Below are 286,489 nucleotides of genomic sequence, written 5' to 3'. Positions count from 1 at the left end.
TTGCCCAACGTCTCGCCGGGTTTGGTCTCCGGGGGGCGGGCCTCCCGCGTTGCCGTTTGTACTGTTGGAGCATGGCAGGGCGCTTCCAGTCGCGATTCCCCTCCAACACCGCCATTGCTTCCTCCTTAGCTCCACTCATCACCAGTCGGGCGAATTTTTCCCAAGTGACTGGTCTTCGCATATGCCATCCATGTGCCGTGGGCACCACTGATCTGCCTTTCAACAACCTTTCGATCCACTCATAGTAACCACTAGGACAATATCCTCCTTGGTAATGTTGTGTACCAAACCCCCCATGCCACAATTCATCATGCTCCCTGTCGACGCACTCCTCCCAGTCCTCATACACACTCACAACATCTTTCTGCCATTGAGTCACCATCAGTAAGTTTGTGTCGCAGAGGTAAATCTGCTTTCCGGGAGGTTGGTAGCCTGGCTGAATGTTTCCTGGCCCCCAAGGTCTGGCTGGGCTAACATTTCCCAAATCTTCGTTGTATATTTCTCCCACCTGTTCGGTTTTCAGCACCATTCCCTCCATCATATATGGGGGATGGAATGCTCCGCGTTCAATCCAGGATGTCTGCCCAGGCCCTATTTTACAATGGTACGCCCTAATGGCGTATGTGGTCAACGGGGGCAGCTTATCATCCCCGGGGAACGTAAACTCCCAGAGTTCAGCACAAACAACTGGGAGCCAATGGTTCAATGGCTCGTTCTCCCGGCACATTACCACAAAACGTGGCCATGCCTGGAGAATGAACGGGGTCTCCTTTTCGAATGACCACACAACCCGATCCTTTGCTTTGATTTCATGCGGTATCCACAATTTTTGGACCTGCTTTTTATGATCTTGGGTAAGTACACCGCGTGACACCTTTGCTGTAAATCTCATGCGGGGCTCACCCCTCCAATATTCAACCATTTTGGTGGAGGGTCCCCAACTAAAAATCCTATGTCTTCCTCTGTCTACAGGGCGGACTTTGGTTCCGGGATCAAGGGGCTCCATGATCACATCTAGGGCATACAGGACTCTCGTTTTTTGCGTGTGCCATGGACCCCATTGATCTGCTTTGTTGTTCCCGTCCGTAATCACAATTGAGCCCTGTAGAAACATTACAAAATGTCAATTCTGAGAAGGTCTACGAAGAGTAGACGCCATCCCAAACAGCCTTATGCTGTTCGAAGTTTTCCATATCTTTATGGGGTAACAAGTCCCCATCAGGTAACCTATATAAAACACAGAGACATACAAAGAAGTTCCTCCAGCTAACTTTTTGAACAGAATCCATATCATCAGAATTATCCATTGCGCAGTAAGATTAAGTGCTGCCTTTTTATACCTCCCCAGGGTTGACCAAATTAATGTCAGCAATAAACCTATGAGTATGAAATATATCGCCGTTCCTGCTATAATGCAATAGGTACACTGAGAACCTATGCAAAACAAAAGGGCCAATTCGGTGTACAGACTGTCCAGTACGTATACTATGGTGACCGCGGTCGGCCAAAGCCATGGTCTCTGAGGGCTTAAATTTAAACCCGCGCATCCAATGAGGCTGAACGAGGCATGTAAAGGGGATGCTTTTCTAACGAAAAAGCGAATGCACCCTACTATTAATCCGAGGATGCATCCCAGACAAGTTTTTTGCTTATGTAATGGAGGAACAAATATTACTTGTAAGATGGACAGTATTGCAAGATCAATAAAATCTGCCCCTACCTGGGGAGGACTCTCGGGGTGATACCCGGTGGTGTTCGTCTGGTTGCTTGCCATGTTCAGCGCGACTAAACGTGAGATATTTGCTGCGCTGCTCTTTGCAGGTGCTTGTGGGTGGAGGCGTTACCTTGAGTCCCCTGTTGATGTAGGCGGAGCGTCAGTGCATCTGCTCCAATACACGCCCATGTCATCCAGAAGAGAGTCCAAACTATTGTCTGGTTCCGTGCTGTGTTTAAACACTTTATGGGCATTTTAATATAATTGTGGGTAAAAGCCATGAAGCGTAGTACATTGCTCTGTGAATTTGTATCATTTAGTTCTCATTTTAATCAATCCTGAATTGATATCGTAAACTAGTACTTTGGTACTAATTAAGATGTATTAGTAACGTTATACGGTGTATTGTCCATCCTTCAACACCAGTCCTCTCTTTAGGAGAACTGGGTAACTTTGAAGTTAATATTAATATTATTAAAATGATGCCTAACACTCAGGTTAAAATTTTGATTTTCATCCTAAGATTTTCCTTATTTACTTCCCCCTCAGGCACTTTCGTGTCCGGTACCTTAATACCTAAGTGGGATGCCTAACCTGAACTTAGCTAGACCCTTTGTCCATTGGCTTTTTTCCACTTTTCTTGCTTCTTTTTCTTTATTTCTTCTTTGACATCTCGAAGAGCCTGTCTCAAGAACTCTTTCTCTTGTCTTCCTTTTCGTCTTTGGACTGCACGGCACGGATAGCAGCATATACTATTAAGGCACCGACATAAAGTGACTACTTTAGAGATTACGGCGAGAGCTACGAGAATCGCTAATACAAGCAGTATCCATTTTAGGTACCACCATATAAATTCGATAATTTCCCACACAGCTGCCGCTGTATCTACAACTCCCTGTCCTATTCCATACATCATAGCTTCCGACATCATTCCAAAAAATCCTAGCCATCCTGCCGTCGGTACTTTCTTCCGAAAGTCACGTACAACATGCCAATAATCGTTTAATTTCTCACAGGCATATGGGTCCTTGGTTATATTGATCTCAGGGGCACTATATTCCTCATATACGCAGCTTCTCTCTCCTTTTGGAATGTACCAGGGAGATGAATTACTGTATGTCATCTTTGATAGGATAATATCATCCAATTCAAAAACATGTGTCTGTGATTTTGCATACACTCTGTCTTTGTTACATAGTTGATCTCGATATGTTTCATATCGATTATATATGAGGAACCCTGGATTTATACTTTCTAAAAGCCCAATCGGAGCAGCCACTTTCGGCCAGTGTGGTATGGCTACATGTATTCCAAGCCGTCCACACATTTTTTCTCTATTATTCAACAATATACCATGTGTTCCCCACCTAGTAGTAAAATAGGATTCATGCTCTCTTTTCAGTTGCTTGGCTACTTGGGACCCATTAAAACATCCAGAACTATTACACGGGATATAACCCCACTGATGTGGGTCACATGGATTAGAGTCGTGACTATAAACTGCCTTAGGCTTCAGGTTAGGTGCTCGGAAACACCCTTGGTATCCTGTAACGTTTAAACTAAAATGCTCGGGGTCTTGGGGTTGCCATCTAAGTTGTGGATATTGAACACTACTTATAATGGGGAACCAAGTCTTCTTAAATTCAGTTTTATCAAACACCTGACTCTGTGTTTGTCTTGTATTATTGACCTGAAAGAGGTCTAGCCCTGCTATCAGAAATCTTTCCGTAGTCATTAGAGTAGTATGGACAAACGGGAATGATGACTGAATTGTTCTTACGTGGCGCCATTCCGGGTGTTGTTTAAAATATTGTTTGATTGTCTTCAGATGATCGGGCAACAGAAACGTAGCTGTATACCTTGTAGATATATCTTCAACTTTTCCCTTTTTCTGTCCACTATCTTTTGGCGAGGCCTCTACAAAAAGTGGTTCCATTGCGAGATGAGGCCAGGCTCGTATAGATACTTCCCCATTGGAGTCATTCCAGGAGACTTCTTTCCGTTTTAGGAAATTTTGATAATTAGCTAATTGATCCTGAAGGGCCATTCCCGGGGTTCTTTTACCTCCTTTTATTTGAGTAATGTCGCCCCATAATTGGCTTGGGTTAAACAATAACGTTGCTTCTTTAAGAGCGGCGTACCACGTTCTTTGGTCATCATTTTGGAGTCCCTCCGTAGATGGTTTATTCCATTCAGTAATATTCTCCTGGTATACTGAATCATATCCCCATTCTCCTTGCTCAGTCTGTACTTTTACTTCATAGTTTCTAACCTTTCCTCTTAATGTGTTGAATGGATTCACGGAATCTGGCAATCCTGGGTTTACAAGGAACCTATGTATCACAGTGGTATTTTTTCCTCCATCGCTAGGAGTTTGTAATTCATCGTACGATACTAGGTGTGGCCATATCAGCATTTCTAAACTTTCTGTGTCAAACGAATTCCACCCTAATCCTTGTCCCAAAATGAGACCAGCCAACTGTGACCATTCCCATGCCCTAAAGAAAACCGTCGGATCATTTTTAGCTTTATCGTTCAGACATGTGGGAAGAATAATGTGTTTATGACTATTCAGTTGTTGACCTGTTGGTTGGCCGCTTGGGCAGGATAAATTAACTGGTAGGTCCGATGTACAATACTCCATCGCCTCTGCCCAGTCTTTTCCTCTCATAGGATAAAATATCCTATTCTCTGTATTGTTAGGCTTCTCATTAATGAGCTGATATGCGTATTTGACATGAGTTATGTTTATACCAAGCTTTTGAGATAAACATCTCTTAGCTTCAGTCCACCAAACTGACTGATTATTTCTGACCCAGTTTTTCCAAGGTTGCTGCGTCATCATAGGGATCGCGAGGCCTATTTGGTCCCTTCGGCACTCACATGGTTCTTTGCGACAGTCATTTCCTTCTTCCATTCCTTTACCATTAAACTGTTTATTATGGCATAATATACCATCTTCTTGCAATGCCCTTAATTTGTACCACATGACTCTTCTCTGTACTACAGGGTATTTCAGCCAAATTTTCCAGAATTTACTATCTGGATGCTGATCTGCAATGTACTCTTTTCCCGATCCATTAATCTTGTCCCTATGTTGTTCACTCATGGTGGTCAACAGATGCCACCTCCAATAAACATTACGTAAGCCAGTGTCTCGTGGGCTGGTGTCGTACTCATCACTCTTGGGCCCTTTGTTTCTGCAATTTTTCCCTGGTTGACACCTAGGATAAACCTCCTCTTCCCCGAAATGGGTGTCCGGGGGAGACTTGCCGTCCGACCATGGTTTAGAACCATTTGTCATCAAATAAAGACAATTGTCGAATTGTGTCTCTTCTGGTATGGAGAGAAAAAACTTAACTTGTTGTTCCTTCTTTCCTTCACTTTTAGCTGAGTTCGCTGCAGTTACAGTGTTAAGAATGGATTCAAGTAACACCAGCATGGTTTTTGTCTCTACCTTTTGGAACATTTCTTTAGAACATGTGTACTCCAGCTCTCTTCTAACTCTTCTAGAAACAGGGTCAGCCGAATCAGTGTTTAACACATCGGGATCAGAGTTAGCTGAAAAAGGTAGGGGGGCTATATCTAACAGGAGTTGTCCTATTTGATTACTTTTATCCCATTCTTCATTTCCATATGCTTCTGTGGTTGTCCACAGCTCTTCTTCCCATGTTCTATTATTATAGATAGTTTGTTCAATCCTTCTAATAAGCGGGGCATTCCACACATGGGTGGTATTGATTTTCTGGCATGTTTTCATCATATAATATCTATCTTCTCCCGTCGACCAGCCCCGTCTCGTTTGTTGGGCAAAAACTTTATAATAACAGGTTTTATCAGAGTTGATATTGAAGGACCATCCAGAAAGTCTCATTTCTTCATGATTGATTAACTTTATTTTTACTGTTACAAATTCCTTGGAGGTAGGTCCATAATGAGTTACTATATCTTTCCAGGTGTCGTATTCACATAGGGTTTGATTCTTCCGTTTACACTGGGCCTTATATTCACACAGCCTCTCATACGCTGCCTGAGATGCCTGGAGAAGCCAGTCCATGAGTCCTTCATCACAATTTAACACGTTAACACTTACAAATGGGATATCACATTCTCCCATGCCTTCCTTGTGAGGATCTGCGGGCTCTGATGTGAACATTGGGGCCATCGTATTTACGTCAACTGTTTTGCCATCAGCTGTTGAGATTATGTTAGTCTCCATTTGATCAGGGGCCATTGTTGGGGTATACATGATTATGGAATCTATAGGAGATGTGGCCATGACTGTCTTCTTTTCAGTCATTGCTGCACCGAGATTCCCTTCATTATTTTTGGCAGATAAAGTTGTCTGAGTATCTATTCCTGTCGTGCCATTATTCCTGGTATCTTTTCCAGGTTCAGGTGTAGTCATGCTACTGGCCATATGGTTTTCGATCACATTAATATTTCCCGTTTGATTGATCAGACTGGGGGTAATTGACATAGCAGCAGCTGTCCAAGTGGGACGTGCGGCAGTTTTGTTCACAGGGCTTTCCGCGCTTCGGCGACGTCTCCGTTTAAGTGTCTTGGCGGTCACCTGACTCTTCACTTCCTGACTATCAAGTTTTGGTTTCTCATACTCACAAGTGCCACTTATAGCTCCATGGATATTTAGGTAGACAATTGCTTGTTTTATCCACAGAGCTTGATCAAATTGAGTGCCATTTTTATCTGTTGCAATTGGCAAAGATATTTCTTTCGTATCCGGGGTCAAGACGGTACAGTTTCTACAACGTACTGTTTTCGATTTCCAACGTCGGGTGACACTGCTGGTATAGGTCATATGTTCATAGACTATATTTGACCATGAGGCTATTACTAATATTAATATAAATAGTAGCATTCCAATTATAAAAAGACTCAAGGGAGACATCCTAGTGGTTTTCTCCCATTCCTTGATCATTTTGTCGCGTTTCATTTGTTTCCTGGAAATTGTAGCTGGTGTCTGGTGCTGTATATCCTTGGCCTGATCTTTATATGCCAATTGTTGTCTCGCCTTAAACTGCCACCAGCGCCTAGCTCTCCAATACCAGAATTTATCCCATAAATTCATTATTCTTCTTTCCCTTTCTTCTTTTGAGAAGGAGGGCTAATCGCGATTGCTTACCACTAGCTGGTCGCTTGCCTTTATCGCGTACTTTAGGCACCTCCTCGTCTTCTGACCCAGGACTATCAAGATCCTGTGGGTGAGAAGAGGGTGGTGGCATTAGTTCTTGCGACGCCGTCTTTTTGATCTCTCCTGATTGGTTCATAATAGCCGAACTGTTCTTGGGATTATTCCTCTCCCCCTCTGGACCAATCGCACCTCCCAGGCAAGGTCCTAGGTGCTGCTGGAAAAACGTGCTGCCTGGCATCTCATGATCCAAGACAGCTTCAGTAAATCCAGTACGGCGGAGCTTAGCTCTCCTCCTCAGCCAGGCTGACCACCATCCAGTCACCTTTGTCCTTGCTACAGGTCTGACCGGGATCGAGACATTAGTCAGTATCATCAAGTCCTTTGTGTCAACTTCTATGGAGACCCCCAACGGGCACCATATGAAGCCAGTGAACAAGATAAGGACATGGGCGGTCCCAGACACTACACGTGGGCCGCATTCAGTAACAAGAATAAGGTTACGTTCAATAGTGGAGACCCTGGCTTCCTGTACCTCCTTAGCATGCCTGGGCAAGGTTCCAGAAGTTGTAAAAATCCTCTTATTGTTGGTTAAATGCGGGTAGTTGTACACGTCTGGGCAGAATGTTTTCCCCTTAGCCACTCTATCTTGTGGCCATATTTGCTCGGTCCACCACCTTCCCATGGAGGTGGATTCCCAATCTCTCTGGCTATAGCCTGGCAAGGATAGGCTCCCATCTCCAGACAAACGCAAGCCATCCTCCCACTTCCAAGGGAGGAAGTCTTCCCACTTCATGGTGGTATCCCTGGGGATGACTGAGAGTTTCTTTTCCTGTTTGGATGACAATTTGTCATAGCCAATAGTCATCACAGTCTGGTATATCAGAATGGGGCAGTTCCAAGAATCTATGACACTGGCCCGTAAAGCAAACGGCGGCTGAGGAAGGTGATCGTTTGAGTGGAAACGATACCGCAGCGCCAAGAACTGTGCTGGGTTTATCTGCCAGGGGGTGCCAGTATCGCACACATTCCAAACCCCGTTACGTCGGCCACAGGTGCATGGCCCACAATGGGTGTCTTTGCGTAGTATTTGATATCGACATCCCCACGAGTCCCAGCAGCATTTGCAAAACGTGAAGGGGGCAGACCCCATTAATTCAATCCCGCACATCAAGTGCTCAGCGCCCACTTCCGCTCGCTTAGGACGGTGCTCATGCTTGTACTTTGCATCTCCAGACCAAATGAGGGCAAAAACAGGCGCAGCACAAAGGACACAGTCACCAGGATCATAGTTAGACCAACTAACACTGGTGGTGGGGTGAGTATAGGGCATAACAATCCCTTTTTTCCAGGAATGATTAACACCATCCCAGGCCATGACCAAAAGGCCATTATTTGGGAAGACTCGGTCGGGGAGCATCTTCACATAGTCCTCCCCAACCCCCTGAACCCAACCTGGCACATGGTCTCGGTCAGCTTCCATCCTGATTTTTATACTTAAGTCGTAGTTGCTTGGGGTGGTACCTGTGGCCATCTTTACCCGTAAGTACGTTCCCTTCGACTTTTACTATTGTGGTAGATTTTCCGGTGGCGAGTATCCACACCTCACTTCCCACCTGTAACGATACAGAGGGCTCGTGAGAGTGGGCAGGGGTAGAGCCCCGTAACTTGGGGAGACTGAGTTGCTGGTTAATGGCAAAGAGGTTTTCAGGTAAGTGCCATCTGTGCTTATACAGCAGTATTTGTGATTTTGCCGCGCGCACTGCACGTTCCGCGACTCCGTTAGTGTTGGATTGATGCGGGATGGATAAGACATGTCGTATCCCTTCCTGCTCCAACCATGAACGAAAGTGCTTGGAAGTAAACATGGCGGCATTATCCGATCTGAGGGTTTTGACTGGATTCCCCTGAATAAATGACATTACACACTCTTTAGCTGTCTTTGTGGTTTCTTTCTTAATGGGGTAGACTCGTGTGTGTCCTCCCCCATTGTCAGCTATCACCAGGAATTTTTTATATATGCCATAGTGACTCCCCAGGACCCCTACATCCATAGACGCGGAAATGCCCGGGAACTCTTCAGCAATTTTTCCTTCCTGATAAGCAATAGGAGGTAACAATCCCTTCTCCATGCATATCTCGCAGTCATGTCTAACTAGAGATATGGTGTCTTTGAGAGGACCGGCCTCAATCCCGTTATCAACCATCCATCTTCGCGTTCTCTCATTTCCGACATGTAACAAAGCACGATGAATATGCCGGACATAATCCAGCCTTTCTTCCTGAGGAATGACAAGCTTCCCTTGGTCATTCTTCCATTTATCAGGAAAAATCAAAGTGCCTACCACAACCGCCCTAGTCTGCACTAGTTTGTCAACCACGTCATTTCCCATGTGATCAAAATCCTGGATTCCTGTGTGACTATTGACATGGGTCACCCAAAGTTTTATGTGTTGTAGCAATTGGTTCACCACTATCCATAGGTCACGATGTTCCAACTCTTTTCCTTTGTAATTCTGGAAGTCTCGCTGCTGCCAGTATTTAAGATTATCTTTCAGTCCTTCCGACACATACCAACTGTCAGTCACAATTCGTAAGGATTTTATTCCCTTCTTCTTTACATATTGCAGTCCGCTGACAACTGCCTGTAACTCGGCTTCCTGTGCTGTCTTGCCCATTCTTCCTTTTTCTTTATACAGAGGTTTATCTCGTTTGTAAAGCACAAAACCCCAATATCCCTCGGGGTCTTGTGCAGTTTTACTTCCATCAGTAAAAAGGGTGTATATTCCTGTATAATCCGGTTGGGATATTGCAGGATTTTTTGGCTGCTGCTTAGACTTGGCCATTATAAATGACCAATTCGGATCCAAGAGCATCTGCTTCCACTTTCCCCATCTAGAGGCATAAGCTTTAGCGAATTCCACCGTATCTTTGACCATTTCTTTAGTGAGGTCATTCTGTACTGTACATTTTACATAGACCTGGCCTAAGTTGGAAGCCAGTTCCGTGTAAACTTTCCATAACAACCTGAGTTCTCTTTCTGCTGGGGCAAATCGACTCTCAGTGGGTGAATACCTGACGGATACGTAACAAATTGGTGTGTCACTGCTTTCCTCGTAGACTGCCGCGCATCCACCATTTTCCTTTTCCTCTAACACTTTTACAGAGATATTTTGTCCATCTCGGTACGGAGCAAGTTTCACCCCATCCGTGAGAATTTGTTGTATAAGGCAGTTCCAGGTTTCAATTTCTTCTGGCGTTAGCATTCTATCATGTTCTATTAACTTTAGGGATCGTTTGTCGAATGTCCTGACCTTATTTTTGATCATCTCGACAGGTCTCGCTAAGGTGGAATAATAAGGGATCATACTTCGTAGCCACCCCAATTTTCCTAAACATTTCTCTAGCTCTTTAAACGTAGTAGGGTGCAGATTTTGGAGATAGTCGTCAGTGGAAGTTATCGCATGCTTAGTGACTAGGACACCCAGATATTTGACTTGAGGTACACCTATCTCACATTTGGCGATTCCAATTTTCATTCCATGGTCTTTCAGTCTCCGGATTACTTCTTCCAGAAGTTCGAGATGTTCTTCTTCTGTCTCCGTGGAGATGAATATGTCGTCTATATAACACGTGACTGGCAAGTCTTGCAACAGTTTCTCCATACGTTCCTGAAATGCGTTAGGGGAATTCACAAATCCTTGGGGAAGCCTAGTCCACATGTAGCCTTGTCCTTTAATCATAAAACAGGTTTTCGGCCTGCTTTCCTCAGCCAGTGGTACGGACCAGAATCCATTTGCAAGGTCAATACTGGAGTTATATTCTCCCGGGCGTATTTTTAACATGGTCTGTCGGGGATTGATGATTTGTCTAGTGTCTTTCACTGTCACGTCATTTAACATTTTTAGGTTATGGACAGGTCTGACAGTACCATCCTTTTTTGGTACTGCTTGTACTGGCATTAAGCAGGGTGGTTCTTTAATTTTCTCGATTACCCCTAGTTGTTCCAATTCTTTGAACACTGCTAGCAATTGATCTTCATATTTACCCAATGGGTACTGCTTCTGTTTACCTGGGAGGCCACCCCTGATGACATATGGTTCAGTTTTCATTAATCCTACATCATTTTTAAATCGGGCCACTTCGGCAGAATAAAGGATCTTCTCTAGGCGTGCCTTGTCCTTTATGTGTGAAGTACACACTAATTTTTCTATGGCCGTGATCCTGTTAACCTCTCTCATCCAATTTGAGGAAGGGGCGTCTATAATCCATTCTGAGTCATTTGGAGACAATAAAGGGTTCGGCCCTATTGCCACCATTTTACCATTAAATCTTCCTAGAGCCAACATAGTAACATCTCCATTAGCCAATTTTACTAGCACCTTCTGATCGAGTTCTTCATCTAACCACTCCTTTGGTAATATGGATATGTCTGTTCCAGTGTCATAGTAACAATCTCTTTTTTGATTTTTAACCCAAATCTGCACTTTATAGGGCCTCATTGTTGGGTTTTGGGCTCGTGCTTTTCTAGCACTCTCCTCTGGGCTGCGGTCAGATCTCTTCCCATATCCTGGTTTCGTCGAGCCGCTGCAAGTATTACTGCTTCCCTCTGCTCTTGGGTCATCGCCTTCCATTCTTCCTCGGACACGGGTTTTGGACGGGGACGCTCCTGGCCTTTTGCTTGGGATCGATTGTCGGCACGATCCTGCCTCCAATGAGGCTGTCTGGGGGCATTCGAGGCTGAGCCATTCACGTTCTTGTTGAATGGAGGGCGCTTGGCCCCACCCTGTCCATTGGGCCTGATGTCTTGCTGATTTCGATCCTTTCTCGGTGGAAAGGTAGATTGAGTGCGAGCCGGGCCGTATTGGGGTTTTGCCGTTACTTTTCCGAAAGGGGGAAGAGACTTCCCCCTCTGCTCGTTTTTTGACGGTCGAGCCTCGGGAACATCAGGTCTCTCTTTTTCTTTTCTGAGGGCTCTTCTAACAGCCATCACAGAGCTGTGGCGGGAGATAACCTCAGTCTTTGCATCCAGTCCCTTCGCTTGGAGGAACTCCAGAACCAATTTGGCCTGATCAGGGCAGTTAATCTGTACCAGGAAATGTTTGACCTGCGACTCATCAGCCCCTTCATCTGCCAGTATGGAATAAGCTTGCAGAAGGGACATCTCTCCTTTATTCACTTTATCAACCAGATCTCGAATGGTTGCCTCCACTTGGCTTGTGAGCAGAGTAGCCATATCAGAGGTCAGCAAATCCATTAATGTCTGACCTTGAACCAAGTCTAGTCCGTTCCCTTTGGAGACGTATTTACTAATAACCGGGTCAGCCATTTGAGATGGAGACAATTCCTTATTCAGCCTTCTAACATATTCGCAGTTGGACTCCTTATCTTTCCTTTTCGGGAGTGCCTTACACAGGTCTGCTACAGTAATTTTATTTGACACTCTAACGTCAGTGTTTTGTCTGGGCTCTGATGGGGGGCCCCCTGCAAGGATTGAGACCGCCAGCTGAGTACGCTGTCGTCCTATCCTTCCTGTGGAGGCCATCCTGCTACCCTGTCTTGAAGGAGTTGGGGGGTCTGGCTGTGGACCCAGAGTCGGGTCACTATCACTGCCAGAGTCATCGTCACTCTGGTCGTCGGAGTCTGAGGGGCATGGAGACCGTCTCTCCCATGAGTCTGTCGGCAAGCGGGTGGCCCTGGGCATGTGGGAGTAGATATCTGTTAAGGAATTGCGATGAGCATCATATCCACGTGCAAGATATGCTTGTTTAAAGGACCTAGACACTCCCTGCCATCCACCTATTTCCTCAGAGGAGGGAGATCGCATTCTCCGGGCCCTCTCCCTCCTATCATGAGGAAACCATTGAGGTGTGATTATTTCTTTGTTCCAATCTGGCTCCGGAGGTTGCTGGTGTACAACTGGATCATAAGCATGAGCCGTAGGGCGTTCTCTTAATCCTTCCTCATCGGGGTCGCACGGCCATTTGGTGGCATCATATTCTCCCCACGTTATCTTTCGCCCTCTAGAATTTCTTGCTTGTACCATTCGGGTGGGTTGACGGTCAGTGGGGGGTGAAGGTGATTGTTCAACCCGCGGAGATCTAGGTAGGGGGGTTGGGGGACGTGGTGTAGATGCAGAGGAGGGTCGAAAGGGGACCCGAGGTTCCTCTGGCTCTCTGTGCTCCTCATCCTCCAGGCCACGTTGTAGCTGAGGGGAATTTTCCAAATACTTTGCAAATTTATCCTGCTTCAAAAGTAACACTGTGTCGTATAGTGTCTTTGCTAGTTGTCGGTCCCCTATCAGACACGTAACTGTCTCAAAGTAACCTAATGAGGTCAGCGTCGCATAGGTGGCGGTCACCCACCGTGCTAGCTGTGCATTTGTGAGGACTCCCAATGATTCGGGGGGATTAAGGTCAAGGGTCACCTTAGACAACTCAAGCCGAGCAATTTTACTGGCTCCAGCGTGTATCTGCCCTTCTACAGAACGCGAATGCACCAGTGGCGTCACATAAACGGCGGCTACAGGGGAGTCCTCGCACTCAGTAAAATCTAACTGATGGACCTGTTCCAGAGCTCGGTAATTTCGATCACGAACCTCTTCTCCCAAAAGTGAGAGACGGTGATTGAAGTCCCTTTTACCAATTTTCTTTCTCCACGGAGTGAATGCCTTCACTTCCTCCAGTCCATTCCACTTCCTTGTGGGGATTACTACATTGTCCCCATTTGGCTTATATTTGGCCGTTGAAGTGTGTAAAATGACAAACATGGATCCATTATCCATTCTAATGACTGGGATTTCACCTAAGGCCGGCTCACTCGATCCTGGGTCTCTGACATCAGGGTTTTCCGAGGCGTTGAGATCCAAGGCCCCTATGGAGCCATTAGAGGGATTGAGTGGTTGTATAGCATGCGGGCGATTTCCCTGGGAACCTAGAGTGCATCCTAATCCTCCCTGACTCAAACTCCTGTCGAGCTGATCTTGTTGGCTTCCTATTTGCCGTGTTATTGCACTAAGTTGCTCTGACATCCTCTCTAAACTTCTTGCAATGACTCCTCTGTCAGTTTCACTCAGGCTCAGGGATTCTCCATCATCGGGGTCATTTTCTGACGAATCAAAAAAGCGGACCCTCGCTGGCGTGGCATAGCTATGGTCCCTAAGAGCTGGGTCAGCTTCATAGGCGGGTGGCGCAGTCGGAAGTTTGACTATTTCTTGTAACGCAGTGTCCAGTGGTCCCTTATTTGTCAGGGGCAGTGTACCAGTTGCTTGGTACATCGATTGAACATTTTGGAGTTCACCTCGGGGATAAATCCCCGGCCTAGCAGGGCTTGAGTAGTGCTGGTATTGACTTGCAAAACTTTCAGTAATACTCCCTGCGTCATGGTCATGGGTAGACTCCTTATACAACTTGCTCACTTTGGGCTTCTTCATTAAACCATCAACCAAGGTTGCGTCAAGCGGACAACCGTGAGTCGCTGCATAATCCTGAACTTTCACCGGATACACCTTATTCCTCTCTACCAGCTGTTTGATGATTTCCTGCCGTAGCCCAGCCTCGGAGGCCAAGAGGACCACCATTCGGGCGGATTCAAAGTTATAGTTCACCCAATGTTGAGCATGTTCAAGACAAGTTTGCACTGCCTTCTCGAGGGGGTAATTAAACACCCCGGTTCCGAAGACAGGAATTATGACAGCTTCCGTTTTAGCATGGCTCAAGGAGTTGTAATAAGTTTCTGAAAGCATCCGAAAGGAGCCCTCGTGGTTCTTGTCGTCATATGGCGAGTAATGAGCCATTGATATCGTTTGTAACTTCGACTCCCCTGTGTCCAAAGGACGTGCCTCGCCTGGGTCCCAGTTCTCAGAGTATTCTTGATCAAACTTCTCGACTTGTTCACCAAATTTTTCTTTCACCCAACGAGCCACCCCCGCACCATCGGTTGGTCTCGGACATCTTCGTGGGTTCAGAAGCGTATACGAGCCGGGTGGCAAGATGTCCCAAAATTCCTGGTTTTCTAATCGTGTATCGATTATCAGGAAAGACCTCAGCACCCACATATCAGGGGGAGCAGTCACAACCTCAGACTCAGCTATGGAAGCTCTTCTCTTAAGAGCTCCACCACTTTTTGGCACAACCTCTTTGCTCATTTCCATTTTTCAATCTCAGTCAAATTATTTTTAAGGAATTCACTTTACCGGCTATGAACAGTTTCCCGAACTATGCCGCTGCTTCCTGCTGCAGTTCCCCGGTTGTCCTTAGCGGACTCTTTACCATGGGGTGCCCGTTATAAGGCCTCACGGGACTTTTTGCTGTACTTCTGTATTCCAGCTATATTATATAGTTGTACTACAATTACCTTAATACTTTAACTATCCTGCTTGGGGTGATCAGTCCCAAGGGACAGTCTTTCGGTAAATTGTAGAATCAACACGATCGTACGTTGTCGAGTGATAGAGCCTGAATCTTTCTCTTTGATTCAAAACTCAGAGATTGTAGGATCCATCTATTCACTACCGAACTTTTCCCGCCAGAATTTTAATCTGTGGTCCAGTTACTCACAAATAGATTGTACGTTTTTCAATCATGTCCCTGTTCGGGCGCCATGTCGTCGGGTTTAGGTTTTCAAGGTCTTGTGTACAAGGCGATTAGCTATAACATAAGCCGTCCCTAGTTCCAAGCACACTACCTCCCTTTGCCTCTCTGGTAAAGGGCCCCTCGGTTGGTCAACTCAGTCAGCCTCTTGTTGCGGACACGGTTCTAAAACTATAATAAGCATATCAACTATACCTTATTATATTAGTGAGTAGTGTCGGCGCTTCACTGAGCGGGTTATTTAATTAGCCCGACCTGTTAAGAAACAGGTTCTTGACCTTACAATGCTACACCTTATCGTAGTCTCTTTACTTAACTTCGTTTAGGGACTCATGATCGGATCCTAAATCCATTCCTTTCAAATAACATTTTCCCCATAAATGCCTAAAACTACCACCTAATCATTGACACAATAATTCAGGATGGAATAATGCTGCCATGTGAGACACTCATTAAATGTGCAACAGGAGGAAATCAAACAGTAACTCACCTATAACCCAATTGATGGTAGTAGGTAGGAGCCAGTTGATTCTTTAGTAGTCAGGGATCCACGCCGTTGTGCCTTTTCAGTACTTAATTCGTACTCAATTTTATTTTGTTTTTTGTCACAAAAATGTTTCTTCAAAAAATTAATAAAAGAATAGTAAAAACAGCAAAGTCAACCAAAAACAATAAAATCCATAAACTCAAGGGTATTGCCAGACGCTGATACCCAACAATATCAAAAGTACCGCCAGACGCTGGTACTAGTACATATACTTCAAAAACCATATAATCAAAAATACTTCAAAAGCCGTATAATTAAAAATACTTCAAAACCATATAATCAAAAACACTTCAAAAGCCGTATAATTAAAATACTTCAAAACCATATAATCAAAATTACTTCAATAACCATATAATTAAAAATACTTCAAAACCATATAATCAAAATTACTTCAATAACCATATAATTAAAAATACTTCAAAAGCCGTATAATTAAAATACTTAAATCATATAATCAAAATTACTTCAATAAAAAGGATTAATTCAAAAATAGTAAAAGAGAAATAAAAGATGAGTTGAAATCAAATGGTCCGAGAGCAAACAGCAAGAGCACCGTCCCAAGATAAGATAAAAACTTACGGCGGACAAACGCGGGCGAAGATCCAAAAAGAGCAAGAACTCAGGGTCACATCTCCGAGCGCTTATATAGCGACACACGGCTTTGAAGACATACCGACATCCGTTTTCTCACGCCAAGCTAATTAGTCATATCTATAACTTATCTTGTTTTTTCTCCAGGTGGCCTTTTGAAGTTCCTCCCTCAAAAGGATACATGTTCGGTGATAGATCATATTAGTGTCAATTGCGTCAGCACTTACATCATTTTTTACGTCACTGATGCCCGGTTCACCATATTAGGTCAGTACATCCACTCCATTTTGTCAGCACGTGCGCACAGGTTCAAACTAAGTTCAAGATGGCCGCTCTCTCATGACTTCAGATGAGCGCGCCTTCAAGGTCATTCTCAGATCCAAGCACACAGCTGTTCGTGAGTTCAAACGCGCATGATCAAACGCATACAGGTTCACTAAAGTTTGAAACATTAAACAATTAATGATAAAAAATCAAAAACAATATCAAATATTATTTAGCAGGTTTTGATTATAATATTTTCGAACTTCCAGTGTATACAACAACAATATCAACGTCGCAACAGTGGCGGGAATTTGACATTTGTGTCACACGCACACAACAGCCAAAATTAAAGAGCAAATATTAATAACCTGCCTACTGTATTTGCCCTTGAAGGAGCGAAGGATCGGAGAAAAATCTGGGCTTCTTTATATTTCCCACAGAGACCGATGCAGCTGCTGCTGATCCTGACATGTACTTGGCTCACTCCACTGGTTTTAAACAGTATTGCTTTCACAGTTTATCTTGCCTTTGCTCTCAAACTCCGGTTCTGAAATAATGAAGATGAGCCAGGGACTGAAAGTGGACTTCAAAAGGGGCTGTTCAGGAGAGTCCATAAAAACCAAGATGCACACCGTAGGTATCATAAGATGTATTTTTAATGTCTTACGTGTCACGTAAACAAAGAGAAGCAGAGGTCATGTGTGTGAAGCTACAAACAACCTGAGCCCAACCTGCTTGTGAAAGGCACAAGGGGAATTATCGTGGCCTGGTGAACACACATCCAGACACCCAAACACACACAAAGAGACAAACACAGGTCTAATGAGTCGCATGTGTGTGTGTGCGGTTGCGTGATACAGCAAGACAACAATTAATGTGGAGTGGAAGCAGGACATGTTGACCTACTAAACAAAGAGAGGCAAAAGACGAAACAGAGGGATCTAGCCACTTGTCACCTAGTGTCAATACCTATCATAAGAATGTGAACGTAGATATTATTTGTCGATACATTTTGGAGCTGAAAGTATGATTGAGTTGAAAAGCATATTTCGCATTTATTTCCTTTTATCTTTTTGCAAATTGATTTGCAAATCCTTTGTTCTTTTTCACTACATTTTTTGTCGTGTTTTTTTCACTGCCCTCAAACAAAGAAAGATTTCACATTCAACCCATTCATGTATTTTGAGTTGATCAGCGCTGAACAGTTTATACACCCATCACTAAACTACATCCCCTCGTGTTGTGTAACAGTGATGGACTCTAAATCCCCTGGTTTCTCCGTGGTCTCTGCGGTGAGTTCCAGCTTGGATCAGCCTATGTTTGTATGGATATAAAGTATACCAAACAAGTGTGAGGGAGCCGTGTAAGTGCCATGAAAAAGGCTGAGACCTTCATCTTTTCTATCTGATGCATGTCATGCAAGAAAGAGTACATGGTCACAGCCGCCATATGGAGAACGTTAGCATGAAAAGGTTGTAGAAGTGGCTATTTAGTGAACACAGCTTTCACAGACCAATGCCAAATTGGATGCACGGACACATTTAACACACATGCTCCGAGACACACACACTCACACACACCCACGTTGGATGTAGAAAGAGCAACCATTAAGTTTCATACACAGCTAAACAACAGCAAGCTTGAAACACTTAAAAGGGCTGAACGTCTCCAGATGCCACTGGTATCTGTCCGCTGTGTTCTATCTCATATTTGAGAGTGACCTTGGGGGATTGTTACTCATCGTGAACACTGTCCTTTTAAACTGCTGTTTGGCATCATGGATGAGTAAAACAAAACAGTTAAGATTGCATGTCTTCACAATTTTATCAGCTGAGGGTGCTTGTCTGTCTGTGTTAGCTGGACAACATAAGGATAACTGAACATGAGTCTTGTTGTTACAAGCCAAGTCTAAATTTTAAAGAGTGTTTTCTTTGTTTTTTTCTTTCGTTTCCTTAAAAGTTAACTGGAATTGCTTTAGTGCGCTATGGATAATAGTGAATTAAGATTCTCTTAACAATTGGATCATCTGTTTTTAAATCTTATAATATAATAATGTTGATACCTGTAAACATATTCTTGAAAACCAGAGTGTTTCTGCTGTCCAAGCTTTTCATTTTTAGGGATTATATTTTTGTTGAGTTGAAGGGGCGGTAAGGATTCATGCTGAAGTGGGTTTGTCAAATTGAATTACACAAGGAGCCAAAACAATCAACAGAGTCTGTTTTGTGGACAAAACTGGACTCAGTCTTTTTATTATTAGAGGCTAAACCTCACATAGCTATCTGTGTTTTTCTTGATCAAACATCCTCCCTCACAACACGCATTATGTGAACTGAAGGACAAACATCTACCCAGTCCCCATCAAATTCCATTGTATCTTTTTATGTTTTATTTTTGGAAGTTTCTTCCTCTCTGCATGTTCATGGATGTTCATGGAGAAGTACAGAGAAGGTCAGAAGGGGCTCCATTGTGTCTTTGTGGACCTGGAGCAAGCATACGACAGAGTGCCAAGAGAAGAGTTGCGGTACTGTATGAGGAAGAGTGGAGTGGCAGAGAAGTATGTTGGAGTGGTGCAGGACATGTATACTAGGCGTGAGACGGTGGTAAGGTGTGAGTTCAAGGTGGAGGTGTCGCTGCACCAAGGCTCAGCTCTGAGCCCCTTCTTGTTTGCCATGGTGATGGACAGGTTGACAGATGAGGATAGACAAGAAGCGCCTTGGACCATGATGTTTGCAGATGACATTGTGATCTGTGGTGAGAGCAGGGATCAAGTGGAAGATAAGCTAGAGAGGTGGAGGTTTGCCTTAGAAAGGAGAGGAATGAAGGTTAGCCACAGTAAGACAGAATACATGTGTGTGAATGAGAGGGAGCCAAGTGGACAGGTGAAGTTACAGGATGCAGAGATAAAGAAGGTGGGGGATTTGAAGTACTGAGACTCAACTGTCCAGGGCCATGGAGAGTGTGAGAAAGAGGTGAAGAAGCAGGTGCAGGCAGGATGGAATAACTGGAGAAAAGTGTCAGGTGTGATGTGTGACAAAAGGGTGTCGGCAAGGATGAAAGGGAAAGTGTCCAAAAAGGTGGTGAGGCCAGCAATGTTGTATGGTTTGGAAACAGTGGCACTGAGGAAAAGACAGGAGGCAGAGCTGGAGGTAGCAGAGATGAAGATGCTGAGCTTCTCTCTGGGAGTGAGCAGGATGGATAGGATCAGGAAGCAGTAGATCAGAGGGACAGCACATGTGCTCAGGTGTTTAGGAGACAAAGTCAGATGGTTTGGACATGTACAGAGGAGAGAGAGCCAGTACATTGGTAGGAAGATGTTGAGGTTGGAACTGCCAGGCAGAAGGTGGAGAGGAAGGCCAAAGAGGAGATCGATGGAGGTGGTGAAGGAGGACATGAGGTTTGTAGGTTTGAGAGAAGAGGAAGCAGAGGACAGGGAGAGATGGAGGAGGATGATCCGCTGTGGCCACCCCTGAAGGGAGATGTTGAAAGAAAGAGAAGAAGACATCCATCTTGATGCAGGGCTCAACATGATTATTTTCGATAGTGGCATTGTATGGCAGTCCGATATCTTCCTTTTTTCCAACTTTTATTTTGCTATATTTAAGTGTCAGTGAGAAAAAATGCTTCCTGATAATAACAGCTCTGTGAGAAGGTGAAACCCTGGCTTCCCACTCCACCAATTGTGGAGGCGCCGCTGTGGAAATGGCCACCCGACCCACCACTTCAGCGGCTCACTGCAGGGTCCCCTGATGACCAAACAGGTGTGTTTCGTCACAAGCTGAAATGATGAGAATTTTTGTTAATTTGTGTTAATATTGTAACGTACATGGCAAAAAAATAAAATATAATAACAATAAATCACAACGTCATTTGTTTTTTCAACATGGTGCAGCCCCAACCTGTCGACTGACCTGGTAGATAACAAGACAAAATGGTGTATCACGTACACCGTTGTCCTCATGTCCAAAAGCCCTTTTAAGGTGAAATTTTAAACCTAGAAGCATGTGCTTCTCTTGACTGTTATCCATCTTATTTGGACTAATTTCATTATTGTAAACAAGGCCAGGAAAAGGGGTAGTTATCAGGGTTTTACCTTGTACCTGCACCCAATAAATCGGTCTTTATTTGATCCCAGGTCGGACCCATTGCTCTGCTCTTGCCTTGCTGTCAAACAACCAATGATCAAGGACTAATGCAGGGTTTTTGCTGCCACGGCTGCTTTCAGAGACCCGGGGCTTAAGCCTTAATCACACTCGGGGAGTGGTGGGGAAGACGGCCAACAAAAATAACTGTATTTTCATTTGGACCAGCGGCGTATTTTCCTTGAGATTAAGGGGTGGGGAAGTTGAAATGAGGAAAGCAAAGACAACGCAAGGTGAGGCAGAAAGGGACAAGTTCCAGAAACTGTACCTGATCAGGCTCATGCTCTGGAAAGTGGTTCAAATCATGGGCAAAAATAATATAGCAAAATTGTGTTAACTGAGGATTATTTAGCTTCACAGTGAAACTGAAATTGTGTTGAAGCTCATAGCGTCAAAGGGGAGATTTGATTATTTTGAGACGGTGCCGTTGTGCCGGAAAATGCAACATCAGACGACGTGATTGAGTCTTGTTTAATTTATTAGATTTTTTTTTTCTTTTTTCCTTTCCGCCTCGTCCCCCCCTCTCTTCACCCCGAGTCGATAAACAGAGGCCTCAACTCAGTTCAGGCCAAAGCAAATGTTTGAGCCACCTGTTGTAGAGAACATGACGCCCCCAGGGGATTTGAAGATGGAGCTGCACTCCAGGTACAGGTCGCCATTGACCAGAACAGAGAACTATATTTAAACCGGCATAAAACGCTGCATACAAGTCAAATGCTTTTTCAGAAATAAAATATATTTAGGTGAATTATGAACGATGAAGTCCTGGAGATATCGGGAATCAAACTGGATGTGATTTATATCAGATGGTAACAACAACAAAACAATATATGTTCTTTAACATTGACTACATGGTGCATCAGGAGGGGTCAAAACATTGACATGTTCATCAGAAATTATTTTTTATACCTCTGTAATTGACAAATGATATTTCACCGCACAAACAATACACACCATCACTCTAGACATGAAAAACAATAGGACTATCTTAATGGATCCAGTCATCTGAGCTACTCGAATAATGGCAGCCTGCTGGTTACTACTCTCACCTTGCTGCAAGAAGGTTGCGGGTTCAATTCCTGTGTTGGAACAGTGGCCTTTCTACAGTTTGAGTTTGGGTTTACTCTGGTTTCCTCCCAAAGTCCCAAACAAAATTTGCCCCTAGGTGTGTGTGCCCTGCGATGGTCCAGGGTGTATTCCTGCCTCAAGTTTTTGTGCATTTTCCTTTGGGTTTCACTTCACCTGTGCCACTTTTAACACTGTTCTTGTCTTTTTGTCCAATAAGGCTGCCACTCTTGCCACAGCTCACCCATTTCTGTCATCTACTCGACTCTTCCATTTCCATTAGCTCTACTCCCTGCTACATCACTGTTCCCTCTTCCCTCTCTTTTAGAACAAAAATCACTGACTTCTCCAGAAAATCTCCTCAGGTCCCAAAGTAGAACGTTGTTTCTGACTTTCTTGTACCCCAAATAAACGGTATGAAGAGTTAGGACCGAGAGCAGGTTATTTTTTCTCTCTTTCCTGTCTACATTTGACATTAAGATCATTCCATCCACTCTCAGATATGGGATGAGCCATCAGATAAATAACTTGTTAAGCAAGTCTTGCTCACAGACGTGGGACATGTTTGCAGAACTCTCACGACTCAAACAGATTAAGAGGTTGAATAAAGCGAAGAAGCCTCTCATTGATGTTCTCCAGTTCAGATATTCATTCTCTCTTGTGATGTGTTTTACTCAACAGGTTAGGAAACATGTAAAAAAAAATGTTTACTGTCTGCTATGATTTCATTCCATTTGCCTCATAATTCTTATTGCTTTCCAGCTATTCACTATAGCTGAGCGTGTCAGGGTTTCTGCCAGATCTAAACTGGAGTGGTGCACCGCCACGTCTTACATGAGAGCCGCCACACCATCAGTAAAATGATTGAATCTCTTTTTATAGAAGAATCGGTTTATAGATGAATTTATAGATTTATAGATGAATAGGTTTGATCTCACCCAATCCAACCTATTAAAAAAAAGTGGAAAACATAGAAAAATGACAGTCTGTGGAGATAGTTTCGCTTCTCATAAAAAAATAAAAAAAAATCTCATAAAAACTAGCGTTTATACTGTCACTAACACAGTAAATGACAAAATGTTCCCCTCTGGGTGGGCGGGGTCCAAACCCTTGTGTTTATTTAATCCTTTTTTTACCCAGTTTTCTGAGTAAATCGTGCACATGATGATTTGAATACAAGTGGCTGGACGAATGACACCATTGTTTCACAGATACGATTATTGGAAACTACTGTCTCTGAAGTTTTCTGAACCATTTAATACCAAAAATCGTTGTCCTTTCCCCCATCTCTTTCTCTATTCGAAATCTTTGACATTGCTGCCTGCGATGCAACCGTTTCCTATTATTTATGCTCCCATCTACTTGGCTGCTGTAAGTTCCCCGGGGACTGTGGTTCTTTCAGTTTGCACCTCTCTTAAAAAACACTACAGGTCTAACAGGCCTTCTCTCAATCCCTGTCTCTGTCTGTCCGACGCTGCTGCTCCGCAGGATGTAAAATATTCACAGCTGCTGCTGCGGTCAAATCTCTCAGCCACAAGGCTCTCTGAGCAAACAGAGGAGCTGTGAACATGTGAAGCCGATGGTGTACGTTTCATTTGAGATACGACACAGGTCTGATAGATCCTGATGTAGTCAAAACAGAAACCGCATACTGAGCCTCGCCACATGCCTCAACAAACCAAACGCTAACCAAACATACTGAAGCACAACTCTAAAATATGACATTGACAAACAAACAGCTTTAAGAAACATACAAACATCAGGATGTTTGTAAATGGGAATGGGAGAAATGATGTGTGGATTTGTGCCACTGCACAGAGTAACTCTGACCCCTGCGGGGTTGATAGACAGTTCTAAACATCTGTCTTGAATAAATGTCCTGCTCTTAAAGTTTGGCCTTGTTATGCATTACAGTTTAAGGGAAAACCACATTAAGTCATGTTAAACTTGTAATAAAACTACGTTGAACTATTCCAACAGGTCCACACATGATATATATGCGCTTCTGGTTTCAGTCTGCTCTAACAGGCAGATGCACCAACATCATGTGTCCAAATAGGGAAGTAAGAAAGTTTAGTGGCAGTCTATTGAATTAGTTTGTTTCTAGTTGATTCTCCATCCGGATCTGCTTATCGATCCTGGCTCCTTACCGTTCAGTTTTTAAACACCTTTATCATACATATGTACATGAAACCAACTTCGTTTTCCCTTTAGATTTAGTGAACAAAAAAAGATTTTGTATCCATGAAATAGCAAGCAAAGTTTGGTCATGTAAAAGGTGCATCACATTTATTCATGGAATAAGAGACTGGTCAACAACTGACAACAATTCAAGTCTCTTTTAAGTGTGTGGGAAGAGTATGAAGGCTGCATGTGCTTGGCTTCATATGGGAGATGGGGTCGGTTTGGTGAGTCAGTGAAGTAGGTGGTTACAGAGGTGGTTACTTCTTCTCTAATCCGAATTACTTTGTTGACAGAAAAGGTCAGGAATTTGTCCTAAAGTTCTCCACTGTGGGTCTAATAAAGGTGTCTATGAAAAGAGGAGTGGCAGGTGCGGTTAAGGAGTTTAATACCTGCAAAAGTGCTCTACAGTTGGAGCTGTCCGAGGAGATTAATTTAGAATTGTCGGTTCTTCTAGCTTCCTCAACAAGTAGTGGGCAGTTTTTTAAAGACTCCTTCCAAAGCTGGTGTCCAACACTTGCTACTGCGCCGTATTCATTGGAATCAGAGGCAAAGCCTACCATCGCTGCTGCCACAGGCAGGAGGCTCCATTCAGTTCTAACAATCAGACTGAGACCGGTTGTAGGATTTTCACCACGTCGATGTTGTTTGTGACAATGGCCTGCATGGGTGGGACCTGAGTTTCCGTCAAGTGGTCATGTCATGGTGTGAGCAAGGTGTGACTGTGTCGTGTGTAGTCTTTCATTCAGTGTAAAGAGCAACACTGAATGAGGGGGAAGATTATAATACGTGGAATTATATTTACAATTACCGTAATTTGCAGACTATAAGCTGCTACTTTTTCTCGCAGCTTATACAACAGTTGCTGTTTTTACAGGCTGAAGTCAGATTAAATCAGAGGCGATGAAATCGAGGAAATCCGAGGCTTTTTTATTTACCCTTTAAGCCCTCAAAATGCTTTTCGCCCACGTGTCCACAGCTCCATCAACAGAGTGGATCTCCTGGAGGTCTGGAATCGAGAAGCAGCCGCTGAGACCAGCAGTGGTCTCTGGACAAAACTTTGGACAAAAACAGCGCATTTTGAGCGCTTTAATGTGAATAAAAGAAACGTTCAGTTCAAAAGTCCGGCGTGAACACAAGCGAGTCGGGTTTTGGCCGCTGACTTGATCCCAGCTGGAGAGCTGCACCTTGTCTATTGTGAGAGCAGCGTCGCTAAATCAAGACGCTCCGTATTACGCAGCTTGTTTCCGCTATTTACTCACCGTCAATCCTGGACCCCGTTTTCAAAACCAGTTTTGAAAAGCGTTTTTAAGCCTGTCCACCGAGCAGACAGCACCACTGAACCTGCAGCGTATAGAGCGCTCCGGCTTATGTATGAACAACATCTATTTTTATTTAGTGGGCGCGGCTGAAATTCCAGTGCGCATTTTACATTGGATGTTATAAATTTGAGATGAAGGGGGCTTGGTTTACAACCTCTCTCTCTTCTCTCTCATCCACTGGGATAGACCTCCTCTGACACCGATGGCTGCAAACCTTTTACCCGATCAGGGTGGTATTTCACATCTACAGTGATTGTATTATCAAACCTCTTCATAGATCATGGTCTTCCACCATGGTCTTTTTAGTCACGAGAAGTAAATCGGTCTCCAATCCAAGCGGTCCTCCTCTTCATATATCCATCCAGAATCCACGGCCTGAGTTGTGCAAGCAACAAACTTCAGTCTTTATGATGTATGATTTTCCTAGAATAACATGGTGAAAACTGCCATGTTCATATGAACCTCCATGATGTTTTGTGTTATCAATTGGTTTCAATGTTTTTTTACCACTTTAATATGTTTGGTCATGTGATATTTCATCTTAAAAAGAGATCTGACGGCGGGTGGCAGCTCTCATTTAACACTAGTTAATATGTGGTGGAAACTCTGTTGATCTTATATGAGGTTTGTTTTTTGAGCATCTTCACCTCACTTGTAAACAAACGGAACACAGTCTTGTTTGTGTGAGAAGTTTTCAGAATCAACAAAAACCCATTAATCGTAAGCAAAGGTCAGCAGTTGTGTTTGGCACCGGAGTCAGACAGATAAGATTTGGAATCATAATTCAATCACTCCAATACAGTCATGTGTTCGGCGTGTGGAGCAAAGTTGTGCTGCTACGTCTAAAAACAATTCCTGGCTCAGAAACACCAGCCCTTGACTTTTATGGGGGGTGGGCGAGGAGGGAGGGGGATCGGTGTCTCAAACACATCTCAAAGTAATTGTACTTGATATGTCGTTTACAGAACACCCAAGTAATCATATAAACAAAGGGTAGATGCCCCGGGAGGATGAAAGGAAACTCCAATCTGCCTCTGATGTGCTGCGCTTACTCACATTTTCACGCTGAAGAGTCAGAAATCTTAAAGACATTTTTTTGCGTTAGTCGTAAACAGAGAAGGGAGAACAGACTCCAGTTGCATTGATTCTGCTCTGACATTAACCCACAGACACACGGAGTGAACAGATGGCATTGAGTTCAAGGTGATTTAGCCAAAAGAAAATCTCACTCAAGAACAGAATTGCTGATAGAAAAGTCACCGCACCCAGACAGCCAACGATAAAGAGGGAAACGCTGAATTAGAAAGCATGACATCATAGTTAATTAGAATCAGGTGGTAAACAAGGCAGTGATATTTACATTATACCATATGCCCTGCTTCGTGTGCCTTTCTGTCTCAGGGGGTGCAACAACAGGTTTCAGACAAGTCAGGTCAAGGACGAGGCTTTTCCCAGCTGTTAGACCACACGGATGCACTCACCACTTTCCCCCCGATCCGTCTGTGGCAGTGCGTGTTTTGCCTTGGTGAGTATCACGTAAAAGACAATACAGACGGTCCAGAGAGCCATGTGGACCCTGTTTTTTTTTCTTCCCAAAAAAGAAATTCAAATCCCTGAACCAATGTTCCCTCTAATTTTTCATGTGTCTGAGCAAACACACAAAGTCTCTGAGTGCTCACCTGGACCACTGTGAGCCATCTGCCATTGATGGCTGTGGTGACTGCAATAATAGTTTACATTAGCGTTTAAAAATATTCACATTCACATTGAGGAATGGAATTGTATAGATACAATAAGTAAACTAACTCTAGTCATTGAAGTCACGCTGAATGAGGGCGCTGAATATCAAAGAACTTCCAACAACTTTTATATATATTTATCCTTTCTCAAACTGACAGATAAGGCTCATGAATCCGTCTGTTGTGAGACTTAATGTTGTCCACTTGAGCCACCGTACTCTGTGACCGCTTGTCATGGAACAGTGAGTCCGTGTGGATCAGGCTGAATTGAAGAAGGAACATGTTTCTTTCACTGACTACACTGTTAATTTCCTCACCTGACTAGCGTGTACTCTCTGTGTACTGTAGACCAAAACTGCAATCACTCTCTCTCTCTCTCGTTTCACTCTCTCCTGAGCGTAACTCCGCCGCCCCAATTGGCTCAGTGCATGTGCATGATTTTGACCAGCCAGGATCGACTTTAAGAGAAATCAGCTCTATAATAGTCCAAAACACTTCAAATAGAAGCTCTTCTAGCTGCTGTTCGTCCCATTGTGTATGTAGCGGTGTCACACGGCGGACTGTCTTAAGCACCGGAGGACCTGCGAAACTGCCGCTTAAGGACACACACGGTGTGTCCTGTGAGGGCTTCATTTTATTGGTCTAATGTCACGAGGCTGTATAACGGAAAATGCAGTAATTTACATTCAATTCAGGATACATTTTTGTTGTGTGTCAGATATCTTTGCACGCTGAGATCGTATCAGCTGTGCGCCACTGTGCACGCGTGCATCTTAGCGGGAACGTGGCCCTGAACCCATCGACACGGCTGTCTGCTGAAGTCCTCCTCATTCCTTGCAGATTCATGACGCGTTTGAGTTTTAAAAGCCATCTATGAGCCTAAACACCGCTTCAGGGTTTGTTTACTCAAATTTCAAATGGTTTTTAATCTGCCAGGGAATTTGAAAATCAGCGGGAAGAACTTTGTGGTTCAAGTATCTCTGGTCCATTTAGTGAGTTGCCAGAGCTCATGTCACATATGTTTTTGCTCTTTGTGGACAGAACATCTGTTGATGCAGCCTGGGAAGCCTCTGCTACACATTAGCAAACCTTATCTCAGTGGAGACTTGCTGAAATCATTACACTGAATGCGACTTATATATCTGATGAAGTGGGTTCTCGCTCCTCTTGTTTACTGTGATACTGTGTATGTATGTCAATAAGCGTGATGCCAAAACATTTCTGTCACTATTTTCGCCGCATTTTCACCACTAACCATCCAGTACGTGCACCTTCGTATGGATAGTTGTGGCTTTTTGATACTGTCATCCGTGAACACACTGAATTTTCCTTTGATCATGTCGACTGATCATTGTTTTTAAACTAGTTGGGTTTGATACTTAGCACTGTATTAGGTGTTTAACTGAAGCTGTGTTTGGACAGTGGACAATGTGAAGTAATATATTGACAGACACCTGTGGATTCACCTTAATGTTTGTTTCAATTTTACCAAAAACACTCTTCTCACAAAATGTGTGCGTAGTGCAGCTGTGATTCTGATCTGTTAGCATCCTCTCTGGCAACCTTTTTACCGGTCTACTCTTGACCATTTGAAAGTGGCACCGGGGGGTATGAAGTTGCCACTTTGAACTGCCTCTGCATGTTTGTCTGCTTGCCACCGTGATATATCTCAAGTACTCCTACTATTGTCTGTTAAAAACACTCGTCTTCCTGGAAATCATGGGCCCTTCTCCTGTCTCTTCACTGAGCCTTTTCCTCTTTTCAGAGAAACTCTCCAAAGACAGCTGTTTCTGACTCATTTTACGAGCTTGCGGGTTACGTTTTGGCTCTCAAGTGACCGAGGCTTAACCAAGAGAATCCGGTCATTTTTCTAAACAAAAGGTTTTTCAAAATAAAGGATCATTCAAACTCATTCAAACTAATACATACAATGGAAATAATTCTTTCTTGTGCGGCCTGGTACCAATTGATCCACGGACAGGTACCGGTCCCCGGCCCAGGGATTGGGGACCACTGCTCACTCATATTAGAAAAGATCCTCGTACAAGACATTTATAGTGCGAGTTCTCAGAGGTTGAAGAGTTAAATAACTGAAAGTCAAGACAAATATGTACTTTATATTTATTCAGGCTTAAATGGTTAGTTCAAATAGAGAAGCATAAATGGTAGAAAAAAAAGACAACTCTGGTTCATTTGCCCTTTTCTTCAAAATGACACAAAAATAAATAAATTTGGAGAAAGTTCAGGCTAGTAAGGCTTGCTCTGTTTCGTTTCCTCTTTCCTGATGCTCTTCACTTAAACATACTCTTCTCGTGAATGTGAGAAGCTTCGAACCAATGTTTGGCACAAGTCATTCATATTTCCTACTGTGCCGATGTTCTTTCATAATTTAAAACAGTAAATAATATATACATTGAATAACAATATATCTTATTTATTTCTTAAAAAATAGACTTGTCTTTAACAGTCCCAAAAATGTCTCCCCCCCACATCAGTGCATCGCTAAGATCCAATTTGAATCTGTCCAACTGGTCCGCCGCTGTTCTCAAGTGTCCGTGACCCTGCGGTCAGCAGAGCTCTTCACGGTCGATCTGTTAAATCATCTTGGTTGAACCCCAATGGGCAGGAAGTGAGTAGACGCGTGTTTCCTCCTGGTCTTCCTCCCCCTCATCGGCTTGCCATTGGCATTGAGTCCCACAAACATGTGCTTCTTCTTGTTGCGCCACTCCGCTGAAGCATATGTGTTGTACTTGTTCTCCTCGATGCGTTCAATTAGACGACAGTCTGGGCCGAAGTCCCTCTGTGGGGAAGAGACGATAGCAGTGATGATGGCGTCACAGAATTGAAAGATTGGCTTATTTTCGCTTCAAAAGGTCCGTCACAAAATAATGGCTTCATTTTTTAGTGGTTTTTCAATTCTCATTTTTGAGCAGCGGCCATTCGGTTTGAGAGGTGATGCATTAAAAGTCGACACGCTGTGCCTCAGTGGTTTCATCCCTGCAAATATTAAAGCAGGTAGCTTTAATGTGATTTATGACCACTTTGTGCAACACTTTGGGATGTTGAACTTGTACATTGATCTTTAAGGAGCTTCTCAAATATGGGGCGCCAAATGTAACAATGAAGACACCTGTTTTTTTTCCTGATTTAGCATATATTTGTTACATTTGAGACATTACACTTTAATGGTACCTCCCATTGTTTCATAGTTTCAAGTGTTGAAACTAAATCTTAAATCTAAATCTCAGTTTTAAGGATTTAGACGCCCCCTTCTGCTCCTCAGCTCCTCTGCAGCAAATCTCCACTTGGAGGAAAGGGGTGTGTAAATCCTTAAAATTGAGATTGAGATTTAGATTTAGATTTAATATTTAGGTTTTGATTTACATTTTATAACCTACAGAGCCACCTACAGAGAACAATGGGATGTAACATTAAAGTGTAGTGTCTGAAATGTAACAAATATTTGCTAAATCTGTGAAAATATTGCCAAAGATCTCTGTTGAATCAGGAAAAAAAACGGATGAAAAAAAAACTAAGAAAAACTATGAAAAAACTATGTTTACTGTGAGCATATGAGCAGATCCACTGCAGGATGAAGTGAGTTTAGCAGGAGAATCTGTTCACCTGGGATGCGATCTTTCACTTTTGTCAAGGGTAAATAAACGTCACTCAAAGTTGATTCAACTTAAACTTTGCCTTTTTGGAAACAGTTTGGATGTGGTTATAGGGCCGATTTCTAAACTCTTCCCAGTCACCACATGACACCACACAGAGGTGCCATAAAGGTTTAGTTGAAAGTCGTGTTGTGAGCGTGTCAGGGGCGAAGAGGTTAACGCAGCATGCCAAATCATAAAGTTTCAGGCCTTTTTTCCTGCATAAGAACCTCACGACACGTTTTTTTTTTTACGACGTCCAATTACATGCGTGACCAAAGACTGGTAAATGTGTTGAAGATGCTCCGAGGGTTAAAGTGTGGAAAATGCAGCTGCATCCTGGTAAGTATTGAAATTCTTTTGAACGGTTTACTAGACCTCATTGATCTTAATCTTGTGAGGTCCATCCTTCCTTCTCAAGAAGCCCAACACAATGGAAAGTATAGGAGAAGCTAACAGCAATCATAACTAAGTCACCAGCAGGTATGAATCTGACACAATGATTTCATTTGATCAGCAGCGGATAAAGAAGCCACTGTGTAAACCCATCAAGTGTAACTGGACGCTGGCTCTTCGGCTCTGTGTTGCTGCGGCTAGTGTTGCAGTGAGCACAAGACGTCATGGGAATTCAGTTTCAGGCCATGCAACAGAATGCCTCTCTTTCTTCCTACAGTGTGTCATTTCATCTGTGGTGTGGCTCCAGAGAGACACGTTGAAAGTTGGGTCTTTCAAAGCAAGGAAAGCAGAAAAAGGGAGAGCTAGAATGAGTTGGGAGAAGAGGAGGGAGCGAGAAATTGGATGAAACAAGGGTTTTTCCCTTGGGGGGGAGGGTGCTGAAGTAGAGTTGACAAACTGGAGGATTGTATTTCCTGTTTGTATGGTGGGGGCACCTTTCGTTTAATAACCGCATTTTCTGATTCCCAACTTGTGTTTCTGTCTGTGGATGCTGTGGTTGATCGTACGCTTACCGCTCCGTACAGCTCCCCCTTCTTGCTGATAGCCAGGTAATGGTTACTGCTAAGGCCCCTGATGGCCACAACTCCCACGTCCACTGACTTGATCTCCAGGACGCCTGGGAAAGACAGATAAAACATTTTGTCAGGCTGCTGGAACAGTGACTGGGTTGCAGTTTCCTTTCTGCTGAAAACCACAGTGTAGAATCTAAGCTAGCGCGTTGTTCCACTGAGACTAGGGATATGGACAAAAAAAAGTTATCGCGATAAATGTTGTCATTTTGGCGATAACGATAATTCTCGCAATAAATACATTTTCATTCTATTCCATGTGTTGGACACTACAGTCTCTCTTGAAACTGTTTTAGGATGAAACTTATTCGTGGAATTTGTCTCCAACATCATTATTTGTTTATGTATAAATATAATAGTTAACCAAGTGTAGTAGAAATGTTTCACGTCTCTGGTAGAAGCTGCTGGTGTCTGACAGACTGCTCTGCCAGCTTTATTTAGGGGTTAAATTGAGCCGTCTGTCTGCTGTGTCTCATGTCTCTGAACAGTTGACTTGAACTATGGACCAGTCTGGACACATTTCCTAGATGCTATTGAAGAAATATTAGAAATCATGTGAATAAATCATCATTTAGTCATATTCTATTCTCCAAATCATTATTTAAACTGTCAGTCCCTTGTCTTGTGTGATGAAAAACCTTTTCACAATTCTCTCTCCCAAAATGGTTGTTTTCCATTGCCTTATTGAAGATGTCACTAATACTTTGACCGCTTTAGAATTTGTTGATGGTCCCTAACTGATGCCGGGTCATAGCATTAGCGCTGCCTGTGAGAGTGTGTCCGCGATCAGTGATCCCTAATGGGGACCCGGAAGAGGACGCCGCCGCCAATACCGGAGCGGAGCAACTATTTTCACCACGGTGTTTGTGTTTATTGTGTATATAGTGTACGATAAGTTATCGCCCTTCCCTAACAGAGACTGAAGTCCATACCAAAATGACATGGTGGCCGACATGCCATGTCACTGGAAAGGTCCAGTAGGTTCAGATGCTACTGCTCTCTGAAACCGTTTAGTTCCAAGAACTGTTAGTCATGATCTTTGTGAGCATGTTTTTAAACACAAATCTATTACCTCCTCCAAGAAATGCTGAAACACTTATCAGTCAGCACAAATAGGCTTGAGTCAACGGAAATATTTGGTCTGTGTATAAGGGATCCTTTCAGTTTCTTGTTATGTTTTCAGGCTTAGCTTGAGATAGAAACAGGTAGAAGCAGAGATTTTCTGTGACTTTTTTAGACTGGAAACGCAGATGTATTAAGGGTCACTTAAACTGCCATAGGGGTTCATGTCTATTCAGCGCTCTTGGCAAGGGTACGCAATTTCCAAAATTTGTTACAACCCCGAGATTCAGCCGAGGGAGCGGAAATCATCTCAGTTTCTTCTTCACAAGTGAGCCCCAGTGCTGCCCCCTCCACTAACCCTGTCTCTGCCCCCATATGTAAGAGTCGCAGCTCAGATCAGCCTCTTGCCCCCTGCTCATTTCTTGGTTAGCGCTTGGGCTGCGTGCCCTGGGACCGAGGTGTAAGCCAGGAAAAAACATTTCTCCGCTTCATGTTTGTTTTTCTGACCAGGGGAGCTCAGGCAGGTACACAGACACGGTGTAAAGGGTCTTTTTGGCTGCCAGTCTGGCGAGAGGTCAAGGCATTCATATCAGTTTTCAAGCCTGAACCAATTATTGGTAAAAGCTGTGGTTGTCGGGCTCGCTCATCCTCAGCCGCTTACACCACGCTATAAAACTAACAGGGCTTTAGGAAGATTAACTAGAGGGGCCAGTGGAAAGTCAAGCCTCTCTCGCGGGATGAAGGGAGAATGTAATGGATGTGATACTCAATTTTAACTCGATGAACACGGAAGCAAGGTTAATTTAAGCCCCTGAAATTTCAACTACGAACTCACCAAAAAAAGAAATTGTTTCAAATAAAGAAGTTTGTCGCTGTCTTTGCATCCCCCGCAGCACCACCTACGATAGTTGCAGTATGTTTTGAGCCTCTTACTCGCTGGTACAAGAGTAGAAGCCGCAACAAAACACAAATCTGTTGGTTTCCCTCTTCCGTCAGTATGGCCTACGTTTCAGGTCGGTGATCCATCAAAAATAATATCCGTCTGAACGCCACTCCACCTGTTCAAACGGCTTCCTAAACTTGTCTTTGATGTGGTTTGTGGAAACCAAAGCGCAGGGCTCTTTATGGCCCCTTTACAAGTTACCAGAAGCAGCCTGTCTGCCTTGCTGTTAAAAGACCTGACTGCAACAAAAGGTTCAGGTCACCGCAGCACGGATTTCAGCTTTGATACGTCGAACCTGTTTTTAAGCCTGTGATGTCCCGTTGCATGTATCAAATTAATCATATTACCATGAATGAATGTTTTCATCACAAGGCAATTATTATTGTCTTTTGGAAATGTGTCCATGATTTGGCCTTTCCTGCCGCACCAAAACAACACAAACCTGCAGGTGCACGTGAACACATGCTCTGAGAGTAAGGATTCTAGACTGAGAGAAGCAGATATTTTATGAACCCATGTCTGATGTGGGTCATTTGTGTTGTGAAGCTGGAGCCCTTTCACATAGGCTTTTATTTAAATGTCCTCGCTTTCACTGAAGAACGCTTGAGAGAGGCTGCGAAAGTGTCACCATTGTTTATTTTCCTCTATCATTCCCCTGCGTTTCTACTGCATTAAAACTGTGGTAGTTCACAGTGTGACCTGCACACAATGGCCAGCTGTGAGTGGGTGTCATGCCGCCCCTCTGAAATACGGCCGTCACTTTGCATTATGGTTCTTTGCTGGTTGATTCTTACATTTGAGACCTACATTATGGCGTCAATGAGAAGACAATGCCTCTTTATATTTATTAGATGTACAGTATTAGCTGAGTAAATTCACATATTTATCAACAGTCTACCCTTTTGTCACCTCTAATCTTGACCCGTGAATCCACAGCCACATAACCTCTTCACTTTGGTTGAAGTCTGCAGTGATATACACAGCTGACATCAGAACGGGTGGACAGACCAATGATACGGATCAGGGTGGATGGAGGCAAGTATGTGTTTGCATTTTAGGTCTGTGGAGTAACGGTTTTCACCTCTTCTGAACATATTTTGGTTGAACAATTGCTCTTGTTCTTTCTCTGCCACTCTTGAATGGCCAGCATCATGATTTATAAATCCAAAATGCTGTGTGAATATGATGGACCAGCTGGTTGTCAAGGCGTTTTGTTTGTTTGTTTGAGTTACTGTGATTGATGGTTGAGCACATGCATGACCGCGTCGTCCCTCAACCATCCGCATCATGAACGAAGTTTCAGAGCTGATTGAAAAACAAGCCTGTTTCAGATTTTCACCATCGCTCAGAGTATTTCAGACAGGGAACTGTTCAAAGTGTTGTGCTCTCCTAAATGTTTTTTCATGTATCACAATTCCCTGTGGTATCAGACGCCAAACCAACACACTGTGCCTTTTGTTTTCTCATGTTTTTATTATGAACAGCGTTGTTTATTTGCAAGTCCTGTGTTGAATTATTAACTGATATTTTCCTCATAATGGTTTTATTTCCTACTCAGACATGGAATCTCACCACTGTCTGTGTTGTTGGACCAGAATAGTGGCGTAAATTCAAAACCTACTGTGGTAAAACTCACTCGGCTTATTCCAGAATCAAAGAAAACACATTACCTTGTATTTAAGTACTGGGAGCCAAGATATAGTCTGAGGATTTGTGTCCCACTTGTGTAATTTGAGATCACTTTACAAAGTCGCGGCAAGGCTGCAACACGTTATATCACACGTGTTTAACATCAGCTGGAAGGAAAAAAGGAATTGTCTGCAATAACAGTCATGTGATATAGAGCGGGAGTGAAACACTGTTAAGATGGTCGAATTTGTAGCCTGGTAAACCACTAAGGCGGCCAGCTTCTGTCAGATCGACTTCAGGGTCGGCTGGAGTTATGTTTTCGGGCGGTGTGGTGCGGCCCGCGTCTGCATTTCACACATTTTTCATTTACAGTTCAGCTGCCAGAGTGATATAACCCAACTGTTGTGGTGTAAGGGCTGCAGGAGCAGAGTGATAACAATGACTTCAGGCTCTTTCTCGTGTAGTGTTTTGGCACTGAAACAGCGTATGTTGACCACATCAGCCCAGTGTTTTATTGTTAAAGACCTGCAGTAGTGAATGGAAAGACACAGCGATTGTGGGGACCTCTCATAGACATAACCCTTTCCCCAGCCTCTCACCCTAAACCTAACCATCCGAAACAAATGGCTGACCTTAACCAGGACTCTGAACCAGACTTAAACCCAAGTAAAATGACCCATTTATGATGGTTTCATCCTGACATTCAGACTTGTCCCCACAAAGCAAAATGGGTAGGTGCGTGTTCAAGAGTTGGTCCCCACAGGGATAGCCATACAAACTTGTAGGGACCCCTCATTGACACGCAGTAATGCTATCTCCAGCCACTCATCCTTAACTGAACCATCCAAAACACAAAGCAAAATGTCCTCACAATGTAGGTGTGTTTCCAAGACCGGGTGAGCACAAGTATAGCTTTACAAGGTACGCACACATGGTGATTAGCAGACATTCCTGCCTGCTTTGTTCAAACAACCTGGCAGAGCGTCGACTACCTTTGATGACTCTATTAAGTGCCTCACTTTAATGCAGAGAGCACGTGTGCGTAAGCGTGTATTTGATGTGAAACCGCGTGTGTTCACTTTGTGTGTAGCTGCGGACCTGGACGTTGTCACATCCTCACCTCCGACTGGCTTACCGACCATTAACTCTGCTTGCTCACATATGCTGGGCTCACACTGCACTTTCAACATTGAATTTTCTGGTAACGTTTTGCTAAAATGAACCGAATAGTGTGGGTTTGTCATCCACGAAGCTTGGAAAACCAGAACTGGATCATGAGGTGCGATGCAGAACCTATTGAAATTCGTTCAAGCAATGATGATACACAGTGTTTCTCATAAGTGCAATAAGTATCTACAATCTCACGCCTGCACCCTATTAATATTGTCGAGCAATATTTATTCGAGCAGCTGTTAAGGCATTGATGAGTCACACTCAGATTAGAGGCCCTTTTAATGACTCAGTGCTTGTATCTCCTCCTCTGTTCTGTCTTGGGGATATTCATGATCTTCCTCTGGAAGAATCCACCGTATAAACAGTGACAATGGCTGACCATCAAAACAATGGCGTCCAACCTAAATTCTCTGCAGAAAATAGTTAACTCCCGATGTTATTTTATTCACTGCAAAGACGCTAAGATCACACAGAGAAAGACTGTTGTTCAAGGTGGTGTCGAAACTGCTGGGGATTGAGGCTGTTCCGCCCACAGGAATCTGGCACTAGTTCTAGCCTTGCAACAGCTGACATGGTAATGGTACGCAGAGTGAACCGACCAGAAACTATCACGCTGAGATGATGTGGTCAGTCTAAGCAGTGGACGGATGATGAGATAGAACTTGTTGTTCTTGTTGCCTCGTGGCACAAATGCTTTACTGGAGAAGTCACTTAATACGAATCAGTAACAGCTTATTTAGTGGCAGTGTTGCGTCGGTCAACGGTGTTTATTGCTGAAATGCTTACTGCAGCGATTTGGAAACACAAACAGGCAACAGGTGTAGGAGATTTGCTTTCTTTGTTCCATGCTGAGTGACTGGTGTCCATCTGATGGCATGAGTCACGTAAACCACAGCCAACCACAAGCCGTAAACAAAAGTTTACTGACTCTTTTCTATGTTCTCTGGTTGCCCCTTTTAAAGAAACAAATTAGTGGAGTTGGTCTACTTTTCTCTCATATAATGTTCTATTATTTTAACTAAAGCAAAGGCCGGGTACAATAAGCTCCATAGTGTATTGTGTTCATTAGCCATTAAGACACTAAAATCATTTTAAAAAAGAATCACATTTGGTGAGCCGCCACCTGCTTTACTTTCTTAATAATCCTTTTTAGCATACTTTAGAAGAAAGAAACTAAATACCGCCTCCTCTTGAGATATTTATTATTTTAAATCACACAAGTTTGCAGACATTTCTTTGCAGTAGAAACTAGCAGCTTAGATCTTTACTTGTTACAAAAAAAAGGCGCTCTTATTTATGCCTGAATGGAAGGTCCATGAAGATGTCAAAGTACCTCTGAATGAAAAGTTATGCTGACACAAAAGTCTGGTACATCCCTACCACCTCATAACTCTCTTTTATGGGCCACACCGATACTTGTTCCCACGAGAACTCAGAGCAGAGGAGAAGAAGAGTTAGAAGAGAAGTGAATAAAGCAATATATTCATCCGTATTCCCAACCTGCATTTCCAACATGTAGTTATTATGCAAATAGCCCACAAAAACGGTGGTGTTTACGGAGGTTGAGAAACGGTCTGACCAATTCAAGGTAATGATGGATATGAAGACTTGTGTCTGCTTCGATTATAGCGGCCGTCCGCCGGCAGCTTTTACAATACATCTGGCTCAAGTGAAAATCCCAGATCAGTTAGCACCCTTCACCTCTAATTAACCAAAGCATGGCCTCAGATTCTGGGTCCAACAACAAACACATGTTTGTTTCACAGCTTTGGTTCAGGCTGTAAACGGCCTGTGACATTCTTAGCACCAGACCAAACAGGCGGCCGCTGGTCGATGAATGGGGCGGCCAGTAGAGAGTGAAGTTCAACACTAAAGGTTGACAACTTGATTAAAACTAGGGAGGAGATCCCTGACCTCAGACCTGGACCTACACTTCTTCATCACCTCTGACACCATCTAATGACTCCTATTTACAAGGTGACCCCCTGACCATCACCAGGCACAATAACCACTCCTGCCTCATTAGGTTTGCAATTGATGATTTCCTAGTTCTTACTGCAAATAACCTTGTCTATTTTTGTAATGGGAAACACCTGAGCATTTGCTAGAAGGTGCTGATGTCTTGCATTGGAATGTCTGATGTTTGGTGGTGTGAAATAAATGACCTCCAGTTTGAAATGTTTTTCATCCTAAGGTTAGACAAGTTTGAAGTAGTCAGTTAGAGGAGGATGATATAAGGTGTTCCGTTTAGTTCACAGGGTACAATTTGCTGAAGTACATTCAAACTACAACTATATCGGGGGCGGCAGCGTTACTGTGCAATTTGCTGTAAATGTATGTTTGTCGACACTGTTTAGCTTTTCCTCTGTACAGTCACCTGACAGGCCTGTTCCTCTCATGAATCCAAATATGAATGAGTGAATATGAAGGATTACCACCTGGTGCCATTGCAGTGAGTGACCCACTGGACTCTCATGCTCGGGTTTTTATGTGTCGGATCGGACTGCAGGCAAGAGGAGGAGGGTAGAGACGCTAATTGAAATTCCTTCAGCCATGTCTGGCAGAGCCGTGGTGTCTGAGTGGCACACACACGTATAGACACACGTGCATGCACACACACATATTCACTCTGGCCCTGGCCCTAATAAAAGTGGGCTTTGCCATATGGAGGCCATGTGCAAGACTGGCCTCTCTGTGCTGGAGTTTGTGTGCATGTTTGCAAACTCTCAGCAGGAGAAGCTTGTACAGCACCACAGACTGACCCGCAGACAGATGCGTTAGAACCCCGCGACATGTTCAGCAAGGTCAGCAAGTGATATAGATGAGGTTCACAAGTACTCCCGTCTGACATGTCGGGACATGCAAATGCAACACTTTAGTCGGGATATTTCACGAGACTACTCTTTTCATGACGTAGAGAAATCCATGGCAGGTAGATGTAGGACTCAGTTTTCCTCAAGATGACAGGACTTCTTCCCTCAGGCCATGCTGCTATTCTGGGCTCCACAGCCATGAAGCCAAAGAACTTCCAGATGTCTTGAACTCGTAAGATAAAGATGTGGGCTGCAATTGATGAAAACCGATTTTGTCCGTTATCGGTTAGAAAAGTTGCCAGCATTATGAATAACCTGCGTTTATTTTAGGTCGGCAGGTCATTTTAAGCACCTGAGTGAGATGCTGGAATAAAGAAGTAGACTGCATGTACTGCAACATATTTACTATTTTGTTTGGAAAACACAGTAAAATCACCTTTTTTTTTCAACCATTTAAATTCAGTTTTGTGCTGATACAGTGACTCGAATACCAATGAAGAAACGCAACCAGTTCCAATTAGACCGAGCACCCACATGTTTAGCATGTGCCCCTGCAGAACAATAGCAGCAAGATGTCTTGGTCCTTTAATAATACTTTCCTTTAATATCTTTCTAAAGGAATTCTACGTTTGTGTCGGATAATTTTAGCTGTTGTACTATTTTAACACCTCATTCATTGTGAGGATCCAAAAACTAACTTCAAATGGCACTGATATATTGTGTGCTCCACACTGACCACGACACAGCTCACGGATGTACTTACTGTATGGGTCGTCCTCGCTCTTGGTGCCGTTAACTTTCCCCTTCTTGTCAATGCGAAGGAAGAATTTCTGGAAGGAGAAGAGCTTCCGCCGCCGCACGTCTCCTTGTAGATGGTTGTAGCTGCTCCGCACGTGACGGCCCACAATCGTGGCAGACATGTTGACAGCCCGTGGCAACCTCGCTGAAGATGCAAGCACCGGAGCCGGTGAGGTGGAGAGTGGAGGGTTTGAGAGGTGAGGAGGGATCCCTCTGTGTGCATTGTGGGAGTCGGGCGACGGCGCAGACAAGGGTGATGAGGATGAAGGTCCCAGCAATAAAAGAACGAGTAAAATGGTGAGGGAAATGAGGTGTGAACGATGTGTGCAGCAGGCGCGGGAGGAGAACCAGGCGACCGGTGCACCTTGTGTCACTGTCCATCTACACATGGTAGTGGAGCTGGGAGAGCTGTGGAGGTGCTCAGGGGCTGGTGCATGCTGAGCTGGGTGCAGAAGAAGGGAGCAAGAGTGGGAGATCCCCTCCTGACAGGCGGATACCACCTCCTCTGTCTGGACCCCCGACCCCACCAGGACTGTCGGACCCCGTGAAGGAGACTTTATTGGAGCCACAATCAATGCTGAGCTTCAAGAGCTGGAACTGCCTTGGACCAACCTCTGCCGAGCCCTTCACCAGGCGAGCTGCTTGTGGCGGATCGTGGGCTGTTTATTCCCCAGCAGCTGGAATGTGCCAACATCCATAACTCAGATCACCTCGCAGCAGGAACAACTGGGGGCATGCCCCAGAGATCACTCGCCTCCTCCTTCCTCCCCTGCAGAAAGGGCTGCTCTGGCTCTCTGCTTGTCTTCAGACCTTCCAAACACTTGTTTTTGTACAATTCTGAAAATGCTGTGCCTGATCCAGGGCTCCAACGGGTCACATTATAAGTCCATTCATTCGGTCTATCCTACCCCACTTAGATATTCCTGACTCTTCCTCTCCACTCCAGAAAAGGAGGATCACAGGGAATGATTGAATAAGAAGGTTAAAAAGAAAAATCTGTTTCTTGTTAAATGTCCCAACAAGTCCGCTGAATTCAGGCCCCAAAAAGTTTGAAAGGTCCCAACTTTGTTGTTTTCCCCTCAGTCTGTCTGTGTTGTCAAACGTGTTAGAAGCTTCTTGAGTGTAACTGAGCTCGGGAGCTTTTTCCTCTCGTGTCCAGCCGAGTGTCCGTCTGTGAGCTGAGCCTCCTATCTCTGCTCCGTCTCTGCTTCTCTGAGTGCTGGAGCGGCGCGTTGCCTGTTTTGTTGGCCCCCTCCTCCTTTCCCTTGCCTCTCTCCCTCCTATCTCTGTCAGTGCTGCTTCTCTGGTTATCTGGAGTTTCTCCTGAGGTGAGTGAATTGTGTCTTTCCCTTCACCTTATTTATCTGCTGCAGCACCCACATGTCATCTCTTAGTGTAATTGGACGTCCATGAAAAACACTTGGCTTTGATGAAGGTGTGTTTGTGTGTGCGCATGCTGGAGTGCATGTGCGTTTCGGGGCGGGGGGTGAGCTGTCACACCCCATTTTCATGTCCCCTCCTCCTCCCATGCTTTTTAGAGTCCGCCCCTTCCACAGCCCAGCCGTTTCAGTTGAACAAACCCAAAAGAAGGAAATAAATCTTCCCTTCATCTCACTTTCCTTTAATCATGGGCTGCGACCTGTTTTCTTGTCCATTAGACAGTGAAGGATGAGCGGCATGTTTTGCAATGGAAATGATACAGGTCAGTAGCGTATATTAGATATGAAATGATATGATGTCATTTCATACTTTCATCTTTGAGGTGTAATGGCCTCTTCCCTGTATGGAGGTGTGACCCTCCACTCTTGTCTCCTTCCTATTAAATCCATTCTTACATGAGCCCAGACCTCCTGAACTGCCAGCTTTGTTTTAACCTGACAAGATATCTGCTCGATGACTGAGCTCCTTATCTCCCATCTCTTCATGAGCCACAAAAACCTGGAGGAAGGAGACCCAATATGGCATTCTGCTTCACTGACCCTGTTGTTTTGGACAATCGGCGGTCAGACTTTTGGTCCTCCTGGTTCCAATGGCGACTTCCACTGCTCTCTTCTGCAGCTGCAGCCCAAGCAGTGTCGTGTGGAGGCTCTTTTTTGTGGCAACACACCGTGATATTGGGTGGAGTTCTAGCTCTATTTATAGATGATATCTTATGCATTAGTAAGCATCACGCTGTGCCTCCAGATCACCGTATTGTCTTCTGGATGAACGAGAATGAACCTGCATACTGGGTGTTTCAAGAATCTAGGTCTGCCGTCTGGTCCAACATTGTTTAATTTCCTTTTCCACATAGTCAGACAACAGCCGTGTCTCCCCCGGTAGCGGCTCTTTTTTCACTGCTACTTGCTGTTATTTGCCGTTCTGCCCAAATACCTCAAGTACGAATGAGCCACTATCGATGGGTATTATTATGGTCATACTGCTGTTGCTTTAACTAAACATCTCGGCATTCATCGTTGTCAATGTTTTCGTCGCCAGATACTGCACACTGGAACTGTTAGGCTCAACATTGATTAACACACGAGAATTCACGCTTATGTCAATACCTGTTGATAAGATTCAGCACCAAGGACAGCACTGAGATTCCTCAGCTTGCCATGTCTGATTGAAGACTCGCGTATCGCTTGCACTACAGAGAAAAGAATATCTGTTTAGAAGCCCTTGAGTTTGTGGCTGGGGGGCATCTTTAATTGTTTTTTCTCCTTCGCACCTTCTTCGGGATGCAAAGGACCTTGGAAAATCCCTGGAGTTTCCTACATTTCTGTCGACATGTAGTGTAAAAGGACTCACAACTCCCTCACTGTCAGGTGAACAGGACTCCGCCTTTTAAGGTAGACCTTTGAAGGATGTTAAGGAGGACTGTAAAGGATGTACAGTGTGCTCTAGTGGAAGAACCCTGGCTGCATAACTGCATATAATTTGCTTTTTTATTCTTTTTTTATTTGCTATCACAGGTGGCATTAAAGAAATTACAGATTTTCAGATGAACTCGAATCAGGCCAAAGCAGGCATCAATTCCGGTTGATGCACTTACCAGTGACTAATTGATGTTTGAGCGATGTTTTCTGAGTTTCTCCCTGAATCCGGCTATTCTTTGTAGCATCTCTAACCAGTCTCAGATGTTGCAGGCCAGCCACGCTGGAGGGGGAAAGCTGTTTGTCACACCAGAAAACAATTTGTTGGATGCAGCAGAGCACGTTTTTTTGTTTGTAACTTTTTCCCTGAATGACTTGAAAGGACTGTCGGGGGTTTCCCCTTAAGTATAGTTGCCATCTCAAAACTATTACATGGTTTTAAGTACATCCCCAGAACCCACGTGGCACAGTGCCAGTATGCGAGAGGACAGGCACCTTATATGAAATGACCTTAAATGATAAGACCAAATCTTTATGTCGGGGGTTGCTTTCCTCAACAATTGTCCAAGTTTATTTCAGTCCCACTTTGGAGCATCCAAACAAGAGTCCTTCAGGTTTAATGTACTGTCAGGAATTGAAAAGGAGCAGAGTGAAGATAAAAATCATTTTACAGTGTTTTCTTTTCCCAGTCAGCTTGTATGGTTTTCTTATTGTTGTATATTACGATCCCAAAGTCATGTAAGTGAAGAAGAAAAAGGAAGGAAGAACATTGAGGTAAAAGTAAACGTTCCAAAAAAGAAAAGAAAAAAAGCTGATGCCTGAAGGAGGAGGACACGTTTGGCGAAGGGATTGTTTCACTGAACGGGCTGGTTTAAACACATTAGCTCATCAAATAACCTCCTAAGAATCAGCTCTGGCAGTCAGCCTTCATGACTGACACACTGAAACGTTTAGAGGCTGAATTTAGTTTTGAATTTAACAGTATTTATACACCGTGGTAGTGGTAGTTCTGGTTAAACCGTTAGACATAACAAACAACATAATTCATTGTTTGTTTGTTTTTAATGTTGAGGCTTTTGAAATCCCTCAATGAAGAGCGTTTCAAATATTTCTTCCCTTTAATATATGATTTTGTTATAGCTCACTTGGGAGCCTTATGGAGGTCATTCCGTTGGAATGCGGTGTGTCAACTTTAAATGGAAACAAACATGGATCTGTGTGTTAAGTGCTGCTAAAAGAGAATCATGACTGAAGACCTCTTTCCAAGGCAGGCTTCTGAAGGTATGCTCGACTCCGAAGTGAGAAGCCGTGACCTTCACATCATATAAACAAAGATGTTCCCTGACATAAAACAATATGAACGCCGCGTTGATTTAAAACTGTTTTATTATTCAGAGCTGAGATTCCTCGTGCTATGGAAGCCAATTCAATGATGAAGCACATATTTTCTTTTCATGGATGTGAATTAAAATAGACATTACCATTTTAATAGGCTTAAGTTTGGCATGACCTTTCATCACAACGCTGCAACAAAGACTGCAAAACTGGCCAATGCACCACGCCTAAGACGCCTTTCCAGTTTCAACTGATCAAAAATGACAAAGCATTTAAAGTAGTTTGTAAATAAAAGCAAAACCGACTCATATGTCATCGTGACTTACCATGGCTCCTTCACATCTCGGTCTCAGCCAGTGAGCTGGAACTGGACTGTCCTTGCCAGGGTCCGAGAGTTCACGTTAATGTTCATCCACCCTTCCACAATCCACACATGTAGCTTGGATCAGTGAGATGTCACAGCACGTTTACTGTCTCCACCAAGCGTCTTACACTGCACCTAAACATCAGCGCGGTCTTACAGAAACAACGGTAACGTCACAATCATCACAAGCGCGTGCAGATCTGCTTTCTGTCTTTGAGATGATCGTTTGATTGCATTGACTTTAAATAGTGACGGGACATGATAAACTGTATGTGTTTTAGCACTGCCTCTTGGCACTGAGGGCCACAGCATCAGGGGATAAAGGCTTTGCTCTCTGTGGGATACGCTGCTATCCATCACAGTAAATGCATCTGAAGGTGCAAGTCACAATAAAGCATTGTCAGTTGAAGCTACACAGAACAGTCCGACTGCAAGGCTGCTGTTGCTCTTCATCCACAGTTGTGCTCACGTATTGACAAAAACCTTCATTTTTTTGTACCTTTCTTGCATTAATGACTCAATGTCAAGTAATAATACAGTAGTTGTAATTCTATACCGTATGTTTGATGTGAAGTTTGTAGTTGTGAGACATAGTCGATGCCTGTGGGACCAGCACTTCTGACATCTGTCCCACAGATATCTCCATTCACCAAAAGCAGTGATGCTGTAATGAGCTGTACGATCAACAAACAGTCTTCAGCGAGCAGACAGAACGTGTGTGAAGCAGGTGCTGACTTTATAAATGGCTGTAGGCTGTCTTGATGGGAAGTATTTGTTGCTGCTTTTGTGAGTTGGCTTGGTTGGGTCAGTATAAACTAACACCATCATTAATGCTTGATGTGGTTTCACATGAAGAACCAGCCAGTGGAAATGCAATGCCCTCTGGCCAAGACTCAGTCAAGCAGTCAAAGCTGACCAACCTGGCAAAACCTTCAAGGGAGAGGTGACCATGTAATAACGTATGTGGAAGCTGTGAGTTTACTCTCAGTTGGACCTGAACCACGCAGAAGTTTGTCATGAAAAACAGTTCCCATCTGCAGCCAGTTTAGTACGGGATTTTGTTGAAGTGGAACACTGTCATGCTTTGCAGTTTAAAAATGAATTAACATTCAAAATTCCTATGTTTTTGCCATGATCATGATTTCTTTTTTTTTCCCTTTTTTTTCTTTAATGAAGCATAGGTGTGCGGCAGGTGTAACAGAGGGGTTCGAGGTGGACAGGATGCAGAGATAAAGAAGGTGGGGGATTTGAAGTACTGAGGCTCAACTGTCCAGGGCCATGGAGAGTGTGAGAAAGAGGTGAAGAAGTGGGTGCAGGCAGGATGGAATAACTGGAGAAAATTGTCAGGTGTGATGTGTGACAAAAGGGTGTCGGCAAGGATGAAAGGGAAAGTGTCCAAAAGGGTGGTGAGGCCAGCAATGCTGTATGGTTTGGAAACAGTGGCACTGAGGAAAAGACAGGAGGCAGAGCTGGAGGTAGCAGAGATGAAGATGCTGAGCTTCTCTCTGGGAGTGAGCAGGGTGGATAGGATCAGGAAGCAGTAGATCAGAGGGACAGCACATGTGGTCAGGTGTTTAGGAGACAAAGTCAGATGGTTTGGACATGTACAGAGGAGAGAGAGCCAGTACATTGGTAGGAAGATGTTGAGGTTGGAACTGCCAGGCAGAAGGTGGAGAGGAAGGACAAAGAGGAGATTGATGGAGGTGGTGAAGGAGGACATGAGGTTTGTAGGTTTGAGAGAAGAGGAAGCAGAGGACAGGATGAGATGAAGGAAGGTGATCCGCTGTGGCCACCCCTGAAGGGAGAAGCCCAAAGAAAAAGACTTTCAATGAAGCGTAGGAATAAATAAATAAATCTGTTGATTTTTGTAAAGGTTGCATTTGATAATAAACGTTGTAGAGAGGGAGAAGAAGAAATGCCTCGGTGGACACAAATGCAATTTTGGGGAAAGCTTTCAGTGTGCACATGGTCTTCACTGAAATATTCATGAGGAAACTGTGAGCACTGATCAAGTTGACTCATGCAGCAGGTGAAGGAGCTGAGAGAGTGGATACAGGTGAATTAAGAATCATTAGTTGTTCTTTGTCTCAATCTCTAAACTGTCAGCGAAACCTGAAAATAACTTTCTGGACAACTTTTTGTATTCTGAAAATTCACCACAGATCGATTCATGGTTGATTCTTCGGCTGTGTTCACACCGGAGGTCAGTTCGATTTTTGGACCCATATATGACCTGAATCTGATTTTTTATGTCAATGTGAGCAGCATTTTTTCAAATCCAGGTCTCTTTCATATGTGGATCTAAATCAGACATGCACAACTGCAGACTGGCATTTTACTGTAAAAGAGATCCAACCGTTCGTCTGCACCAATTACATTACAGATGTGCGGTCAGCTCCAGCTCCTGGTGAGCTGTGGTGCTCAGCACTAACCCAGGTTTACATTATGGTGCTGCTACTACCTTCCATTATGGTGTGTCAACCATTGTGTGTGGCCTCGGAACGTAACCCCTACGATCAACAAGGGAACACTGTATATATACACACCACTTTGGAGTACCAGGAACGTAGATATTATACATCAGCATATACATAGATCGGCCAAGCTAAACCTGAAATGTTGAACGTGAAATCCATGACAGTGGTGTCATGTTTTACCTCTGGGTAAAATGCAGCTTTCTCTTGTTTTTAACATAATTCAAAATGGTTGTTATGCTATTATTAAGTTCAGGTATCATACTCGGTATCGGACACAATTGTTCCAACCGCTTCTTGTCAACATGGACCACGGCAGACTGACTTTGCTGTACGTGTAGGATGCAAGAATCACTTGTGAGAATGGTTTGATTTGTATCACTGGCTGCAAGTGCTGGACTGCAGCAATGTTACTCCTCCAGAAATCTGCAATGTGACATCATGATGCAGAGCATGCTTGGGTGGTGGCCAAAGAATTCTGAGCTTGTATTTTAGATCAGGGGTTCTTAGCTTTTTTGATCTTGGGGGCCACTATTCGCAGAACACATGGGCCTGGGGCCCATTCAACTTATAGAACTGATTCATCACTCCTGATTTCATTTGTGATCAATAACCATATTTAATCTACTTACAGGTAAACAAACCAAAACCTTGTGAAATGACATGAAACCATGTGATCATCGCAAAGATATTTGTCATGGAAAAGTCCAACCAGCAGCAGAAGCAGGTGCAAGTCATGTTCATCAATTTTACTCAAGAATAAAACAGAAAAAATGCACTTGATGCGAACTGTTCGGAAAATTGGAAAAACTGAATACAATTCTGAATAAAATATATACTGTATATAAATATCATAACGTAAAAATAGTGTATTTTATTGAAACTCTATAGAACATATAAGTAAGCATAATTGAAAGTATCGCCATAAAATGTTCTAATTAATTTTAAAAATGCTTCAACAGGTAATTTCATGACAGTTTCTACTGTGTGCGTGTTTCTTTATCATTTTTTCTTTTCAAGAACTCCTCCATCGTTGGTAACTATCACAGATTTGCAGCTGTCAAGTCAATTCAGTGACACACTGCCACGACCATGGGAAATTAAAATGAATTAATTTCTACATTTGACTGTCAGTTATTAATATTCTAGTATGTGTGATACATGGCTGCAGATACTTGTAGATGCCTGGTGTTTTGGGGAGATTAGGTTGGCACGTACAGTTGCACATGCTTTGGAACACATGTTCCTCTGCTGAAACTGCGCTTGACATGTGATCCAACCTAAATGCTTTAGCCTTTCACAGCCAGCCCCACTGGAGTCAGACTACCGGGGACGTCGCCAGCTTCATAGATTTCCTCAATGATTCTTGTTCTTCTTTCTAAAGACTTTTGCTCTTCTATGACCAATTTTAAAGGTCCTAACCCTGGTGAAAGTGCTACAAATGATGGGTGAATCTGCTGTATCACACAGGAGCCATTTGTAAGCAGAAACGTCCGGATAAAATACCTTTTCAGGTTCTGAGAGTTTCCTGAACCAGCATTTAAAATTCAGTTAATGCTTTTTGATCACACGATATCTTGTTTAAACAGATGCTATTGTATAGAGGTGGGCGACAAAAGTGACAAAAGGAAGCGGCTTCCTTACGTTACAGGGGATATAAATACTGCCCAACACGCCAGACGCTGCAGCACATTCCTGCAGTTACCCTCCTCTACCACTTTGCTGATAGTTGGAACCAGACACCTTTCTAGTTCTGAGATAGTGTTTCGGGTGTTCGGTTTAAGTGGGACAATAACACTGACCCAGTCCATTTCCCAGTCACTCAGCAGATGACCCGGGTGGCAGCGGGTTCATTCATAAAGGCTCTCGGCAGATAGCGATTACCTACTTGCACAATAGATTAGCGTGGCGAGGACACGCTGACAGAAGTTGAAAGGCAATTATGCCTGGGTTCTTTTTTTGTGACCAGAGAACAAACTGAAGCTCTGTGATGTGGTGAAAATCATAAGAGTCGCTCGGTATGCTCATATACAATGGACGACTAATTCAAAGCTCAGAAAATGCATCCCGTCTAGACATGTGAACCAACCGAAGCAAAACTGAGCCAGCCAATGAAAACAGTTGTTGAGATGACAGTGTTGAGATGACATGTATTAAACAATAACGCATGAATTAACCTGTCAGCTGCTGCTATTAGTGGGTGGACCCTGTATGTTCAGTCACCAGGTTGGATTCTACAAGTCTGATAAGTCTTGAACTTGAGCTTGTGTTGATGTTTTTCCAGACCTTGCATTACTGTTTTATATCTACATATATAATAGTGGTGGACTTTTTGTTAGAATATGGTCCACTGATCCCACTGATGCACAAGACACGTGGCAGCTAGGATGATAACAACAACAACAAACATGGAGGAATCCCTGAACAAAAGCAAACAAAAGCATCTGTTTGCTTTGGTTCAGGGAGGTTTTTCACTACACAATGGCCAGAGTTTCCACTACTCTGAATGGACTTGAAATTCTTATAACATTGAAATTCTTATACAAATATTTTCAAGACATTAAAAGAGCTTCAGTTTAAATAAGGTGATATAAAAACTTGAATATAGACACCATCGTGATTTATTGTCAAACTGATGCAAAATAAACAATATTTTGTTGTTTAAATGTACGTATGGCTCCATCATTTGATTCAGTAATATACCAAATTCATTCCAATTGAAAAATGTGGCGTCTTGTGGCAAATATTCTTATACCATTAAATAGCATTTAATTGAGATGAATTAATCCAATTCTCTCTCTCTCTCTCTCTCTCTGTCTCTCACTATATATATATATATATACATATATATATATATATATATATATATATATATATATATATATATATATATATATATATATATATATATATATATATATATATATATATCTACATATATCTACATATACATACATACATACAATAAAGTCACCTTCATCTGCTGCTACTGTTCTTTACTAGAGAAGGCCCAGACACATAAAACCTGAAAGAAACTTGTGTTTCAGAACCACAACAAACATGTACAACAGGACTAATCCTGTTTCCCTTTGTTTACACTCTCCACTAATGGTAGTGTCATTAGACATGAGACCGTGTGGCGCTTTAAAGGAGTCACACTTTATCATCTCAACAGGCAATTGCTGGTAATGAGTGAAGTGATTCCCTGCTTCCCCTTGTCTTGTTGTTGATGTCTTGAATCCACATTCCACCAGCGGTTGTCCTGACCGAAGGTGAAGCCTACTACTCTGTTAGCAAATGAGGCATTGTTAGCAAAACAACGAATTGGTAGGATTATTTTACACATTTTGCTAATGTGTGATGTATACACATCTTATAAATGTAACGTTTATTAAACTCTGCAAACTTAACATTTAAGGAGTCAAGGGCAGGAGATGTGTTCTCATGGAAATAGTCTGAATATTTCTGCATGTTCACATACAGATTTTGTATTTTTTTTATTGTTGATGCACCTTATATTATTTCACATTACATTACTAGATTGTTTTTTCAACCATTTTCCCAGCTCACGTCAAGTAGTTCTTCTTTGATTTTTAACTCAAATGTGAGTTTCTCCATAATGAACAAGATCGTGACTATTTTGGTTTCTGTAGTTCCCATTTTGTCTCTCCTTCCTTCCTTTGCCTTAAGTGTTAAGATCTCTTAAGCACCCGGACTCCAGCAACGTGTGCCAGATCAACTTCATTTGTATCCTAAGGTAAACTGGCTCTCCTCGCTTGCTCTCGTGCAGACGTTCATGTATCCGCTCCTTGACTGATCTTTTGTGTCACTCTTTCTAAAACACTGGTGCTCTGAGTTTTGGATTTTGCCTCCCTTTGTTAATTTGCTCCGTGTTGCTTCCTGTTTTTTTTTTTTTTTTTTCCCATCTTGTGGTTCATTTTGACGATCACTGTAGTTCGTGTTTTACAGTTCATTGTGTTTGTTCTCTCTATTTACAGACTCTGCTTGAATTTGTTCTCCTGGTTCGGTGACATTTTTTGTCGGACTTTATTCCGCTGCAGACTCGTGAACATTTTGCCAAAATGTCTGAATTGCAGGACAATTTCAACAGATAGGTGCATTTTCTCCAAAACATCTGATTTTGACAACATTGTTTACTTTTTATTTTGTCAGTAATAAAGTATTTAGTCTTTCTCTCCATCCGTGGGATTGAGTGGTTGTTTGCTGACTTTCATCAGTTATGTCTACCCCTAGTTTTTAGGACCATTTGTCTTTAACATATGTGGTGGTTTCATATGTGGTTGATATTGCTTTGGATAATATTATCATGTGATTTTATTTATCTGTCGAGTGACTTTATTCTCTCTTATTTGTAAATATCTAAAGAAACCCTGATTATTTAAATTAAAAAAAGAATCTTTAAAGTTTGGAATGATTTTATGATCCCATCCTTGTTTATCTTATGGAACACAGTAATCCCTCTAGACATCCATTGTTTGAATGTATTACCCAGTTTGTACCTGCTGTATTTGAAGTAGTTGAAAAGGCCAAATGTTTGCTTGAACATAGGAGCTGAAGGTCTGAAACTTTAATGTTGGGCTAAAAGTCGGACCCAAATGAGCTCCAGCTCTTTTATTCATTTTAGCCTCCAAACTTTGTCACAGCAACACATTCATCTCCTCTCTGGCTCCATTTAGGGCTGGTTGCGAGCGTGAATGTGCGAGGGCTCGACAGTTGCTGACGCACCTGAGAGAAGAACAGTTTTAACCGTGTGCTGCATCTGATGTCGTACGTCAGCGGTTGCACTGCCCTGTGTAAGAACAGCGAGCGCTGCAGCCAACTCCGTCATATGGAGGCAACAGCACGAAGATCTTTGATGTTTTGGCGGCAGTGCCGACTGAGGCCACATGTTTCAGTGCTGAATGACTAATAGAAGAGAAGGGGAATCACAGTAAAATGGGTCATGACCCTTGCACACAACAAACAAGCCTGCCACATCACATTTGCTGGCCTAATAATGAGTCTTGCTGTTCATCTTGTCTGTGATGACGTACTCTATGAGTGATGAGGCAACATGAGCCCCTCAAAAGAGGAGAATAACAATTTGCATGTGTGTTACATCAGCAACAGCAAGTAAATCAAGTCACTCCTGGGCTTCTCACTCCCTCACAAAAACATGACCACGCACCTGCAACTCATTGGAACGGCTAATGGGCTTACTCAATACAACATAAGATGGTTCTTGGACTTGTTGCCAGTGTCTTGTTTTCAGTCCTGAATTTTCATGAATACGATTTTGAAGCATCACTAAGCTAATTATGGTGAAGAAAGGCACAAAGCAAATGAAGCGAAAACAAGCTTCATGATGCAAGACCAATATAACTGCTCTCTCTGAAATGTTTCGTCTTGTTTCAAATAAAAACGGAGTGACTTAATTGTTTGCTAAATGTGTTTGCTTGTGAGTGAATAATCGTGTTTTCAATATTGCGGGTTAACATGTGGCATAATTCCAAAGTGATGTTGCAGCATTGAAACTTCAGTGTCATCGGTGACCGGTGACCAGTGGACATCATGACACGCCGCCATGACATGACGCCTTTTTCTACACAGCACCCTTGGTTCATTGAAAAAATCCCGGGTCACACCACCAATGGAACCTCGGCCAAAGCGCACTTGTGCTTAAAATCCCTATTCATTTGTGGAAAACTGCAGCTACTGACACTCGGTTGTTATTTGCAGAAAATGTATTGTCCAGAAAGGGGTGGGCAATATGGCAAAATAATAAATAAATAAAACAATAAAAAATAATTTATTTATTTACTTATTTTAAATAACTGTTAAGATTTTATCTTTTGCGTGATTTTATTGTAGTTTTGAGTTTCCAGACAAATCCTTAGCATTCTTTGCCTGAACTTCTTTCTCTGTTCACATTTTGGAGCACATTTATTTTGTTGTGCATTTAGTTTTTCGCCAACTTTTAAACTACAAAGCAAACTTTGACAGTCCATGAGTATCAATAAAGTTTTGAAGTGAGACGTCACGTTAGCTCTGTTAGCTCTGCGGTGCAGACAGTCTTTGGCGTCGCGGGTCCAACAAGGATCCCTCCCTCCATGGTTCTGTGGTGAAAGTGTGTGGTCAAGTTAGAGGCGCATCAGGTTTAAAAACAGCTGGAAGTTGCGCATGTGAGCGGCTTCTTGGCTGTGAGTGTGTGGGAAGAGGAGCGCCGCGCACCACAGCAGCGCTGCTTTGACTGACGGACAGATCAGCGCATCAACACACTGTAGCTCTACAGTAGAGTAGAGAGAAAGAATGTCAGTGAATCCATGTGACCTCCTCACCTTGGTCGCTCATGTCATGATTTGATGTCATCATATCCTCCACCTCTCCGGACACATGAGGTGAAACTGAATCATTCAGGTACCGTAATTTCCAGACTATAAGCCGCTACTTTTTTCTTGCCTTCTGAGCCCTGCATCTTACACAAGGACGCGGGTAATATATAGATTTTTACAGGCTACAGAGTGTCATGCTGCCAAAACGTTGCGTCATCCCATCAAACTGATAAACTCACAGGGGTTTTATTGACCTTAAAGCACTTAAAATGCGCTGTTTTCACCCATCGTGTCTGCAGCTCCGCCAACATAGCCGATCTCCTGGAGGAGTGGAGACGAAAAGAAGCAGCTGAGACCAGCTGTGGTGTGGGGACTGTGCATTTTGAGAGCAGTTCAAGATTCAAGTTCAGATCATTGCCCAGTTTGTTTCATGAGTCAGTCTCCATGGGCCTTGTTTTCAAAACTAGTTTCGAAGTGATCATCATGCATTTATAAGCCTGGTTCCCCACTGACCTTTCTACGATGCAGACAGCACCACTGCACCCGCGGTTTATATAAGGAAGCAAAAATCAGAACACGACATCCATGTCAGTGCCGGGACATTCACTGGTGAAAGTGAGGTATCAAGACCGCTTACAACATATGTCTCAATCATTCTTTGACCATCGCTCCGGAGTCCATACTGCATTGTCCGAGCAGCTTCTTTGCGAAGCGGTACTTAGCGCGCATGCTCCGTCCATTGAGGAGCCCGGTTTTGCTACACATGGCTGTCAAGTCCATATGGGTTCAGTCTCGTGTCATTGTGTTTGGTAAGCGATCTCTGACGCAATAAGCAGAAAGGTACAGTCCCACTACTGAAATCGCTGAGGGTTGAATGTATCCACATGCCTCCCCATGGATAAGCAAGGCATTGCAGCTCCGACTGCTCAGGGGCGTTGGGGATTAAATCACCACTGCGGAGCAGCAGGGGTCTGTGAAAGGAACAGTCATGAACCAGTCATGGACTTTCACAGAGGCACCATGGAAAGCTGGGAACTTTTGAACTGCTTCATCTGTAAACTGGTGCGGCTTATGTATGAACAAGATCTATTTTCCTTCTTACATTTAGTGGGTGGGGCTAATATTCCGGTGTGCGCTATAGTCCCCAACCTTTTTATCACCACAGACCGGTCAACACTTGACAATTGGAACGTGGCCCGGGGGGTATGAAGTTGCCTTCCGGTTGTTTGTGTGCCCACTAAGACTCACAAACTCTCCTCCTCCTCTGGTTGCTTTGGTAACGTTTGGACACGCCTTCAAAATTGAATATAGACACACCACAATACCGAATACAAAGTGCATGAAATTTATAACTCACCATATTGTTAAATCAATGGTAGCCCTGAGCTTGTTTCTCTGCAACAAGATGGTTCCATCTGGGAGTGATGGTAGACGACCGCGATAAATCCACATTTCTAGTACGAGTCCTGGTATTGTTTGTAAAAAACGTTCTTCTTCTTAGAAGACATGGGCTCTTCTGTCTCTCCACTGAGCCTCTTCCTACTCATTTTGCGAGCTTGTCGGTTACATTTTGGCTCTCAAGTGACTGAGGCTTAACCGAGAGATTCTGGTCATTTTTCAAAATAAAAGGGTTTATCAGAATAAAAGATCCTTCAGACTCAGATAATATTCAGAAATTATTCATTATTTCTTGTGCGGCCAGGTACCAATTGATCCACAGAGTGCTACCGGTCCCCGGATAGGGGGTTGGGGACCACTGCTCTATAGTCTGGACAACACGGTATTTTTTTTGTTTAATATGTTCACAACGGGGCTCACTGCCATAGCTGCGTGCCACAACTTTGATATCACGATTAATGGACGGTCAGAAAGATTCTACAAAAGAGCTTTGCTTAACACATACAGTATGTACAAGGGACACTGCTGGTGGTACTTACTGTACTCCATTCTCTGCGTAACATGCAGTTGAAACCAACAAATGATTTCACTCTCCCCTTTTGAAACAGTCTGTTGACTTTAGCAGGTTTGTTTCCTGCAAGTAAAGTCCAGTCTGCCTCCTGTTAAAGTCGCCCTGCACAGATGACAAACTGCTCCAAGTGAGTCAGTGGCAAGTGTCAGCAAACCTAAAGATGGTGTCGATTGCTTCTGAGGGGATTTTGTTTGTAGCTTTGGTTCATAACAAGATTTGCTTCAGGCTTCTTTGACTGCACTGTGTCAGAGAAACCATTGTCTGAACTATTCCACAGAAATGGAGTTAAATATCATTTATCAAAGTACTACGAGCACTGATGCATGATGAATCTATCTTTTAAACAAAAAAAAACACACAAGATGCATAATTTGTATTTTTTGTGCCAAATACTCTTAAAACAAATATTCCTTCAAACTGGCTCTTGATCATTTATTGAGGCTGCTGTGGACTTAGCCAGGGTAATTGTTTTTCTTTGAAGAATTCTGGCATGCTTAACTCAGTCAGGGAAAACAGGTCGGACAGAAAAAGAAATTGATCACACTTCACACTATGATTGTTTTGTTTTGAGAATAATGTGTTCAGCAGGAGAATTAATGCTGTGCAGCTTGATGTGCTCGATTTCTAGGGAACAGAAAATGTTGACTTAGATTGGCTGCCAGTTGTAATGCGAAACGTGCTTCAGATTTTTAGCTGTTTTTTTGTTTTTAAATAACCTGGACATTTTAGCTCTCAAAGTTAGAATAAGATGGGTTGAACCTGATCATATACACTACAAGTGACATCCGACTTAAGACCGGAATTGGTTCCGGAAGTCAGATTCGACATAAGTCGAATGCCATTGAATAAATTTTAAAAAAGCATCTGCTGGCCATACAAGTGGACGTAAGTTGAGCAGGTTGTAAGTCGGATGTTTCTTGTATAACACTGCTGAAGAAGAAAGGTTTTGCTTTGAGACTTGTATTCTTGACTTGGTCATCTGTTCCTCTGCAAGCGCAGTGATCCCTGCAAAGGTAAATCTGTCAATATGTCAGACATTAGTTTCATCCATCTCAGTCAGTCAAGCGTTTCTTTGTTTTCCAGATGACCACGACACTATCGACATATATATATATATATATATATTTGATGATAAAAACAATGACACAAAAGCTTTGGGCACAGGAGAGCTGACTGGGTGGGCTGTGATATATAGAACATGGATGACATCATGAAACGGACTTTTCTCAGCGATAAAGTGTTGGGGTTGTTATCTATGAAAGAGACAAATCTGTGTTTTCTTCTCTGATAAACATTGGTCTGTTATTTTCATTTTAGTTTGGAGAACAATTTCCAAAGACCCAGTTCATGTTTCCTGCTTTTAAACCATTTTGCCTCTTGCCTTCACTACGCTGTATTCTCCATCGTTCATTTTAAAACCCTGATCATTTATTTATCATCCTAGTGACGTGATCAACCTTCTGTCACTCATTCATTCACTCTCTTACATTTGCATGCAAATTCACTTACAGAGAGCGTTTGAAAGAGATTAGCATTGGAAGCAGCTCATAGTGCACTTTCTTTCAAAGTCACAAGACGTCGTGTGTTCTGAGCTTATTTTCCCTGCTTCAAGGTTCTTCTCTTCCCCAAAAGATTCTCTATCGCCAGACTAATTTGTGCACTTGTCACTCCCTGGAAGAGCAGCGGGATCTTGTCAAAGTCCAGCTGCGGAGACAAATTCCAGAGCTTCCAGGAAATGGTATCAGACGGCATCAGGCCAAATAATGTTGTTGATGAATCATTCACTAACAGGGTCTGACGTTGCTTCATACGAGAGACATCCAAAGGCTGAGGCATGACTCACGCAGCCTGCTGGTTGTGGTCGCACACACACACACACACACAGACCTGAGCCTCAGTAACACACACGCTGATGGCTGCTGACAGAAGAACTCCACACACCACCACGTGCAAAAAAAAAAACTGCACTTAAAGGATTTGGATGTTTTTTGTGCTGGGTAGCTCCAGTCTGGTTTGTGCTGTGACTCCAGCGCTTCTCTCTCCCACAGACCTGCAGCAGGTGACAGAGATGGGGAGCCACAGAAGGTTTGGAGGAGGATTTCTTTGTTCATGCAAGAAATGAACCTCCGACAGATAAGCGCTGATGAATTGAGTGCATCAGAAACACATGGTGAAATGGCTGCGGGGTCTGATCAGACCCGAGTCTTAAATCCAGAGTTTCGTTACCGTCATTACTGGAGGATTTATTGCCTGTGCGACGTCGGAGGATCAAAGTGAAATGGGCTGATTGAATTACTGGACATGCAGTAATGATGATTGCTTTAAACAGCGGGCGCATGGAGGTAAAAAAATTTAAAAAAAAAAGCCTAATCCTCTGTGATGACTTTATTGTTTGAATTTGTGTCTCCATTATTACAGTCAAGCAGAAGACATGTTTGTTTGTGCTGTCACTCCCAGACGCTGAGCGGTGTCGCCTCCCCACTGCAGCCCAATGAATCATCATTCTGTTCGGACCCCTGCCGGAAAGGAGCACCTCGGAGGTGATCATTGCCATGTCACGCCTGGAGCTGTGCTGGGACTCCAGCGTCAGCTCATCCACATCCTGATGATAGTTCTGCAGCTGAGGAGGGAAGTCCTGCTAACAAATCTGTGTGGCAGAGCTGAGTTCACATGAAGAGCTGGTAAATGTTCAGTCTGATATTCGTGGGGAACTCACTCTGTCACTGGGTATAGCAGGGCTTTCAACCGGTGGGTCTGGAAATGATTTTTCCAGAGATTGAGGTGTGCGATATGATGACTTTAAAACAAGAAGAATAGGATGGTGTTGGTGATGTACCAGCGTGAGGAGATTACATGGATTCACTCATACTCTTTCTATACACCTGGGAACAGAGGCTCGGAGCCACGTTGTTTCACTGTGTCTCTGAAAAGAGCCACATGCTACACACGTAAGGCTCACCTGAACAGCTGGTCACGTGACTTGGCAGCAGTATAGCGGTTCAAGCACATCCCTGTGTGTCACAAGGTCGCTGGTTCACGACCGCCGTATGTCTCTTGTGCATGCATTTTTTAAATTCATACATTTTACCATGATCCTCCTAGAAATATCAAGCGGCATAGATAGAATGTGTGCGCCATTTATTTTACTTCTATATTTTTTTACGTGGCTCATGCCACCAATAACGTGGCGCCGCTCTGTGTGTGTGTGAGCGACGCTGCAGACTGGAGCGTCTCATCTTCACTCCACTGGATCAGAGAGACTTCACCACCATTAACAATGAATCATGGGTGAAACACATGCCATACCTTAAAGCTAAAAAAGCTTTAAGTTGTTTCCATTATTTTGTCCACCCCCTGTATGTTGACGCACTGACTCATCAGTCTCAGCCGAGCTGCGCAGTGCTCCTCTTCCTACACATTTACAGTGAAGACGCCGGTCAAATGAGCAACTGTGTTGTTTATAAACTTGACAGGCCTCTAACCTGACCACACACCTTTACAACAGAACGATGGATTGTTCCTTGTAGGAACTGCGACGCCAAAGACTGTCTGCGCCACAGAGCTAACTGAGCTAACCGAGCGAACGGCTAACGTCTCCGAACCAAGGCGTTACTAACAAAATTGTGATGAGAGAAACAATAATTATAGTTATGATGCAAGCCAAGACAACGAATGTAAAATATTTGTCTGGAAATTAGAAATTAGAAATTTCCTTTCGGACTAACACCGGCCAAAAACACTTGAAAATAAATAAATCCTGATATATTTTTGCCATATATCCTGCCCCTCTCTGGTGACATTTTTAGATACAGATACATTTAATGCATTTTGTTAATACAAATTAAAAGGAATTTTCTGCAGGACTTTCAACAAAGCACAACTGCGCTCTGTCATTGGATTTTTTTCAATGAATAACGTGTGCCGTTGCTTAAAAGAGGTTGAATAACACTGGTGTATAGTATTGTTACAAGAACCGATGCCTTGGCGCTAGTACCAAAACACAAAACATATGATGCCAACCTCTTGCAGCACCTTAAGACACGGTCCGGGACACACTACACTTAGATGTGACGCGCAAAACCCAGTGTTAGGGTCAAAAAACGAGTGTTGGGGTGAGAAATGGGACACTCCTGATCTCTTGCTGCAGACTAGGGGAATATGTTGTCAGTCACCGTAGCAGCACAGCACAGCGAAAAAAGTAATACAGTAGTTAGTTTAATGCACAACCGTTTTCATAGTTTTCTTGTTGATATCAACCAAACTACGAGCTCTTGCTTTTGACCTCAAATCTTCATGACAAAGATGGAAAACAAATGGAGCCATTGCATAACTAGTGCATTTCCCCACGCATTGCTTCTTGATTTGCCACGGATCAGTGAATGACTGCACCAAAAAAAACAGGATAACTGTATCTGTTTGCTCCTCCATCATCTCCTTTCAACCCCTGGTGTAGTGTTGCCTTGACATCAGTCTCCGCTGATTTCTCTTCGGCCGCTTCCCTTGAACAATCAACCTCAGTTACTGTATCTTTGGTGCCTCCTCCTCCTCCTCCTGCAGCAACTCTTCATCGTCTCTCACTCGCCTGCCCCTCAGCCCTGACACCAGCCCCTCTTTGAAGTCCCCTTTAAGAGCACAATTAACCCTCCCCACCAGACACTGCACTCACTTCTCACCTTTTTAATAAGCCACTCATAGACAAGTGTCAGGCCTTTTTCTTTCTCTCCCCATCTCACACCCGGTGGATCCACACGCCCTTTACACAGGCCTGTAAATTCTTTGTCACTTGGCTGCAAATTCAGAGACCCTTTTCATGTGCAGATGTGGTGGCACTGTACGCTCCCCGTTTGTTACACACAGCAAATGAAAAAGAGATAAATGAAGGCCTTTCTGACTCAGCATGAATGTAGCTTCCGGTGCTTTGATACCAAGTGAGTCAGGGGACACCGGGGGGTGGGTGACCAGCATGCAACCTGTCGTATATCCCCCCACAGAGTGTGACTCAGTGGAATGGTGTTGAGCGTCCAGTGTATCGTTTACGCATGAATGAGCAGTGATATTGACACACAGGCCTTGACTTGACATCAAAAACAAATGAAACTGCGCCACATATCCCGCCATGTTCTATACGGGCAGCGTTTCCTTCACTGCTAGTTGCCTCTGGCTCCTGCTTTAATTCATTGCAGGTGAATTTGTTGTTTGTGACTCACTCTGTAGCTAAACTGTTTTCATCCTAATCCAGGTTTAGGGGGCTGATGTATATCGCCTCATGGCTGGAGGACAAACCTTTATATTGGTTTTGGTTTTGCTTTTGCGTCTGAGGTCTACAAACCGAGCTGATTTTTGGAAGCAGGGCTACGCGAGTCTTTGCTCCTTGTAACCACCAGTCAAAGCCTGGAGGCGATGCTCTTCCCATACACCTTAAACATGCTTAATGGGGCTGAGGTCAGGGCTCAAGAGCTCACATGCCAAAGCCACGCCACACACTCATGTTGTGTCTAATTCCACTTGCGATTATGCATCTTGAAACGACATTGATTCAGTTATTTAAGTTGCTTTGAGACGGTTTCAAAGCGCCAGAGTTCTGCCGCGGTCCGGGAGCATTAAGAGCAATGACATGGAGCTAAGCCTGCTGGGTATTGGATCAGTCGGAGGATATTCCGTATGCAAACACAGACCTGCTGCTGTCTTGTAATGACTTCCTCTGAGGCGACGCTTGCTTCATGTCGAGCTGTTCAAGAGCAGCTCGCCTTTTTGTCCTCTCCAATTCTGCCTTTGCTCTGTCTCTTTTCCTCATTAATAATACAATATTGTCCCATCTGTCGGGGGAGCCAGCGCGCTGCATGTGTTTCCACTTAGACTCATCAGAACCTGATGTGGGGAGGCCGTGGTGAGCGAGAGGGAGCGAGCCTTGGACGTCTGGCCTCAATGTGAGTGGCTGCGCCGGGCAAAGTAATTAAATCACAGGGTCGCCTCCGCTCCAGTCCGCCGGTGTACAGTCGGGTGATGTATGAATATTCGCTGTGGGAAAGAAGGAGCTTGAAAAGTTCCATCCGACGCAATAAATGACGGACTTTCACAGATTTAAGCACTGAATATTTTGTCTGTTTTCCCTCCAGCTCGATGTCAACGTTTACGACTCACACGGTGCGAGACAGTCTTGTAACTATATTGTCATATTTAATGGGCTCACAAAGTGGAGGGTGGGTACTCCGGCATACAAGTTATTTGACAGGACTATTAACATATTTGTGAGATGCCATAATGCAAAACACAAACAAGAGCGTGGCTTGATCAAAGGCCGTGTTCTGCCCTGCTATAACACCACCTCCAGACAGAGTTGCTGCAATCACTCGGCTAAATCAGATGCAGAAATAAACATCTCAGGGGTTTGGATCCGCAGCCAAATCTCTCTCACTGCAGGGACCTCTTCCAAGTACCCCACATCTAATGCGGGGTGGATGCGCTGATCTGCTACGCACACACGCTTTATTATTGATTACAGACCCGGCAATTCTCACCGAGAGATTGGAGATGCTGATAAACTGTGGGAGGAGTGAAGCTGAATCAATTAATTCTGGATAATAAAAAGCAACGGCGAAGAGTTGGCAGTTATTTTACTCTTGAGAGGTTTTTGCGATTCAATTTTAGAACAGCTGCAGCTACAACACGTTTGACTGAAGGCAAACACGGGACACTGGGTGCTCCACTAAACCGCCACCATAAAGTCAGCTGAGTGGGTGCAGCCTGTTTGAATTCATATAACAGCGTTTGTCTATGTACTGTGACTCCTCCACCCGCCAATATAGCCATACTTTACTTTGGCATGTACCTTGCAAGTACTCTATTGTTGTCTTGTGTGTCAAGATAGACAAGAGAAATGTCGTACTGTCCAAGGAAAACACAAAATCATGACTGCGTTACTTTGTAACACCTAATACTAAATGTAAAAAAAACACTGGACAGGTCACTGCTGGTGTGGAGGCAGTACTGTGGAAGAGTGTGCCCAAGGTCCATAAGGTCTTCCCACACACTCACAACTTGACCACACACTTTCACCACAGAACCATGGAGGGAGGGATCCTTGTTGGACCCGCGACGCCAAAGACTGTCTGCAGCGCAGAGCTAACAGCTAATAGTCTCACTTCAAAACTTTATTGATACTTATGGACGCTCAAAGTTTGCTTTGTGCTTTAAAAGTTGGCGAAAACCAAAATGCACAACAAAATAAATGCGCTCCAAAATGTGAAGAGAGAAAGAAGAATTGTTTTATAGAGCAAGTTCAGGCAAAGAATGCTAAGGGTTTGTCTGGAAACTCAAAACTACAATAAAATCTTGCAAAAGAGAAGTGATAAAACCGAAACAGTTATTTAAAGTAAGTCAATAAATAAATAAATCATGATATATTTTGCCATATTTCCTGCAACTTTCTGGACACATTTGAAACAAATCCGTTTTATGCAATTTGTTTCACAACAAAATAACAACCGAATGTCAGTAGCGACAGTTTTTCACAAATCAATAGGGGTTTTCTATTGGACTTTCTATTGGATTTTCTATAGGACTAAAATATAAGAAAGCAGTTGAGTCAAGCAAAGCAAGCTTGACTGCTGGCGACTCTCGATCTATCTTGTGGTCGTCCACTTGTTGGTGTTTTTTTGTGTCCTGGTGACTGTAAGTCAGCGACCCTGACGTTCCTGCCGACAGAGGGCTGTCTCAACAATGTCAGTGACTGCGCTCAAACATGGGGTAGTGATTATAAGGGGAATCCTACCCAATTAAAAAAAACATATCTGCTATCATCACAGTGTAGAACCATCAAATCATTATGCGAGTGAGAAACCACAGACGAAAGACTGTAATCTGTGACATCATTCTGGGTGAAAAACCCACAAACATTGTTTTTTTTCTATCATGTTATGAAGTTTCCAGGCCATCGTTGTTGGCAGAAAACACTGAATTGCACTGACACTGTTACATGTCCAACAGTTTGGATTGATTTTTTATGGACGTTCAGCCGTGACGGCGTCACGCCGAGAAATAACGCACTGTCAAGGCGTAGCTGTTGTGCTGCCTGTAGGGTTTGGGGTTATGTTTAAGATCAAATGAGGTCAGGGTCCGATGAATCATGTTCTTTTCAGATTGTGGTTCAACTTTTACAGTCATCTGACATTGGTGTGAAACTGTTCTTATTTTGAAAATTGTGCTTGTATGGAGCTGAATTACAAAGTCGGAACTGCACTGAACAATAGGTCAGATTTAGTTGCCCTATTTCCCACATGGGTTATATGTAGGGCTGCAACTAAGGATTGTTTTGGTTGTCAACTAATCTATTAAGCCACTACTAAGCATTACCTTTGTTTGGACCTATTTTGAATAACACTATGACCCATCGCCGCTTGAAATCCTCCGTGACTGTGACTGAGGCGGTCAGTTGGAGGTGGTGAGGCGGAGCCCGGGGTGCAGCGACGGCAGTGAGTTGGAGTCGGACCTCAGTCAGGGACCAATTTGTAGGCACAGAAATGAACATATCTTAATGATTCCAGAGAATGTGATCATTTGTCACTGCTTCTGAATAACAACCAGTTCTCCATGCCCATCCTTACACCAGCAGCAACATGACGCATCGATGCACAGATTTTGACGTTATCGCTGACATCAACTAATCGTGGCAGCCCTAGTTATATGGATCTAGTTTTCCAGACAGAGCTTTAGTTAGCAGTATTGTCCAGGACATCAGACAGTGTTGGCCTTCACGTCGCAGACCTCCAGAACGTAAACTGCGCTTGCTGTGAGAGCTTTGGTTCTGCATTTTAACTTCACCAGAGTCCAAGTTTTGTCTTCCCAAATATTTTTTTGAAGTCGCATCTTGTTGTTTGAGAGGCATCAGATTTCATTCATCTTGAAACCCCTTGAGGAAACACAAACTTTAGATGATCTTGAGTGATTCCAATTTGGTTTGATTCCATATGCTTCACTTCAGAGAGACCGAGTTGTGAATGGTCCTGATCAAAGACAGCCATTTCAAATGAAAACCTGATTTTCAGCAGAAAACAAACAAAACCTGTGTCTGTGAAGGTTGGGTTTGTGCCCTCGTGTGAGGGGAAACACATTGAAGCATCACTCTGAAAACTTCATCTTGTGTTTTTAAATGAACTTGATTGTGTTTGTGAGCTTTATCGGACGTGTGTGAGTGTGTGTGTGTGTGTGTGTGAGACTGTTTGTGGGCCACGGTGGGCTGCAGGCGAGGTTACATCTTGCAGCAATTAAGCTACATGCGTCTCCTACGCCCCTCCACTCGTCTCGCGCGGGGTCGTGTTTCAAGGCCGGCCTGCGCTCGACAGGCAGGGAATGTGTGACAGTTTAGAGATAAAGGTTCAGCACGTAATGACCAATAACCTGTTTGCGTGAAGCGCATCAAACTATTTATGGATAAGTGGGACCCAATCACTCGGAGAGGAGGGTCCTTCCCAAAACGTTTGGAAAGGAAACGTCAACAGGCCTTGAATGGACGCATCTGCGACGGCGAGGAGATCGGTAATGAGAAATATCTGTTTAAGATCTGTGTGAGTTTAATTTGCTCCATCCCTTTGCTCATGGACACGCAACTGGAATCGCCTTGTTCTGCCAAACATTTCTCATCTCCGAGTATTCCTCGATGACAAACTCAACGGAACTCAAGCTCGCAGCACTCATGGCCGACACTCCACGACATTCTCCCTGTTAACTCAAGGACAAGGGCCAGAAGTCTCTCCAGTAGCGGAATCCTCAGCCCTGTCAAAGAATCTGTCATCAGTTGACAGGTTTGAGACTCACGCATGCGCCGCATGAGGTGTTCTGGACAGTCCACTCAGGTGTTGACACGACCGCAGACAGTCTAGCTCAGTGATTCTTAACCAAAGGCCCGGGGCCCATGGTTGGGCCGCGAGCGCCTCCTAGAGGGCTGCTTCAAGTTTTTTTTGTTCATGGTTGGGCCGCGAGACGCCCAGTTTTAATACAGTAGCAGCGTATGGTGGCAGTAGTGTGTCACTGAATTGACTTGACAGCTGCAAATCTGTGATAGCTAACAACTATGGAGAAGTTCTTGAAAAGAAAAAACGATAAAGGAAGTGATGCTGCTCCCCCCCACCCCAACAGTAGAAACTGTTCATGAAAGCACCTGTTGAAGCAGTTTTGAAAATTAATTAGTACATTTTATGGCAATACTTTCATTTACACTTTACTTATATCTTCTTTGGAGTTTAAATGAAATACATATATATTCTGTATTAATGTATTATATTTATTTTATTCAGAATTTTATTCAGTGTTTTCCAATTTTCTCTGCATTAAGTGTCTTATTTTTCCGTTTTTTCTTTAGTAAATTGATGAACATGACTTGAACCTGCTGCTGGTTGGACCTTTCGATGACAAATAAATATCTTGGCCATGATCACATGGTTTCATGCCATTTCACAAGGTTTTGGTTTGTTTACGTGTAAGTAGATTCGATATGGATAGAATTTGAATGAGACATGGATAGAAATATGGCTGTGATGAATCAGTTCTATTACTTGAATGGGCCCCGGGTCCACTTGTTCTGGGAAAGGTGGGCCCCCAGATCAAAGCCTCTGGTTCCAGCCTTTAAGATCGACAGGAAGAACAGGAGGAATTAAGCATCATTTTCTGGTTCGGGCTTTTTGGTTGTTGTTTGCTTTGTGATGCTAATGACAAGCTAGCTAGTCAAGCTAACTCACACAGTAGCAGCAGGAGTCTGCCAGCACTCCAGTCTTCTCCTCAAGTCTGATTTAGAAATGTGTTTTCTGTAACTGCTCCAGACGACCACATGAAGGAGGCCTGAGAAGAATGTTTTACAGGTCATTGGTGAATATGAACCGCTAACTCAATGGCATGTTGTTGTTGGTGGCTAAGTCAAAACGGATGATGCAAATGTTAAATGAATCTGTCACTACATGTGTGGAAGACATTGAAGCAGACTAGTCGTGATTTTTTTTTTTTTTTTTTCAGAGTTGTGAAATGCAGTATGTCCTAGGTAGTAGGTCCTGTCTTTTCCCAGACGTTAGAGTGGCGCCCCCTGGATATGCTAATATGATGCTTCCTAGAGTTGCTGCTGACCAGTGCAAGGCCCTCTGGTCACAGCTCCTCTACACTCAGGCTCCAGAATATCAGGGCTGTCGGTATTACTCTTGCGAAATGCGTCGTGTTTGTCTCCCGTGTTGTCCCAAACAATGGAAATTCCAAAGGACGTCATCTTTCAAGCACCACTTTGTGACACTTGAGAAGATCCATCAACGTTCATCTGCTGTCGGAGCATGACGCCATTGTGACGCACAAACGTGCGACTCTGTTTACTTTAGTCAGAAAGACAAACAAATAATTTGGCTGACAATTCATTGCACATTTTTAAGTGGGTGTCCTCCTCGACGGTGTAACGTCTAGACCGCACTGACTCATGGCTGAGGTGCTTCTTCATCCTGTCATTGCTCTGGCAGCTTGAGCGGGGAGTCTCGTTTTGATGCATCTCTGAGTGGGAAACCACGTCCTTCCTCGCTCATGTACGACTGCTGTTACTCCTCTGCGCTCTTGGCTTCCAGATTCTTTCATTTCCTCCCAGAGACGACGACTTTGTCTGCAGCTTCCTTGGACCAGCTCTTCATCTTTACTCAGGATCACCCTTCTCTTTGACTTCAATCCTGTTTTCTGGGCTGCAGCTTCATTCGTCCTCAGTTCAAAGGTCGGTCTTTTGTCTCAAAAGTCAGTTGCAAGTCATTGATTCACCCACATAACGGAAAGATGCATGCTAATATTGTCATCTTCATGAAGTTGATGAGTCCATACCATCACTTAGGCTTAGTCTTAGGATGTCTCCCATTTCTCCCCCTAACACTAACACTTAACACTAGCACTTGGTTCTTAGCGCCCTCCACTATGAAGCTCCTGCCGATGACCAAGTGAAGTGTTTGACGTCCCTAAGAATTGGGATAACACTTCATGACGTCACGTGTAAAGACGACGTGTCATTGGCTGCCGTGCTGTGTTTTGTTTCCTGCATATCCAGTGTTGGAGACGTTTTGGAAATGCCAGCTCCAACGTTGTTGCAACCTCTTGCATCGGTGCTGATCATCTCACTTGGTTTGGTGAACCAACGGAGAAGAAATGGGTGGAGCTTCTCCGCTATGTTGCGGTGATAGATCTGTTAGAGGTATGAGGATGTTAACGTTAGCCTGGATGCTAGCCCACTGTTGTTTGTTCAGAAGAAATAAAAATATACTGTTGTACATACATGTTGTATTGTTCATGTTGTCGGATACGGTCGACCATAATGATTGCAGAGAAAGTCAACAAACGGAAGAGTAGTCCTTGCTACTAAAATGTCCCTGTTGTCCTATCCAACATTGTTTTTAAAATAAGTACTTTGGTATCCTGGAAATCTATCCACACTTCATATTCCCACTTGGTTTCAAGTCAGCTCCGGAGCTCCCTCGGTTTGAAGGGATCATTTCAAGTGGTGAACGGCGAGTGCCCTTCGTCTTAAGAGTATTGAGACACACTACACTGACACATGAACGTGCAAAACCCAGTGTTAGGGTCAAAAACAAGTGTTAGGGTGAGAAATGGGATGCAGCCTTAGTAAAGATGAGCATTTGAGCAAATGAATTTCGTATCCAACTAAAGTATTCTAGTCGAGTCTGGCAGCAGGAAGCATGGCCAAACTTGACTCAGTGTTCCGTGCAGATCTGCCCTCTGGTGTGGAGCTGACTGCCCTGCCAAGAGTGTTGCTGACTTACTGCTCCTACAGCTAATATGCTTCATCTTTGCGAATCTTTCTTGCCACATTAGTTTACACTGACTGAGGGATGCTCCCAAAAAGAAAGAGTCCATGAAACATCTGGCCCTTGGCGTGCTTGTAGTCTCCTCCCAGCTAGGTGCCTGAAAAACGTCCAAAGGGATCGACTGCTTTCTGCACGGAGGGACTTTGTTTTGTTCTGTGAGTGCATCAGGGATCAGACCTTTGTCTTCAGGAGGAGCTAAAGAATATGGGCTTTAAAAGTCGATCCCACTTCCCACTGCATTCTTCCTCTCAAGAGCGCAGTAAAAGACAGGTGGACGTTCTACAAGAGAGCGTCTTGTGTGTGGAGCTCGTATCTCCGATACTCACTCACCCTGGCACTCCTCGACGTCCGCGTGTCTTCACACTCACATTCAATTGCTTGTTGAAAACATTTCACAATGACATCGCGCTCCTGAGTCGGAAGGTTGTACATTTTCTTTCACTTATACCTATGTGTTTTCGCAGCTCTTCTGGTGTGGGGCGCCGAATAAAAAAAGTCACCCGCTTTATTCCTGATTTAGCAGAAATCTTTTTGGATTTGGATTTAGATTTAACACTTACAGAGATTGTGACAATGTGACAAAAGTGTAGTGTCTCAAAAGTAACAAATATTTGCTAAATCTGTGAACATATAGCCAAAGATTTCTGCTAAAGCGGGTGTCTTTATTTTTACCTTCGGCGCCCCATATCCCGGGTCACCTGAGTGACATCACCCCTGTATGTCCTCGGTCGGACCTAAGACGTCCCGCCAACTCCGGCGTACTAGAACGCCTCATGCGGCGCATGCGCAGCTTTGACGAGAGTCAACGGTAAAGATTTCTACGCCCTGAAGTTCGTCAATGATGCGACACGTGGATGAACATATCGTCGATATATTATTCATCTTGCTCCGCTAAAAAATGCAAACACACTATTCAGAGTATTCACTTCATAATATTTATTTATTCAGTTTTTAGTGTCAGTGTATTTTGGCGAGCGTTGGCGGTCGCCCTGACGCCCTCAACATTTTATATATATTCTGGATTTTATTCATGCAATTTTTGTAGCAAACAGACATACAAAAATAAGACAACCCGAGACACCAGGTTGCAAATTAAAAAAAGACAATGTAAGGACATTTCTGTCAGATTATCTGCAAGACAAAATCTGATCCCCTTCAACAAAATAGGCATGAAGCCATGTCATTCATCCATATTTTACTTGACGGAGGTAAAACTGACTAGATGACTCTTGTAGCCACAACCAAACCAGGGGCCCGGTCCTGCTGAAATACTTGAGGTAACTGTTGAGTATCATGGGGGAAAGTCATGATGGCCAAAGATCCATCTGGTGCAAGATGCTGGTTGTAACCTACGTAGAAAGGGTTAAAAACATTGGACCCGAAGGCTGTCCAACACGACCAGAATAGAAGTGCCAGAGTAGCCTTTGGAACGATCCTATTCAATCTGGTGTTTGAACAATGAAGCCGATAAACAACTTTCACTGGGAAGTGAACGTGTCTTGAACAGGAAGATACTATGGATATGTTATATTTCAAATTGATTTACAACTGCACACTCATTATAGCATAAATTCGGAGTCATATGAAACTGGCAGTAAGAGGAGCTGATCCTCATCCCTCTGCAGTCAACTGGTCCAAGAGAGTGAGGCTCATCCTGCCACCACAGAATTGATGAGAATTGCGAATTGAGATGGAGCCTAGTAACCGTTATGTAACTGAGAAGTTTGGGCTTGATCCTGGAGTCTTCATCATTTGACCCTCCAGATCGCCACGCTGACCCCCGAGGCCAAACACGTGGGAAAGAAGCAGTGTCAGGAAGTTGTCGTGTCAAGTCAGAAACGTGTGTTTGTCCAGTGGGCAGAGAGATCAGGGCCAGAGCAGGAAACGGAGGCTGTGCCACCAGTTAGAGGAAACAGAGGAGCAGAGTTGGAGCTGGCAGAACTTCTGAGGACCCAAGATGAGTGGACACGGAGGGAGGACAGTGTTGACTCAGGCGAGGGAGTCCCATCACGGGCAGCAACTATTGCTCATATTTTTGTGGCCGGTGTTTGCCCAATGATCCTGGCCGACACATGCACCTCTCAGATGTCCAGGTTCAGTCGCAACCTTCCCCTGGAGATGCACATGTTCTCTCCCACTCATGGTGGCAGTGGATTTTGTCACCATCCTGCCCCCTAGTGGCGTATTGTGAAAACGCGTGGGGACTGACTCTCAAAGAAACCAGAGCTATTTAAAATGTTTATTCCTGTGGACAAATCGAACAAGCAACTTTAAATTAGTACAAAACTGAAAGGTGTCGTTTCCTTTCACAGTACAAAGTTCTTTCAGTCATGGCACAAAGTCATATCTGCGTTCTCCAAAATATGAAACGGAACATGCAAACCGTCTAATTTACCAACAACCAGAGCCAAAACATCCTGAGTAACAGACAAGAAACAGATTTAGTTCAGAGACCATGAGACCTGAGCGAGCGGCTCCTGGTCAGCACAAAGGCAAGGTGGAAGTGGTTTGGACTCCTGGTGCAACTTGGCAAGTTGGTTCAGATGACATCAGACAAGTGCTGCTGCAGCTGGACTCGCCACAGCGTGTGTGACAGAGGCACAAGAACAAGTTGGTTTCGTGAAAAAAAAAAAAAAAAAACGTAACAAAAATAATTTAATAGTGCAGGATGTTTTCAGAGTGTTCTTTCATAACTGTCCTTTTATTCCTGCCTTCCTTTAAAGACAAATATTTCCATCCGCTCACATGAATTAAGAAACTTGGCACACGATTAAAACAAGTTGTGCTCCTTTGTACTCTAAGATGAAAAGATTTTAAGAATAAGGCCAAACAGCCTTTAAATGAAAACAATTGAGTAAACCACACCTGTGCTACAAAACCAGAGAAACGCCAGCATGCTTGGTCTTCACTGACACCAATATTTGGGTTTAGAAAAGGTTGCATGCACGGTAGCAAGGACACAAATAATTTAAAGTGGAAAACTTTTTAACAGTCGGAGAGTGAATGAAATAGTCGTCTCTCAAAATAGACTTTGAAACTGCCGTGCCAGCGCACCTGAGGCCTCATTTATAAAACTGTGCCAAGGAAAGCACTCTACCGTTGGCCTGCACACTAAAACTTCCAGATTTATAAAAGCGTTTGTACACACGTCCTCTGTCTGTTTCGGTTTATAAATCACAACCTATCCTGAAGCCTGTCGTACACAAGAACGCGTTTTACTTTGCCCAGATTACGCCCATATAAGGTCATGGAACACCCCACTTGGCTATACGGCACACCACTGTCATGGAACGGAGACAGAGGGGAAACAAACTTTCAAATTTCAAACGTAAAATGTACCTTTGAGACGCCGTTCACCACAACTTATCCAAAGTCAAACAATATTTTGCTTTATGCCTTTCTGCATAGAGGCTCTCTTCCATCGCCGTTGTAACTGAGGAGATGCGGGACATCCAAAGTGACCTGATGGACATCATTGAAGCAACTTGTGAATAAGTCAGAACGTCTCCTCGTACACATCCTCAGAGTCACACATGGGGACACGCTGTGTTGTGCAGCACAGCACATTTCGAAGTGACCTTAGTGAGAGTGACATTAACTATGTGGAGGAATTCCTTATTCCTTTCACAGTAATAGACACGTGCGCATTGCACAGGGCATTGGTATGAACTACATATGCATTATTTCGTTTTTATTATGTGCTGCAGAATGTGTAGCATCTATCCACTTCACTCATACGCATCACTTTCACACGGTTTCTTTGATTCCATCCACCTGCTGCAGGGTTTCTGCCCATCTGCACATCACAAAAAAAATGTCTTTTTAAAGATAAAACGTCACGTGTTCAAACGTATTAAAACACATCAAAACCAATGGATAGCACATCGCGGAGGTGGACATGAACATGATGTTTTTTTTCCATGTCTTTCATGGAAAAACCCAGAAAGTTGTTGCTCGCGGAACTCAGGTCGCACTTTCTGGCCGGACATATGAAGAGACGGACCGCGTCAGGACGGCTTGGATTGGAGAGAGATTTGCTCCTCATGATTAAAAACTAGCGTTTTTACAGTCACCAACACTGTAAATGACAAAATGTTCCCCTCTGCCTCTCGATCACTTGGCTACGTTCCATTCTTTTTTTTGCTGTCTCCCCTGTTCACATTATCACATCAAGTTTGCTGTTTCTTCATGAAAACCAGAAGAAGTGTACAACACCTGTGCGCACCGTTAAAAATTGAGGCCGCTGGGCTGCATGGCGTGGATGTTTGACCCGCAACAGGTCAGTTAAGGTCACTGCTCTTGGTAGTACTCAGTTATTATGTTGACTGAGGTTGCTGGCTTGCTGGGCTGAAGCACTTTGAAACAGTGATGAACTTCAGCTGCACCAGACTTAAGCATGGCAATCTGGATGTTGCAGCAGCAGCTGTTACTTGAAGGTAGAGCAGCGGCACGAGTCAACAGGCCTCCTTAGTTGGACTTGGCATCTTGCACATCATCAGGATCTGCTTTAAGGCCTTCTGGACGTCCTCATCCATTTGGCCCTGCAGACAGAACACTGAGGCCTTAGCTCCAGACGTGAGCATGTTTCTTCAGCCACACTGCAGTGACTCACCTGAACGGCATAGAGCAGGTGCATCCTGTAGACCGACACGATCTCATGATGCTGTTTCTTTGATTCCTGCCAAAGACAAGCATTTTTCACTGAACCAGAGTGAAATTTTTAAGATTTCGGGGGTGCATGTGAGAGGCCCACAGATGAAAGTCCTTTTGGAGGACATCGATTCACCTGCTTCTTTGCACCCTCTAGTCAGACTGGACGGAGTTGTACCAGAATGGCTGAAACTGACGCGTGTGAGAGTTTAGTCTTACCGCCAGTTGGTACTGCAGCTGTTTGACCTGCTGCTGCAGCGTCTCCAGCTGCTGACTCTGCTGTTGCCTCTTGGAGGGCGAGCTGGACGAGTAGGAGAGCTGCGAGAGGCTGTTCAAGGCGTCCTTCAGCTTCCCTACTTCCCGGGACAGGTCGTCGATCTGGGAAACACGAGTGGAGGGGGGGTCAACGATGACGTTCCACTTCAGCACCTAGGCTCCAAACGTTTCAGTTCCTTCAGCCACAGACCCTCTTGTTCTTCTCTCGCTCGGAGGCGACGTGATTCTCCACCACCTGCTTCAGTTGACAGACGGCATCCTGGGACTCAGCCAGTCTGGAGGTCAGACTCTGGTTCTTGTCCTCAGTCGTCTTCACCACCTCCTGCAGGGCTTCACACTCTGCGCGACTCTCGCGCGCCTAAATTGTCCCGACATGTGTCAATAACAACGCTCCAAGTCACTGGAGCTGGACTTGTCTTCTCACCTTCTGCCAGGCTCCGGCCGCCTCCAGAGCCATGTCGTCCTGCTTCCGGAGCGCCTCCTGTAGGAGCTGCGTCACATCATTCACCTCGCTCTCCAGCTGCTGCCTCATGGTCATGTGATCAGCGCTGGAGACGGACTCCTCTGAGTTGACTTCACTCTCCACCGGTAACCTGACACAAAACAGGGTTCCTCACAGCTCCTCCTCACAGACACAGCGTGATGGCTGCTGCATGGAAATGTGATCGGTATCTTTCTACAGCTCTAGGCCTTTAGCTCTCTGCTCTGTGAGGTGGCTGGCCTGTGTGATCGAATGTAATGGGACAGATTTCTCTGGAGTCTTACTTCTTCTGCAGAGATTCCACTTGTAGAGTCTTCTGCTGCAGCTGCTCCGTCAGAGCCTCCACCTGGCTCTCCAGCTCTTTGATGGCGTTCCCCAGAGACGACATGACCTGCAAGTGGTCTGCAAGGGCGATGCTGTTCTGCGCCTGAGCCTCGGCCTCCTGCCTCAGCTGAGAGATCTCCTGCTGCGCCGCTGAGTTCTTCTTCTCTGCTTCAGCCAGCAGCGCCTGCAGCTCCTCCAGTCTGAGCTTCAGCGCATCAGCTTGTTGTCCTGAAGATGGCGACGACGAGCCACTGGTGTCAGCCTGCGCCTCAGCCAGCTGTTTCTGTGCAGTGCTGAGCTGATTTTTGGCTTCACTGTAGGAGTGTGAGAGTTCCAGCAGGCGGCGCTGCAGTCCGGAGTTGACCTCGCTGAGTTCTGCCTTCATTTCCTCAAAGTCTTTGGCCGCAGCCTCCACGGGAACTGTTCCTTGCAGAGCTTCCTGAACACAGAGAGACACAGGTGAGGCTGATGTGGAGAAAGAGACCCGCCTGAGGCGACGCACCTGCAGCATCCTGATCTCCTCCTGCGCCTCCTTGTACAGCTCCTCCACCTGACTCGATCGCTGCTCCTCCTCCTTCAGCCGTCGCCTCTCCTCCTGCAGAAGTCTGATCTGCTGAGCTGCTTGCTCCTGTTCCAACCCAAACTGAGCCAGCCGGGTTTTCAGGCGTCTCAGCTCCTCCTCCAACATGCCTCTCTTCTCCTCCTGTCTCTCAGTGGGCTCTCCTTCTCCTCCCATCTGTGCTCTCAGCCCCTCCACCTCCTCCAGAGCCTGGTGGTATCGCTCCTGAGTGTCTGTCAGTTTGGCTTGCAGTTCAGCAAGGCTCTCCATCAACTCCTCCTCTCTACCTTTCACCCTCCCACTTTCATCCTCCCCACCTGCTCCTTGCTCTGGTTTCAGTTGAGCCTGAAGAGATCGATTCTCCTTCCTGGACTCCAGCAGCTTCATCTGAACACTCTCCAGTGCTTGTCTCAGCAGCCTAATCTCCTCCCAGCCCCCTGCTCTTCCTAGCTCACTCTCTTCTGCCTCTCCTAGATCTGACATGGTGGCTGCGCTATTATTCCCTGCCAGGTAGGATGGGCATGTCGGGGTCGCCAACTCATCTTGGACGGAGTGGAAGGAGGCGTTGGAGTTCATGTGATCATCATTTGAACATTCTTTTCCTTGAAGCTGCAGATGTTTCTGTGAGGTGAGGAGGAACACAGTAGTCAACAGGGTGGTTTAAGAGGTTGTGAGGCAGGGTTACTTTGCTGATGATCCTGACAGGACAGCATTCATACACTCCCTATTTTATATACAGTTGACACACACACACACATTTTATCATTATCATACAAATCAAATGTAAGTCGTACATACATTTAACCAACAAAATATTGTTTATTTTGCATCAATAAATCACGATGGTGTTTTTATATCACCTTATTTAAACTAAAGCTCTTTTCATGTCTTGAAAATATTTGTATAAGAATTTCAATGTTATAAGAATTTCAAGTCCATTCAGAGTAGTGGAAACCCTGGACATTGTGTAGTGAAAAACCTCCCTGAACCAAAGCAAACAGAAGCTTTTGTTTGCTTTTGTTCAGGGATTCCTCCATGTTTGTTGTTGTTGTTATCATCCTAGCTGCCACGTGTCTTGTGCATCAGTGTGATCAGTGGACCAGGAACTCCTGCACTGACAAAGGTTCCCTGTTGTCTGGAGAGTAAACTGCTCAATTAAATTAAATTATTTTTTTTTGGTTATAATTAATAAATCATAATTAACTCATTAAAGTCCCACCACTATATATATAATTATATATAATCTCATATAAATACTCTCATTCATCCACATCATCAGAAAGAAACTGGACTTCAGTTCAGATCTGAAAAGGCTTCATCTTCAAACAAAAGTGCTTCTCCACTTTAGTTCTCTTTTAACAAGTTAGCTTCACTCCCTAAAAATACAGTGTTGCTGACTGCTTCTCAATGAAAAGGTGTTCTGTTGCTGGAGAACAGCCAAGAGGGCGTCATAGTATTATGGCGCGGTCTTTGACTCCATGAGCTCCTCCTACGACTGCAACTGAGTGGACAAATGACCAACCTTGAACATGCTGCTCAGCTGTCGGTTCTCCTGAGTGAGCTCTGCGATCTTGGCCTGCAGAGCAGCGTGTGCAGCTCCTGCTCGCTCCACCTGCCCACGAACACACACCATCACACACAGTTCAAGACCACTGGCTTCTTGTGAAAAACAAAACGAGTCGTGACACGCTCCTGCTCAGTTAGACCTCCTACAAGAATGTAGCTCAGCCCTCGTCTGCTGTCACAGTGTCGTGGGGATCTTGTTGTTTTCCGTTTAACCTCAACTCAGATTCAACTTCAGCTAAAACTGACTTGATGTTGTGATTTAAATGAGACATTAAACCCGAAAGCTGATTCTGAAATCTGAAATCGTTAGCGTCGGTTTCAATCCAAACCTTGTTCATTCAACCATCCACGACTGCTGTTATGTCCAACTCAGCACATCAGTTCCTCATGCTATTTAAGTGTCGCCTCACGAGTCACCTTCACGTCCAGCTCCGGACCCGTCACCGTCGGTTCCACCGTCTGCTTCATGTCCTCACCGGCCAGCAGCATGTTCCTCTCCTGCTGTCGCTTCTCATACTCATCTCCCACCTCATCCTCCTGCTCATATGAGGGGAAGGGGAGGGAGGAAGGATGGGAGTGCACAAGAGGAAAGGGACGGTTTCGAAAAGTGACTCTCAATAATAGACTTGGTCATATATATAGAGGTAACTGCTTGTGAAAGAGTGTAAAATAAAACCTGGAAGGCAAACACACACTTGTCCCAGAAACATAGCAGATTCAATACTTCCTCAGATTTACTTAATTCAGTCTTTTAGTAAAGGCAGATATGCTTTAATAACTCCAGTGGGGAGTGAAGTGTGTATGTTCTGAATTCTGACATAATCTGTGCCCTGTCTTCAAACTCCCACGAAGAAACACACTGATAAAACTGCCTGCTGACAACACAAGTAAAACGCGGAGATTGGATACAAACTTCACACAGAATGGGCCCAGTTTCACTCCTCCAGTTCGACCCACAACCTTCTGTCTGCGAGGCTGCACAACAATCATAACCCTAGTACTGAGCTGCATCATGGCTACACATTCACTCGGAACACACAGGCAACTTATCATGGTTGAACATTTACCGCTCTCGCAACTGAATGAATTGGACCTAATGTCACATGCTACATTTTAAAGTTGACATGGATTTTGGCTCTTTCTCATGATCCATCTGAACCTGACAACCTTTGAGCTGCTATCCTTCTGTTACCTTGTAGTTGAATGGTTTTTGGGTGTCGCTCTTGTTGGACGTTGGAGTCCCAGTAGAGTTGACCGCTGCAGGAGAGTTTGGGCCAGAGTTCTGTGGAATTAAAAAAAATATCTGTGCTGAATCGCTCCGACAGTCTGAACAGTGAGCACGATGAACAGAAGCAACATGGCTGCGGAGAGTAAAAGTGCCTCATTAATGAATGGAGTGAACATGCCTTTACCTGCGGTGGGCTAATGGGAGGTGGAGGGGCTTTTCGTTTTTTAGGAGTTGTGAGCCGCTCATCGCTTAGTTTAGCTACTTGATCATGCTGAGGAGCGGCAGGACAGACGGCGGATCAAGTGAAGGTTAGTGGAAGGAGAATCAGAACACCAAGTTAGATTTGTCCGATAATATAAAACAGTGAACTTCAGTTTCTCTAGAAGCAAAATCAGTTTAAACTTAAATGTGTTTCACTAAAGAAATAATTAATGTCTCATACTTGATTATGTACCGTCATGTTACATGATTATTACATGAACTTTTTAAACTAATATAGGAACAGAGAAGAGAAAGTGGTTGGAACTTACCAGAGGACTTTTGGGAGACTTGGTACCTGTGAAAGACGGGAAATATTCTTCAGTCAATCACGCCAAAGCTGTCAGCTGTCAAGTCAAATGCTCAGGTGATTTCCACCAGGTTTTTCTATTAGTGGCCTTCGTTCAATTCAGACCCACTAAGTAATCTTGTGGTGATGTTCAGTACCCAAACCATCCGCTAGGTGTCTCCTCACCATCGCTCGTGAGGCCTCTGTAACTTGTGTTCAAACAGGTCTGATCGAGTCATTGATCAGTTATAATAACTAAACAAGACAGTATATATCAGTAGATATCAATTTGGATTGTTTAACAACTCTAGCTGCGCACGATATTTATCAACATGCTGTGGATTTCTGAGCTTCTATACACGATGGTACCACTAGATGGTAGCAGAGACAAGGCAGATTAGCCCACCTGAGCTCGCCTGTCTATTCAGTGCCACAGTGAGACTTGCGTTGACCTCAGAGTTTCCGCCCAGTTTGGAGAAGTGCAGAACATCGTGACCTTGAGAGTCCAGAGCTGTCAAGTCGGCTCCTCGCTGAACCAACGCATCAACCACAGACACAGAACCACACTCTGCAGCGAGCATCAAGGCAGTTCTGGAACATACACACCAGGTCAATAAATCCTAAAACAAAAAGAGAATTGTGACTTTCTCCCCCCTTGCCCGCCCACACCTGCAGTTGTTGTCTGGAATGTGGAGTTCAGCACCAAGGTCCAGTAAAGTGCAGCACACGTCGGCGTGACCGTGTTTGGCTGACAGCAGCAGCGGCGTGAGTCCGTCCTTCAGGACAAAACGTATGGAGATGGAATCAACATGTGCTTGTGTGGTGACATCGTGATTTAAACCTGGATCAGTGAATATTGGTGCGGTGAGAGAAGCCTCACATCGCTGTGAAGAGGGAGGAAAGTTCTCCCAGCAGACTGGCTTTGGGAAAATCCCAGTTATGATTCATGTCCAGGTCAGCAGACTTGACACTTCTCAGACAACTGCTCACACTTTCACATACTTTCCACAGGAATGAAGAAACTTGACCCTCAAATCGACCCCTGATCTGACCTCAGCTGAACCTCAGATTGCAGGAGGTGAAAGAGTGCATTCTGGGTGTGGCTAGGAGCAGTGTGACCGGCCGCTAAAAGTGTAAAGCAAAGAAGCTGTGTCACCAAAGTTCTGACTGAACCGCAGAGAACAAGCTCAACTATGTTGTGGCTTCTGCCTAAGCATGTAAGTGCCCCGCTGAGGAGCTCTGCTTCCACTCACCCGCTCTACTAAATTACTCCTGCAGAGGATTTACAGTGAACCCTGAGAAGTAGCGAACAACTTCAGTCAACCACATCTTGTGTCCCAGCATGCTTTGCTCTCGAAGAAAAGCCGCCAGCTGAGAGAAACACAGTGTCAGAACATGAATTGTCAGGGGAAAGTGGATGTGTCACCTGATGTTCCTTAATTTAGCTACTGAGCTGAGCAACAACATCAGGGTAGACAATTGACGTAGTAAGTTCACGGTTTGTTGATTTAGCATTTGTTTTTTGTCAGCGTTTTTCTTTTTGCCCAAGCAACCTGAAATATGAGTCAATCTCATCTCAGTCTTTGGAGTATGAAAACAAACAGTCGCTGTGGTACAGCAAAATCTGTTACTGCAGTTTGTTTACTACTTTTGAACCTTGCTTGAGGCATTTGGAGCGAACCTGGGTCCTTTACTGTGTGCTTGCGTGGGTTTCAGGTTGATATCTATCTGTAGTTGTGACCTGTCCATCCTTGGTTCAGGAATAAGCGGAAGACAGAGGAAACACATGAGCAAAATAAAAGGTGCCTCCAAAAGGACTGTACGCGCATTCCAAAAAGCTTGCTGTCATGCTTCCATATCAAGAACCTGGCAGATGTCCTTCAGATGGATGGTTCAGGTTGAATGTAGATCAGGAGGAGGTTCTGGCTGAGGGGGAACAAGCTGCCGTGACTATACATCAACTCATCCAGCTGCTGAGAGGAAAACATCAGCAGCTGGAATACTAATGATGTACGGAGGGGGAGGAGCCAAACTAACGCTCAGATGATGACAGGGTCCAATGATGCACTTCAGTTTCTCTCTCTTGATCTGTGGACCAGATCCCACCACCTCCTGACCCTCTCCTGAAACAACTTTAAAGGACCAGAGCATAGTGGCACTGCTGACACTGCTTACTGCTCCCACACAGTCAGGCAGATCCCCCAATCTTTTCTGTGATGTCCTTCAAGTTTCTTTGCTACATCCCATCATCTGCATCACCATATTGGAGGAGCTACAGAGGGTTTCCTCTACCATAAGGCAGGAGATGGAGCTCTAGATTAAGATCACTATCAGTGTCCCATTAATTGGAACTGAAGCTCTAGAATTTTAAAATTGTATCCAATCAGAATGAGTCTTCTGGACCAAGACTGCTGCTCTTGACTTCTTCAAATACACTGATCACCCTTTTTTCTCTCACAATCCTGAACATAAAGGGACTAGTTTTCAACTTTTCACTGTAGTTCACTCACACACACCAGAAGCCACAGGCATCAAGCGTCACTGCGATGGAGACCACATGTCTGCGGTTCAAGACTTCTCGCAGTACACTGACCTGACGCACGCACGCACGCACGCACGCACGCACGCACGCACGCACGCACGCACGCACGCACGCACGCACGCACACACACACACACACACACACACACACACACACACACACACACACACACACACACACACACTTTTGCTTCAGTAACTTTTGGGGACCGCTCATTGCCATAACCCTTTCCTTAGCCACTCACCCTAACAGTATGCATCCATCCACAACTGAAACCAAAGCAAAACACACACACATTCACTGTCATACCAGTATCTTTGTGGGGACAGTTCATTGAGTTTATGCTTTCCCCAGCCTCTCACCCTAAACCTAACCATGCAAAATCAAATGGCTAAACTAAATGACTCTAAACCCAACTTAGATCAAATTATAATAACCTGGTTATTTTAAGTTTTCAAAACCAAACTGAAGCTTAACCTTGTGAGTACTAGCAAAAATGTCCCCACAAAGCAAAAGGTCTTCACAAGTATAGCTAAACGAGAACGCACACACAAGTGCATGAAAGCGCTCAAGGCTTTATCTGTCCGTTAATGAGGAGCTGGGAACATTCAAGAGAAGTTTAAAATGACTCCTCTGAACTTTAACTTCCTTTCAAACTCGAGGAGTCAAACCAATATGGTTTGGCCTATTGGAAAGCCCAAAACAATGAAGAATCGCCACAGTTATGAAGCAGAAAAGAAAGTCGACAGGTTGGTTATGTTTGGACGCACATGTTCCTGCTAACGGAAGCAAAAACCTACTCACTGCATCTCTGAGGTTGATGGGACTTTTGAGTTCACAGAGGAGTTGGACCGCCTGGATCTTCCCACCAGCCGCTGAGAAACACATTTCAACACACAAGAATTGAGTCCATTAATCCAGTCTCTCATTCAACTCCATGAACCCCTCCGCAGCAGTTGTGAGAACGTAAATCGCCCGAGATGAACTCGCATGCAAAGATATGACAGATGATTTATTCCACATAAATCACAGATTAATCTTAATCTCAAAAGATATGTTCCCACGTCCTCTGACATGCAGGCTAATCTTCAACACAAGCAGGTCCATGAATTTAACCCTGTAAGCGCCACAACACTCACCGGCATGATGTAAGGCCGTCTTTCCTGAACCGTCCACGCAATCCACAGGACATTTGCTCTGTAGGGGGAGTCAGGAAGTCAAAATAAAGGTTAGGATATATACAGGGGATTTAAGATTAAAGAACTTTTTTGTCAAAAAACAAGCTGCTAATGCTCAATCAAAACATCTGTCAAATCATTTCTACGACGTGTGTTGACCAAACACAACAGCATTATTCAGATCAAACAAATTGGGCTCAATGGAAATGTTCAAAATGTTACAACATGAGTTGTACTTTTGTTACGCTATACAGCTGTCATTAAAGCTATGTAGCCATGCTTTCATAAAATTACTTGTCCATTATCTGGAAAAAAACTGTCGCAAAGAAACAAATTGCTTTGCATTCGACTAATTTCATCTACTCCACAGGTGTCAAACCGGTCCTGAAAGGGCCGCAGGGGTGTAGGCTTTTGTTCCAACCAAGCAAGAAGACACCTACTCAGCAATGAGGTGTCTGAAGACTGTCATCAGTTGATCATCAGTCTGGTGCTGTTTGTCTCAGCTGACACCTGATTGGTTCACCTGTTTGTGCATTCAGGGCTGGAACAAAAATCTGCACCCACTGCGGCCCTTTTTCCGGGTCAGACACCCTTTATCTACTCCATCTTACTGCTGATGGCTGTGTGCAACTGTTAGCTGGAATAAAAGAATTCCAGCAGATATTTGTGTACAGATTTAAAGACGTAATCAAACTGTTGTAATAGTGCACTGCATGCATTTGTTTTACCTTATTATCAGAACAGATTAGACTGATTCTTTATTCAGTATCACAGCATAAGATGTAAATAATGTTTCTCAAATGTTCCAATTCTGTCATTTGTTTAATGTAAGTCGGCCACAAAAATCCTTCATCTCTTGGTTGTTAAGATTTCTAAAAGTAACAATTCTTGTCTCACCTGGATTAACTTCCTGCAACACTCCACGTGGTTGTTTTTGGCAGCCAGGTGTAACGGACCTAAACCTAAGCGAAATGTAAGTATCTGTTTAGTGTTCTTATAAACTGAGCTCTTGTTGTGTTTGACTGAAAAGACAGTGAATCTCCAACCTGCAGCATCTGGGACGGACCAGTCGGCACCGTGAGATAGCAGCACGCTGAGACACTCGATCTGCCCACGAGACGCAGCGACGTGAAGACTGTGGGGAGACAAAACAACTGCAGATGTGTTTGGAGATGCCATTGAGAAATAGCCGCCTTGTGCTAACCACAAAACTGCCAACAGATTCTTTTACCAAACTTGTCAAATCAAACACGTTCAACCCAAGTTAATCACATTTTCATTTGTAAACACACACAGTAGCTGTGACAACAAAAAATGTATCGTGGTCCACATCAGTCCAGAGAAGATAAAGTTCCAGTCGCCTGCATAGCTCATGCCTGATTTTCTTTATTTGCTTTGACAACAAAAGTATTTTGAGTTTTCAAAAGCCTCAGATGGAAAGCTTTCACAAACCCAAAACATGAGACGAATACTTGTGGTTCCCCCGAATAACATTGCTGCACATCCAAAGATTGGTTTGTGTAGCAAGACGTTCCTGGCTGCTTTATTGGTCTTTAAAGCGGCGGCCATTAAATGCTGATATGCTAGCAAATACATAAACATGCTTCAACATGCTTCTCTACTTCTGATGGTAATTTAGTGAGACGTGAAAGACATTCAACTGAATGCAAAGTTATATTCAAGTCACATCACATAGTGTGAACAGACGACTTTCACAGAGTAACAGAGGTCGTGCTGAACAACTCCATCCTTCAAAACTGAAGTCAGTAATTGGAGAACGATATTTGCATCAATGTCTATTTTCCTCTAGGTACTCAAATACATAACATTTACTATTTGTTAGCAACAACAGCAGCAATAAAACGTGAACTTTATTCCTATCATTCGGTTAACAAAGAGGATAACTATTCATAACGTAAAGGTTTTATTCATCCCTCTGTCAAACAGGTCAAAGTGGAGCTCCATGTACTCCTGGGGTTATTGACTGTGTAGGTCATGTTCTGTTTTGTTTTTCGCCCATATTTGTTTCTTGTCCTACCTCGAAACTGTTTGCTGAGAAACAACACAAATCAACAACAACTCTCCCTGCATACTTCTCACATAGTGACCCGAAAACATCTAATCACTGAGGTTCACATACTGCAAGCAGCATCTTGGCCATTTCTGGGTCACTGCAAGGCTGTGAACTCACGGATGGTCGAGGGTTTCAAAGTATTAAGCACTAACGTTTTGTCTCAATGAGCTGTGAACCACATGTAGGTCAACTGATGCTGCACAAAACAAAATAGGCCAAATATTGACTTGGACCTGCAAAGTCATCGAACACATGAGCAGTGACAATAACTTGAATGACTCATTGTGCTTTTGATGACAAGGATTTGGACAGTTAGTTTAAATTCAGTTTATCAGTTATGAAAGAGCCTGACCTGAGTTCAGTAATTCCACTGGCAGGAATGTAAAACTGTCTTTTAAAAAGTGAAACAACGCTGACCTAATTAACACTTACTGCAATTCACCTTCCAAATACCACACAACACGGAACGGAACGATGAAGCAGATGGGAAAGTTTTGACATTTACTGAATTGGTGACAACAAAAACCCTAGTTTTAATCATCCCCAACCAGCAGTGGTCCATCTCTTCACATGTCCGGCCAGAATGCACAACTTCAGTTCCGTGAGCAACACAGTCATTATGATGTTTCTTTCTGGACTCTTCTGTGAAAAGTATGTCGAGAACCATCATGCTCACCTCCGCCTCCATGACGTGTAATCCGTTTGTTTCTATCTTTCAATCGTGTCGTGTTGTAGGTAGCGGAAACCCTGAACAACTCTAAGTCCAACCCCATTCTCAGTTCTGAAACGAATCAGGTCTCCTGTTTTCATTGGGCCAAAGACTTCAGTGAAGGTCCCGTCAGACTAACAGAAAGACTCTACAACTCAACTACTCTTCGAGGATGCTTGTGGCTAAATACTGAAAAGAAGTCGTCTGTGTGAGAAGACACTAGAGTTTGTCAATTTTGTGTTGACTGCTGAATAAGGTCACACTGAAAATGTTAAACAGCATGGAGTTTTAAAGCAGCACAACCTTCACCTTCCCCTCTGTGGTTCACCATCATAAAGTTTGATCAGAGGGGAGCAGGTCTAATCCCTAAAAAGGCTCTATTGTAGTCATTTAAAGCTTTACTTGTTGCTCCAGTAAAACTGACGCCTGGTGTGCCAGTAAAACTCCCTCATGGTATCCTGTCATCTCCAGCCCCATTAGCTCAGTAGATGGGTGTACTGCTCGGGGGTCAATTTGGGCCATGACAGTCGTTTATTGTCACACGGTTCGTTGTGGAACAATAGTGAGAATGCTCACGCTGATTTTCCCTCGCTGTCAAGCTTCACAGCACTGGCGCCTTTCTTGGCAAGCAGCGATGCCAACTTGTCCACCTCGCCGTGTTCCACGGCAGCAAGCAAGCGCTCGTCATTCTTGTTCCACTCGTTGACCTTATGGGGAGAAAAGGGGAAAAAATCATTAACGGTGGAAGTTCCAGACAGTTATGTTACGGAATCAGGTGAGGAGATTTGTGTTTTACAAATGTTTTCTTCATAAAAATAAAGAAAGCACAACACACAAGTTAACGTAAGTTTCTCAGAGAACAAACACGCCACACCACTTAGGTGAGGTCATGAACATGAGCTCACTCATAACAGGAGTTAGAACAAGAGCCCGTGGCCCGATCGCACCACTGCTCACGCACAGTTTGAATGGCATTTGAAGCAACATTTCAGCATCAACAGTCCAGTTTCATATGTTACAGTGGACATCATTAAGTTGACTCTTCCATAAATTACCCACCCAAATACCCAAATTCAAACCAAGAATAAGCACCAAACTAAGCTACAGCAAACAGCATGAATTGTTGGAGTGAGATGGTTCTGTCTGAGGAACAGCAAGCTGAAAAGGTGATGCAAACCTGGAGGGTTGGGGTGTAACTGGGTCATAGGCCTGTACCACAGTTTAGGAGGGGACACCAGTGGCTAGTGGAAGCAAGTGAAGAGAGTGGAGGGAGAAAATGTCCTTCTAAAATGCTGCTTGAATATCAAAGTAAACATCAAGTTGAAGCTATACAAGATGATAAACGCTGGTCGTAGAGCCTAGGTTCTAGAAAATGGTGACCACAGACATGACACGAGGTGGGGAAGGACAGACTCAACGTATCTGACTGTCTTGCTGTTCTAACTTTAAATGTTTAACAAGAAAGGGTTCTTTATATAGTCACAAGTGATGTGAAACATTGCCTGGAGAACACCAATATTCATGGCCCACCAAAAGGGTATGGTTCATTTCTGTCCTGAACTTGATCTACATGGAATCTGAACCACTCAGCAGAATTCACGTTCACCTGCTCATATGAGGATGAAGTGCAGTATGATGGCCTAGTGACCTACACGTGATAGGTCACTGTAAATACTTGGTGGCAAACTGTAAGCTATTTCTGGGCCGTGATACACTGACCTAGCAGTACGGCTGCAAACTGGCAGGAAGGGCAAATTCCCAAATGCATTGGCTGCAACACAAACTGCACTGCTGGCGGAAAACTGCTGGCTGTAAAAAAAAAAATAGTGTCAGTGAAGCAGCTTGAATGACCAGAAGGCTCCTCTGGCAGATCCTGATGGATCATTTACAAGATCGAGCTCTGAAGAACATTTAAAGTTGCCTTTCAAGCTTCGGAAAGTTGATGCGCGTCCAGTGAATGATGCACAAACATGCACACTTGGGATCCTCCACTGCCTGTGATCACACTTCAAAGCAGAAGTGAGCTCCAGTTTTGAAGGCGATGGAAGATGAGAAAGTTCTCCGACAGGCTGGAAATGATGAACTGTTTACTCAATCTTACAGCTGAGCAGAGGAGAGTCACGTGGATGTGAATCCACCAAAGGCAGAGACGGGCAGCTGTTCAGTGCAACCGATAAATCAGAGACAACAGAAGGTGAAAAAACTCATTTTTAAATGTACTTTTGGGTTCCACGCGTCTTCAACATCAGTGATTCAGTCTTACAGCTCATGTTGCCGAGTCTTGTGGAAGAATCATTGACTTAAAATAAAACTACATGTATGGTTCGAAGCATTTTGATGTGGTGGTGGGTTTGTTAAGTCGTAGGTTCAAGTCCAGCTTGCGTCAATTCCTGGGAGTGAACCTGCGTCCTTTCTGTGTGCAGCTTGCATGCTGCAGTGTTCCTCAGGGCACTCTGGTTTCCTCCTACAGTCCGGAAACATTTGTAGGTCAACTGGTGATTCTAAAATGTCCAAACATGACAGTGCATATGTTGGTTCATCTACACGCCCTGGAACAGACTGGTGATGTGACCAGTTCAGGGTGTCCCCCCACCCCCCGCCACAAGTCGCTGGGAAAGACTCAACACAACTGAGACTACCTGGACTCAGGTTCACCTCAAGGCAGAGTAGCTTCAAACTGCACTCCACTTGGGACTGTTAAATTACCAGCAGTCAAATCTAATTGTCTTGTAAAAGGCTCTTTTATGCTGGTAAATAGTCATTGACCTGCAAAGAGTAGTTATTAAGCAGCCCACATTTCGTCTTTGAAACTTGATACAGAGAAGCCTGAAGACTTCCTTCAGTTTAATTTCTTGGGTCTGTTGCGTTTGGGTCCACAGTCTGACGACTGTATTTGATGATGACTCTGATTGGACAGGATATGTTGTATGCAACAGCAAATGTTACAACTGCAAAATCAAGCTTAGAGATGAGATATTTCTATTTTTTGTTGAGCCAAGAGCTTAAATTGGAAATCAGTTTGAAGTCTTCTAGTTTCTGAGCGTATATTAAACTAGTTAGACTCTCCTATTACAGCCAGAACAGGATTTATGCAGATTTTACAGTCGCAAAACAAACTTCCAAATGAAATGTACACAGGGAGCAGGTTTTCTGGAGGAAGAATTCCGACTCCATTTCCTAGTCGGCTGAATGATTTGTTTAAACTCTGCCCCCTTTTTTATTATCAAATGTGTTCCGCGTCTGTTTGTCCCGAAGACTGCTGTAGTGCTGAAGAAGATGGACCTTTCTGTTTGGGTCATGTCCCACTTGTTTTCACAGATGTGGGCTGCACCACATTATAAGCCACAAGATTTTTATGCAGTCACATGTCAGTTCCTGGCAGACGGTTGTTCACTGCACATTCGCTGCATGCACACACACCTTATAATGAAAGCATAGTTGTGAAAAACACGAGTTGCTTTTATCTGCCGACGGACAAACACAGCTGGCTGTTTCCGTCTGTGACATTAGACTGAGCGTTAAGACTGTCCATTTAGCTTGTTCTCTGTCAGCTTAGCAGCCGATCAATCTTGCCCCTCCCCCACATGACATCTCTCCACATTTTTATCCAGATCAGTCATGAAATGGTCCTAAAATCCTGCAACAGTCTTTTTTTTTAAAGACATCATTCTACTCTTAAATCTAATCCTGTGATTTGCTGTGAATCTTGCAACCATGATGCACAAAAATGCTCACAGATTAGGCAACCTGATTTTAAAAAAATCCAATATTGTTAAGTGAACAATCATGCTGTGTTACTGTCAAATTTATGGATTTTCAGACTCTTTTTGAATCTTATTTTGACTGACGTGCAGCACAAATGTCCAACATATACAGTAGAAGTAACTTTACCTCAATAAAGTATGTCAACTCCATCTAACTCTAAATCTAAAATCTGAGTTAAATGAAGCTTTGCAAAATCTGGCAACATATCTGGGTGACACGCTATGAATTGTGCTGGAATTGATGCATGCCGGTGAGTTCCTTGGATCTTGTGATTGACTCATGAGCCATTCAGATCAGGTTTTTTTTTTTTTTGCTCATATGACTGCTGCTGAGGATACGACTTTGCCTTGAAGGCTTTCTGAGAGAAGGGAAATTCAAGGGAGAGGCCTTTATGAAACCTGAATAACAAAGCATTTCAAAACACTGAGCACTCAACACTGCAAATCTTCAGATTATTCATGTCAATCTGCATGTGCTGGATTAATCTGTCCCATCATACCTGACCCTGACGGTTATTTCCACCCGTGCCAGAGACTTGAGGGAGTTCTTCCACAATAAATCGAAATTGAATGTATTTAATGGAGCATTAAGAGAGCTCACGAGACAAAACACCTCCACTCCATCCAGCAGTGAGATGGAGACCAGACGTCCGCTTCTCATTACTTGCTTCACTAAAGATTCGCTCCTGCTGCCGTAGTTCATCAGTTGTTTTCGATTAGGACACAGAAGCACAAAGAACAGGAGGATTGCACTCTTCTGTCTTTTATCAAATGAACCCATCACCAAATGAGCACATCATTTTACGTTCACCTTGTGTGAACTTCCAGTCTACCATCTGCTCTGCACATGTCCTTTATCGTCAATGCACACCATAAATCCTGTATAAATGTACACACCCATGCATTTATCAGTTTACCTTCATCACTCGCTGGTCCAAGTGTGTTTGTTGAACTTCACCATTTTATATTGATGTTGTTCTCGGTCATAAGGTAGACTTATCAATAGAGCTGAAAACATGTCCTGTCTGACAAGAAAAGTGCTTAAAAAACACTGTAGTAGCTTCCTAAATACATCTTTATAGTGACAACCAAAACTACAGCACTGTGCACCGAAACCGCTTATCAAATGTCGTCATTTAGTTATTCACATTTTTATTCGACATTTTTTACTAAACCCCAGAGGGGAAATTAGATAAATTGATGCATACAGTGATGTGAAAAACATAGATTTATAACTACTTCACTGTAAAAAGAAAGATCTTAAATCACTGTGCAATATTGGCTTCAAGTCTTGTAAATAAGAAGTAGAATTACCATTAACTTAAATAAGATCAGAGAAAGGAAGCACATGAAAAAAGTATATACCCCCACCCCGGTCACAGTGTTGAGGGGTACTGCCAATCCCAAAAGTCAGACACATGGGGCTTCTATTTCTCTAGACTGGGTGCCTAGACAAGGAGCCAGTCGATGGAGACAAAGGAAGTGGATACAGTACATTTTCAACACTGCATGTGGACTTTGAATCACACGCGACACCATGTGTCACAGCGACAACAGCACTTGATACTGGACAAGGAAATGATCACATAAAGAGGAAACATGTGAAACATGGGTCAGACAGTCCTAATAATCTCTGACTGGTGACGAACCACTCCTGCTAGGCCATAACCAGACCGTGTACTGACACGGGTGGATGGCGCTGACACTGCTGAAGTGGTGGAGCGGGTTGCCAGGATTTCTACTGCAGTCTCGCAGAGCTCACTTCAGCATTTTAATACATCGTGCCATCGATCTGAAGCAAAACAAAACTAACACCTTACAGAGCCATTTACAGAAATCATGTCTGAGCTGTGCTGCACAGTGTGAGTAATGTCCCCTGTGATGGTAATCGACTGAGCACAATTGAAGGCCTGTCGCTGCAGAGCTCAACCACACCGACGGCATCATAATGGACAGGTTGAAGTGGAGCGGAATGCAATGCCCCACTCCGGCCCGCGGATGCTGAACGCGTATACAGGGACGCAACATTCACACTGGGACCAAAGTGGCCCAACAAGAGCAAAGTAACAAAAAGATGAGGATCTAACCGTCATTTTACTGAGCTGGAACTGATTTATTTTCTGCTTCTCACAGCACTCAGCAGACTAGTTTTCATGAGTGGAAGGGAGAGGGTAAGCACACGCAAATCTCATGCTCCGATGAGCAGCAGAAAACCCAAGTGTAGTCAATGAAAGCAGAAATTAAATGGCAAAAGTTTAAATGATTTGTGAACTTAAGACAGACATCACTGATATTTCTTGAATATCTTGTCTATCTTACTAACTAAAAACTCATTTTAAGTCCTTCAATATGCATTTCAGCTCCCCCCAATTCTCCAAACAACACAGTATATTTGGCTGGCTTAACATCTCAGGCAGAGTGGGGGCGGGGCATATCATATACTGGGACTGATGTGAGACACCGCCAAACCAATTCTATTTATGTAGTCATTGTGTAGTAGTTGTGAGTGTAGTAATATTTATAAAGACGACAACTGAAAGGACATACAAATGCAATACCATGACAGAAAAATGTTAACAGGGGAAATGTTACTACAAAAAGATGTCAACAAAGAGAAAGCACAATTCTGCTACAGCATTATCAATTGTTTTGATACAATGTTTTTGTTGAGAAATAACTTAAGCAAACAAGCAAAATATATTCCCCAAATTGTTGCTCTAATCGCAGTATTTTATAGGAGACAATAGATGTAAGCAGGTAGATAATAACATATAAATAATGTTACAAGAAACTGCACTTTATTCCTAAAAAGCATGTCCCTCCACATGTGTTTGGCAAACAACCACAAAAAGAACTTATCAGTAAAGTTGAAAAGCAGGAAGTGAAGTCCAAGGGGACCCTCCGGAAATGTCTTCCCCTCAATAGGAAGACATTTGTAGGTAACAACAGCAGTTTATCATCTTGAGGCATTACTGAAGGAACTGAAATCAGTTGTACAGCATTATTGAGAAAGACTTTCAGAAACACCTGGATAACAATTCAACAAATGAACATTATTTAATCCTGCAAAAGCCGCATAGAAATCCCTCTTAACCACAGCAAGAACTCTTTGGAAATACAGTCAGATGAATCAACACTGGTTTCAAACAGCATCTAAAGAGTCACTAAAACAAAGGTCACAATCAGTGACATCATGCAAGAACGAGACCAGACACACAGGGACATGTCTCTGTGCTGCTCTTTTCTGGGAGGAAAAGTGTTTACAGAGTGATCGGGGTGTGGACAGAAGCATTTGTTACTGTCTTTCTTTACAGTGACAATCATTACTACGCAAAACGAATAGCTGATAACACTAAGTGCTTCCTGTTTGTCAAAGCAAGGGATAACAACTGGACTAGAGAGCAGCAGAGCTAAAGAAGTCCAGGAGACAACAATGGAAGGCTTCATGTAAAATGTTTACTTCTGTTACGGTAATGACACTCTCGTCATTGTGCAATTTTCTCAATGTAAATCTCCTAAGGAGCCACTTCAAACACATGGCATTACCACGAGTTTGGACCAGATTGCAGTGAAAGCAGACATTCTCAAGTGACTGCAAATGTTTGTGAGCTTAATGGTTTCTACATAAACAGAGTACTGTTTCTGTTTATTGGAACCTACTCAGAAACCTACATGTTAAATCACGATTCAGGTGTTTGCAAAGCCCCAGCCACTTTATTTCCCTTCCTTGATGGTTATCGGTGGATCAAGGTGCTTGTTCAGTCTTTGAGTAGTTTATTCAGATTAGTCTGATGATGGAAATGTTTGATTTTCAATCTGACATACATTATGTGCAGCACTATCAACCAAAATCAGGAACTGAGCTGACACTAAAATACAAAAAAGTTGTATACAGCTAACACTTGACTGTTGGAGCCAGGAAATCGAAGGATTAGACTATTTGGGGCCAGACATGCACTGCACATATCCAGAACTAATTCCAAAGAAATCCAGCCATTAATGCCAGATGCTTGGCATTAATACAACGAGGAGTTTCAAATTGGACCTTTGAATCTGAAACCACTCCACAGTTTTCACCTACAAAAAAATAAGGCAACTGAAATGATAGATTTCTGAAATCCAACGTCAGGGAGTCGACTTACACAATAACTTGGATTCACAGTCTTACGTTAGCCAAAACTTCATATTTGGTGAGACTGATTCCTTGTTAAAGTTATTCTAGGGCTGCAAGAAATAGTCGACTTGGTCAACTATAATCGACTATAAAATTAGTTGCCGACAGTTTCATGAGTCAACTAGTAATGACAACGTCACTTTCTTCAGAGTAAGAGGAGAAATGCACCAAACATTCGGTGGCCGAAAACATACGGCTGTGCAAAAAAAAAAAAAAAGGCAACAGTCACAATCAGAATAGTGGTCAAACACCGTGCAGCGCAGCCTGAGCGATGGCTCTTCGCTTCAAAAAATGCACCTGTGAGGTGAAAAAGAAATCTGAAAGACTGCTGAGGAAATTCTGGTCTAAAATCTAGAAACACAATCCACCCCTTTCGGCAGTGACAGCACCGAGTTGGCTGGTGACAAAAAGCGCGTGGGGACGCTAATATTAGCCACTGTTAGCTACCAACTCGGTTGTCTTTACAGCAGCGGCAAGGTTTTCAGCGTAAGAACCTCGGAGGAGCAGACGCTCATTGGGCTCACAGCAGCAGTGCTAGCTGCTTGCCGGAGATGTTTCGAAAACCAATTGTTTTCGTAACAAGTGGGTAGTCGCATAAGAACAATCGCTCACGCTCAACCCGAGACAGGGGTGATAAAATCAAGCGCTCCTTGTCATTCATCACGCTGCAGACACGCAGGAAGAGCGCGCAAATATGTAAGTTTTGTAATCGAAGGAGTGACTTGTCCTCTCATGAAAATGACTAAAAAAAAGCTTAGAATGTGAAATCACATCTTACAACAGAAGCACATAAAAATCTATGCATTCAAGCCAATTGTCTGCTGAACTTATACTGCCTCCTGTCTCCACTGTTCTCTAAAGCCAGACCTTACAGATTGGTGTTTCTAGAGAGAAACATTTAACCTGCATGAAGAAGGTTAAATATAACAGTTAAATAATTCTTTATACGTGACACATTGTTTTATTGTAGTTCAATAATCATTGGAATAATCGTGATTATTATGTGAATCAAAATAATCACGATTAGCATTTTTGCCATCATCGTCCAGCCCTAGATGCACTTCAGCAGATTCTGTTTTGTTCATTACTAATTTGCATGGAAAGACTACACAGATCAGGCTCCTTCTAGCAACTGGCAGGACAGCTTCAAACCGTTTTGCTTGTTCTCTTGACGTCGCAGATGAAGCCACACCAGTTTGTTAAGTTACTGTTTTATCCAAATTAGCACAGCTACGTCACGAGTATAAATCACAGCCCAGACGTTTACTGGATCAGCTGCAGGAGAGTGGTCTTTGGCAGTCTTTAGCATGATCATGACTAACCAGGGAGGCACAGACAGAACAGGGTTCACAGTTGAGATTTCTAGAAGTATTGCATCTTCATCTTGAGAAGCTTCTAATCTCATTCCTAACGTCTTGATTATACTTGAGTGGTCCTGTGCATGCCAGTTGTAAATAAAACACCAGATTACATGTTTACTTCATTATCTACATTTGTTTTCCAGATTGTGCCACGTTGAGTAATCCATGGCAGCATACTTTATCATGAGAGCAACCATCTGCTCTCTGTTTAACAAGCCCGTCTGCAAACCCTTATTCTGGGTTTCTGTTTCCTATTCGAGTAAACTAATGTGGTGTATGTGCCTGTGTATTTATGTCTGTACGAAGAACAAAGCTGTTTAATCTGGTGCCCAAAAGACAGGAAGTATTGTTTGAGGACACTGGAGCATCTGCTTTGTTGCAGATAAGACCCGTAAATGCAGATGAAAGGTTCAAGATACTGTAGAGTGTCAATCTTCTTTCTTTCCTGTTCCTTTGGAAGTTGGTATTTTCAGCCATGCACTCCTACTTCCTCCCTCTCGTCGACTCCAGCGACATTTTTTTTTCTAATTTTAAACAATTACATTTAAAGTTTCACTTTCACTACTTCACCTTCTGAAGCCAACAATAGTCATTTCTCACTGACAGTTTAATTACCTCTTTTGTAAAGCAAGAAAGAAAAACATGTATGAACACTGCAGTGGAATTCAGCTTCCAAGACTTATTGTGTTCATCAAATACAGATGATTCTAGAAATACTGTGTTTTGGGATTTTAAATCGACAGTTGTAATCTAAAAGAAGGAAAAGTACAGAGTAACCAGAGTAACAGAAAGAACGCCTGCGTTTGACACTTCCTCCTGACACAAATAACATTTCCTGGACCCAAAATAAACACTGCTGCACTTGGAAATCAACCAGCTTCATTAAACATGCAGGCCGTCCATCACAGAGGGACGTTAGAGAGCACCCTGACCTTCAGTGCACTCACAGGGAGGGTGTGCAGAGCAGTTTCACATGGTCTGTCTTCACCTGGCCATCTATAAACTCATCATTTCTCATCAGCTCAGATATTGGATGGGGCACAACACAACTGTCCAACCTCACAAAGAAAACATGTTGAGGAAGTAAGCAGCAATTCCAGCACTGAAATGCCAAAAGTCACTCAAGAAGGAAAGTTCTCAGGGTTTTTTCCAGGTGAACGGAGTCTAACCCCCTATCCATCTCCTTGCTTAAATATTGTTCCAGTATTGCAGACAAGGCCAAACTAAACACAGTATTCCGATTCAAGAAGTGGCAGCGAGCCTAACTTTCACAGACTCCACTACTTCACTGGCCTGTCACTCGAGTTTTGGCATGCAGTTGTTTCTGAAGTTTAAACACAGTTTCCCCCTGCACTTTAGAGGGAAGTTTTAGTACAGCGGCAAATTTACCTTTCTCAGTTTCATATCACAAGCCATAGCTCTGTAACTAGAAAAAAATGAGCTGGAGTCAGAAACATTTGCCGTTTTATTGATAAATTATTTGGAACTTAGATCTCAAGCGCTTAACTGTCCAACTGCTATTTAAATTAAAAAAAGATCACATTGCAAACTCATCTGAGGTGTGTAATGAGTTCAGCAGACACCCAACGGTGCAGAAGATGTCGTGGCTGTGAGCAATCTTTACTGGTTTATAATACATTTCTCTGAAGCAACATGCTGAGTCATGAGTCATAGGCTGCAAAACATTACTACCACTGAGGTTGTACCAGACACCTTACATCATCACAGACGTCCTCACCACCTCACACTAGACAAACACGCCTATACACAAATACACACCCAGACAGAAATGAGCATGCAAACAGATGCAGAAACCAGGATCACCGCTTCGCTTTCATGTGAGAAACTTTCAGTGTTTGCTGATGAGCAGGTTTCAGCATGGAGCACTAGTTAAAGGCCAATGGGGAATAATGTGATCCTATATGCAGCTCTTGCTTTAATTGGATCAAGTTATAAAGAATCTACTTTTCAACTTCCAGTCCTCTGGTCAATCACTTGAGGGACTCGGCAGGATCTGTTTTTATAAAGGCCCAATCGTGATTTTTTTTAAATCAAATCTCACACCAAGACAGTAGCTTCGCATCAAAATAAATTCTAGATGTTTGGAAGTACTACGTTATATCAGCTGAATTTTAACAAAATGTCCGCTTCACTCAAAAGGTGCTGTTTACATTGAGAGAGCTAAAAATGATGTGATGCACCGGGCCAGCTGTGTTCCAGTTTGAACTGATCAAAAATATCATTCACTGAAGCATTTAGAGCCACTTAAACAAACCTCAAGGTTAGTAAAAACAAAACTGACTCACACGTCATCTCCATGTTGCAACACAACTTCTCGTTTTCGTCCTTCAAATTCTTCCAAGGTCCTTTGGTTTGGAAGAGCACAATCAGAGAGAACTCAGAGAATATTGAATATTTGATAGTGAGTCCCATCATGCAAGATGGAACTCAATCTCTTTTTGGTCGTGGTATGTCTTCCATCCCACAAGAGTTCCAAGTGAAATCAGTTGATGCGATTCCTAGGTAACTTGAAAGTCTTATGGCAACATCACTGGAATCACCTTACCCAGTCACTTCAAATCTGGCCACAACACACTGCCACTTTCGACAATCTCAGCCCGCAAATCCCTAAAGTAAGCAAGAAGCCCTCCCTCCTGCTGATATTGCATACACAGAGAGACACTCTCCTCCACCAGATTAATGACGGGATTTCCCGGAGGGTTAACCGTCACCCCCTGTCCGAATACTTCTCACTGCAGTCTGCCAGAATACTGCATTCCATGCCAAACAGAGTCAGTGTGAGCCAAATAAAGCAAACCCAAGCAGACTATTTAGAAAATACACAAGTTAGCATGGTAACCTTTCACCCCTGAAGGATGCCTGCGCTAACATGTAACCACTAATTGAATTAAATATAGTATGAAGAGGGTATTTAGGGAGCTACATTCTTCACTCATACAATGAATAGCAGCTTGGAGTGTGCCAACTTGCGTTTCAGACATTTCTGTTCCACTGTTTTGAGTTACTAGTGTTCAAAACATACATACATGTTGTACGTTTTCATTGTGCAACTGAAGCCATGAAACAGCTGCGTTGAGTGAGAGGAGACGCGATAATCCACGTATCAATTAGACACACAGTGGGGAGGGTTTGTGTATGCTATTGCTTATCCTGCTTAGTCAAGCAGCGGTGGGGGAGCATAGGCAAAGCAGGATCTTGGTTTAGGGTTAAAAACTGGGCTGACAACAGCATATATTACAAGCACTCCTGCTAATTAAAGAGCCAGAGTGAAATCATTTCAAAGAATCAATGCAATAATAAGCAAAATAGAGCAAGTCTGTGGGGAAGTTGTTAATGTGGTCTCATGGGGAGGAAGTAGATTAGACATAATCGAGATTAAACTAACTACATATGACATGTTTTTTTAGCCCCCCAGTCAAGTCGATCTCAACTTAAACACAGTCCACTTCCAGGTCTGGTCAACAGTAGTGAATGTCTGAACCATTTTAAGTGTAACCACAATCTTAAACGTCACTTGTGGATTTGAAGAACATTATTTTGCAGCTTAGGTTGTTTGTGTCGGTCATATAATGGTTTAGGAAATACAAGTTCGTTCAGAAGGCATTCACATGATGACACCTTGAGGTTTTATATGACTTGTCTAAACAACAGTTTCGTTTAAGAAAGTATTTCTTACTTGTAAAGATAAAAAAAAATGAATATGAGATCCTCAACCTTCCCAAGCAAAAATGGAAACAATACTTTACAACAGCAAACCAGTCTGGAAAACGTCAAACAGGGCTCTTATCACTTATAGTACTTAGAAGCAGAGTTGGTGTGCACACCCTGACCCATTAGTGGGTCAACAGAGACACTCAATTCAGGTTTATCTTTAGAAGACTCAAGAGTCTGCAGTAAAGTTAAGGAACACGCAGGAAGGAAACATTTTTGGACAGCTCAATGCTAAGGCATCAGTGGGGTGGAATAACTATATCCGTGGGTGGCTGTTGGCCAAACCCATTCCCAGAAATTGGATTACACCATTCACTTGTTATAAACGTGCTCGCACAGACTCACAGGCAGCACGTCCCTTATTACACACACGGCCTAAACCATCCGCAGACCAAAGCAAAAGACCAGCGATGTAATCTAGCGACATGTCTAGGCAGAGAGAGTCTCACACCACTCATAACAGAAATGAAGTCACGTAGCAAACGTTGCAGGAGTCATACGTGAAACAGGACTGACTCACTTGGACCTTGCTCAACACAATGTTAAAGAATGAGTATTGCACTTATTATCAAGTGAATATTACAAATTGAAGGTGTTTCAAGATAAGAGACACAGAAACTTCACTTTGCAAGTTTTGAGTTGAACAAATTGATCAGCAAAGAATCCTAATTAAATACGGATGTCTGATGAAGTCTGATGTAAAAAAATAAAAGATTCACACTATAAGGATGTTGTCCTTAACTGTCAAGCTAGCAACAGTGTTGTTTTGGAGTCTCTGGGTCTTTGGGTGTTCACCAGCCCCCAACACTGGCAGGATTGACCCACTTTAGTGAGCAGTGGTATTTACAGCAGTCTAGAACATCAATCACCGTTTCACAAAGAACTGCTTCTGAAGCGGTTTGAACCAACACAAGATCATGTCCAGATCAGACACACACATACAGACACTTTTGTATTTGAAGTTCTCAGATTGTTACTTGTCAGTGGAAGAGGTGAAACACGGGAGAACTGGGTCTTTCGAAAAAGCTCTTATCATGCAGGGTCTATTGTGTCTGAAAGGACTGAACTGTCTGTTGATTCCCCTTTAATCTGTGTGTAGCATTGACACAGATTATTATTCAAATTTGAATTTGCAATTCTTTCTGAGGGATGCAAACTGCTGCCATTACAGCCAGTTACGTTTAGATAAATACATATGAAGAATAATAATATTTCAAGGCTGACCGTGACAACCAAACGTCTGAACTTCATCCCTTATAGAAGGATGGCAGATGTTTGACTGGTCAGATCATTTAAACTGCACTTTTATGTACAAGACTGGCATATGGTGATGCTTTTAAAAGCTCCTGTCGACATAGGGGCTCGAGGCTGCAACGTGGACTTGAGTCACACTTACGTTGCACCTATCTGTGACTTGAGACTTGACATGGACTCGCTTCTCCTCGCAATCCATCTTAAGCTTATCAAAGAATAAACCGTTATTGTTTTCTGAAGCTGTCAGAGTGTATAATGCATAAGTGTTGTGTTGTCTGTCTCAATGTCGCACTGAATGATGTTATGATAGCAAGTCACACCTAAGCAACCACTGGCATGTGACAAGGACTTAACAGATAATCTTTTACTGCCTTGACAAACAATATTATTTCCCAACTGTAGAAAACTCTATAGACAAACAAGTTATTGGCTTCTGGTGTTAAATATGAATATAAATTGATGCTGTAAAGCTCATGGCAAAAGCAAAAAAAGAGAGTTCATTAGATGAATCACCTCATAAATTAGAGAGTCGACAGTTACACAGTCTGTGCTTCATTATCATCTGGAGCACCATTACACTGGGAGACTCTCTGGATCTCATTAAATTAAATACTCCTCTCTCCTCCTGCGACATTTTTTATGTTTCTCCCTTATTCAGGCCTCATGTTATACTGAGGTGACTGTGCCAATTCCTGATGTGCTCAATTCACTATGCTAGAGGAGGAACTTTTAAGTGAAGCACTTGGATTTGACATTAAAACACTGATTTCAACACAAATGGTTTGGAAATGACCTCATGAAAAAATGAGTCTTTATTTAAATAATACAAAGGAGGGCTGATGGTGGGGGAGCATTCCTCAGTAATCTCTCTGTGACACACGAACACTAAAATAAAACCAGAGAGATATTTCAGGTTCATTATCGTTGTTCTTGGGTTCTATAAAAAGCCAAAGGAATGACTCTTGGCGGTGAGGTTCACACGCAAGCCTGTGAAACATTCTTCTCTGTGTGTCCATTCATTTTAATCATCGAGTGTCAAAGCCATGGAGTTCTCAAATGAAATGGCCAGAGTGGAGATGCTGGCTAGAACAGAAGTGCTTGTGTTTTGCATTAAACTTGGCAGTAAACAGTAAAATTAGTGGCATTCTCAGTCGCAAATATAACATTACTGAAGGAACCTCAGACTTACGATGAGCTCTGACCCTGCAATGCAGACGAACTTTGGGTCATAACTGAAGGAACGTTGTGGATGAAAGCTGCGTAATTAGTTTTCTCAGATAGTTGGCTGGTGTCGCCTTTTCAGAAAAGGCTGCGGAGCTCAGTCCTGTGCCAGAAAGTTGGAGTCATGCCAGTGCTGCTCCTCAGAGACCTATGGTGGGTATTTTGTGAGACCAGGATATCATGGGTCAACCTGGGACCTTTTGAGAGCTAACATCCACACTCCGGCCTGAGACATATTTTGTGATGAAACTAGAATTTGATATGACAAAATGTCGGATGTTACTTGTAATTGAAATGTAGACAATATAGCATGCTGGTTGCTGGTTCCTCCTACAGCCCAGAACTGTGGGCTCAGAGACAAATAACATTAATTGTTATTTGTCTCTGAGAGATGCCGACCTGTTGAGTCCCCTCGCCCAAAGTAGGTGGGACAAGCTCCGGCTCCTACTTTCAAAAGGCCACAAGCAACAAGTTGAAGATGTATAAATGACTACTCAGCATCATGAAGCAAATGACACTCTTCAATCCTGAAGCTTTTGAGGAACATTTTTCTCATGTCCTACTTTGCAGTCAATCTTTGGTAAAGTCAACCTATCGAGCAATTAAATAGACTAGGATGTGAGATTGGAGGTGCCACGTTCATCAAAGTTCAAGTCATGCATGAGACAGTGAGGTCTTTGAAAACATGTTTCCAGGCAACACACACATTCACTGTTACACTCTTCTCCTCGCCGCCTACTTCTGGTTATTTCAGTCAGAAGCAGAGCATCATGTTCCGTAAAGGCCGGACAACACAGAGGGTGTAGACTGGTGATCTTTGAAGACAAACTGTTGGAGCAGTGCACACCACTCTGTAGCTTAACATTTCTCATTACAAAAGACACCATTGTGCTCCTCACATACCTGAGCGAGCTTGTAATAATTTACTTATTAGGTTACATGCCCTGGTCCAGTGCCATAATATATGAGAAGAGTTTCTTAATTATAAGAAGCCATAAGCCAGCTAAACAGTACAAATAAAATAATGTTCATCTAGCATATAACGTTCTAGGTATAATGTGAGACTGCCAATTTACACGTGGCACAGATAAACTGGATGTGACTTGTATTTAATAACCTCAGGTAAGATCAAACATCCTGCTCAAGCAATGTGTCAGCAGTAGCAGGTAGAACTGACTTGCACTTCAGAACAAATGTCCTGCAATAACAAGTGTTGATTTGTCTGTCGAACAAATAATTTCAGATGAATAAATATATATATTTTTAGCAATGCATTTATGAAGTCACCAACTCCGATGATAACAAACTCGACAAACTCTGACCCTTCCTGCTTGCAGTTCGCCCCTGTGTCATGAAGGCCAGGATGACAAAACATGCGTCAGACAATGTGGAGACGCCTCACTTCCTGTGCTGGTGGGATATATTGGATTGTGTCCATATTACTCAGGACATTTCTGCCAGACTGACTCACTTGAAATGGCTCAAATCTTTGTCAGCTGCAGTCAGAAGACAGTGAACTCATTTACAGCCTTAATTGGGCTGAGTACACTCTTAAAAGTGACACCTCAGTAACTTCTGTCAGGAGAAAGTCTGCAGACAAAATCCTTCTTTACATTTGATGTTGCTTCAAGTTTTCTATTCAGTTCTGAATGCATCTTTCAGAACATTCAAGGAATTGTGAAAGTAAGTGCAAAAGCTGTTCATTATTAGACTCAGACTCAAACCTTAAAGCACATTCATGCTCCTGTTTTTGGTGGCTACACAGCCTTACATCAATAATCCACAGCAGTCTGGTTACAAGGTTGCAAAACTCGGCTATAAATCATCTGCAAATCCTCACATACACAGACACTGACTCAGACACACATTAAATAGCTATGAACACATGTTTTGTTACTTACATCAGTTTTTCGAAACTTGGCTTTGAGGCTCTTCATGTTCAGTCTGGTCCATGCAATCTGTCACTCAGTCATTTAACCCAGTCTGTGAAGGAAAAAGAGGACTACTTTGTGAAATGTGACTCTTTAACAATTCATCAATTTAACTTCTTCTGACCGAAGTATTTGTTGTGCTTCGCTTTTACAATTTGGAATAGGAATTACCTCGAAGCAGTATTAACTAAAATGTAATAATAATGCCACTATAAATATGTCACATTCCCATCTTACATGAAGCTAGAGCCATGATTGTACCATATTGTACGTGCAGTTGTCTAGTGTGTTTGTATGTGCTATCATTTCTACCATCTTTTTCTCACTGAAATGGCTCTAATGTTGTTGTTGTATCACGACAAGAGGGTACGGGCAGGTTACCTACATGTGGTTAGTAGATCAACATTTTCAAAATGCAAGTGCCAGGGTGCTGAAAGGCAAAAATGTAACGTCCATAAGCATTTGTGGAAAAAGTTTTCTGTCAACCTAAAACAATAAGACACAATCTCAATTACTATCATGAATCAATGTGGGGAAAAAACATTTTTGTGTGTTTTACAAGGTGTGACTGCATTACACAGACACAAACAAATACAAATTGTATTTCTTGTTTTGGTTTTACAAACCAACCAAACTGCATTCGGTTTCAATGTGTCAGTTCTGAACATTGTTGACATTGAAGCCAACAAATAACATAATAAGTGCATGTGTTCTAAACTGAAGAAAAACCTTCACACCATGAAATTAATGTTTAGTAGTCCTGCACACAGTAAAATGAATGGGCTGCCGAAAAACTTTTTTTCCATAACTGCATTAATTTTGAGCAACTATAAAGTAGTGTTTAATGTGGAGGGAAAAAACAATAATTGGGAACTGTGGGAAATCTGACAGTCTTCACTCGCTCCAAGAGCAACAAGCAGCCGTTCCGTTGAACAAAGCATACCACATGCTACTTTAATCGAAACCCGTGGCTGTAAATGCTACGCGGCTTTGTATCCTTTCCTTAACCGATGGTTTAAATCATGCTGGGAGCCGCTGGGATCTCTGAAAATTGCCCACAAGCAAATTCCGATTTCTCATGCCTGAACCGACCAGGTCAATTATTTACCCCAAACACATCGCGGTGAGCATTCCAGGAGAAAACCTAGTTACTTTACATTCATCATAAACGCTAATATAATTATAGTTCAGTCTGCCGTATCTGCTTAGAGTGTCCACCACGGGCGCAAATGATCCCCTTCTGCTGTATCATTTTCAATTTTGGAATGTTCATGTTCATAAGGCATGTGTTTAAAAGATCCCAGCAGTGTACAGTCTTATGTGGGCAGACTGATAATGTGGCACAAGAGGTTTAACAACGGTGGGTGGGAGAATCAAGGACAGCTACCGCAAGTCTGGTCTCCTCTAGCAACAGTCAATCCTTTCAACTACAGAAGCTGCTGCTGAATTATGAAACATGAAGCATAAAAATATGGCCTGTGAAGCAGCAAAACAAAATCCTTAAAACAGTGCCGCATGAAGAAAGAAAAGACAGCTGCACCAACCATTCACATCAAGTATTGTCTCATTTTTCATAAAGCTTTGCCTGAATGTGTCTTCAGCACCTCAAACAACATTTTGAACCAATCTCTAGATTCATACCAATCTCTGTTTGACTGACCTGTTTTAAAGGTCAACACTGAACTAGCCTGGCCTCTGCAGCGACAATGATATGTTGAATAAATAAAGCAGCTACCATGACAACACTAAACTATGCTTGAAGACATCTTTGCACAATGTTGAAACGGACAACCAAAGACTATGCTTTGTAGTGTTGACGGCAGTATAGATAGTTTGTGTGCAGAGGGACAACCTGCAACTATTCTTGCTGTCCAACAATAATTGGTGTCACAAGTGGGATGAATGACCCAATGACCCAATGGAAAACACTCCTTTGTCCTCTGACAAACAACTTTAGGGTTGCTCCTAGAAAAAAATACTAGTTATGCGGCAAGTTCGTTTTAAAAAACATTTATATGATATTGATGTCTATGAAGTGTCTGTTTTTGTTATAAAAGACGTGGAAGCTATCCACACATCTCGGCAAGGCTCTCAACACCAACACCAGCTATGACCTATGTAGTACACACTAGCTGTTCTTACATTTTAGAGGTTGACACTACAACTTTTTTTAATACTAGGCTCCCTTGAAGGCAGCTGTTATCAGGTCTTGAGACGTGTGTAAGATGATTATATTAATATACCAGACATGGGAACTGTCGTATTCTTTCCTCAGACTGAACAAAATTGCGCTCATTTATCAAATAAAAGACGTTTACAGAGCATTTGAAATACTCCATATGCAATATGTGAAACGAACATGAAGCGCTACAAGCTCACCGGTCAATTTTATGGCAGTTTACAGGGTATATGACAACGAAACTAGAGAAAGTTGCCAAATTTAACAGATACTTTGCTTCGTTATCTGCACGAACACAACCAACAAGCACGAGCTGCATCCCTCGGACGCACAGCATTCCAACATTGACGCCAAAGGTATCATGGAATCGACACTATCGATTCAACATTCCGAGCACTTGCATGACAGAAAGTGAGTGGACACTCACCGTGTGTGCTGGAGTCCTTAGCTGCCCACAAACAATTGACACACAAGCCGCTCTTTCCTGCCAGAAACGGGTCAAATGGCGGGTCGCGGATCGAACCGAATGCCGTTGTTCACATGAGGCGAGGGGTGGGATGTGAACCTGCGGGAGTAGCGCGATCCTGACTCGGCCCGGTTCGGTCCACTCACATGAAAAGTTGTGGTGTTCATAGAACCGTCTCCCGTTTGCTCCCTCTCTCGCTCTCCCTCCCTCCTGCGCGCTCTCTCACTGGATTTGTGCCAGTGACGTCACGCTACCAGTGTAACACAAGAACGCGCAAATTCTCGTGCTCGCCGATCCGCCATTGTGCCGCTATCAAAGAGCAACAATGTGGTAGATGATTGTTCATTTAGCGAAATAAATGCCCTACTAGCACAGAAGTAGAGCAAATAGCTCGGTATGAATAGCATCTGCTGTTTTTACAAGCACAGATTTGGCTCTAAAGACACCTCTTGTCAAGTTTACTTCTTTTATTATATGCATTGACTTGTCACATTTTTTATTGGAATATACTATGTGTACCACACTATACTGTTGTTGTGCTGTTACAAGTCAAGTATCTGTGGCACGCTTGAGTTGGTGTTTTGGTGTGTGTTTTTGATTTATTTCGATCATGGAGTGAGCGTTTGAAGATGAGAATGGAAAAACTGTGGAATACTCGGAAATGAAGGAAATAATGTGCAAATATAAATAGGAATAAAGGGGGAAATACAATACAGTGGAAGTTAAAATTGAAAAAATAAACAGGAATAAATATGAAAATGTAAAACGAAATACGCTCAAATAGAAATACGTTTTTATTTATTACACTACAGAAAGTGTTGCCACGACACACACCACTGAGGGTTTAACGTGCGAAATGCTTGTTATTGAAGACGTCTATGGCGAAATTATTAAATAGAAAATAACATGCACTTTTGAGCAGCGCCAGAAAATAGTGTTCATATAGAGTGAGGTTAATAACAAACGTTAATAACTGCGTGTTGGTGAGAAAATTCAAGTCTTCAGTACCGACCGAAGAACTTGGTAAAATCGAGACGACACAGGAACCTGAGGACATCTAGTGGTAAGATGGAGTCTCGCACTTTTCGCTTTTACAGGGAATGTCTTTTGGGTCCCTAAACTTTTTATATATATATTCCTCTTAAAATCCTCATGTTGATGAAAAAGAAACATCTGCTATCTGTTCCCATTTGTATTCTAAACGTTTGGACACACTTGAGATCGGTCTCAGAAATCAACTTAAACAAAGGGATTTTTTTAAACTTTCATGCACAGTATTATTCTATTCTATTTGTTTAATTATTTTGATCACGGCATTTCTCATTTTGAGTAAAGATTAGTTATGTTTGCAGAAACCATAACCAAGCTACAATACACCAATATAACCCTTTTGTTCTGAATTTTATTATTATTATTATTATTATTATTATTATTATTATTATTGTATTTATTCACTGAAAAGGAGCGGCAAGAAGAATAAATCTTATTTTAAAATAATGAAGACGATATCGAATTACTTTGTGGTAGCAGAAATTGGAGCAATATAACAAGCTGATTAAGTCTCAAAACGTTATGTTGCACTTTAAGCACTAGTATTTATACAATGACAGTTTATGTTTTACCACATATTACACTCGTTAAAAGTAAGGATTCAATCAATGTAGATCACACTGTTTTTCTAAACGCTTTCTATCCAGTGTCCAACTTGAAGTCGGTTGACCAGATTTTTAAAGTCAAAATACTTGTGAATAAACTTTGAACGCGCTTCAATTTTCACTGGACAGATCAACTATAGCCATGTCCTAACAACAAACACAAGCATGTCTCGGTATAACCAGTTATACTCCTTTGCAGTCGACGCCCTGTGTAGCTTAGTTTCTCCGTTCACATTTTAACAAAATACTGTTGGTCTTTCGGAGAGGTTTAATTTGTCAAGTTTCCAACGTTATATTGTACTTCCTGTTCCGGTAAAGTAAAGGACTATACTAAAAGACTATGACTCAGACAGTTTTGCCTTACATTGCAATACGCACCCGGAAAAGTTGGTGTGGTTATTATTGTGGTCGTATTTTCTTTTTCTCTGACAATCGTGTCGTTGTGAATTTGTGTCATGTAAATGGCGTCGTAAATCGCTTCACTGACCCACATTCGGTTACCTGGCAACAAGCTGGTCTGATCAAACTAAAAGGAAAGAGATATGACTTAATCCAACACAAATCGAACGTGTTGTATCTGATTCTTTAAATCGACTCAAATTTGCCGGAATGTATCAAAAAGACTTAAGAGTGACCTCATTCAGGGTGGCGACGGTCATATGACTTCAAAACGAAGAGTGACTGCTGCAAGATGATAAGCTCAACCGATGAATCGCAAACGGCTTACTGCATTAAAAAAACGTGTCAAACACAGTATACCACGGTATGGTAGTAATTAATAAACATATGTGTCCTCTAACGCAGACAACCATAACGATACATGCCCTGCAAATACGATAGGAGTCACATATTAGACTCGATTAAGTCGAACAAAACCGGAAGTTAGGTATTGATGCTCCACAAACCGGAAGCGCACGTCTTTGGTCATTTCCCGTAAGTTCGTGGGACATCAAAACAAACAAGAGTCGTTGAAGGTGAGGTCAGTGTGGTCTTGTCCGGCTGGACTTTCCCAGGCAGTCAACATGCTGAAATCGTGCTGCATTTACTGCTCTGGCTTCTTTTCACTCTCCATCCTCATCGTGGGGATTGCATTGGTTTTGTCCAACGTTTTTCCACAGCTGGTGCAGTCAGTGGTCAAAAAGGTAAGCCGACATGTTTTATTTTATTTTATTCTCATTTGTTTTCAATATAAATTCATGTCCTATGACGTTTAGTCAAAATGCTAATACTGTTCAAATACCAGTGATGAACGTGTCTAGACCATTCATACACCGTGTGTGCTGTAAAACGCCCACCGTATTTAATCGTGTGTAATAGTTCAGTAGTTTCCTGTTATTATGTGCTGACCTGTTGCGTTTTTGTCCTCGACAGCAAGTGGTTTTAGAAAATGGCACAATGGCGTTTGATGCCTGGGAAAGTCCACCGGCACCGATCTACATGCAGTTTTATTTTTTTAACCTGACTAACCCCACTGAGGTACTGAGTGGAGCCAGGCCTGCGGTGGTGGAGATTGGACCATACACGTACAGGTGACACTCATTCTCTCATGGATTTAAGTTCATGACAGTCAAATATGGGATGGATCTTTTATGCTTATGAAAACGGAATCTGTTTTGCTCTGATGTGTATGAAAGGTGGAAGAAGAGCTCCTGGTGCTGGCTGTGTGTCGTCCACATTACATCAAGGCTAATTTTGTTGTTTATATGTCAGACGCTGAACAATATCTACTCATGAGAGGTCTGAATGTTTGAGCTAAATATTACTGCGGTCATGTGATGTATATCCTGCTGATGTGGAGGATTAACTTTATTTGGAGCAGTTGAGTAGAGGTGGAATAGGAATCCAACTCAGATGTGGGTAATTGCTGAAACATTAAAGACGGACTACGCTGCTTCATGGATGTGGCTGCTGGCATCTATTTTATCATGGTGTAGGAGCACCACACTGGCGAAGGAGCATCCAGACGAGAATGCAGTAGGAAGGTGTTTGTATTCACTCCTTTCATTTCTCTGTATGACCCAGGGAGTACCGACCGATGGAGGACATTGATTTTCTTGACAATGGCACCAAGGTAGCGGCAGTCAACAACAAAACCTACATATTTCAGCCAAACATGTCCAGAGGTCCTGAGAGTGACCTGATCCGGACAGTGAACATCCCTGCTGTGGTGAGTATTGAGCTCACTAGACATGTTTTGGTTGGATTTTAATTTTATCATGTACCTTGGTAGACATAATTCTTTGATATTGGAATAGAAAAGAAAAGAAATGCCCCTAAAACTAATATTGGGTTACAGGTTACAAAATAATGACAGTGAAAAGCAGAAGTAAACAAGATGCTATCTGAACTCTGAACTGTAATTCCCACGGGCAGCATTCTGCCTCTGATATACAGTAATTGTGTCTGCTACATCTGCCAAAAATGACCTCCATAAGTCCATAACATACTGCAGCATGCTCTCAGTTATGATTACCATTTAGCCCATTGAGTTATGACCTTTTTTTTTTTCTGTCTTCCCCCAGACTCTGATGGAGCGCTTCAAAGACAGCGCTTTCGCCACTCTGATTTCGTCTTACATGCGCTATACTGGTGAAACTCTGTTCACCACTCACAGTGTGGGAGAGTTCCTGTGGGGTTATGAGGATGCTCTGCTCAAAGCCCTGCATATCTTCATGCCTCAGCTGGATGAAGACTTTGGCCTCTTTTACAAGGTATGTGTTTGAATTCCTACAATGTTGTTCTTTTAATAACAAATATCTACATGGCTATGTGTGTCTTCTCGCGCAGAACAACGGCTCTAATGATGGACAGTATGTCTTCCGCACCGGCCTGGATGACTACAAAGACTTTGCCCGGGTTGATACATGGAAGGGTGAAAGGTATTTTGCTGCTGTTGACCTCTTTAGTAAATCCAATCACTGATATAATTTACATCACAAATGTAAGTATCAGCACTGTAATCTGACCGTGATTAACTCGTTTTTGCTGTGACGATATTAACCCAGTGTGAGCAGCGTGTTGACTTCGCTTATCAACATGTGTGATGTTTGCTGTCTGGTCTGTAGCAATTCTCTCTCAAGTATCATCTCGAGAGAAAGAAAATCATTCAAGAATCCTGTTTCCTATCAGACACACAGGGCTTCAACCAACTCCAACAACTGAGCATTCACTTTTGGACATGTATTACACACTCTATGCCAATAAATAACTGCTGAGCTACAAGTCAAGATTCTTGGCCTTCAAAGCCCTCTGTATTTTATTGTTGAACCAGTTACAGCTGATATAGTTTAAGAGAGGTGCAAGCCCCAATATATTGACAATATATAACACTCCGACATTCTATTGGGACACATCACAACTTATGTTTACTTTCCCTTCCAAATCTACTGTAATTACTCATTTGCGCTGCCCCTATTTCACCCTATATGATATAACTGTAACTTCTACATTAGTCCTCCAAGGAAGTCTACAAAAATGGTGCTGATATTTTCAAAACCTGTTGAACACACACTTCTTTTCTTCATCTTCTTTTATTTGGGCTTCTCCCTTCAGGGGTGGCCACAGCAGATCATCTTCCTCCATCTCACCCTGTCCTCTGCTTCCTCTTCTCTCAAACCTACAAACCTCATGTCCTCCTTCACCACCTCCATCAATCTCCTCTTTGTCCTTCCTCTCCACCTTCTGCCTGGCAGTTCCAACCTCAACATCTTCCTACCAATGTACTGGCTCTCTCTCCTCTGGACATGTCCAAACCATCTCCATCTAACCTGTGCTGTCCCTGTTGAACCAGTTGAACACACACGCTGTTTGGAATTGATGACGTTTTCTCTCTGTGTAGCTCCCTGAGTTGGTGGTCTTCTGATCAGTGCAACATGATAAACGGAACCAACGGTGCATCTTTTCATCCGGTCATCAGGAAGAATGAGACTCTGTACATGTTCTCCTCTGACCTGTGCAGGTGAGTCAAGAGAAAAGTTTCTTTCATGGAAGCACTTTAGGCCCATCAGTAAAAATGGCCTTTTCTCTAGTACAGGGGTGACTTGACCTCATGAGTTTAAAGCTCTGTTGTTATTGTCATGTGTTTATCCTTTAGTCGTGGCTGAGTGAATGAAAAAATAGTCATTATTTTGAATTCATTCATTTGCTTATTTCAGTTTCTATTGTGCAGGAAGTGTAATCTGCTGCTGTCCTTATTTATCTTTTCATGAGAGTATATTAAATTAGTTCCCACAAGATTATTATTCATTTGAAAAAGGTACTTTTCTACTCGGATGTTTTTTGAGTTGGTATTTGAAAGTGCTGATGAAATCTTCAAGTCAAATCTAAAATGGACATGAAGCCAAGGAGGATATAAACCAGTGTCACTGCAAAGTTTTGTCATCTAAATCTACATAAATCTCTCTGTTGAATTACTTTTTGAATACAATTTTCTGATTATTTTCATGATCAATATTCATTCACAAATCTGCTTGTCCTCAGCTTTGAAGGGAAATCACTCCTTTTGAGTGGACTGGCAAGATTATGCTTGACCACGAGATTAGGGCCACAAATGTTGCTGATCTTGCGTCTCGTGAATGTGGTAACTGTGTTGAAATGCAAACCGCAGTGTTTGCAGCGAGGCTGTTCAGTGATGAAAGAAAGACACAAAAGTCAGTTGGACATTTTCAGACATTTTTATTGAAACAGTGATTCAAAAATAATGGGGCTGTATGGTACCTCAAAGCTTCTTGGATTTTTACAATGACATTCCTGTATTTGTTCTTTAGAAGGTTTGAACACATAGAGAGGAAAGAGAGGGAGCATGTTGGATGGAGGAAGTTAGAACTGGAAGAACCAGTAGAAAGCAGAGGAAGACAACCAGTGAGGTTCATGGAAGTGAGAAAGGAAGACACAAGAGGATAGGTGTGAGTAGGCTGGATGCTCAAGTTAGGCTAAGATGGATGAGGCTCATGATGTGGCAGTCAATGAGGAAAGAAGAAGAAAACTAACCTGGTGTCACACTGTCCTCAGGTCTCTGTATGCTCTGTATGAGCAGGAAGTGACAGTGAAGGGCATCCCTGGGTATCGCTTTGTCCCCCCCAGCGAGGTGTTTGCTAATTTGACCGTGAACCCAGCGAACGCAGGCTTCTGTGTTCCAGCTGGAAACTGCCTCGGCTCCGGCGTCCTCAATGTCAGCGCCTGCAAACAAGGTGGGGAACCCCTGAAAACGCCCCCAAAAAGAGTTAGAGAAAGTGATGATTGATGCTGATTCCATCTGCAGGAGCTCCCATCATCATGTCCTCGCCCCATTTCTACCAGGCGGATGAGAAGTTTGTTCAGGATGTGTTCGGTATGAAGCCGAAGAAGGAATATCACGAGACGACCATAGATATCCATCCGGTACGATTTCTATTTTTTATAAATGTATATATCAGGGGTGGGATTCGATTGAAAAAATAATCTGATTTGTGATTTGAGAATTTGTCATTTATTAATCTCAATTAATCACAGTTGTAAGAATATTTGCCACAAGAAGCCACACTTTTCAATTTGAATGAATTTGGTATATTACTGAATCAAATGATGGACTCATACATACATTTAAACAACAAAATGTTGTTTATTTTGCACAATAAACCACAACGGTTCAAGTTTTTATATCACCTTATTTAAACTGAAGCTCTTTTCATGTCTTGGAAATATTTGTATAAGAATTTCAATGTTATAAGAATTTCAAGTCCATTCAGAGCAGTGGAAACCCTGGCCATTGTGTAGTGAAAAACCTCCCTGAACCAAAGCAAACAGATGCTTTTGTTTGCTTTGGTTCAGGGATTCCTCCATGTTTGTTGTTGTTGTTATCATCCTAGCTGCCACGTGTCTTGTGCATCAGTGTGATCAGTGGACCAGGAACTCCTGCACTGACAAAGGTTCCCTGTTGTCTGGAGAGCAAACGGTTACATTAAATTAATTAAATAAAGCTCATGAAACTCCCATGTATACAAGAACGACAGTTGTCCCAAAAACTTGTCCTCTTAGTGTCTCCCATTAAAAAGCAAATGTCAATGCAATAACATCTTAAAAATGTAACTTGCATCCAAACATCAGCTTTATAACACATCCTAGTTCTTGTGCTCATATCAGAATTTGAAAAATCTGTAGCCAGTTAAAAAGGCTTTCTTTGCTCAACAGCCTTGACCTCCCGCCCAGTCCTTGGAGCACATTATCTCTGACCTGTAGGACAGCTGTAGATTGAATCATTATTTGTCACTGTGATTGATCAGTTTGAGACTGAAGATGCTAAGTCAACCTACTGTGGAACGGTAACGTTGTTAATGTGATTAGGCCGTTGCTAGATAAAAGACTAATACGTAGATAAAGTTGTGTTGTCTGCAAGAAGAGGGGAACTTCAAGTGTTAAATGTCATATTGAGGCAAGGTGAAACTTCATGAGCTGTTTGTATTACACTACTAGGGATGGAATTGATAAGATTTTGATCAATATTGCTTGACAGTTCGCTTCTTTGGGGATTCTGCTATGGTAAAAGAAGGAAGAAAAACAGGCAAATTCTATTTATGATACCACTCACTGAAACCGTTTCGTACCGATTGTCAATTTTTAAACTGTCAAATCAGGATCAAAGAGGACGTTTTTAAACTTTTCAATTGGTTTACTGTGTTGCACAACAAGAAAAATGTCATTTGGAGTTCATACAGTGCTGTTGGTTTGGCATCAGTGAAGCAGAAATGAGTCGTACTGTGGGATCTAGAACAGAAATTAAGCCTGTAATGCCTGAGCCCTGAAACAGTTGACAGAAAGCTCCAGTTCATTTAAACGGAGGTCTTTATCGGTCCATGTGAACAATGTACTGTAAACTCCTCCATAACTGTGGTCAGCTGCAGCCGGCGCCAGTTTTCAATTCCCATCCCTGCACACGAAATAGTGTGTAATAATAATCTATTGGTAGATATGTACCCTATTGTTTGAATAGTGTCGATGACTATTTTATTGTATTATTATTATTTTTTAATGATTTTACAGGATTGAGTCCACAGGAATGGAGCAAATGTATAAGAAAAACAATGTTATCTATCGGCCACATGGACACACTCCATGGATGGAGTTTTCTTTTTTCTAATACAAATAATAAGCAAGGCAACGGTAGATTTTTTTTCTTCAAAACCAACTTTCATTTCCAGTGGAAACAGTGTTGTTTTTGAACTGAGGCTCCCACTACTTCCTGTGAATAGCAGTCTGCTGTTAGCTTTGTCATGGAAATGGCAGTGTCACGTTACTAGGGTTGAAGGTGGTATCACAGGGAATTGAAAATACAGTTGGATTTGGAGCAAATTCTGAAATACCGTTTGTAACTAGTAACAAGGGCTGGATTAAAAGGACATATATGGACGATGCATGCAAAGGTCTTCCATTCACGTGTATTATTTTATTGATTTTCTTGAATTTCGTCGCATTTAACAGACCTGATGTTTTTATTTTTCTAAGTGTTATTTTTTATTACTGCAATAGCAACACTAACTCGGTGACTAACATCATCTAATCTGGTCGTACATACGTGCGCCATTTTTTATTTTATTTTATTTTTTTATTATTTTTTTTACCACAAGATGGAGCCCGTTCTTAGCTTCGTTCGTGTGCCTTCGCTCAGAGGTTATCCTCGTGGCACTCTATGCTATTTTCAAACTCTGGTTAAACATTAAAGAGGAAGGACATGGTACAGAGTCGTCGCCTTGAGATAAGCCTTTACAGCTGTTACACAGTAAAATATTAGCTTTGTCGAAGTGTCTGCGATTCACTGTCTGATCAGATATTACTGAGGAACATAAACTCGTTTTTAGTACCGTATGACTGTTGTTTTTTTTAAGCCATGAACTGCTTATAAATGAATAAGTCAAGAAGTAACGACATTGAAACGTGTAAAACTGTCAAAATGGAATTAGACTAGATTAGATGTCCTTCATTTCTCCCACTGTGGGAAATTCAAACACACACCTTTAAACTCATTTGAATGATTTCAGTCTCCAAAGTGAGATATTGACAGTAGTCATCATCTTTCAAGTTTGTCTTTTAGACACTGATTTGAAACCAAGTGTTTTTGCTGGGTTAAATGTGAGCATGGGTGTCAGAATAGATGCGGAAAGATTAAATGTGAACCACACCGAGTAGGTACCATGCTACTGTTTTCACTGAAAACCGCTCTAATCTCCTCTGTGTCATGAGATTGGACCTCAGATTAGATGGCTCCACTTGAGGGAGTCTCATAAAGATATTCACGGACTCTGTTGTGTCACTCTAATGGGTTAGCCTCAGGTCACTGTGGCTGAGCGTACAGTATGTAATGTGAGGAAGTAGCAAAAGTGTGAGGTGTTTCTCAGAGTCTTTGCACATTGGTCTTGTGTTTTGTGTTGCAGCTCACTGGGATCGTCGTGCGAGCTGCCAAGCGTCTCCAAATCAACGTCTTTATTGAGAAAATTCCCAGATTCAGGTATTTCCTTGTCGGCCGGTCCGTAGGTCTCTCCCATTAAGCCGTAGGAAGGTTTTGGCAGAGGCTGGCATGAGGCGCCAGTCTGATAGCTGTAAAGCTATAATGCCACCATCATCTTTATGAATGGACTTTTGGACAGCACTGGCTCATTCAGCTACATGTGTGGGGAGAATCTGAAGACAGGACGTTACAGCTACACCTGTAATGCAGAGGACGAAGACCAGGCTGGTCCAAATGAAACAGATCATTGATATTAATGGTGGGATTCGATTAGATATTAATCTAGTTAATTAGAGAATTTGTGATGAATTCATCTCACTTCATCGCAGTTTAATGGTGTAAGAATATTAGGCACAAGAAGCCACATTTTTCAATTGGAATGAATTTGGTATATTACTGAATCAAATGATGGACCCATACATACATTTAAACAACAAAATATTTTACATCAGTTTGACAATAGCACAATAAACCACAATGGTGTCTATATTCAAGTTTTTATATCACCTTATTCAAACTGAAGCTCTTTTAATGTCTTGAAAATATTTGTCTTAAAATGAAACTTGCCCCCTGTAGTGGCCTGTTCAAATAATTTCAACAGACGTTGAGTTTCAGTACTGGTGGTTTTATTGTCTGTTTGCACCGTGAAAACTACAGAATAATATACAGAAAAGCACATACATATTGCACTACGCATTCATCCAATCTACATACTATATGCACATACGTACCTTGTTTCGCCTTCGCCAAATGTCGTGACATAAAGTAAGAAACGCACAATTGAATGAACAATGAAACTTCAAAACCAGGAACTTACAATGGTTCTGTGCTGTCTGGAGAGAAAATGATGAAATGAAACGAAATTTTTATTTTTTTTGTAATGAATTAATAGGAATTTATATATATATATATATATATATATATATATATATATAAACTTTTCCCTCATCCATTGAACCTGTTGTCCTAAATGTTATGGTGACAGTTTGTCACACGTAACTGTGTTGGCTAACATACCTTTACAAATGCCAGGTTTTTTTTACCTTGTTCAGCATAACCTGTTTTTCAATGCTGCCTCTTCATTATGAATCCATCCATGTCCATTGGTGGGAGAGTGCGTGAGTGGTTGCCTGGCAACCAGGGTGGGGTCTACCCCGCTTCTTGCCCTAAGTGGCTGGAATAGCTTCAACTACAGGGGAGTCAATGGAGGATAATAGATGAATGAGTGATGGGTGAATGAACGGTCACATGGTCACAGTTTAGTCTGTTCCAGTAGTAAATGCTGTCTTTCTCTCAGCCAAACAGGAGACGTGCCCACGGTCATCATGCCTGTGTTGTACTTAAATGAGGTAATAACACTTCCTCGCTGTTGTTTGATTCACTTTTTAATTTTGATATGAAAAGACTATTATGTCCTGTTCCTCAATATGTTCAACATGAGTGACATCTATCCTCTGTAAAGACTCTAAATGTTAATGGTCTTTCCGTGAATCTTCTTGTTTGCTGTGTGAGTTCGCTCCACTCTACCTGGCTGAACTTTACTGTCTGATCCTCAGAGCGTTGTCATCGACGACGCCTCTGCAGTGAAGCTGAGGTCCATCGTCTTGATGCAGAACGTGGTGGTCAACATTCCCTTCATGCTCATTGGTCTGGGTATCATCCTCGGAGTCGTTTTCATGATCCTCATGTGTCGCCAGAAGGTCCCTGAGGTAACGTGACCCGGAGCGCTTGAAGCCGCGTGTCCCTGTCTGAGACGTCGCTGACATGGCTTTCTGACTTCTGTGTTTCAGAGCACTGTTGACGAGCGGCAGCCATTGCTAACCTCTTAGCACCAGGCGTTAATGCTCCCGCCGAAGCGGAACGTCACAGTCTGGATTCATCGGAAACGCTGTGTAATTTAAGAATTAAGCATCAGCTTTATTGCCATGGTCTGTGAGAGTCCCACCAACTAGGACAGTGCTTTGGAACAACGTGCAAACATGAATGAATGAATAATCATAATATCAAATACAAATGAATTCAAGTAAACAGTAATAATAGAAGTAACTAATAAATAAATAACCCACAAACAATTCAAGGCACATGCGCTTGATGCCTCAATCAGGATCCAAAACATTTTTCTCAAATCAACATGGTTACGAAGCTATCCAATTTTAAAGAACAAAAAAGAGTGGATAGGCTGTTTTATGCAAGGTTTTTAAAACTCCTCTAATAGCTTTTAACACGGTGATGCCTGGATATCTCTTTGTAAGGAGATCAATAACCAAGGAAGGATTTTTTCTGGACATTTACAGTACTTCACTGAGTGCTTTCTCCTCTTCTATTCAGTCTATCCGCTCAGACTCGTGTATAAAGGGAACGTTAATTGAATGGGTAATATAAATGTACATGGAACATAAGCGAACGTGGCACTGCTGTTTGATGAGTGTTTTCTAATTTGATGCCATTTTGATGTGTTTTAAAATAGCTGCTGTTTTAATGCTTGACAAGTGTTATTTTGTACCGTTGTGACTCCACCCAGTAGAATGTTATGCTCAAACCTGATGGGAGTTGCTGCCACAGGTGTTTTACCGTTTACATGTGATCAAGCACGTAAGAGCGTCTCGTCTGGCTACGCACCATTTGTCTAACGCATGATATACCGTTCAGGCTCAGTCAATGTAACTCCCACTGGTGTCTGCACACCCCATCACTGTTGAGATGCTGCTCGTTGGTCAGACGTTTAACTTCTTGCACATTGTCTTGTTCAACAGCCCAATAAACCAAGTTTGCTTCACCATGTGTGTGTTTTTTTTTTTTTTTTTTGGAGGAATAACCCAGGTCTGAGATTTGAACCCATGACCTTCCTGCTGTGCTGCAAAATTCTGATTATTTGGTGACTCTAAACCAGGGCTTCTCAATTACTTTCAGGAAGAAGTAAACGTTTCGTACCCCCAACTCTCCGCTGCCTCAGAAAGTAGTATCATTTGACGATAAAATGATCATAAGTACACCTCTGCATAATATTGTGTCCTTGTTAACATTAAAAAAAGATAGTATCATAGAGCAACTTACAATCTAACTTTATTGACATTGTTTTTGTCTGTAACAGAAAAGACTTAAAATGCATCAATTTGCCTGAAATAAAAAAAATAATAATAATCATGAGCGGATGTGCAGTTACACTTTATTCTAGTACTGCAAAAAAGTGCTAGCTTTAATGGAAATGTAAAAAAAAAATTCACTGAGCTGTTTGCAGGATTACGGAGTGGCATAGTGGGGATAACTTAAAAACATGCTGACCTCTTGAACAAGAGTAAATATAAAATGTTGGGATAATTCATCACTCTTATCATAATAGTTTTCTTAAACAAAAGGTTAAAAAAAAATAACCGGCATGGTAGAAAAAAAATCATCAAGCAAAAAACCAAAAACCTTTTTTTTTTCTCCCAGTGTTTTTTTTTTTTTTTTTTTTTTTTACTTGATGGAAATGGGCTTCCATACGTTTATGTCCTGGGCTCACTGGACATAAACAAGTAACAAAGGGTGTCGTATAACAGGAAATGCTTCACTGCATTCTCAGGGACAAAATTTCAACACCCAAGTGGAGAGAAGCATCATTAACTGAAGTGACACTGGGGTAATTATACAAAGCCAAACCGCTGCAGCGACAAAGGACCTGCTTGTCTTCCATACCATTAATGGGCCGTTCCTTGCTGTCACGTTTCTTTGAAAGCATTCTTAAATCCACCTGCTGAAGGGCTGGGAGTGTAGCCTTTCGACTGAGACCAGGACCAAACTGAAAATAGAACACATTCATTTCTGACGACAAAAGAAATGCTTGTCATGTTTTCCAAATGAAATCTCAAACTGCAATGGCTTCAATGGAACAAACTGGAAGCCTTTTGGTGCCGACATGGTCTTGACTACATCATTAATATGTGTCTTTGGTCAGGTGGACAGTAAATGATGAATGTGCAGATCAACCGATTCCACGTGGAATCTCTCATGGTGAGAAGGGTAAAGAGTACTTTCCTTTCAGTGTTTCTGACCCTTGCCCCCAGTTGCTACTGGAAACCGATATGACATTTGCAACACCTAGAGCCACTTCCGTGCCAAACCTTTAACACTCCGGGAAACTCATGACTTATTATTATCAGTGGGCTGCTCCTCCCTAACCCAATTAACGCCTTTAATACGGAGGGTAGGCCACGGCCCTGCAGTCTCGCTGCCTTCGAGCTGCACCTGCTCTGCAGAGAGGATGAGCACTCTCGAGCAGAAAGTTATCATCGTCTCCATTTTGATGCTGCTGGTCTGTGCCACACAGGTGAGTCCTGTTCAGGCAAAGGCGTGATTGTCATTTCCTTTTTCCTCCAAAAAGTGCCTTTTGCCCCTCCCAGGTGGATTCGCTGCCCATCCCAGACGAGTGGACCGGTTTAATACGGAGGACGAAGAGATCGTTGCTGTGGAGATGGAACAGCATGAAGCCTGTCGGTGCCAGCTGTAGAGAACATCTGGAGTGTGGAACCAAATATTGCAGGTGAATTAACGTCCTTATATTGAAGTAAAAATTTGATTTATGTGTGAATGTGAACTTGAATGTTTGACAGTATCAATCTCAATTCATTGTACTGTGCACATTCGTTTTGATGCATAGCATTGATGAAATCATGGCTAATGTCTAAATGTTTTTTGTTTTTGTTTTTTCTGCAGGAGAGGTATCTGCTCTTTCTGGCTTTCAAGCTAAAGAACCTCCATGCGTCTCTTTACATTCACCCCCTTCATGAATCAAAGTCTCACCTGAATATCAGCCAAAAAGTTGCGAAACATTAATGCTGTGACTCCATCTGAGAAGTCATGAGAGCTTATCAGGTACTAGTAATCGGATGTGATTGTGCGGAGGCGAAAAAACAAAGCTGTAAAGGCCACGCGAGCAGCCACACACCTCCATCTAGGGTCACGTTGATAAGTATGACAGTACAAGTATCTTTGGCTGTGTAAACCTCACCATGTTTTAATGAGAAATATAAATACCGTGCAATGCCTGTCAGCTGTTGTTTCATATTTATTTGTAGATATTGTGTATGATGTAAATACAAATATATGTTGTGTTTTTGTTCAATATTTGTCTGTGTGACATTTTGCTCTCCCATGGCAATATAGCTGGGCTATACAGTAAATAACTGGTCAACTGTTGAATTGAGCGATACAGTTGCGATGCAAGTTTGTTTTGCAAAAATAACTTGTTGTTAACATTGAATTCTCAAGACAAGAAGCCGTGAAACGCACAGAGAGGAGGTTTCATGACCACATTCCTATCATAAATAATACGACATGCAAGCGAGATATGAAGGGAGTCAAAAATGGTCGACAAGAATATACAACTGAAATGGAAGAGGTAAGACACAGATTATGCTTCACAAGCTCTATAAATATTGGGTCTGATTCTATTTAATAATTAACAAACAACTATAGCTGTTATAGATAACAAGTAGATATGAACTCAAGACACAACGGAAGTCATTCTTGAATCGTTTTGCTGCCCCATGGCAAAATAATAATTTAGTATATAGCACACGATTAAAGTACGTTATATAAATAATATACTTAAAATGATACCGATGAAGGATTTCTCATTTTTGTTTTCGTTAAATCTCTTCGGCGCTGATCTAGTTTCCTCCATGTTGTCATGGATACCTTGAGTGACAATGGCTGCTCTCGTCTCATTGGCTGGAGGCGCCGTGACGTCAGGCCTCCTCCGGCTCGCGGGGTGCAGAAGCGCTTCTGTCCGGATCTTGGTGTCGGACCGGTGTCACCCCGTCGGTACTCACCGCTCCTCACTTGCGCGCTCATGATGTAGCCGACTGTTTTATCGTGACGTCAGATATTGGCTTGGTTTTGAACATTTTTTTTCCGAGATGGAGGATCGTTGTGATGACACAACAAAGTGACCCCGTAAGAGGACGTGACTGAAGACTGCGAGTAAGTGTCTTTCACTGCTTCTGAACATCAACGACTCAGTAATCGCTTTAGATTCTCAATTAAACTGGAAAGTACAGATGTTATCATGGGAAATTTGACCACATTCCTATTTGTGAAAGTGCACATGAGAAGATGCTTGCGCAGGTATTTTGATGTTTGCACGGTGTGAGTGTTTGGGAAACGATCGCCTTGACACATAATCCGCGTGACTGCTGTGCTGCTGCGCCCGTCAGAACGCTGCTTTCTTTCGTGTCCCGATTGAGCTCCTTCTGCTTCATTTACCATGTTCTCAACCACGCACGTTAGCTGACACCTGACCCTGCTCTCACTGATTTAGCTTTTAAGATGGAAGATCACTTACACGACTGAAGTATATTGGATTCCAATATTGCGTGAATAATTGAAAGAAACTGGGTATTAAATGTGAACTAGAAAAAAGATGTGGACACTTCATGAGCAGCTCAGAAATTCCTCAAAATTGGAAAAGGTGTTTTTGTATTTTACTATGAGGACAAATACATGCGTAAATTATTGTGTAGAAAAATAGAAAGTGAATTTAAATGCTGTGGAGAAATGCTTTACTTTTGTCTGTGGAACAAGTTAAATTCATGTATAGTATGTAGGGGGAGGGTCATGTCTTGGTCATGAAATGATGAATACATGAATAACGCTTGTCCTGTGGTTGAAGATGAGGACGAAACGAATAATTTAAAATTTAATTCAACAATAAATTATCATGACAACACACAATACGTCCCGGATACACTGTCACATGCACTGTTGCTTTTAAGTGACGTTGAATATTGTCAGGTCATTCAGTAAACTCAGCTCAGACCACAAACCATGAAATACATACGCAACTAATTCACTTTAATAGGTTTAAATGCAAAATGTTTTTAGTCGAATCAAAGATTGAGGTTCTATCAGGAATTTCATGCTTCACTAAGATTCAAGTGCATCATAACACAGAACACTCAATCGTCAAATATCACTAACGCAAATCCACTTTCTTCCGAGGATGGTAGGGGCTCTTCTCCAGGTCTCTGACGTATGAATCAGCTTCTCAAATGAGCCCTCAAAATACTTGGAAACTGAAGACCCTAGTGTCCTTCATCTGCCACCGGAACAAAAGCTCAGAATAGAAGACTTGGGCTTCTTCCTTTGTCACTGCTTTGATTCTCAATGTCCAAAATCTGAAAACATCTGCCCATCTTGAGGCAAAGACTTCACCGTGGAGTAAACCTTAATGTGAATAATAATGGTATACATGTTGAGTGAAGAATATTCCTCAATATTTCGTCAGTTTGTTTGGTCTTCTCACCTGCATTGTTGTAGATATGATACACAGAATCTATTTTTTTAAAATAAATTAATAAATAATCACTCACTGTAATACATTGAATTTGTTAAAAGAATCCGTCAAGTTGTGGTTTGAGAGGTAGTTTTGTAGCTTATCACTGCTTTCCACGGCAACACTTTGACCCATTTCTTCCCATTGAAACCACCAGTCTCATGCTCCCTGTGAGACGACTGACTTGGTCCAACAGATCTTTTGAAGTCATCAAAGCCATTCAAGTGTGCTCCAGTGCCTCACCGTGTTTGGGGAACTTCCTGCGCCGTCACCACAGAAGCCTTCCTTCTTAGTCATTCTCAGTCCGCACAGTCACATTGGCCTACTTGTGCTGAACCCGTGAAATGCTGACGCTCAAGCACTTCTTCTTCCAGGCTCATCTCTTCATGACTATTAGGGCCAATCGAGAGAATGACATGAAAATCTACTGTGTGCTGGGAGACAAGTGACCATTGAAAATCTTTAAATATCCATCACAAACTGATGTGCTCTTCTTCATCTTCCTCTTCAACATGGCTGAGTGAAAAAGCTCTGAAGGAAAAATTCAAGATAAACTGCTTCCCTGGTCTTAAAAAACACGAGGAGCTTTGTCATCTGCTTCAGACTCACTACAGCCACTGATGCTATTCAACATCTTCCCCTTTTAGAGACGTTTGACCTGGAACTCCTCAGGATCAGACCTTCTATGCAGATCTGCAGACCCAGCCACCCTGAAGAGGTTAAATATAAATAGTTTTTGCACAAGAAAATGGTGTTGCCATCGCAGGCCCCTGCTTGTTGATGTGTTTACTCTTTCATGGCTGGTAGTCACAGTGTGACCGTAAAGAGGATTAGATCCCCCACACATATTGAGGTTGTTTTTACATCCAGGCCAGACGGGGAATCCGGAACACTTCAAAACAAAGGGTGGAATCTAGACTCTTCACTAACATATACTCATCTACATGCTAACAACTACAGTAATTTAGCTAGGTAATGTCAAGTAATGATCTTAATGTCAAGTATTTGATTTGTATGCACGTGGTCTGCGTCTTTGGATGGAAAATATGCTGTTTTTATGTTGTTAATATGTGGACAAGTGTTCTCCATGAGAGTGTTATGTGGTTTATGCGCGGTGTGATTGGTTAAAATGAAAGAAAGTGTGTGGGACTGTGGTAGAAAAGATGGATGTGAGAGTATATTTAGAGGAAGCAGAGCTGGAGGAGCATCTCTGCAGTGCCCTAGTTTCAGAGAGAGACAGCGCAGGGAGGACTTGCTCATGCCTGACTGATGCCAACAGTTAAAGCAGACAACACAGCAGGACTCAGCACTCCACTTTTGACAGTACAGACTGGTGCTTCCTATGTTTGTGTGATCTTTGAATCACCTAATGTTTCCTAATAACACCGTTGAACACGCTAAAGCTTTGCTCAAGTTTGGGCTCCTCCAGGTGATCGATGGATGAATTCAGCCACAGCTGACTGTGGAAATTCTGCTCACCCATTCAGCAAATCTGAATCTGAGAAAGATCGGTCATAGGGCTGGAATTTAAAGCCTTCTGAGGTGGAGGTCTCTTCTATTGGAGCCATGCAGAATAATCGATTAAGTGATGAGATTTTCAGGCGTTTTACTTAACACACCCTGAAAAAGACGCAGACAAACTGCGACCCAGAGGCCAAATGTGGCCCTTTGCCTGTATTTATGCAACCCATGTAAGGTCAGCGCAAAACTACAAAAGAAATTGTTCTTTTTTTTAATTTGCAAATTACCATTTCAATTCTAAATATACTGTTTCTCATAGGATTTTCTTGCCTTCACCCATTGTCTGTTTTTTTCAAATTTTTGCATGGATAGTTTTATTGAAATGTTGAATTTCAGATTACATTAGAGTGACTTTATTCTGGGGTAATGGGGAAATTTGAGTTGTTACAGCAGCATACAAACATTAATGAGTTATTAAGATAATTTTAATAGTATTTCTTGTCCTTCCAAACAACTGAAAGCAAACATTTTTCAATTCACAAAAATGCTTCATCATATTTAAAGGGCTGTGAGACGCTCAGTTTTAATACATGAGCCACATATGGTGGCAGTAGTGTGTCACCGAATTGACTTGACAGCTGCAAATCTGTGATAGTTAACTATGGAGAAGTTCTTGGAAAGAAAAAATGATCAAAAAAGTGAAGGTTTTGAAAATTAATTAGAACATTTTTTGGCGATACTCATTTATACTTTACTTATATCTTCTTTCGAGTTTGAATAAAACATATTATGTTTATCTTATAATATTTAGACGTGGTTTTATTATATTTATTTTATTACGAATTTTATTCCTTTTTTTTCCTATTTTCTTTTTTTCTTCAGTAAATTTGATGAACATAACTTGCACCTGGTTCTGCTGCTGGTCGGACTTTTCGAGGACAAATAAATATCTTTGTGATGATCACATGGTTTCATGTCCTTTCACAAGGTTTTGTTTTGTTTACATAGTAGAAAAGTAGATTAGATATGTTTATCGATCACAAATGAAATCAAGAGTAATAAATCAGTTCTATTACTTGAATGGGCCCCGGGCCCATGTGTTCTGGGAAAGGTGGGCCCCGACATCAAAAAGGTTCAGAACCACTGATTTAAAACATGCTCACATGGTCACAAAGATTCGATGCCCAAAGACTTCCATTCACAGCACACCTAATACATTTTCACTAAACTTAAACTTTAAAGGACCTTAAACCTTAAAAAAAGAAAATGGAAAAAATGGTCATTTTGAGTCATATCTATACAATGTGTACATCTTGTTATATAAAGTTCTTTTTTTTTTCAAGCCAGAAATCGGAGGGAACTCTGTTGCTTTGCATCAAAAACATTTTATCTATAGAATATTCTACAGATATTTTGGGCAAAAAAACTTGTTGGAGTCAGTTGGAGTTCATATCTACACGGTAATTGTATAAATCCAAATATTTCACATTAGTAAGTAACAGGATTTTCTCTTTTCCAAGGATTCTTTTTGAGGATGATGCGGACCTTCATCACCACAGCATGATCGGATCATCTGGACTCTCCGGCGACACCCTCATTGCCTGCCACTTTCCCGTTCTTCCTATTCCCACATGGCAGTTGCCTGTCCAGAACGTGTACACCTCCAACAAAAGACCTGGTCGGTTGTGCTCGGCAGGTCTGACGCGAGCCGTGTCTCTCCCAGAGCAGGAGACTCTGAAGCAGGAGAGTGTTGTCACCAGCAGCCAAAAGCATTTCTCCAGCAGCTACAGCAGTCTGATCGAGGACCGGGCGGAGGAGGAGGGGGCCAGCGAGAGCAGCGGCAGGTACGACTCCACTTCATCACCTGAAGACGAAAGCTGCAGAGCAAGAGGGAATGTCAGGACACACAATTCCTTCCTCCCAACTCGAGAGCTGGACGAGGAAGATGAAGACAGTGATGGCGACAACCTCCATAGGTATCATGAAGACTCGTCTTTTGTGCTACATGGAAATCCCAACTGGCCGCAAACGTGCGATGAGGGGCGGTATTTGTTGACTCACAGAGACCTGAGTGGTGAGTGGGGTCAGGAGGGGACCATGCTGGGGTGCGAGAGACACCTCGCGGACACACATTGTAACAACACGACGTCTTGCTGTCCACACAAATACTCCCCGGAGCTGTTTTCCAACAGTCTGACGGAGGAGGTCAGCGAGTGCTCCTCCAACAGTTCTGATGGTATCTTGGTGAACTTCTGCACGATCTACAACCGGAGCAGCAACCCCGCAGTTCCTCTGGACCTCTGCAATCCGGCCGATCTTCACTCTCCTGATGGATCTGTGTTCCTTAATCTCCACCCTGTTGTCCACTCTGTCAACCAGGAGCTCCATCAGGATGACTCAAGGGTGTACCCCTCACCAAATGAGGAGTCACAGCAGCCCTCATCTTCTTCATACTGGTCTCCTCAGGATTTTGATTCAAACTGCAATCTAAACTTCCTGGACCCGTTAGCACCGTGTCTCACTTCCCTGGAGGTCTCAGACCTCGCCGCGTGTCTCCAAAGTCAAGCTACCGTGTCCATGGAATCTCAGCAGAAGTACTACAAGCTGGTGACCTGTGACCTCTCGTCCCAGTCCCCGAGTCCAGCCTGGTCCAGTCAGGCCAGCTGCCCAGAGGGTCCCAGCACCAATCCTTTTCATGCTTGCACGCTCAAGAAAGCAGGACAACGCACAGGTCTTGAGAAGGTAATACGGTCGTATAACTCTGCGTTTTAATGATGAATGTTTTTGGGCTTCAAATTTATATACTCATTTCTTGCATTTGTGATTGGCAGGAAAAAGAAAAGCAGCACCGACAGACTGAGCAGATTGAGGGCTCACCATTGAATGACTTCCAGGTCGCCTCAACCTCAACTGGGAAAGACAACATCCAAAGCACTTCCATCATGCCCACCTATCTGGACACAAGGACTTCAGCCAGCCACCAAGAGCATGGAGATGTGGAAGCTGGAAGGAATGGTACGATCCAAGTTTATTCAGCCTTACAACATGTCTTGGTCTAACATTAACCTCTTCTTCTATGAACAGCAACGCCCTCTAGCAGGACGGGGTCATGCTGCGGTAAACCCCAAAGACCAAACTCTCTTCCCATCCAACCCATTGTTCTCACACCACCAACCAAACCTGCTGCTCCAGCTCAACACTTGGGCTGCCTACTGGATCGCTACATGAGTCAGAAGGACAGCTCTCAACCCAGCAGGAGGTTCAAATCTAAAAGATATTCTTCGGAGGCTTCACCCGTTGACTCTCAGTGGCCCATCTTCCTCGAAGCTCCATCCAGCTCCGATACCTGCTCCACCTGCAGCCCGAGTCCTGTGTGCCTCAACCGGAGGAACACATGGAGTCGCTCCAGAAAAGAGCCACAAAGTCCGTGCAATCCAAGTTGTTTAACAGCAAAACCAGCGCTGACGCGTGTGAGCAGTCAAGCCAGCACGGGCAAAACAAACCCCTTTTTAAACATGATGTCACCCCCAAATCAGCTTCTGCATGTCCAAATACCAACTTACAAGACTCGTGACCCAAGTCCAGATCAACCACTGGCTTGTGTGGTCAACCATCCTTCGATACCATGCGCCCCACCAACTCTACCTCTCACTACAGAAACCCACCAGCGGATCCCATCTTGCCCAACAAGAAGCTCAAACCCTCCACATCAGCCTCCAGTTTCTCACTCCGTCCCTGACTCCAGCTTTAGCTTCTCTGCTGCCCTTTCCTCCGTGGTTCCTCTCTCCTCTCTGGGCTCTCTGATCTCCTTAGCTGCATCTGGCCTACACAGAAACCAGAGCAACCAGAACACCGACTCACTGATCCAGAGTGACAAGCCGCCCACCGAGTTCTGCCTTTCACCCGAAACCTCCTATGAGTCGATGTCTATCAGCCACCTTCAGAGGAGAGGTGAGTTGGAGGATAGCGCCGTCATGAAAGGTGACCCTGCTGCAGGAGGGATTTTGTCACATCATGGTTGCTGTGTTCTGAGACGCAGCGCTTCAGCAGCGCTTTCAATACCCTGAAGGGGCTTCCGTTCAAACATGACCTATTTATAACTCTGCTCACACATGATTGGCTGATTTCTTTGCTCTGCAGCCAATGCCTGTGTGTGTGTGTGTGTGTGTGTGACCTCCCTGAGCACCACACTGAAAAAGAAAGTCTGCAGAGGCAATGCAACCTAATAATTTACCACAAAGACAATCGTTGTGTTTTATGCAACGCTGTGTCGATGATGTGAAAAAGAGCAGATGTCAGCGCAGCATCTGACTGGTGCAGCTCTGCAGGCAGCATCAGAAAGCTTGAAGAATTTGCTGTGCACTTCCAGGGATGACAGAAAAGGCTCAGAGAAACAGAGTTTAATAAGCTTGAATGAAAGCGAGGCACTTACACTACATTAATATGACAATATAGTCTGAGAATCTTCTCAATTATTTCCACAGGTCCTCCGTTGTGACCTTGTCAGTTAAGCCTGAGTCACAGTATTTGCCGATTTCTTGGAAGGAAAGATTAGAGTCAGTAGACAGACACTACTGCAAGTGTAGCGTGAGACTCACGGATGGTTCATCGCAGTGTCTTCGGTTATGCTGGAACAATCCATCATGGTGAAGGTTTCATATATGTTCCTGCCACCTTCATGTCATGACTGAGAAGCTGCTCCGCCTGGCAGTTGGCACTAGTAACTAAAACAAATGAGTAAATCTATTTCAGCGAAAGCAGAAAGAGCTCTCTATCTAAGGCTTGGGAAAAAATAATTCTGAAATATAGCGCAATTTTTACATGACGATATTAAATATTGAGATAGTTGATGAGAAATATTGAGATAAAATAGATATTTTTAACCAGAATCGTTTTTCCCTCATTATGACGCTGGCAAGATGCAACACTGTATCAGTTTTCTGGTAAACAGTCGGGAATCTGAGTTGAAGTGCGTCTCCTGCTCAACAGAGCGGCCGATCAAACACACAAGTTTCATACAAACCTTTATTTTCAAACACTAATCATTGTCAAACGTAAACCAAGGACTCGTTGCTAGAGTCACGTAGCTGGTGCTTGCATCTGGCAGCCATCTGACACTCCACAGTGCCATTTCGTGACCCCAGGCTGCATTCATAATAGACCTAATATTAATATAGACATAGTAGAAAAGCCTCTTTTGTGAGAGTTTTACACTGGTTATCAGAGTAGAGGCGTTATTTTTCCTCATTTGATAGAGTTTTCCTCTTGAGAAACATCTATGGAACACTGTGAAAATACAATCTTTCTGTTTCATCCAAACCATTGTTGTAGGTTTGCTGCGGTCTGTGAGCAGGGCAGTGGATTTGATCATGGCACATTTTGGCAGCAGCAGGGACTTTGAAGAAAAGGTAAGAGTCAATACACTCGGGTTTTCGTAAACAATCTGGTTTGACTTGTTTTTACGTGGCAGATGCGTTTGGGTAACAGCTTTTGGAGTCCTACGATTGGTGGTCTGGTCCTCGAACACTTGTGTCCTGCGATACAGAACATTTTAGAGGACGGTATGAGGGATCACAAACTGGATCTGATCATCGGTCAGCGTCGCAACCACTGCTGGAACATTGTGGAGGTCTCGACTAAGATTGGTATGTTACGGAATTCCTGTGAAGAATAGCATGGAATTTCACGGGACTGTGAGAGGAGGAAATTTGAGATGAATTAGCACCAGGTGGATAAAAACAGACTAGTAGATGTTATTGGGCTGGTAGAGGATTGGTTTGGTGCCACATTCAGAAATCTTGGAGAGCAGATGATAATTTACTGCTTTACAGCAGATGCCTGACCTTCCTACCTAACGTGTCTTTTCCTTCTTTGAAATCAGGTCCATCCACAAAGGTCCTTTCCAGTCTGGTCTACAAGATCCAGCAATGCCCCCAGCTCACCAGCTCCTGCATGAGACTGCGAGCCTTCGTCATGGGCCTGCTGAAGTCAGTGAGCAACAAGTTTGACTGGGAATGATGTCAAGAACCTTTCCAGTGGATTTATTAATTGTTGTCCATGTGTTTTGCCTTAGCTTGAGAGCATTGGAATTATGGCTCACTCATCTACTGAGTCTTAGAGGTGAGAACCTTACAGACCCTTACAGATAAAAAAAGAAAAGGGAGAAATTATGGGACATAGAACAGGCGATTGAATTTGTGCCTGTGTGTTACAAACCTCTACTTCCACCTGCTGTCAATGATATTTCAAATGCTAACAAATGGAATTGGATTAAATAGGTAAAATGAATGTAGATCAAAAATAAAGGGTAAAATGTCATGGTGGCTCAGGGGAACAGACCCAAGTGCTAACATTGGAGCTGATTCACAGAAGACTTGAAGCAACGAGGTTACAATTAACAATGTTTAAATACACAACACACAAGAAGAATAATAGGACACAGACAGGAAAGGAGGAACTAAAGACGTCGCCACCAAATGCGGAGCGAGGGAAACACTCAAGGACGGGGAAAAACCTGAAACAGAAAAGAGGCGAATTACAATCAAGCCTCACTCACAAAGAAAGGTGCTCGGTGGTGGAACATTCAAAGACACAAGAGAAAACTAAACGTGAGTACAACAATCTCACACGAAGCTCGAAGCTGATAGAAAAGGACAGGAAATACCCAAGGAAGTGGCAGAAAAGGCACGCACAATCGAAAGATATAAAGAAACACAATACAATTAGTCTTGAGGGGATCTTTACCGGGGGATGCGGAACAACCATCTGGCACCGGAGACTGGAACCAAGGTGTAGAAATCAGATCAATCAACGGCTGGGTATGACATAAAATGCACTTTCAGTTAGTGAATTTTGAGAGCATTTTTTCTGAAGCCTAGATCCGTCACTCATATTCATCATATTCTTCAAGTTAATGAAGTTCTACTGCCTCCCACAGATGTTGTGACATCACACTACCACTCCTGGGGCTTCCTGTCCATGTCCCTGGATCGATGTCAGCCCATGTTCCAGGAGCTTCTTCTTTTGCTGCAGCCCCTTTCTGTGTTACCCTTTGACCTCAACCTGCTTCTTGAGCCGCGACTGATACAGAGCCAACAGCTTTGTTCTGAAGCCTTGGGCGTCTCTTCGCCACCGCCCTGCTCTGCCCTGTTAGCTACCAGCTGGCCACAACTGCAGTGTGACAGGCAGATGAAGACTGAGTGCTGTGCTGCAGAACTGTTGACAAGTTTGCCTCAAGACAGCAAGGAAATCAGGAGTCAAATTTTGTCCCCTATTGCTGAATGGTGGCCGCAGGATGTGGATGTGTTTGAGGCCGTCGATGAAGCAGAGCAATGGAGAAAGAACAATGAAGACAATTGGTCACAGATAAGCATGGACAGCAGGCAGGGCGGAAGTAGAGAGGGGACCAAGAGCGGAACCCCAAATGTGTCACCCAGTATCCAGTTGGGGAACGACCACCAAGGTGGACTCCGCTGGGCCAAACTCTTCGGCGCCGCCGACACTTCTGCTCGGGCCGAGACAGTTTCCCAAACTCAAGTGAAACGGTAAGAGAAGAATGAAAACATCTTTACATTCACTGGCTAATATCTTGTCATTGGCTTGCAGGTGCAGTCGACCGTCACAGTGGCTGAGTTTGGACAGGTCACATCTGGGCCTTTTGGCTCAGTCCTTGAAGGCTCTGACACCAAGACGAGACAAGACTGACCTGGATGACGAGTGCTAAGTTTTATTTTGATGTTTTTTTTAAAGATAACTCATGACAGTCACGACAGCTTATAGCCAGGAACACAACAATGTCAAAAAAAATATATTTTCCTTCATATTCAAACCTAGCCGATGCTAGCACTGCTTTTTTATAGTTGGAAATCGAACCAATTCTTGACCACCAGCTGATTTGAACACAGTAGCACTTAAGGTAGCAGTTGCCTTTCTTTGGTGTGTGTGAACAGCAAACAAACACTGTGAAAGGATCCACAGCAGTTTTTCTGATGTCTGCCCATCACATGTCTCAACACCCGCTGAAAGCTTTACAGTTGGACGACAAGCACTGGACTTCACATGTGAGTGTTTCAGTGTGTACTGTATGTGTCCCTCTGGTCCTCAAATGGCCGAGCTCTAAATTATTTTTATATCATTATTATTTATACGATTGAAATTAGACCGTGATGGAATTCCTGTCCTTCTTCCTTCTTTTGTAATTTCAATTCTGGGTTTTACCATTTTAGCACACCAACCGTGTGTTTGTGTTGCCCCCATATGTAGCACAGGCATTCTGAAATGATGTCAGGGTCACGTAAGTGATTCTGTCCGGCTCAACAGCATCCAGAATTCAAACCGTTTTCATAACGCCAAGCCTCACCGCAGCAGAGCACCGGACGAGGATTGAGCAAAGCAATATAGCTTGTCTGACACCAAAAAGTTTGACACACTTTTAATCCCAGGTGATCACAAACTATTCTCACAGGTGCAACACTTTAATAGCCTAGCCATCCATTCAGAGACTAGACCAGTGTGCCTGGAGAAATCTGTTTGTTGTCACGACTATTGCCCCTGTGTGTGCTTTATTTCATCCATGAATCTCAGCATGGAAGTGCAAGTGCTTCCGGTGCAGATTACCTTCTTTAAAATGTGACATTGTCGCTTTTGTGACTTTCTGTTGGTGGAATTTTACTACCTTACCAATGCTTATAGACCCATAACATAGAAACAATGTAGGATTTGAAAGAGTGTACCCATAAATGATAAATTCGAATGAACCCATGATGCTTTTAACTACTCAAATCTCAATGACCAAGTGGTCACATGCTAAGTATGAAACAATGCAGGAAAAAGAACCTCAGAGAAATTCTCAAAAGCGTCTGATTTGTAATAACCTTTCCACACATTGCTGGTGTTCCTTGGGCATTTGGTTGCAACATTTTCAATTAGCATGCACAAGTGCAAAATACCTTCCTCCAAACGTCTGTACCTTGTTTGCATTAAACTAGGCCACTTGGATTATCGCCGCACTTCCTTGTGACATCCTGTAATAAGAAACTGGATGATTGACGGCTTATGATCTGGTTCTGAAACCATGAGTTAATGGGGAGGTGTGACGTTGATCTATTGTTACTGTTTGTGTTTCCTGTATGGCAAGTCAGTCCTTAACAATACATTTCATCCTGTCAGCCATCAGTGTTACCAATGGCGTTTAAGAAACACACGTGTGTGCCGTCAGCGTCTTCCAGTGCTTCCAAGCATTATTTCTGGTGTTTGTGATCGTGGACCATCTGTGATGATACCCCTCACCTGCATGAATTGTCAACTTCATACCATGACTTCCTGGCTTTTCCTAAACTACGGGGGATAAAATGGTCAGAGTCATATCTCGTCTTCCACTGGCAATTTTTATGTATTTTTGAACCGCACTTATTTCAGGTATATAAAATACTTCAGGTATTTTATTCGGCTGCTTGTGGGGAAATATTTTTTTGCAATAATGTGAAACATGCCTGAAACCTTGAACAAATCCTGTAATGACAATCAAACTCTTCCAATAAAGATTTAACAGTTTATTTGTGTATTGAATTCCATGGTGTAGAACAATATTTCCAGTGCATTGTTTTGACTGATATATGTCGATGTAGAAGTTGTATCTCTTATCTCTTATATCCAACACTGCATTGCTCCAAAATGATACATGATGTCCACATGACGGTGGGAATTCCTCAGCCGGACAGGTATGTTTTCCGACAGCAGCAGGCTCCAGAGAAAGCAGTGATGCACACACCCTGGACCTGGTTTTGTTTGTTTCACTCGAGCAGAGGTGGTTTCCAGAGTGCCATCGATCAGAGGCTCAAAAATCTGGGGTCACTACATTTTCTTGAAACAACATATTCTATATGCCTGTAGTTATAAGGTTGTTTTTTGGATTCGCCAGACGGTTCTTCATGATTCCGCTTTTTTCCAGTGCGTTCTGAGAGAGCTGACCAAAGGTTTGTCCGTACATGAACTTGTACCCTGTGAAGGTGACAAATGAATCAGTCATTGGAATGCTGGAAACGAAAGGTGGCCAACGGTGACACACACCTGGAATGTGTCCAGTGAATGAAGGCAGCACCCCCTTGTTCGTGGGGTAGATGTTGGTGTTGGCTTTGATGGCGGGCTCTGACCCGTCTGGGCTCTCTTCTCTGGTGGGGAGACCACGGCGTTGCTTGCCAAACTGGATCAGGGCCTGCTTTGTTGTGATGGGGTAACCTTTCCCAAACAGGAAGCGCGATTTCGGCACATGACCTGTAAATCCTGTGGAGCAAGGGAAAAGAGTACAGACTGTGCAGTCAGTTTACATTTTAATTGTCAGTGTTATTTTACCATTAAGTTTCTCCTCGAACCCAAAACATCCACCAAACCCAGCATAAAAAAGCAACCTCTTGAGTATGGCATCATCACATGCATTTACCCTGAAAATATTTCATTAGTACTTGACATACTTCAAAGTCACACATATTTGAAGCACGTCAAATTATGTGCTTCAAAGACATATTCCAGGGTTTTTAAAACAATTCCTACGATTGACGGTTTTGATTTTGATCCCGATGAAAACTCATATTGCCGTTCATTTCTTTAAACCATTATGAAAAGTCGCATGGTGAGTTTTTGGAATGTAGCAATGAGCTATTCATCGCCGCCGTGGCTACGTTTGTCAAAACAATCCCGACTGTCTTATATCAGAGATGGTCAGATCATGTCACTCATACACCCTGCCTCACTTGACCTTCAGGTCGTCCAATCTTATCGTAAGAATCTTGAGACAGCTTTACACGCAAGTCTGTAAAAATACATCTGGCAGGACTCCAGCCACTCCCAGCACATTTCACCCTCAGATGAAGACAGAATGAAACAGAGCAATGACGCCCTCTATACCTGTTCAAGAGTGAATCTCCAGTAGGTGTCGCAGGTACAAATATGATTTGTAATATGATTTGTAATTTCTGATTTAAGAGTCAAGAGAAGAAAAGGTCACCTATTCTTCAACAAACGCTAACAGAGAAACAGTTATTCTTTTTTATTTTACTTACAAAAAATAACTTGGGACATGTATGATATGAAATTAAAAGTTTTGGATAAAACTAAACACAAAATTAAAATAATGGATCGATTCACGGAAAGAAATTGAAATTATTCATTTGCTTTGCATTTTTTGGTAAACGTACATAAGTAAATACATGTCACAATCCTCCACCTTATTTCTCTTCCACTGACTTTTGTGCGTCTCACCTGAGATGAAGTACTTTTGGGGGTCATCATCATCCAAGAAGTACGCCTTTCCACTTGGAACAAAAGTGTTCAAGGGTTTATAGACCTGTGGGTGGAAGATTAAGATCCATCTTAAGAATTCATAAATGAATTGAGTGAAAGGTGGTACTTGATGAAAATGTATGTTATGAATCAAAATGAGTCTATTGGTCTTCATTTTCACTTAATTTAAAAACTGTTAGAGTTGTGCATGAGGTCAACAGATGATCAATGAACAAATCCACGTGTTTCTGAATCCATCCCGCTACAGTTATTTCTTATACTTTGTGTGTGTCTGTGTGCGTTACGCTACATCGAACAGGTTGGTGCTTTTGACCACACGAGGAATTGGAGGCTTCTTTTGGATCTTGGTCCGTTGGTCCTTGTAGAACTCAGTCAGTGCTTTGTGACACGTTTCTGTAAAGCTGCACGCAAAGTAGTTCTGCCTCTTTGGAATGAAACCTGAGAAACACAAAAGACTTAAGTGAGGAAACTACACTGCAGACATTTAGACATGTGACCACCATAATACGATGCACTTTTTAATCTTTATAAAATACATCATGCTTATGTTGTAGCTGCAAAAAATGGCTTCACTCGATACAAATGTCAAGCAATCGCCAGAGTACAGGACACACATGATCAGCTGCATATCGGAGTGATTTTCAGTCTGTCGGAAATCAGAATTCTTGTTGGAACTCAGTGGTTAGCAACTGTTGCCATTGACCGGCAGTAGGATGTTTTATGCCAGTAGAAAATATACATTGGTTAACAGGGAAACATGACAGAATCATAACACTGTGTCGTTACTAGTCAACCATCATCATTGCATACACCCAGATATTAAATAATGCTTAAAGTCCTTTCGAAAATCCCTATTCATTTGAGGAAAACTGTAGCTACTGACACTTGCTTGTTATTTTGACTGACTATTGGCAGAAACAAATTGCAGAAAACGTATTTGTTTCAAATGTGTCCTGAAAGGGGCGGGCAATATGGCAAAATATATCATGATTTATTTATTTACTTACTTACTTTAAATAACTGTTTGAATTGTATCAGTTATCTTTTGCATGACTTTATTGTAGTTTTGAGTTTCCAGACAAACCCTTTCATTCTTTGCCTGAACTTGTCTCGTGAAAACAATTATTCTTTCTCTCTTCACATTTTGTAGCGCGTTTATTTTTTTGTGCATTTAGTTTTTCGCCAGCTTTTAAACCACAAAGCAAACTTTGACCATCCATAAGTATCAATAAAGTTTTGAAGTGAGACGTCACGTTATCTGCCAGCTCTGTTAGCTCTGTGGTGCAGACAGTCTTTGGCGTCGCGGGTGTGACAAGGATCCCTCCCTCCATGGTTGTGTGGTCAAGTTAGAGGCGCATCAGGTTTAAAAACAGCAGGAAGTTGCGCATGTGAGCGGCTTCTTGGCTGTGAGTGTGTGGGAAGAGGAGCGCGGCGCACCACAGCAGCGCTGCTTTGACTGACGGACAGATCAGCGCATCAACACACTGTGGTGATTTCATGTCATCATATCGCCCACCTGAATGAGGAGAAACTGGATCATTTCTCCACGGCACACCTGACACTCTCTCACACCCCAGTTGAAAAATGCTGGTGTAATGCCATAACACACCACGCCACGTTGCCCCACAATATTGTATATTTGTAAATATGTTATGATGACTACCTGTTTGCACTGACCATTTACTTATTTCTGTTTTTGTGCTGACCACTTAAGAGCTCCTGTAACGGTAAATTACTCATTTGTGAGATCAATGAAGTCTATCTTATCTCATGTCTTTTTTTGAAGTTGCCCAACACCCACCTGTGTATCCAGGTATCATCTTTTTGGAGTGGCTCTCTGGAATATCTCTGGTGGTCAGAGGAAGTTCCGCCACCACATTAGTATAGTCCTCCCGCTGGATCACCCGACGGTTGGTTGTAGCCATGGGGGGAGAGTTCAGCAGCTCGGCAGTAAGCTGACCATAGGACTTGCCCATGGTGTACTTCAGCTGAGGGATGTAGCCAGTGTACCTGAACGCAACATGATTGGATAATGCAATGTTAGTGAGAACATTTTGATATTTCATATTGATGCGTGCGTGACCGGGCGTGGCACAGGTCACATGGTGCCGACTGACATTATTTCATTTTTTATTCACTCTATCTCTGTGACATTGTCCAGAGTATTGGAGGACAGAGGATGTTACTCAAATTGTGTAGCACATGTAATGCTGCGAGGACACTGTTCATAAAGTTCCACACAAAAACACAATAGAATCACTTCTATTATTATTCAGTAATTAGAAAATAGTTGTTGTTCCGGTTGTATCATTTTCTTTTGTTATGTTTGTCCAAGACACCTTGAAGGCTGGTTCATGAACACACTGTCCGTGGCAACAAAAAAAGTCCTGTATTATACTGTGTATTGTATTATGTGTTTTCATTGACAGTTTATTCTTGACAGCAAATGAGCTTTTTAAGTGGGGATTATCACTGCAATAATGAACTGAAGCCATCATGCATCTCAAACACTTTATAAGCTACTGTAAATCCATGGTCATGAAAAATAACAGTGTCTGCAACTGATGTATTACTTAACATTGCAAGAGGTGTATACTTTGCTTGTTGATGAATTCATGAAAGGGTTAGAAGGTTGGGAGTCTTCCAACCAAAGTTAACAACTATCTCATATGATGGAAGCGCACAAGCTGTTATTGGAGGAGTGGATGCTCACCCCGGTATGTAGTTGGCGTCAGGTGGGTATTTCTCCATCTTGAGAGCCAGAGAGTGAAACGGGTGGACTCAGGTGTCTGCTGGTTGCTATGGAGACGAACCAAACATGTCAGAGTTCAATTACACAAAGATGACGTGTGTTGCAGGATCAGATCAATTTGGTCTCAGAAGTTGGTTTACACTTTTTCAGGTTCTGGTTGTCGTGTTCTGCATTCACATATTATTTATATTGCTATGACAGAAACTGGATGTATTTTTGGTATTTACCATCCACATGAGATATGAACAGAAAATTCTGGCCCTGTTCATAAGGTATCTCCGCTAAAAAACAGCCTGCCTTTTTACTGTAAAAGGCTTTTATGGGCTTCAAGATTTTCTTACTTTATAAATGAAACTAAGGAATGCTGTGAAACCATGAACATTTAAGATGAAAAAAAAAAAGTTTCCACTTTATGTTTTAATGACTCTTTTGCTAATGTTGCAATAGTCTGTACTTTAGTCAGCCATTGATTATTGTTGTTTGTGACAACATCACATAGGATGGTGACATTTAACCTCACCCTTCTGAACAGTGTCTTCCAGCTGACTGATGCCCAAAGCTGGAATGCCGCATGCAGAACTCATTTGGTCGTATTTATAACCTCTGCAGGGGTGCTCCTTTCAACTTCTGTTGGCATGGTAACAATTGCCATAGCAACCGAGTCTGACCAATTAAAGGCAGAAGCAATCAAAGTTAGAACTGACAGAGAAGGCATCAGGAATCGAAAACAGAAGAGTCTCTACATATACTGCATATACAGTGTATATACAGTATATATACATGTGTGTATATATATATAGATATATATATATATAGCCTATAAATGACTTTTATTGCAAAACTCAAAAAATGAAAATGACTTGTCTGGTATCCTTGGACCACATGAACATCAAGGAAAGCAAAAAAAAATGATAAAAATGCACTAATCGAATTTTGTTGATTTAAAAATAAAATGGTCTTGACACTTTGGGGCCTGATTCAAAATGCCAAAAATTGCCTTTTTTTCCAAGACTACAAAAAAAGGCTTAAAAACATCTTGTCTGGCATCCTTGGACCATGTGAACATCAAGGAACGTGAAGAAATTGCTAAAAATGCAAAACTCGAATTTTGGCGATTTTCTGAAAAATTGGTCCTAACACAATGACTACTTACATTTTAAACTCAATTAACAATTCAGTCATTATATATGTTTTTTAAGCTGCATATACATGAGAAATATTCATTTTAAAGTAGGAGACAAACATTTTATGAAATTATTTAATACACCTAACTCAACTTATATTTTACGATCGAAACTCTGGAAAAAGAACTAAGAAATTTACTTTATACCTTTCAATTACCATTTCACATTGTGTCATACCCGGAAGTGGCTTGCGTTATTTGTTGTTGTCGTTGAGTTAACTGTATAAAAAGAATGCAAACAGGAACATGTAGAATGACTGAAATGCTATTTATGTTCAATATTGTGGCCCATGACATCGTCCTTTGTCTGGTGTTTCTGACAGTTAAGAGGCCTTTGTGAGTCAGGCCTGATGAGCCGAACTGTCAGCATTCACCTGAGGAGCAGATGGTATCTGCAGCAGGAATGCTCAGTCTACACATTCCGACAATCTCAGATATGTCTGTGACGCACACATGAGGATGTTTCAGTTTCTTACTTTGCTTCCCATTCACATAAAACTTTATTCATGAGATGTTTGGATTTTGGAAGTTTACGATGTGGGCTTTAGGTTACAAGGAAAAGTACTCATATATTTGGTTTTCTATGCCTTAAAAGTGTACAAAATCTCTGTCATCTGATGTTTCTTTATTTTATTAATTAATTAATTTATTATTATTATTTATTATTATTACAGTTTTGCATTTTTTTTCCTCTCTGCGGACCTTTTAAAAAAGTCATTTTCTTTCAGCCGCGCATGACTGCACCGATGTGACCTGCCGAGTGTCGATTTATGAGGAGCGCTTACATCAGAAAACAGCTCTGTAATGTGGGGTTAATGAGTTGTGAGCGGCCAGGAGAGTAATTATTGACAAATGGAAAACATCACTTCAAATGCATATCAATGTAGACAGATGTTGTCTGGCTTTTATCAGTCACTCTATAAATCCTGATCTATAAATAATACGGTTGTGTAAAGAGATTTCACAGGTGACAGCTGTTTCATTGTTCACTACAGAGACAGGAGACAAGATTATTATTCTTATTGTTATTATTATTAATATCAGTAGTAGTAGTAGTAGATTAAGATAAACATTTCCAGCTTTTTTATTTCAATGAATAACATTTTGTAATTGAAATTACAACCTGAATTCATATCCATCGTTTTAATCTCCTTTCTACAATGAATATAAATGGGTCATTCACCCGCAGGTTTCATATTCATGTACATTCATGAACTACTGATGTCAGAGCGATTGTTTCAACTTCAAAAGGCATCTCAGTTGCAGCTCTGTATGACACCATCACATTCTTTACTCGAGTGTTTTTGAATGAACCTGGTTGAGATGAGAGCTTATCCTGTCTCGCTTTTTCTCGGCAGTGAGGAATATGGAATAGCAGAGCGACTTGGTCACTGTTTCCTGGAGTATCACTGGCGGACAGGTATCAACAAGCAGCTCAGCGTTACGACAGGCCGGATGACGGAGGGAGAGGTGTGTCTGCAGTGCAGAGGAGGACCAGAGAATGTTTTGAATTCTACCTCACCAGCTCACCTAATGACTGTGTGGGCCGTCTCTAATGTCTGCTTCTTCTTCACTTTCCTGTTTTCCTTTCAGCAGCTACTGTCAGTAGGGGAGAAGCCTTTGGACATGAACCTTTACAGGAGTTTTGGAAATCTTATGGAACTTTGGGTAGCAGAACAAAACTCACATCGGGATTCGGAATGGATTGGGAACCATGATGGAGACTCCGCTGCATCTTCACCAGACATGGGGACAAATCTTCGAACCGATTCCGTGGACTCTGGAGTGGAGACGGCCAGTTCGGCCACGTCTTTCCCAGCGACTCCCAGCTCCATGATGAAAGACCTGGATACTTTCATCGTAGAGAGCGAGACAGACGGACAACACCATCCTGTCTCACCCATAGAGTCCCCTCTGCCGTCCTCCTCCTCCTCGCCACATTTAGGTTCTGACAGAGCTCATGGCAGATCCACGCCGTTGCACCTGAAAGTGGAGAGAGCTCTTCAGAGAACCGATCGAAAATGCCAAAAGCAGATGCCAATTTCACCGGACGAGGTTCTGAAGAGACAGTGGTGGATGTCAGCTCAACAAAAAAGGCCCACAGCGGACAGTAAGGGTCAAAGGTCGCAGAGTTTTGGAGTGAAGAGGATAGGCGCTCCGTCCGTGCCGGCCAGGCACATGTCAGATTTGAGCAGAAGGCCGCTGTCGGTGATCAACGACAGCCAGACGCTTCAGACCACTGTCGAGGTGAGGAGGTGTAGCTGTGTTTTTCTGCCTCCAGTCTGAGTATAAAGCAAGTTTCACAGTAACATGTATGGTCCTGCACTGCTCGTGAGAGGGAAACCAGACTTTAGCCCACAGCCTGAGCCGCTCGCAAGCTTGTCATTACTCAAACCCGTGCACCATTGTGACCACAAACTGTCACAAGGTCGTCTGTGGTCGTAAACCAGTTGGCCCACTTGCTCTAACAGGCAGCAGAACAAAGAGCACTTGTGCCGCCGTAGATAAACGCTGGGAGTGAACAAAAGGTTGTCATGATTAAGAAAAGTAAATGTGATTGAGTTTCACAGCGTATGTGACTGAACTAGCTCAGTACTCTTTCTTTGGGTGTGCTTGCAAACAGTATCCTAATTTGAATCCAAGCCAGAGTTATGCGGCAGCACCTTCAGATCAGAGGCAAGTCTTCTTTACATTATTTATAGATCTAATGATGCTTTCGTTATTTTTGATCCGTGCAGCTCTGCAACTTTTCTCAATACTGCGACTAAGATGCCATAACAGAGATTCATTTTGTTTCATGACATGTACATTTTCAATCACAAAACAAAAGCCTAACCATAAAGTTACAGTTTTCATGTGTCTCTACACGTCATCATATGACATATTACACATTCACCGCTCATTTATTGGCATCACACTTCTTCTGCAACCAGGTCACACACAAAAAAAGAAAAAAAGGTTAGGGTTAGGTAACTGTAGCGTGTGTGGTGTGGAATGCAAATACATTGAAAGTTGTGCGACAGGTCTGCTACAGTCACACAAATGTGAGGTTTCTCATTGACTTTCTTCAACTTTCTTCATCCAACTTCAGCCTCAGATTGAGGGCCAGCCAAATGTCCCCACAACATCATACAGTCTTCAAAAGGATAATGTTCTGTCAAGAATTGGTCCCTTCATATCATTTCTGAAGCACAACAACTTAAAAATGTTTTTTTCATCCCTCAATAAAAGCGTGTGTGTAGTATCATATAGGTGAGCGGTGCATGTGTCATATGCATATTTGCAATGTCATATGACATTTTATTGACCTTGACACCTTTGAACTTTGAACATGTTCCATTTCTCTCTTGTGATTCCTCTTTCTCTGCTTGACTGCTGCTCCAGCTGATGCAGAACTCTATTAAGAGTCTCACTTAATGCTGGCTAGTGAGGAATGTTAGGATTATAGACATAGATGAGACCAAATGGGGATCCTCTAATGGTGATCGTCTTTATAGAGTGAGCCATGTTTAGAGAAACAACCAGGCGAAGTGACATGCAGAATTTTAAGAGGCTAACAGAGCAACACATATCTGTACCATGTTGTCTGGATTTTGTAGAGCTGTTTGTTTGTTGGTAAGGTGATCTACCTTATTCTATATTGCGTGAGGAACATTCTGAACATCAAATCTTGAGAAACCACTGCATTGTTATTGATCGATTAACTGGTCATATATGTACAGTTATTGTTGCGTGTTCTGGATCTAAGAAATTTCAAGAATAACTCCATCTTGTGGGTGTCTTTCTTGAAGCAGCTGAGCAACCTGTAGTCCCTCATAACAGACTCCAGCATCTGTGCAGGGACGTCATGCTGGAAGAGGCTGTGTTGAGTGTAGTTGATGGATGGCATCTCCTCATCCAGCACCTTACAGACAACAAATCAAAAACGTTCAAAGGTGATCCATCCATGTCTTGACGTGTCGTTCATTATTTGAATGACCAGAAATGAGCGCCACCGTTTCCCATAGGCTGCTGAGGCTTCATAATCGGATTAACATGATGTAAGGTAGGGGTTCTTAACCATTTTGATACGGAGGCCCACATTTCCCCGAACAAATGGGCCCGGGGCCCATTCAAGAAATAGAACTGATTCATGACTGTTGATTTCATTTGTGATCAATAACCATATTCAATCAACTTACACATAAACAAACCAAAACCTTGTGAAATGACATGAAACCATGTGATCATCGCAAAGATATTTGTCATCAAAAAGTCCAACCAGCAGCAGAACCGGGTGCAAGTCATATTCATCAAATTTACTGAAGGAAAAAATACACTTGATGCAAACTGAATAAAATTCTGAATAAAATAAACATAATAAAACCATGTCTAAATATCATGAAATAAAAATAATATATTTTATTTAAACTCCAAGAGATGTATTTAAACTCCAAAGAAGAAGTAATGTATAAATGAAAGTATCGCCATGAAATAATACATTTTCATAACTGCCTTATGTCAATTCAGTGAGACACTACTGCCACCAAATGTGGCAGCAATATTACAACTGAGCCTCTTGCGGCCCAGAGGTGTGAAACAAAAGAACTTTCAGCAGCTCAGTCTGGTGGAGCCTGCGGTATATGCCACTGATCCAGAAGCAGTTGTTGCAATTTGGAATAACGTTGTAATAAAACTGAGCTGACACTAGGGTGAACTTGTGTTTCGATCCAGCAGAAAAAGCAGTGCAGATTTTCATATTGTCATGACAATGATGACAAACAGTATGGAGTATTGGTTGAAGACAGTGATTAAAGTGGAGACAAAGAGAATAAAAAGGTTTGGATGTTAATGCTAGTGACACAATCATAAAACACCATAGTATTCATTTATTGCATTGAAGCTTTAAGTTAAACTGATTTTTGTAATCCTGAAAATATACAAAACTAAAAAGTTTGTGTCCTTTCAGTGAAAGAATATAAGAAATGTAATGCAAATAGACCAACGTCACTGCACATGCAGGAACTAGTGACTGACCTTCTTTATGAGCACGACCACCCCCTGCTGCAGACTGAGCAGTTTCCCCGACGCCCACTTGGTCTTGTAAAGCAGCCTATCTGGGGCGTCGTAGCGACGAAGTGCCATCTGTAGGTAGACTAAAGGCTCAATCCAGGATTGAACCAGCGTCAGAACAGAGTGCAGCAGCCGTTTATCCTGCGCAAAAGAGGAGGAAAAACAAAACAGTCCTGAACTCTGACTACAATGAGTCCGAGTAGGTCCCTACACTGCCACAGGAAACACCTTCCAGTAAAAATAAGAGCATGATCTTTCTGTCACAGAATAGAGTCCACTTTGTTAGTTATTGTCTTGGCTTTTCTTTCATGAAGATCAACCTTAAAAATTAATGAAGAAATAAATGATGCATTCTGAAGCGTGTTTAAAATCACCTTCATAACATGTAGATATGTGCGTATCCTATACTTTATGTGGTTTGAAAATGTTTTTTAAACAAGTGAATGAGGTTTGGTGAAGCGGTGACTTCATGTTCAGATTTCAGTAGGTGGCGCACTCTGTTTCATTGAAATTGTAGTTCAAACATGAAACCTTTTTTCCCCACTGTTTTCCAGTTCCATCTGTAGTAGGCTACGTTACGAAATATGTGGAAGCTTGGAAGTACGTTAGATCAAAAATAATATTTGCTTACAGACATCAGATGGATTTCACGTGTGTTGCCGGGCACCGCCAAGGACTTAGTGATGCAGGCATATCCCACCTTGTTCATTTGTGGCCGAAACATTTCCTCCTGTATGTACAGTACACACACAAACACAGTGCAAAAAGAAAGTGTCATGTATAAAGAACGGCGGTTTGAGGCAAAGGGTGTCTGGAAACTCTCCAAACATGAATAAAACCATGCCAAAGAGATTGTGATAAAATCAAAACAGTTATTTAAAGTAAGTAAATACATAAACAACTCCCTATATATTTGCCATATTTCCTGGAGACATTTTAAACCAATACATTTTCTGCAATTTGTTTCTGTAAAACGCATGTCAAAATGGCCAAATGTCAGTAGATACATTTTACAAATTAAAAGGGGTTTTGTACAGGACTTTCAACTAATCTCAACTGGGCTTTGGCAGAGGTGTTGAGCCTTGGGATTTTTTCAATGAATGAAATGCACCGTGGCTAAATAAAGGTTGAGAAACGCTGGTCTAAAGAGTTACTTACCCACTCGACATGCGCCAAAGTTTTGTCACGACTCGCTCTCCAAACCCAACATGTTCATTAAACTATGTTGAAAATTAGATTTAATGCAACAATAGCCAGATTATATCAGGCAAAATAAAAAGCGGACACTCTTGAATCAATGGTGTGAGCAGAGTGGGTAACATCGATTCGCCAACTTATTCTCATTGCCATTGCAGCAGAGCAGGTACAGTAGGGGCGAGACTTATCTCGTATCACCATTCAAATGAATGAATGCTCATCGGCCTGCAGGACAAAAGTATTTTTGAATTTATATCACATTATTTTTTAGTAAGTAATCAGAAAATAAGTTAGAAGAGTCACAATATTTGTTAGTGATCATGGTCCATTTTCTATTAAACGACTTTCTGCCATCATTGTCATTGTTGGCATCTTCTCCTCCTAATACATAGTACAGAATATTCTGCGAACACATGCATGAACAAGTTGATTATTTATGGTTTATATAAGTTGAGACTAACCACTATAGTTAGCATATAAAAAGACATCATATTATTGGTTATTGTGCTACCTAAAATCTAGCTGTTACTTACAAACATAGTGCAGGCTTCTTCCAAAACGCGGTGGATGAGCTCAGCATGTCGGATGGCCCTGTCAAGTTGTTTCCCCTGGGAGATTGACAGGCAGCGCGAGAGGCTGCTCTGCTCATCCTTATGGTCGAGTGGCATGGTGACGGCGATGATGAGTGGCCAAAGAAGCACAGAGCAAATGGTTCCCTGCGCCACTGCACATGAGCGCGAAATAAATGTGCTCAATATAAACAGGTGCAGAAAAGATCATTGGGCTCAACAAACTCGAGACACTTACACAAGTAACGTCGCAGTTCTGCCAAAACAGACTGACAAAAAAGATTGTATTACCTGCCATTTCCACTTTGTTCACGTGAGTTGACATGCTGCTGTGTTTTTAATGATGGAAGTGTGACAGAGTTTCAACAGACACTGTCTGGATTCAAGAAGGTACAACAGAAAGTAAATCCACTAACTAGTCAAAAATAATCTAACACAAACAAAGGATTCCAAAGGTCCAGCAGGGATGGAATGCGGCTCAATAATCATCGACTGTCAGACGTCTCCATTGAGGACCAACAGGCAGAATCTTTATGGAGACTGAAATACTTAAAGAAATGCATTGATTCCCTTTGTCTCGGGAAATGACGACCAGCGTCCGGAACTCCGGTTTGAACAGCGGGGCTACTCCATAGTGTAAACGTAAACCTTTACATTATGAAATTATGATACTATATATTACATTTTTTATAATATAATATAATATAATATAATATAATATAATATAATATAATATAATATAATATAATATAATATAATATAATATAATATTCAGCAACTGATATATAAGTATAAACAAATCTACAGAGAAGCTTAGTGTTTTGACAAGAGAGCTTCCTCTCACAAAGGGGGCATGCATTTAGTTCAATCCATACCAATACACAGGGCACGTTTCTTGCTCTACTGTCCTACCTGTTCTTAAATCAAGTCTTCTCTCTATTAAATGAGGGATTTATCATTTGTCATTGCAGGAGAAAGAACACACCTGTCATTTTTCATTGCCGTTGCTGATGTTGACAACACACGTTTCCCATCCGCAAGTTCTCAAGACACTTAGACAAGACACTTTCTTCAAATACAACTGCATTTCATTTGAAATCTTGTTCTCTTCCATTCTTTGACTTTATCTGAACATGCTTCAACATTAACCGACAACTAAGATTCAGATAAAGAAGAAGTAATCTGACCAGCCTTCAACCATAAAACTTAATGTCACTTTAAATGATTTCTTCTCTTCACCTTCCAAGTCGAAACATGGATTTTACATTACATATATGACTGTAGCAATACAGACGTTATGTATTTGTAAAATACTGTATTAATTTACCAACAAAGCATCCAATCTACTTTAATTAAGGAGCACTGGTTTTGGTTATCTATGAATATGCCCTCATATATTTTCGTGATTTGGCCGCACATTCATATAGGTTGTTGCAATACTGTCTTCACGCCAGTAAAAGATGCGAAACAGTATCGGAGCGTTCAAGTCATATTTTTCCTGTATGTTAGTGAGAAACAGATTTAGAAAACCAGACTCACAGAATGCTGACACGTCAACCGACACAGATGGGACATACAGGAAACTGGAATTATAAAGTGAACTAACTAGCTTAATAAATAATAAACCATGGATCAAATTGAGAATGTAAGGTACGATATTGAAATGTATCTAATCCTGTATGTTGACATTGGCATGTTAACAAAGGACCCGGGAGGGGAAGAAAAAACAGGCCTGAGTCCGGCATTCAGCTACTTGGAGCGTGTTTGCCAAATTCTGGAGAGAGCTGCCAAAGAGCAGATGAACATCCGGTCCTCACAGATGGAGATGGATTCGCTGCAGAGTCACGAAGGCATGCAGGTTAACCAGGTGAGCACAGTCGGTTCTCAACTGGGCTGGACCACACATGCGTGCTCGGTGGATTCACACCGTGCCAGAAAAATGTCAGTGTAATTCATTGAAGTCTCCTGTAGGCTGCACACGCCTCGTGTCAGCTTGACGTTCAGGCCGCTGAGGAAGAACTAGAGGCTTGCCGAAGGCTCCAAACTGAAGGGTGCGACCAATCTGGCAGCGAACCACAGAAACTCAAGCACAACTTTGATGAACAGATCCGGAAACGATCCTTTTCTGACGCAAGTGTTGCGACACTTCACCTAAGTGAGTTTCGGTTGGCAAGTTCTCGCCGTAATACTCCTGCTCTCATATTACGTTTGGTTAACAGGAAAACTGAACTCGGACAGTAGAGGGCAGCATCAGAGCATCGATCATCTTCCTGAAGAGGAAGGGGGTCAGAAGAAGGAGGTGAAGGACCAACCAACGCTTTATAAATTTGAGAATACATTTTGGTGTCATCTGCAATCTGACACGACTCAAGTGTGCATTTCTATCATCCTGTCAGCAGGCTGGGTTCAAAAAGAACTGGAAGTTGAAAATCACGTCCCTGACAAGAGGAGATCCGGTGGCCAAAGCGCTGAAGAGGTGAGATGTTTGTGCTTGAGTCAGCAGGATTACAGAAAAATGAAACACGCTGCTCCAAAATGGCTGCCGGCCTTCCCCACGCAGTGGTCCAGAAATAACTTGCATCTGTTGGTTCCTGCACATTTCAGTGACTCTCTCTGTTCCCTGTGAAATGACCTAAATCTGAGTTTTGTATTTAAACAGCCACGGGAGTGTGTCTTCTGAGAGAGTCTCGCCACGACGGAGACTGAGCCAGCTGTTCAGGAAGACCAGGAGAACTGTGCCCGCATGAATGATCCTACTGTGAGCGCCATGTTTGGATTCATGTTTGGGCAACACACGAGACCCTACAGCTCAGGGACTGTGTTTCAACCTGTACATTTTTATTCATGCAGCAAGAGATTTCTTTTATACATTTTCTAAATAAAAAAAAAAAATGCCACTAAACTCGGTTTTTGATGACAGTCAACAAAATGACTCCCCCAAACGGTGATGGACGACCTACACTACTCCATCAATACACACAATCATGATCACATTTACAAATCTAAAGCAATAGATGAAGAATGGGATTATTTACTGTGACTGTTCTCAGTTCTCCACCCTACTTGTTGAAATGCTTTTTTGTCACATAATCAGATGCTGTTTTAAAAATGAAATCATAATCGTTATTATAAATGTATTATGTATTTATGTATTCAAGTCTTGCTATGAATTAAAAAGAACCCCTTTTTGAACTATTTTGTAAAACGTGTAAATAAGAGTCAAAAATGCAGATGTATATGTCATGTAAATCTCAACAAGAGGAGACTGAAATAGACATTTCATTTATATATATGTACAGTATAGAAATGGATTAAATTCATTATTTTGGACAAAAAAACTAATACTTTCAAGTTGTTGTTTTTTTTAAACATTACATATTTAACAACATTTGGGATTTGGTTGATGATGATAATTTGTATCTTTCAAAACAGTAAAAAGGTTGGTGGCCACCTTTGCTAAATTTCCTTCCTTATATATATTTAATCATGACACAAACAGACCATTGTCGCAATTTAATCTTTATTCACCTAGGTTGGGGGGGAGGGTTGACCTCCCCTGGCATTCCCATGTAAAGAGAAGTCAATGACAAATACATCCAACCAAACAAGAGGGTGAATAGGATTCCAGTTCATACATAAAATACATGTATTTACTCTCTCTTCCACCGACATCCAGTAGTCCCACACAGTGACCATCTGTGCTATTAAATATATAGAGATAACATCTGTGGAGGGATTTATGGGGGTGAGATGGGGGCGCTGCAGAAAGGTGATAGCTTATTGGCAATAGTGGGTGAGGGGGAGCAGCGTGAGTCCAGTCTGCAGCGTCGTCCTCGCCTACATGATGCCGCAGGACGACAAGGGGTTGGCGATCTGGCAGGTGCAGGCCGACTGGCAGTACTGGCGCACAGTCTGGTAGCAGCTGCGGTCGGCCTCCCCGCCCCACTGCACCGGCCCGTTGGGATCCGAGGGCAAACGGCTCAGGATGCTGGTGTTGATGGCCAGGGCAGCCAGGCCGTAGTCAGTGAACAGCACCGTCTCACGTCGGCAGGTGGGGCAGGAGATGAACTTGTACTTGGGACAGGACTCGTAGAGTATCTGCAGACACTCCTCACACACGGAGTGCAGACAGGACAGGATGCGAGGACGCTTGCCGGCGAAGTTGTAGGTGTGCCCACAGGTGGGGCAGTCGAGTGGCTCACAGGGCATGACGGGTCCTGACGAGGAAGAGGAGGACGAGGAAGAGGAGGTTGAGGAGGAGCGCAGCACGTACTGGTTGACTATCACGTCTTCCATCTTGTAGTGGAATTGGTGGTAGCAGATCTCGTTGGCACTGGTTTTACGCTGCGCGAGGAAGCTCTGCTCCCTGCGGATCAGAGGGACGGGCGAGGGCACCATTGGTCGTGGGGAGCCCGTCATGTCCAGCGTCAGGTCACTGCAGGCTTGGTTGACGATAATTTCTCCTTCGCCGCCACCGTCCCATGCCACTCTGGGAGGCGGAGCATAGCGAGGCTGGGTGACGGGGACGGGGCACTCTCTGGGGAACTTCTCCGACTGGATGATCTTCACGGTGTCCATCGGAATGGTGACGGGCTGACGCCTGAGGCAGGACATTCGCAACTTTGTCTTTTGGAGATAGAAGAGAGATCTGCTTAGGCAATGGCTTCAGATGGTATGCGTTTAGATCTCTTCAGAGAAGTCAACCATTTGAGGGGACATGAGGACGAATGGTGGCCTCCATGTTTCTTCTGACAGTCCTAAAAGGAGCAGAGTCAGAGCACCTTGCAGCGGGTGTCAGCGGACGCCGCAACAGCTTACGCTATCTGACCGGTGTTGACAGCTTAAAGGTACTTTTCTTCTTGTTGGTCTCACAAATGCTGATGTTTTAAATGGCTATTTCAACAACTTGGATTCACAGACAACAGACAGTAGCACAGAGCTCTCAATCGGAGAAAACACCAATAAATAATCTCATATGCACATCAACATTAATATATACAAACAGTACTCGTGTGGTTGTCTATGTATTTACTATTTCCAAGAAGTCCAGAAAAAGTCTTAGATGTTATATAGTGGTCCTCCTGGAGACGATCTTCCACTGTTTCCTTCACACGCCTTGTGCCCTTTCTGTCTCTGGTTTTCACTTCAAGTGTAAGACAAGTCTGTTTCAAGGAGTCACAGATGAGTTGGCTGGAGATGGTCTTCTTTTGAGGAGTTAAAATGCATCATAGAGTAGGAGTCTCTCAAAGGCTCATGAATTCCTCAGGAGGGAGGCAGGTAGCCAGAACTTGTAAAAAGAGAAGGAAGCAACAAGTCGGAAAGACGCCTTAGAACTTGTCTCTTTTGTCACAGATTCAAATGGGAAATGTGTCTCCTCCTCACGTTTTCTCCATCAACCTGTGGAGACCAAAGGAAAATGTTTCAGTACAGTTCTGTCTCAGATTCCACTATATCTGACCAAATATGAGAGTTGGCGTGGTGGTCTTCATAGCAAAAGACCCATGAAGTGAAGCAGCGTTTTTAAAGACAGAATAGTAAGTGTCAATCTGAAGAACATCTCTGGTGAAACAGTGGTTTGTGGAGCTCAGCTGATGAGCCTGGTAAAATGGAGATGGCCAAGCTGATCACGATGTAATGGGTCAACACGTCACCAGGCTTGATGAAGGTGAAGAGAAAATTCCTCTTTCTCCCTTAACAACTGGACACACTCATACCTACAGATGATTGACTTCAGTAAAACATGTTTGGACAGTGGGAGGAAAAGACCCTTCTGTCTCAACTGGATTCAAACAGGCAACCTTTTTGCAGTGACTATTTTCCACCATGATGGTACTACTTTGTTTTTCAATTGCGGCTTTGTAACTGATTGATGGACGCTTTCAGTAAGAGAAAAATTCACACGAACCCAGACGCAGAATCTGGTTGTGACACCATTGCGGCTTTGCTTTTGTAAAACTTTCCGCTTCCTGTCCTCGTCCTCAGTGCTGCGTCAGTGAGTTGCTGACATGCGTAGGAACACGTTACGGTCTGTCCGTGGGTTTGTGTTTTACTGTGTGTGGGCTTAACCAAAGGAAACAAGTGCATGGATGAACAGTTGCAGATAAACTGACGAAAGCTGTCTACGGCAGACGAGGGCGGATGACACATCTATTCATTCTCCACTCTCACTGTTGACAGTGATGAATCATTGGCAGCAGAAAGAAAACTGAATACAGGAGGTGACCTACATGGCAGAGAGGGGACACAGAACTTGTCCTAGCGTCTATTTCTGGTTTGTTTACCTTAGCACCATTCTGTGATTTCCTGCCCCCAACCTTGTAACGACAGAGACGCGCCTAACTAACAAAAGTGCTTTTGTATGTCACGTGACGCTGAGCTATTTTGGCGGGTATTTGCTCCTCCATATAATCCTCTGTGCTCATGCGAGCAGACTTCACAAACACACAGTAAAAGTCATTTCGCAGCTGAGTGAAAGTGTCTCTGTCGCTGAGACACGACGCCCCAAAATAGCGACCGACTCCAAACCATTCTCTCCTTCTTCACGCGACGACTGCAGTCATCGAGCTTTGATCTTTTCAGGAGATAACAGAAGACTTGTTTCATAACATTTGCCTTGAAGCGAAGACATCATTAAAAATGAAAGTGTTGTACTCGCATAATAATTTTGAACCACAGTAGCAGGTACAAAGAGCAGGGTAACATTTTTGACAGTGAAAATGTGCAGTTGTAATAATCTGAAAAGCAATGTAAACACATTTGAAGCAAAACACTAGTCAACATTTCTGTTGCCTGAGTGCTCTGTATAGGGCAAATTCATAATCTGCAGATCAGTTGAGAGAGTGTCAACTTGAAATTAGCCCCAATGCATTACAAATGTGAAAAGTCTGAGTCTGTCTTGGATGCTCGGCCTGTGACTCGAAGCTGAGTCATTGCTTCTTAAGACGGAATAGAAATAGTGTCGAAATAGTTATTGTTTGCCTTTCGTCTGAGTTTTTTTTAAAGGTACTCGTGTTAGCAAATCTTTCTCTGCAATGTATCAAAATAACAGTTATTGAAATAATAACGTGCCTCTCTAAATGTGAATAAAAGCATGTGTTAAATATTTATTTGGCAGCCCGTTTTCTTAAAGTTACAAGCTTGATAGCGTTTTAATTCCATGAAATTCTTCTTTGGCTTGTAAGACAGCCAGGATTAATGCAGCAGGTGGAGCATATGTTCCACCCTAGCCCAAGTTTTTTGGCAGGATGCTCCTCCTGGCACAGCCAAGCTTGGACCGGAATTTTGACCCGGGACGTCTACCGAGAAGGAGGCCTGAAGCGAAGAGGGAGTGGCGACAAATGCACATAGTGACAACATTCTGCTTGTGTTCCTACGACACCCAGATCACGTTTATTTATTCTCATCATAAAGACTCACCGGGCGCAGCTATCAGACTTGGATCTTGATATCAAACCCGACCGCAGGGATCCAGCTCACACAAAAAAATCCGGTCCACAAAGGAATCTTTTGAGGCTTGGAGATGAAGCAGCTAAAAATGACTCTCTAATTGGTGCTGATGCTCTGAAAAGAGCTGACAACGAATGCAGACGGCCTGCTGATGGGCCAGATTTGGCGCAGCCCCTTCCCTTATCGACAGAGTCCTCTGCTGTTATGTAAGAGGCTGATCTCTCAGCAGAGAGGGCCCGGGCCGCAGCTCTCACAGTCTTTACATCCTGGGTGTGTGTGTGTGTGTGCGTGTGTGTTTACACTCTCTGCTGGGGAATTATTACACTAATGAAATCATGGCAGGCATTTGACCTGGTCGTCGCTGGCGAGAGGAGAAAGAGGAGTGGAAAGCATAGAGTTGCAGAGGAGAACATTCTCACCCTCAGATGACCGATCACTGCGGCACCCTTTGCATTCCACAGGAAGACAACCAAACACAACGGGAATCAGCCGCCGCATCTTTTATAGCATCTGTCGTGATAAAGTCCCACCCAAAAGGAGAGAGGTAGAGATATGCCGAGAATGTTCTTATCGCCTTGAAATTCCTCCCTACATGTTTCTTTTTTCTGGCAAACTATCCCTACCACAGCGTGTGGAGAGGTTCAGTGTGATCTGAATGAGTCATGCAGATCATCTGCCTCTCTACCTGCTCTCCTCTCTCAATGAACACTCGCTGCCTTCTTGTCCGCCCTGCACCCCGTCCACCCATCCCATGACCAGTCTTGACCCTGAGAGGACAGAGTCTGCGGCTTCACATACCAGCAGCGCGCAGTCAGGTATTCAGACAATGTGGAGCTGTGTGTCCACATTCATGCCTCCTCTGGAGAAAAAGCCTGGCAATATTACTGACCTGTAATGTGCTGTTTTTATTGCATAACCTCTGACCAGATAGGACAAATCCCCACATTCATAATATGCAGCTTCATCTCTCATGCACATCGTGTTTATGTTTCTTAAAGTGGATTAAATGTTGCATAAATCCATTAGAGGACAGCTGCATTCTGCTCTTTTATGCTCATTCACTAATAAAAAGATGATCCCTCACGCTCACATGCATTTGTATTTGAAATTGTCATGTTGATCGGTAAACAAATATTGCAGTAAAATTGTTCTAGATTGATACATTTAATATTTCCCTGGTGCACTGAAGGAAACAGCGATATCACTGGTGTTAAAATGGCAGTGGGAACCAAGATTGTCATCTCATCGCCCACATTTCATGAACCTCAAAAATGTCTTTGTTTACCATCTCTTGGTGTTTCTTAAATCAGCACATCTTTCCGAAGTCACATGTTCACCTTCTTCTAAAATGCATGATGGTGGTCTGATGTTTGTCTCTGATGCCGCTGAGTGCTCTGAGAGTTTGAGAGGAGGCGTTGTTTTGAATAATTCAGCCCTGCTGTCAGCCACTGTAGGCCATTTTGACTGACAATTCATTACAGCCACACAGCCGTTGCTTTCATCCATGTTGCTCTCGCAGCATCGCGGCAGAGCAGAAATGTGGAAACGCTGGCTGAAACTGAACCTCAGTGGTGATTATTGATCAGCCATCCTCAGTAGCTTTGGTTTGATTGATTAAATGATTTTTTTTGTTTTTTTAAGAAGCGGTTCAGACTCACATTGAACTTGCCTGTAAGATGTAAAACATATTTTAGATGGCGCATGAGGGAGGGGTGGGTTCTGGAGGGGCAGTTATGCAATCGCAGCATGGTGTACCCAGCAGACTCACTGCAGCAGCGATGTACGGCCAATATGAAGATGCCTTGGTGTTGCTGACAGACACAGAACAGGCAGTTCTGTTTACTGTGCTCCTTAGCCCCCCACCCCCACCATCTGTCTGAGCAGACCTCGGTCCAACATCACAATGTATGAAATCTCCTGCATCCTGCAACACGCCATCATGCTTCAGCGAGTGCCGTTGTTTACCATTAGAAAAACGTAGCTGCTGCGCAGGTAAGACTGCGAGTGTCTCCATTCATGTATCTGTTTCCTAGTGTGCAAAATGGACGTCCATGATGCAACCACCGTGCAAGTCCAACTCCAAGATCACAAAGAAAATCTGATGCAAACGCACAGCTGCTATCTAGATATCAAAGAGTGGAAGCTGATATATGATGTACATTACATAAACTGTGCAAATCTCACCTGTCTACCTGCCACATGTCCTGCTCCTCTCCTGTCTCACCTCCTCACAACAGTCCATTTGTCATAGAACAGGATGATTTTAAGCTAAAACCAAGACCATGGTTTCTTAATTTAGTGGATGACTCACCGGAGGGAGGGTGCTCTCTTTTGTCCATTTCAGTCTGCAGGCTGCAAAGGGAGGATGTAAGATGGAGGAAGCAGTGACAAGGTGGACGCATCATGTCTGCTGCTGCCGCACTCAGCATCCCTTTCCCCCCTCGGTAGCCTCGTCGCTCACTCTCTCACCGTTGCCTCTTCGTTTCTGAGCTGTAGTGGAGCATCTGCCGCTTGGATCTCCTTCTCCATCCTTTTTCCTCTTTCCCTCCTGCTGTCCGAATACTAAGCTTGTAATGTCGACACACCACAGCTTTACGTCTGTCTGAATGTCCTCGTCTCTTTCAGTCAAGTCTGTGAACAGGCAACCTGGCTTTTCCTTTCATTATTTCACCAGCAGCCGTTCATTCCTTCTTGTTCTTCTCCTCCGTCAGCTCCAGGCAGTGCACCTCACAGTCACACATGCGCAGTGGTTTCACACATACATGCACACACACTAACACATACTCTCCCCCTGCCTCTCTGCTTCTGGCTGCGTCCTTATGAACAAGGCTTGTTTTTTCTACCCACCGCTTCTCCCTCGCTCTCTCTCTCGCTCTCCCTCCCTCTTTCTCTACCTCACACACTCCCTCTTCTCGTTCTCGCTGCAGCACACACTGCAGTGCCTCTGCAGGCACCATCACATTTTTTTTGAAGTTGCTAGAGAAAATAAATTACCCGGCGAACAACATAAACAATACTCCCTGCTGACCAACCCCACGTCTAAACACAGATACACACATTCACAGACACACCCCTGAACGTGTACAGTGGTGTCTAAAATAGCAAATGACAATGCATTACATTTTACGACAAGGTGATACTTCCCATTAATAGACATATATCTATAACACAAACAAGAGTAAAGGTAAAGGTAAAGGTAAAAACCTGTCATTTCATCCAACAATGCACAACCGCAAATACTGACACCTATGTCACAGGCAGCCAGGCCCACAGGAAATGCAGGAAGCTGGTTCATGTAGATCTAATCTTCAAAGTGCCACACTGCTGAGGAAGGGAAACAGACCACAAATTCACTCACATAATTTTCAATCTTGCGTCTGACCACAGACTTCAGGGAAAGCGGGGCCTCTTATTAAACAACAGGCAGGTCAAATACCGTCTGTATTTTAGGCGTTTTCCTACACTATTATTATAATATTGTCACAGTTGTGTACCTTAACACTATATATATATATATATATATATATATATATATGCTGTACCTTGATTTAAATGATAAATAACGATGTGAGTTTTTGACGATGTCAAAACATTGTCAAAACTCACGTCATTATTTATAATTTAAATCAAGGTACAGCATATGTATGATCCAGGGAACAAGGCAAAGTGGACCACAAAATAACTTTTACCTTCCCCTTAGACTTTCATTCTTTTTTTTCCGACCTTATGTCCCATGGCCAGACCAGAAGGTTCCTTAAGCTCTTTTTAAAGTCAGATTTTTTTAGTGAAAACGCACTGAAATGTGATTTAAAACCGCACTGACACACTTATTTAATCATATTGCATTATTATATTGCAAAATGACAAGAAGTTAATGCTGTGTTATCATCACTTTTAAATATTTCAATACAGTCAGCTAATACTGGTAAGTCAACGTTTCAGTCTGTATCAAAGGACAATAAAGACTGACGTTACAAAACAGAGTAGATTTGAGGGAAAAGAAAACAAGCTGCGGGTTTCTTTCGAGCTGCATATTCAGTGATGTTGCATAATTCAGATTTCAATATTGCTTGCTTGAGTGCTCTGTCAACCGATAAAAATAATCCACTGGGACGCATCACTGGGATTTCAGTCAGTGTAAATGGCTTTGCTGCCATTATGTAGGGTTCAATCCAACATGCTGTAGGAGCTTTTATGTAAGAATTTTAAAACTTCAGTGTTGAAAGTCAGAAATGAGAAGGATGTTGGCAACACTGACACAACCCGAGTTCCTGATTCTTGAAAGTGTTGCGCAGGTGACCTTTTACGGTTGGGAAAAAATGTGCTGCGAGTATTACAGAAGGTCTGAATTAATATCACCGTTTTCCTCAGTGACAGATGTGAGTGTACAACATGTAAAACACATTTTAATGAGGATAGAAAGAAAAGCTGCACCAATACATACAAGGTTCATTCTGGCGAAAGACAACCGATCGAGTAACGAATTTACCTGACCTGCCATATTAAAGACAGGAGAATGAATCTGCATTTCTAGCAATTGTTGGAAGCATTTTTAAACAAATTGACATAGATAAAATTATCACGGAACAAAAGACATGAAAGACTTACCTGAACAGTTCCTGCATTCCCGTCAAAGAGGTAAGCGAACACCCCATGAGTCTCTACACGTAGCTGGAGCAAACTATTTGAGGAACTTTCTCCAAACAAATCGGCTATTTTCCACTCCGTGACAGGAAGACGAATTTACATCATTTGCAGAGAGAGCGTGCGGCATTTTAGAGGAAATCCAAACAAAAGGTGAGCTAACGTTAGCTTGATTTTTAGAGCTACGTTGTTAAGTTACACTTATGCCTGTTACGTTTGGGTCATGAATATTATTTATGCTATAAATATTCGTTTGAGTAGTTGACGGTGCTCCAGATAAATATCGTTAACTAGGTTATTTAGGTTATTAATTACGCTGAATATTGATGCAGGAGCAGCAAGGCGCCAGCAGGTGGAAGTAAAGCGACAATAATCCACTTCTTTCATGCTTTATTGAACATCATATGATGGATGGATCGTGGCCTGTGAAGCAGTTCGGCCAGAGTTACAGTTAAATAAGATTCGAAACACTGTTAAATACACGGATGTAGCCATATTCAGTGGGCTTCTGTCAATGCCATGTTGAATTTCCCAGAGGCAATGAGGAAGCATCATGAGGATATGTGTGAATGATTCATAACTGCGATAGATAACGTCCTCAAAAAATAATATTGACAACCACCCCAACACCCGCTGCATATTTATTGATGCATAACTGTGCTCTCCCTGTAAGTAGAACATTGCCTTATATATATATATATATATATATATATATATATATATATATATATATATATATATATATATATATATATATATATATATATATATATATATATAATCGGTCAAAAATATGGAGTCATTGAGGGGGTGTCCGAAATCAGCCTTAAATAGCCATGATCACATGGGATTAGTTAACCATAGAAACCATGGAAGAAAACTGCGACACATAGAAGAATTAAAGCATTTGCATTGACAATATTCCTCCATAGAGGGACCTCGGTGGTGTCAGTGAGCTGCTCCTTCAATGCGGCCTCCTGCTCTTTTGTCAGTTTCGGTGCCTTTTTCTGCTCCAGGCCACAAAAGCACATCAGGGCCTTCTTACAGAATCCTGGTTCTTCCTCTGGTTCTGTGATTAAAAAGTGTTCAAAAATCAAACCAGGCCATTCATTATTAAGTATTGGGGGCAGCATTAATACAGTAACAAAGGTTTACCACTAGATGTCAGTTAAGAGACAGTTAGGAGTCAGTTAAGAGAGTTATTGAAAGGTTGTTTTTTTTTTATCTGTGAAATGATCCTTTACTTGGCCCACAGTGGGGATGCATGAATCTTCTGTCAGCAATTGCTTAGTCACACCTCCGCTCCTTATGGCTGTCAGTGACAGCATCAATGACCCTAACTTGGTGTCTTCCTTTTGTGCTTCTTCTCCAACCATCCCTAGTGCTGTCTTCTCGCCTTGAGCCTCCCCTCTGATACTCCCAAAAAGAGCATCTGTCACATCCAGCTCTGCTTCCTGTCTTTCAGTCTTGCAACCGTACGTCATGGCAGGGCTCACTACTGTCCTAAAAAGCTTCCATTTCACCTCGCCTTTCACTGCTGCGTCTACCCATTCCACTCTGCCTGCACTCTCCTCTTTACCTGCTTCGATCTCTGTCCCTTGCTGGATGACTGATTCTGAAATATGTTTTTTTGTTTATTTTGTGCCTTAGTTAGACTTTTGTGCTGATGTTAGTTAGTCACCTTCAAATTCCATGGAGTCATTGTCTGCAACCCAGTCATCTTTTTCCAGGTCCTCCCTCTCTTCCGTGGAGTTCCTCAAGCTCCAGCACAGTCGATACAACTAGACAAGAAAAGAGCCACAATGAATGCGCGTCCGACCACAACGCTGGTGACAACGTAGCGACTTACGTGTTTGTCAGGGATCGGTTTGGTCATCAGAGAGACTCCAAGGATGATTATACAGGAGACAGTGAAGAGGATGATGGCAAAGTAGAGGTAGTGAACCCCACAAATAATCTCAGGGCAATTGCTTGGCTCCACGCAGCTGCCTGTCCCGTAAACAAACTCTGCGATCATCCTAGAAAGGCCGATGAGTAGACCTATCGTGAGGCCGTAGAACGCGCCCTGTAGAATGAGAGATGATGGTGAGTCACGGTGGCAGCATCTGCTTGTGGAATGAAGGGAGAACATGATCATATGGATAAATGTGCTTCCACTTATCTGCGTGAACAACTTTCCTAATTTGCCACTTTAAGACGTGGCGAGATGATCGGTTTTTGTGTGATCCCAAAGTAACAAACAGGAGAAGGTGACCTTTTATGGGCGCTGTTGAAAACTGCTGGTCTTTCCTTTATCTCTGACTGGTTTGGTTGGTATCATTATACAACATTTCAGCGGAAACTAAAAAGCAGACTTTGGACTGCACTTACTCGGGATAATAATGATCTTAATCACGGTGATGCTTACTAATGTATTTGTCCATGTGGCTCAGTCAGATCAGAGCACGTACCTGTCTATTGCAACATTCAATAAATGCGCCATCGACAGTCATTGAAAGAACATCAGATCTTGAGTTCTCACTGGATATAGACTGTTGGACTAGGAAGGTCCCTTGAATGACTAGACAATTGATATGTTATGATTGAAATAGTCTTAAGTATTTGTTTGCGCCAGGGTTATAATTGTCTTTTCCCTTCTGCTAGAACCATAGAAACACTTTTCATTTGATGAAGAAGCTTGTGATTGTTGCGCTAGCATGCAAACATTAGCACTTTCTACCGTCATTCCCGCTTGTGGTGCATCAGAGTGGACCATTAATGTGCAAGTGACTGCAAAGAGTGCTGTTTTTTCTTGTTCTTACCCGCTGTCCATTGTAAATCACACCTGCACTTTAGATTTTTCACTGTTAAATGAATACTTATAAACATCGAATTGGCCATAATGCTGCTGAATTTGAGCAATTTTGTTTTTTTTGCGACAAGCAAACCTCAAATCTACCAAGTGCAATTGGATGTACTTGTTTTGTTAGTTTGTCCTGTAAATTGTCACTATTCATTTTGAGAATATTTAGTCGTTTATTTGTGACCTCAAATCTTACTTTCTTTATTTGTTATAGTGAAAACCTGCTTTGTGACTTTCTTTTAAAACATGATTCACTTTGAATGTTTACACAGTCTGTTATAAGGTTAATTTAAACTGTTATTAGCGAGACAAAATAAGCCGATCTAGACAAGCGCTGACTCACAGCCTCATTCACACGTTTGCAGAAGATGGCGAGGATGAAGACAGCAGCCACTGGTGGTGTGAGGTAGCCGGTGATGGACTGGATGTAGTCAAAGAGCTGGCCGCTCTGCGCCGACTGCACCACTGGAATCCATGCAATGCTCACGCCGATCAGAATCAAAATGAAGACCCTGCAGGAGTGAACAAGAAGAGTTTGTGGAGCTATTGCTGGTAAGATGGATACTTTTTTTTCTGCCTTTATTTGACCTTCCAGCGATCATGAGTTCCTTTTCACTGGCTTTTTGGCGAATTTTAGTGTAAATATCCATGGTGAAGAGAGTACTGGCGCTGTTGAAGATGGAGGTGAGCGAGCTCATCAGAGAGGCCAACATCACAGACAGCATGAGCCCGCGCAGGCCTCAAATAGAGAGTAAACATCATTAATCCATTATCACTAAAACCAGAGTCGCAGAGGCTTCACACTGAGCGTGGGACTCACCATCCGGCATCAGATCAACCACCAGTTTAGGATAGGCAATGTTGGTGCAGCCCACACTGGTACCGCAGTGTTTCATACACTCATCTGGGTCCACACAAGCAACCACATCTGGAAGTTGATGAGCACGAGCATTAATCCTCCGCCAGGGTTCTACATTTGATACACAGTGACGGAGCTTCAGGAGCTCTTACCGGGGTAGAGGATGCGACTAATCATGCCAGGGAAGACAATCAGAAACATGGGCAGCAGCTTCAGGTAGCCACATAGGATGCAGCCACCCTTGACGTGGGACAAGTTCTTTGCTGAGAGACAACGCTGGACAATGACCTGCGACATGATAGAGATCCTGCAATTAGACCATGTGGTTTTCTCTCTTTTTTTCCCTCATTTTATTACATCTCATTTGAAAGAATGTTGGATTAACTGCTCTTTATTTACCCTCCTGTATGGAAATGTTGTACATATATCAATCTATCTTGGTGTCTATTGGCCTTCACTGCTGTAGAACAATGGTAGGTTGATAGTTCTATCGATAAACAATATTGTTAGTAAGTAAGCTTTTATTTCTTGTCAGTAATGTTTACCATTGTAAGCTAATTGTCATTTACAGAACTTTTAAATGTCTTGAAAAAGGTAGTAGCTGTGTTTCTGGTGGGTATGTGAGTTTGAGCCCCGCACTGGGCTGTGACATTTGTTCTATGTTGTCTTGCGTTGTTCCTCATGAGTCTCATTCACTGGCTGAGCCTGAACTTATATGTTATTTGAGGAGTCTGGTTTACTCTTACTCTGTGTGATTGTACTAGCTGTTCTCAATGGGAACCGTCATGTGGAGTCTGACTTCTGCATGACGTTTGTTGACTCCAGGAAAGGCTTGATAGTGCTCCACTCATAGTCTTATCTCTGCTTCTCTGAGTGCATTTGAGTTTGAATAAAAGCCTGTTGATGTTCTTGCAGCTGACTAGTTTCGTCCTCAGAATGCTCTTAACGTGCTGTCAGAGATAAGGTATATTGGCATCAGAGTAAATATGCAAAGATTGTGTTTACGACCGTGAATCACTGCCGCCAAAAGCGATCACTCAGCTGTATTATTTCCTTTACTGTGCCACTACCCCACGCATCAGTGAAGCGCTGCAGGTTAAGAAAACATAAAAAATTCTGATTTAATTATCTGAGCATGTATTTAAAGAACACACTTTTGAAATAACTAACTAACTCTGTACTCTAGTTTTGCTTTCACTTCTTTGCATCAGCTAAGCATTGTACTTCTAATGCCATTACATTTTTGAAAATCCCTCTTTTCTCTTCTGTTGCCCCAAAGTCTGCCGACAAATGTTGCCTTTATATTCTAATTCACGTGCCAGTAAGCCACTTTTGTGTGGGCATCTCATGTCGCATCATCATAGTTGAAAGTGCAGCATGGTGAACGTTACTGGCAGGAGAGAATGAGGTTTAAGGCCCCTTCAGCCAAAGGGTCAGAGAGCCACACACTCAAGTTGCATTTTTATTTATCACAATGGGATTCCTCTTTTGAAGCCCATTTTTTAAGCAAAGAAAAACTTGTGTTTTGCCTGTCCTATTTAGCAACATAACACGCTACATGCTAGATTCTCACATGTATTGCCCGACAAGATAGGTAGTGGGGGATGGAAAAATGTCTTCCATTCCATTCATGCAAATCATTACCTAAATGACTGCGATAGACTGTTGTAGCAGTTACACCAACAAACCTTTACTAGACTACTTCCTCCATCAGCCACATCATGAAGAAGAGAAATGTAATGTTATATTAGCGCGCCACGTCTTTGACCCAAGAAAACAAGGCAAAATGTACTGCATGTTTTGGGTTTCTTCAATAGTTGTTTTCATGTAGTTACACACCCCCATCAAATCAATGGAACGTTCACTCCTGATCGATACCGGAGAACATAAGAAGCATTTGGCTGACCTGATCGGTGCACCAGTACCAGACGGCTTGAATCGTGAGTCCAAAAATCAAACCAGGCCATGGCAGGTCGCCTGTAATGGGGTCCCTGAAGATATGAAAGGAGTCTGCTCGTGGCTCATAGCAGGCTTCACTGATGTTGGTCGTCACAGAGGGGACTGCGTTCATGTAAAGGTCCTGGAAGTTGTCATAACCTCCAATCTTAGCAAAGGCTGTCAAAGTGTGATAGTGACAAAAGGTTAGCCTCAGGTAAACGTTCATGAAGGAAATGATGATGGATTCTCTGTGAAACCTCACATTATATACAGGAGATCCTTTCAATTCTACAGTTTAAGTCAACAAAGAGACAGCAGAAAACATTTATTAAATAAACCGAGGTAAAGACAACTTCACATGGAAAGGCACTTTATATAGATGAGGTTTTTTGTGGTAGGATGTGAGACAAGACTCAGGCTTCACAAAGCTTCACAAAGAGAATATTAAAATAATGAACAACTGTGCATTGCATTTGTATTTGTTTGGATATTGGGTGATGTGCGCTCATGGGAAAGCTTTGAATTGAGCCTTGACTTCGGCTGTAGTCAGGATGTGTGGCTCATTTATGGCTTCATATTCTTTAAAAGTCATTAGTGAAATCTCAAAAGCTATTTAAGCTGACTGCGTTGAGTGACGATAAGCCCAGCGAACGTGCTGGGGGATGAAGATTTCTTAAGTTGGTTCATTGAGCAGCAGGATGAACAGTCTTCAATGAAATTGAGAACTGGAACAAATGATACATTTATTACATACATGTTGGTGGCCTGAATTTCCATCTGGATCCTCTTGTTTGTTGTGTGTGCTACTGCCACCTACTGCCCAACTAATTTGTGTGTTCATGTCATCATTGATATTTCAAAACTAAAATCTAATCTATAAAATGAACCTCGATGTGCAAGGTTATGTCAGTATAAGTATGAGTTCATTAAGTTCTCTTACCAAAACCCATGAGAATGAACGATCCCACAACCATAATGAAGGTCTGTAGGGTGTCTGTGTAGATGACAGCGGCCAATCCCCCTGAAAAACAACCGGTTGTGAGACAAATATTATCAGTGCACTTTTAATGTTGATGTATTCTCTGGTTCAGTTGTTTTGTTTGTTTTGTTGAATGTTGAATTAGGAAGATTTTTTTTTATAGAGCAATACCTTTGTAAACTCAAGAGCAATAACTCTCTTAAGTCTGTGACTCGACCTGATGCGCACTTTGCGCGACCAAGACTTCCTTCCCTCTTGAAGTAACATGACCTCCTCACCGCAGATACGTCAGGAGTTGTGTAAAGTCTTTGTGACATAAGGTCTCTATCGCTGCTTTGCTAAAAACCTAAAGTTCAGTGGACAGATACATGATTACAAAAGCGCAACAGAAGGACAGCTCCATCTTATCGCTCTTTATGGGTTATTAAAGACAATAACACGCCACTGAAAGGCAGGCCTATACTTGTGAGTCCACCTGACAGCACTGGGGCACGAGAAGACTTTACCCTCAGCATTAACAAGAGATAACTCACGCTTCAGCGCTTTATTGGCAATACACTGATTTATTGGTGCGAGCTGCAAGACCAGTCTCGACAACACGTACCTGTGACCGTATAGAGTGCCGTAATGATGAGTAGTAAGATGACAGCAACATAGATGTTCAACCCCAGAGCCAGGTTGATGAATATAGCGCCTGAGAACATGTCTGCCTGAGGAGCGATGAGCACAAAGTATTTCAGTATAGAGGTATACGACAAGGTACATGCTTGTGACGGTAGGGACCCACTGAGATCTTGGTGAAGACATAGAGAAAGAGGGACAATACTGAGAGATAGATGCGAATACGCTGCCCCCCGAACCTTTTCTTCAAGTACTCAGGCATGGTGACCACCTGGGCACATACAAGTGAAGAGTTATTGTAACCAGCTGTTCTAAGGCATCACTTCAGCATTAAGGCAATGCTCTTTGACATGATGGTTTGACCACTGCTTACTCCAGCTTTGATGTAAACAGGCACAAAGAGCCACCCCAGGATCACAACCACGACCAGAGCCTGGAAAACAAAAATATTTGATAGCTTTCATTCACATATGAGGGCAAGGAGCACTGACTCTCAACAGATAAAGCTGCTAAATTGCTGATAGCTGCTGTGACTCACGTTCCATTCAAATCCACCGGTAGCTATCCCAGATGCGGCAGCAGTCCCGGCAATGCCCACAAAGTGCCCACTGCCAATGTTGCTGGCAAAGAGAGATGCTCCGATCTGTGACATGTGAAAAATAAAAAAAACAATAGCACTCTAACACAGATTCATAGTGAGGGAAGATTAGTAAAAGTTGAGGATAGGAAAGGCAGTGGTTTGTACCGTACATCCACCTAGCATCTTATTTCCATCCACACTGTATGTTGTTGTTTTTTTTAACCAAAAGATATTTCCCAAAGTGTGTTTTATCTCTTGAATTTAAGTTTACTAGCAGGTGGTAGTATTGAATATGACGTTCAGTAAGAGAATAAACGACAGCAGCAACTGACAAGGAATGAAACTTTATAATGTTGCCATTCCAGCATGTGCCAGTGTCTTAGTCGATGATGTGACGGTGATGTATCTACAAATATAGTCAGAAAAGAAGGAAATTCACTCATTCAACTTAGGCGTCTGTCTTGTCTATCCATTGTTTCCAAATAACCGAAATATAAATAAAATGATATGAAGTTGATTAATACATGGTGTTATTCAGTCTTTTATGCATGAATTCGACTGAATTTTTATCTTTGTCTTAAGCATAATTTCATAAGAGGTCGACTGTAGATTATTTTATGTAATTCACTCTGAAATTGAATGTCAATAATTATGTTATAAAGATTTCCGTTTTCCATTGCTATTGTCCTCACATTTTATGTGTCTGTTGTAGCTACGGAATTGCTGAAATGCCATACACAGCCACTCAGCTATTTCAACATTAATTCAGAGTGTTTTGTTGTGACATCCAATAAAACAATAAAAGAAGTGAGTGGTTGAGTACTCACTGGCCACCAGACCATGCTGCGCCCTGCGAGGAAGAAGCCACCAACTGTGGATCGGTTTGTGCGCACCATTGCCTGGAACATTTTAGGTATTAATACATACATGACTTTTACTCACGAAAGACGTATGAAGTGAATTGGTTAAACTCCATTTGAAGGAGAAGGGAAGTGAGCTCTTGCGGCAGTGTTGGTTGAAGGTGTTAACTATTCACAGGGCAGACACTGGTCAACTGAGAACAGGAGCGACTCACCCATACTCCGACCGCCAAGACCACCACAAAGTAAATCACAATGACGGATATGTCAGCAGCATTGTTAATGACCACCCCACCATTTGTGCCGTTTGTAACGCGCTGAAAACCAAAATAACTCGCAGCCATTTTCCTCAGAGGGTGACAGGAGGACCGAAGTGAGAGTATCACCCCCGGATCCGCTTATGTAGAGGGGGGAGGAGAGAGCTGGGGAGGCAGGTGGAGGTGTCTACACATTGCTGTGGATTATACAGTCGAGGGAGGGGTTTGTCTGCCATGTTGTTGCGCCAAAGTCATAAACAAGCGCTACAGTTCTGATATGCATGTTAATGTCTTGAGATTGGTGACCAATTGTAATTACTGATCAACACAGCCAGGAATAGCATGGAAAATCGTGGAATAACTCTTCATCTGACTGGTGCTGGTGGTGTCATGGAGGAATGAATTTGATTTATGACTGGTAAATCAATTTATTGTCCAAAATTCCTGCACCTCATTGGTTATGATATTAACTTTATAATGCCTTAGTAATATGTCGACAGTAATAAAGTTGATGATAACATATCTTGGTCGAATTCTGCTTTGGCTTTTGTCAGGGAAACAAACAAACAGGACTAGCAATGATTTATTTCTCGCTCTCCACCAGGAAATACTTTGCCTGTTCTCAGACCGCCTACAGGCTTTTGTGTCAAAACACGGATGCAGTTTGATGTTAATTATTAGTCTTTGGACAGGTACATACGGTAACTAAACGTTTATATCATTCACTCATTTATTTATTTTTTTACTTCTAGTCCTATAATTCAGTACTTTTGAAATAAGTCCTTTTGCCATACAAAGTCCTTTGCGAGGAACCAGACACTTTGCTACACAACTGTGGGGTCATCTTGAGAGCTTCATCATAAATAAATATCCTATTTGGACCTGCTAAAGTAGAGATCGGTTTAAATGGTGAGCTGCAATTCATAGCAAAAAAGATGTTGAATATTAAAAGATTTTGCAACAACCTTGGGTGAACTAATGAAGATTCCTTCAAGGTGTACTGTTAGAAGTCGATAAAAATGAGGGACGGAACCTAAAAATATACTATTTGTCTATTTATTGTTTGTTCATACATTCTCCAGTCCTGCAGCTCCTCCGATCTGCAGTATCAGGCAGGTAAACACACTGACTGATCCCCAACAGCCTCCCATACAGGACTGTTGATTGGTTGTGTCTATGTCTTCAATGTTCAATGTTTGAACGCTGCTGTCCTCTTCGTTTTTTTCTTTGGGCTTCTCCCTTCAGGGGTGGCCACAGCGGATCATCTTCCTCCATCTCTCCCTGTCCTCTGCTTCCTCTTCTCTCAAACCTACAAACCTCATGTCCTCCTTCACCACCTCCAGAAATCTCCTCTTTGGCCTTCCTCTCCACCTTCTGCCTGGCAGTTCCAACCTCAACATCTTCATCTACCAATGTACTGGCTCTCTCTCCTCTGTACATGTCCAAACCATCTCCATCTAGCCTCTCTGACTTTGTCTCCTAAACACCTGACCACATGTGCTGTCCCTCTGATCTACTGCTTCCTGATCCTATCCATCCTGCTCACTCTCAGAGAGAAGCTCAGCATGACATATTTTTGTCGCAATAGACACATTGATTGTAATAACAACAACAACAACAACAACAACAATAATAATAATAATAATAATAATAATAATAATAATCGCAATGAGTGCCCTTTTTTCTGGCTTTAACAGCAGCCCTCCCAAAATGTCTGTGCATGTGCTTGCAGTTTAAATATCAGTTTTTAAAAATCAAAATGCTTGCCAATTCATAGTATTTGTAATGAATAACCTGTAGTAGTTGTATATAGGCATAATATGGAGTCCAAATCTCGGCTTCACTAAACAAACGTTTGAAACCAAGAGCTGTATTTTCAGGACACCTTCCACGATGTGTGAAAAAAAAAGAAAGAAATACTGGAAGCAACCACTAGGTGTCTTTGTCAGACATTGAGTTTCTCCTGCATCTCAGGCATCCACTCATGTCCAACCTTGTGTTCTGTCATTCACTCGTGACTTGGAGAGGAGTTGCTGCACTTTGGCGCAAACACTCAATTAAATTGAAAGCCCATTGTTAGATGCCATCCAACTTTCTCAGGCCATGTCTGTGCAGAGAAGGGGCCAGCAGTAAGAACAGCCATTGGAAAATAATGAATGGTTAAATTAACTTTTAAAATCATCTCTTATATTTAGCATTTTTACGCACTGTAAGTTCCTCATTAAATTCACCAGAGAAAGTTTGTCACAGCTTTACATGAAGTCCTGGTACAATGAGGACCTCACAAACCTTTTGGTGAAGCCTAAGGATGATTCCAGTTACACCGGCGTGGATTTCATGCATTATGCTGTGACTTGCTTTATTGTTGGAGCGCTGTACCGTGGCCAGCACTTCTACTGGTGCTGGTGAAAATGCCTCTGTCTGATACCTCTAAATGGGGACAATCAATATCCCCTTGAATGAGAATCAATCCCTGGAATGAGGCCAGTGTTTTGTGTGGACTGATTAAAGCTTCGCCGCACTCGTTGATTCCAGACTCGTTTTTAAACCCTCGAGGGCAGCGATTTTATTCAGACGTGGCAATGCATGATGGACCATTGTCCATGAGCCAACTGCTTAGCGTCATTTCAGTGTGACTTCAGGGAAAGAAAAAGCTTAAGTCAGGAATTAGGTGGAGCAAACTGAGTGTTGAACAATGGCATGTGGAGACAGTTTTTATCACAGTTGGAGAGCTAATTATTTTCTAGAATAAAATTCATACCTGGAGGTGTTGTCAATGAAGCAATGAGAAGGTTACATGGCCAAAACACCTCCTGTCCAGTCTTAAATTCGTAACTGCAAATCATGCTACTTGTTTTCAAGTAGCAGATGTGAATATAATTTGAAGGTGACTGCTTTATGCATAAATAGATAATGTTTTATTCAGATAAAATATACAACGGTGTAAAACGATTTGCTGCACTGAATAAAGTAAGTGGTCTGTAGCCGGCTGACCATCATAACTGTCATCACGAGTGTCTTTTCACACACTGTAAACGTCTAGTTTCTACTGTATTTATACTGGCTAGACACACATATTCACTCATAACCTGGCAGGTATAAATTCTATGGTCTCAAGGCTGTCTGTGATAGCTTTTACAATATATGACAATCTCGAATTCCAAGCAAATAGTGACTCTGAAAACCATTTTTAAAATTCGTGCCAACCAAACGTTGCAATTGATATTTTTGGCCGCTAGGTGGCAGAGTTCTAAACTAGAAGGATTCAATTGAGCTTCGAGAGGCTGAACAGACAAAGTGGTCTTAAAAAATAATGAATTTAATTAATTAATTAATTAAAACAGAATGCCTCTGATTTATTCATATTGACTGGTCATGGCCGGAAATGACTGTGTCTCTGGTCCTGAGCGGCATCATGACAACCAATCACCCAAAGTCAGGGAGCAAATGTCCAATTCAAATACACCCCAAATTCTCTTGTTTCTTTTCATTTACTTTGATCACTGTAATGATTCCTCTTTTTTCCATGTGCTCAAACACATCACCAGAATAGATGTGATGCTGATTCATGTTGTCAAAACGGAGAGCTTCTCTGCGTAGCCGCGTTAGTTAAATGCTTAAGATCGCAGACTTGAGGTATGTCCTTTTTCCACTCTAGTCGGAATGATCATTCATTATTTAATTTGATATATAACACTATGCTACCTGTAAGAAAGACAGCACGAGCTCATGGAAACATAATGTCATGTACATAAGCGTGGACTAGTACAGTAGTGTGACCTTTTCCCCCTGAAGCATGGAATGTTCAATCCAAATAGCAGAACATGTCCCTTGTTTTTGCCAGGATTTTAATATAATGCGCAGGCTTATTACGTGAGAATAAGTACACTATTATTTCAATAAAATACTGTATGTAAGTGTGTAGCGTTGCAGCATAGTCAAGTTGACTAACAGAGCCAAACATCCCCTGTGACTTGACCTGAATGTGAGTTGTAGATAGAGCTGGAACATGAGCCGTCAGGTGTGGAGGTAGGGTCAGGTATGGAAACAGATAGGGATGATGACATGGTGGTTTGTGATGCAGGACAATAGCAAGGGCAGATCATTGGTGTGGACTGTGGTCATTCAGGTGATGATGGAATCCTAGAAAAGTCAGCGGGTTGTGCTTGCAGTGCAAGGTCAAAAATAGATGACTTGGGAAAAATGATGTGATGATACTGGAACTGACCAGTCGATGCAAAGAACACTGTCTGCAAATGAAGGTTATCAACCCATTATGCTGAGAGATCTGTTGCTAATGACAGGGATGTTTGTGTCGTCTCAGTTGCAGATGAAGCAGTTCAAATGTTCCCAGCTTTCCATGGTGGCTCTGTGAAAGACTGGTTCATGACCGCTCCTTTCATGGACCCCTGCTGTGTTGTGTTGTGATTTTTGTTTCTGTGAACCACCATTTAAACAAACCAGCGCAGCGAGGCGACCACTTGCAACATTCATTCATCAATATGTGAGAACTATTCATGGTCACCAGACGAGCACAAACACGGCTTTTTTTATTGATCTGGAGTCACTATCCAGAACTCGATCACGCTGACGGGGGAGGGAGCGGCGTGTATCGATCACGGCGCGAACGGTCGGACTCAAAATTGAGATCATCGTCTCACTCTAGGCCAGGGGTGGCCAACCAGTCAGAGGTTATGAGTTCTTTTCTCTTTTGTTGCCCTATCACATTTGGATTTGTACCGAGAAGATTGGCTTTTTAAATATTCTTCTTTATCACCTCGATCTGACCAGTTTCCATTTTGAATCACAGGTACATAAACATTATTTGTTCAGGAACATCCCATCATCCAGGTGACCATAAAGCTGAATCAGAGATGGATAAAACAACAATTTAATCATAATTACGACATATGCAGTGTTTTTATTTAGTTTTACCACAGCAGGTCAAAAATTGCTATAAGACTTAATTCAGCAGGAAATGGCTACTGGCCAGGGTGAGATGAGTTTAAGATGATGCCCAGTTACTGCAACTGCTCGTATTTTCCAACTGCTCAAAGTTAGTTAGTTCATGTAAGTGTGTTGTAGTGTAGTGTGTGAGTTAATGTAAGTATTCAACTCAACCATTTTGAGGTCAAAGTTGGGGTGACTCTCAGTATACCCTGAGGAAGATGGTGTTTAAGGTCAGCAAGTCCATCTGGCAGATTTTTTCCTGCTGCATCAGGAGACTTGCAGATAACGCTGCCTGCAGTGAGCTCTGGAGCTGACTGTTATTCCAGATTTGAAACAATAACATCTTGAATTCTGAGCGTCAACAAATTACCTCACGCTGCAGTTCAGACTCAAGGCGAAACTCGCATTCCAATGAGAAGCACCCGGTCATCAGTTTAGCGGGTGTTCTGTCCTTCAGGCTCAAGGGCAACATTATTTGTGAGGGTGGAAATTCATGTCAGAGTCCATTTCTCCATGAAGCTCAAAACCCACAAATTCTTCTGCCTGGCCATTTGGTGCAAGTTTCAACTGATAAATGTGAGGAGGTTGAGGTTATGTGGCTACTCCACTGCCTGGAGTGATTTGCCGTAATTTCCGGACTATAGAGCGCACTGGAATATTAGCTAAATTTAAGAAGGAAAATAGATCTTGCTCATACATAAGCCGCAGCGGTCTTTAAGCCGCGGATGAAGTGGTGCTGTCTGTGTCGTAGAAAGGTCAGTAAAAGAGCTTTTCAAAAGTAGCTTTGAAAACGGGCTTCGGCATCGAGACTGACGCATGAACTCCTCACATCTTTTATTCACATTAAAGCCCTCAAAATACGCTGTTTTCACCCGCGTGCCCAAAGTCCAGACACCACTACCAGTCTCTGTGGATGCTTCTCGATTCCAGACCGCCAGGAGATCAACTCTGTTTTGACATAACTGTGGACATCTGTGTGAAAACAATGCATTTTTAGTGCTTTAAAAAGCCTCTGATTTTATCGGTTTCATTGGCTCCGATTTCATTTGATTTCATCCTGTAAAAATTAGCCGCGCTGTTGTATAAGCCGCAGGGTTCACATCCGGAGAAAATAGTAGCGGCTTATAGTATTTAATCTTTTACTCTTCTTTAATCACTAAGACCTAACCAAGTAGGAATATTTTGTTTAAAAAAAACAGAATGAGAACGAGCAGAGCGGTGTAGTAACCACTGCTATTGGCGGCAATCTGAGGTGTGGAACTAGCCCAGATCATTTCTGTATTGAGTTTGTATCATCTTGCAGTGTTCGTGTGGGTTTCCTGCAGAAGCTCACGTTTCTAACAGCTCTGTGGAATTGTTTTAATTGTCCTTACAGTAAGAGTGAATGTGGGGCTGACTGTTGCATCAGCACCTGTGTTGGACTGCTGACCTTTCCTCCACTTTGATGTAGCTGCGATAAGCATTGCACTGTTTCATTTCATAATGAATAACACACTCCATAAATTATGTATTTTCATTGACATCAACTGTTTTTCGTTCATACATGTATACACACACACACACACACATTTGTTTTGCTATTTTTGTGACTTAGTCCTTTCCCCAGCCTCTCACCCTTAACTTAAAATTCCAAAACAAATGGCTTATATTAACCACAACCCATTTTGACGAAATGGTCCGCATAGTGTTTTGTCAGGAATTGGTCCCCACAAGTGAGCATCAATCAGATACACAGACACACATTCAAAATTGTCAATTATTTTTGTTAATGTAATCTTTATACATTATTAATACTTACTGAAAAGAAAAAAATCAAGGTGTGTTTCTAAAATACCCTCCAATTTATTTCCAAAGAACCACAAAGAAACCACAAAGCTTCCTAGATTGAAGCAGCCGCACTTCCCATTCACAGCAACATTGATGCTGATATTGATATTTGTTCTTGATATATTTTATTAGGATCTTTTGTTTGTTATTTAGCTCAATATTTCAAGCTGGCTCACCGTATTCATTAAATTTAAATTTAGGGATGCACTGAATTGAAAATACAATTTCAAATGCTTGGCTGAATACCGAATATCCAATGTGGTTTTTTACTGTTTTTTTTAAATGTTGCTCAAATTCTGGAGAATATATTTACTGTGCATACAAAGTTAATGTTGAGATGATTTAGATAATGTTTTTTTTTTTATAATGTTTCAGACATTAAAAAATAATAATTTTTAAAATGCAATACAATTTTCCATTATATAATAGGATGATGATGTAAACAGAAGACTGTTAATAGTTTGGTTGAACTGTCGTTGCAAACTGCATTTCTCTTCTCGCTCTCCAACACTTTAGAACCGAAAACTTCAACACAGTATGCAGACTGTGGATCATACCTGGCACGGAAGCGTTGCCATGATGACGGTCAGGAGCAGCGCTAATACTTCAAACCATGGACAACAAAGAAATGATCAAATAAAGAGGAGGCGTGTGACACATGGGTCGGAAAGTCAAAATCATTTCCACTCGTGTTGAACTGCTCCTGTTCGGTCTCCAGCTGACAGGACAGTGAGTGTCACAGCTCATGAAGTCTTTCTTTCACTTGTCTGCTGATCATTGGGCAGTTCATGAGAGTGTAACAGACGGTTTCGCACCCAGATGCTCAGTTGGTGTCAGTATCAGGCAAACAGCTCAGCACTGCTGATCAGAGAGAGTGAAGCGAGTGGGTTCAGGGGTCACCAGTTTTTTCGGAGGACTTCGTCGAGGGTTGCTTAACAGAGATGTGTGCTTCATGTTGAAGGGAAGACGAGAAAATAGTTGGGTGTAATATGGATTAAGGGTGAGGGGATCACTAACAAGTACGTGCCATCAACTTTAAAGCCAAATGGTGCATACTTGAGTGAAGCAGATTTATCATGGCAGTTGAATACATTTACCTAAAGTGAGTGGACAAGAAAATACAAAGCCCGTGTGTTAGATGGGAATGTTGCTTGGCTGTGCGGAAGGCTTGGGATTATACATATGTATTGTTTCAGAACTGCCAGAATGAATAAGCTTTGTGTCCATGGTTATTTTAGACCATGTTTATATTTGGTAATGTCCTCAATCCACTCTGCAGTCAAATTCACAAGTGCTGATGTAAAATGTGTTTTTCTTCTCACTGTTTTTTTTTATTCCTGAAGCCTTTCAAACTTCAAATCAATCAGTGTTGTGAAAATAGTAAGACTTTTAAACATGAAGGTCAATGTAATTGAATAGCCCATTTGGAATACAATGAGAAATGATTTTTTATTGTATTGCATTCATTAAATTCCAACAAAAAGATGTACAGGTGTTTTAGTACTTATCAAGTGCATTAATAGTCAGCCATTTCAGCTGCTCTGAGGTTGGGTCGCAGAGGCAGCAGCGGAAGTGAAGACGCCCTGCATTTCTTCTTCCCTCACTAAGATGAATCATGGGTCAGTTTGGTTTGATTAACCAACAATTACATTTAAGCTGCTCTAAATGCTTTGATGAGTGATATTTATGATCAGTTGAAACCCGAAATAAATCATGGGCTCATTTTTAGTCCTTTTCATTTGTTGTAAATGGACCGTTTTGAGTGACGCGGCGATTTTGCTGATACATCTGTCACACTGCGAAAATGTTAGATTTTATTTCGATGTGACGCTGCTCTTTTTCTGTGAGACTTGACTAACTAAATTTACTAAACACCAGCTTATGGTTTTATGACGTCCTGAAGTCTTGTTAATGTGAAATCTATTTTCATTCAGAAAACATCACTGAAACATCAGAGAACCAGCAATGAGCAATCAGCGGGAACAAAGGTTCTCATTTGCATCCATGTAGATTAAATGAATAAACACAGCTATTTTCTGATCCCAACCAAGCTGTGATGTCTCGTTTTGGCACATCAAGCACATGAAGGTCCTCACAAAAATAGATCACTTCATAATGTTGTTTTTGGTGTCTTGTGAGCTATCGCAGCATCAGCCCTGCTGCCGCAAAAGTGCGATAGTGAGCGTGTCACCCTAAAATTCCTAACGTGCTTTCGCACATTATTTTTATTTTTGGTTAAACATAATGCGGAAAGGGGCCACCACGCAGAAAGAAAACACAGGGGCCCCGTCACAGGCTCAATCTGTCAATGCTTGACTCCGATTTATTTTTTCTGGGTTGATCATTTGTTCGTCATTGTTCAACGTCAAAATGGCTTTTTTTCTCTCTTCACAGGAGAAGTGGAAATTGTTCTTTAAAATTGTGATCAGAAAATCCAAACCTAGATTGAAAGAAAACCATTATTCAGCGGTAGTATTTGTTAACTGCTGATGATTTGTCCAAGTGTGTCTCTTTGTTCTCATTCTCACTCGCAGTTTATTGTCTCTTCCGTTCCAACTCTTCCCACACGATCGGTCACATGGCCCCAATTCACCGTCTGTGACTACCACAGACCTAATCTGTCACCAGTACCAAACTAACATTCGCTGTCTAGATCAATTCAGCAGTAAATTAAGTGTTAAAATCTCACTGACTAGTTTTTTTTATTCTCGAGCAGAATGGCTGCGCATCCTGTTACTGGCCACATCATTTCTTGACAACACCCACTCAGTTCTAAAGCTGTGATTCGCAGGCACGAATATTCCAAATAATGAAATTGCATTGGCATTTTTCTGACGACAAGGACAACTTCCATGGATTATTTGATTAAGAGGGGAACTAAAAATGAAACAATGTAGCATGTTACTAATTATAATGCTGTTTTTATTTGAGTGAGTTTGGATCATGCGAGTCCAACTTAATATTTAGCCATGGAGAGAAGAAATGTTTCTTTGGTCGGGTCATTGTCACACTGTATGTGACCAGAAAATTGAATATTGAAAAAAAAAAAAAAAAAAAAAAAAAAATATATATATATATATATATATATATATATATATATATATATATATATATATATATATATATATATGTAGAGAGAGAGGGAGAGAGAGAATAATATTTATAATCATAATAATATATATTATTATATATATTATTATATGTTATTTAATTATACATTAAAATGGATAATGTACATATATTGTTTTATAGAACATTCCTTGCTATGAACTGCTGCAAATACAGTTCAAGTCAAAAATTGATGTTTATATACACCAGTTATTTAAAATGTATCTCTACATTTATCTTTTCTCTGTCATCTGCTTTGTCTGCTTTGCTTTTTTGCCTAGTTTGTTTTCAGTCATGCTAGTTAGGAAGTGCGATTAGGAACTTGCACTTGTTAATGGGAGCAAGTACATGTAGAAAGCTTTTGCCTTTTGGTTTATTGGGAGTCTTGTGTGTGTGTTGCTATTGGCTACCAGCTTGTGAGAAGTGAGTATTATACAGCATTGTGTCATTCCATTATTACTACATCTGACAAATGCAATGTTAATGCACACTCACTGTTATTTTGATTTAAATTCAGACATTTATTAAGTAAGATTTAGTAAACACAAATTATAAGAATAAAAATGAAGATTCATTTGACAGTGGCTTTAAATTGAGAGGTTTTGGAAGTTAGATTTCAGACCGTCAGTGTTAACATGGATTGTACTATATCTTTTGGTTGACTCGACAAACCAACTGTGGTCAAATTTTAATTCAGATCTGTATTCCTCTTCTGTTCATGAAATCTGTTGGCTTTTATTAAGTCTGTCGGATTTCTGTGCATGTGTGTTTTTACGGGTGCAAAGGTCTGTAGAACCATTTGTATTGAGTTCTTATTGAGGTAAACCGTGCTGTGTTTTGTGGCTGCATGCCAGTCAACGTGTCGATTGTTGTCTGGCTTCGCTGGATGCATGAAAGTGTCTGAGGACATGGTCACCATGTCAGTGTTTGGGAGTCACAGTCACCGAAGGCTGGAGGCATGTGGCGCTTAGTTGAACTGAATCACAAGGTAATTCTTCATTTGGTTTTGCAGTGAAAAAAATAAAGGTTCAAGCAGTGAGACTCAAATGTTCTGTGGATGGATGGGTCTGCAGTGTTTCAAGTGTGACCCCTCCTGTCCCCGCATGATTGGATGATGTCTGTCCGGATCTGCTTAAACCTCGGCATTAAATTATTTTTGACAAACATGCATCTCTCAACCGACGTCTTATGAGAAAGCAAGAATTAAGCGCAGCCGGTCTGTTTGTGTGACAGGCAGACTCGGCAGGTCACTCTGGGTTTACACATTTCCAATTAGAGTGGAATCTCTCTCTGTGAATGGTCACCCCACCACACAAAGGCCAAGTTTATTCAGGAGTGATTTAATTGCATACTTTATGTCCAATTTTTTCTTGCCCCAGCAGTTACATTGAATGTGGGGGAACAAACACTTTTTATGTCATGATTCCGGTCGCAGAGGAAATAAGCAGTGGCTTTGCGAAACAGCGTGTTCCATTTGAAGTTGCAAAACATTTGACGCTGCATAATGAGAGAATATGGACGATAAGTGGCACATTTATGGCAGCAAGGTTCAGTCATTCACGTCCCAAACGCACAAGCCATTGTTAAGACACGACAACCGTCCAAAAACACATGTACAACACCATGAAAATTTGCATAAGTTGTTTTATTCGTAGTCATTGTCCTTTTTTTTTTATACTTTATTTTGCCTTTTGTTGAAGTGGACATCCCGTTGAGTCAAGCCTGAAGCCCTTAGCTGTGTTGTTTGCACATCACCGTCTCAACTGAAAAGAAAGGGTAAGAGGAAGAACGGAGGGGAATTTCCTCCTTCTCTCTCACTCTCGTTCTCATTCTCGTTCTTTTATTCATTTGGACAAAGAGTGCACCTTACAGTATATATACACATCATACTGACTGATTGACTGAACAACTGCCACTTAGATAATGCAAGGAAGTTTATGTGTTTACATCTTCTTGTTTTCTACAGTCTCAATTGATCCCAACTCTCGTTTCATTCTTACTCTGAAGTGAGCCGTCATCATCACTGATCCATTTCATCATTAGAATTGCAATATCGATATAACTCTCCAATAGATTCCTCTCTGACAACTGTACAATCGCACACAGTGTTGGACTTCAATATATATTTTTTGGGAATATATTATTTCAACCGAAGAAAAGAGGAACATAATACCAAAGAAACTATATTAATATCCCAAAGTAACAAAATCATGCATTTGAATGTGTGTCTCCATATAAAAAAAATGAATGCTATTTATGGGATGTGGTTTTATTTACAAACTCATCTTGGCACTGTTTTCGTTGGCTCTTGCAGGAAACTGAAATGATGATGACAAATACTTTTGAATTAACCACGCAAAAAATACTTTCCTGGTATCATGAGTCAGTGACCTGCTATTTCAGGATTAAGAGAATTCTTTTCTTTTGAAGCACAAGAAAGTACGGGAAAGAGAGAAAAAGAACGACAACAGGAATGTTGGGGGAAACAGATGAAGTGCGTAGAAACATACTCAGTTTCAGAATGGCAGTTTCCTCGTCCTGTGATCATCATGGCGACTGACACTTTTTCACGCCCCTTGCAATACCAGGTGTGCTCGGTGACTACCATCGTAGAGTGAAAATCAAAGGAGAACAGTGATTTCTTTTTTTTCTTTTTCAGATTTCTTCCTATAAAGCAGCATCAGACAAACAAAATAATCATGAGAAATAAAGCAATTGGAAACCACCAGTATCAGATCAGTCAGTCTCAGGATTGGCCCGTGGAGGGGAAGACCGTCTAAAAATTCCAGTGTTGTCAGACAAGCATTTGATCCTATGATCTGGAGTGTGAGCAAACGTAAGGTTGAGTGTGTGCACGTGTGTGGTTGGGTGTCTCTGCATACTCATATTCAGTGCAAACAAATTGGGAACAAAAAAATCCCATCATCACCATCGTCCGTTTCGTTGAACCTATAGCGCCATCCACTCTCGATCGTTTTGCTGCTTCATTCATTTGTGGTTCTCTGTTGCACTTCATTATTGTGATAAAGACTAACGTTTGTTTGTCCTGCCTGGTGCTGCTCCCGACCCCCGGCCTCAGGTCCTAGCACAACCCAATGTACTTCAGATTGTTCTGGATGATCACGTCCGTGACAGCGTCGAACACAAACTGGATGTTGCTGGTGTCAGTGGCACAGGTGAAGTGTGAATAGATCTCCTTGGTCTCTTTGTTGCGGTTGAGGTCCTCAAACTGTCGCTGCACGTAGACGGCGGCCTCCTCGTAGGTGTTCTGACCCTTATAGTCGGGGAAGCACACCGTCAGGGGAATGCGCTTGATCTTCTCTGCCAACAGGTCCTTCTTGTTGAGGAAGAGGATGAGTGATGTGTTGGTAAACCAGTTGTTGTTGCAGATGGAATCAAACAGGCGTAAGCTCTCAGCCATGCGACTCTGTGAGGATCGGAGACAAAATATTAGTCAGACACTGCAGGTTGTGCTTGTCATGCATCAAATTTAATCGTCCGTCTATTCAATGGCGCTCAGCCTCGGGGTGATTGATACACCATAAATGATTTGATTGATGATAATGTGAGAGAGACACTGACACATGTCTGATACAGCAAAGAATATTGCAGGACCATGTTCAATACAACTAACTGTCTTTTCTGCACAATGAAGCTTTCTGACTATTGTGAGCAAATATTTCAATATGTCGGTATACTTACAGTATTATTACTATATGAGGATATATGGTTTTCTCATTCCTGTGTTGGGATTTGATACTATCTGTCAATACACAGCCCTAGCTGAGACTGCCTCATCCAGAAAGTGCATCCAGGAGATATTGTTACTGGCCTGTGCCAACTCATCTGACTTCTCTTTATGAAAAGGACTAGTGCTTCTACTCTGAGCCTCTCCCAGAATACTCCTTCAAACCACCCCTCAAACAGAATCCCGATAGTGTGTGGAAAAAAAACAATGTGATCATAATCTTTATCCTAAAATGTGATTATCTATGAAGATGTTTGTATGCGAAGCTCTCTGAACAATAGAATATGTATGAGTGGTGCCAAATAAACTTCCTTTGCCCATTCTGGACTGAACTGAGCTAAATTATGCAACATGCTAAATCAATCCAGTCATAAAATGTGATCTCTCACAAGAAAGAACATTGCGATCTCTCACAGAGAAAATCTCACAGGAAAATTGGATTACATAAGGTTGATTGAGGATGAAAGAGAGAAGAAAAGAGCAGAGAAGTAATGTCAACAGACTAGAGACCCTGACACATTATGAGTTTTATTATCTATTAATGCTCACTCACTCAGTGGCAGAGGAAATGCTGGCTCATCAAGTTTGATTCATACGCGGTATCTGAGAAGCACCTGTTTGTGTTGACTGTCAGAGCTTTTATGAGGGTTATGGTCCTATTATGGTCCTAATAACAAACACTTACATTTTTAAAGGCAGGTAGTGTGTTGTTCTGCCACAGTTCTTTGTAACTCACCATAATAACTCGAAGGTTGTGAAAGACGTACTTGAGGATGCCATTCAATCATTAGAAAAAATCACAGACTTAGGTATGAAATGTGCGTTATTTTTGCTCTGCCTTGTGACCCTTTATTGTGTTTCCACGGTCCATACATTCATTGGTGAATTATGATTGTCGGTGTTGGCCTCATTTCCCCAAAATGTATTTCTAATAATGTATTATCTCATCCATGTGCCCTAGTGGGTCCTGAACCCTGAGTGTTGTTACGCATGACTTCACATATCACTTGACTCATATTCATGAAACAATTACTTGATGGAGTTGCCCTGAACTCAGCTGTGACAAACGTTGAGTAGCGTGAAAGGAACACCAACCATGAAACTGAATGAAACTCTTCTTGTGCCCTCATGCCGTGCACGCTCATGTGACTACGACGTATGACAGGGAGAAAAAAGTAAGTAATGAAGTTGATCTGTTCATGGCAGCTGCTGCCATGTGGTGACTGTGGCTTGTGACTACGGGTTTGTCAGATAAAGAATGTTCTATAAAAGGTACCAGAAACAACTGCAAGCTCGGAGCAAATCACAAGATTTGCAATACAGAAAAAAAAAGAGATTCCAACTGACGCTGGTGATGCAGTGGTCTTTAAATTTGAATGAAGAGATATTACACTCAATCGGAGCTACCTCTACAATTACATTTTATTTCCTTTTATTTATTATTAAAAAGCATCTCGTGATTACAGTGATGTAAAACATTTCAACTTCAATATCCTGCTTCTCTTGATACATGTTTTGAGGATATTATCATGAATAGCTGAGCATTTTTATGTTTCATGATATGCTGTCCCCGCTGTCTTTATTTTGTCTATAGAGTGAAGTATTTAAAATCGTTTGATACCTGGGGTGTTGCAGTATCAGGTTGGAGGTGTAAATTATAAGTTCCTTAATAGGTGGTGCAGGGATCTGGTGAGGCTGCCTCCTGCCGACACCTCTCATAACCTGGGAGGAGGCCATGGGGCAAATCCCTCACACACTAGAGTGATTCTTTCTCTGTTCCACTGGGACTGGGAAATGGTATTTACCCAGGGGGTCAGAAGGATGCTTCAAGAGAGAGGGAGGTCTGCTTCCACTGCACCACCACATCCTGACTCTGAACTGAGTGCTCCATCTTTGCGTGCTGACAGGAGGGTTTACTCTGGTCATGGTCTCAGATGCGCCCCGGAGAGCATTTGCGCCTCTGTGTATTGCACCCTCTCGTTGTTCAGAGTCAGATGTTTCGCGAATGAAGAACAGTTTACTGAGGGTCTTCAACTGGTTTGCATTCCAACACTTGAATTTTAAAAACAACTGTATTTCTTATTCAATTAAGTATGTACCTTCTTGTCACTTGTCTCACTAAGACCCCCACAGTCAATTGAGTTTGAGACCCCAGTTTGAATACGAAATTACTTAGAATTCAAAGTGACACACAGAGTGGCATATTTCTGATTATAAATAATATTGTTAAGGACATTCAGTGAATAACAAATATGGCTAAGAAAGACTCTTTAACTACATCTGTTTGTATTATTCTGAAGCTACTGTGTTAATGCGAAGGGCTTATCCTCTCCAGAATACTAGTTCGTGCCTACATTTGATTGACAAGAAATAATAACTACATTTTGAAGATTAAATCATCCAATCATACATGAGCTTATCACTGTGATCTGAAATCGAACTGCGTGTGTGTCTGTGTATGTGCATTAACAGCACATGTCTCTTCTTTCTCTTCTTTCTCCCTGGGCCTCTCCCTTCAGGGGTGGCCACAGCGGATCACCTTCCTCCATCTCACCCTGTCCTCTGCTTCCTCTTCTCTCAAACCTACAAACCTCATGTCCTCCTTCACCTCCATCAATCTCCTCTTTGGCCTTCCTCTCCACCTTCTGCCTGGCAGTTCCAACCTCAACATCTTCATCTACCAATGTACTGGCTCTCTCTCCTCTGTACATGTCCAAACCATCTCCATCTAGCCTCTCTGACTTTGTCTCCTAAACACCTGAGCACATGTGCTGTCCCTCTGATCTACTGCTTCCTGATCCTATCCATCCTGCTCACTCCCAGAGAGAAGCTCAGCATCTTCATCTCTGCTACCTCCAGCTCTGCCTCCTGTCTTTTCCTCAGTGCCACTGTTTCCAAACCATACAACATTGCTGGCCTCACCACCCTTTTGGACACTTTCCCTTTCATCCTTGCCGACACCCTTTTGTCACACATCACACCTGACACTTTTCTCCAATGATTCCACCAACAGCACACGTCTCTAATGAAACAAATTTCCATCCCGAGAGTGAGCATTCCTTGTTCATCCATTTTACCGATTTACAGGAAAGATTCGTCAAAATAGTAAACAAATATCATTTTTCACATCTGTGTTCCATCTAATTGCACCACGAAGACAGAAGTTCAAATGGGTGAACCATGAACAACGCTGCTGCTCTGGTCCGCACTGTGATTGGCTGGCACAAGCTTCGCCAACCGTTAACCTCACGTCGATCCATTCTCATCTCACATACGGACCGAATTGACTGCAGCTCCATTGCCTTAGCTATTGCACACGCATTCATTATAATGCACACATGACTCATTTCTACACGCATGAGGACACAATACATGCACGCACACAGACACCTCCTATCTATTCTCGCCAGCGTTGCTGTTTGTTGTACGACGCCCTCCCCTTCACTTCCCTTCTCATCCTCCCTTCCCTAGTCACAGCTCACTGTCAACAGCGAAGGATTAGGAGCATTTTACCGGCCTGTTGCTAAGCAACGGTCACCATGGCAACCGATTCATTATGAGGACAGTGATGGGACAGAAAAGTACATCAGGGAATGGGCTGATGGGTAAATGTTGTACGGTAATTATTGCAGTGTATTTTCTGACTAGTGCGAGCAGGTGCGCTGAAACCAGCCAGTCTCTTTCTTTCTGGGCGTTCTCTTCCTCTCGTGTGACATTGTGTGAATTTTTGGAGGATAACTTCGCGGTGGAGTCACAGAAGCACATCGCTGTCTTCGTAGGAAACCAGACTGGGATTGATTTAAGAATGGTTTCAGGTTGAAATGATGACAGGAAACACACCTTCATTTTTATCTACTTTTCTGCTTTTCTTATCTACTTTTTATTTTTCAATATTTTTTTTATCAAATGTCATTCTGACTGCCAGTACTAGCAGAACATTTTTAATTATACTCATGATATATATATATATATATAAAGTATATATAAAAAAATAAAAAAATATATATATATATATGTATATATATATATATATATATATATATATATATATATATATATATATATATATATATATATATATAATATAAATATATATATAAAAAATAAAAAAATTAAAAAAAAAACTTATTTTTATTGGCTGAGTCACTGGTTTTAACTGCCTTGGACTGTTCGATGTGTAATTCTGCTGATGTCTTGTTGAAAGTTGAAAGTTTGTCAAGCTTTTACGTCACACTGAACCAATCTGATGACTTGATAAATGAGAAAATATATTGTAAACACATCTCTTTCTGTCATTTTTGCATTTTAACCATAGCACAAACCGCATTGTTTTTAAATCGAACGCTAACAAGCACTACAGATTCAAAATGAAATATGAAATATTAATGCTGAACTGCCACAGATTCAGTTTCAAGTTTGCATTTCAAGATGTAAACTTGTAAACAAACATGGATGATGAATCCAATCATGTGCAACAATTAGAAGCGTACACACACAAATAATAATAATAACAAATAATAATAATTTCAAGTTCTAATGACCACATGTGAGCCCAAAAGCTCAGTTACTTCAGAATTCCTTCATGGAAGAGCCCAGTTCTGTAACAAAGTGGAGGCTCCACAGCTAACTTTTGGCAACCAATAGATGTCGCGCGCGAGACTCAAGTCCTTTCTAAGGACAGTGACAGTGTTTGGTTGTAAACTCAAATTAAAATTCCTGATTGGAATCAAAGCGTGTAAAACAGTTAACATTCTGGCTGTTACCATACTGATCACCATTTAAGTGTTAAGCACCAAAGCTGTGGAATAACTGACCATAGAAAATGAATTAGAAGAGTTGTTGATATGCTGTAATGATAAGAAGACCACAAATGAGCCGCATTAAACTTGTTTTATTCATTATTCGTGTAGACTAAACATGTGTGTTGCAGGGTCTGTCCGGGCGTCTCCAAATCGCCTTTGACTGAAGCCCCCAACCTTGACACGATGCCTGTCACTGCCTCAGTGGTGAGTGTGTGAGCTTTTTTAATGCATTGAAAGATAAGCTTTCTCGTCACACCCAAATTACATTAAGTGTTTTTTTTTATATTTCCACGATATATTCCGAAATGCCATAAATCGTGCCACATATTTATGTAAGCAGGTGATATTTCAACAATGCTTTCACTTGCACTGTTTTCTCAAGAGAAATTCTGCGGCAAAGCCAAAGGGTGGTGGGCATTCCTGAGCGACATATGTGCAAATGAGTAATTCCCTCCCCCGTCACCTATGAACTCTCATTTGTGACACACAACTCCTTCACAATCTGCTAACTCTCACAGGTACAGACTCACACTTAATTCTGTGAATTCAACACCTTGAAGCATTGCATCCTTCCAACTTCATTTTTAACTGATTGTTTCCATATTCCCTTATCGCACGATATTTACCCTGTTTTACTGGGTAACCCCTGGAATTATCAGCCCAGGTTACGCCTTTATTAAGACATGGATACCGGCATTTCTTCAAGCGGTGAAGAAAATACATCTTGACCCAATGTGTGCACTTTGTTATTTCCATTTCACTCGTGGTGATGCTGCTAAATAAGCGATAACTGGACGTCTATTTTCAAACTTCCTGATATGAAAATGGAAATGCTATGGATAGGAAATTGCTCAAATAACTAAAGCATGAAGAAAAGATACAGAAAGAATGCAGGAAGGTCTGACTTGACTCAGCCAGACGATTATAATCGAATTTAGAAATGATGTTCATCCAACGGTGACCGTACCATGGATAAGGAGCTTGAACATCTAGATAAAGCCATCTAAACTATTTATTGAATAAACTGGAAAGAATCCATAATGGAGTTTAAATGGCTGTCAGACCATTGTTGAAGCGTGAGAATTAGAAACAGTATTTTATCTCATATTTTCCTCACTAAAAAATATCCAATTCATTCGATGATTTTTATAAAGTTTGTCTTCACTTCCAAAGCTGCTAAATGCTGTTAAACACTTTTTGTAATACATACTTTGATGTCGTCTTTTTCATTGTTGCTGGTATGTATCACCAATTGTGCAGACATTTTTTGAAACGTACTCAAAATGGGATTGAGTGGTTGGATGCATTACAGCATTCTGAAGTGCAGATTATTTACTCTTACTTTTTTTTCTCAGCCAATTATGGATCTGATAAAGTCCTTCCACTGTCAAGCTTAGCACCACTCCCAAGTATCACCATGACACAGCACATTCTAAAAAAGTACATGTATCTACATTATACCAAATTGTTTGCCTAAACAAACAGGATTTTGGAGACATAACTAAACAAGGGCTATTTTGCCTCTGAATAAATTCATTGTATTCAATATTTTTTGTTTATTATGATGCAACTTAAATATAACTTGTGTTTCAATGTAATCATACACAGCAAACCCAATATTTTTGCCTATTTTTTTATAGTCTAATTTCATAATTACACCTAATATATTCACTTGATTCATTTGTAATAGTCTTCATAACAGTGACAGTATATAATGCGGCCCCTGTGGAAATAGTTCCCTAGCCCTGTTCTACTTTGTCTTTCCCTTGCATGACCAATTCCAAATAAATACTGTTCTGAGATAAGTAGAACATCAGTCTGGTCCTAATGACACTAGAATGTACCGTGTGTAGTTGGTCATCTCTTGAGGATGTCACTGAACACTTTACTCCTTAGAATCCTTTCATCAAAATATCCTCTCTTTGGGACTTCTCAAAGACGGTACATCACATGATAGACATTCCTTCGTGTTGGCATTCTTCCAACAGAAACATGACTATCACTTCCTTAAATGGATGGAGAATTAAGGAGTGGCGTGACCTGTAGTTGTAGTGATTTGTATCCAGATTTTGGCTGAATCGGTTTATTGTTTCTTCCTGCGTGAATCCTATGTTGACTACTTCTCTTTCTTCAGGCTACTACATCAAAAGAAGAAGCAAGAAAGGTTTGCTATTGTGTGCGACTGCAGTACAGACTTATAGAATCATCTGTTTGCTGTTTCTCCCTCTATGGTTTTGTCATTTTTACCAGGGTGATGATGCAGTTTTGTTGATGTGCATGGTAAGATGAAGAAAACAAAACTAGGTGCACTTCTTACCGTCTGGTTGTCTTCATATAGCTTTAGATCGTAGCCACTGAGTTCAACACAGAAAATGATTGCAGTCACTCCCTCGAAACAGTGGATCCACTTCTTCCTCTCCGATCGTTGACCTCCCACATCGACCATCTTGAAGGTAAGCTCCTTGAAGGTGAACTTATTCTCCACGATGCCGGTGGTCATGTCACGGGATCGCAGGATGTCCTCGACAGTAGGAATGTACTCGGCCGCTGAGATGCGGTCCAAGTCATTCAGGTAATAGGCGGTGTTGTCCTCTAAGTGGTACTCATTGGAACGTTGAAAACACTCCTGAACTCCCGAGTCCCCCCAGAGACGTTTCATGACCCCCAGCAGCTCAGGAGTGATCTCCCCCTTGCTCTCGGCAGGCCCGGTGAGAGCAAAGAGCTGCACCGCATCATAAGCGCAATCGGGGTTGTGAAAGTCAATCTTAAGGGTTGTGAGTGCTCGGATGATGCGCGTGAGCGAGTCGATGGCGTTGTACAGGATGAGGGGTTTGTACTCCTTACAGGCCTCGAGATTAAAGCCTCCGCTGTGAATGATCTTCATCTGTTTCACTATAGTGCTCTTGCCAGAATTGCTAGTTCCGAGCAGTAATAGCTTGATCTCGCGACGCTGTCTCTGACTCTCTGAGCGCAAGTGGCGGTCGATCCGCCGCGAGCGCCGAGCTGCTTCCTTCTCCTCTGAGCTCTGACGGCATCCCATGGTCCTCCACCACGTGGTGAGCACAAAGGAACTCGTGCTGCTGCTTGTTGGTAAAACTAATTAGGAGGAATAGTTGGCAGAAAAGAAGCTAACGGACAAGTTTTCCTCTTACGAGTGAGCGAAAAGGCAGACAGATATTTTTGGTGGTAGACCAATTTAGCTGGAGAGAGAAGTCACGCAGGACCAAACCGCCTCAGGGATATTTCATTCTTCTGATTCTGGGGCAGTCTGTGAGTCCTGTGTGGGCAAAACCCAGACTTTTGGGATGCCCACACAGCGCCTGGCACTGAGTTTGGACTGCCTGCTGAAGCTGAGGGAGATGAGTTTCATAGCAGGAGCTCCGTCTCGGAGAAGAACTCCAGAGGAAAGCTTACGTTGGGCTGGTGGACGTCAATGACAATAGTGTTTGGGTTCACACTCCTCCCACATGGCTCTTGTGTCGTGCTTCCCTTGGTGGTCCCCAGGACAGCCCTCTCCTATCAGATTATGACTTTCAAGTTATTCTCTCCTCCTTGCTGGGCTCTCTCCTGGAGAAGTGAAGGCCTCTGAATCTGAAACATAACAGAAGGAGATGTTACAAGACCTAGTATTGCCATGAGAATCCAAATCGAAGAGGCTTGATGGAAAGTAAACAGTCAACTTTAGGACCACGACGGTGAGATGATGTGAATCTTAACTTAACGTCCTTTAAAAACTGGCAGACTCCACCAAAGAAATACTTAATAAGTTGAGTTATTTTCAATAACTCAAGTTCAACCGTCGGCTTGAATAGAGACGTCGTTACTGAACGTTAGAATGAATGTTTGATCAGTTTTGATATTCAACCCGCACCAATTCCATTCATGTTTTGCTGTATTTTGGTGTAGTCTTCTGAAGAAAAATTAAACGCAGTGTATATATTGTTCGTTCATTTTCTAGCTATCATCACAAAGCCCATTTTAATGACATTGGCTCAACAAGAAAGTGCATGTTATTCCACAGAGGGAAGCCGAAGACAAACCTAGGGAGGCCAGAATCTGATGTACTGTACACATTGAGAGGAGACAGGGACAGGGACATTGCAATTCATGGTTGCATAAGGACAGGAAGAGGAGAGGTGTCATGGGGAGGACGGTCGAGATCGGCCAAGGTGGAGGATGTTGACTTATTGTGGCAGCCCCCGATGTGAAACGCCTAAGGAAGAAGAAGGTATTGTAGGAGCAAAAACAATGTTCAGTCAAGCGTTCCTATTTACTGCTACTGGCTGCTGAGCTCTGTTGTGGTGCAGCAAGATTTACTGTTGCTCCGCGGGGGCCTGAATTCATCGCCCTAAAACCATTATCTGTGCCATGCTGTGATTAATTCTATCTCACACCGTTCCTAAAACTGCAACGCTCCCACTGTGGAGTATAGGTGAAACAAATGAAATGCATGGAAAGCTAAACAACGACGAGTGAGCGTGGGGGTTTTAACGGGACTGATGCGTCTTCTTCCTGCAGTCTTGTGTTACTACTACACACCGAGACACGGCAGAGCGCAGCCCACCACGCCCACTCAAACAACACTACAAGTGCATCGTCCTCCAGGTTGAAAAAACTCTCTCCTTTTAATACATTTAATTCAGAATGTGGACTACATTAATAGTGTCCTCATATACACCACATACTAATCTGATGTACTGCCCCTTTTTGGCAATATCATGAAACCCTTTTAGAAAGTTGAGGGTTCAACCCTACAGATGGTGCTCATGCCTCAATCTCTGGTGAAAGAAACTCATAAAATCAACATGATACTCCTGTTACTCTCCTGCGCTTCTAAATCTTGGCTAATATTTTCCCTATGGTTCGACACGCAGGAAAGTTCTCACCAAGTTGAAGAAAAGTTGGCTCCAGTATAACTCTATTACAGTATTTGATGGATTAAAAGCAGGACAATGCCCGTGTGCGTCAGTGATAAATAGAGGCACATTGAAATTGACTGCATGGCTGAGTAACAAATGTGAAATCATACTGTGTCCTACTTTTGCTGGCGAAACTATACTCAACAGACCAATCAGACGGAGTGAGAGAACAAGAGCGATTGGGGAGAGAGCTGGGGAGCGATTCTCAGAACTCTATGAGTGAGGTCCACTCTTCAAAAGACTGGGAGGACAAACAGAGCAGAACAAAGCATCGCAACACAAACAAAGAGGCGCGCAATGCTTCCTGGCTTCAGGCACCTGGCTAGCCTCTCAAAATGTCACATCCAGCCAAACTGTTTCCTCCACTTTGTTCATTTTCGAGAGCCCATTAACAACATCTATAGCTGCAACCCTGTACATTACTGTGGGACAGACACCCAGCTATTTTGCAGGTTCAGTGGACTGTTTCTTGAGAGCTCCCAGTCTTATATCATTTCCCCTAGAAGACATTGAAATATTTTTAATGCTGTTTTATATAAACCATATTTTTTTCATAACTGACCGATGCATCGAAATAGTGATCCAGGTCAGTTTCTGGTCCAGTTAGCAACGTTTCCTGGAAATTGTACTGAAAACTTCCTCAACGTTTTGAGTTGTTTTGCTCAAAGACAGACGGAAATGTACTGTATTCACATTTCAGGTCATCCTCACTCAATATTATATCGTCATTGTTATCACCTAAATTTCTTCCGAAAAACGTCCTGTCATTGAGGTATTGAAGGCACGAGGCTTCCGCATAATTGGGGCGTATCACAGCTGGGTGCATTTTTTTCATGTTTGAAAAATTCCGCAATAACTGAGCAAGTTAATTATGTTTGCCCTCAGTCAAGTAAAAACATGCTTACCCAGTCAAAAGCCAATTTTAGTGCTAAATTGGATACCTATGTGTCAGCATCCCTTTTATCCTGATTTACATACACTCTTCTGTATCCCTGCTAATTGCTTTTCCTCTTGTGTCCACTATTCTTCATCTAAATATAGTCCACATTTCTGTAACTGCTGTTCCCCATGATAGCTGTGGGGCCTCTCTGTGGAGGATAGATACCAGTGTCTTGTCTTGGTCTGAGCTGGGGGTCAGTGGATAGCCAAGAAGAGACTCTTGTTGCAGACAATCTGTCAGCTCTCACTGCACCAGTCTCCCAGGTGCTTTGTTCTAATTATTAATTTACCGTGCGGGAACTAATCACACAGCGTGTGGTTCTATTGTGAATTGCACTCCACTGTTTCATCACAAAAACTCTATTAGGATGAGGGTCAATCACATTAAAATGAGGGAGGATTTCAATCCAGCAGCGGTCCCAAACAGTAGAACCTGTGTTCGTCGTACTCAGTCAAACGTGGTGGGAGGAAGTATAGTGACATAACTGTGGGCAGGTGCTCAGACTGGACAAAGCAATTACCGTAATTTCCGGACTATAGTGACCACCAGAGTATTAGCCACACCCTCTAAATTTAAGAAGAAAAATAGATCTTGCAATGTTCTGTACTTGAATCATGAACTCCTCACATATTTTATTCACATTAAAGTGCTCAAAATGAGCTGTTTTTGCCTGCACATCCGACACCACAGCTGGTCTCAGTTGCTGCTTCTGGATTCCAGACCTCCAGGAGATTGGCTCGGTTGCCGTAGCTGCGGACACGTGGGTGAAAACAGCACATTTTGAGGCCTTTAAATAAAAAGCCTCTGATTTCATTGCTTTCATCGCCTCCGAGTTCATCTGATTTCAGCCTGCAAAAATCCATGTATTAGCCGTGCTGTTGCATAAGCCACAGGGTTCCGACTGCAAGAAAAAAACGTAGTGGTTTATTGTCCGGACATTACGGTACATCTAACATTCAGAAGAGCCTGTCATTGGATTAACTTTGGTTTCACAAAAGGTGAGTCATGAGGATGCTCAATACAGCCACTCTCGTGAGGAAAGCTAGAACATAAATACCATCATTCACAAGTCTTACCAAACTGCATGGTGACTGGACACTGTCCCCAATCGACGCAGCAGAACTGAGTTTCTTCCTCCAGCTGTCTACACTTTGGATGAGGCGCTTGGTAATTGAGGAGAGGTTCTGACTAGAACCAGCCTTCCTCATGAAATAGAACCCAGATGAGGTCATTCACACTTCTTGCCTCCTGGACACCTCCCCGATGAGGTGGTCCATGTAAGTGGGAGGGGCCACCGGTTGATGATGTTAGACTTAAATTGTTCAATAGGATGTTTTGATTTGGCAAGCTGCTGGTTCACAATGAAATCCAGCGTGTCATCCATTCCCTGGTGGATGAGTGACATCATTCCGAATACATGTCAGATGAATGAAAGTCATTGCAAATACACATGTTCAGCAGAAGGGTTTAGCTGACAGTATGTGTAGGCGCATTTAAGATCAAAATAATCTTCTAAATGTTTATGAATGTGACAAGGAAGTCCGTCATGTTCAATTATTCATGTAACAAAGCTCCAGAAAATCCCCAAAACACAAGTGATGTGATCAGACTTTTTCTCAACTGTGACCTAGGACAATGCGAACAAGCCCAGCAAACGCTGTGTATTGCAGTAGAATCATCCAATGTTTCTCTAAAACATTTCTGTTGTGATCAGATTTGAACTCTGCTGATAGTAAAATGATCTTATGAAGACATTTTTCAGTGAGACAATCCTGGCCAGTTGGTTTGCATATGATACTTAAGTTCATATTTTAAAATATCTGTTCTGCAAGGCGCAGAGAGACATCACAGTGACTGAAACGCTTGGCTGTTTAGGAATTTTAAATAGCAACTGACACCTTGTTAAGTGTGGACAACACCCTTGGCTTGCCTAAACCAATCTCCATCCACTCCGTCTTTTTTTACGTGATGCGCTTTATTTTGTTACTCCCGGTTGTTTCCGTTTCCTGTCTTCTCTCCAACTTCACCGGCAAACACAGCTGGCGCTGATCTTCTCATCAATCCTCCCCTGGATATATTCCCTCCGACGCCAGCTACGTTTGCCAGATGGTAGCTTCTAGTTCCACTCAGGTAAATCTCTCTCCAGACTTCCGTGATCTCATTCTTGACCTGACCTTTTCCAAATTTCCTTCCGCGCTCGAATTTCTATTCAGCCGTAACATTCGTTCCTCGTTCTTCCTCGCTCCACTTTCGTTTCTCTCCCAGTTTCCATTCAGTCCGTGTGTGAGCTGTTATATAAGTCTCACTTTTTAGTTATATCTCCGTCAAGTTTATTCCTCTTGTGCGTGTGTGTATTCACCACCACCGCCGGCACCTTTAGTTATTTGTCTGTGTATTTATTTTGTACGTTCCATCGATCTTATAAATCTTGTAATTTAATCACGTGTTCCGTGTCCTCTGTCGACCAACACTAACTGCACTTGGCTTCATTCATCGATCATCATGACAATCTCACTTATTCAGAATCGTGGACAACAAAAAAGCTGAGCTTCTTTAGAGTTCATATGCAGTGGCACAAATGTATCTGTACATGCTTGTCTACACAGTTTCTGATCATGATTAGTGTAAAAATTATAATGACAGTCAAACAACATTTTCAACATTAAATGATGTTTCCCATTTTAGGCAAGACAGTGATGGAACACCTTAGCAGTTTACGCCAAAACACTTTCAACACAGAATTGATCACAGCTTCAGGGGGGGGATGACTGCACAGTAGTGCCTGCACTTCTTATAGGACATGACTGTTTCCTCTTCACCATCTGTGATGCGTGCTGGCAATAAACCAAGCATTGTTCGATGGGAGACCGTTGCGTCGTAGCATATATAGGCTCAGTATTGTCTCTGTCCTTATGGTGGTTACTATAGTCTTCAGTAAAGATTCAGTGCAGCGATAAGAAGTCCCTGCAGCGAACTTGCTCGTATACATAGAACATGCTGCTCACATGCCTCATCATCAGCTGCAGCTGTTACATTCACAGGAAGGTTATTTCTGCCTTCTGACTTCATACGTTTCAGGAGACCTGCAGATGTGGGCTCACTGCTGGGTAGGAATCAAACCACAAGAGTGAAACGATTTGCTAATCCTTAGTTCTACCTTTAATCCAGCTATTAAACCAGGATTAAGTGGGGTGAGTTCAAGTGAGACCAGTCAGAGGGGGCATATTTGATCAAATGTTTGCACAATTGTGGTATGAGAGTGAGATGTCATTACTGTGTCACTAACTGCAGTAAACACGTGGAGATAGATTATATAATACCATGAAAAATGTATGCGAATCTTCACAAGGTGTAAAAAGGCAATGCATTAGCCAAAGGGTCAGGGTTTCTTTTGAAATCCATTCGTGTTACTTCACAACATCACGAGGTTATACGGACTGAAAGAAGCCTGCCACTGGGTTCAACTTCTCTTTTTTCACTGTCAGAAACTGCATTTGTGTATCAGTTGTAGCATGAGTGGCTTATTGAATTAAATGTTTGTACTGTCTACATTCCTCTACTGTAGTACTGACTTTAATTAAGATGCTTCATGGGATTTTAAAATGAACTCATGAATTCAAGTTACCTCACGGTCGTCTGTTTTTTGTGACAGTTGTGGTTTGACCGAACCTACTCTGTTGTGGTTGGTCAGGCCTGCTCAGTGTCACTGTGCTGAGCTTCTCAGAGTTTGTCAGAAAACACGCACTTCTGTTTCATACACGTGTTGCCCGGGTAAATGTTGATCAGAACTGGCATAACTTTAGTCATGATCATGGACTGACATACAGCAAATTCTCCATCGTCGGCTCAAGTTTGCCTTGTCTTGGCTGGTTGACAGCCAAAACGCACATTTTGTGTGGTTGGTATGTTTCTTATGGCCAAATATTGCCATTTGCGTGACCATTGTATCTCTGCATACATTCAATGAAAGAGAGCAGGAGCTACTGAGCTCAACACTTCTTAACCAACAGCAAGCGAAATGACCTCCTGAGAGAAACCTTTTGAGTTTGCATACACATGGGCAGGAATGGCGGGCCTCACATTTCACATTCTCCATCCTATGGCTTAATAGATCCATGTTGGGAAAGTGGACATGAAGAAGTCAGCCTTCAGTGTTGCGTGCTGACACACTGGGCCTTCAACTGAATTGTTCTGTGTATCCCGGCACGCTGGGTTGTGTCAAAGAAAGATGGAGGTTTGGCTGAGGGTTAGCCATGGGTGGCAGTCCTTTATCTCGATTTGTAGTAATGTGTAGTTTCAAACCCCTCAAACTACCGTGCATTTCAGTCATGGTAACTTTGGTAAGTTGACAAGCTGCATAACAAATAACACCCATGTATGGACATGCATCATGGAAGGTGGTCCTCAGTGTCACCGTAGGAGGCAGAAGTCCACTTTCTTAGCGCCTATATATCACACCATGGCAGTAAGAATGGGATGTGACACACTACAATGCAACACTGGTGTAGCTCACAAAATAATGATTTTTTGTTTACATTTTGAAAACTCTGATGTCAATTAATAAAACACTGAACTTCTCACAGTCACGGTCACAGTCTCAGTAGCTTCTAATGTCATTATTCCCTTTTTTTTCTCCAAAATCCATGTGAATGAAACAAAGCCCTTCAGATTCATTCGTCACTCCTTTATGGTGTTGATTTTCACACATTGGCTTTCACACTCTTTCTCTAGAGTAGAAGATTTTAGGAACTATTGGGCTTAGAAACTAGTTATTGCTACTGTCTAATTCCCAAGTCACTCCTCTCACAAAATGGAAATGATCATTTGCAAAGGAAATGAAAATGTAAATGAAATAAATGATATATTACGGATGTAGTTGGACATTGGTAGAAGGCTTTATTATGGCCATCAAGATGAATGACTTTTTTTTTTTAATGTACATCCCAAAACTCAGTTTGGAAGCGAAGCATTCGTGTTGCACCAGAGCGGCGCTGCAGATCTGTGGTGTGGCGCTCTGCTGCAGCCCTCTGTAGTGGACACAAGGCTTCTATTGTTCAGGCAGCAGTATCATCATGTTCAACTACAGTATGACTCTATAGTGTAACTTCTGAACACTTACAAAAGGCTACTGCCTCAACCGCTCCCTGACCAGAAACAGAAAAAAAAATACATTAAAGATCGCCAACTGTCTCCATCTTTCTGTTGCCTCAGTAAGAGAAATTGAAATCCTGGAAGTTGCTGAATGATGTCATTTTCATAACTGGCTTTGTGCATGTGTATACCTTCTGTCAGTAAACTTTTTTTTTTTTTTTTTTTAAGATTGCTGACATGTCAGCAAAACAGTATTTCTTCGTAAACACATTAAGTTCATATGTGCCCCCTTGATTTAAAATCAATTTTTAAAAATACATATTTTTGTTTCAAAATAAATTCACAGCAACAATATGATAAATCTGTTTGGATGATTTTACATCTGATATCTAGGTCGTATATTGCGACGAAAGTTCTGTTATAAGTCCTTCAGCAGCACTTGTATAGCCGTTGCTACATTACTAGTCTAAACTGGCATCGAAACTGTGCCGTCCCTCATGTAGATACGTTTACATAAAACTCTGTTTATATAAAATTTTGTGCGCTGATCATGTGCTCATAATCTGATCATCCGACTGCTCATCCGCATGACCACAATGGAAACAAGTTGTTGCACATGACCAAGGTTCAGCGAGTGCATGTGTTGACATGTATTTCAGCTGTGGGCGTGTCAAGCCAGTGCTGCATCATCTCTGCCCCTCATGGAAATCTTCATAGTTTTCCATAGACTTCCAGTGATTTCTTCAAACCCATGACAAGGATTCGAGTCAGGTGATGTCACTGTTGACAGTAAACACTGAAAACATCAGAAAACCATCAGCTACTCCAAGAAAGGGTCAACAAAGATCAGCAGCGCTGTTCTGAAACTGAATTATATTCGGTTATTCATCCACAACATACCACTGATTCTACGGATGCAAAATGAAAATGATTTTTACATATGTGATTCAGCGAAGGAGTGCAGCAGACTGGTTGATCAATGTCATCCTCATGCAGGCTGCGAAGTGAGATACGCCATCTGATGCTGCTGACAGCACGTTGGATGGAGAAATACAGCAATGTTGCCTATGAGCTTTGAAGTGCATGTCTCTATGAAAGATAAAATAGTCCAACCTCGAAAGCCTGCTCATATGTGATGAGTCAGAGCTGTGGTCATCCCATTTCACGTCAGACAAGATATAGGTCGCAGACATAGTGAGCTGCTTTCTACAAACCACGAGCATGTGGCCTATGCTTAGGAATTGCTGTCAGCATGACAAGTCGCTGGATCCATTTAGGAATGCAAAGAGAGTGAATGGATTGGTGGAGTCATGCGTTAAAACAATGTGTTGAAATTGTACTGTTGTTTTACTGGTTTTCAAGGCAAGTCTCTGTGGAGAGTGAACACAGGTCAGAGCCAGAGTGTGAGATCACACTTCCATTTGGCCTTGTAAACACTGAAGCACTCTGAGCTGACTGAAGTGGCTGGGGAAATGTGGTATTCAATGACTAAACCCCAAAAGTCTAAAATTTTCTGACGATAAAAAGGAAAGGGCCATGATAAGAAGTGTAATGTGTGTGTGGATTAGAGACAGACATTCAATCTTTTAACGGATAAAAGAGCGAACACGTTAAACGTCATCACATATGTTGTTCCCGTTCTTCCAACTCACACATACAAACCAAAGTAAGTTTTTCCTACTTGTTGTGGGTGGGCCAGTGCTCTTTTCAGACCGTAATCGATACTTCAGTTTACAACTCTGACATTTTCGAATTTACTACTCTCATGCGCTTGTGATTCATTCTGTGCGCGTGGGGTGTTCGATGTTATGATAATAACATGACAATATTGCAAGGGCACTTCCTAGACAGGGACACAAGCGCAGACTACACAACTGAACAGACTGAGGTCGTGGATGTTTTTCAGGTTCTAAAGTTGTGAGTCATTACCTGCAACAGCGTCTATGGGATCTAAAATGATCCATTCATTTGCACTGGTTGGTGATGAATCCGGGGGGGGGGGGTTAAAATATTTCAGGCCAAATGCTGTTTAGATGTCTGGGGCGGCCTTGTCATCTGCACGGAACATGTTCATTTATTTCAACATGTGGTTTAACAATGCTAACTGTTACAGGAGCTCAGTTGTTGGAGTCAAGGTGTGAGCAGTGCGGGTGCTTTTTACAGTCTTTCTGTTACGAACACCTGCAGAAAATAAAGTTTGTATAACTGAGAAATGCCGGGTCGTCCTCCCTTACATTGCTCTGAGATCTATTTTGGACACTCACAAGTCAATTTTTAGCATATTTGTACTGACTATTAAATAAAGCTGGAGCTGGTTTGTTTTTTTGTTACAACATAAGGCCCTTTATGTCAAGGTTACATTTTTTTATTTAGAAAATGCTACAGCTTCTCAGAAATATGAAAAAAAAACAATAAACCTCTCATTATTCCTGCAAATATTTGTCTGATGCTTTCGGGTTATCGCCTCCCGGTATGCAGCCCTGAATGGAGACTGAGAAAAAGGCCTCTATACTGTACACATGTGACGACATTGCTCATTCATCATCACAAACAATGATGGCTACTGTTCTCATTTTTACTGCACCCCCAAACCACTGCTGTTCAGAGGGTGGACACAGGATGGGGGTGGGTGAGCTCTCTGTATGATAGATGCTCTTTCGTGATCAAGCTGTGTTTAGCATTCCTTATCTCGCTGGCTGTTTTCCCTCCTGCTCTGACCGAGTGGGTCACACTGAGTCACAAGGCCAGTGAGCAATGACAATGCCACATTTGTGTGCGAGTGGAGACACAAAGACATAAGATAAGATGACACAAGGTGGAGAAAGGAGATGATGCGTACCTAATGGCCTCATTCCAATACACTCTATTAATTTATATATTACAGAGTTATCGACTTTTTATTCCAGTATCATTGAGAGACACATTTATGGCAAACATTTAAATGTGTTGGCTTTCAAATGACAAGGACTGGGATCAGTTGCTGTAACACTGAAACCTTTCTAAACAACAGGTTGCCAGGCAGGTTGACTAGTTCAAATGGCAGTTCAATTTTTCCCTAAAGCAGATATTTTTCTTTTTATTGGAGATTTAGAACAAAGTGTGATTGTGTAGTGGGTGAATTTGATTAGATATTGATTTATTTCCTTGCCACACACAATCTATTATTAGTTAGTCGACCGTCTTTATTTAGCATGTTTTGAATGTTGGAATACTATTGTGCACTCGCACATCAATCCTTGTTTCTTTATTCCTTGTTTTGATTTTGTTTTCAGCTGAGTTTGTCTTTCTAAGACTGACACAAAACCTGTGATGTCATCGTCTCAGTGCCCAACTGAGACAAATGTAATAGCGGAGATGGATGACTGATGGAGGAATTTCAAGCAGTCCGAAAATGAAGAGGGTTATTTATTTTGTTTTTACGAAGCTTATATATGAAACCATGTGAATTTTGACCCCTGTTAAGCTATTTTGCTCACAAGCGCTGTCAGATTCTCCACAGCACAGAGCAGTTTTCTGCATGGCACATGGGAGCGGGAAGAGCTGGAGTGGGCTTCGCACCAAAGAAAATACTCCTCTGATTTAAAATCTATGGGTTGGTTTTGTCTACGATTGTTTAAAGTGTGGAACTTATCTGTGGTTTCCTGTCGTCAGACATCCCATCAATAACAACGTGCTTCCATGTGGATCCCGAGATTACGGCAGTAAACATATGTGGCGACTCCTGGGATGGGCAATATTGACAAAAAAAGTTATCACGATAAATACATTTTCATTCTATTCCATGTGTTGGACACCACAGTCTCTCTTGAAACTGTTTTAGGATGAAAGTTATTAGTGGAGTTTGTCTCCAACATCATTATTTGTTTATGTTTAAATAGTTAACTAAGTGTAGAGATGAGAAATTCAATGTTTTACGTCTCTGGTAGAAGCTGCTGGTGTCTGACAGACTGCTCTGCCAGCTTTATTTAGGGGTTAAATTGAGCCGTGTCCGAGAATCTATGAGGAACCAGAGATTCAGAGTCGACCAGTGTCATTATCAGAGGTTCCCTGTATTCAAAATAAGTTTAAAACTAACAAAGTCCTGCACATTCTCCACAACTGTCACACGCCGGCTTGCCGTCACAGTCTCGTCATGTTGACGTGTGCAGGTTCAATGCAGCGAGTGAGCTGTTGAGATGTTGAATTGTCATTGTGGAGATTGTGTTTGGTGGTATGTCGTGTACCATAAGTTATCGCCCATCCCTGCAATGGCCAAGCTATGACTGCAAAAGGGTTGAGAATCTGCAAATTTCTATCATATTCACTTAAATTACCAGGTGAGAACAGTGTTTTCATAGAAACCATGAGAAGGGCATTTAGAGTGTCCTTCTGAGAAAAACGTCCATTTTTCCATGTTTTGTAATTTAGGCGTCCCTGGGACGCTCAGATGCCCCCCAGCTAAAAGCCTGCTCACAACTCATATCCACTGACTATTAGGCTCAGCAAACAGCTATGGAAGCATAGCATAGCAGCATGTTTCATCTATTCCTCGGGTTTACTTGCGAGGACAAGTTCTCTGAATTTAGCTGGCCTCTTCTAAGTGGTTATCTTATTTATTGCCGTTGACTCAGAGCAGTGCTTGTTCTTGAAGATGTAGGACAGTTAATGTTGTTTAAGTGTTGAGTGAAACATGTCTCGTGTTTCATCGGACGGAGACAAGAGAACACATCCGTGAAAGATGCGATTTTCTGTCCAGAAATGCCAACATATTGTCCATAAAGGATAAAATAGGTGTGACAAGATAAGAATTTTTACTCCATACTTAACATGTCACGCCTCGTGTTTCCATGAGTTATTTCAGGCATTGTTCCACGTGTGTTGAAGCAAAAAGGCTGTTAGCGTGAACATCGTGCTATCATATTTTTCCGCATCCCAAAAATAGTGGTAGATATTAAGATGCAACAATCCTCCACCTCAACATTTTGGACTGCCAGATCAGGCCTGATGCAGCTACAATGGAAGTTTGACAAAGCTTGATCACCAAGTCAGTCAACATATAGCCGTGTTCAACTCTCATGTTAAATCCTTTATATTCTGGTAGTCCATTTATGCCAGTTATTCCAGTTCCACTTTGTCCTGGCTTGCGTCAATAAACAGTGAGAGGCAGACATAGCATCCCTTCAACACTGCCTCTCCACTGCCTCCTTGTTGTCATATGACCAGTGTTGTGTGTGCAGCGAGACACAAAGTTGCTCTGTTAGTCCCTCTGCTCTGCCCTCTCACATTTGAGTGTTGGCTACACAGCCCTCATACTGGCTGCCCTGTGAAAAACACCGTCTCCTGTCAATGACTGACTCTAAAGACAAGACGTGGGGCAGATGGGGATTAACTGGCAGAGACGATATCTTCATTTCAACTTAATTCCCCCAGAGATTGTGATCCACTTACGAATTCCACACAGCCAGGTCATATTTTTCATGAGTTTGCCGCTCATGAAATTGCTGCCAAACTGCCATTTGTGTGGGAATGACACACTGTCCCAGTACCTGGCAAGGCTTGAAGACCCAAAACAAACACAAACGCTGAGCCAGCTGATTCAGGCTGACGTCCTGCCCAGAGGTCAGAGTTACAGAGAAACCAAGAGCAGGTACTCTGACTGAGTTTTCGATCTTAGTAGTTGTTTTAAGTTAACAGACTGTCGTAATCATAGGCTGACAATAGAACGACAATCACAATTTGGAGGTTGTAATAACCTACACGCATGACAGTGAGTGTTGACAGAGGCAGTCACCAAATCACAATAAACCATAACTTTAGTCTGTATATCTGTGTATATATATATATATATATATATATATATATATATATATATATATATATATATATATATATATATATATATATATATATATATATATATATAATCAATCAAGATGATACCTGTAGTTTCCTCTTTTCATAAAGTTATTTTGCTGTATTCATGTATCAATGACAGCAATATGGTCGCCCTCCGTGGTGCCAAAGTTCAGTGGAGTGTAACTGTCCTGCTGCAGGGCTACGAAAATAAATGGAGGAACCACAATCTCTCCTGGTGGCTGAGCCACTCAACAGGCGCCGTTACTGAAAGTCTCTCTTTCCTGTCCCCTGCCATTATGTCACCCACTGGAGTAGCATACGTCAGTGTTTTGCTGTCAACGTCAAGCACACTAAGGTCAGTAGGGCGGAAGCTTTCTGTGAACCTAAATTGGATGGAAGTGATGGTTAACCAATGTCGATTCAACAGAAACGTCTTTTCATTGACTCCGATGTGATTGGAGGAACACTTTATGCGTAACGTTGTTTGCCTTACAACAGCGCTTAATGTGATTTGGCGGGTGAAATGTGATCTGAATGTTGTTTGTTATCTACATGTCTTTAAAAAAAAAATCACCATATCAGCTACAACAAATTAGCATTAGCAGGCACATTTCTGTATTATAAACGGATTCATATCTAATTTATCCAAAGAAAAAGAAGGTAGCAGCAAAAATTCAACTCAATAAAATCTTCATATCACACTGAACCGGTGGCTAAGTAGCTTACAGAAGTTCTCGAAAGTGATATTGTTCAATATGCTCATTTTACATGACATTCAGTTTACATGACAGTTATGACATACATAACAAGACATTCATTTGAATCATGGATAAGGTGGATTATAATTCAGACTGTGATAGACTCTAGCCTTCAACTTATCAGTTACCATCCTTGATTTTCCTTCCAGTGTGTCTCTGAAAACTTTCAAAATATAGTTTCCGAATGTGGTTTAACAATAATAAATCTCACGAGTCAGGCCTGAAAATATTGCATATGATCCAATATTATCTGTCTCTGCTTTGAGTCATCAGATTGTTACACTCCTCGTCGTATCAGTAGCCCCCCATGAACTCGCTGAAAACCTAATTCACCTGCTTGTTTATTCCTTTATTTCATAGCAGCCTTGTACCTTGCTTTCAGTTGCGTTTGTTTTCTTAATGGCACGGGACAGACTTGAGTGATGTGTGAGAACCAGACAGGACTGTTGATCCATTCAGTATTTGAATGCGTTTGACATAAATGAATAGTCATGTCATAGCAATACCAAAGGAATGCGTTTTAGCTGACTCACAGAATGCTTTCACCAGGTTACCTTTCCTGAGTGATACTCCAGCGGATTGTTTTGTACCAGTGTCTGGTATATTCTGCTCATCTAATCCATTTTGAGGAGCACTGCTTAAGAGATCACGGCACGCTGGAATTTCTCCTCCATCTTTGCCTTGATTCGCTGATGTCCGTGAGCATGATCGGCTAACTCGTCCAGCATTCCTTCTGTGTCACATGCTCAGAGAAGCTCCGTGTGTCCACTGAAATGAACACAGTTTCACTTTTTCTCATCCAATCTGTCCTAAATCTTCCCTCTTCTTGCTCTTTGCGGCAACAACCTCCGCCCCTCTGCCCCATCTGCCTCCCTACTGTTAAAAACCCCCGAGCCCCTCGACCCCTCCCTGCGTTGGTTTCTCCCCTGCTCTCCCTTTTTGAGCCTGTAACACAAACACACATACAGTACACGCGAAATACACATGCTCCCCTGCTGCTGCACAAATGATTCCAACCCCAAATAAAAATATGGTGAAACATGGAGGAGTACGGCAGAGCCTGCCTTCCTCTCACTGAACACTTTCTTCTTCTCCTCAAGTCAAATCCTACAAGGTTCTTGAGCTGATGTCGGGCCACATTTGTGCACTTAACTAAGCTCCTGCAGCGGCGAGCTCAGCAGGGATTGCACACCTCTCATGAAGCCAGCTGTAAATACTGAACACCTGATGGTGCTCACACTCTCCCCGTCCTGTCCTTACGCTGAAGCCCCTGCCCTGGACAGAGCACACACGTACAAAACCCCACCAACTTAGATGTCGAGGGACAAAATCAGAGAAGAAGAGACGGCGCTCCTGGGTGAGGATGGATGATGCATAAGACAGCACTGTCCACTGGCATAGAGCTAGCAGGGTGGAGGAGGGGACTGGATGAGCTACCTTCCTTGGTGCCATCTCTAGAAGCATCACCTTCCCACTTTAAAGAGCAACGCACAATAGCCCTCTTCACACACATCATAGTAGCCATAGTACAATGCAGTGAAAACAGCCAAGCTGTGGAACAAGTGTACTGCAGATGAAGAGGCCGTCCCTGTGATTCATAGTAGTCAGGCTTACCGTCTTCACAAGCCAGCATCCATTTACAAAGGATACTGCAGACAAGCCCTTGCAGGGTGAGGAAGTCTGTGTGCAATCCAGCTTTAATCCCGCTGCTGCTTCATCTTCATATCATCGTCATATTCAGAGTCGCACGGAAACCTGCATCTCTCCGTTCCCTTCTTTCTCTGCCTTATTAATGTCTGTGTTCAATATCCTCTCTTGTTTGCTCCAAGGCAGTTGAGACACTGCAGCGATGGGGGTGGAGGGCGTGTATATATGTGTGCGTGTGTTTGAGTGTGTCAGAGACAGAACGGCCGGGAGAGGGAGTGCAGGACAGAAATGAGGGAGGAGTCAGAGCAGGGATAGAGAGAGGAGAGGGGAAAACAGTCAGGATTAAATCCAAAGAGTGAAAGACAGAAAACTGGCTTTGATGGAGGAGCCGCCGCATCCAGTTTTTCTCTTTATTCCCTGCTTTATCCATGAAATGTACATCGACCATGAAGAAGGGTGAGCCCTTCCGGGGACGATGGAGTGTGCGGGTCTGAGTCCTTAGGCGCACTATCTAGCAGACCACTAGCAGGATTGGTTGTGATTTCATTGATGACTGAAAAAAAAACATACACGATAGGAGGAGAGGGAGGAGGAGGAGGGCAGCATAGGAGGGGAGGGGTGGGGAGAAATGACGACAGAGGAATGGGAGGGGGCTTGAACGGTGGTGTAATGTGCTGTTTCCGTGCCAACTGTTTCTGTGACAGTAGGACTGCTGCCTTTAATGCCACCAGCTATTATCAATAGTCCTCGTGTGATGAGCATTTAACCAGATTACTTGGTTTACCGTCGTGTGCCGTGTTTCAGGATTCTGAAAATGGAGTTGAGTCACAGGCAAATGCTCCCGCGGAGCAAAGCTGTGTCGACCCACAGCAGAGCAGCATGAGCAGACTGAAGCGTGTTGTGGATTATCACCCTGACGTGAACGATACCATCCTAAAAAAGTCCGTCCGGCTGTGGTGTAACGTAACCTTCCACCAGCAGAGTCTGTGTCATGAACCACCCCATGATTCATCAGCAGGAGACCAGACTCCGGGAGCACATCTGTTGTGCTTGACCAACACTGCCCCTCCCGGCCCCGACATCTCGCCCTTTAAATCCAGTCAGGCAGGCTGATGGTGGAGGTTAGACTTCCCATAATCACCATTTTTCATCCCATTTGCCCTATCACATCTACTCATTAATATTCACCACTTATCACAATGAGCAGAACGTTCTCTGATAGGAGTCAAGGGAGATATGCCGAGAAAAGCTTTGCAGTTTATACACTGCATATGTATTTGTGTTTCACTTCAGCAAATATATATTTATAGCACTTTCTCTCACACACACACGTTTGTATTGCTGACCTCGCCGGGATATTGGAAGGTTTCTCATTGCTATAACCCTTTCCCCAGCCTCTCACCCTAAACCTAACCGTCCAAAACAAATGGCTCACCTTAACCAGGACTCTGAACCAAACTGAAACCTAATTATAATGACCAGTTATTTTCATCCTCAAACTGAGGTTTGGACCCGTGGGGACTGGCAAAAGGTCCCCATGAGTATAGTGTATTGACAGGAATCGGTCCCCAGGAGGCACCATAAAGAAGCCCTCACACACACACACACACACACACACACACACACACACACACACACACACACACACACGCACACACGGATTACATAGATTTCTAGTGCAATTTAACAAAAAAAGTGGAAAGTGTTGGAGTTTATGCTATCGTACTATCAATGTAGATGATTTTACCCGGATCGCATGACGGCTAGGGTTCCGCTGGAGTAATATTAACTTTCCCTGTTCTCTTTAGCAGCGGAACTTAATGGTCTGAATATATAGCTGCCTCACTGTGCAAGTTATGGTCTAATTCTATAAAAATGGTACATTTCTCCCAACAGTGTGTGACACGTGAAACATGTCTTTCTTTTCGACTTGAACTGTCCTTGCTTGACTTGCTTGATATTTTCAGTGGTTCAATCTTAGCTCAAACATTTGCTCACATCTTCCATCCCTCATGAAAAGTCAAGAAAATAACAGTACTTATCTTGATCTTGCCGAAGACAGAAAAGCAATTTAAAGCTGAACACTGCTCAAATGATGAAGCAGCACCTTGTTTCCATCTGTTAACGTTTTCTGTCTTTCTTCTTTTCATAAATGGATTCTCTCTTTTTTTGGCTGAGCGTGGATTTTGACAAATCTTACATTTATGAGTTAGCGCCTTGCTCTTTCGCTGCTTAAATCAGATTGATTTCCTTTTTATGTAGGAGGAATTTCTTTTCAGCCCTGAGGACAGTGTACAATCGCATTTATGTATTCATTCACCTCTTATCTGAAAGTTGGTGGCAGGGGACTAAACCCAAATTGGTCTGACCTTTTTCACACCGCTCTTTAAATGTTGGGATTATTTTCAAGTATGACAAGTGTTGACAAATTCATTTTAGAAGTTTCAGTTCTGTGTTGAAACTGGAAGCCAAGAGAGCCCTGCATTATGTGGCACAGATGCTGCAGTATTGAAGTGTCTTATTTAATGTCATACTGCAGGCTGTACGACCACGTACAGTATGGCAGGCTGACGTGTGATCTCATTTTGGAATGGAACAGGAAACACTGAGGGTGGAGACAAGTCATTTTGATGAAGAACATGAAGGCTTGAAGCAACACAGATGAGAGTAGGAAAAAGATTTTTTCACAGTAACTAATAAAATTGTGTCTGTATTTTTAAAATATGATTTATGCTTCCAGTTGAAGGGCATGTCTTTGTTTGACAACTTATGGTTGGACAGGAAAAGGTCTTCTGCTTATGGTTTGTGGATGCTTTCTCCCATTGACTGATTCCATGGTACATTTCTGTGAGAGGGAGAAACTTTGAGCGCGGTCAGTAAACCTAGCGCTCACCCTGTGTCTAAGCACTCTCATCAGATCTCCATGACCCTTGTGTCTCCTTGCCTTCTCCCCTTCCCTCACCGTAATCATCAGCGTCCCCTTTTTGTCTCTCCCAGATTGTCTCTGTGCCTCTACCAGCTTCCTGTCTCCCTAATCCTTAATCCTGTGGAAATCGGTCAGGCAGAATGAGCCAGCTTTGATCAGACTCTCATATCAGGCATGCTTACAGTGTCAGCACACTCGGATCCCACAGAACCCTGGAGCCTGGAGCAGGGCAGCTTCAGTCAGGCTGCGCCCTCCGACGCTGCTTTTGAACCAAAACTGACATGAGTCTGTTTGACCATTATCACAATTTCTTCTCACGAACTAAGAACATGCATCTCTCAAGACCACTATTGCTTGGGAAAAAAAGATCTTAGTCAACCCATCTGGAGGGGTAAAGTTGCCATCAAACATCTGATCATTTTGTGATCTCTGCAAATGAAGCGTGTTCTGTTGCCACTTTATGGAGTTGAAGTTCAATAATAGATTTGGATATACCAATTTTACACAAGCCTTTGTTCTTGAAGATGTGACTCATAACATAAACATGAATATATACAAGACTAGGGTTGTCATGCAGTAGAGGTGAATTTTTTTTTTTTTTTTTGTGACTGTTTTTCTTTTGTTTTGTTTTCTTGTTTTTTTTTTCTTAATTTAGATATCTTTTTATTTTTTATTGCGATGTTGTTGACATAATTTGTTGAATACTGTTGGGGGGAAAATAGAAAAAAGAAGATATTGATCATTGAGATGTATATTTTTGCTGTTATATGTCAATAAAAATATTGTTAAAAAAAAAAAAACATGAATATGCTCCAATAACCAAAAGTTTCAAAACATCACTTTTGGACAACATGGTTCTGCATGGGATGAGGAAAATATCCAGGATAATTCCATTGCATCCTATACAAGGAGCCTTCTATCCTATTTCAGAGTGTATACGGTTGGGCAGGAAACACAGTAAATAATTATTTCCCCAGCAAACACATGACCTGATGGTTAGACATCTGCACATGTGAAACAGTGCTTTCAGTGTAGTCTCTCTATTTAATAAGTAGAACCATGTGCTCTGAATCTGCAAAAGGCATGAGAGGAGGAATTTGGGATGACCGTCCCAACCTCACTGGTGTTAGATCATCTGCTGTCATTCTTCATTCATGGTTCTTTGTGATTCTCCAGGTGAAAAAGATGACATTTTTTTAATATAAACAATGCAAAAGTGGCATACGGTTGCAATGGTAGACTTGTAGCTGATTTTGCTGGAATTTCTACTGACCTGAAGTGGCATGAATAGTTATAGTTTATATTTTTAAAGGGAAAATAGTCGACTGTCTTCATGTTACTATGCTGCCGACAAGCTCAATTTCCCCGTTTTGGGTGGAAAAAAGGCGAGCTAATCTAATAATCGCTCACAGTTGCTCAAACAATACCGCCATCTAGTGGTTCAGATTTGTACTTGGGCGCACAGAAAACTCACTAAGACCAACAAGGTCACTTAGGAGAGTCAATGTTAGGCTTGAGCCCATGTTTGGGAGCGCTGACTGGAAGATGGTCACAAGGTCTCATAGAATACATTTGAAATGATGCAATGGTTTGGGTGTGAGGAACGAACTTCAATCCGGTTTTTGTTCCGTGACTGATTTCAGGATAGGGGTGGTCAGAATGTTTTCAGAGGTGAGGGGTTGATAGATTGGAGTGGATCGAGCAAACAAATCCAACACTCAGTCCCATGTCAGATCTCCAAAATATTAAGCAGCCTAGGTGCAGAATTTACAATCCATTTCTGTTTGGCTGGGAGAATGAAGCCCAAACTAGCAGGTCACCGAGGAAACAACACACACACACACATTCACACACACACAATACTAACAATATTCTATTAGTTAATGTACAAGAGTGGGATGCAGCTATTCTTTCTGCTTGCTGTGCCGATGAGGATGAATGTCGGGTAATGTATTCAAATGTAGTTGATAAAGAAGTGGACAGTCGGGGGGAGTTTAGATGAGAATAGTCAGGTCCAAAGATGAGGAAAAAATGCTGGTGGGAAACTTAAAATGGGCTACAACGAACCGCGCCTCATGAATTTAGGTACAATGCGCCTGTGACAGAATGGGCCCTCCATCTGCTAATGTGGTCCTTGCAGGGATCTAGAGGGGCTGCCTAAAAAGGTTTACATTTTGACCCCTGACCTGTCTTCAATTCTCTCCACACATTGCTGTTTCAGACTTGTATCAGATCATCGGATGTCTACGCAATAGTTGTGATGTTAGATTTGAGCGAACATTCACATCATTCGATCCTAGTGATATTGTTGTGTCCAAAATCTGTTGTCTATCCTGTGGCACAGTAGCACAGGTCTATTCAGGTGAGCGAGATCATTCAGATGGTTTGTATTTTTATATTAACAGTGCTTTTGCTTTCTAGTGTCATCATTCAAGTAGTGTCTCTAATGCCCTGTCAAGCTTGGGTGAACTATAACTCTTAACTGTAGAAACAAAAATGCATGTGAATTACATTATGAGGGTATTTTATTTCTTTATGAATCATAGTGTTCTCATCTATTTGTTTTTAAGTCTCACTGTGATCCTTTTTCAGATGATCTCCAGTAGTTCCTGCTTCATTTCGCTGTGTGAAAGCGTTTAACAATATTGACAGCGCAACAGGGACCGTCATTCATTATAGTTAGATACCATTCATTCAAGGCTACAATTTTACACATTCCATCCACAGGTGTGAAATTGATTTACGAGGAAAAAAAAATCACCTACAAGTTCCTGGTTTGTGTGTGAATGGGTGTGTAGTGCTTTGGCTGCTGGACAAGCATGGAAATCACTATATAAGAGCCTTTCCCCATTTAACTTAATAAGTTGGGATGAAAACGAAACTTTTTTTTAAGTGTGTCACATGAAATGAAACATCAAATCCTGAGATTAGATTAGAATAGATTTAAATTGCCTTTATTAACTTTGAATTATACGACACATTTTTAATATTATATTCAGAATTAGACTTAGACTTACTTTATTGTCATTGCACAAAAACATATCACTATATTATGGCAATGAAAAGAATTAAGAATTAGCATTTTATTAAGGTAAAACTTTCAGCGACCATTTGATTTCAAACAATAGTTATTCAGAGTACGTAACATAACTAAGAACAGTCGAAGCATTTAGAGCAAAAAGAAAAATCGCTGTGGTCAAGGGGGTCAAGCGTCACGGCAGCAGCTGCTCATCTTATGTAAGCATTGCTATTATCCTCGTGTTTCCCACCTCTACATCTTGATACCATCAAGTCCTGTACAGTTGTGATGCCACAGCCACAAGAGTCTACCCCGAAGAATGTTACCACCACTGAGACTCTAGCAAAGAAAACCCCCTTTCTGGCCTTAACAAGACGTTGCTTTATCTTTTCCAAACGGTGAAAAACCACACAACAATGAGGGTTTGTTATGTTGCTGACAATTATTCCGAAGTCCCATCTCCTCGCACTTTCAGGAAGTTCAGTTTCCTTATCAGTGATGATTGTCTTTCATTTGAGGAGTGAGCATCTCATTCACACAGCAGAGTCAGGGCGTGCTCTATACACATCAGTCGAGCCTCAACTTCCTTTTCAATCATCAGAGTTAATTCTCATTCGGTTGGTGTCTGATGCCGCTCTGTTTCTAAGGACAGATTGCACATAATCTGTAAGAAAAGCAGCTCTTTGCAGACTTTTGTAATCCTCACCCTCTGTGGCTTGAGGGAATCCCATTGACCTCTTTTTAAACCCTAATGCCATCTTTATCTACAGGAAAGACAGTGTCTCGACGGGCGTCATCTAAGCCCAAGTAGCTGTGTTATCGAGTGCCAAGTGCTTTCGATCAACCGACAGAATTTAAACCAGTAAGGGATCTGCACCTCAAATAAACCCATGAAATCTGGATTAAAAGTCAATGATGTTCTGTTTTAGTCATCCATATGTCATTGTCGGGGGTGTGGTTAAGTTCTTTGCTCCGAGGTTAAGCTGGTCATCACATTCTTTGACATATTAGTCTTGAATGAGTCTGCACAAATCTGCCTTCTTATGAGTTGTTCAGCACCAACATAGTCGGGATTCCTTGTTTCCTTGTTTCACTTGGCTGTGGACGTATCCTTGTGGCAGAACTCTGATTTAGACTTATCTGCAACTGTCTGACATCCCAAAATCACCATAAGAAACAAAACTTCTAAATGACACTAAATTCCAGCATTTGTGGCGTGGTAACTGCCTTTTTCAGTGGGCAAACCCTTCTTGTCATACTACTCCAATTTACAAATCCTATTTTTAGCTTCCTTCTTTGCTTGATATGAGGATTTCATCATAGCTGTGTGTCTGTGACTTTGCACCAATTACTCTTTTTCTATCCCATATTAGGAAGCCAGTGCAGCATGGCGTCACCAGTAGGATGCTGTCATCAACATCATTTGTTTTCCTATGTGGAAATTTGGATTGTTACGGCAGCATACAAGCATTAAAGACAAGCATTTAACATTAACAAAGCAACAACACAATCAACACTGTAGAGCAAAGAAACAGACAAATAACGTAACTGAAGATGAAATATAAATAAATAAACAATACAACAAAAATATGCAGAAAACAAGTCATCACTACCTCATGCAGTGAGGGTGGACAAGAGGTGCCCTGCGCTGCCAGAGAGGGAGAGAATCCATGGAACGAGAGCTGGAACCCGTCTAAAACGGTGGTCGCATCCACCACGAGCCATGGATCTTTTCCTTACAAGTCAAGGGTGGTGCTGTCCCAGAAATGCCGGTAGATGTCCAAAGGAAATTGCGAAATTGAATTGACGGTCGTATCCACACGAGTTCTGTGTCAGATAGACCTTTTTCCCCAGGTGGGTTTAAGTCACCGCATCTGCTGTCGCGCTACACTCTCCCACTAGCTTCAATCCAAAACAGTATATTTGCACACTGCAAGGCAGGTATTTATCAAAATTTTGGGTCCCAAGTGCAGAAACATGCTCATAACTGCCTGAGTGGTTTGCTTTAAAAGCAGACAATCTCTCACCTTCACTGTCCCACATATCTAGCCTGTGGATTCCACCATCTCTGCTCTGATCTTGAGGTGCTCCCACTTTTGGTCAGACGATGCAGCACTGAAGATGTTCCTCACAGTGGAAAATCTGAACGTAACGGTACTTAGTCGCAGTTAATACAGTGAACACCACGGCAGCGAAAAGCTGAAGGCAGAGCTTTCCTTGCTGAACTTCAGCTCATCAGGAACAAAAGGTTTCCAGCATGGGTTTCATTCGACGAGCGACTGATGTCTCATTCAGAAAGCGGAGCTTTGTTTTTTCATCTTTTGGAGTAGTGCTACAGCTTTGTACCGTTACAGTGGCGGGTAAAGTTGATATAAATCAGAAGATTTATGTGGAAGAAATGACAGTATGTTTCAGAGAAATTCATTTTGAGCCTCCCTTGAAGCAGCCCAGGGATCAGACATAATATTGCCCACCCTTTGCTTCAAGGCAACTTATCATAAATAATGAATCAACCAGTGAAAGGCTCAATGAGCAGTCAGAAATGTAAGAGGACAAAGTGGTAGTTCTAATACTTGTTTGCGCATGGTGAATATTTTGGGCAAGTGATTATAGTGATTTAACAAACAAACACAATTGTTGTCTATCCAACTACTAATAGATATGTTGCATTAAAAAAAAGACTGCTAAAAGATTTGATTTTCTTCTTGCAGATGGACCCAGAGTGGCACTCAAGCGCCTGCACTTTGTCTCTGCAAGAGAAAAGTGGAGCCTTTTTTACTTAGTTTTTAGATTCCTGAGAGAAAAAGCTACTCTGTCGTCAGTCTCAGCCACATGTGTTTTGACATCTGCGGTGTGTTAATTTGAGTTCAGCACTGCGGAGCCCGCGCCTCGGCCACTCCCAGTCCTCATGCCGCGCGGTGCAGCAGTCAAGTGGCGGCTCAACTCAGATGCAGGTGAACTCAGTGTTTCGAAAGATTTTATTGGGATTTTTTTTTTTATTGTTGATCGATGGCCTTGTTATTTAGTGTCATATTTCAAAATGATGAATATAAAAAACTTAGGCCAGACATGAACCGTGAACGTTTCACGTGATTTGCCCTGACAATGCCACCGCAACATCACATGCAAAAGATCCATGAAGGTTTTCGACAGATCATTTCAGCGAGGAGCCGAATTTTCAGATGGATGCCTTTTTTTCTGTCTTCAGCACCAGCCTCCCCAAATGTACTGAATGTGACAGTTCATATGAGTTTACTGAAGAAAGCTGCAGATGAATGTGAAAGGCACGTACAATTTTATTCCATCCTAATCCACAACAAGTGACTTTGTTTGTGTCAATGGAGTGAATTCAGATATGATAGTTTTCTGCAAACGACGGTGCGGGTTAGAAGTCGGAAGATAGTTGAGTTGCAGGTGTATGTTTATACACTGCGTCGCAGCCAGTAAAAACAGTGCCCGTAATTTGTTTTATTTTTTTGTTTCATTTAGTGCACGAAAGCCTTTTGGTTCACGTCCTACTTGTAAAGCTCTGCTGCGCGGCGGCTGTGCGCGCTCCCGCGACTCTCTCGTCATAGACAACAAAGCTGTACCGTCTTCCATAACTGCGAGGGGTGCAGACTGAAGGAATAACCCGATTTATTCTGGACAGATCGAAATGGATATGGATCTACATAGGGTGTAGCATCGCTGGAGACCGAGCCATCACGGCTGGGGTGACGACAGGACATTGGCGAAAACCGTCGACACTAACACCAGTGTGTTTTTTTCTGTCTCGGGGTGCTTTGTCTTGTCCACCTAACGATAGCGAACCATCATTCCCGTTGCCAGATATCCAGCTAGTGATTACTAGCTGGCGTCGGGATGCGCCACCATGTTAACGCCTAAATGTAATTGCTAGTGCGACTCGATTGTTGGAGGAAAAGAAGAAACCCTCACCGAGGTACCCAGCGGGGTGTCACTGGGACCTGAATCCGTGTTTGTCCACACTGTTTTCGGCGACATGGCGGAGCAGGGCTACTCATCCTGGTGAGTGCGCTACCAGCTAGCCGCGGCTACCTACGGCGAGCTACTACTTCACCGATTCCTGTCTTCACATAGATGTGTCCACCGCTCGCCTGACTATGAACAAACATGTATTCACTTCAAAAACCCGATTACGGCGACTGCAACTTGCTGAAGGAGCAAAGTGTCACCCATTCAACATAAATTCTGCACCTCTGTGGGTGCTAGCGTTAGCTGCACCACCAGCTGATGCTAATGCTCCACAGCTGAGGTCAATTTCAACGATGTTTGGCTGTGTTCAGGCTCAACAACGGTTCTTTCATGTTGGGTTCCAATTGTTCCGGTAAAAGCAAATATTTATTCACGTGAGCTAGTGTTGTGTGACAGCGTCAGTCTGATAGTGTTCAATTAGCCGTGCCAACAAATTAGCATTAGCTGATGAAAGGGCCACAATTCAACGACGTCCCGTCACATTTAATAACAATGGTTGTGTCGCTGAGCCAAAATGACCAGATCAGGAGTCGTCTTCGTTCCACCTTTTCAGGAATATGTTTGAGCTCTGCCGTGTAAACGGTGTGGCTTTTGCTTGGAGTTGTGCGTCTTATTGACATAAATGAAATCACGCTCTTCTTCAGCATGAATGAAACCTGTTAGGCTGCGGAAACGTATAAAAACGCTCCAAATTTGTGTTCTTCATTGCGATTTGTGTGTGAGCGCGCGTTGTGCACAAGTTACATTTTTTTTTAATTTAGTGTATTTTCTGTCATTGTCAGACTACACTGAGTTATGAATGCAGAGTTATTTCTAGTGCAGTACTATTTTACTAGTATTCGTTTTCCTTAACCCTTAAAGCACCAATGGTGCAAATTCACAAACAGCATTGCTGCTTTTATGCAAGCCAAGCTGCAAATATAGAGCCTGATGTAGTTACTGTGTTACCTAAGCAGATTTTGGACACATGAAGTCATTCTTGAGAGGATGAAGATCATACAGTGAATCAGACAATAACACGCAGAAGCAGCACTCCTTGGGTGCACAGTGTCAAACTGCCTATCCAGTCCACAAGCAGCAGATACTGATGCTTCGCTCTGTCTGCAATGTGATGGAAGCACGGTCAATTTGGTGATGGAGGTTGGTAGGAATATTAAAAAGAACTAAATATGTAGAAACTGTGGGAGAATGTATTGTGCGACTGCCAGAACAACAGTGGTCATTGTCATTGTTGCTGGAGAGATTATCTTGGATGGCCTTTATTTGTCCCACAGTGTAGTTAATTCAACATGAGGAAGTATTTCCAGTGGATTAGATAAACATCTGTAAAAGTATGTAGTTCACTATGGCCGCTGCCTGCTGATGTCATGATGCATACAAATCAGATGAGTGAATTTATGCCCATCCCAAACTTTTAGTCATTCCTCATTTACCATATGCCTGTATGTCTAAACGTTTTCAAGATGTACCCTTTTGAAGTGATATCAAAGTGAAATATTTCATTGAAGTACCCCTGGCACCCAAAGGTTTGAGCCACTTCATTAAATTCCGACTGGTTGACCCCGGGAAATTCCTGTGATAAGAAATAAATCCGACCGGCTTGTGTTGGTGAACTTGATGATAATAAGGGGGAATCCTCATTTGAGAAGCATGAAGGAGTGACACTTTCAACTTTTATTGTATTGTAGGTACAGACAACTGTTAGAAATTAAAAAAAAGAAATTCTGTATCATAATGGTGTACATTTTTTGAACAGTATTTTCTTCCATCTTTCCATGCGTTGGTATGCACTATGGGGTCATTTGGCAGGACTTGGTTACATATTTTCTAGGTTAACTCCAGAGTTAACAACCACGTTGTTGCATTTAAATTGGGTGGGAATTTTAGGTCGTACAGCAGTTGTTTTTTAAATTGTTGAGGGCATTTTACTGCCCACCTTACAAGATGCCACTCGGCTTTATATTTCTTTGGAAATTTACTTGTTGTTTTCAGATCTGACATGTTGGTAGATGTCCCTTGTTATGGGTCACAAAGTCCTTTTGCTTAAATGATTTGGAATTTAGCCACACACACATTTTTTGTTCAATGCATCTCATTGGATTTTCGGCAAACGTGTATACTATTCATCTATTTATTCCTGCCAGAAATATGTCCTTAGATGTTTTCCAATAAAGCTTTTAGGGACTTTGAAAGACACACCAGGAGACAGCCAAGCTGTACCAAAATGCTACCACTGCATTAATTCTTTGATTGCATTTACGTGTGTGCTGAATGGATTTGATCTGAATCGGCTCGTCTAAATCCTGACTACGTCACATCTTGAGCCATTTAAATACAACCCTTGATCCCATTATACTGAATGTTGTAGTGGAGAATGGCAGTTTGCATGTCACATAATGAAGAGAAATATTGCTTTACTATTCTGGAAGAAATCTTACCAAATTTATCTATATGTAAATGCGGACTTCGGATTAGGTTATTTCTTTTTGTTTCGCTTGACATTGGTTGTACATTGCAAGCATTTCATGACACAACATGGCCTGTCACTGGGACTTAAACTATAGCTCTCTGCATGACTGTCAACACACTAACCAAAACAGCACAAAGCCATAAGAGTCCGCTTGCCTTCATTGAAGAATTTCAACACATTTCATTACAGTTGAAGAAGATACCTTATTGCTATTTTCAAATAATAACTTCAAAATGTTGTCAAAATATGTAAGAGCCTCATTTTACTACAAAAAAATGAAAGGTGTATGTGTAAATAATTCATTTTAAGTGATGTCGCCGTCTCTGACATTTTTGTTCTCAGGCTGTCCAGGTTACGATGAAATTGTTACTTCAACATGTGATGCCATGGTCATTTAAGAAAAAAATGTGTATCCGAGTTTTTTAACGTATGTACAAATCTGTACACGCAAAGGGAAATCTATCTCTGCCCTTACCTGACATAATACATTTCATCACCTAAAAGACAAAACAGCTAGTACACGTGTTTGTAGTGCGTGTTTTTCCCATATCTGGAGCAGGTGATTCGGGGCGCAAACACAAATGGTATTTCTCTTGAATACTTTTGTCTGCCGTTAATTAAAAACAACTTAATCTTTAATGTCCCAAAACTATAAAAATAAATTAATTAATTAATTGTGAAGTCTGCTTCATAGTATCTTTTAAGGTCAAGAAGTTTTAATTAGAGGATTTGAGGACATTAAATATTACAATGTTGACCGCCCAATACTTTCAATTTTATTTCTACAACCTGTCATTTGTAGCAGTAAAACATTACATGAATTGGTCATTCTCATATCGCCTTTTGATACCTGCTATCTGAGCATTTCCACCACAATGCTACAAGGAGGGTGCTGTACCCCCTCAATGGCACAACCTAAACCCCCTGGAGGATCAACTTAATATTGTGCAACAGATGGTTTCCTTTCCTATAGAAGAGCTTTTTGACTTGTATTAAATCAACTCAAGAAGGTTCTTATTTGTCTTATTTAACATGTGAATGTGTCATTTCTCCCTCCTCTCCTGCACGAACGGCGGACCAGACCTGCAGGGGCATACATGGCACTTGGGACGCCAAATTGTCCAGCCACTGCTTTCGCTGTAGAGCACTTACAGCAAGTTGAACTGCTGACGTGGAGGGATACAAAACTAGGGATGGCCCGATACTACTTTTTTGCTGACAGAGTATGAGTACTGACAGTTCAGTACTTGCAGATAAAGAGTACTGATGCAAATACTCAATACCATAACTAGCGTTTTAAATTCTATTTTTTTTCTCCTGTCTCAGCTCATGGTCCTTGAACAAACATGACACATTCAACATTTCTAGTTTAGCCTTGGCGAGCTATGTATATACTGATATACAGTCTAATATCCAAGTTCCTGGTACTCCAAACCGATGTGTATATATACAGTGTTCCCTCGTTTATTGTAAGGGTTACGTTCCGGGATCACGCGCAATGTTTGACGCACCATAATGTAAACCCAGGTTAGTGCTGGGCAGCGCAGGTCACCAGATGAAATCTCTGTCATCTCTACTATCTACTACTATCTCTACTAATGTCATCTGATGGAAAAACGTTCACATAGTAGAGTAGCTGGAGCGGATCAGAAATCAGATGACAGCACATCTATGATCTCATTGATGCAGACGAACAGTTGGATCTCTTTTATAGTAAAATGCCAATGACTATCCTACTCAGGTGTCTCTTCACTGGCTGATTTCCTGTCAGAAGGACATTCGGTGCAGGGCTCTGTTAAAATGGAACTGTTGCTGGTTAGTAGCGGAGGGCGGTCTGCCGCCGTCGGAGAGAACATTTCTTATATGAGAACATATGAAAAAGGGCAAGTGTGGCATGAGAGCCGGAAAGTAGACAGCAACGTTAAAACCTGTGATGCGCTGAATCCGCGGAACATAACAAGGGAACACTGTACTAGGTATCGGGTACTGTCATGAGTTTTTGATGAGTACAAATACAGCGAAATAGGCCAGCATCGGAGTGAGTAATCAATAAGTCAATCGAAAAATGATGATTTAAAAATAAATAAATAAATGAACTAGATCATTTTCCTCCCTCGCTTGTGTTTGTTTTTGTTCTCTCTGACTCTGAACTACCGCTGAGGCCTGTGTGAGTGCCCCTTTTTTGCTAACAGGAGGGCTTACTCTGTGCATGCAGAAGCGTCTCTGAGCGTTTTTGTGCCACACAGGAACCAAGAGAGTGAACCCACTTGTTGTTAATGTCTGTCAGTCGTCTGGCTATGAACGCACAGTTAACTTTTTAAAATGAAGCCTTGAGTGGTCTTCCACTGTTTTGCATCCCAACGCTAAGGTGATTTTGATACGAAACGTGGCCGTTTTAAAGTTTGTGTATGTGTCAGACTCGTTTTGCTTTTGGTGCACTTGTTGTCTGAGTCTATGATGAGTGGTTTGTGTACTCCATATATATATATATATATATATATATATATATATATATATATATATATATATATATATATATATATATATATATATGATTGTCCTGTGACATTCCTTATGTTTGGGGGGTGTTAATGAATGCTAAGTGTTTAGCGGTACCCAAAAATTATTCAAAAATCTCGTTTTTGATGATATTCTGCGAAATTACGGGTGGAATCACCTTTTTCATGGAAACCAGTGTGCTGACGGTACAAGTATGCCGTTATACCTGGCTAATAATCGGAAATGTTGGGAGTCCTGCTGGGATGTTGTGCAGTTCAGGGCATCCTTAGGACCCCCACTAGTTAAAAGCCTATTTGGGATTCTTCTGTTTAAAAGCAACTAAACCAACAACATAAAAACACCATCATCTGATGCACTTTCCTGTTCCGTATTGTGCTGTCCACATGTTTCCACTTTACCATGTTTGATTACACAGGATTTCTAGCACAAGCATCTGGATCGGTGGTGAGGCGTAATCCTCATGTGTTTGGTCTGCACTGATGAGGCCGTCGGTGCACACCACAGACATAACGATGAGCTGCATGACTTTCAGCTTGTTGCTGCGAGTCTCTGAAGCGTTAAAAAATTGTTTAAGGGTTAGGTTAGGGTTAGAATCCTCATGTGTGGCACCCTCACACAAAAGATTGCATCTCACCGCTGCAGTTAGGTATTTAAATTGTCTTTTTCCCCCCCCCAAGATTATTGTGATGAATAAAATGCCAAATTGTTTCTTAAATATTTGGCATGCTTAAATCAGGCCACAGAAAGTCTTCATTGTTGCTCAGTGATCCAACTCTTAGTGGTCAAGTCATGCGTGCCCCGACTCGATGGAAGTCGGTATTGGTATTGTGTTGTTTGAAAAACCAGTCTGCTGTCGAACAAGGATGTCTTATGGTGTGTTGGGCTTTCATCCAGGCCTTAACAGTCCGGGATTGTATTTTGTTTTTAAATGTTCCATTCATCTTTCTCACTCATGTTCTACAGGCTTCTGTGTGCAGAATTTAGACGAACCAGTTCGATGCTAGAATATGAATTAGGTCTGTGGCAGATTAGACCAGTTGTCTGTTGACTTGGTGAGTTTTTGGGGTAGTGACATCATCAAACTGTTTGTAAAAGACAATCATTTCCTGTTGCGCAAAGCACTTTTAAAAATCTCAATTAGATTTGTATTTTCTGGTATGTGGCTCATACACATGGTGAATAAAGCTGTTGATTTTGATGTTTTGACTTCTGTCCATATTCTGCCCATTATCAAAATGCAATAGCTCATGTATAAGTTCTGTCGTGGTTCTCTCTGGAAATTCAATTTTGAATAGTAATTTAAAGTTTCACACTCGTGGCGTATCATAGAGATGATGTGATGGCTCTGTAACTGACACAGAGGAGACTACAGTACATTTATTATTCAGCATTCTTCATTTGAGGCTTGAGAGTCAGGGGTCAGACAGGTTAGGATTTCCATCTAGTCTGCTCATCTCAACAGACAGCATTTATGCACAATACCGGACTTGTCCTCTCGTGGGAGACAGGCCTCTATTATCATCAGGGAAGTGAAGTCAGTGCTGTGGCGCGGAAATATTTTTTTTATTTTTTTTTATTTTTTGTCCAGCCTGCTGTTAATGTATGCTAAGTGTTTAGCGGTGTGGGGCAAGGACTGACTTGCCACACACCTTTTGTCAGAGCAAGTGTCCTTGAGCTTGAAATTTACTCGGTCATTAAACTGTTCATCGTTTTTATTCTTTTAATTTGTTTTTAAAGTGAGGTTGGGCGATTTGGATGAAAAAGAGGAACCCAAATCACATTCTTTTGTTTTTGTTCTCACGAAAGTCGATTTAGTTTTTTGGGTGAAACTACAAAAGACTAACTTGCACCGAGGCCCAGATCTGACTGGTAACGTTAGAAGCAGATCATGAAGGGCGGAATATCATTAACATGTTAAAAGAACACCTCACGCCTTATTTCATACTTCAGGTTGCTTTTATAAAATTTGAATGACTGTTGCTCTACTGATCGAGCCACCCTCTAAAACCTGCCACTGTCGTGGCGTGTTGGCAGCAGTGTGTTTATAATCCCACTGTTTGGACAAATAACAGGCAGAGATAGTGCTGTTATTGGATGAGTTTCAGGCTTTTAGCTGGAGGGCGTCTACTAAACTGCAAAACATGAAAAAATGGACGCCCTCCAGCACTCAAAACCAGACGCCCTGTTTCCTCAGCAGGACGCCCTAAATGTATTATTGGTGCCTGTTTAATACCCAACTCGTAGTGTCATCTCACTGGTTTACATTAAAATGTGTTTCCAAACGGTAATTTCGCTGAATATGATCCAAATTCGTAGATTGTCGAAGCTTTCGCAACCGTATTTTGTCCCTCGCGGTTGCCGTATTTGTTACTGCAGAAATCTCGCGGTGATCCACATCTCGCGAGTCGCGTCACTTGCGGCGTGGAAGCGTGCTGCTATTGATGGGATGTCTGACGCTGATGACAGGAGGAAACCGCAGATATAGTGCTGTGTAGAAAAAAATCTATTTTCCGATTCTGAATCATTCGTACATTAATTCCATAAAATTGATTCGTAGATCCAAAGATCGGATTAATAAATTTACATTGTAACACATATTCTCCGGGTGAAGTCCAACCCCTTTGACGCAGGCGCGCACCTGTGACACCAAAGTCAAAACAACATGGCTCCTCACAGTGGCAACACTAGCAACGTGCCGGGTTTGATAATGCCTGAAACGCTCAAAGCAATGGTCTGGCACCATTTTGGGTTCAGAACCGACCAAGACAAAAATGTGCACGACAAAAGCAAAGCAATTTGCAGGTTATGCCTAATGGATGTTTTGAAAGTGTTGCAGTATTGCGGAAATGCGACCTACCTCACGAACCACGTGACGCGACATCACCCAGAGCTCCTGTCCAAGCCATCCACCGGGCCACAACAAATGAAACTCGAGCGAACTTTACCACTACCGGGTAATTCTGCACGCTCTGTCAAAATAACTGAAGCGATTGCGGCCTTCATTTTCAAAGATATGCGCTCGTATTCCGTCGTTGAAATGAGGGCTTCAGGTGGCTAACGAAAGTAACAGCCACACTACGTTATGTTGTCTCGCAAATGTCTGTTGTACCAAACGTGTACCAGTCAAGTAAAAGAAAACGTGAAAAGTAAGCTTCAGTCAGCAGTCAGGGTGGGCATCACAAGTGATTCGTGGACATCTGTGGCTTCGCAATCTTACACGAGTCTGACAACTCACTATATTGATGAGGAGTGGAACCTCATCTTATATGTACTACAGACCACAGAGGTTGAAACTGTTCAAACTGTACAACAACCGTCAGGTTGCTGTGAAGTCAGTACCCAGCACTGTTTACATTTTCAGTGGCTGAGAATATTTTTTTTCATTTTGATAATAAAATAAAAATAAATGCATTTGTATTATACAGCAGCATCTTTTGGGTCAATTTCTAATGTCATATTTGTAATAATGCACCAGGCCCATGAGTAGTCCATCGCCGCAGGTATAGACACATCTGGTGTTCTCTGTCTGGATCTTTCAGGTGATCCTGCCGGCATGTTTGTGAAAGCAATGCTACAAACTTGGAGGGGATTGAACCTTCCTATTTTCACCAGTATTACAGCCATCATTTACTACCAATCTGCCATTTATTTCCTGTTGAATGTTAATTTGATAGTAGTATTAATATGTTGCCTAACTAGTCATGTGATTATGACATCAGCTCAGAAAATGTTTTAATACTAACCTGAATCGAGATAGCATCAATTTGTGATAATTAATTCTAAGTCATGAGAATCGGAATCGAACCAATTCATGAACTTATAATCATTACTCAGCCCTACGCAGAAAAGTTCCAAACTTAAAAAAAAAATTGTTGACAAAACTCATTGCTTTCTAATCGGAAGAAAATTTGGCGCTCCCCTCCCCGCATCACAGCGCCAAGCGGACGAACACACAGAGTGAGAGCAAAATAGCTTGACAGGGATGAAAATTCGAGCAGTTGTATTGATTTAATCAAGCGACAAGCCTTTATATATGTATTGTTTGAATGAATGCTGTGGTTGTGAAAGTTTAGAAAACCATCACAGCTGGTACATCTGCATGCTTATCTTGCATAAAAAATGAAAAAAAGATGGAGACACAAGACTGTACACAATGGCTTGTAGTAACGGAAAGAATCATAAAAATTATTGTTGTTTTATTATTTATTAATGAATCAGGGTCAGTTAAGTAAAACAATTGCCCAGGTTTCCCCAGCATCTCAAAGTGTTACTGTGGCAACAGTTACTGAGTTCGTGTCTGTTAAGGTTTGTTATTTGTCTCAGATGCATCTGTTGTTTATCAAGTTATTTTGTTCGTATTGCTTTCCAAAGCCAACTTGCTTGTGTCGGATAGTTTTCTCAATGTGGCTTCTCTGACAAGAGGGATGAGGGGGCAGCCACGGCTGCGCCAAAGAGGGTTCCAGAAATATCAAAGTGAGTGGGAAAATTCAATTCATTTGTTTTTCCACATTGTCCAAATCAATATCCCGATGACGATAAAAAAATGAGTTGTAGTTAATTTTAAAGCATATTCTTTGTCCAAACGAACACCTGGCACCTGGCCGGCACACAGCGCCAGTATTGCTGCTTTTAGATAAAGAGTGTCTGGGGCTGTCATTTGTAGAATGTCCTACTCATGTTGTCTTTCGTACATAGTTAAGGTCAGATATTCCGTGGGAGTATATCAACTTGCAGCAGCGTTTCATAAGTACAGTACTTAATCTTTTCCCAGTACACAATGCTGTTACTTCTGTCTCCACCAGCTTGCATTACACTTTTTGTGTTGATGGATGGACTGGCGTTTTGGAAACACTGCAAGCGTGCAGCTGTTTGTAAAAAAAATAGGTATAGGAAATACTGGTTAGGCAGTAGAAAATGTCAAGGATGGCTTCCTCTCGATGGAATCTTTGTGAACCGTGGCTTTTGTAAAACCAAGATGCCTTTTTTCTGAGTGTTTCGCTGAAGTTATTAATTTAGCTCTTGTTTTGAAATGAAAAGACTATGTATATATAATTACTGTGTAGCACTTAGTTCATTTCTCCAGCAAACAAAATGATTCATGACTATCTTCTTCAGATTGACCTTCATTGTCAGCTGTGTAACGCATATGCAGAGACACAATTCACATTAATTGCACAAATTCAGTGTATTTGTGATGCATTGTCACACAATTATACTCAAACGTCACAATGTTGTGATAATATCGGCATCATGGACCATGTGTTGTGTATCGTATCGCGCGGTCTCCTGTGATTCCTGCCCCTCGTGTACAGCTACACCCACTGATCAATTTATGGACCCAGCAATCAGATATATATTTTTTTAAACGACATTTGTATAATTCTGGTATGTTGTTCTTTCTTCCAGGGCGTACTCCTTAGTTGACTCCAGCCAGGTGTCCACCTTCCTAATCTCAATCCTCCTCATCGTCTATGGAAGTTTCAGGTGAGTGTCACTAAATAAATAATCAACCGTCAAAGGGCCGGTGTCCATATATGTGCAGTGCTGTTCCTCCACATGACAGGCCTTTTGTCAGGAAGCTCATATACTAAATAATATATACAACGCAGCCTCATGCTTGCTTCCTTTACTGCTTTACCCACTGAAAGCCCACCTTCATTTTGCTGCAGTAACTTCATTTTTTTCACTAATTAAGTGAATCTTGTTTAAAACTTTTTTTGAGGATAATTGAAATGTGTGAAATTGTTTTTTTTAATGTTCTCCTTACATTTGTCACAAATAAGTCTGTCTTTTTTTGTCTGTCTTTGGGTGGAGACAGACAACTGTGACAGTTTCAGTGCTCGCCTTTGTTATTGTTTTGCACTGTCTTCCCCTCATAGGTCATTAAACATGGATTGTGAAAACCAGGAGAAGGATAAAGATGGGAACCCCACAACAACAGGGTCTTTTAACAACAGCAACACAAACAACAGTAAGTCTGGCTCGACTGCAAACAGGATTTCTGTTTATCATGTTTGGATTGAAAGTGTTTCAAGTTATTTCTAGCTATGAAAGGCTCTGTGTCAACATCTCTCACGATGTGCTGTCACATTACACTTTTCTTCAGCACAAAAGTTGTTGGCAAAAAAAAACCCTCAAATTGATCATTAAAACCGACGTGTTGCCCTGGTCTGCCATATCATTCTGTAATAATCCTAAAAACCATGTGCCAATGAAAAATAGAGGAGAGAAAGGATACTTGTGAAAACAGAATCACTTAAAAAAGTCCTAGCAAGTAGATGCTTCTTCTTCTGACATGAAATGAATTGGCTTACTTTTGACAGGTTTTTCGTCACAAGTTGAATGACTTGAGAGCACTTCTTTGTCTGAAAGCACAATATTTAAGACAATCTAATCTAATACATTTTCGTTTTATGTTGTAATTGCTCAGGAAATGTAGTCTTTGATGTTGGCATTAGGGATGGGCAATATGGACAAAAATAGTTAACTTGATAAATGTTCTAATTTCAGCGATAAATACATTTTCATTCTATTCCATGTATGGGACACTACAGTCTCTCTTGAAACTGTTTTAGGATGAAACTTATTAGTGGAGTTTGTCTCCAACATCATGTTTTGTTTATGTTTAGATACAATAGTTAGGTAAGTGTAGAGATGAGAAATTCAATGTTTCACGTATCTGGTAGAAGCTGCTGGTGTCTGACAGACTGCTCTGCCAGCTTTATTTAGGGGTTAAATTGAGCTGTCTGTCTGCTGTATCTCATGTCTCTTAACAGTTGACTTGAACTATGGACTCAGAGTCGACCGGTGTCATTATCAAAGGTTCCCTGCATTAAAAATAAGTTTAAAACTGCGGTCATGAACCAAAGTTCACCACACTCTCCACAACTGTCACACGCCGGTGTCGGCTGTGAAACGCTGCTGAGCTGGAGAGCGCGGCGCGCAGTCACGGTCTCGTCATGTTCACGTGTGCAGGTCCAATGCAGCGAGTGATCCGCGTGTTTGTCGAATTTATCGTGAGAATTGTCATCGTGGACATTGTGTTTGACGGTATATTGTGTACGATGAGTCACCCATCCCTATTTTGGATCAAGCGTTTTCTTGAAGCAGACTTGTGTTGCGAGCTAGACGGTAAATATTGTCATTGAAACGGACACAAACTGGATTTTGGTCACCTCCTTTAGTCGTAATGTATTTGTTTATGCCATTCATAATACGATTTAACTTGCTGAAAGAGACACTCTGCAATGCCCCATCACTGGTGCAGTGGCAACCTTGGCCTCTTGCCTCCATGAATGTGTCATTAAGAAATGACTCTAAGATAAATGCATGCATATTAAACAAACATGCAACACGAAAGAGACGTTTAAAAAAGAAATCTTTTTTTCCTCATTTTTTCTGTTGTTTTCTGTCTGCAGGTATTCAGACCATAGACTCCACACAAGCATTGTTCCTGCCAATAGGAGCCTCTGTCTCTCTCCTAGTCATGTTCTTCTTCTTTGACTCTGTTCAGGTGGTCTTCACAATCTGCACTGCAGGTAAATGCTGCGACCAAAACCTCTGATGATGAACCATTGATGAAAGTTAAATCATTTGTTACTTGATTAAGCTGTCCTAATGCCACTTGGACAATCGCGCTTGGTGTCTCACACTTTTGGTCTCATTGTTTGTCTCTGTTCTTTTACACAGTGCTTGCAACAATTGCATTTGCATTCCTCTTGTTGCCAATGTGCCAGTATCTGACCAGGCCGTGCTCCCCACAGAACAAGTAAGAAATGCACACGGTAGCCTTGAGTAGTAGGAGCACTTGTGTTATATTTTCCATGAAACTCCAGTCAAGGGGCATTTGTTAAACTTGGAGGCCATGTGTTATGCAAAAATGAGTTTTACAGGGATTTGGATTGTGATTTTTGCTTGTGAAATGTGAAATGAAACACTGTATTTAAATTGTAACAATTATTAGCAACAGTAACTCAGGAGCACAAAATCTAAAACATTTTAACCTACAAAACCAAAATGAATACACCAACTATTTTTATTTTTTCATTCAAAATGAGGTACTTTAGCAGCTCGGCGCATACACCCAGCACATGCTTTGAATTGGTGCGGAAATAACTTTTGTTTTTTCCTGTTATTACAGAATTTCATTTGGCTGCTGTGGGCGCTTCACTCTGGCCGAGTTACTGTCCTTCTCCCTCTCAGTGATGTTGGTGCTCATCTGGGTTTTGACCGGACACTGGCTGCTCATGGATGGTATGTCCTGGTCACATTGGCCCTGCTAATTGTCACATTCTCTGTGGTGCTGCATTTCTACTCAATGTCCCCTTTTAACCCTTTAGGCATTAATGTATCACTGTCAACAAGCTAAGCCACAAATATGGAGCCTGGTGTAGTTACTGCTTTAACATATAGCTAACACCTGTAACTTAAATCTGAGCAACATCTGTGGGCATCTCCGTATAAACGTTTCGTGTCTGGAGACCTGATGGAGGGTAGCTCGACTCTGCGGGCGGGGGAAAAACGCTGAAATAGTGGCAGACAATGTTGAGGTAAAGTCGTAGGGGAAAGTACTCTGCAGTGAGGCTGCAGTGGCAAAACATCTATATAAGTAGTGTAATTCACCATGGTCGCCTGGTGGCATCATAAGATACAAATGCCTGTATCTCTAGCTGTTTTCAGGCTACTGACTTCAGAAAGTTGTGATATCAAAGTGGAATATTATAATGACAGTTATAGTCATTAAAATGTTTTTAATGACTATAACTGTTTTTACTATTTTTTAATATAGTCTCTTCTGCATATGAATTTTGTACAACCAAAACAGGGTTAAGGAAAGAACAAAAGAAAACAAATGTCCAGGTGTTGCTTGCAAAATTATGTCTCCAAGCTAAAATTGTCTCTCTCTTTTTTTCCTCCCTCCCCGCAGCTTTGGCCATGGGCCTCTGTGTTGCCATGATTGCATTTGTGCGGCTGCCCAGTCTGAAGGTGTCGTGCTTGCTGCTATCGGGCCTGCTCATCTATGATGTGTTCTGGGTAAGACAAGTACCACAACAACTGGCTAACCCCTGCAACGCCCTGAAAGAACTTGGGCTGTCATGGCAGGAATTTGGGAATTCCTGTCTGCGTTATCAGTTCCATACCAGAGACCTTTGAAAGAATCTTTGAAAGTACCAGGAAGGAGAAGGAGAAGGGGAGGAAGACAACCAGTGAGGTCAGGATGTGATAAAGGAGGTCATGAGGAGGATAGCTGTAGGCTTGTTAACGAAAACTAATTTTGCTGGTCAATAAATTGTTCCACAAATTATTCCAGACAAACAATACAATTGTCACCATTATATTGTGACCACATTTTGTTTTTTGAGAATGTGATATGAATTCATCATAATTTATTCATAATATTTATGTTTATACAGACGTGTCCAGTAGGTCCTTCTTACTAGGATAGACAACAGGCCCCAAAGTACGACAGGCGTCTGCACTGTGTAAACTATTATTTAAACATAAAGAAAGAATGATGATGTTGGCGACAAACTGCACTAATGCGCTGTACAGAACACACCACTGAACACCTTGTAGATTTCGTCCTGAAACAGTTAGGCTTTCCAGACAGAATGAGTGAGTCAAAGACATGGAAATGAAATGCAATTTTATTTATTTAGATACTGGAAATGCGGAAGTCACACATTCAAGCATTCACATTTACACACTTTATCATGGCTGGCAAAATGATGACTTATTTTTAATAGCGTTCCATTCACGGACTTATTGATTATTGTGATAGGCCGCGATATGAGTGACCAGGAAGGATGGTCAAGATAGGCTTTGGTGAAGGAGTCCAACATGCATTGCAGCCCCCCGATGGAAAATGCTGATAAACAAACAAGAAGGTGTGACCAGTAATAGCTGTGATGCCATGCACAGAAGGGGGTCCCACAGACAGTGTTCTGCCTCTGGAGGGCTCAGGAGTTGCAGCTGGCGGTGATGGCATGGAGAAACTCTGCATCAACAGTCAAGAATGCTTTTGCTATATTTGTGCCGTTTCTGTCAATCCAAAATGAAATGCTTCAATGTTCACATGGGGTCACCTCCTGTTACTCCTTTGGTTTCATCTGGGAACATTACATTATGTTGTCTTACAAGTGAAAACTTGAATGGTTTGACTTTTATCGAATATTTGACAAATGACTTGAGTTAATGTAAAGATGCCTTCAGCAGAAATTCAGTAAAAACCTTTTGTTGTTTTACATATATGTAAGTTAGTAAGCATAATTGTTGAAGTTACAATAATTGATTATTCATGATTTAGTTTATTTTTGGACATTGCTTGTCAGACATTTCGTTGCTGTTTTGTGTGTACTGACATGGCACTTCCGACACAATGGTGCTGGTTCTCATCATGAGGTTTTTTTTTTTTTGTTTTGGTTTGGTTTTTTTACTGAGAAATTGTGTCATTTATTGATGGATACATTTCCAACTTCTTTGTCTCTGCCAGGTTTTCTTCTCAGCTTACATATTCAACAGTAACGTGATGGTCAAGGTCGCCACCCAACCTGCTGAAAATCCCATCGACGTCCTGTCCCGGAAGCTTCACCTGGGGCCAGGGATGGGCCGTGATGTCCCCCGCCTGTCCTTACCTGGCAAACTGGTCTTTCCCAGGTAAGATTGATGTTACCGTGGAGAGACCTGTGGGGAGCATTATATTAAGGTGTCTGTGAAACCTGAGCCCTCACCTAACACGTCCATTACTCAAGCCCTCTGTTTCCACAGATGAACTTTGAAGGGGTCTTGTATTTCCTTTTTTCTCTGAATTAAATATATTGTTGCTTTCTTCTACCCTGCATCTGAAGTTGACATTGCTTAAAATGTAACTTTGGCAGTCCAAAATAAAAGTAAAATATTCACAATTTAAGCTTGAAATAGCTGTAAATATCTAAATTGAAGCTTGAAATAGCAGGAAGCATCAGCTTTTATGGTGATTTTCCACAGATTGTAACTTTTAAAAGCTCCAAAATAGGTGAAATAAATTACTGTTTTTTTGTTTTGCACGATGTTTGCCACCATGTCTTACTTATACAAGCACTCCGGCGATACCCAAGTCTATGTGCTGCACAGAAAGCTTTAGATGGACCTGCCGCCGTCACTTAATACGGTTTTGCAGAGAGGTTATAGATGAACTTGCTCAAAATGTGTGGGAGCGAGAGATAAGCCTCATTTGTGCGAGTCTCATACCAACTGCATCAAAGTCTGCAGCCCTGCTCACCAATACCAAAAAAGCTTTTTCTAACAGTTGGTTGAGTTGCGTAAATGCCTCTGTGAGGATGGTTGATGAGCTGCCTCAGACCTTGGTCCGGTCACTGTGGTCATGCCTCTTCAAATATATGGCGATGGTCAATGTATTTCCACTCTTAATTTCAACATGCAAAACTTTTTTTTTGTCTGCTACGTAGAATGTGCATGCTGAACGCTCCAGTTTTGTCACATCACAAACCTCCTTTCTTCTGCTTCCAGCTCAACAGGGAGTCACTTCTCAATGTTGGGGATTGGAGACATAGTGATGCCGGGGCTACTTTTATGCTTCGTTCTGCGCTACGATAACTATAAGAAGCAAGCCAACGGTGAAGTCCCGGGGCCAGGGAACATGTCGGGCCGCATGCAACGGGTCTCGTATTTCCACTGTACTCTCATTGGATACTTTGTGGGTAAGCATGTGATCAGCTGACTAGTCTCATATTCTGTGTGGTGTTGTTTATTTCTTTATTTCCAACAACCTTGTCATTTGTGCGTCTAGGTCTGCTGACTGCAACCGTGGCATCCAGGATCCATCGTGCTGCTCAGCCTGCTCTGCTCTACCTGGTGCCCTTCACCCTGCTGCCTCTGCTCACTATGGCCTATCTGAAGGTATCACTGAACATTTCAACTCTTACGCTGGGTGAAGAGTCACAGTACTGTCGATTGACTCTTGTATATTGAAAATGTAATCTACGATGAAAAATAGGACAAAAGCTGATTATTTCAGTTTTTTTAGCAATTGTGCAGATGTTGAAACAGAATTTGCAGGCTTATAGATCACGCCGAAGGTTTAGTGATCCGCAGTGTTTATGTTCTTGGATGGCTTTGTGATATTGCCATACAGTACTTCTATATTTAACAGCAATTCATGTTAAATTGAATTGGACCCCTATTGATCAGTATGTGTATATCTGCACCGTTTATTATTTATAATGTATACATTTCCTACTGTGGGACAAATTAAGGACATTTAATCTACTTTACATGAGAAAATATGCATAAGTTTCCTGTAACACACCAGCCACACCCACTCTGCTGTGATTGGTCTCCCTTAAACACTATGCCAGTGTTTTTCAGCCTTTTTCTAGCCACGACACCCTTGGTTCATTGAAAAAGTCTCGAGGCTCACCACCATAGGAACACGCTTGTGCTTAAAGTCCTGTAGAAAATCTCTATTCCTTTGTGAAAAACTGCAGCTACTGACACTCGGTTGTTATTTTGCCAGGCTGTTTGCAGGAGCAAATTGCAGAAAATGTATTTGTTTCAAATGTGTCCAGAAAGAAGCGGGCAATATGGCAAAATATATCATGATTTATTTATTTACTTACTTACTTTAAATAACGTAAATAACGCAACATAATGTTTCGATTTTATCTCTTATCTTTTGCTTGATTGTATTGTAGTTTAGAGTTTCCAATCAAATCCTTAGCATTCTTTTCCTGAACTTGCTTCATAAAAACAATTATTCTTTCTCTCTTCACATTTTGAGCTCATCCTTTTAAATCACAAAGCAAACTTTGACAGTCCATGAGTACCAATAAAGTTTTGAAGTGAGACGTCACGTTAGCCGTTAGCTCTGTTAGCTCTGCGCTGCAGACAGTCTTTGGCATCACGGCTCCGACAAGGATCCCTCCCTCCATGGTTCTGTGGTGAAAGTGTGTGGTCAAGTTAGAGGCGCATCAGGTTCAAAAACAGCAGGAAGTTGCGCATGTGAGCGGCTTCTTGGCTGTGAGTATGTGGGAAGAGGAGCGCCGCACACCACAGCAGCGCTGCTTTGACTGACGGACAGATCAGCGCATCAACACACTGTAGCTCTACAGTAGAGTGGAGAGAAAGAATGTCAGTGAATCCATGTGATCTCCTCACCTTGGTTGCTCCTCAACACCTAATTGTCATGATCTAATGTCATCTATATCTCCCACCTCTGTCTTCGGACACATGAGGTGAAACTCGATCATTTGACGGGCCAGAGAACGGTAATATTGTGATTGTCTTGTCATTGAGTTGTGGGCGTTGTATTTTCTTGTATTATATTTGCGGTTTTCTTCCCCTGAAAATGAATAGCTGTACGTCCACTGGACTTGATGTGGCTTTCGTTTGTGCTGGACGGGGCGCGTAGCACAGCCCGAGCTGACCTCTGACCCCTACCTGTCCACCCACACCTCTCTCTGTGCTGTCAGGGGGATTTGCGGCGCATGTGGTCCGAGCCCTTTCACGCCAAGTCCAGCACCTCGCCACGATTCCTGGAGGTATGATGCACCTTGTGACGACTGACCAGCCGGGGAAGGACTGCAGATTCATTCCCCCTAAATCGGAGGGAAGGAGAGTGGGCACACTCACAGTGAGGCCATGTCGTCATCACCTCTTCATGCTTTCCACCAATCTTCTGTGAGCAGCCTTGGATGGACGCCGGCGTGTGCATGTGTGTGTGCGCACGCACACACATGGCTCTGTGTGTGTGCGTGTGCGGATCACAAAGCCCCAACACGACTCATCTTTGGTCACTGCATCCTCCCAGGTTCATCTCAGCTTCCTGCTTCTGTTTGTTTCCTCTTCATTAGAGCACATCCTGTCTCTGCTGTTTTGGTTCCACCTCTTCGCTCTGTTCCTCCTCTCTGACTCCATTTGCCAGCGGATGAACTGGAGCGCTAGGCCTCCCTGTTTTGTGTGGACTTGCCGATGTGAGACACAGTTGAGGTTTACATCTGTTTTTTTCTTTTTTAGTATTGTTGTGGTCATTATTCATATTATTATTATTATTATTGAGGAATGACTAAAGCTGATCAAGTGCAGCGCGGCAGCAGGCAGAGCTGGCTAGAGTTGACAGCAACAGGAGTCTTTCAGCTCATCTTCCATGACAAATGCTTCTCTGTCCCTCCTCCCACCCCTTCCCTCCAGAGGTCCGCCCTCCTCCTCCTCCTCCCCTCTTGTTCATCTGCTGTCCCTGGCCTCACAGATAACTATGTATTTTATTTAGAAAAGTTTTATTCTTGGCATATACAGAAATGATGCATTATAAATTGTGACGCTGCCTCCAGTGTTGAAGCGGCTGCCTCTATTTGTATATACGTGTACACATGTACTTGCGGTATCTTGAGTTTATATTTGTGTTGGGGAGCATGTGGAAGAGGGTGGGAAGCTAACGCCAGCCAGCAGGCTCATTTTTCTAAACGGTTCGGCAGCCAGCTGCTTCAATTTGAAGATTTTCTCAAGTTTTATAAGCTTGCTCTGGAAAAAAAGTGACAACACATCCAAAAAGACGACCTCAGCATCGGTGGCTGGATGATGTAAATGTTAGTTTCCTGTTCCCGTGAGTGAGAGCGTGCGTGTGAGAGTGAACCGGATGAGTTTTACTTTTGCTTTTAATTGAATTCATGTCAAAACGGTGACAATAGTCAGGTTTCCATTGAAGTGTACGGATCAGCACAGTTGAAGAAAACAGTTGAATACTGTAAATGAACTCACTACTTCTGTAGTTTTTTTTTTTTTTTCTCCAGACAGATGGAAATGTAAACAGTGTTTTTTTTCCAAATAAATGAATGTTGACTTGATTTTAAATGTAGCTTTCATCGTGAAACCTCATCGTGCTGAGTTTTGTACTGTTCGTCTTCGCACAAGTCATTTATTGCTATTTAATACCTTCAACACTTTTTAACAAAAAGTTTTGAACCATGTGTAAATGCCTGAGGTGTCTTTTTTTTTTTTTTTTTTTTGCTACGGCATCAGTTACAACAAGCAGCACATTTTAATCAGGTTCTCCTCGCTCAATGAAGACCTGACTATTGTGCGATGGGATCAGTAGAGAGCATCTGGTCTGGATGGATGTTGGCGTGCGTGTGTGCGTGCGTGTGAGCGTGTGTGTGTGCGCGTCTTTGTGATCAAACAACTGTCTGATTGGATCTGGATGGGGGAGGGAGTGACCTTTTCCCCTTCACAAATCCTAAAATGTAAGTTAGACTCTAACCAACAGGCTGTCACCTTGACTGACTTGCTTTTGTTTCCAGCTTTCCACTGTTCAGTGGTGCTCATCCGTTGAATCTAATTTATACTGGAACCACAACAGTGTATACAGACCAAGATGAGGCTTCTGATTTTTTTTTTTGTTTGTTTTGTACTATCTGGACGTGCATGTTAAGTGTACAGTGTATCAGACTGCATTCACTGGGCTGCTGCAGTTTTTGCCAGGCCACGCACTGGACCTTCTGGTCAGCGACTAAGACAAAGTTGAAAGGTCACAAAGGACTGGTCAGCACTGACCCCCCCACCCCCCTGCTCACTATTAGGACCTGACTGGAGGCTGAGATGTCAGGCCAGCTGCCTGGTGCAGGAACAGGAACTTTGACATCCTGGAACCACAAACTTTCTCGTGAACATAGAGAGAAAACCTAGATTTCTATTCATATATAGGTATACATTCACGCACATACCTGTGTGTGTGTGTGTGTCTATATACATATATAAAGTAACTGATGACGATCATTGTGGTTACATTTTTAACAATGGTTTTCTCCCCTTTTTTATTTCCTCCTCTCCCCTCTTCCAGAGAACTGTCGATTGATATTATTGCTGAAGGGTTCTGTATAGACAAATGGTGAATAAATAAATTAAGAACTGTGTTGTGAAACATGAATCCTGAAGCGCTGGGTCTCCAATATTCTGTCTCCCTACAACCCCTCCATCTCCCCTCCTTCCCTCCTCGTTCAGGATTCTGCTGTAAATAAACATGACTCTAACTGTAACCGCTGGCTGTCTGGAGTTTATCTTTCTATTTTTCATTAGAAGGGAACAATTTGTTGGTTTGGGTTTTTGGTTTTCAATTAACTTGACGCTACTTTCTGTCGAACAATTGCCGCCACTTAATATCTGTATCACTGGTGTCGACCTCTTGTTGTACACCAAGTTCTTCGCAATGTTCACTGGCTCAGCTTTGGCCTCAACCGCAGGGGGAAAAAATGAAACTCACATGTACTTTAAACTTGAACTTGACATACTCTAGTCAAGCCACCAATCTTTTCAGAGAAACTGACCTCCGTACGTGATGCAGTGTTAAATCTCAGTAAGGCGTTTCAAACGTTGCCACCATCAGGTCCCACAGGATGTCAGGGTTAAAAGATGGGAACCCAGAACATCGAGCGAGAAATGCATTCTCACGCTACAGCTAACAAGCGTGTGGGTGTTCAAATAAAAAGTAGGAAAGAAAAGACTTGAGTTGGTAGTTGCGTGTCGCTGGGAGAAGGAAGGAAGAGGCGCCTCAAGAAACCCCGACGGAAGCGATGAGTGACGACGCTCATACACGAGTTTCTTCTGACCACATATATGGACGTCCTTTCTGCACTTATGCGGCGATAAATTGTGTTTAGAGTAAGATAAACTATTAAAGAATATAATACAAATATATAATTTAAATCGTAGTTTAGATCGTTTTAGTTAAAGTAGTAGAATCTGTGCTTGTGGTGGCAGGTCTTGTCCGGCAGATGGCGACACAGCACAATGAAGTTCCACCCGTTTCCCGCAAGTTATGTTTTTATCGAACACGTTTTACATTTCCCTTCATGTTATCGTCGTGCACGGGTCACTGCGGGCATATCTTCGTGTCAAAATCGTCGGTGATGTGCGGCCGTGCAGAAGTTAGCGATGACAAATCTGCTTATAATGTGATGAAGTGGCGCACTGGAAACGTTCAAGGGCTGTCGCTAACGCCGCGCCGCTAAATACGTGATCGAAAACAGCACGCGTTAGTCGAAGAACAGCTGCAGCTGTGGTGGGAAAATGGCCGCCGCGTGGGCAAAGGCGCTGAGTCATGAGATCCTGCCAAGGCGGCTGCACCATCCAGAGGTGCTGAGTTCTCCGCAGGCTTTTGTCTGTCTGATCCACTTCAGTCGCTCAATAGTGACAGCGCCGAGGACAATGGCTGCTATTAAAATGACCAGTGGACGAGTGCTGGCGTATGCGCAAGATAATGGTGACATCATGACAATCTTCTGGAAAATGTGATTACAGGCAAATCCACTTAGGATCCTTGAAGGCGCCGTTTCATGGATTCATGTCAAGCTTGAATTTGAGGTTTGACTTGGTGCCGCAGGGGTCCAGCGGGGGGTGTGGTGAGCAGCCATGGGCTACTGGAGGCTGGAAGAGCTGACCTACTGACTGGTTGCATGAAGAGAGGGGGAGGGGGGGGTGAGGACTGTGGGTGGGATACACACTGGTGGGGGTGGCGGGAGGTCGCTGAGGTCAGGGTCCACCTCTCCTCACCCACTGGCCACATCAACCAAGCAGCGGCTTTGAAGACCTGCAGTGGACAGAATTCCACCACGGACATGGGGATTGTAACATGTAGGAGACGTTTGACATGGTGGTCCTAAAGTCAGAGCAGGCGGCTGCCACACACATATCACATCTCTTTCTATTAACCTGCTAAGCAAGACACTATATATATATATATATATATATATATATATATATATATATATATATATATATATATATATATATATATATATATATATATATATATATATATATATATCACGTTTTTCCTCACTAAATAAGTCTTCAATTCAACTCGCTGTACAAAAACAATTATCAATAGTAATGATCAATGTTCAAGAAATTATGTTTCAATTTTTTTTTTTATTACAAAGTTTAGTAATGTGTTTTGCCATGCACTGTAAACATTTTCCTGAAAAAAAAATACACACTCATTTATCATAATTACCTTTTGAAAAAAATGCTTTTTTCTGTGTTTAATCCTGAAACGTTTTGTGTTTTTCTCTCGATAAAAGTATAAAAGGTCTTAAAGTAAAACAAATAAAATCATGAGATAGAATGAAATGAAAGTTAATATTTTTTAAATGGACATTATTTCAAAAGATCATACAGAATTTAAGAACAGCAACAGCAATTTAAGAAGATTTGTTGACGGCACTGTATCTAATAGAATAGAATGCCTCCAGTCTTAATCTCTTCTAACCATGTAGCAGTCTTTTATAATGGTTATACAAATATAAGATGTAATTAGTATGTATTAGAGGAGATTGAAATAAATTATTTTTTCAATGATATGTTTATCTGATTTGTACTTATTTACTACTTTTGTGTACAAATTGTCGCTGGGCTTCACAGCCAGAAAGTTTAAAATATAGTGTTGATGTTTTGCTTAAGAAAGAGAGATTAGCAGCTGAGGAAGTTGCTAACATCTACAAGCATCAGTGCTAAAATCACTACAATTTATTCTTCATTTTCCTGTCGTGTCTTTAAAAATACTCAGCGACAAATTATGGAACAGTTGATATTTTGTTTTATTCATTAGCTCGCCTCGCTTCGAGAAACCAAACACTAGTTCTTTTCATGTTTAAAATGGGGATAAACATTTAATATCTTCACTGTTTATTCTATAATTAATTTATTCAATATAATTAATTCAAATTTGAAGGGCCTCAGGACATTGCACACAATTATGGACACAATTTTGATGTTTAATTTTGGGGAGAAGGCGCTGACACATAGAAATATACCCCTTATTAAAATAAAGAAACAGCACAAACAAATGTCTTTCTGTAGTTCTTTGTGCATCTATCTGCAGTATGCGACAGTCTCCAACTGTGTCTTTCACTAAGACAAGAGGAAAAGCAAACGGAGCATACGAGAGATAATATAGTGATATCTCTAAAACCATCAAATAGAAACTATTAATTCTAATCTAGGTCTCATTTCTTCAGCTTTCCCTTTTGATATTTGTTAAATGTCACCTTTTTTTTTTTTTAACAATGCTGATGTTGTACAAATAAAAAAAAAATCCACACAGATGCGGCATTGGTGCTGGTGTCGTTCTACAAGTGACTTCTGAAATACGAAGCGTAAGAGTAAATGCTGCTTCCTTTTTCATCCAGTGATTTGAAGGTTGATTTGAAGAGCAAAAATCCTTAAAAAAAATAAATTATCTATCTATCTAGAATAAAATAAAGCAAAAAAAAACCTAAAAACCTAGAACAACTATATATCATAGCCCTATATATATATATATATATATATATATATATATATATATATATATATATATATATATATATATATATATATATACGTTTCACAGTTTCCAAAAATTCAATGTGATAATAGTATTATTGTATTTGAAAAGCGTTTGCCTTCAATCATCGAGCGCTAGCTCTCGGTGCGCGGAGCTTCAGCCCTGTATGGAATCCCTCTGTGTCCAATTCAAGACACTTTCTGGACGGTACCACTTATTTTGACTATAGTGACTTTAGACTTTAGTGCATAAGAATTCTCGAGAGATTTCTCTCCGGTGGAGGGACCAGAGCTGAGCGACAGTTGGCGGTCAGTAGCTGACGACATTTGGCGGTCGAGCGGTCTGGACTCGCCGGCTGGTCTTCCTCTAGCTTCCAGAAAACTCCCAGCTAGCTCTGGACAGCTAACCTGCCGGGCCAGGAATGCGCCAGTCTGAAGTTTTAGCTTGTTGATGATGGGTTTTCTTGAAAAAGCAGCTGGAACCTTCCACATGGTGTGAGCAGGTGTTAGCTAAGGACTCGCTGCGCTGTTTAGCTTGCAGCAATCTGCTTGTTCCGGCTGACCACTGGGCTGCTCCAAATCTGTTCTGGAGTCTTCATCTGGAGAACCTGGCTGGCGACGCCAGCTCCAACCACCTTGAACTGGTCTGGTCCGGCTCTTTTCAGCAGGTCATGAAATAATTAAATAAGCGATATGTACACAGAGCTGTCGCGTGATGTAATAGATAACAGGTTCCACCGTATAGCAAAGGTCATGCTGAGAGCTTCCCGCCTGGGGTCAACTGTTTGGGATCATTGTGAAACTGGGTTTTGACTGGACGAGCCTGTAGAAGAAAGGAACTCCTGTTTGCGCCAAGGTTTTAACAGTTTTGGTGACATTCATTATTCGCGCCCGGAGAATATATAACACTGAGGAGCTCGTAGTAAAAGCTGCAGCCAGTAGCCGGCAATTTCTGGAGCGCTGGTATTTATTGGCGGTGGCCCCTTCTCATGTTCGGAGCTCAGAGGTTCCTTCCCCTTGTTCTTCTTCTCTCCTGCACACAAGCATTCCAGGCTTGTTTAAATAAGGCCTGTCTGCCTGGGCGCGGGTGGATTCCCCTCTGGCCCTTTGCCCTTTGACCTCAAGTGCATTCCGTATGTAAAGTGAGGAATTCCTCTGATGTTCACTTAATGGGGTTGGAGTTTTTTTTTTTTTTTTTTTGCTTTGGACTCTGCTCCTGCAGTTGAGGTGGAAAAACAATCCTGCGTATGAGTTATAGGTCAGCCATGTTGCTGATCATCACCGGCTGGATTGGAAGGTTTGGGATCATGACCAACTGACTCGATGGATGGGAGCGAAAGTGGGAGCGCAGCAGGAAGTCCATGCTGTGATACAGGCAGTAAATAATGGTGTCAGCATATCATCTGCTCTTACATTCATATCAATAACATGACTGCTATTGTGCACCCTTAAACAGTGACTTCATCAAAGTCTAACTACACAGCTAGCATCATAAAAAAAACTGCTCTGAACCTGAATTAAATAAGAGGAGGTTAGTAATCTGGCTTGTGTTTTAGTGGCATCTTATTAAAAAAAGACATTCACATATAACTTCAATGCATGTTCACCAGTCGCCTGGAGTCGCTGATTTCTTTTTTGTGTGTGTGAAAAACATCACCAAGAAAAATATAAATGTGATGATAGCGCATTTAGATTAGACGTATTAGACGAAACAATTGCATTATTTCTTAACTATTGAAATTGTCGACAGTCTCGTCGAAGCTGTCGCGCTATAGTGCCACCACAAGCTTCACAGTAAGGATGTAAATTTATGACATTTATTGTTTTGTTGTCTTGACAGATCTGTTCTCAGAAGAGCTGTTTTTAACAGCCCTGTAATTACTGCATATTTCTGTAATTACCTCCCGGCAAATGTACAATGTGTACATTTTATATATATATATATATATATATATATATATATATACATTTTAAGAACAGGTAAACCTTAATGTTAATTTTATTTTCTGTCTGTTTGTGCTCATGTCTGACCCGATAATAACTGACTCTGTTTAAGTTTCTGCAAAAGACACTGAAAACTACACCATGGTGTTTAAAGTACTTTCTTACAACTGATATTGAGTCATTAAGGGTCACATCAGTCATGACAGATGAGTGATGATAAATAATGTAAAGCAAAAGAACTCATTTAGTGTTTTTATTTTTATTTTAAATATAATATATTACATGCAGATTCAAATAGAAGATCTCCATTTGAATGTATTGTTGTGAAACAATCTAAATCACTAATACAGTGGGATTGATAATGGACATCTAATATAATAACATAAAGGACACAACACAGTAAAGAAAGCAAATGAAACACAACATTTTTCTTTGAATTTTAAAATGATTTGAACCCTACCAAATACAGGAAAGGAAGATTCTGTCAGAAACTTGATAGACAAAAAGGAGAAGGGGAAAACAAATCATCACTTGCTGTGTTTCATTCGCAACTCTAGCTGGTCATGAACAAACAAAACATCCAGTTGAAGACACAAAATCAAACAAAATTCCTGCTGGAATACGATTGATCTCAGTGTGAATAAATGAAAGGCTTAAGCCGAAGACATAAAAAATAGTTGAAGTTTAAAACCTCAGCAGGATTGTAATTCAATGAAGACAGCATGTTACACTTCAAAATTGAACTTGAAAAGCCCTGAAAGAATACTGTCAATCATAAAAATCCATTTTCTTCACCCTTCAGGGGAGTCGGTTTTTGAAACTGGTTTCCTTGTTTGTTTGCTGAGGACTGAAAAAAATGTTCACTCCTTCCTCAACTTGTCATTTGAAGTCACTGGTCACTAGAGTCTTGTTTATCTTTAAGTATTCCAGCCATCCATCTCTCCGAATATGTGTGATCATCTAACGTGGTGCTACAGCAACAAACAGTCATATGGTTGTGTGAGAAGGAAGTGATTGAAGTGTAGTGACTTCTCCACATCCTGCTCCCTGAACCCCTGCGCCCTCAGTTGTTGGTAAAATGGTGGATGGAGGTGGGCGGCACCTGGGTGAGGAGAAGGATGAGGGGCCACGGCTCCTCAACGGCTGAGCTCCAGGAGCCCCGGGTGCTGCTGGAGAGGCAGTAAAATGGTGAGCCACCCACACAGCTGGAATGTCATGTATGCAGTCCATAGAGTCTGTTTCAAGAGGGGGGAGGGGGCGGGGGAGGAGGAGCGGCCGAGAGGTGGGGCCCTACACTACTACTATATGGAAAAAAGAAGAGGAAAAAGACAGCACCCACCCCCACATCCAGCATCCGCGCCGCCAAAACTTCTCCATTAACCTTTTTTTTTTCTTCTTGCGTGGATGGGAAATGATCAATGAGGATCCATCACGGCTGTTTGGTCTCGGCTGATGAGAGAGGGAGACATAGCTATGGGGGTGGGGAGAGGTCAAAGGACAGAGGAAGAAAGGAGGTGCGTTTTCTCAGGATGGGAGGTTGGAAAAAAAAAAAAAAGGAGAGGGAACAATAAAGTCCCATGTTTAAAAGGCTTTTCTCAGCCCACATGACACCTCACACACATCCAGCCCTTGCCCTGCTGCTCCAGGCTTATTCTTGCTGCAGTTCACCAAATACATTTTCAGCATTTTTGAAATGTTCTGGACTTGTATTGCAACGTTTGTCTGTGAAGCTGGGAACACAAGAACTGAGCAGGGGATCGAAATGAGCCCAGCAAATAAACACCTCAGAAGCTGAAGCCAGTGGAGCTCCGTGAAAACGTGATGCAAACGTGACTTCATTATGGAGCTGGATTATTTGGTGGCTGTTGCAAATACATTTATTTCACCGTCACTTTTATGCCCATTTTCTGGCTACTTCTCTTGGTGGTTCAAATCCAAGCAAAAACACCAATCTTAATAGCTATCGAATAACCATATTTAATAAGTTTAAAAAAAAAACCCTGTTTCTTCATAACAGATTTAATATTCATATACTGTTATTAATTTCAATGTAAACTATTTTTTCGGCTCATTCAAGCGAGATTCAAGTTCTCCTTCGATCAGCGTTTCAATGACTGGAGAATTGATGCTTGATCTTAAGGCCCTAAACTGCCTCTATTCTCATTTGATGGTATTTTATCCATTTATCCTCCTATTCTGGGCCCACTTTATCACAATAATTTATCTTAGCTCGGTCCTACAGTTAGCAGGCATAACGCCTGAGTATTACCCCGTTTAAATTGTTCTCTTCTTGACAGTTCTAATAGCCCCATGTTTGGCTCAATGGCAGAATAAAATCACAAACTCTGCCTTTTAAAACTCTCAAATTAAATTGTTTGCTTGTGTGCTAATTGTTGTAAAGCTCTACTGGCAGGCGCAAGGTTTGTAAAGGCAAAGGCTAGTCAAGCTAGTGAAGCTAATATCGCTAAGCTAGCTCATAGGGCTCAAGAAGCCAGTTATGGTGCAAAAGTTACTACATTGATCTTTTTTTTTTGTTTGTTTTTTGCACAACATGAGACGTAATACAGTCATGCTGTGTGGCTACAAGTGGATTAAACTGTTTTAAACTCACCTATCAGCGTTAAATGCCACTAGTCCAGATAAAAACAGTAAGACCTTTTTATTTTTCACTTGCTGCTGCAGGTTTTGGAGAAAAGTGGTGAATAAACCTAATTCCGTAAGCTCTGAGGGCTAATCATGGACCATTTCAGCTGGTTTATTGTTCATATTTTTCTCATTTTTCTCACTTAAATGATGCATTTTGGTGTCTAGATCTTAAACAAAAAGCACAGACAAATTGGTTCATAAATCAAACTGCTTAAAACAAATTGTTTTGATAAGGTATTGAGTTGTTTTGTTTTTTTTTTTTACATGGAACTTCTTGCGGATAAACATTTGAAACTATCTCACTTCTCTTAGTAGTTAGTATATGTTTGATCTGACATAGTGGCGATGCAGAAGGGGAGGATGAATGGATGACTGCAGCTCAGGTGCTCTGTTCATTTGGATTGAAGTGTTGTTTACACCGCTCTCGGTGGGTTAATGGCCGTGCCACAAGTTAACTTTGGGAAATGAGACCCACCAGAGTGTCCGAACCTCCGACAGGAGTCAGGGAGACTGCGTGTGTGAGGGGGGAAGGAGCTGAGAGGCGGGTGCAGGGGGGTCATCCACATCCACACCCGTCATGCTCCGCCTTATACATCCTGCACTTTTTTTGTCAACTGGCTGCACAATCCCATCCCTTCGGAGAGGGCTGGGCTCGCTGGATGTGTGGGGAGTACAGAGTGGGCCCTCTCCCACTGGATAATGCCATTATTTCAGCTCCTCTGGCCTGGAATGCCAAATTTCACAGCCCGCTACTCTCCTCTCTGCACGTCAATCAAAGCTGCGCCAGGGGCCGCGGCGGCACTGGCCCCGCCCACTCCGATCTGATCGAACCCACGTCCTTTGGAGAACATTCCAACAGAAGCAGAAGTTTTGGTGGGGTTCTGCAGGTACATTTTCCCTCCTTTTGGTCACATGGGGCACAAGACTTTCATTTGGTGCGCAGGTGAGGAGGTTCAGGGCGTGACACTTTTCGACAGAAGCAATACCAACAAGATGGGCCACTTGTGTCATTTTTTACAAAAAAAAAAAAAAAAAAACGAGCCCAACAAGCACATCTCAAGAGCCTGGCAAAAGATATTCTTTTTGAAACAGTACCACTAAACAAAGAGACAGAGTTAGGTTGTGAGCATTTTAATTTCATTGAAAACCTTCACTCCTTATCTTTATTTACTCAACAGTTAAGAAATACATACCATAGAAACGCTGTTAAGAGAGAGAAAGCCGAGGAACCCGTATTTCTTTTCTCAAGCTTGTGATATATTTTATAAAATCATCCAAAAAACACAGGTAGTCTTTAAATAAGCAACTCAAAAAAAAAAAAAAAAGATCAAACACAACCTTAATTTGGGTTTGAAAGCTACATTTGTGATTGTTTGCAAACCTCCCAATTCATGCTAGTGACAAGTCACCCTGGCGTTAAAAAACAAAACAAAAAACAATTCCAGAAGGTTATTTTCCAGAAGATACATTGCATAAACAAAAAAATGATGATCGACTCTTGAAATTGAAATGTAATGTATAGACAGTTGAAAAAAAAAAATGTAGCAACCACAGCTCTCCACTAAGCAGGAAGCGGTATTTTTGTATCTTTGGTGACATTTGACACATGCGTGGCAGTGTTCATCAAATGGCAGGGAATTGAACTCACACTATATCTTCTAAGTCTTGCACAGCATTTATTCACATATATTCAGAGAATTTGATTCCATTTTTGATGAAGAATGAGCACGATGATTTGCAAGGAAAATAATTATGAACACATTTGTGGCCTAGCTGTTGTCTGAAAATAAGATCTGAAATGTCCTCAGCTGGGTGTTTGTTGGTGGGACATCTAAGGCTTTTGGTGTAAGCCCCAATTGTTTTATTTGAGATGAATTATGGTGAATAAAATTGTGATTTTCAGACAGCATCGGAGGGATCCTTTACTGTTTTAAACTATGATCCTCTGCACAGACAGAGATAAGTGTTCACTAGCTGTAAGTGGAGTCTTTACATTTAAACATGTACGTTTTTGGGAAGATTCATGACAAAGAGTGACTGAAAGCGATATTCAACTTGTTTCTATGATTTATTCGTGGGCACTCCTGTATTTTCTGTAGTGAGCAGAAACAAAAGTAATGTTTAAACCCTTAAAATATAGCATCGTTTGAAGGTGTCACCCGCAAATCTGCGTAAATGGGGGCTCAGGGGGTGAAAGAAGGGCTGTTCCCCTCAGCCTGACCCCGGACACGCCGCCCAGGCGCAAAGACAGCGCGCGGCTTCACCTCCAATTGTGCTTCACATGAATCCAGTCTTGAGAAGACGTTGCATTACGTGGCACGTGAGCAGCCGCGCAAATGAAAGGCCGACGCCGAAATCTAAGACCGAGATTTTTCAGCGCCAAAAACGGAGACCGAAGTGCTCATCACTCAAGACTCCAGATGCGGCGGCGGAGACGGCGACGTGAAATTTGTGAATGGAACATAGTTCATCAGATATTCGCTGTCCCTTGTGACGTGTCCGCACGCTCGGCCAATCGGATCGGCCCGAGCGGTGTCCCGGCAGTCCAATCGGCAGGCAGAGCGCAAAGACTAGCGCAGCAGCCAGCCAATCAGAAGCTGGCATGCAAACCAGGAATCTGCTCCGGCAGGCTCTGAATGTCAAGTAGTCAAAGATGGAGTCCGGATCTGCGAGGCCGTGTGCTTGTGCGTGGAACACTTTTTTTTCTCCTCCAGAAGCGAAAACCAGCGCGAATTTGACGTCTTTCCGCTCGCGGCGGAGCGAGAGCGGCGACGTGAAGCCTCCACGCAGGGCAGGGTGACGTGCGCCTCGGCGTCTCGGCTTGTTTTTCCTTTGTTTTATGGACAACTTTTCGCTGCTCGCCCCCCCTTTTTTCCCTCTCCTCGCCTATAGCGGATTGTCCCTCCCTTGTCTCGATACTATTCGCGATTAAGGAGGGGGAGGAGGAGGGGTGGTCGTGGAGAAGAGAGGGGGTGGAGTGGGGGTCTCCACCGTGAGTTGTAGTCCATTTGGCGTAAATCACCAGCAGCAAACTTGGAAGTTGCAAAGGCCGAAGATGCGTGTGTTTGTGCGACTTGAGCGAAAAATCACAGTAAGAATCCACTCGGCGTGTTTTCGCCGCGCAGCTGGCTCGGTGCGACAAAACTTGCGATTGAAATCCGGGCGAACGGCGCCGTTGGTTTCTCCATTCCTTCTTCTGGGGGACATTTTCCGCCGTGGGTGTCGCGTGCGGTGCCTATAGGCGGTTGTGCAATCTAACAAGTCGTCGGTGTCTGTGGGTTGTGAGCTGGCAGCAGGGCAGATCCACTCACGTAGGCCGCTGATGGTTAGAGAAGAAAAGGCAAATCTTCCAGCAGCAGGTAAAGAAAGCCGACACCTTGTCGCGTTTTTTTGCAGGAATCACTGCAGGATTCCAGCGTGAAGGCTCCACTCGCGGTGGCAGGCAGCGGCGGTGCCTTCATGCTATAGATCCTGTAGGTTGTGTAACAGGAATTGCGCAAACTGTGCATGTATGCGTGTGTGTGTGCGCGCGCTCACCGCGAATTCCACTGAAAGGCAACTTTAAAAACCAGACTTGAGCTGGTTTCCCCTCCAGCTGAGCAAACTTTATTCTCTTTTCCTCTCCTATTGACTAATTGGGCTCCAAATACGTCACCAAACTAACCGCGGCCTGCTCAAGTATTTAAGGTGTGAATGAAGTGTGTCCTCCTTTCCCCCCCCCCTTCTCCGACCTCCTCTTTCTCTACTCTCCCCCCTTCAAAATTAGAATGCATGTCATTCACTGGAGAGAATGGTATGGACCCACATGCTGGGAAATTCCCATTCTCCCAGGATGACAGGAACCAGCTCCATTCAAGGACACGACATCAAAGTCGCCCGTTCAAACTTTTCTTTGGCTGCGAGCGACTGGAGACAGTTTTCAGGTGTGTGTTGTTGTTGTTGTCCGATGCCCTTTTCCTGTTGCACTACTGAACTTCAAGAAGAGCAGTGCAATATTAAAAGGGCATTGGCTGATCAACTTTAGGAGCTCTCCCACCAAACACTTGCCCTCCAGGCCACAGTTTGACCCGACCAGCCGCGTTCTTGCTTATTTCAATGTAGTTTGGCAGTGAGGAATGGCCGTCCCCACGTTCATGTGCTGACACATGCTGAGCTCAGCTGCTTTGACAATGTTGCACTACTGTACCATCCATTCTAGCAGTGCAATAGTATTGTCATAGCATTTGGGCTCAGCTCGGACCCCCCCACCCCCCTCGACTGCTGACCAAAATTGGGGGTTTGTTTTAACAAGACTGCTGATTGAAAGCAGGTGATCCCACTCACTGCACTTTTGGACTTCACAAAAACTCTTGCCACAGTTTTCTCTTAAAATGTTTGACTCTAGAATGTGAGACGGTATCAACTTGAATTTATCTCAATTGAGAATTGGTGACAAACCCAACCGGCCCAGTTATGAAAATATATGAAAGAATAACTTGAATGTCGCATAAATGAAATAGTAATATTAGATGTTAAAACTCGCTAAATCTGTAAATTCTATGCAATGAAAATGCAGCACATATTCTAAAAACAAGACCTTAAAATAGTCTAAAATATTACCATTAATGCTAACTTAGAGAAAAAAAAGAATAACAATAAAACACTGAATAAAAAGTCCAAAGATATTAACAGATTATTTCAACCGTTGTAAATACTTAAATAATAAAATAATTTAACAATATAGACTTTAAAATGCATACTGTATTTTAATTGAGCCATATCACTGGAATGTGGTTAAATATTTTCACTTTTCTGCCAGCTTAGTAAATTTTAATAAATACAGCTGTGGACTGAGCTAAATAAAATTGGATAAAAAAAAATAACTGGGGTAAGAGGTTATAAAAATTCTTGAATCAAGAAGCACGTGGCACAAACCTTTCATTTTTAGCATTTCCATGATTGTGTGGTGACCAGCCTTCTGACGGTAAAGTGAGCCGGGGATTGTGGGGGGGGGGGGCTGTTTTTGAGCATCCTCGGTGGGAGCAGGTCGATGGGGGAGGGTACGTTTGGGAGGAATGTAGGGAGCAAGGCCCCCTCTCCTCTCTCTCCTCCTTTTCTCTTTCTAGTGGAGATTAGGTGTCAGTGCCTGTTTGAACCCTCTCTGACGGTTGTTTGCTTTAGGGAACTTTGGCACAACTTGCTGACCCCAGATCTGCTGCTGGAAACCTAAATGTATGGAAATGTCGCTGTTGCTGTGATGGATGTGACACCAGAGCAGTTTGGGCTGACATGTATGTAGCAGTGGGTTTTGGACTGAGCCTGGATTTGTGGAGCTCAGTCACTTGACTGTGTGAAGTTCTCTGGTAGTAAAGAACGTGACTTGTTTAGGCTTGCCTGCAGTGCATTCTGGGAAATCCTGGAATGTGTGGAATGGGGGACGGTGGTGCTTCTGCAGTTATCTGACTGCACCGAATGTTCCTGCCAACATGTCAGTGCTGCGTTTTAACTCATGATGGACTTCGAGTTTTAAACCTACTTCCGGGTGTGTTTTGAAGTCAGAACCCTCTGCATGGATGTACCGATTAACTGAAGAAATAAACGCCTTGAAATGTATTTGTTATTTTGTGGTCATTACACTGTAGTTTAGAAGATAAAAATACATAGCTGTTAATCCAACAGTATTGTTCCTCCTGTCAACCTAGTCAAAAACAATTCCAAATAATGTTTGAAAGAGTTGTGAAAAGATGTGTTCTGGCCTAGACGTTATGTTTCAGAGTTTTTGTCTGCATACATGATCAAGTCATTTAAATGCTCAGGAAAATGAAACCAGGTCAAAACTGTATCTTCTGCCAAACATTTGTCATAAGCTTTAAAGCTAAGCACAAGAAAGTTCGAATTATTGTTTCAAAATGTAGAAATTCAAGCGTTTGATATGAAATTAATGACACTTTATGTATTTTTAACAAGCTGACGTATTACACTTAAATGGTTATTCATTTGCTTTTTTTTTTTTTTTAATATAATGAAGAAAAATGGTTGTCTTTAAATATAGTTGCTACTTAAGTAAACACCTGAAGAGTGACAATGACCAAAAAGTGATATTTTCGCTAAAATGTGAAAACCTGACTTGACTGACACTAACCAGGCAAATAAAACTGAAACAATATAAAGAGACCAAAAACACAATGTTGCGTAAGAAAATCCAAATAATATGAAATGATTACAAATATCAGCCAAAATGATAAAGAATGACAGATGTGAAATAATCCAGAACTATTTAGAATGAAACAATGTGTCATGCAGAAAAGCTCCAAAACAACCACAACTACAGCTTTTCGAGATGATAGCGATCCCCGATAAACAAGTCATATAGAATGGCAAATCACCATTTGATAGCCAATTGGAAAATTACATTCAACGGAAAAGAATGTGCCCAATAGACTCACTGTGTGAAAGACAAATGATTTCTTTCTTTGTCAAACACTTTTAAATGCAGCCTCAAAATAACACTTTGAAGTCACCAAAAGGGTTAAACACAGTGTAATGTCTAAATATACTGTTCAGATGAAGCAGCAGTGAGTGTCTCATGACCATGACATTCATACTCATTCAACAGGCAAGGCTGATATGTTTAGTGAAATGTTTGTAAGTCTGCAAAACTAGAAAAAAAAAAATTATTCATTAATTCATATGTAAGTTTGAAACAGTTAAATGTAATGGATGAACTGGACTTCACGTCTGTCAAACGTATTTAGAAACAACTGCTCAACTGAACATCTCGGCCTGTTGAGAAAATGTACATGCAATCCTAAAGTTCATTTATGTCAATTATACATTTAAAAAGAGTAATATTCAATAATCAAATACTTTGTCATCCTTAACATGTGGTGCACATGTGAAATTCAAAATTGCATTCTGCTATCTATAAGAAACGAACATTGCGAGTCATGAAGTTTAAAATATCAACTAGAGAACAGACTTTAAAAAAAGCAACACACTCGACTTGGATCACTGCAATTTCAATATGAACCATCTATTATTAATTGTTCCTTTTTATATGATACTGTTTGTTATTTTAAACTACACGGGGAACATAACACATTACTTTAAAGTAATCTGCACAAAATAGTACTCATTGTTAAAGCACATTAAAATCAGCTTTGTGTTGAGAATCACTAAAATAAGATGTCTAAACAAAAATGGAAATTTACATTTTAAATGTGTTTAAATCTTAATGTAATGCTTGTTCTGTTTGAAGAGTGTTTTTGCCCCCTGCCTGGGGTCTCCCTCACATAACGCTCACCTAAATGACTCTTTTTCATGAATAGTCTCTGCATGCTGCATGACTGAAAATAGTCATCATAATCGTGTCAGTCCTCCACATCCATGCATAATATGAAGAAAGTGATATTGTAAAATGGAAAACAAAACATGAATTACTCATTTCCTTAAGTGTTTATATATATATATATATATATATATATGGACTTGTAAACATGGTTTTCAATTCTATACCAAACTAAAATGTCATTTGTTAAATGATTCAGGTTTACAGTGAGGTGAAACATTGGGGTTCTGATGGAAACGTGGACGAACCCCTTTTAACCTGCCTCACACCGGGATCCAAACAAAAAAAAATGAATTTATTGTCATCAAAAAGAAGCAGTTCTCCCTCCTGTGGTGCAATCCCTCCTTGTTCCCAAGTGTCCCCCCCCTTTCTTTCCTTGAGGGTCGGTTGAAGCAGAAACAGCACGTTCCAGTGGTGGGAGGTCATTACTTCACTGTCACTGTACATGCATATTTTAGATTATTTCAGTTTATTTCAAGTCATTCATTTGTATCTGAAGCTCTTGTGACTTGTGTAAAATCTTATGGGCTCAACTCACCCCCTGTGCTTTGGGTGTTGCCAGGCAGGTAAGACTAATACAAAGTCAACTCGACCTAGTGTCAGTGAGTGACAAGGTTGAACTAAGTTGATGGTCGACCCTCATGAAACATGGAAGAGCTCAGTCATCTGCCACTCAGCCAGGGGTGAACATTTCTCGCTTCATCTACAGGTGGAACATCTGGTTTCTCTGTTTCAAAATGGCAGACAGCAAGTTGTCAATATTTGCTCTCGCTTCATTTGCATGTCCTCCAGCAAAAGTTTATGCCAAACATGTTTAGTCTTGCTGGTTTTGATCGAGAAATCTGCCGACATGAATTCTTTGGTCAGAAAAAGCAGAAACAGAAAAAGAAGAAGTGTTTAGTGTGAGCGTGAGCCCGTGTGTGTTTGGGTGCATTCACCGGGAGGTGGGGCTTTCTGACGCTGTGGGTGTGGTCCACATGCCAGAGCTACTGAAGGTACTTAACAGAAAAAAAGCTATTTCTGAACGCAACACCCTCAAGTTAAACCTGCGTTCAGTCCTTTTTACTCAATATATCTTTGACATCAAGCACACTAAATAAGTAAAAATCTGTTTTTTTATGAAGAAGTTTTGGTGACTCTATTCCCCCCCAAAAAACAGTGAGTTGTTATCGTCAACCTTAAATGTCAAAAGTGAAAAAGTGGCTTAAGACAGAATGTGTGCAGATGAGTTGACGTTCCAAAATGGCCGCCCTATTATCTCATTCGAATGAACCATTGACCTTTTTCTTGCTGAGTAAATTGTTTGAGGCACTAACCCAGGGGTGGGGGATTCAATTTTCTTGAGGGCCACATTATTTACTGGGACTGTTGTGAGGGGCCATCAAACCAAAAGACAGAATTTTAGTAAGTGAAATATAGGACAAAAAAATGTGAAGAACATAAGAAATCCAAAGTATAAATGTGAATAAAAACAGAAAAAGACCAATCGCTGCAAACCTAGATTTGAAAAATCGTGTGATATAGCTTGTGTAATAATATAATAGTTTGGTGTAGATCTATTTTTTTTTTTTTACCAAAACAGGTGTTCATTGTATAAGAATAGGTATGTGCAGATAATCTATTTAAGTAGCAAATACCAGAAGAGAAGAGCTAGGAAAAACAGGAAATATGATTACTGTGAAATTGAATGTATTTTGAGGGGCAATCATTTTCACAAAAAGGTAAACTAAAGCCATTACTTGTCACACGTAAATAATATCACTGTGCATGCATGAAATGGTGGCTGAAAATAAAAGGAAAAAAGAGGACAGAAAAGTGAGTGCTGGAAGCTAAATTTAGAATTGAACAGTGCCGATTAATGACTTAAAACAATTCAACATGTTTCCCTCTGACTTCACGAGGGCCACATAAATACAGGCAGAGGGCCACATTTGGCCCCCGGGCAGCACTTTGCCCACGTCTGCACGGCGGACCCATCCTTCAGTTTGGCAGCTTGTGGCATAGTTCACGTCTTGTTGGGTTCTGATGTCAGTGTTGCCATCGTGTCTCTCTGTCAGGGAATTTGAAGCTGTTACATATGTCAACTCTCTCTTGGTCAGTGACCTTCAAATGCTCTTGGTAGCCAAAGGAAAAGGCGAATTATCTTTGTAGTGCTGCGAGAAGTTTTCACTCTGCCATTATGGCTTATTTGTGAGGAGCTCTTTACTCTCTATTTGGATGTCAGTCAGACAACAGCAGCCACTGATAACAAATATTCAACTCAGTTCAATAACAGTTCCCATGAAACGACAAGTTCCTCCGGTTGTTTTGATTTGAGAGCTGGTCTGGTTTGTTCCCTCCTTCAGCTGATTTCAAGAACTCATTATTCAGAGATGCTTTCCTGCGTCTTGGCAGCCGTGTTGCGACTGGAAGTCGAACGTCGGGGTGTGGCGTCATTCCAAGCTCCGACTTCTGACTCTACACTCTACTAGAAACGCAGACTCAAGACTCCCAGACCACCAGGGGTGACCCTGTTCACTCTTGTCCAGTCTTGTTTGCACGAGTATGTCTGCTGCTAGAGAGGCACTTATCTGATCCAAAGAACAGGGGTTTCATGGGTAGTATCATTTGTTTTCATGGGAAGGAGTCCCAGAGCAAGTATCACTAGGTGTTCGTCGTGTTACCTGCTGTCAGCCATCATGACTGTCAAGCGCAGCTTACTGCTTAAAAACAAAATCACTTTTGAGGAGTTAACTGATGAAATAATAGTGTGACATTTTCTTAGCAAATTACACGCATTTTAAGAAAAGAATGAGGAAAGAGGAATGAAATTGAAACGTTGTGACTCGCGCTGAGAGATGGTTAGAAATCAGAAATGAATATGGAGTGAATCTGAAACACTCAAAATAGCTGAATCAAACGGAAACATAGATATTGAAATATTTTATTGAAATTCCAATTCCATCCAACACACTGTCCAATATTAATGTTTAGAATCTTAAAAGACACACACACAGAGCAGTTCATACAGTAATGCTGGGCAACAAATACCTACAATCTTGAAACGCTGTTTTAAATAGAATTCCCAGCAAAAATCATGAATATACACAAACAAAATGCATTCAAAGGCGTTAATTCTTGGGTTGATAATGGGACCTAACGAATATATAGTGTGGATTGATTGCAAATGAATGCGCGTACTTCACTACGACACAGTTTCAAACACCAAGGCGTATAGAAGTGCGGGCGTGACGCATCGGGGAGAAATGTGTGACGTCATCCCGGCAAGGGCTCGGAAGAGTTAGGTTCCGAACCTCAGATGATCTTCTGGGCGATGTGGCTTGCAACTGCGCTCTCAGAACTGACCTCATGGGGCATCTGGGAATTCAAAAGACAAAGAAACCATCGCGCCTGTGACGTCCTCCATCCAGAGTGTGAAGACTCACCAGGACCGGAGGGGCTGTGAAGAGGTAGTTGTGCGGGTAGTGGAGCAGGTTGAGGCAGGAAGACGAGTACAGGTCTGCGTATCTCATCAGCTGACTGGCGAACAGCGTCTGTCTGGAGCCGCTGCGGAAGAGGCTGCCCATCTGACCGTAGGACATGTCCATCCTGTAGGTCAGGACCTGCACACACGCAGTTCAAATGAGACCACACAGCGGCCTCTAGTGGCGAAAGGGGAGACTTGCCAGGGAGCCGATTTATAAAAGCGACAATATTGATGACGGAATTTTTAATTCTCACCTAAACGTATGGGAAATTCCGAGAAGAAAGTCGTGTACCGGAGTGTAAATACTTGAATGTGTCTCTTACAATCTGTAACACCAGGAAATTCCACCAAAACGGCATTTTAAAAAAAAATGAAGAAAATGGTTATTATTATTTTATCAAGTGCGTCGGAATCAAGAGTTTATTATCGGATAACGACGATACCAAAACCGAATCCCAAAAGTGTTATGTATTCATAAAAATACCAGATTATTTTTATTCAATTAAGAAGCACTACTTTTATTGTTGTTGTCGTACTCTCGGTCACCGGCATAAAAATAAAATGCAGAAGAGTATGGAAGTTGACTTTGATTGTTCCTGTATGGAAATGAGAAACATAACAAAACGTATAGAGCAAAGAGTATAAATGAAGAGAAAAATCTGGGTTCACCTTCATTCTGGTTAGAACAGAGCCAATATCAGAAATCCCCTCTGTTTTTTGCTCCTCTCTGTCCCTTCAGACAACATAAGCGGGAAAAGTTAGATTCTAAAATCAGAAACTAACATCATAGTAACGCATATATTTTCTTCTTAATGCTACACTGTAATCTGTGACTTTTCTTAATGTGGACTCATGTAATGAAAATATGGGTTTAATAGGCAAAGTTGAAATCTCACTTGTAAAGCTCAGCTAAATAAAGGTCCAGCCTCTGCAGCTCCTCAAACATATCTGAAATCACGCAAGAACAATGGCGTTAGAACACTATATGATACTATGGATGACTGTCCGAACAATCTCTTCCTCACTCTTCTTGCCCCTCCACACTTGCAGCTCCTTGGTGAGTTCTGGAACTACCAGGAATGTCTTCCAGCCCTGGCGTTTCTTTGACTTGAGGATGTCTCCAAAGATATGGTCCCCAACGTAGAGGATGGCTTTCCCTTTGACGTCCAGCAGGTCGCACACGACGTCAGAAGAGCCTGCAAACACCAGTAGACTTGCAAACAGTGACACCTGGCGATCCATTCAAGAACTGCAGCCGGACCAGCACGCTCTTATTTCCCAGAAGACATGGTTCTTGGGAAATCCAAATCACGTCTGTCATTTTTTTCAAGGTCACGGCGAAGTGATGTATGTAAGTATGTGTCATTCTACAATCGATGCGCTCTTTATTGGCGTCATCACCGGCCGTGAGGAGGAGAATTTCAGTTTGAATTTAGTGTTAACATGAGTTAGTGTAACTACTAAAGAATCTCTTTTATATGCCAAAAAAAAAAAAAAAAAAAAAAAACATGCTACATTTATTACAACTAATGTAGTTGTAAAACTGTTGGACCACTCCTCTCAGTCACTGCATTTATTATTGTTATTTATTTATTTGCCCCTACAAGTCATGGAACTTGTAATAATTAAAAAAAAAAAATATACTGCTGTTTTTATATTTATTTTGTGGCAGCCACCTTAGTAGAAGAAGACTAGTGTTAGCGAATAGCAGTCGTGGTAGTAGACTCTCAACTCCTACCTCTAGCACATTTAATAAATAGTTCCACCGTAGCTGTATTATGCTTAAGTCTTCCATTCACTCAAGCCGCCACGTTTCCCACTATCAATTCTAAAGTACTGCTGCTGCTGCTGCTACGTTATGTTACTGTCACCAACACTGCCATTTATTTATTTTATCATTGTGTACAGAGGGTAATTGGTGACTTATATAACTGTCCACTGTTGTGCGAGCGTATGGTTTAGAGCCTCTCACCGCCAGAGTAGACGGTTCCGTGCTGCAGGTCACCAGTGTACGTCCCGATCCGGAGCTTCCCGGTGTTCTGCCAGACACACATCAAATATTAATGAAACCCAATGCCAGACGTCCAGAGCTGCTGAGGGAAAACGCTCTTACTGTGTCTACTTGTCTCAGCACTGTGCCCCCCGCAAAGAATTGGGGCTTTTTGGTATCAACAACAATCAGGTCAAAGAAGGAGTGCCAGGACTTATTCGGAGCCTGAAGAGGAAAATCCTCAGAATTGAATTGCTGATTTTCATAATAGTCACCATGCAGTTAAAAAAAAAGTGTTCTTACCTTTGAATTAGTTTCCAGTAGGTGCGTCATGATGACCTAAAGAGAGAACGTGGTCATCAGAGGACTTCACATCTTGTTTGTTTTGGGTGTTAATAATAAAAAAAAAGAGCTCACGTCAGTGTAACTGTAGTCGCTGTTGGTGGCCAGAAACACTTTGGCTACTTCTTTTATCCGGGTCAGAAGGACGATAATATTCGGCTGCACAAAAGTTTGCAGGTCACGTTTGTAGTCATCGTTGGTTTACTTTGCAGACTACTCACATCTTGAACCAGGTATTTGTCCAAATTCTTGATAGTTCTCTCTTTCAGACTGCCCTGTGGAACAGAGTCGTGAGCATGTTTGAAAACAAGGGTGGGCAATTGAATTTCCTGTAGGGCCACATGAGAAACCGTCACCGTTGACAAGACTGACAATGACTACAAAACATGACGGAAACGGATGACGGTGTGCATTGTAAAACGAAAGCAAAATAATGGACACATGGTTTGAAATCTATATGGATTTAACACACTGGTGTGATGCTACTTGAACTGACCGTGTCGTGAATGAAGTCCATGGCATCTCGAACATCCTGAAACATGGTCCTGTAGGACATGAAGAGGTCTCCGTGGTGGTACCCTTTCAGCACGCTACAGGGAAAACCCACCCACAAACACTTTCAGTGTGTCATTGTTTTTTTTTTTTTGTTGTTTTTGGAGGTCAGTGTTGAACACAAACATACTTTCTGTATCGAGGGCACCTGGTGAAGAAGTCCACCAGGCAGGCGTAGACGTAGGTCTCTGGTCAACCGATGGGAATAAAGGTGAGGGAACAATGAGATGACGCTTCTACTTCTACCTTTCTCGTGTTCACTATCTGACACCAAACACGTTTCTCTCACAAATATCTGGTTGCGCCGTGTTTAAGCAGCCATGCGAGTTTGCTATGAACTTGCTTGCTGGGGTGATATTACTAGTACTGTTTGTCACAGGCCGTCTAGGTAGTTTGGCACAACCTGAAAACATATTTGCTATATGAACAGCCTCAACATTGTTTTCATTTAAAACATGTGTGATTCCCCCGATTAGTAGCAAGAGGAAGGTGTCACCTGATAAATTAAAAAGCGTGTTCAGGACGTAAAATCTCTCTGTGTCGTCTCGCTGAATGAACTTGTTTGGATAATATTTATGAATCTCCTCCCTGTGAAGAGGAAAAAAACACAGTGAGAAACTAAAGTGAAAAGTGAAAATCGATAATTACCTTTTCAAGAAGGAAAAGCCGTGACTGCAGACTAAAATATTTCCATTTGAGTCCACTTTCAGGAGGTTCCCGTATGTGGTGTCGATCACTAAGCCGCTGGTGTGACAGAAGTAGAGAGTGGATTGACAGTTGAAGACAGAAAACAGGATCAGTGCTCTAAAGTCCGAGGGCTAAGACACTACTGACCGTGTGGGGAAGCTGGGGTCGTAGGTGTAGCGCAGAATCTCATGTGGGTAACCCACCGACACCATTCTGTCTCTGATCATCTCAAATCCCAGACTTTCATAGTCCGGGGACTTGTACACTGCAAAATGCAACTGTATTGATTATTTCATACTTAATTTGGATAACAAGGTTTCGGTAAATATTGGAATTATTCGGTTACTGGATACAGCTAATCCGTGTATAGTGTATTTGACTGCTTCGGGATGTCGGTCCAGATAAGCTTTTTGACAAAATGTTATAGTTGAAGTCAGATGTGGTGTGATTTCCAGCCAGGCAACTGAGGTCATATGACTGTTCTCTTGCCTCAGGCTGCTCCTGATGCCCCTGAAACGGGTTTCCCTGCGGCCATCCTTGCTTTATTCAACAAGTTAACCATATATTTTTTATTGTTTCTGTATTCTATCGTGCTTGGCTGCTACGTCTAGTTAAATACAGTATCCGCAAGTGTTTACTATTATAGTGGAATGCTCCGATCGTTCGATCACTGATCATGATTGGTCGATCTCATCGCATCCGCTCCTCCCGACTGACTGTCCATTGTCCTTTTGACAGAATAGTTGCTGCATTCTTCTCAAGTTTTTTTTTCTCTATTTTTTGCCTCTGTGAAGAGGTATATTAAAATATGTCTGAATTAAAATGATTTAATTGTTCATGTTTTCACATCATCTACACAGAAGGTCTCATCATTTTGATGACAAATTCATAGTCAATCCATGTGATCGGTATCATCAATCGGCAGCAAAACTCCGATCAGAACATTCCTGCTATTACACTCACCGTCCATACGGTTGTAATGCAACTATGACTCATGTTTACAACGCGCACATTTGACTGTTTTCCTATGACTATTCACGGCACTATAAACATTGTGTGACATCAGCCGACAGGTTCAACTAACGCTCAAGGAGTGTGAGTTTGAGTTTAATCTTGTGTCACGCTGTACTTGACATGAGCACATGGTCTCTTGTTTAGGTTGTTTGCATTTGTTGAGGTGCTTCTTTGTTCATACTAAACAGTATTTTTCCTTCACACGAGCAGTCTGAGGATGAGTGCGACCAGGAGAGCAGTCATACACTAACTGAGCCAAAAATCATGTTTTATGACCTGTCATCAAATGGAGTCAAAAAGCTAAATATAAGTAGTTTAAAAAACATCAGAAGTTTTGCCTGTGCTGGGAAGATGAAGGTGCAGAATGACTACACATTGTGTCCGTCTTACTTTTCTTATTGTTCTTCTGTGCTTCTCACTAAATATGGGATCATGAGTTACTAAATCCTGTTTCGGTTTTCCTTTTCAAGTAAATGCTGAAGACTGTCAATTTGAAACATTTATTACTTTTTTGTGTGGTATCAAATGTGCATCGAAAATCGTGGATATACTGCATCCCTCGTGTTGGTGTCGACAACCTTAGTAAAAAGTGTATATACAATAAATTTCACCTAGTGTTCTCAGGTTAAGGAGATTTTTAGAAGTGAGCGTACTCGCCAGCGTGTAGTCCATGTCAAAGCCGTAACATTTGATGTTTTCCAGTGTCACACTTCTGTTGACAAACACCCTAAAATACAGACACAGAATGATACAAATACAATTAGCAAGGCTCCAGAGTTGCATTGATTCTTTCCTTGTTACTTTGTCAACTCTATCTGGTGGTGCATTACTGGATCCTCGGGGAACATGAGTGGAAAGAACCAGTCCGAATTCATACGTGTATAAACAGAACGACAGTGGTGTGAGTCATTGCGTGTTACTCAGGCGGCATCAAACCAAACACGAGAAAAATGAAGAGTCGCTGCAATATTGTCCAGACTTTGCTGCTATTGTAGCTTGACATGGGCTGTTTTCATCCAATACTCCAGCATGCGATGGCTGTTGATGATAAGAGAGAGACGCAGAAGACAGTAACGTTGGGAGTGTCTTGTTTGTAACATGTGCGTGTGTATAGGCTGATGTGTTTTGCAGACATGACTGTCGTCTGAGGTCATGTAGCTGTCCCACTACAATTCAAACAAAGTGTGCATTTCATTTCATTTCACAACATTTCCAGCACTTCCTCAACTTTCTTCTCATTTTGTATAAGGCCACATTTTTGTTTTGGTATTTCACTACTGTAATCTAGCCAGTAATGTGGTTGTGTATGGCTGTATAAAAGAGCTCCGCTCCAATAAGTCAATGACTCATGTTAAGTGGAGTCTGTGAAAATGCAGCTATCTAGTTTATTGTAAATATAATGATACTCGTAGACCACACCTGGACAAAGTGCGGCCCGGGGCCATATGTGGCCTGATGCCTGTGTTTTCGTGGCCCGTTTGACGTCAGACTAACACTAAATCTCTTTTAGTCACCACCACCTCTTCAGCAGTAAATGTAGCATGTTCTTTTTTTAAGACTAAATTTTCTTCTTTTCATTGGCCATTTTGGGTTTTTGTGTTCATCAAAATACATTGAAGGAATTCTGAAAATAAATGTAGAAATAAATTGCCTTTTTATCTTGAACGTCTGGCCCATAGTTGATTTATATTCAAATTAAGTGCATATAAAGTGAAATATTTCCAGAGGTTTCATGGCATTTTTACACTTCTTAATATCCTTACTTGCATTTCACTTTTTGGTTCATTTTGTACTTGTTACTTAAGTATATATTTTGGATATATTTTTTCATCACCGCTTTCTTTCTTTTGATGATGGCCCCCCCACAACTATTACAGTTTCTAATGTGGCCCTTGAATTGCTTACCTCTGTCTATGTAGACTATGTGTGTTACTGTAGTCTCCATGTTAGGATGTCACTGTGACTGGATCTACTTATCTTGCCACGCACCTCAGAAGCCGGTCGGTGACAATATTGTGTGACATTAAACCGTTGCCTGGAGCTAAAAAGTTTGGGGACCACTGGTTTAAATGGTTTCAACATCAGCAATCCTTGTTCATTCATGGTGAGAAACACATTTTAAATCCAAGAAATTGTAAAACTACTCTTGTTTTTTGCAGAAACATACGTTGGACGACGTTGCCCCTTAAAGTAAAGACAGATATTTTCAGTGCTATACTGTAGTAGAAAGAACTCACTTTTGTTCAGAGTCACTCTTCACTTTTGGGTTGGTGAAGTAGATGCTGGGATCTGTGTCCATCATTTCCATGGTGGTCACCTGAACTGCTGCGGTTCTTCGCTCACAGTTTCTCTGCACTTATGCAGCTGGTCAGGTGTGACAACGTCCGAACGGACCAACTGTGTTGGAGATGGCGATTCCTCCCTCAGACCCGTGCTGTCACACACTCACACTGCAGATCGTTCAGCTCACCACACGCCGTTTGTGTTATCAGACACACACACACGAAGGAGTTCCCTGCTGATGATGATGTCAGTCCCTTCAGAGAGCAAACCTGTTACTTATCAGAGCAGAAGCAGAATGTCCTCTGGAGGACAGGTCTGGCTCAGGCTGAGCTATTTTAGATGAAAACAAGCGCTTGGGCCAACGGTTCTGACCTTGTTTGTGCAGTTGACACCCAATTTCACCCATCAGACTTCAGTAAATTGCGTTTTTTTAATAAAGAAAAATTCAATTTTATGAAGCAAATACACAACATTGATCATGCAAACATGAAAAAGACTTTCAGGAGCACAGGTTCATTTTGTTTATTCACCAAATATATCAGTTTGGAGGGACTGAAGCGCAGTGTGCATAGTGTAATCATTTCAATTAAAGTGCTGTTTAAATAATCTAATAGTTATTATTATCATCATTCAGTCCACACGGGAAGGACGTCTGCAGATGTATTTACCTTTCATCAGTATTTCCTATTCAACCTTGGAATATTTATTCTGTTTTTCATTAGAGCTTGGTCGTGTGGACGACTTCTGTTTCGGAGCTGACTTTATTGAATTCCTTCTGAGGTGCTTTGGTGCGAGCGTGTATCCTGTCAAACTCCTCAGCGACCTCCAGAGGTGTCCGGTTTGAAAATTCAGGAACTAGGAACTGCAAGTACAGTGCGTTGACCAGGCAGAAGAACAAGAAGACCAGGAAGCAGAAGCGATTGAGATGTTTCTGCAAGAGAAACTGTGTCATTAATGAACAGTTTGGGCTATTTGAACATCATTTAACTGTGAGGACACCTTACCACCATGAGTGGGAAGACCATCCCCACCACAAAGAGGCTGACCCAGTTGATGACATAGGCGACGGTGAAGGCGGCTGACTTGTAGGAGTGGCTAAACAAATCTCCAGGAAGCGGGACTGTCACTACAACTGAGGGGCAACATTGAAAGAGCATTTATGTTTTGTTAATGTCTGAGGACCAGAGGGGATGTGGTCTTTTCCAAAACGTACTCGGTCCAAGGCAGATGAACATGATGAATATGAAAATGAGGATCATGCTGCAGTACGACATCCAGGTGACGTAACGCTGCAAAGAAGAACCCGTGATTCTAAAACATATTACTTTCATGGAGGCTCCAACAGAAAATGGGACTCACCTCCAAGTTGAGTGTGACTGTCAGCAGAATCAAAGTGATGGACATCCCCAAGTACGCTCTGAACAGCAACACCTTTTTCCCAGTCCCCTCGATGATGAAGAACTAGAGCACAGGAGACTTCTAACAACTTAATCAGAAGAGACGCTCTCTTTTTTCCTCAATATTAAAAGGATTATAGACTGACCAAGGCCTTGTGGATGCCAGATACTGAGTATAAGCAGGATGGGATTTTTCTACTCCCACTCTCTCCCTGGTGAATAATGGGCTATTAGCCACATGAGGGGCACATCCGTTAGGGGGTTCTGTTTGGGCACAACATGGAGACCGTGCCATTGAAATGCAACTGAAGTGATGCGTGGTCTGATTTAACAGCTAAGAACGGATCAAAAAGTTGAATGTGAGGCTGTGGGTCCACCGAGAAGTCAGTGTGTGTCTGACACCTCACTACATGGACAAAGGTGAAGATGTTCAAAGAACAGACTCAATTTGGTGTCTTCTTGGTAAACTGCAGTTCAAACACTGAGTTGTTCAACTGAAACCAGCTACAAATCTGAAAAGATTTGTAGAAAGGTACAGTGTGTACAGACAGATCAGCGCATCACTGGGTGTTGATGCGCTGATCTGTCCGTCAGTCAAAGCAGCGCTGCTGTGGTGCGCGGCGCTCCTCTTCCCACACACTCACAGCCAAGAAGCCGCTCACATGCGCAACTTCCAGCTGTTTTTAAACCTGATGCGCCTCTAACTTGACCACACACTTTCACCACAGAACCATGGAGGGAGGGATCCTTGTCACACCCATGACGCCAAAGACTGTCTGCACCACAGAGCTAACAGAGCTAACGGCTAATGTGACGTCTCACTTGAAAACTTTATTGATACTCATGGACTGTCAAAGTTTGCTTTGTGGTTTAAAAGTTGTCGAGAAAAACTAAATGCACACCAAAATAAATGTGCTCCAAAGGGTGAAGAGAGAAAGAATAATTGTTTTTATGAAGCAAGTTCAGGCAAAGAATGCTAAGGATTTGTCTGGAAACTCAAAACTACAATAAACTCATGCAAAAGAGAAGTGATAAAATCGAAACAGTTATTTAAAGTATGTAAATAAATAAATAAATCATGATATATATTTTGCCTTATTGCCCGCCCCTTTCTGGACACATTTTCTGCAATTTGTTTCTGCCAATATCCTAGCAAAATAACAAGCGGGTGTCAGTAGCTACAGTTTTTCCACAAATGAAAAGGGATTTTCAGTAGGACTTTAAGCTGAAGTGTGCTTTGACCGAGGTTCCTTTGGTGGTGAGCCTCAGGATTTTTTCAATGACCCAAGGGTGCTGTGGCTCGAAAAACACTGGTTTAAGAAAACTAATGGAACTTACACCACAAGTGGAGCAGAAGAATTCACACAGTCCTGTTCCCAAAGCTGCGTAGGGCAGCTGGGAATTTTGGATTCCAGCTTCCTTAAACACTTCGAAAGAATAAAAGTAGACCTGGAAAGAAAATGAGAAACTAGTGTGTGGCAATACCGTCTTGTTCTTCACAAATATTTTTGCCTTATAACATATGCGATATTGAACTCACCGCATTGATGCCACAGAGCTGCAGGCAGATGAAGGTGATGACGAGAGTGACCAACTGCCAGCGCAGTGCTGAGTTCCTCACTAGCTCATTTACTGAATAGTTGCAGGCCTCTTCCAGGGTCGACTTCTCCTGCAACATCTCCTCCACCTCCTGATGGTGGTCCATGTTGCTCCAGAGCAGGGCCATAGCTGACAAACAAACCAGGAGGTACAAGAAGCCCAGTAAACAACCAACCATAAGTGCTGTTCCCTCACCTTTATCACATGCCTCATGGTCTCCTCGGTTCAGCAGAAGAAACCGGGGCGATTCAGGCAGGAAGAGTAAGGCAAGGAGTTGAAATAACCCTAAAAAGCCATTGAAGCCGAGCAGCCAGGGCCAAAGATCTTTGCTTCCCAGGAGCTGCCTTCATAAAACACCAGAGCAGTGAAAAATATGTCCATCCATTGTCTGGCATACCAAGGCCGCCATTGGCCAAGTGATGTGGAATTTCTATGCCATGCTGTAGTGACCTTCTTAACTTGGCAAGAACAAGAAAATGAATCAAAATCATTGAGGCCTTCATTTGGGATTGGCACTTTGAGGGAGATTGTCCAATGTACAATATCAACATGACCAATGTGGAAACAGTTACATAACATTTTAAGGTGCTGAGACGTCCATGAACTTAAAGCATTTGATCGATCAAATGATCATCACTATCTCATGTACTGCCCAGATCGATGGTAACAAAGAGCAGTGTGGGCGACCCATCACTTTATCTTGGGACTGTAAGTGGTTGACTGTCCTTGTGGTGCCTCTTGTTTGGTTGGAACAGAGGCCCTCAGTTTGACACCCAGGGGCCAGAGGCTCTCACCTGATTCCCAGTAGTTGGCCAGTGAACTTTCCAAGCCCAACATATATCCCAACAGTGACGGCCAGCATGGTCCGCAGCCTCCTGGGGGAACATTCTATCAGGTACAGCGTGTGGGCTGAGATGCCTATTCCTAATTGCAAAAACAGAAATGATGTCTTCCGATCAAAACGAGAGACATGGCCAAGACGAATCATGGCGGTGAATAGACAGAATCATGTCTGAGGTACGTGCTTCACCTGTGTTGACTCCATAAATGAATCGAGCCACCATGATCATCTCAAACGACTTGGCTGGTTGGCTGCAGATCATCAACACGGCGCCGGCGATGGTGAAAACATTGTTTAATAAGAGGCATCTTTTTCTGTTGAGGAAGTGAGCGGCCAGTTCACTCTGAGAGGCTCTGTTGAAGTCAAGACTGCGGGCCATACCTGCCGTACTGCAGCACCCAACCACACACCATCGACCCCACTAAGCCTCCGATGGCAAAGATGGAGACCATGAAGGACCAGGTGATGGAAACATCTCCTTCACTGACGGTGGTGTTGTACCTCTGCGTGATGGTTTCATTCATGAGCTCCTTTATAAACTGAAACATGAAAGTGACTGTCACAGTGTCTGTCACCAGACTCGACCACCATACTTGAGGCAGGCAGATAAATGTCAGGGTTTTTACATTTGGCCTTCAATTGTTGCTGAGATGGTTTGGACATGTACAGAGGAGAGAGAGCCAGTACATTGGTAGGAAGATGTTGAGGTTGGAACTGAGAGCAACAATTGTCCCGTTACGCCAGACCTGGACAAAGTGCGGCCTGGGGGCCATATGCGGCCCAAGGCCTGTGTTTTCGTGGCCCGTTTGACAAAGTTTGAAATAAATTGCCTTTTTATCTTGAACGTCGGGTCCTTAGTTGATTTATATTCAAATTAAGTGCATATAAAATGAAATATTTCATGAGGTTTCATGGCATATTTACACTTCTTAATATCCTTACTTGCATTTCATCTTTAGGTTCATTTTGTACTTGTTACTGAAGTATATATTTTGGATATTTTTTCTGTCATCGCTTTCTTTCTTTTGATGTTGAGTCCTCACAACCATTACAGTTTCTAATGTGGCACTTTAGGAAATTTAATTTTAATTAATAATTTATAATAATTGAATTACCCACCTCTGCTCTACACCCACACAAAGTATAAGCACCATACTGCACGGCAACAGCTTCTATTCCTGATTAAACATGGCCACTTTCAGAGAAGCAAAAACACATGCTAATTCTGTTTGTCTTTATGTGTTCCTGCCCTCGGCGTTCAACAACTGTTGATTCTTTGCGTCTCTGTCCGAGGTGATCGGAACTCAAGCAGTGTTGTGGGAGTTGAATCATTCACTCACGGTAGAAGGGGAGGTCATGACAGAGACCCCAATCCCATAATGTAAACTCCCTCCGATGCCGGAGATGACTGTTACTGCGATTAAGAGAGGAGACTTGAACTGTGGAAGGAGATGACAACGATTGAGCTGAAAAGACTGGTCCAAAAGCAGCAGCTACCAACATCGGCAGTTCATAGATTTTGGATGAACTGTCTGACTAGCAAGTGGCCTGTCATAACTATGAATCGCTCCGTGATGGATTGTCACCTACCAGGAGCTTCAAGTTCTGCACGGTATGTGGTGGCTTGTTTTCATGTTGGGACACTGTTGGCAACAATCAATCACACGGTACAATTTCAACTCAGTCAGGACTTTAAATGGACAGAAAGGAGAAGATACAGGTGGACAGAAAGAGACGATGTTAAAATAATGTAATTTATGGTTTTACAAATGTCACTTTTTGTTTTAGTTTGCTTGCATCAGCGACAGTCTGAAGGGAATTTGATCAGTTCACATCATTTAAAAGCACAGACCTGTATGAAGACACTGCTGGCTGTCGCTTTGCATCTTCTCTGGAATGTGCTGGGAGACACGTGGAAGCCCAGAAACCTGACAGTTTGAAGATAAATGTTACATACTGATGTATGCATGATTCCAGAGCTTATAGCAACTAATACGCCCTCTTGAAAAATACCTAGTCAACCTGAGTCTCTTGTAAAAATGTTGACCCTCTATGAGGCTGGTTCTCCCAAAGTCGAGAGTTTAATGTAAAGAATCCTTCTTTGTCAGAATTTGCAACAGCCTTTCTGACACGAACCAGAACCACCTACATCCCAACGCCTCTTAGATGCTGTAGTGCTGCAGGTAACGCTTTTGCTGGTGTTTATGTATCAGTCTTTGTGTTGGCAAAATGATTTGAAAATGGTAATGATATAGTTAAATATAGATATAAAATGTGTTCCTGAATAACAGATTATCAAAATTTATTTTCAGCTTTTAGACTCATCAAAGGCATTGAAGTCTGCCTAAAAACACAACGTTTCAAGAATTAAACAATTCGCTTAAGTTTGTTTCCTACAAAGATGATGATGTACAAATTTGAGTAAACACACATTTTTCCTGAGGTTATAATAAAAGATGGTTGTTTATTTAAATGTGGTATAATTAAACTTAACATAAGTTAAACTTGTCTGTTTGGTTGACTCTCTGCATGCAAGATGTCATGCTGTACTGTGATCGCCTTCTAGCAGTCTCAGTGTGCTGTTTCTTAAAAAAAAAAACTTGAAAAATAACTTATATTTCATTAGAATCGCCATCCTATTACTGCTTTAAACTATGAATGGAAAGTCAACTTTGCTCATGTGATAGAAACATGAGTAAAGCAGTGCAAAGTAATATAATGTAAAATACAACGTACACACCTGTAGAAGCTCACTGGTGATGTAGATTCTGAAGGTGGATAAAAAAGTTACTTACTCTGCTGTTTCGCTTCCAACAAACTTGCTTCTCCAGCAACAATAAATTTTGTTTTAAGATTAGATGGATGTCATCAGTCCAGCCTCAGTGAGTGCAACTCAGAACCTCCAACTCTCGTGATGTTTGCCCCTCCTCCTCGACCACAGTCACGTTGTGCGCGGATAAATATTTTAACTATTCATCCGAGCTTCCTTCTGTAGCTCACAGTGCAATCTCCAATTGTTGTGACTTCATCTGTGTAGTTAGTCGATCAATGAACGTTGAGTCCATTAGAAAAAAAAATACAAAAGGAAGTGAGGAAAGAGGAACTGACTCACCTGCCACAAGTCTCTCACAAAGGAGCACATGTTCAAGCAACGATGTGTCCCAGAACTTTAGTTTGTGCTTGGCCTGAAGACACCTCCGGTATGCAACAATGAGAATTTCGTTTTGAATTTTATTTGTGAACAAAATTCATTTGTTTCTTTGGTTTGCTTATTCTGGAAGGTTTTCAACCTCTTCATACTTGACAAATAATAAAAGTCAAGACAGGCCCAGTTGTCCGGCGTGTCAAGCTTTTTTCAAGTGTGGGCAAGAACTGTAGTTTGCTAAAGTAACTTGACAATGAAAGAGTTATGGGTTATTTATGGCAATTAACAAGCTAAATAAAACTCAGAACATGCATTCGTGTCTTAGATCCAGCTGGTTAACCATCATACCAATTGTAGTGAATTATGGGAATTGTAGTGTCAGTGTATTTGCAAGCAGATCGCTGACAGAAAAACATGTCCGCATGATGAGACGTCATATTCCAGCAGAGATGAAGATGCTGAGCTTCTCTCTGGGAGTGAGCAGGATGGATAGGATCAGGAAGCAGTAGATCAGAGGGACAGCACATGTGCTCAGGTGTTTAGGAGACAAAGTCAGATGGTTTGGACATGTACAGAGGAGAGAGAGCCAGTACATTGGTAGATGAAGATGTTGAGGTTGGAACTGCCAGGCAGAAGGTGGAGAGGAAGGCCAAAGAGGAGATCGATGGAGGTGGTGAAGGAGGACATGAGGTTTGTAGGTTTGAGAGAAGAGGAAGCAGAGGACAGCGTGAGATGGAGGAAGATGATCCGCTGTAGCCACCCCTGAAGGGAGAAGCTCAGAGAGAGAGAAGAAGACAGCGTGCTGCACAGTCCTCTTCCCGTGTTTCAGACGTTAATCTAATCTAATCTGTTGCAGCAATGTTTCTTTGAACTTCAATTTCTTAGTCCGCTCACGCGCACAGACATCTGTACGTGTGAAATATTGAAGGAAGTTTTCTTCTTTCATTTGTATGTTTCACAGCAGTAGTGTTGAATTCAGTCAGTCAAGGTACAGACATTGAAAAAGTTTCACCTCTTCAGACCTGAATGGTTGTTGAGTTCTGCTTCTTGCAGTCTGAGTTAGGAATAGCTGAAAAGGAGTAATAGTACTGCGATTAGTAAAACATGTCAGATTCCCATGACATATGTACCTGGGGAGATTGAGCTAATGTAAACATATGAATGTAATCTATACAATGAGGACAGGGGTCCTAAGAGGTGGCAGGCTGAACAGAACTCAGAGTCACCAACACACTTGTGACTTGTGTCATGTGATCAGTCTCCCTTTTTATTCCTGTCGGTTACACTTCTTCATTCATGAATCGCCAGCACTGTCTTTTTCCTTCACCGCCGCCACTTCACACCCGGAATACATTTCCTTCCACTTCAATTTTTAGTTTAAAAAATAAAAAAGTATTCCTTCTCGACTAAAATATACATTTGCACCTTGTGTTTATTGTTTTGAAGGAAAAGGCAGGAGGAAAAGGTTGCCACCGCTCAGTTTCACCCATCAAACCTCACCATTTATAGAATGTTAAAGATTAAACTGAGAGAAACCTTTTCACTGGTCAGCTGACAAAAAACACTGTGAACCCCAAAATACAGAAATCCTTATCACTCCACGTTAAACAGGTTCACAGTGAAATGTTTCAGTACACAAGAAACAGCATTTAAAAAGAAAACATCTTTCAAAAACGACTTGAATTTGAGTGAAAACACAAAGTTCATCAAAGTTCGGTGACAAACACGGTGTCGAGGTTGTTATTCATGGCTGACTGCTTGCTCCTAGATTTACTGTGCATCCTCCTAAACTCTTCTGCAATTTCCAATGGGGTCCGGTTCACCGTCTCAGGCATGCAGAACCATGTGTACAGACTAGCGGCAATGCAGACAAACAGGAAAATGATGAAGCAGAAATATTTCAGATGCTCCTAAAAGAACAAAACAGAATGATGCGGTCAGTGATCGTGGCTATCGATGACATCAGGAGCATTTGTCGGTGTCAGAACTCTCACCACCAGCACTGGGAAAACCATCCCCAGCAGGAAGAGTCCGGTCCAGTTGAGGGAGGTCGCTATGGTGTAAGCTGCTGCTCTGTAGGGCTGAGTGAAGAGTTCACCTGGAAGAGGGGCTGTCACTCCAGCTTTGGGTGGAGAGCAAGAGGAGAAAGGTGTGAGTTTCCTTTGTTCATCAGCTCTTTAACCGTGCCAGGAATGTCAAACGTACGCAGTCCGATACAGAAGAAGAAAATGTAGACGTAAACAAGAGCCATGCTGCAGTAGGGCATCCAGGAGAGGAGGCGCTGTGGAGGGGGTGGAGTTAGTCAGTGGCACGATGGCAGTCACTACTGATCAGCACCAAAAAAATGTACCTGGAGATTCAGAGTGATGGTCAGAAGAACAAGAGTGACGGACATTCCCAAGTAGCCTCTGAACAGCAGGAATCTTTTGCCGAACCTTCCAATGATCATGAACTGTACCAAGAAAATGATTTGATTGAATTTTTAAAATGAATGAAATGCAAAAAGAGCTGTGACAGGAACAAGACTGGAGTGGAACATTCTCTAAAAAAATATTCATGATGAAAAACATTTCCCTCTACAAGCACAAGTTGTCCTCTAGAAAATAGTGAGGCACTAAAATCCTGTGTTTCTGTCGATGTCTGGTACTTCAGCCACGAGGGAGTTTCTCAAGTGGGAAATTATTTTTATTTAGCAGCTTATGGGTTAACTACAACGACCACTGTGTTAACTGGACTAAAACAACACAAGATTACGATCCACGGCAGACCTGGGCAAAGTGCGGCCCAGGGGGCATATGCGGCCATTTTTTGTCTTGTTTCTTTCACAGCAGTACTATTTCAAGAGTAACATGTTCAGGACTAAAATTTATTTTCATCTGCCATTTTAGTGAGCATTTTTGGTTCGTCAAAATACATTGAAAAAAAAAGTAAAATATTCTTCCTTTCACCTTCTTCTACTGCTTATCCGGGGTCGGGTTGCGGAGGCAGCGTTCAGAGCAGGGAAGCCCAAACTTCCCGGTCCACACAAACCTCCTCCAGCTCCTCCCGGGGGATCCCGAGGCGTTCCCAGGCCAGACCGGAGACATAATCTCTCCAGCGAGTCCTGGGTCTTCCCCAGGGTCTCCTCCCGGTAGGACATGCCCGGAACACCTCCCCAGGGAGGCGTCCAGGGGGCATCCGGATAAGATGCCCGAGCCACCTCAACTTGTTCCTCTCAATGTGGAGGAGCAGCGGCTCCACCCCGAGCTCCTCCCGGATGACCAAACTCCTCACCCTATCTCTAAGGGTGCGCCCAGCCACCCTGCGGAGGAAACTCTTTGCAGCCGATTGTATCTGCAATCTCATCCTTTCGGTCATTACCCAAAGCTGGTGACCATAGGTGAGGGTGGGAACCTAGATCGATCAGTAAATCGAGAGCTTCGTCTTGTGACTCAGCTCCCTCTTCACCACGACGGTCCGATACAGCGACCACATCACTGCTGCCGCTGCACCAACCCGTCTATCAATCTCACGCTCCCCTTTTCCCTCACTCGAGAACAAGACCCCGAGATACTTAAACTCCACCACTTGGGGCAAGAACTCTCCACCGACCTGGAGAGAGCAGACCACCTTATTCTGGTCGAGAACCATGGCCTCAGACTTGGAGGTGCTGATCCTGATCCCGGCCGCTTCACACTCGGCTGCAAACTCGGCTGCTGAAGGTCCCGGTCCTTTGAGGCCAGCAGAACAACATTGTCCGCAAATAGCAGAGATGAAATTCCGTGTCTCCCGAACCGGATCCCCTCCGACCCCTGGCTACGCCTAGAAATTCTGTCCATAAAAGTGATGAACAGACCAACATGCGGAGACCAACATGCACCGGGAACAGGTCTGATTTACTGCCGGCAAATGTGCCCCATATTCCCGGAGCACCCCCCACAGGACATCGCGAGGGACATGGTCGAACGCCTTCTCCAAATCCACAAAGCACATGTGGACTGGTTGGGCAAACTCCCATGAACCCTCAAGCACCCGATGGAGGGTATAGAGCTGGTCCAGTGTTCCATGACCGGGACGAAAACCACACTGTTCCTCCTGGATCTGAGGTTCGACTATTGGCTGAAGTCTACTCTCTAGTACCCTGGAATAGACCTTTCCAGGGAGGCTGAGGAGTGTGATCCCCCTGTAGTTGGAACACACTCTCTGGTCCCCCTTCTTAAACAGGGGGACCACCACCCCGGTCTGCCAATCCAGAGGCACTGTCCTCGACTGCCACGCGATGTTGCAGAGACGTGTCAGCCACGACAGCCCTACAACATCCAGGGATTTCAGATACTCAGGATGGATCTCATCCACCCCCGGGGCCCTACCACCGAGGAGCTTACGAACAACCTCGGTGACTTCGGCCCGGGTGATGAGAGAGTCGTCCGAGTCCTCAGTCCCCGCTTCCTGAATGGAAGACATGATGGCGGGATTGAGGACACCCTCGAAGTATTCTTTCCACCGCCCGACAACATCACCAGTCGAGGTCAGCAGTCTCCCCCCCGCACTGTAAACAGTACTGGTGAGGCACAGCTTCCCCCTTCTGAGGCGACGGACGGTTTGCCAGAATTTCTTCGAGGCTGACCAATAGTCCTCCTCTATGGCCTCTCTGAACTCCTCCCAGACCCGAGTTTTTGCCTCCAAGACTGCACGGGAAGCGGCACGCTTGGCCTGCCGGTACACGTCAGCTGCCTCAGGAGTCCCACAGGCCATGAAGACCCGATAGGACTCCTTCTTCAGCCCGACGGCATCCCTTTCTTTCAGTGTCCACCACCGGGTTCGGGGGATTGCCGCCACGACAGGCACCGGAGACCTTGCGACCGCAACTATGTGCAGCCGCACTGACAATGGAGGAGGAGAACATGGACCACTCAGACTCCATGTCACCTACCTCCCTCGGGATCTGGGAGAAACTCTCCCGGAGGTGGGAGTTAAAGACGCCACTGACAGCGGGTTCCGCCAGGCGTTCCCAGCAGACCCTCACAATACGTTTGGGCCTGCCCGGTCTGACAGGCTTCCTCCCCTGCCAGGGGATCACACTCACCACCAGGTGGTGATCGGTTGACAGCTCTGCCCCTCTTTTCACCCGAGTGTCAGAGACACGTGGCCGAAGGTCAGATGACACGATCACAAAGTCTATCATAGACCTCCGGCCAAGGGTGTCCTGGTACCATGAGCACTTATGGACACCCTTGTGCTCAAACATGTTGTTCGTTATGAACAAACTGTGAGTGGCACAGAAATCCAGTAGTAGAACACCGCTCAGGTTCAGATCGGGTAGGCCATTCTTCCCAATCACGCCTCTCCAAGTCTTGCTGCCATTGCCTACGTGGGCGTTGAAGTCTCCCAGTAGAACAATGGAGTCCCTGGTTGGGGCACTGTCAAGTACCCCTCCCAGTGACTCCAAGAAAGCCGGGTAGTCTACACTGCTGTTCGGCCCGTAAGCCGCAACCGCTGTGAGACACCTGTCCCCAACCCGTAGGCGTAGGGACGCGACCCTCTCGTTCACCGGGGTAAACCCCAACACGAAGCTGCAGAGCTGCGGGGCTATGAGCAAGCCTACGCCAGCCCGCCGCCTCTCCCCACGGACAACTCCAGAAAAGTAGAGGGTCCAGCCTTTCTCAAGGAGTTGGGTTCCAGAGCCCAGGCTGTGCGTGGAGGAGAGCCCGACTATATCTAGCCGGTACCTCTCAACCTCCTGCACAAGCTCAGGCTCTTTCCCCCCAGCGAAGTGACATTCCATGTTCCAAGAGCCAGAGAATGTCCACACGAACCAGGTCGTCGGGTCCCCCGCCCTCGACTGCCACCTAGTTCTCTTTGCACCCGATCCCTATGACTCCCTCTGTGGGTGGTGGGTCCGCAGGAGGGACGGCCCATGTCGTTCGTTCGGGCTTGGCCCGGCCGGGCCCCATGGGCAGAGGCCCGGCCACCAGGCGCTCACATTCGAGCCCCAACCCCAGGCCTGGCTCCAGGGTGGGGCCCCGGCTGCGCCATGCCAGGCGACATCACAGTCCTTGTTGTTGTTGTTTTCATCGGGGCTTCTGAACTGCTCTCAGTCTGACCCATCACCTAGGACCTGTTTGCCATGGGAGACCCTACCAGGGGCATAACGCCCCCGACAACATAGCTCCAAGGATCATTCAAGGTACACAAACTCCTCCACCACGATAAGGTTGCAGTTCCAGGGGGAGAAGTAGGGAAGTAGAGAAGTAAAATATATTTTGAAATTAATTCCCCTTCTATTATTTCATAGATATTTGTGCAATAGTTTTATTATTATTTATATTCAAATTAAATTGCACATTAAATGGAATATTTTTATAGGTCCAATGCCATATTTGCACTTCTTAATATCCTTGCTTCCTTTGAGTCTTTAATGGTTCATTTTTGTCCTTGTTGTTCTTTATCATTGCCACCTTTTTTTTGGCATGATGGCCCCTAACAACATTTTATAAAATCCATTGGTTGCTGGTTACTTTGACCAATCCTCCAGACAGAGTGATTATTGATGAAAAGATATTGTGACTTTTGGAAAAGTGTGGAGACCCTGGGTTATTTGCTTAAACAGCTGCTGTGTGTGTTGGTGACTTACACATGTGACTGAGGTGGTGATCTCACACAGTCCAGTTCCTAAAGCAGCAAACTGTAATTTGTCTTCCTGTATTCCTGCTTCTCGGAACACTTCAAATGAATAAAAGTAGACCTGTAGAGGGCAGAGAAGATGAATCCATGAGAAATAAATACAGCAGCGGCATTGACTCGCACCAGGACAAATGGGCGCTATTGTCGCTTGCTTTCTTTTACATGTTTTACTCATTTTGACTCATCTGTTTCTTCTCCTGGACAAACTGATATAGAGTGAACCTCCACCCTGAACACTGACGGCTGTGATCTGGAGGTCGGACACTTCACACTGCTTAGTGAATGTTGGCGCTTTTGGCTTGACTGAGCTTTCAGATCCATGTCACCTGCAAAGATCTCAGGCTATCAAAGTGAAAGACCTCCTCACCTGTAACTCCATTATTTACAAGTATTCTTCAGCTAGCCATCTGTCGCTGTGGTGCCACATTTAAAGGGTTTATATACTTTATAAAGCTGTCTTTCATTTGAGCTCAGCCTCTACATGGTCGACGGCAGACATGTTGCCTTTGCTTCCCGCTTCGAGCATACGCATTATTGTTGGGTATGAATGATGGGAGCCAGAAGGGGTCAGTGGGTCTTTTGTCATAAGTCAAGATTCAAATCTAGAGGTGACAGAGCCTTATCTGTCAAGGCTCCTCGACTCTGGAACAGTCTGCCAGTGGGGATCTGAAACACGACATGTACCTTTAAAATGCTGCCCAAATAAAATTTTCATAGGCTTGGAATGACATCATATTGTCTAAACTTCTATTTTGCTGAGGCATTAGCCGACCACCGTCATGTCTTACTTTATTCTTTGTCTTAATCCTAGTTTGTCTGTAAAGCACTTTGTAAACGGAATTGCCAGGTCCTTAAGGAGGAAAGCCGCTATTTGCTGTGGACCTAGTCGCCGCGAGAATTCGCAAAATGATCTCACAATCGAATTTTCATGATGACCGATTCAGGGATAGCAGTGCCGTAAACACAGGTCTCTGACTGCAGACGGAGCTGCGCTGTGACACTTGAGGAAGTGACACCGACGCCTGTGAGTGCTTGGAGTCGGGGAGGGGCTCAGAGCAGGAACCACTGCCTCCTGAAGACAGCTGCAATACGGGCCTTTAACTCGGACCAAGAGAAAGCCGCTAAATTTGTCACTACCCGCTCTTCAAAATATAAATCACAACAACGATTTGGAAAGCGGTCAAGTTGGCAGCACAGTTCTCAAGGGTTCTATATAAATACAGCTTTGCTATTAATTATTATCGGCTCCCCAAAATGTCTGCATGTGCCTGTGGGATGTGAGCTGTTGACGTGGTTGTGTTCTGTAGTTCTGGTCATGGGCAGAAAGAATGAATTATGAATTATGTGTAGTTGACAGCGAGGACCCTGATGCACGGCTGTGGTTCACAGTGTCAGGAAAGGCAACAAACATGTTCTTGAGGAGTGCGGGACTCACTGCATTGATGCCGCTGAACTGCATGGCCGTAAAAATGAAGACAGTGGTGGCCAACTGCCAGCGGAGAGATTTTTCCCGCATCAGCTCCATCACTGAGTGGCTGCGAACGTTCTGCACGGCAGATTTCTCCTTCAGCATCTCCTCCACCTCCTTCTTGATGTCCATGCTGCCACACAGCCGTGTTAAAGCTGAGAAGTGTGACCGAGAAAGTGCAGACATTTGGTTGATACAGTCGACATTACGCAAGGATGCTGAAGTGATTTACATTTCTCGCAGGCGACCTGGTCTCCCCGCTCCAGCAGCAGGAATTTTGGAGACTCAGGGAGGAGGGGAAGAGTGAGGAGCTGAAGTAGCGCCACCACGCCGCTGAAACCGAGCAGCCAGGGCCAGAGGTGCTCTGAGCCCAGCAGCTGACTGGAAGACAAGAGCAGTCAGACTCTCAACCACCTGCTCAAGAACTCACTTGTGCATGTCATTTTGTTAAAATATTGACCTGTTCGTTTGCTACCTCAGTAATCTTGCATAACACTTGCTTATGATAAGATAAAATCACCAATACGACTAGGTACAATGTTGTTTCCCCTTCCAGCATTCAACAGGCAAAACAAAGTCATTTGATGATGAAGATCGGCCTTTGAGTGCTGGTTCACAGTGGAAGTTCCTCAAACAGAGCCTTGATGGCTTGAGGGCTTTTCTACTTGTTTTATGATGATACATAGATTTTTTTTTATCAACTGCTCCACTTTTAAACCTGTCAGAAAGAACAAGTCGGATCTTGAGGGTTCCAAGAATTCAGTATACTAATGACAAGACTGTGAGTGACTGTCGCACCTGAGCCCCAGTAGCTGCCCGGTGAACCTCCCCAGAGATATGAACGTGCCAGCTGTGGCCCCCACCGTCCCCCGCAGCTTAGTGGGCGTACACTCGACCACGTACAAAGTGTGAGCAGATACGCTGACCCCTGTAAAAAAGAAAACAAGTTGATCGGAATAACAGAAAGATGGATGGTGAGTTGGGGTCAGAGTTCACTCAGATCACCTGCATTGACCCCGTAGATGAACCGTCCCGCCATGATCATCTCAAAAGAGCCCGCCGACCTGCTGGAAATCATCAGTGCCGAGCTGATGATGCCAAAGACGTTGCTCAGCTGGAGACACCGTTTTCTGCAGCAGAGTTTAGGGGCGCTTCAATACCACTTAAGATTCAGGAATATCAGGATCAAGCTCAGCAGTAATAAATAAAATCATTATAAGTGAAAGAAAAGATAATAAACTAAATTAAGGAGAGAGCAGGAAATTAAAAAAAGGAAAAGACATTTTTTGAAAGACAATAAACTCATGATCAAACTTGGTTCACCTGCACGTATGTTTTCATTATCAACATATCTGAAGGTGTCAGGCTTATGGTCGTCTCTGGGTCAAAAGCCTGATAAGCGTGTGACCTGTGGTGGTTCTCTTATTCAAAGTTGATAAATACTACTTTATTCAGTTATATTTTTCCTCGCAGGCAGGCAGGTTGTTCTGCAAGGTGCGGGAGAATATGAAGATTGATTCAGTTTCAATATAAGAAGCCGGTAGGATTTATTCTTTATCCTCGTCTACGTCTTTTTGTGTTTAAGTTCAGCGTTGTCACTGGAGCTCCTCCATCTAAGGCTGGCTTGGCTATTCTCCCTTCGTCACACCTCCTCTTCACCATGAACCTCATAGTCCGTCTGTCTCTTCAATATTCATGTTTAATAAAACGATTTCAGGGTTTCCACTAACATCAACAAGATGAAGATGCATCAGGTAAGAGGAAACATTTGTGTTGATGCGTTCTGACTGATGCTCTGACAGAATTTGCACCTGGATTTTGTGTTGCAAGAGATTTTAAGACAGTGGTGAGGTGTGCTGCAGTGGACAATGGAGAGTGTGAGAAAGAGGTGAAGAAGCGGGTGCAGACAGGATGGAATCATTGGAGAAAAGTGTCAGGTGTGACAAAAGGGTGTCGGCAAGGATGAAAGGGAAAGTGTCCAAAAGGGTGGTGAGGCCAGCAATGTTGTATGGTTTGGAAACAGTGGCACTGAGGAAAAGACAGGAGGCAGAGCTGGAGGTAGCAGAGATGAAGATGCTGAGCTTCTCTCTGGGAGTGAGCAGGATGGATAGGATCAGGAAGCAGTAGATCAGAGGGACAGCACATGTGCTCAGGTGTTTAGGAGACAAAGTCAGAGAGGCTAGATGGAGATGGTTTGGACATGTACAGAGGAGAGAGAGCCAGTACATTGGTAGGAAGATGTTGAGGTTGGAACTGCCAGGCAGAAGGTGGAGAGGAAGGCCAAAGAGGAGATTGATGGAGGTGGTGAAGGAGGACATGAGGTTTGTAGGTTTGAGAGAAGAGGAAGCAGAGGACAGGGAGAGATGGAGGAAGATGATCCGCTGTGGCCACCCCTGAAGGGAGAAGCCCAGAGAGAAAGAAGAAGATTTTGTGTTGCAAGAGAAAGGTCTGTTCACTCACCGGCCGTAAGACAGCAGCCACCCTGCCAACAGACTCCCCACCAACCCTCCGATGGCGTAAATGGAGATCATGAAGGACCAGATGAGATTCAGCTCCCTCTCACTCAAAACCACATTGTATCTCTGCAGAGCCGTCTCATTAACCAGCACCTTTATGAACTGACGTGTAAAAACACTTTGTTTCATTCTCTCATGTTTCTCTGGTTCCAGGAGGAGCAGATGTTTCTATACTCACCACAGATGGAGAGGTCATGACCGAGACACCAAATCCAAACTGAAATGTTCCTCCGATGCCGGATATAAAAATCAATGCGATGATAAGAGGGCACTGACGCTGTGGTGAGTGAAAAGGTATTAAAATCTTTCTAAAATCCATAATGCACTACAACTAGTCAAGTGCTTAAAATAGTCAATGTTACTGTGAAAAGAAATGTTACTGTGAAAAGAAATGTGTTTTAAACATGGTATATTTCAGAAAAAGTAGCCATGTCCGCTCCTCACTAGTTGATTCTGTGATCTCAGTGCAGAAATATAAGATCAGGTGCATCCAAGAACTTCCAACATTTTCAGTGGTCTTCCTTTCCCCCTTGTCCTCATCATCATAAATGAAGTGTAGCATTTCATTCACTTCAGACCCTCACATTCACTGAGGCACAGAGATCATAAATACTTGCCAGAAGTTGAAATCTTTGCAACGCACTCAACGTCTGGTGGTTGTTGTGTGCAGCCTCTGTGGGATTTGTCTCATTAGGCTGCATGACATGAAGGATTCTGATTCACAAGCTCAAATTTCGAAACACTAACCTCCAGGTTGACTTTGGGCCGGCATCTTCTCAGCAGGCGAAATGATGCTGAATTGAATCCCACAAAACCCCAGTGTTCTTTGTCAGACACAACTACAGCAAGTCTGCAAAACAAATCACTCTTTTTTTTTTTTCAATCGTCAACTAAGCGAAACCCACTCTGAGCATTTCACATGCTCGCATGGAAACCTGGCTGTTTGCCACTCTTAAGTTACGCCCACCATGTGAAACCACTTTCCTTTCGTGGGACATTTTTAGTGACTCCTTGAATTGTTGAGGTGGACTGGTGTTTGACCTGTCAGTGAGCTCAACTACCCGTCAACCCATCAAAACACAGCACGCCACCCGTGATCAACCAATCAAAAAACAGCACTGCAGCGCGTGTGTCAGGTCGAACAATGGCCATGACGCATGCTCGCTTATTTCACACCTATCACCTGACTTTTATCTTAAACTGGTGGTACACAGAATAAACAAACATGAGGAAACATGAGGAGAAAATAACTGCAAAAAGACTTCTTCATTCATCTCCCTTTCAATCCTGAATATCACAGCAAGTGTCTGCTGGTGTTACGGCTGTATTGGATTGAAATGGGGAAAAAAATGAAATGGATGAAATTTCCTGTATTTGGTAACATGTACATCACCTTTTAAATGAAACAATCCCGTCACTCCTTTCTGTCCAGTGCTGTACATTAAACCTAGTACATTTTTCTCACAGTTATTACTTATTTATTTACAGGATGCACTTAAAATTTGAGGCTGAAGCTGGATATAATTTTAAATGCTTGGTCGAATACAGAATAATACTGAATACTCAATGTGGTTAAGATTTGTACTATTTTTTAGAAATGCTGCATCAATAGTGGAGAACATATTTACATACGTTTGTCAAAGAAAGTTCATGCTTACATGACTGAATCATTTTTATTTTTTATTTTTTTTTTATATTTCAGATGATAATATAATTTAAATAATAATTTAAAAGAGATAACACAATTTTTTGTATTGTTATGGAACGCAAGATCACGACATATTTCACTCTGAATTCAATAAAAACTAAAAAATCTAACTCCAAATTGTACTCTGCTGTCATGGAATGCTATCACACCCTTTTGCGCTTTGCAGCATGTTTTAGCCAGATTTAATTAAACAAGGCAGTGGTAAGAGGTCTGAAGCCAGTTTGCCTGTCAACTGCTACAAAAAGGCAAAAAAAGATCTTTAAAATACCAATCATTTGACTTTCCATGTTTAAGCGACGTCAGGGAAACATGGGACTCACCACAGCAGTTTCTCTATCGTGAAGTCTCAGACTTGTTACCTGGTCCTGGTGAGGTTCGACATGTGGACGGACCTTTGGTGAGCAGAGTGACGTCCTTCCTTATCAGAGCATTTTATCAACCTATTCTTGTGCTCCAACCATCTGGAGGGAAACCCGTCAGAGGTTTGACCCGAAAAACACGTTTTATCACTCTCACTTCTATTGTTGTTGTAAAAACAAATACATCTCATTTAGTTGTTGTCTAGACATACACTCACACATCCACACAGACAGACTGATAGATATAGATCTATAGATAGATAGAAGTGTTGCTCTCCAACTTGTCGTCAGTACACTGAGGTCCCAGGTGACAAAAACTCAAGAGAGAACTTCTGCACCAACAGCTGTGCTGTTGGTCTTTTTTCAACACATTTAGTTTTACTCAAGCTCCTGACAGAAGTTTGTACTGCAGACATTTTTATATGTGGAAATGTAAAAGGCCTATAAATAAAGATGTCATTCCTGGTCCCCTGTTACATTTGAGGGTTTCATTCAGGAATTTAACTTGATGAGCACAGTGAAGACAGAAAGGAAGCCACAGTCACCTCCAGAGTTTCACCTGGAGACTTGTTTGCATTTGTATGAGGACATTCTCGTCTGATTCATTTTAGTATCATCATGGTCCCACTGGATCAGGAGGTGTTTGCTCCACAAGCAGCATGTTTGAGTGGATGGAGAAGCAGCTGCAGCTGTGGGATGGTGTTGAAACTGTCATGATGGTTGGACGGAAATCGCTTCATGAACGTGTGCCTTTCTCTGAGCTCGGAAGGAAAGTGATTCTAAACAGGGCAAGGCTCCAGCCCCCCGCCCCGAAATACTGCCAACAAGAGAGAGTGATGTCACATTGTCAACTCTGGAATGGAACGGAGCCAATCAAGAAGCGACCCGACAGAAAAACAAGGAAGCGAGGGAGGACGTTTTGAGAGTATAATAAAACAGCTAATTTTTAATCTTCAGAAGTAAACCTCGTGACAATATATGCGGCGGAGCATTTTAGTTCTGCCAAGAGCAGATGATGATTTTTCTGATCATTCTTCTTGCTGCAAAAAAAGATAATATTTGACAGGTTCCTGTGTGTATATGTGTTGGGACCATGCCAGCAAGTGAGAGGACTTTTCGTCAAACATAACATTTGACAGGAGTGGAAATGTATGGAGCTGTATGCAGCTCTGTTATCTCTATTGTTATTATCTGTTGTTGTTTACGATTTACAGGCCGCATCAACGCATGACACAAAACAAATCAAAATACTTGTCATGGCTCCGCTTCCTGGCTCCGAGTCCTGGTTTTGCTTTTTTCCCTCTGTTCCTTTGGCACACGGTTAGAGCTGATTAACCCCTGATGAACTTGATTACATAAACATCTGGGCTCCAGCAACGTGTGCCAGATCGTTGCTTCTTGTTTGCCGGATCGTCACCTTTACCGCATTGTTTCCTGTCAGTGCTTCTAGTTGCTGTGAGTCTCTTGCTGGTTTCGATGAGTTTGCCTATTTGTCTCCTGTTTCCTGAGTTTTTTGGACTCCTCGTTTTCTCGGTGGTAACTCCCGATTCTCGTGGCTCTCCTTTGTTCGGTTTCTCATTCTGTGCGCTAGCTAGCTCATTCAACTCCTGGTTCTCATTGTTTCGGTCTCTCATGTTAGCTAGCTCATTTAACTCCTGGTTCTCCTTGTTTCGGTCTCTCATTCTGTCAGCTAGCTTATTTTGAATTTTTCTGTGTTGAACTGTGGTGCCTGAGTTAATGTTTGTTTCTTTGTGCTTCCGTGTGCTCCTTAGTTTCCTGTGTAGTTTATTCTCGGTTTCATTTGTGATTTAAGTTCGTTTTCTCCCGGTTTGGTGGCGCTTTCAGTTTGGACTTTTTACTCATGTTTGTGCACTTCTGTTAGTTTGGTTACTCTGTTTTTTCATTCTGTGTTTGCTCTGTTTCTCCCGGTTCGGTGACGCTTTCTGTTGAGTTTCTGTTTGTTTAATTATTAAATATTATTTCTTACTTGCTCCTGCCTCATTGTAACTTTCACCATTTGCGATTGGGTCCTACTCCACATCCTCAATACGTGGCCTTTAACTACACGTTCCTCGCAACGTGACATCCCAGTTCCACGTCTTCCACACGTGGCTTTAGCGCCCATGTCCCTTGACTCGTTACAATACTGGCTCATCAGATTTACCGCAACCAAAACATTTTTTTGGAAGCTTTGAAGATGCAAACGGCGAGACCCACGATTATTTAGTTGTGCATCTGACGGCTAAATGTCCAGATCGTCTGCCCCTCCGGACGGGACTGCTACCTCCTCCTCCGTCACACCGTCTACCTTCCCAAAACATTGGCATAAGATATCGGAGCTGAAAAGGTTATGCTACGCGTCACCCAAAAAACGGAAGGACATTTTAGTCTTGACTTGGTGTGAGGTGATGGTGAACCTCTTGAAAGGTAATATACCACTGACTGTCTCTCAATACAATACACTGAAGAAGCATGAAAAACACATTAGACTGCTGTTAGCATAAAGAGAAAACGGCAGATGCTCAACAAGCAGGACGGAGGCTTCATCCTTCCTCTGCTTGCGGTGGCTATACCACTGATTGGCAATCTCATCAGAGGCCTCACAAACAGGGGCTAACTGATCATAAAAAATGAAGAGGACCCAAAAAATGTATCTCGTCTCACCCCAGCAACTCAGTCGGCTAAAAGAACCTCCTTCATCCATTTGAGAACCTGCTTTGAGTGATTTGGATGAGAGGATGAGAGAGGCGGTAAACGATGCGTCCTTAAATTCGTACAAAAAAGTCAAGAAATATAATCAGAATCAAATTTATTGCCATGGTCAGTGGGGAGCCCACTAACTAGGAAAGTATTTTGGAATAATGTGCAGTCAAAAAGTAAATAAATAATAAAATAAAATAAAATAAAATAACAAGGCTGTTCACAAATTCAACAGTCTGACGGCCGAGGGGAAGAAGCTGTTCCTGTGACGGGAGGTTCTGGTCTGGATGGACCGTCGCCTCCTGCCAGAGGGAAGAGGAACAAACAGTCCATGTCCAGGGTGAGAAGGGTCAGCTCTGATCCAACCTGCACGTCTCTGGGTCCTGGAGACATACAGGAGGATGGACTGGATGATGGCCGTGTAGAACTCCACCAGCAACTTTGTCGGCAGTCGTAGTTTTCGTAGCTGCCTCAAGAAGATCATTCTCTGCTGGGCCTTCCTGATGAGGGACCTGATGGTTGGCTCCCATTTGAGGTCCTCAGTGATGGTGGTTCCTAGGAAGCAGAAGGAGCCACAATAGGAATGGATAAACCTGCCAACATGAGAGGGGACAGAGGAGCTGTTACTCTCCTGAAGTCTATGAACATCTCCACTGTCTTCTGGGCGTTGAGCTCCAGGTTGTTATGGCTGCACCAGGACACCAGCTGCTCTACCTCCCTCCTGTAAACCGACTCATCTCCATCTGAGATGAGCCCGATGATGGTGGTGCCATCCGCAAACTTGGTCAGCTTCACGGACTGGTGGCTGGAGGTGCAACAGTTAGTGTACAGAGAGATGTTGAGGGCCCGGGTGTCGGAGACAGTCGTCCCCAGCCGCACACGCTGACTCCGGCGAAATATAACGCTCTCATGCAAAGATATTTAACATTAACAAAACATGAGCAAGATGAGCAACGTCATGTGACTATGTCTCTGCCACGTGAAGAAGCGTGAGAGGTCACGCCACCCGCGCACACAAGTCCAGATGCAAGTACGGCTGCAAGCACGTCAGCGGAAGCATCAGCATCTATGGACTCTACATCCACCTCAGGCATCAACAATGGTGTGACCGGAGACATTCAGAGAAATCTACCTCCAATGCTCGTAAAAGCGCAGAATATCTTGCTCAGAAATGAAATCAGACAACAAAGTTGTCTGGGAGAATTTGTTTTTAAGGGGACAGAGGTGAAAGGTTTGCACATGATCGACTTGTTTAAGCAGCAAAATAAAGCTCTTCAGGGCCTGCAGGCTGGGATGAGTTTCTCTGCACCCTGGCGGAGTTGAACATCCCACAGTCTGTTGTAATTAATGCGGATGTTCGTGCACAATATCAACATGTCAAAACCACCGGTGTCCTCCCACAGCATGCTGATGAAGACGCTGCTTTGAAGAGGGAAAGAAAACAGATCGTCTTATCACCACGCTGGAGTAACGCCGTCACCCCTCACACCCGCGATACAGAGAACGACACAGAGGAAAAGAAAACAGATCGTCTTATCACCACGCTGGATTACCATACTTCTGGCCAGTGATGGAGCGACTACTATCCCTCTGACAAGGAAAAGACCTGTGACATTATCACCACAATTGATGACTTCAAGAAAAAAAAGACGCATACTATTTTTGCCTTGAAGTGGTAGAGCTGATTTATTCAATGTATTTCAAGAGTACAGTTTTTTCAACAGACAATAGAGTACATTTTACCATGTAGTAAAAAAAACACAAAGAACACAGATTCTGAATTCAATAAAAAACAAAAAAAGCTAACTCAAATTTTTACTCTGCTGTCATGGAATGCTATCACTCACTGGAGGAGGAGGAGGGTCACTGCCGGCGGCATGGCCAAGTTTCACAGCCGGGGAGACGGTGACTTTTTTCACAAAGAGAGAAGCCCCTTTTATCTTGAGTCGGAAAGTCGAGTCAGCTGCTCCCACCAGGCAGAAGGCTTTGCTGGCGCAAGTGAGTTTGATTCTCAGATCCACGGAATTGGGAATAAGGTATCTTTGACTCGGAATGGAATGGAGATGAAACTCTGCGCTCTCGGTTGAAGCGGGGCCCAGATAGATGGGTGCGAGACGTCTTCTCAGTCTCATGGTCGAGCTCACGCACTGTGTATGATATCATATGATGTTTTACTGTCACGTGCTGTTCACGCAGTACAGGTGCTGCTATGGTGGCGAAAGGGTGTGGTAGGAGTGGGAAGTAGGCCTGGTCTAAAAGAAAAGAAAGGGTCATGAAGAGAGAGAGAGAGAGAGAGAGAGTGGACTAAAAGAAAAGCCATCAGAGTATCATTCCACTTCCAGCTGCTGTCAAAACAATGTGTCCACTCTTCTCACTATTCCCTCCATCTTGCCAATCCAGACCATCATCAGGATGCTCAGCAGAGTACGGAACACGCCGCATCCAATGTTTAAGTATTCCAAGGTGAAATATTGTTCCTTGATCGAGGACGGGTTTGTTAGTCTATGGGTAGCTTTGTAGAACCAGTGGCCTGATCCTGAGTTCTTACACATCCCGACGATAGCAAATTCACTGGGCTCTTTCTCTTCTGCTCGAATCTTGGGGATCACCATACGAAGAATACCCCAGTTGCTGGATGATAACACAGCTTCATCGGTCAGCGGAGTAAGATACTCTTCTGCGTTCAGCTGGTACAAGTGTAATTCACCCGTCTCATACTTGAATACGTAGCCTCATTGGCCTGTATGACCGCAGGACTCTCAAGACCTTTCCTCCTGCAGAGCGACAGTCGGCGGTGGTGACTGTGTTCATCGAAGATACAGCAAGGGTTTTTGCGGGGGTCCTGACGGGTCCTCAATGACCGTTACAGTTGTCTCACTGATAATCACTGTTTGGTTTTCCGTCATCTTTACCGTTTAACGTTTACCGTTACTGAGTAAGTGTCTTTGCTTCCTCTTATTTCTTTTTAAACACTGCATGGAACATTAAAAACCAGCATAGGCCGATACGGATGATGATCCTAGGCTTCTCCCAAGAACTCAAAACCTCAGCATACAGCTCCATACAATATCCGTCCCGTTATAATAAAGCACTCGCCGTGGAAACCTGTCAAATTCTGTGTTTGACAGATAGTCCACTCGCTTGCTGGCATGGTCCCAACACATACACACACAGACTCTTCCCTCCATTACACTCCACAGCGCGTAGAGCCTGAC

General features: G+C 42.5%; 15 protein-coding genes and 1 long non-coding RNA gene across 24 annotated transcripts; 5 read left to right on the top strand and 11 right to left on the bottom strand.

Moving 5' to 3' along the window:
- Nucleotides 1–29,551: 29,551 nt before the first annotated feature.
- Nucleotides 29,552–40,964, bottom strand: fgf10a (fibroblast growth factor 10a). The gene is made up of 3 exons (XM_053887546.1): nucleotides 40,367–40,964; nucleotides 31,927–32,030; nucleotides 29,552–30,105 (listed from the first exon to the last, which is right to left on the bottom strand). Exons 1-3 carry the CDS (start codon nucleotides 40,788–40,790, stop codon nucleotides 29,905–29,907), a joined length of 729 nt encoding a protein of 242 aa, XP_053743521.1. The 5' UTR covers nucleotides 40,791–40,964; the 3' UTR covers nucleotides 29,552–29,904.
- A 29,822-nt stretch (nucleotides 40,965–70,786) lies between these two features.
- On the bottom strand, nucleotides 70,787–104,978 carry rai14 (retinoic acid induced 14). Of its 5 annotated transcripts, XM_053844859.1 has the most exons (22): nucleotides 104,738–104,978; nucleotides 102,517–102,561; nucleotides 102,102–102,183; nucleotides 85,271–85,401; nucleotides 82,958–83,046; nucleotides 82,809–82,873; nucleotides 81,873–81,930; nucleotides 81,538–81,608; nucleotides 78,861–78,967; nucleotides 78,598–78,782; nucleotides 78,175–78,200; nucleotides 77,829–77,915; nucleotides 77,609–77,698; nucleotides 76,834–76,956; nucleotides 76,373–76,462; nucleotides 74,794–75,471; nucleotides 74,252–74,730; nucleotides 73,911–74,079; nucleotides 73,677–73,844; nucleotides 73,430–73,588; nucleotides 73,173–73,238; nucleotides 70,787–73,101 (listed from the first exon to the last, which is right to left on the bottom strand). In XM_053844859.1, exons 3-22 carry the CDS (start codon nucleotides 102,135–102,137, stop codon nucleotides 73,015–73,017), a joined length of 2,964 nt encoding a protein of 987 aa, XP_053700834.1. In that variant the 5' UTR covers nucleotides 102,138–102,183; nucleotides 102,517–102,561; nucleotides 104,738–104,978; the 3' UTR covers nucleotides 70,787–73,014. The 5 variants fall into 5 exon arrangements, with proteins under 5 accessions (XP_053700834.1, XP_053700826.1, XP_053700842.1 ...); XM_053844851.1 differs by lacking the exon at nucleotides 102,517–102,561; XM_053844867.1 differs by lacking the exon at nucleotides 102,517–102,561 and having other exon boundaries at nucleotides 76,834–76,953.
- Nucleotides 104,979–107,359: 2,381 nt separating this feature from the next.
- Nucleotides 107,360–117,686, top strand: scarb2c (scavenger receptor class B, member 2c). The gene is made up of 12 exons (XM_053853166.1): nucleotides 107,360–107,573; nucleotides 107,803–107,960; nucleotides 108,454–108,598; nucleotides 108,954–109,142; nucleotides 109,219–109,310; nucleotides 110,270–110,389; nucleotides 111,442–111,620; nucleotides 111,692–111,810; nucleotides 114,837–114,910; nucleotides 116,208–116,259; nucleotides 116,467–116,619; nucleotides 116,701–117,686. The coding sequence occupies exons 1-12, from the start codon at nucleotides 107,454–107,456 to the stop codon at nucleotides 116,737–116,739; spliced, it is 1,440 nt and encodes a 479-aa protein (XP_053709141.1). The 5' UTR covers nucleotides 107,360–107,453; the 3' UTR covers nucleotides 116,740–117,686.
- Nucleotides 117,687–119,150: 1,464 nt separating this feature from the next.
- Nucleotides 119,151–119,636, top strand: LOC128752195 (liver-expressed antimicrobial peptide 2). The gene is made up of 3 exons (XM_053853144.1): nucleotides 119,151–119,216; nucleotides 119,290–119,429; nucleotides 119,603–119,636. The coding sequence occupies exons 1-3, from the start codon at nucleotides 119,151–119,153 to the stop codon at nucleotides 119,634–119,636; spliced, it is 240 nt and encodes a 79-aa protein (XP_053709119.1).
- A 1,053-nt stretch (nucleotides 119,637–120,689) lies between these two features.
- On the top strand, nucleotides 120,690–133,250 carry LOC128764470 (AP-4 complex accessory subunit RUSC2). Its single transcript, XM_053874189.1, has 10 exons — nucleotides 120,690–120,871; nucleotides 125,204–126,425; nucleotides 126,515–126,698; nucleotides 126,768–127,634; nucleotides 129,015–129,091; nucleotides 129,154–129,328; nucleotides 129,565–129,670; nucleotides 129,757–129,803; nucleotides 130,621–131,227; nucleotides 131,289–133,250. Exons 2-10 carry the CDS (start codon nucleotides 125,244–125,246, stop codon nucleotides 131,404–131,406), a joined length of 3,363 nt encoding a protein of 1,120 aa, XP_053730164.1. The 5' UTR covers nucleotides 120,690–120,871; nucleotides 125,204–125,243; the 3' UTR covers nucleotides 131,407–133,250.
- On the bottom strand, nucleotides 133,220–138,375 carry fam166b (family with sequence similarity 166 member B). The gene is made up of 7 exons (XM_053874253.1): nucleotides 138,254–138,375; nucleotides 137,695–137,780; nucleotides 136,783–136,991; nucleotides 135,271–135,419; nucleotides 134,940–135,024; nucleotides 133,752–133,964; nucleotides 133,220–133,682 (listed from the first exon to the last, which is right to left on the bottom strand). The coding sequence occupies exons 2-7, from the start codon at nucleotides 137,730–137,732 to the stop codon at nucleotides 133,561–133,563; spliced, it is 816 nt and encodes a 271-aa protein (XP_053730228.1). The 5' UTR covers nucleotides 137,733–137,780; nucleotides 138,254–138,375; the 3' UTR covers nucleotides 133,220–133,560.
- A 2,046-nt stretch (nucleotides 138,376–140,421) lies between these two features.
- Nucleotides 140,422–149,082, top strand: si:dkey-106l3.7 (uncharacterized). Of its 2 annotated transcripts, none has more exons than XM_053874216.1 (6): nucleotides 140,422–141,163; nucleotides 147,440–147,601; nucleotides 147,706–147,889; nucleotides 147,954–148,033; nucleotides 148,131–148,210; nucleotides 148,394–149,082. In XM_053874216.1, the coding sequence occupies exons 1-6, from the start codon at nucleotides 140,450–140,452 to the stop codon at nucleotides 148,479–148,481; spliced, it is 1,308 nt and encodes a 435-aa protein (XP_053730191.1). In that variant the 5' UTR covers nucleotides 140,422–140,449; the 3' UTR covers nucleotides 148,482–149,082. The 2 variants fall into 2 exon arrangements, with proteins under 2 accessions (XP_053730191.1, XP_053730201.1); XM_053874226.1 differs by having other exon boundaries at nucleotides 140,423–141,163; nucleotides 148,134–148,210.
- On the bottom strand, nucleotides 142,075–149,096 carry LOC128764518 (somatolactin-like). The gene is made up of 5 exons (XM_053874291.1): nucleotides 146,026–149,096; nucleotides 145,699–145,889; nucleotides 144,600–144,698; nucleotides 143,933–144,109; nucleotides 142,075–142,820 (listed from the first exon to the last, which is right to left on the bottom strand). Exons 1-5 carry the CDS (start codon nucleotides 146,057–146,059, stop codon nucleotides 142,617–142,619), a joined length of 705 nt encoding a protein of 234 aa, XP_053730266.1. The 5' UTR covers nucleotides 146,060–149,096; the 3' UTR covers nucleotides 142,075–142,616.
- A 141-nt stretch (nucleotides 149,097–149,237) lies between these two features.
- On the bottom strand, nucleotides 149,238–156,014 carry rnf208 (ring finger protein 208). 3 transcript variants are annotated; one of them, XM_053874274.1, is made up of 2 exons: nucleotides 155,365–156,014; nucleotides 149,238–151,131 (listed from the first exon to the last, which is right to left on the bottom strand). In XM_053874274.1, exon 2 carries the CDS (start codon nucleotides 150,346–150,348, stop codon nucleotides 149,572–149,574), a length of 777 nt encoding a protein of 258 aa, XP_053730249.1. In that variant the 5' UTR covers nucleotides 150,349–151,131; nucleotides 155,365–156,014; the 3' UTR covers nucleotides 149,238–149,571. The 3 variants fall into 3 exon arrangements, with proteins under 3 accessions (XP_053730249.1, XP_053730242.1, XP_053730254.1); XM_053874267.1 differs by having other exon boundaries at nucleotides 155,492–156,013; XM_053874279.1 differs by lacking the exon at nucleotides 155,365–156,014 and adding an exon at nucleotides 153,151–155,327.
- Nucleotides 156,015–158,666: 2,652 nt separating this feature from the next.
- Nucleotides 158,667–165,334, bottom strand: slc5a1 (solute carrier family 5 member 1). Its single transcript, XM_053874203.1, has 11 exons — nucleotides 165,230–165,334; nucleotides 165,047–165,152; nucleotides 164,404–164,484; nucleotides 163,432–163,640; nucleotides 161,678–161,813; nucleotides 161,487–161,594; nucleotides 161,255–161,405; nucleotides 161,010–161,178; nucleotides 159,674–159,889; nucleotides 159,506–159,605; nucleotides 158,667–158,893 (listed from the first exon to the last, which is right to left on the bottom strand). Exons 1-11 carry the CDS (start codon nucleotides 165,323–165,325, stop codon nucleotides 158,679–158,681), a joined length of 1,587 nt encoding a protein of 528 aa, XP_053730178.1. The 5' UTR covers nucleotides 165,326–165,334; the 3' UTR covers nucleotides 158,667–158,678.
- A 12,528-nt stretch (nucleotides 165,335–177,862) lies between these two features.
- Nucleotides 177,863–204,615, bottom strand: gnaz (guanine nucleotide binding protein (G protein), alpha z polypeptide). Its single transcript, XM_053874239.1, has 3 exons — nucleotides 204,353–204,615; nucleotides 187,513–188,786; nucleotides 177,863–180,072 (listed from the first exon to the last, which is right to left on the bottom strand). The coding sequence occupies exons 2-3, from the start codon at nucleotides 188,233–188,235 to the stop codon at nucleotides 179,728–179,730; spliced, it is 1,068 nt and encodes a 355-aa protein (XP_053730214.1). The 5' UTR covers nucleotides 188,236–188,786; nucleotides 204,353–204,615; the 3' UTR covers nucleotides 177,863–179,727.
- A 9,253-nt stretch (nucleotides 204,616–213,868) lies between these two features.
- sppl3 (signal peptide peptidase 3) lies at nucleotides 213,869–235,365 on the top strand. Its single transcript, XM_053883981.1, has 11 exons — nucleotides 213,869–214,356; nucleotides 224,720–224,797; nucleotides 225,193–225,284; nucleotides 226,732–226,851; nucleotides 227,003–227,081; nucleotides 227,454–227,566; nucleotides 228,240–228,346; nucleotides 229,806–229,969; nucleotides 230,822–231,012; nucleotides 231,102–231,211; nucleotides 232,783–235,365. Exons 1-11 carry the CDS (start codon nucleotides 214,331–214,333, stop codon nucleotides 232,855–232,857), a joined length of 1,155 nt encoding a protein of 384 aa, XP_053739956.1. The 5' UTR covers nucleotides 213,869–214,330; the 3' UTR covers nucleotides 232,858–235,365.
- A 6,268-nt stretch (nucleotides 235,366–241,633) lies between these two features.
- LOC128752782 (uncharacterized) lies at nucleotides 241,634–243,233 on the bottom strand. Its single transcript, XR_008413703.1, has 3 exons — nucleotides 243,183–243,233; nucleotides 241,911–242,020; nucleotides 241,634–241,740 (listed from the first exon to the last, which is right to left on the bottom strand). It is a non-coding gene; the product is annotated as an uncharacterized LOC128752782 (long non-coding RNA).
- A 10,261-nt stretch (nucleotides 243,234–253,494) lies between these two features.
- On the bottom strand, nucleotides 253,495–261,030 carry nt5c2l1 (5'-nucleotidase, cytosolic II, like 1). 2 transcript variants are annotated; one of them, XM_053870803.1, is made up of 18 exons: nucleotides 260,833–261,030; nucleotides 259,397–259,633; nucleotides 259,249–259,322; nucleotides 257,729–257,846; nucleotides 257,543–257,638; nucleotides 257,391–257,482; nucleotides 257,025–257,082; nucleotides 256,839–256,932; nucleotides 256,564–256,617; nucleotides 256,418–256,501; nucleotides 256,304–256,339; nucleotides 256,124–256,225; nucleotides 255,983–256,049; nucleotides 255,036–255,206; nucleotides 254,907–254,958; nucleotides 254,680–254,743; nucleotides 253,970–254,146; nucleotides 253,495–253,901 (listed from the first exon to the last, which is right to left on the bottom strand). In XM_053870803.1, exons 2-18 carry the CDS (start codon nucleotides 259,468–259,470, stop codon nucleotides 253,839–253,841), a joined length of 1,476 nt encoding a protein of 491 aa, XP_053726778.1. In that variant the 5' UTR covers nucleotides 259,471–259,633; nucleotides 260,833–261,030; the 3' UTR covers nucleotides 253,495–253,838. The 2 variants fall into 2 exon arrangements, with proteins under 2 accessions (XP_053726778.1, XP_053726786.1); XM_053870811.1 differs by having other exon boundaries at nucleotides 259,575–259,633.
- Nucleotides 261,031–261,464: 434 nt separating this feature from the next.
- LOC128762508 (solute carrier family 2, facilitated glucose transporter member 9-like) lies at nucleotides 261,465–266,088 on the bottom strand. The gene is made up of 11 exons (XM_053870821.1): nucleotides 266,056–266,088; nucleotides 265,097–265,254; nucleotides 264,905–265,029; nucleotides 264,669–264,798; nucleotides 264,070–264,218; nucleotides 263,816–264,003; nucleotides 263,614–263,724; nucleotides 262,238–262,339; nucleotides 262,092–262,167; nucleotides 261,883–262,010; nucleotides 261,465–261,809 (listed from the first exon to the last, which is right to left on the bottom strand). The coding sequence occupies exons 1-11, from the start codon at nucleotides 266,071–266,073 to the stop codon at nucleotides 261,597–261,599; spliced, it is 1,398 nt and encodes a 465-aa protein (XP_053726796.1). The 5' UTR covers nucleotides 266,074–266,088; the 3' UTR covers nucleotides 261,465–261,596.
- A 3,478-nt stretch (nucleotides 266,089–269,566) lies between these two features.
- On the bottom strand, nucleotides 269,567–278,772 carry LOC128762004 (solute carrier family 2, facilitated glucose transporter member 9-like). The gene is made up of 11 exons (XM_053869759.1): nucleotides 278,686–278,772; nucleotides 278,452–278,609; nucleotides 276,997–277,121; nucleotides 276,790–276,919; nucleotides 276,224–276,372; nucleotides 275,959–276,146; nucleotides 274,474–274,584; nucleotides 270,211–270,312; nucleotides 270,066–270,141; nucleotides 269,855–269,982; nucleotides 269,567–269,770 (listed from the first exon to the last, which is right to left on the bottom strand). Exons 1-11 carry the CDS (start codon nucleotides 278,701–278,703, stop codon nucleotides 269,567–269,569), a joined length of 1,389 nt encoding a protein of 462 aa, XP_053725734.1. The 5' UTR covers nucleotides 278,704–278,772.
- Nucleotides 278,773–286,489: the final 7,717 nt, after the last annotated feature.

Source organism: Synchiropus splendidus, chromosome 1, assembly GCF_027744825.2.
Source record: "Synchiropus splendidus isolate RoL2022-P1 chromosome 1, RoL_Sspl_1.0, whole genome shotgun sequence".
In the NCBI taxonomy this organism is placed as follows: domain Eukaryota; kingdom Metazoa; phylum Chordata; class Actinopteri; order Syngnathiformes; family Callionymidae; genus Synchiropus; species Synchiropus splendidus.
This window is presented reverse-complemented; position numbering and strand designations above follow the sequence as displayed.

Excerpts from the sequence above, each read along its gene's own strand:
- fgf10a (XM_053887546.1), bottom strand. The coding sequence starts at position 40,790 with ATGTGTAGATGGACAGTGACACAAGGTGCACCGGTCGCCTGGTTCTCC. Across the intron at positions 32,031-40,366 it reads GAGCGAGGACGACCCATACA|GCGTCCTGGAGATCAAGTCA; the intron begins GTAAGTACATCC and ends TGTCTTTCCCAG. Across the intron at positions 30,106-31,926 it reads AGGGGGAGCTGTACGGAGCG|AGGGACTTCGGCCCAGACTG; the intron begins GTAAGCGTACGA and ends TCTTCCCCACAG.
- rai14 (XM_053844859.1), bottom strand. The coding sequence starts at position 102,137 with ATGAAGAGCCTCAAAGCCAAGTTTCGAAAAACTGAT. Across the intron at positions 81,609-81,872 it reads GACGGCCTTACATCATGCCG|CGGCTGGTGGGAAGATCCAG; the intron begins GTGAGTGTTGTG and ends TGTGTTTCTCAG. Across the intron at positions 78,968-81,537 it reads CCATCAACCTCAGAGATGCA|GACGGACTCACGCCGCTGCT; the intron begins GTGAGTAGGTTT and ends TTTGTCCTGAAG.
- scarb2c (XM_053853166.1), top strand. The coding sequence starts at position 107,454 with ATGCTGAAATCGTGCTGCATTTACTGCTCTGGCTTCTTTTCACTCTCC. Across the intron at positions 109,143-109,218 it reads ACTTTGGCCTCTTTTACAAG|AACAACGGCTCTAATGATGG; the intron begins GTATGTGTTTGA and ends CTTCTCGCGCAG. Across the intron at positions 111,811-114,836 it reads CGACCATAGATATCCATCCG|CTCACTGGGATCGTCGTGCG; the intron begins GTACGATTTCTA and ends TTTGTGTTGCAG.
- LOC128752195 (XM_053853144.1), top strand. The coding sequence starts at position 119,151 with ATGAGCACTCTCGAGCAGAAAGTTATCATCGTCTCCATTTTGATGCTG. Across the intron at positions 119,217-119,289 it reads TGCTGGTCTGTGCCACACAG|GTGGATTCGCTGCCCATCCC; the intron begins GTGAGTCCTGTT and ends TGCCCCTCCCAG. Across the intron at positions 119,430-119,602 it reads TGTGGAACCAAATATTGCAG|GAGAGGTATCTGCTCTTTCT; the intron begins GTGAATTAACGT and ends TTTTTTCTGCAG.
- LOC128764470 (XM_053874189.1), top strand. The coding sequence starts at position 125,244 with ATGATCGGATCATCTGGACTCTCCGGCGACACCCTCATTGCCTGCCAC. Across the intron at positions 129,092-129,153 it reads GCAGGGACTTTGAAGAAAAG|ATGCGTTTGGGTAACAGCTT; the intron begins GTAAGAGTCAAT and ends TTTACGTGGCAG. Across the intron at positions 129,671-129,756 it reads TTCGTCATGGGCCTGCTGAA|CTTGAGAGCATTGGAATTAT; the intron begins GTCAGTGAGCAA and ends GTTTTGCCTTAG.
- fam166b (XM_053874253.1), bottom strand. The coding sequence starts at position 137,732 with ATGGAGAAATACCCACCTGACGCCAACTACATACCGGG. Across the intron at positions 133,965-134,939 it reads CCAAAAGTACTTCATCTCAG|GATTTACAGGTCATGTGCCG; the intron begins GTGAGACGCACA and ends CTTGCTCCACAG. Across the intron at positions 133,683-133,751 it reads ATTCACTGGACACATTCCAG|GGTACAAGTTCATGTACGGA; the intron begins GTGTGTGTCACC and ends TCACCTTCACAG.
- si:dkey-106l3.7 (XM_053874216.1), top strand. The coding sequence starts at position 140,450 with ATGACTGTGTGGGCCGTCTCTAATGTCTGCTTCTTCTTCACTTTCCTG. Across the intron at positions 147,602-147,705 it reads AAGGCATGCAGGTTAACCAG|GCTGCACACGCCTCGTGTCA; the intron begins GTGAGCACAGTC and ends AGTCTCCTGTAG. Across the intron at positions 148,211-148,393 it reads GTGGCCAAAGCGCTGAAGAG|CCACGGGAGTGTGTCTTCTG; the intron begins GTGAGATGTTTG and ends GTATTTAAACAG.
- LOC128764518 (XM_053874291.1), bottom strand. The coding sequence starts at position 146,059 with ATGTCAACTCACGTGAACAAAGTGGAAATGGCAG. Across the intron at positions 145,890-146,025 it reads GAACAAAGTGGAAATGGCAG|TGGCGCAGGGAACCATTTGC; the intron begins GTAATACAATCT and ends GCTCATGTGCAG. Across the intron at positions 144,110-144,599 it reads GTGAAATCCATCTGATGTCT|GATAAACGGCTGCTGCACTC; the intron begins GTAAGCAAATAT and ends TCTTTTGCGCAG.
- rnf208 (XM_053874274.1), bottom strand. The coding sequence starts at position 150,348 with ATGTCCTGCCTCAGGCGTCAGCCCGTCACCATTCCGATGGACACCGTG.
- slc5a1 (XM_053874203.1), bottom strand. The coding sequence starts at position 165,325 with ATGCCTGAGTACTTGAAGAAAAGGTTCGGGGGGCAGCGTATTCGCATC. Across the intron at positions 164,485-165,046 it reads GGCACTCTATACGGTCACAG|GGGGATTGGCCGCTGTCATC; the intron begins GTACGTGTTGTC and ends GTTGTTTTTCAG. Across the intron at positions 158,894-159,505 it reads TGACTCCATGGAATTTGAAG|AACCAGAGGAAGAACCAGGA; the intron begins GTGACTAACTAA and ends TTTTAATCACAG.
- gnaz (XM_053874239.1), bottom strand. The coding sequence starts at position 188,235 with ATGGGATGCCGTCAGAGCTCAGAGGAGAAGGAAGCAGCTCGGCGCTCG. Across the intron at positions 180,073-187,512 it reads TATATGAAGACAACCAGACG|AGTCGCATGGCTGAGAGCTT; the intron begins GTAAGAAGTGCA and ends CGATCCTCACAG.
- sppl3 (XM_053883981.1), top strand. The coding sequence starts at position 214,331 with ATGGCGGAGCAGGGCTACTCATCCTG. Across the intron at positions 214,357-224,719 it reads GAGCAGGGCTACTCATCCTG|GGCGTACTCCTTAGTTGACT; the intron begins GTGAGTGCGCTA and ends TCTTTCTTCCAG. Across the intron at positions 224,798-225,192 it reads ATCGTCTATGGAAGTTTCAG|GTCATTAAACATGGATTGTG; the intron begins GTGAGTGTCACT and ends TTCCCCTCATAG.
- nt5c2l1 (XM_053870803.1), bottom strand. The coding sequence starts at position 259,470 with ATGAATTCGGACTGGTTCTTTCCACTCATGTTCCCCGAGGATCCAGTA. Across the intron at positions 259,323-259,396 it reads CACCAGATAGAGTTGACAAA|GGTGTTTGTCAACAGAAGTG; the intron begins GTAACAAGGAAA and ends TCTGTATTTTAG. Across the intron at positions 256,340-256,417 it reads GCGACTACAGTTACACTGAC|GTCATCATGACGCACCTACT; the intron begins GTGAGCTCTTTT and ends TTCTCTCTTTAG.
- LOC128762508 (XM_053870821.1), bottom strand. Across the intron at positions 264,799-264,904 it reads CATTTATGGAGTCAACACAG|GAATAGGCATCTCAGCCCAC; the intron begins GTGAAGCACGTA and ends TTTTGCAATTAG. Across the intron at positions 261,810-261,882 it reads TGGTCTTCCCACTCATGGTG|AAACATCTCAATCGCTTCTG; the intron begins GTAAGGTGTCCT and ends TTTCTCTTGCAG.
- LOC128762004 (XM_053869759.1), bottom strand. Across the intron at positions 276,147-276,223 it reads CCAGGTCGCCTGCGAGAAAT|CTTTAACACGGCTGTGTGGC; the intron begins GTAAATCACTTC and ends CACACTTCTCAG. Across the intron at positions 274,585-275,958 it reads AGTTCAGCGGCATCAATGCA|GTCTACTTTTATTCATTTGA; the intron begins GTGAGTCCCGCA and ends TGCCCTCTACAG.